The 287,410-nt window shown below is 38.5% G+C and overlaps 19 protein-coding genes and 3 long non-coding RNA genes across 35 annotated transcripts; 11 read left to right on the top strand and 11 right to left on the bottom strand.

Moving 5' to 3' along the window:
- Window positions 1-30,674: 30,674 nt before the first annotated feature.
- Window positions 30,675-33,968, bottom strand: colec11 (collectin sub-family member 11). The gene is made up of 7 exons (XM_077731412.1): window positions 33,855-33,968; window positions 33,196-33,353; window positions 33,059-33,130; window positions 32,602-32,673; window positions 32,407-32,460; window positions 32,200-32,295; window positions 30,675-32,023 (listed from the first exon to the last, which is right to left on the bottom strand). The coding sequence occupies exons 2-7, from the start codon at window positions 33,329-33,331 to the stop codon at window positions 31,632-31,634; spliced, it is 822 nt and encodes a 273-aa protein (XP_077587538.1). The 5' UTR covers window positions 33,332-33,353; window positions 33,855-33,968; the 3' UTR covers window positions 30,675-31,631.
- Window positions 33,969-35,458: 1,490 nt separating this feature from the next.
- Window positions 35,459-65,832, top strand: LOC144206008 (unconventional myosin-VI-like). Of its 2 annotated transcripts, XM_077730666.1 has the most exons (33): window positions 35,459-35,696; window positions 38,000-38,140; window positions 39,469-39,538; window positions 39,603-39,676; window positions 39,986-40,115; window positions 40,831-40,936; window positions 41,140-41,195; window positions 41,287-41,384; window positions 41,465-41,629; window positions 42,321-42,401; window positions 44,255-44,435; window positions 45,089-45,233; window positions 46,202-46,359; window positions 46,914-47,005; window positions 47,312-47,384; window positions 48,637-48,764; window positions 49,268-49,363; window positions 49,607-49,777; window positions 50,457-50,495; window positions 50,592-50,685; window positions 50,957-51,087; window positions 51,159-51,236; window positions 51,317-51,446; window positions 51,965-52,055; window positions 52,763-52,913; window positions 53,955-54,163; window positions 54,253-54,331; window positions 57,074-57,234; window positions 57,394-57,435; window positions 59,439-59,542; window positions 63,086-63,220; window positions 64,001-64,219; window positions 64,895-65,832. In XM_077730666.1, exons 2-33 carry the CDS (start codon window positions 38,024-38,026, stop codon window positions 65,092-65,094), a joined length of 3,804 nt encoding a protein of 1,267 aa, XP_077586792.1. In that variant the 5' UTR covers window positions 35,459-35,696; window positions 38,000-38,023; the 3' UTR covers window positions 65,095-65,832. The 2 variants fall into 2 exon arrangements, with proteins under 2 accessions (XP_077586792.1, XP_077586793.1); XM_077730667.1 differs by lacking the exon at window positions 57,394-57,435.
- Window positions 65,833-66,181: 349 nt separating this feature from the next.
- Window positions 66,182-94,562, bottom strand: impg1b (interphotoreceptor matrix proteoglycan 1b). Of its 3 annotated transcripts, none has more exons than XM_077730669.1 (18): window positions 94,477-94,562; window positions 89,816-89,995; window positions 80,474-80,692; window positions 78,705-78,871; window positions 78,220-78,248; window positions 78,029-78,063; window positions 77,888-77,934; window positions 77,668-77,817; window positions 77,448-77,506; window positions 77,067-77,251; window positions 76,633-76,995; window positions 75,223-76,568; window positions 70,400-70,619; window positions 69,159-69,369; window positions 68,830-69,015; window positions 68,570-68,753; window positions 67,631-67,714; window positions 66,182-66,763 (listed from the first exon to the last, which is right to left on the bottom strand). In XM_077730669.1, exons 2-18 carry the CDS (start codon window positions 89,874-89,876, stop codon window positions 66,680-66,682), a joined length of 3,630 nt encoding a protein of 1,209 aa, XP_077586795.1. In that variant the 5' UTR covers window positions 89,877-89,995; window positions 94,477-94,562; the 3' UTR covers window positions 66,182-66,679. The 3 variants fall into 3 exon arrangements, with proteins under 3 accessions (XP_077586795.1, XP_077586796.1, XP_077586794.1); XM_077730670.1 differs by lacking the exon at window positions 94,477-94,562 and adding an exon at window positions 94,211-94,274; XM_077730668.1 differs by lacking the exons at window positions 89,816-89,995; window positions 94,477-94,562 and adding an exon at window positions 86,096-86,625.
- A 3,921-nt stretch (window positions 94,563-98,483) lies between these two features.
- htr1b (5-hydroxytryptamine (serotonin) receptor 1B) lies at window positions 98,484-101,054 on the bottom strand. Its single transcript, XM_077731895.1, has one exon. The coding sequence runs from the start codon at window positions 100,774-100,776 to the stop codon at window positions 99,622-99,624; it is 1,155 nt and encodes a 384-aa protein (XP_077588021.1). The 5' UTR covers window positions 100,777-101,054; the 3' UTR covers window positions 98,484-99,621.
- A 12,114-nt stretch (window positions 101,055-113,168) lies between these two features.
- On the top strand, window positions 113,169-120,052 carry nt5e (5'-nucleotidase, ecto (CD73)). Its single transcript, XM_077731920.1, has 9 exons — window positions 113,169-113,589; window positions 113,702-113,924; window positions 114,986-115,174; window positions 115,475-115,672; window positions 115,799-115,953; window positions 116,092-116,200; window positions 116,550-116,699; window positions 117,356-117,556; window positions 119,066-120,052. Exons 1-9 carry the CDS (start codon window positions 113,251-113,253, stop codon window positions 119,230-119,232), a joined length of 1,731 nt encoding a protein of 576 aa, XP_077588046.1. The 5' UTR covers window positions 113,169-113,250; the 3' UTR covers window positions 119,233-120,052.
- Window positions 120,053-120,299: 247 nt separating this feature from the next.
- snx14 (sorting nexin 14) lies at window positions 120,300-136,230 on the bottom strand. Of its 5 annotated transcripts, XM_077731139.1 has the most exons (31): window positions 136,005-136,229; window positions 135,738-135,884; window positions 135,539-135,659; window positions 134,556-134,629; window positions 134,034-134,112; window positions 133,872-133,915; window positions 133,625-133,712; window positions 133,464-133,548; window positions 133,121-133,277; window positions 132,953-133,028; window positions 132,798-132,842; window positions 132,613-132,693; window positions 132,391-132,505; window positions 132,052-132,207; window positions 131,740-131,864; window positions 130,690-130,748; window positions 130,478-130,504; window positions 129,505-129,654; window positions 128,236-128,368; window positions 127,111-127,297; window positions 126,077-126,160; window positions 125,830-125,930; window positions 124,783-124,894; window positions 124,514-124,554; window positions 124,009-124,128; window positions 123,534-123,657; window positions 123,270-123,434; window positions 122,528-122,623; window positions 122,351-122,442; window positions 120,862-120,918; window positions 120,300-120,484 (listed from the first exon to the last, which is right to left on the bottom strand). In XM_077731139.1, the coding sequence occupies exons 2-31, from the start codon at window positions 135,872-135,874 to the stop codon at window positions 120,446-120,448; spliced, it is 2,970 nt and encodes a 989-aa protein (XP_077587265.1). In that variant the 5' UTR covers window positions 135,875-135,884; window positions 136,005-136,229; the 3' UTR covers window positions 120,300-120,445. The 5 variants fall into 5 exon arrangements, with proteins under 5 accessions (XP_077587265.1, XP_077587267.1, XP_077587268.1 ...); XM_077731141.1 differs by lacking the exon at window positions 120,862-120,918 and having other exon boundaries at window positions 136,005-136,230; XM_077731142.1 differs by lacking the exon at window positions 129,505-129,654.
- Window positions 136,231-136,874: 644 nt separating this feature from the next.
- LOC144206015 (heterogeneous nuclear ribonucleoprotein Q-like) lies at window positions 136,875-143,953 on the bottom strand. Of its 3 annotated transcripts, none has more exons than XM_077730680.1 (13): window positions 143,797-143,953; window positions 142,344-142,466; window positions 142,081-142,240; window positions 141,175-141,293; window positions 140,812-140,919; window positions 140,613-140,726; window positions 140,077-140,253; window positions 139,796-139,931; window positions 139,373-139,578; window positions 139,137-139,286; window positions 138,926-139,047; window positions 138,523-138,848; window positions 136,875-138,328 (listed from the first exon to the last, which is right to left on the bottom strand). In XM_077730680.1, exons 2-13 carry the CDS (start codon window positions 142,449-142,451, stop codon window positions 138,300-138,302), a joined length of 1,755 nt encoding a protein of 584 aa, XP_077586806.1. In that variant the 5' UTR covers window positions 142,452-142,466; window positions 143,797-143,953; the 3' UTR covers window positions 136,875-138,299. The 3 variants fall into 3 exon arrangements, with proteins under 3 accessions (XP_077586806.1, XP_077586807.1, XP_077586808.1); XM_077730681.1 differs by having other exon boundaries at window positions 136,875-138,325; XM_077730682.1 differs by lacking the exons at window positions 142,081-142,240; window positions 142,344-142,466 and having other exon boundaries at window positions 143,797-143,952.
- Window positions 143,954-145,756: 1,803 nt separating this feature from the next.
- Window positions 145,757-146,876, top strand: cga (glycoprotein hormones, alpha polypeptide). The gene is given in 5 exon segments (XM_077730683.1): window positions 145,757-145,819; window positions 145,821-145,919; window positions 146,062-146,173; window positions 146,264-146,445; window positions 146,568-146,876. Coding segments are annotated over 5 exon segments (531 nt in total). The 3' UTR covers window positions 146,643-146,876.
- Window positions 146,877-147,701: 825 nt separating this feature from the next.
- On the top strand, window positions 147,702-159,530 carry znf292a (zinc finger protein 292a). Its single transcript, XM_077731523.1, has 8 exons — window positions 147,702-147,954; window positions 150,468-150,622; window positions 151,366-151,444; window positions 151,650-151,785; window positions 151,961-152,163; window positions 152,357-152,493; window positions 152,774-152,915; window positions 153,003-159,530. Exons 1-8 carry the CDS (start codon window positions 147,805-147,807, stop codon window positions 159,105-159,107), a joined length of 7,107 nt encoding a protein of 2,368 aa, XP_077587649.1. The 5' UTR covers window positions 147,702-147,804; the 3' UTR covers window positions 159,108-159,530.
- Window positions 159,531-160,531: 1,001 nt separating this feature from the next.
- On the top strand, window positions 160,532-166,863 carry orc3 (origin recognition complex, subunit 3). Its single transcript, XM_077731564.1, has 20 exons — window positions 160,532-160,782; window positions 160,858-160,912; window positions 160,997-161,094; window positions 161,218-161,356; window positions 161,746-161,850; window positions 161,924-162,114; window positions 162,206-162,333; window positions 162,839-162,998; window positions 163,101-163,214; window positions 163,348-163,481; window positions 163,917-163,980; window positions 164,059-164,175; window positions 164,258-164,337; window positions 164,926-165,059; window positions 165,143-165,234; window positions 165,318-165,415; window positions 165,486-165,627; window positions 166,280-166,396; window positions 166,550-166,629; window positions 166,712-166,863. Exons 1-20 carry the CDS (start codon window positions 160,759-160,761, stop codon window positions 166,815-166,817), a joined length of 2,178 nt encoding a protein of 725 aa, XP_077587690.1. The 5' UTR covers window positions 160,532-160,758; the 3' UTR covers window positions 166,818-166,863.
- A 392-nt stretch (window positions 166,864-167,255) lies between these two features.
- On the bottom strand, window positions 167,256-169,858 carry LOC144206543 (akirin-2-like). The gene is made up of 6 exons (XM_077731565.1): window positions 169,661-169,858; window positions 169,183-169,363; window positions 168,942-169,073; window positions 168,281-168,430; window positions 167,884-167,955; window positions 167,256-167,780 (listed from the first exon to the last, which is right to left on the bottom strand). Exons 2-6 carry the CDS (start codon window positions 169,352-169,354, stop codon window positions 167,770-167,772), a joined length of 537 nt encoding a protein of 178 aa, XP_077587691.1. The 5' UTR covers window positions 169,355-169,363; window positions 169,661-169,858; the 3' UTR covers window positions 167,256-167,769.
- Window positions 169,859-170,768: 910 nt separating this feature from the next.
- LOC144206407 (cannabinoid receptor type 1B-like) lies at window positions 170,769-172,870 on the bottom strand. Its single transcript, XM_077731384.1, has one exon. It carries the CDS (start codon window positions 172,797-172,799, stop codon window positions 171,465-171,467), a length of 1,335 nt encoding a protein of 444 aa, XP_077587510.1. The 5' UTR covers window positions 172,800-172,870; the 3' UTR covers window positions 170,769-171,464.
- A 7,307-nt stretch (window positions 172,871-180,177) lies between these two features.
- LOC144206408 (uncharacterized) lies at window positions 180,178-200,088 on the top strand. Its single transcript, XR_013328351.1, has 3 exons — window positions 180,178-180,537; window positions 186,569-186,702; window positions 199,706-200,088. It is a non-coding gene; the product is annotated as an uncharacterized LOC144206408 (long non-coding RNA).
- LOC144206406 (gamma-aminobutyric acid receptor subunit rho-1-like) lies at window positions 188,320-203,762 on the bottom strand. The gene is made up of 10 exons (XM_077731383.1): window positions 203,430-203,762; window positions 198,051-198,101; window positions 197,503-197,609; window positions 196,371-196,438; window positions 195,999-196,222; window positions 195,254-195,336; window positions 194,265-194,405; window positions 193,660-193,812; window positions 191,063-191,259; window positions 188,320-189,924 (listed from the first exon to the last, which is right to left on the bottom strand). Exons 1-10 carry the CDS (start codon window positions 203,537-203,539, stop codon window positions 189,622-189,624), a joined length of 1,437 nt encoding a protein of 478 aa, XP_077587509.1. The 5' UTR covers window positions 203,540-203,762; the 3' UTR covers window positions 188,320-189,621.
- A 1,725-nt stretch (window positions 203,763-205,487) lies between these two features.
- tonsl (tonsoku-like, DNA repair protein) lies at window positions 205,488-216,560 on the top strand. The gene is made up of 29 exons (XM_077731947.1): window positions 205,488-205,581; window positions 205,684-206,060; window positions 206,139-206,234; window positions 206,864-207,006; window positions 207,584-207,764; window positions 207,843-207,972; window positions 208,368-208,539; window positions 208,610-208,724; window positions 209,365-209,516; window positions 209,620-209,772; window positions 209,851-209,976; window positions 210,832-211,030; window positions 211,112-211,167; window positions 211,243-211,332; window positions 211,496-211,568; window positions 211,650-211,813; window positions 212,046-212,169; window positions 212,260-212,501; window positions 212,630-213,104; window positions 213,178-213,383; window positions 213,887-213,993; window positions 214,066-214,222; window positions 214,286-214,364; window positions 214,541-214,848; window positions 214,968-215,139; window positions 215,280-215,455; window positions 215,604-215,680; window positions 216,018-216,151; window positions 216,239-216,560. The coding sequence occupies exons 2-29, from the start codon at window positions 206,036-206,038 to the stop codon at window positions 216,436-216,438; spliced, it is 4,332 nt and encodes a 1,443-aa protein (XP_077588073.1). The 5' UTR covers window positions 205,488-205,581; window positions 205,684-206,035; the 3' UTR covers window positions 216,439-216,560.
- Window positions 216,561-218,825: 2,265 nt separating this feature from the next.
- LOC144205929 (actin, alpha cardiac muscle) lies at window positions 218,826-222,615 on the top strand. The gene is made up of 9 exons (XM_077730527.1): window positions 218,826-218,903; window positions 219,735-219,885; window positions 219,963-220,091; window positions 220,270-220,380; window positions 220,979-221,063; window positions 221,573-221,734; window positions 221,833-222,024; window positions 222,116-222,297; window positions 222,386-222,615. The coding sequence occupies exons 2-9, from the start codon at window positions 219,757-219,759 to the stop codon at window positions 222,527-222,529; spliced, it is 1,134 nt and encodes a 377-aa protein (XP_077586653.1). The 5' UTR covers window positions 218,826-218,903; window positions 219,735-219,756; the 3' UTR covers window positions 222,530-222,615.
- Window positions 222,616-223,818: 1,203 nt separating this feature from the next.
- LOC144206477 (uncharacterized) lies at window positions 223,819-226,162 on the top strand. The gene is made up of 3 exons (XR_013328372.1): window positions 223,819-223,952; window positions 224,993-225,070; window positions 225,160-226,162. It is a non-coding gene; the product is annotated as an uncharacterized LOC144206477 (long non-coding RNA).
- Window positions 226,163-226,201: 39 nt separating this feature from the next.
- Window positions 226,202-228,899, bottom strand: LOC144206799 (uncharacterized). The gene is made up of 6 exons (XR_013328434.1): window positions 228,742-228,899; window positions 228,470-228,562; window positions 227,123-227,166; window positions 226,667-226,761; window positions 226,446-226,603; window positions 226,202-226,369 (listed from the first exon to the last, which is right to left on the bottom strand). It is a non-coding gene; the product is annotated as an uncharacterized LOC144206799 (long non-coding RNA).
- A 2,037-nt stretch (window positions 228,900-230,936) lies between these two features.
- rps6kl1 (ribosomal protein S6 kinase-like 1) lies at window positions 230,937-237,415 on the top strand. Of its 2 annotated transcripts, none has more exons than XM_077731154.1 (12): window positions 230,937-231,026; window positions 231,654-231,767; window positions 231,842-232,015; window positions 232,746-232,870; window positions 233,061-233,153; window positions 233,280-233,327; window positions 233,733-233,865; window positions 234,084-235,397; window positions 235,464-235,553; window positions 235,629-235,711; window positions 236,200-236,295; window positions 236,798-237,415. In XM_077731154.1, exons 3-12 carry the CDS (start codon window positions 231,880-231,882, stop codon window positions 236,906-236,908), a joined length of 2,229 nt encoding a protein of 742 aa, XP_077587280.1. In that variant the 5' UTR covers window positions 230,937-231,026; window positions 231,654-231,767; window positions 231,842-231,879; the 3' UTR covers window positions 236,909-237,415. The 2 variants fall into 2 exon arrangements, with proteins under 2 accessions (XP_077587280.1, XP_077587281.1); XM_077731155.1 differs by having other exon boundaries at window positions 230,956-231,021.
- A 368-nt stretch (window positions 237,416-237,783) lies between these two features.
- Window positions 237,784-245,601, bottom strand: dlst (dihydrolipoamide S-succinyltransferase). The gene is made up of 15 exons (XM_077731156.1): window positions 245,438-245,601; window positions 244,541-244,571; window positions 244,419-244,458; window positions 244,064-244,125; window positions 243,832-243,906; window positions 243,682-243,737; window positions 243,083-243,191; window positions 242,674-242,847; window positions 242,504-242,577; window positions 242,313-242,410; window positions 241,048-241,178; window positions 240,686-240,759; window positions 240,521-240,604; window positions 239,919-240,086; window positions 237,784-238,405 (listed from the first exon to the last, which is right to left on the bottom strand). The coding sequence occupies exons 1-15, from the start codon at window positions 245,498-245,500 to the stop codon at window positions 238,271-238,273; spliced, it is 1,374 nt and encodes a 457-aa protein (XP_077587282.1). The 5' UTR covers window positions 245,501-245,601; the 3' UTR covers window positions 237,784-238,270.
- Window positions 245,602-246,736: 1,135 nt separating this feature from the next.
- On the top strand, window positions 246,737-256,398 carry prox2 (prospero homeobox 2). Its single transcript, XM_077731421.1, has 5 exons — window positions 246,737-246,754; window positions 247,903-249,456; window positions 251,520-251,639; window positions 252,732-252,926; window positions 255,406-256,398. Exons 2-5 carry the CDS (start codon window positions 247,942-247,944, stop codon window positions 255,571-255,573), a joined length of 1,998 nt encoding a protein of 665 aa, XP_077587547.1. The 5' UTR covers window positions 246,737-246,754; window positions 247,903-247,941; the 3' UTR covers window positions 255,574-256,398.
- An 8,072-nt stretch (window positions 256,399-264,470) lies between these two features.
- Window positions 264,471-282,817, bottom strand: LOC144206579 (uncharacterized). 4 transcript variants are annotated; one of them, XR_013328384.1, is made up of 5 exons: window positions 282,554-282,817; window positions 281,930-282,069; window positions 271,387-271,555; window positions 264,759-264,919; window positions 264,471-264,585 (listed from the first exon to the last, which is right to left on the bottom strand). XR_013328384.1 is itself a non-coding variant. In XM_077731628.1 (4 exons), the coding sequence occupies exons 1-4, from the start codon at window positions 277,247-277,249 to the stop codon at window positions 266,141-266,143; spliced, it is 315 nt and encodes a 104-aa protein (XP_077587754.1). In that variant the 5' UTR covers window positions 277,250-277,331; the 3' UTR covers window positions 265,781-266,140. The 4 variants fall into 4 exon arrangements, 1 of the variants encoding a protein (XP_077587754.1); XR_013328385.1 differs by lacking the exons at window positions 264,471-264,585; window positions 264,759-264,919 and adding an exon at window positions 265,781-266,158; XM_077731628.1 differs by lacking the exons at window positions 264,471-264,585; window positions 264,759-264,919; window positions 281,930-282,069; window positions 282,554-282,817 and adding exons at window positions 265,781-266,158; window positions 267,437-267,523; window positions 277,209-277,331.
- Window positions 282,818-287,410: the final 4,593 nt, after the last annotated feature.

Genomic DNA, 287,410 nt, shown 5'->3' with positions numbered 1-287,410 from the left:
TGAATGATGTGTTGAGAGTGTTCAACCAGCCTACCCTGCAATTTTTGGGGATGGGAGAGAACATGCAAACACCACGCAGTGAGGACCGACCTGAGATCAAACCTTCGAGCCTAGAACCGTGAGGCCGATGCACTAACTACTGGTTTTAATACAGTAGATTTGTAATTATACAAACTCATTCAATTATGTACTTGTTTGTTGTCAACTCAAACTACAAAAAAACAACTTTGGATTGCTGGGCCAAACTTCTCAATCAATCGCGTCCTCTAAAAGTGAGCCAAGGGCGAGTTTCACGCAGTGTTAGTATAATTCACAGTCCACCCACGTCTTCCAAACACTTCTTCCATGTCTCCAAATGCCTGACAAAGAGCTAATCTTCACACCTCATACTGGTGACCTTTGGCATCACACACTGTATACTCTATGTGCAACGCCTGTTGCCTGTATGACAGCTTTTTATGAATATTCATATATATATATATTTATACATATATGGCCTACGCGACACAAAGCTCGAATCCTTGCTGTAGAAACAGGAAAGGCTGCTCATTACTGGATATTCTTCATTAGGACTGTTCGATGGTTGTGTGTACTTTAGGGAATTACGACATGTATGTTTGTTATCTCGGGCATTATGGGGAAGACTTTGATTTTTTATTTTTCAGCCGCGGGGGTGGAGCTTGTTTATGAATGTGTGATGATGACAAATCAGAAGTGGAAAGTGCGCAACTTGTAGGGGTGGTATATTTGTGCAAGTGGTTGCGTCTTTTTAGCGGTGTGTGGGTGTGCGTTTGTGTGTGTGTGTGTGTGTGTGTTGTGGCATGTGCACACAGGCTTTTCTTGTGAGGTGAGAAGAGAGAAAAAGTGGAGTCCCTCAGCACGCCTCCACCTCCTCTTGTTCCATCTGCCCATTTCACTTCATTCTCCATAAATTAAAAACGGCGTACATCTGCTTTGGGGTGCATTGTTAGTTGTGTGCGTTCTGTGGTTCCTCTGCTTATGAAAAATTAAACACTTTCCTGCATTGGATCAGTCCTCAATTCCCGATTGCATCTACTGCAGCAAACCCAAAAGGGGGTGTGTGGGACGCATCATTCCCGACTTCAACAGGAATGGGTAAAATTTCAAATAAGTTGGGGGAGTGAAGGAAATAATTAACATCTGTTTAAAATAATAGTGAGCATGTGTATGCTTGCATTTTTTTCTCTACTCTAATAAAGACCTGCTTCTTATTCCAGTTAGGGAACACAAGAAAAACACTAATTTTTTCAACATTAAGAATATGATATCCAAAATGTGCAACCTCTGATAAAATGAAAATAAATAAATTGCATTTAATAATATTTCAGCTGAAATGTAAGAGTAGAAAGTTCAGTCATGCAGAATGCATTATAAATCAGTCGATAACATCAATGTCATCACTCTAAGTCAAGTAAAAACTACTACTCTGGTTTCCGGGCGGCCCGGTGTCGCGAGTGGTTAGCGCGTCAGCCTTACAGCGCTGGGGTCCTGGGTTCAATATGTATGTATGTATATATATATATACACATGTATATACATGTGTATATATATCTACATATACATACATGTGTATATATATCCACATATACATACATGTGTATATGTATATCCATATATACATACATGTGTATATATATCCTGTGTATTTGTGTGTGTGTGTGTATGCATTAATTTACGAGCTGACATGACGAGTTGTTTCACACTTCTCCTTCTGGCAACTGTTTTATACAACTCCCATGTGCTTCCAAATGTGCGCTTACTCCCTTGACTAAATGGATTCCCTGACAAGAGGACTAGCCTGATGAAAGATATTCTCCAGTGAAATGAGGCATCTGTATGCAAAAGATGTGTGGCAGGAGATGAATAGACATTTTATGGGCCACTGTGGATAATTGGGACAAAAGGGACCCCAAGATGCTCCCTTAGACCAGCCTGGCTTGAGTGAAATAATGAGTGTAATCAGAGGTTGTGGTCACAGTGTTGCTCTGCACAGAGCACCCAGGACACTGGGGAGGACCCATGTTTGCCTTTGACATTAACATGTGGGGGCCTTAAGGGCAGTCATATTTGGCTATGGTTTGGTAAGTGGGAGTCCTCGCAAGAAGAACAGGTGTTGCAGGCCGACGAGGCCATCAATCTTTCCCTGGCCCGTCTCTGTTGGATTCAGGGTTAATTATCATCAAATAAGCCATTAAGGAGAAGGCTGGAAGCGTGGAGGATGAGGGGATACTAACCTTGGCAAAAGAGGTAAATGGAGGATGGTGACAGCCGGGTGTCGTTATCTAGGCTTTGGTGGTTGCTAAGGTACACATACTGACTCTAAAACATGTCTGAATAAAAACTATAGTGAAGTGTTTTTGGTGGTGCTACACAATCACATAAAAGACAGTTGCTATGTACTATATTAACCAGAAATTGGAAAATTTTCCCTCAAAAACTAAAACATTGAATTCAAACAACCATCAATAAAATTGCTACATACTAAATAAATCAGTGAAGCTTATTTAAGGAACTATTTATTCTCTTATTTTTATAGCACTAAGGTAAAATGTATTGCATGGTAGGAAAGTGTTTGGATACTTAATATGATAGGCGCAATACAATAAATTAGATGTGTTATACTTTATAAATATGCAAAACCCAACAATTTGGTGTTGAGTAGTCCTGTGTGTCTCTCATCCATAATCAACTGTCATAGTCTCCACCTCACTCATAACAGTAATAAAGATAAACACTGGGGAAATACATATACATTATTAAAACCAAGTTAACACTTATGTAAGTGCCCATATTATACTCAATACAACACACAATGTACTGTAAATATATATATACGAAATATTTTTCACACTATGAGTTACTTGGAAGTCAAGAACAGAAAAAAAAGAAAAGAAAAATGTCTTGGGTTATCACTTCCTCTGGTAGAATTAATGAGTGAAAGCTTCAAAGGTGAAATTGGATGTTAGAATTACATACATTCATACCTTTTAAAAAACACCCTCATAAAATGCTCCTTTTATTGCAGTGCACCTTTAGTCTTAACGGTATCCATCTCATTCCGGATTAGTCTATAATGTATAAACCGAAAATGCCATTCGGCTTTCTTCCCATGGTCTTAACATATTAATTGGCATTACAGTAAATGTCGGTACGTACAGTAAATTGTATCCAGGGAAGTCAGTGACACTTGCCCTATTGAAATTTTTACAGTGTGCTTATACCTTCATTTATCCACTCAACGTGACCATGAATATTTAAGGCTGACAATTAAACCCTCCTGACCTGAAAAGATGGAGTTGGACTAATGCTGTCTGAATAATGCTGCTAACAAAGACAGAAAATGTAGCTTTACAGTTCCTGCACACTCCCTAATGTGCCTGTCTGACATGTGCACACAAAATTGTTCATAGGCATAAATAACAGTACAAGCATTGTCACAATGACAGACTGCCAACTGTGACATGACTGCATATCACAAATATGTCATGTTTTGTATGTGAAATCTTGAAGGGAATTTATTAGTACAAATCATTGCTTTCGAAGATTCTGCTTCAACTTTATACAAATATGACTGACTATATACAACAGCAAACATGTTTTGCCTTTTTTCCCCAAAGATGTTTTCCCTTTACATGGACAACAGCAAAAGAGAAACAGTGTCAACGCAGTGTTTGTCCGCCTTTTAGAGAACATTTCAGAGCCTTAAAGTCCCACAAACACAAGGGATATGTTAATACATTTTATAGATTCACTGAGCCACAACCTATAGTCCTTTTGTTTGTAAAATAAACCAAATAAATGCCACTCATAGTTTTATTTCGTATTTAAATATGGCACCTAAGTGCATGTCGAAAAAGAACTGCTTTTTTTTCAAGCAACTCAACCATTTTTAACGTAAAAAAAATGTTCATGCATGCTGTGTAGGAAAATGTGTCAGCATGAATACGGACAAAATAAACTTTGATACATTTCTGTGTCATCAAACAGTGAATGCCGAGTGAGTTGAGTTTAGGATCCACTTATTGGAAATGACAGCAACTTCCCAAAAAGAAACAAAATATATCTTGCTAGAATGTCAAAACATCACTTTTTAGTCGGTTATTTCTTCTTTTGCCCTTATCACCATCCTAAAATAATTGCCTCCAATCATTTGAAAAATATCAAGCATTCATAAAATGGGTAACTTTTTGTTCCCTAAATAATCTGAAAAGAAGTAAACTACATTCCTGTCTTTTTAATGGTCAACCCCTATAACACTTGTGAGGATAGGCATTTCAGAAAAAAGAATGAACGAAAGATATGGCACTAATGTCATATTCCCTGATAGATATCCATCGACACAGTGCAATGGGCATCACGTTATGCTAGATTGACCTGGCTGATTGAAGAGAGAGAGTCACCTTATTTTCATCCCCAAACTCAGATTATTCCATGTGTCATCTCAATGAGTTATACAGCAATCTTGGTTTTTAATGATGTAAATAATGCAGTACTGCCATTGAAATTAAGCAGTCTTAAACAGATGAAAGCTCCTTTACTTTCCCATCTTAAGTGAGCCATGGCGTCTATAGGTCAGATTACTTTTTCATATGTCATAAAATATAAATGAATGAAGCCTTTCCCTCCTCTACCTCCTCTAATCACTTTCCTATATTTTTATCACAGTGGCCATGAGGATAGGTGGAATGACTTCCCATTCTAATCATAGCCGGAGGTAGGCTGTCCCATTTTGCATACCAGAGAGAATACGTTAAAACCCAGACTTGACACAGCATACAACATAGAAAATTGAATGCCTCAAAGTTTGGCCAATTTGGAGTTTGACCAAATTTTTAAGGAAGAAATAATGCAATAAATGAACAAATAATACCAAAACATTTTTAAATTATCCAAAGCCGTCTTGAGTTTGCATGTTCTCCCTGTTTATCCCAGTTTCCTCCCACATACTTGATAGGCTGGTTGAACCCTCTAAATTGCCTCTAGGTATGAGTGTCTGTGTGTGTGTGGTTAATGGTTGTCTGTTGCCTGGTACCCATTATTGTCTAGGATAGTCTGCAGCACCCCTTCGATCCTTGTGAGGATAAGTGCTATGGAAAAAGTGAATAACTGAATAATTCTAAAATAATTTAACGCTCAAAAGTTGTTGACCTAGTCAAAGTCAATATTTCAGAACATTGGTAAGGTACAAAAGTAATATATTCATGCTAGAGATGTGCATTTTCACCACAAAAAGTACAAATACAAGCTTTAGATATTAATCAATCTATTCAAGATGACTATCCAACTTTCTAAAATGAACTTTATTCCCGGAAAAGTATACATAATAATTTACAACAACCACATAAAAAACGTTTCCTCCAAATTGTCAGAAAGGTCAGCCAACCCTTGATTCTTGTCAATGCTATGAAGCTTCCCTCCTCTCAGGAGGCTATTATTATGGCAATCGCTCCCTAGCTGTTGTATCATCTTCCCTCGCATATACATTATATTTGAAGGCCTGTAAAAAACGTTTCGAGGCCCAGCGTCACTGCACACATATACACCGACAATTATTTTGCACCAACAGGGATCTCCATGGGCATTCTGCATCTAACTGTGGCACAAGTTCGCCATGGGAATAAAAATCAGACACCTGTCTGCATTTGGAGGCTTTATTCATTTCTACCCAACCCCCTCACACACACATACACGCACACACACGCACCCGCTTATGCACCCCCACACTTACTTCAACAGCTACCGAGCAGCCATGTGTATCAAAGCGGGAAAGTCTCCTTGAGGAGTAAGAGAAAGGTACTTCAATTTTAAAATAATACCAGTATCAATCAACTATGTGTTATGGTTATTGGGAAAGAATGGTACAACTTCCAACATGTAAAGCAAGCTCTTATTAAAAACACCAAATCTAAAAAGTGAGACCAAAAAAAAGCATTTTCTTCGGATGAAAGTTGATAGGGTTAGCGCGACGTCCTCATATCTGGGGACCTGGGTTCGATCCCAGGTCGGTGCTTCTATTTTAGGTCTGCATGTTCTCCCCGGTCTTGGGGGAGTTTTCTCCAGGTACTCCGGTTTCCTCCCACATTCCAAAAACATCCATGGTAGTCTGGTTGAACACTCTGAATTGCCCACACAATATACTGGGTCCCCTTCCAACAACCCCCATGTGACCTTTGTGAGGATAAGAGGTTAAAAAAATGAATGAATGAATAAAATTTGATGGGAATTCAATTAAAAAGCCGTACAATAAATTTGCCACGAGATATGTTTAATTTTTAATTCTAAAGAAATTTGTCATGCTTGCAGTAACAGCAATAAGGATGCAACCGTTATCCAAATTTGTCCCAGGAGAATATCATCAAATGCATACTTGCAAGTCCTGAGGGAAATAACAGGACTAGTGAATGTGATGTTGACAGTGTTTTTGCTTCAGTGTTCCTCCCACAATCAGATCAAGAGCCGTGGTGAAGTTTGAAAAAAAAAATGATAATGTCATGGGCTCAAATATGCATTTCAAAACATCATTCATATTGAATGGTTAGAAACCAGATTTCCGATTTAAATAGAAGAAAGAATATAAAACTGAAATTAAACACTGAGTACAAACTTCCACCAAACAAAGTTCTTCCCCTATTTATGAGTACTTTTATAACTCTGGACACTGGTATCAGTTTGGTGTAGTTCAAGGTTCCATGCAGAGGTTATGATTTCATTTTAATGTATTTTTTAAGTTTTATAACAGAAAAAGGGTAACCTGGACTAAAATATCCCAATTATCCCTCACTATGGCTTTCAGCTTCCCATGTATAATGTCATTAATTCTCTGCAATTGCCTTATGCAAATCTAACCCCTTGCCAAGACTTCATTAAACTGAACTTCCATCTACTCTTGATCAGGCTGTACTCGTTACCTTCCCTTACCTGGGAATTTAACCTTATGCCAGATTGGTCAAGAGGAACCACACATCCAGATATTAATCATCTAGAGGAAGGCAATATACTGTACAGCCATGTGTTAAATTGGCCATGGTGAGCAGGTGCAGATATGTATTTTTTTGTTTTATTTATTTCATTATATGGGGGGGCTCCATGTGGCCAATGCAGCATATAAATGGATGGTCTGCCCAAGAAATCATTTGAGTAATTTCACTCTGTATGTTTAAAGCTTTTTAAGGGTTTCTATTGGTACCACCCCCCTGTCCTTGTTCTCACTTTATAAAAAGCATTATTAATATTCACAAGAAATTGCAAAGAGAAGCAGAGGGTCGCTACATCCAAATGGATGCCCCTTAAATCTGTCTTCAATTAGTCTTCACTAACTTACATCTTCCAGTTGAATTCTGATTAGCTGATCTGGCAATTTACTAAGATGGCATGGAGAGCACTCAGTTTCCCCTTGAGTGCAACCTTCCTGCTTTTGAGTATTGAGAAGCTTTGATCAAGGCACACTTATTACCTTTTAAACCTGATACTATATTATTAGATTCCCCTGTTCCTCTGTATAAAGCTTTCTATCATCTCTTTCTATCAAAGAAAGGTGAGATGACAATAGCTTTTAGTTAATATACATAGTATATTTCCAGCCCTAGAAAAAAAAAACTTGTGGTCTGCCTTCTTCTGTCTCCTCAGTTTGCTACTCCCCTCTTGTGGTCAACTGGCTCATACAGATAAGTCTTCATGTTCACTTAATGAACTGTCTTTACAATTAGCAAGGTGAAAGACTAAAATACTGCACCGATGTTCTTTACAAGGAAGCTAAGCAAATAGACAAATACAATATTTATTTGAATCCCCTTAAGCCATTCATCCATTTCAAATTGTCATGGCAGCAAGTTTCTTTGGGAGCACCTTGTGAAACTGTGTCTGCGCTTGGATTCTGATCGTTTTTATCTGATTGCGCTGGTAAACAATTCTGTGATGGATAAGATCTCATTATGAGGGGAAAGCGAGTTTAATTTTCTGTACATGTTCTGTCTTTATTAATGTCAGTCGTAGAAGGTCATAAATTGCATTAGAGGTCTCGCAGCTCCTGCTCTACACAAATGAGGCCACAAAGCCAGTTTACATGGGATTACACTTGGCACAATTCTCCATCCAATTTCAATTTGGCCTTGTGTTAAGGAAGCTTTATTTAAAGCATTCCAAAGAGTAAACTTAGGGTGTGAAAAATATAGAATGTAAAGATTACACTTTTCAGTTTTAATTTGTATCACACAACGGTCGTTCTTTCGATGTGTTAAAATGGTCGCTGAGGTGGTAAAACACCAGCTGGTAGAGAAGCGGTAGAAGTTGTTGTCTGTCAAAATGCCAACTAAAGAGGAGAAAAATGACTGCCTCCTCCCCATGTTAACCATCCAGCGATAGCAAAACTTCAATAATAAACCTGTCAACACACAAATCTCTTCCATCTCTTGGCAATTGGTTTCAACATGGACCCTCCTGAGATTCAGCATCTCATCTATCAGTCAGAAAACAATACACATGGCACATCCTGTAATTTCCATTTGTTTAAATATTTCTACAATAGTCTAAAATATATTAGGTGTTCCTGAAAGGAAATGGCTAAGAATTTGATACAATGTTGCCATTAAAAAAGAAGAAGAACCATCTTTCCACAGCATTGCTGGGGGAGTCCAGCATCAGTTCACGAGGAAGGGCTGTTCTCCTGGGAATCATGTTTACATTTAATGTGATAACTGTTGCCTGTGGTGGCCTGGTTGAAAAGTGTTAACACTAAAGAGTTGTTAGCAAATCCGCCTCACAGTTCTAGAAGTAAGGGTTCAATCCCAAGTGACTTCAGACCTTCCTGTGTGGAGTTGACATGTTCTCATGGACTCGTGGACTGTCAAATGTCTGCACAGCCTATGTTTTAATAGAACACAGGCAACAAATGCTTGTTAAGAACCCATCATAAATATTTATCTTACGAATCTGAGCTGCTGGTTCCAACCTCATCATCCTTGGACCGTAAACTGGCATGCCTGTGTGCCAAGTTACAGGCAGGATGACCAACGATAAACCATTAGGTTTGACCTCATTGGAATTATTGGCTGTCTTTCAGGACCAAAACAGAAACATTAAGAAGAAGCTTTGAAAAGTTTTATTTTGACTAGACTTGTGACATTTGGTTAAATGGTTCACTGTTCCCCAACAAACTAATATTTGAGACTTTGAGAGTGGAAACACAAACATTTGAATGTATGGTTTCATGCTTCTTTTATCGTCCATTATGAATATCATTGTGTGTGGATTTGAAAAAATATATCTCATAAATAAATTGAACATTATGGAAACATCTTGAGGTAAATGAACTGTATCTATTTCTCAGAGGCAGCAACGAAATATTTTCTATGTGCTATATTGGTGCATGGGAGGCATATTTGACTTGATTAACTCTTGGCATTTTCTCTCTTCAAGAGTGAAGACAGATGTTGATAAGGCAATCATAGCACTGACACAGTGTAAATATATGAATATGCTCATTCATCCTGCTTGCAGATAAAGATATAAGGGCGCATAGACGCATGAATTGACTTGTCTCCCCATACCTGCCTCTTTGGCCGCCTGCCTGTCTGCCGTGGCTTGACAGTACAGCAGCATGCCCTTCATTATCACTGGGTAATGCTCATCACAATGTCTTTTCTCCGTAACCATCACCCCACACTCCCGAACTCAATGAGAAATAGGGATAGATAAGATGTGGGAGACCATTTCTCTTGACATTCATGATGGCAAACTCATCAGTCATGCTGTCAAAGGCGCAGGTATTGGCTATTTTAGAATTTATGAGGAATAATGATGGGTAAAAAAAAACAGTTAAGCAGTCTGCCTTTGGTTTTCTTTGTAAATGTTGTGTACTGGAGGCACACTCTGCATAAAACCCAATTTCATTTGCCAATGACCCCTGCACTGTCTTTGCATTTAATCTCTGCTTGTTTGGAAAGGCCTGTTTGACTTGTCTCTGTTTTTATCTGCTTCCCGTGATAAAGGACAATCAAAGTTGTAGCTTGATATTTGAAGGAGGGATGCATTTTCTTAGATCATATTTAATTAAGAAACTTGGGTCATAGGCTACCCTACTTACTTTATGGATAAGGTGGAGAGAACATTAAAAAACAACAACAGAAATTAACAAAGTGCAATGAAATGTCTTAATTGAACACCATACATCCAGTGAGGCCGTTTTGACTGGAAAAAAATCACCCCTTAGACCTGGGTTCTTCAAACTTTTCCATAAATATTATTTTTTTGACTTATTATACCTTAGAAAAGAACCACAGGTGAAAGAGAGAGCTTTATGAAGAGGCATTTTATCAAGGATTCCACTTTATATACGTTTATATGATCCTCTACCTGCTTAAAGTGTTAGGAATTAACAAAGTGCAACATTGCTCATACCTAGTGTAAAATGGCTCAACAAGAGAATTTGGAGCAATTTCGATTCAAGTACACATATGAGATCTCTTGAAGGTGGATGGTACTTGACGCTGTATGGAAATTAAACCAGCAAATTGCAACCAAGGGGATGGAGGACTGACAGCAACATTAGCCCCTCTGCACCTTGGTTGCATCACATGATGGCGCCTTGAAAAACGATAGACATGGATGGCAAATTAACTCCTCTTAATAGTAGCATGGGATTTACAGTGTGGCTGGATTGAACTGTTGGAGCGCAGAAGATCAAGAAATGAAGTGTCATGAAGTATCAAGAGGCTGTGAAGTGTTTTGGCTAATTGGCATACAGCAGCCAACTTCACACACGCTTATACACATGAGTGCACATGCACATTTATGTTCACGTATATTAATTTGAAATGAACTCATGTGGAAAGCTCATCAACTCGTACTTCAAACTAGTTCAAAAGGTCAGACCCAATTCATTTTGATATAAATTGGCTTCATGACAAACAAGGATTGACACAAAGGTTGCATTTACACAGTGTGGTCTACAATTCAGTATTTCTTTACTTCCAAGTGGTTCAGTTCAAATGGACATCTATTATAAGTGTGAGAACAATGATGTGCTCTCAACAAAACCTGCATACCCTGACTCGAATCATGATCATAGAATATTAAACCAGCCCTATCACCAGCCTCTAATAATTTCAGAATTTGGCAAATATTTTCAGTCATTTTGTCAGTTCAATTACTTGGTGTGCATTCATTCAAAGCATGAAATATAGTACAGTAATTTCAGTCATTTCTGCAATAAACAGTTTGTACTTTTGCTTACATTGTTGAACAGATATGAGACTTTCAAATGGCATTATTCATATTATTGTTGCCTCACAGTAGTCTTACAGAACCCTGTTGATTGTTTTCTTAGAACTTCTTTCTTCGATTCAGTTGAACAAGTATGCTTAGACCACAAAAAGCTAAGCACAATGCAGACAAAGCCCGATCGCCAAATCTTTGGATGATGTGCACACGGAACAGTATAGGAGCTCCACAAGCGAGAGAGAGAGAGCATGGTGTTTTTCAATGCATTTAGATGAGACCTTTAACAAAAGGTCTCTAATGCAGATATCAATGAAGCGGGGGACTGGGCTATCGCAGCGAAATAGGCTGACGGAGGGATGTCACCTTCTGTGCATGAAAAATGATGGATTCCATTTGTAAACTTCTCCTTTATCCCACTGCCAGCTGCACTCAGTCTCATGGGCACATGCAACCCTTTCCCCTCTGCCGCTGGCTATTAAACAAGGAAGCAAACCTATGACTTTGCCTGCAAATAACAAGTCGCCTGATGAAATTGGCATGTTGGCCGTTCCAAGTGACTGTCAGGGAAATCTAAAAGAGCAATAAGGATTTTCAAACATGAGAGGAGAGACTAGCATTTGGGGCATTTTTTTTCTTAATTCGATCATTTTCCATCCTATTTTTAAAAGTCTAAAACAAATGTAAGAACAAACTCTTGAAAGCAAACATAACTTTTAAGGATTGTGTAGATGAAGTACAGAGCAATTTTTGAAAGGCTTGTATTAAAAGACCAACAGGGTCGGGAGAAGTAACGAAAGCACGCAAAATTGACCAAGATTTTGTGCATAATTCAAACCCAAAGATATTGTAATATGTAAGTACTGTAGGATGTTTACTTTTTTTAATTTATGAGCAATTAGACGCTCACCAACACAATAAATCTGCCTCATTAAAAACAATGCTGTTTTCTAATTGTCCCAAATTTGTTGTTAAATGAAAACCTTCTAACAAATTATGAAGGACAGTGTAAGTGCTGAATTTGCACTTTAGCTGATGGAGTGACTTTGGAAGGGTTTTTTTTTATACAGGCTGCTGCTGTGTCAAAATGTCGCCTGAGGGGTGAGAGGTAAATTTGTCGAGTTAATCACATAATGAGGCCAATTAAACATCAGCAGTAGCTGGGCGAAATGGGAGATGCCACAGAGCTTTCTACAAATGAGGCTGGGCTGACTCCCTCTGGACACAGGTTGGACAGCAACCCAGTGGTCTTTTGGTGGCCTTTTCTCAAATATATCTCTAAAATAGTACATTTGATGTATGTATAATAAATAGAATTGCCCTCTGGCGGAAGAAAAGTAAAGAGAAATTGTTTTGTTACTTCAACCCAGTCCCCCAATCAAGGACAACAGTAACATTCATTAGGACAACCACAGCACCACTGCGAGGATGGTAAAATGTTATAGCCATGCACATGTAAAGTCAAGAGTAATGGGAACACATTTTATGAGAGTTATACTAACCTACAGGCCTATAAAGTTAACACTGTACTGTACTGTACTGTTTCATAAAACTCTTTAAGTCTTGAACACATAATATCACTTGGCACAAAGGATTTATTCTTCCCCATTCTGATCCAAGTCATCAAGGTTTGATTATTAGATATTTTAATTGTGTATTTTGTTGTTGGATGGATTTTTTCTGCATCTATTTGAATGATTATTATATCATTTTTAGCCACATAGTTTACAGTTATATTCTGATCTTACATCTCTTCAACATCAACAACATTTTGTGCCACCAGTGGCCTTCTTGGTGGTTACTGCAGGAATGTGTTGTTGAAGAGCTTGTAAGTATAAGTGCCACTGGAGTACCTTGGAGAGGATAAATCACTCCAGCTGCAATTAGAGTGCTTCTAACAAACATGTAAACATAAGTTTGGCAGGCACACTTGGGGTTGGGGTTAAAGTTCACGTGAGTTATAGCTGAACAAAATAGATGGATGACTGAAATGATATTACTGGTTTCGGCATGTATATGTTCAAAGGTTGGAAAAATAAATCATAAGCCAGTATCCCACAATAAACTGTAATCTATAGCCATTCTTTCAACGATATTTGGTAATTTCCTCATATTGTACCTCTAGTTTAGTTCCCATCATTAACTGATAACCGCATATTGCATCAACATCATACTCAGAAATGAAAAACAAGAAAATCTACGGCCCACCCCGATGCACTAATGAGGATGTTGAAGCTTTATCCTGACTCAGATGGACAAGGGAAGGAAGGCAGGCCCATTTTGTCCCATTTTATCATACGCTGATGATGTGTTAATAAAATGCAAAGCGACAAGAGCCTGCCTGTGATTTCGACTAAATCCATCATTATCTTGCCTTTGAAGTGACCTCGCTCTTCATGTTCAGATGATGACCTCAAAGCGTACTCACAGCTTCTTCATTAGCTGCCATGAAATAAAGCTGCAGAAAAAAACTTTGATGCCCCCCCTAACCCACCATAACATGCACACCCACTCGCATGCCAGATAACCTTATGTGTGATTAGACTGAAACATGCATAAACAATATGGCTTTCAATTAAATATGACTCACTTTTTGGGCCACACATTTGAATTTCAAAAAATGTTTTGGGGTTGTTTGTTTGTTTTTTTGCTGTAATCAAAGTTCAAATATATTGGTATGTTTGGAGGTGAGACAAAGACAGATACCCACTGAAAGAACAGTGACCCCTGCCTAGCAAATGTTTTTTTTCCACACAGAGACTGCGGGAATTTCAGGCTAAAAGAGAGATGTATCATAAATGTGGAATAAAACACGCCGAGAGAAGTACCGTATTAAACTAAATGCTTAAGGAATTCAACCATGTACTGTATAATAGGGAAAAGGAACGCCATGAGTGCCTTTGAGGTACACTTGTACCGTGTACATATAAGAGTCGGTTTCCCCCCGACAATTTCTCATCAGAGCCAACAAATATACCCTGTGTTAAAGTGCAGGATGGGTGCACCCAAGAACAGCAGGACCATCTGTCCTGGGAATGCAAACATCAATCTTACTAATGACAGCAAGTCTGAGAATAGGTAAGGACCACAAATTGGTGAGGAGAACGTACCACGTTGGTGCAAATAGGTGAGAAGTTGGTGATATGCAATCAAGAAAGGGGTCTGTAAATGCAATGATGGAGACATGAAGCTGGTAAAGAATGTACATTGACTTCTGTACAGTTTTCTAGGACTGCACAAACCTCTGTAGATACTGAACCCTGAAGAAAGCCAAAAAACTAGGATTTTTGAAAACAATGATTTGAATTTAAAAAGGCATATAAAAAATAGCTACTTCCCCCAAAAAAAACCATTTGGATAAAATGCAGGGTTTTTTAAGGGAAAGTGATGTGGCTGTTTCAAGATGCACATTAGGAGGTGCTTCAGTCAAAATGGGATACAATTTAAAGTCGCCAGAAAAAAGACTTTACTACAGCTGAACTACAAAACAACCCACTTACAATATCTCAAACACCACCTAGACAGTTACACCAATATACTGAAAATGAAAGTAGGGGATCTCTTTATATCTGTGGTGATAACAGAGCTTCTGTTCTTATTACAAATCAGTGTCTAATACATTCAAACATTTATAATTCATTATGCTCTATAGTATGGTGGGCTGGCTATTTTGTTAGTTAAATGATCAATGCCCATTGCCCTTAGTGGAATCATCACAATGTTCAGCACCACCAATCTCTCCGCCTTGTGATCTCGAGAGGATAGTCGGGAAGGTCAGTTGAAAGGTCAACAGATTGTGTCATCTGCCACCATAAAACCATCTGTACACCACGCCGAACCTCACATTCAGCAAACTGCATGCGAAGCATTGTCCATTTGTTTTTATTTTTAGACTCTTTTCTCATCACTGTATAATCAGTATAGATGGTCCCACTGACGCAGCACTCCGGATTACCTTATCACACTGAGAGCTTTTAGCTGTGCATCCACCCATTAACTTGAGATGGTGGGCAGCGAGCAGAGAGAGAAAAGTGGCCTTTGGATGATGTCATTGGTGAATGACTTTTCATTACACTGCCTAGCCATCATGGCCTACCAGTTCAGATCTCAAAGCCTGCTGCTCCTCTTTGGAAAATTAAACCGTAAGCATTTTCAAATTTCAAGCGCTTTTCTCCAGTTCTGCCTGTAGCTGCAGAATGCCATAAAACATCCATTACAGCAGCATTGTGGCTTTGAGCAAGACAATTCCGCACAGACTGGTCGCTTGCAAATCTAAGCAGCAGAATGGCTTTGAGCACATGATGGTGATGTTAGGCTATCTTATCCAGATGTGTGTTTTATTCAGTTTGGGGCATACACATGCTCAATTAGCTCACACATTCATCTGTTATTGCTTAGCACAAGGGTGTTGATGTTTTAGACGTACAATCGCCTGGCTTCATTACGGGTGGAATGGGATATATTCCCACTCGGGGGCAGTGTGATTGTGAATGGTTGTCTATCGCCGTCTGTGCCATACAACTGACTGACGACCAGTTTAGGTCTTGTTTGCCTTTCGCCCAAAGTCAGCTGATTGAAAAGATCATTCTTTTCAGGTCCAGATATTAACCAAACTCTAGCAATAAAATTAATGTGTATATTGAGTGATTTGGGTGATTTATGATCCAAAAAATACATACCAAACAAAGCATCTTATATTATGTCCCCTTTTATTCTGGTGTGTAAATCAACTAAGTATCTTAAGAAAGAACTATGCTTGGGTGTGAAAGAGAATGGCTCTATTACTTTGATGACGGCTCACTGGAGGAGACATGAAGCACTTTTGCATCCATCCTCCGGTCAGCTCACACATCCTGATTGAACATCACATAGAGAACAATTGTTCAGCTGTTCACTGAAGCGTTTCGGGTGGTCCAAGAAGAAGTACCCGTGGTGTGCGGTGACCGGTGCATTATTGACAGATGGCCGGGCCCCTTGCCCTCCCTACAACAGACGTCTAAACCAAACAACTGGATACACTTGAGGTGATCCTCACATCAATAGTGATCAATTATTCAGAGATTTTGTGCTGGCTTGCGAAAAGCAGCTCGTCTCCAATGTGATGAGTGCGAGACCAGTATGCATTTTGTAGGAGTGAGTCCAGCTCCCACTATTGTGGTGCAATGACTTTCAGCATGTCACGCTTTGACAGAGCAGTGATTAAGTGGGTCAATGATTCGTATTGTCTGCATTATGGCTATTAGCTTTTATGGAGAAATACATAATGCACGATCACTCTAGTTTTCAAGTACAGCATAGAGAAGATTGTTTTATTCATTCTGAATTGAGGTTCAACTTTGAACTCTACACGCTTGAGGGAAGAACATTATGGACATCATGCCTAATACTGTATAGTACAGAGGCATTCATATGAGTCTCTTCAACTATTAAAAAAACTATTTACACACCGCTTCTGTATATAGTTGAAAAGATTAAGATGGAGATATATATTTTTCTTCGTTTCATTGTCAATGAGCCGTTAGTTAATTTCGGATTTAGCCAGCATTGTATTCCGCTCTTTGAAAAGCTATGTCTAAGACCAAGCACTAAGACCGCCCATTAGACACAAGTCATCCAAAAATAATTCATCAAAAAAATGACAAAACAACACTTGCAAAGAAATCATTTATGAGAACTCCTCACACAAAACACTGCTTGGGACCATCACTTCTTAATAATTAAAGTCTGCAATTAGGCATTTTAGCATGGGCTCTGTGTGAGGCTCCATGCAATATTCATAACCAGGCGTAATTATGCAATATATTCACTGAAATAAGAGGCCATATATCCACAGCGGGCCTGTCAAGCGCCAAGACATTTTTATTCGCTTTATAACACTGTTTCACCTTATACATGAGCAGCTGGCTGGTGGAGATGGGAGAGAATGAGGATGTCTGGCCCTTGGCACTGTGTTGCTCGCTCATTGACAGAAAAAAAAGTGGGCTGGGTGGTGAATCTTCTGCTAGAACACCATGCTAATAATGAAGTCTATTTACCGGACAACAAAGATCCCATAACTGACCACATTCAGGATATATACATATAAATATAAATAATAGTAGTGGGAGAAAAAAAAGCCTGAGGCAAATAAGCAGCACCCGTGGTCTCCAGTGGACAAACTGTGGACAAGGTTGGCTTTAATCTTTAGATGTGCTTCAAAGCAACGGGCAAGGCGCTCAACAAACTGCCAATCAAAGCCTCAGCAGTAACCAGGCTACGTTACACTTCACAAGGCCAGTCGTCTGGGCCATAGCACAGATCATACGCCGATGTACCACTCACATCACAATGGCTGATTTTCATGCCTTATCACTTTACACCATATGAGATTACTGCTTGCGGGAGGCGGCGCATTTTTGAAAATGATGACAGAGAAGCAGACGTTCTTATCCAATTTGAATGTAGTATTCTTCTTCACTGAGGCGTTGCTCAAGGTTGATTCTTTATATGCGATCGAATGACTGATAGGCAGATACTAAGAGTGTAGTATATTCTGCCTCAAATATGTGAAGAAAAAAAATATGGAAGCCATCTGAAAGGTACTTTGTTATGCTAATCTTAAACAGTAGTCTACTTTCCTCAAAGATACAGCTAGACCGACTCACAATAAGAGCTGATAACTTTGCTTTTCACTCAAAAGCCAAAGAAATCTGTCGGCTTATTGTTGGAAAATGACAATAAGCTTGCTACTCAACATGGTGAGTGAGGAAACGTGATGTCAAGCACTGTCATTAATCACCATTTTACAGTCTAAAAACCTATTTGAAATATTTGCTGTCAAAAGTAATCACTTTTTAGCAGACAGTTGAAAATGAATCGGAATACTTTTGATGATAATTCTGCAATAATTTTTTTTAGGAAAATGTTAGGACAAAATTTGAAGATAATCTGGTCAACAATGATTTTATTGCAAAACTGAAATATATTGTGCTCTTCAGGTACCCCATTATATATACCACCAGTGAAGGCATCATCCTTTGAAAAATCTTCTATGTCCATAAAACAAAACTTGTCCATTTCAGTCTCGGTGTACTCCAATGCCAAACACTCACCTCAGTAAATATGGCACCAATTTACTGTCAGTATAATACAGATGTGATTAACATAAATAAGAGTTGAAGTCAAATAGGCGTAAAGGTCATTACTCAGAAATAGTTCCCTGCCTGTGAAATGATTTACAACATCTTAATTTGACTGCATGGAGTAATTTATCTGCCACTGAGAGAGCCATGCAAGACTCGACGGGGGGGACAATATGCCATCACTGTACACGTTTCGCATCCTACCAATCAGTCAAGATGCTTTACACTTTCTGTCAAGGACCATAACACTTCTCATAAATTGTGAGTCCATTGTGTGGTGCCAATAACTTTTGAAGGAGAATCTACTCTAAATGCAACAAAATATAGTCACATGTATTTGTTTTGATACCGTACAACATCGTCACTACTGTTAATTTTGTGTCAGAGGGAGAAAGCAAAAATATTGATGAACTATAATTTGACTAGAACTAGAATTTGTCTTATTTTTCATAGCAGTTTACATGTAATTATTATATAAAATTAACACTATGATACGAAGTCCCTCCGAGACCATTAAGAAATTTTGTGACATATGACACAATAATGTAATCTGACACTGCAATCGTCAGGCACGACTCTGAAATTCGTGCAGTGTGGGAGAGGTACAAGACACCAAAACACAATGCCGTTTAATATGACAATGCCATAGGGCTAAACCAAAAAATGTTGTAATCCACTGTCGTATATTAGTTCTGTATCTCGAAAAATAATTCATTCCTTTTCTTTACAGCCAATGTTCAATCTATTCCAATCACGGAAAAAGTGGGACGTACGTTACAATATCACATGATCAAACACACTGCAATGCCTTTTACTGATGTCATCTGCAAATTCACCAACAAGAAGACTATAAGGTATGAATGATGCAGAGCCATTTATAAACAACATGATATGAACAGAGAAATGAATATCTGCCCCTGATGTCTGCAAGCAGTAATTTAATGTGCTGTGATTCATTAAAAATGCCCCCCACAGGGAGACTAGATATTCTGTAGCAGAATACAGACTATAAATACAATACACCAGACCTCTGCTATCATTAATATTACAATAATACACAGGGAAAGTGGGAAAATAATGTCAGTGAATAAGCTATGTTTGACAGGTGTGCATATTCTTGAATGCATATGCATGCATATTTCAACGATAACACCCAAGTGGGGTTGGGAGCCTGCTGTTATGGCAAAGGATGCAGTGATTTGCCTTCATTTTTGAATAAGAGTGCATGCCTTTGAATGAATTGATGACCATCCTAAGACATTCACATCCCATTACATGGAGCCCCATTTGGAATTTTCACAAGGGAAATGGGAGGGAAAAACTAACTCAGATTGCCACTAAAATGTATCCTTTGCAGCCAGTTAAGGATAAAATTGGAGATGGAACAATTTCTATATTTGTAAAAAGCATCATATCCAAAGATAATCTCAAAGCATAAATTGGAATTAATAAATAAATGGTGGTCATCTTGAAATGGGGATTTTATTTAGGCAAACTTGACCACAGCGGACAGCTAAACTCTGCACACACTCCAATTAGGGTAGGCCAATGTTATCTATATAGATAAATACCCTTAACCTAACTTGATTGGAATTATAAACAAAAATAATATTAGAAACATGCACTTCTACTGTACTTCATAGCTTTTAATGTGACCAATGATGCACTCTAGATTGCATTACCTAGCTTGAAACCATAACATATACGGTGCATATACTCAACTCTTTCAAATTATAAAATGGGTGAGACATATAGAGTGGCACACCTTGACATGCAAATGCCTTTAATACTGATGTAAGGCATCCAAGATTAAGGGGGGGAAACCCATTCAAGCAGATGGCGTCCATAAAGCAAAGGTGCTAAAGTTCTCCCAGATGTTGAAAGGTGCGTTTGTGGTGACATGCATCGCCAGGGAGGAATCACTAATGCAGAGTATATTAGAGGCCTCTTTATGACCACCCGAGATATTGCGCAAGGCGGAAACGCGTGGGCTGCCACTCTTGAGCTACAACCTGTCTTAACGCTTTGATGCACCTACCCTTGAAAAAGCCTAGGACCGCCATGTGAAGACACCTCATGTTCACCGACTTCCTTGGAATACATAAATCAAGTTTTCCATATCATCATTTAGTCATATCCAATGCATATGCAGCCTTTATCAGTAAATCCGTCAGCTTCCTCCTTTTTTTAGTGATCTATCGGACTCCTAACACTATTGCACATATGCAGTAAATAACTGAGAACGCCTACTTTTCGTCAAATTCTCAAGAAGTGGAGGATCACTTGAAAACCTGAAGAGTGGACCGCATCTTTCACCGAGAAGTCAAAATGAATTTCCTCATTCCCCGCTGTAGACTTACAGAACATCCTGGCCTGATTAATGGCTGTATGCTGTTTAATAAGCAGTAATTGAATGGTATAATGTAGTCGGCCCTCAAAAACCCAAAGGAGCAGTCTTCTGCTGTCTGTGGATATGCAAGGGACATTGTCTCTACTTGATTATAGTTGACCTTGCTTATGGAGACAATGGCCTCTGCATTAGCCAACGTGAGCTTCAGGGAATAGAAGCATGGAAAGGGGGTCTGAGACAAATGGATTTGACTCTCTTTGGAGAGGGAACAGAAAAGATCAATAAGACGGTCGATAGGGATTCGATTTTTTATCATGGAATTCTTAAGGAAAGGAAGACAATTGATCAAGGCGACCCTGGTGCAATTGGCATTTCTAACAATATTAATTAAGAAAAAATGCTTAGCTGACTGCTTGATAAATCAGCCAATATTGTGAAATCAAAACAAATGATCAAGTCTGACCTGATATATTTTCTCAAAGGCTCTGACAAGGGAGAAACTTTAAAGACATAAATACAATAGCAGTTGCTAACATCCAGCTTTTTAACGCACAAAAGCCTGCAAAATCTCTAACAACGGTGCTCCGAGTGATTATAAGAAAACCATTTGCGGAATGTGGCCAGTTGGATTGTCTGCGTTACCTCCCAGTGGACATTTCCACTTGGCAGAGTCCTGAATGCTGAATTGCATTATTCTTTATTTGGCCATTGGTCAATATTACTATATGCACAAACATGCACACCACCACATGAACACCTACACACACAGAGAGACCCACAGCCCCCACACAATGCCTACACATACAGTTGAGAATAAAGTGATGAATCTTTTAGAGCCGAAAATCTAATCGTGTAATTGGATTTGATCATCAATATGTAGTGTAAGGTATATAGAGAACGTGAGGATATTTCACAAGCATGAAGGAATATGTTTTCGATCTTTGGTCAACGAGTCATCCCGGCACAATCATCCTGCATTTATATTCACAGGGCTCTTTTAATGATGAAGCCGCCGACAGACAGGTGGCTTCACTGTGTTCGGTCTCAAAGGGAAAAAGAGGCAAACCTGCATAAATAAGAGTTGGATTTGTAGTGTGCATAGATTCACCAGCAATAAGTATATTTCAGCTTTCTATTTTGTTGGGATTATTCATCAGGAAAACAGCATCACCTAAAATGTGTCCATTTTAAATGTGCTTAATTTATCTGAATTTTAATATAGATTGTCTGTAAAATCTAATTTATCCATGTGAGAATTTTAATTAATCTCTTATTCAAGGGCAAAATGTTACCTTCATATCATGTTTGAAAATGTTTACTACGAAGACACATTATGAACATGTGGTAGATTTGATGCTCTCATCAAAACAGCCAGATATGACTCGTGAGCCGTAACTTCTTGACCTCTGGTTTTAATCTGCATCACAGCTTTGAGGGTTGTGGTTAAAATCAGGGCTCCTACTACACTAATGAGCATGAGTGAGACGGAAAATGCACACAAGTGTAAAAACAAGTTAACCACTGCATGAAAACTGGGTGTGTCATTATTTTGTCACTATTTTCAACAATATACTGTGGAGAAAGATCATTCAATCATATTAATATGCAACCATTATATATCAGGCATATCACTGGTAACCTCGTTAGGTGGCATCTCACAATAAAATACAAAACAAAAGATGAAAAACATCATTGATATTTGAAAGAGGGTAGCAATGTACAATGTTATTTCACAGCCAATCCAAATCAGCAGCATTCATGCAGAACTTATAGAAATAAGTAATGAACAAAGATATTGATGAGGTCCTTAGCCAGGATCATAACTGTCCCCCAGAAGTCAATAATTATCCCGATAAGAATATCTTTATTAAAAAAGTGCATAGAGCAGCAAAAATCTTTGCCACACCAAAACATTCCCCTGCGGTGTAATTGCCACTGCTTGGAATTATGGTTTTCATTAAAATGGAATGTTCAAGGTTATTGATTGCTTAAATAAGACTCAATATCTTCTCATTTCAAAGGCGAATGAAATTGCCTAGAATGGTAATATCGGCCAACTGTTGTGTGCATTCATTTCCGCGTTAGGCTGCTGCATATTGCTGTCCCTCGAGGATTATCAGAGAGAAATAAGTGTATTTAAATGACTGTAATTTCCATGAGGCGCACGTCCGCGCTAAGGTGTCTGGTCGAAAAGGAAAGCTTGGCTGCACTTTATCACTACAAATGTACAAAATTTCAAAAAAATAAAAATCACACTTCAATTACAGGCTTCACACAGTGAGAATGGGCTGCTATGATCATCAACACACATTTACAAGTGTTTTTAAAGTTTGACACTATAGTCTCACAGGACACAAGAGTGCTACAACATTCAGTTTACTACACAATGCTGTCTTTAACGACTCTTTGAGCCCCAGAGAAAGACTTCACAATAAAGCATAGTTACCATTAATGTGTTATGTGCACAAAAGAAAATAATAAAATGGGATTTGTGTTGACTATAATAGCAAGCCTAGCTGTTTTCATGAATTGCTTTTCTTTCTGCGTGACTTTACAAGTGAGCCAAAGAGGAATAGTGCGACGATTACTGTTGAATCTTGAAATTTAACTCAATGAGACATAGGCTAGAGAATGGCTTCTCGGTAAATATCCGTCATTTTTTTTTTTAAAGCAGCCATTGTCTCCAGCACTTATGCTGTGCAGGGTCACGGTAGAAGAATGTCTGTGAGATTTCGAGCCATTCAATGTTTTTCGATAGTACTTGTCCTCATTAGTGTCGAGGGTGAGCTGAAGCCTAAACTCGCTGACTTCAGGCCGACGGTGGACTATAAACTGGGCTAGTTGCCAGTCAGTCACATACCAACTACGTATATAAATCCTGACAGCCAATGACAATCAAGTTCAATCTGTCTCTGAGTGCAAATTGAACCCACACCACCCAAAAGACAGGCGAATAAACATTAACACAATGAGTGACCTAATTTTGTAAAATATAATACATTAAACACATTCAATTTGTACAAGATGATGAAATAATATGGAGCTTAAGATAATTGCTAATAATTCATGTCAAGGCTTTCTTTAAAAACGTCACTTTTTCCTGGTTCTCAGGGAAACATTTTTTTACTATATGAATTATTGATATCTACAAACAGTTTTGAAAACTAGGGTAGGGAATGACATTTTAAAGGAGCACTGATATGCAAATGAACATAAATAAATCCTGTGTAAATGGTGTTGATTTTTACGTGTGTTTTACAGTTTTTAATCTTTCAACATGTATTTGGAACATCTAGAATAATTCTGTTGATTTAATAAGGATTTTAGAAGTCTTACGTTTAATAGTAAAGGCAATGGTGCTTTAAAAATGTCTCACCTCGACATCGTTAACCCAAACAATGGGTTCACTTCTAACTGCAACACCAGCGTTCCTTCCGTCTTTTTTCTGTCGTTGTGGAGCACTCGACATGCTGCCTTCTAAGAAAAGTGATTAATCACAATTACCTCATTGGCTGGCAGCATCCACCTCATTCCTCTGCAAGCTTGCTCCCCCTCCATCCTACACTTGCCTCCTGTCTTCTCCTTCTCCATTTTCCCTCTCAACTTTAACAGAGATCAATGCTGCTGTCGAGTCACTTCATTTAGACTGGCCCAGAGGACAAAAAAAGGGGCGTCGGAAAGCCATGGTTCACCCTGGCTAGTACAAACTTTCTCTTTCGAGTTGAATTTTTATAGTGACAGGTCGTTTTTATGTTATTTTAGCATCAAACTGCTTTTTTAATCAAACTCCTCTTCGTCATTAATTGATCAATGGGAACTACAATTGGACATAAATATCATTGTGTAACTTTAAGTTGTTTCCTTCCATTGGCATGAATCTGTCGCTGCTGGATTGATGCTGAATCAGATTGACGTACAAAAAAATGAACGGAAGAAATCAGATTCATTTTAATATCAGATTGGCAGACAGGCCAATCAAATAAAGGAGACTCCAGTGCTTAATTTATAAATCATAAAATGCCAGAATGCAAAGTAAAAAGCCCAGGGATAATGGATCGGATACCTCTCCTACATAAAAAAATGGGTTGAATTTAAACATGAAAATGAAAAACTTATAAGCCTCAATGTCAGGTAATATTCATGTTAAATGTATGATCAAGGTCCACAATTTAAATCTCCAGCAAATAAATGTGAAAATTAGACAACAACTTTGAAACAAGCGTTATTCTGTTTTTCTATGATTCATTATTGACACACTGATCATGGTAAAAAGACAAAATGCAACATGTTTCAATACTCTTTTTAACATTCTCCGCTGACCTCCATTTTTCTTACGCTTTGTAGCCCCGCCATGACTCTTTCTCTATTGAATTCATCTGCTTCCAATACATCCTATGTGCACAACCTATCAATCACCAGGGAGTGTGGCAAACTAATCATTTATTGATGAAACAGGGAGGGGGGGGCAGCTATGAATTTCTAACTGAGTTTGTCTTATTTATCAAGGCACATCAAACAATGAAAATCCAAACAAGCTTTAAGAAAGCAGATGGCGCTGGGGTATTGATGAAAAGGAAGGAAGAAAACAGGTTTGGTTTGGGAGTCAGTTTGCTGAGGGGGGGGGGGGGGGGGGGGATTCAGAGTGATGTTCAGACAGCAGAGCACACATCTGAATTAATGCTTCCCTGAAAAGGCAATTTTCTCCTCATCCTTTCTCTTGTAGGTAGAAAGGTGTGCTGCCTTTCACAGAATGAGAGGCACACAGAGACTTAATGTGTCTTTGCAGTTGCATCTCGCTACGCTTTATTGCCTGCTGCCCCTGTGCGGGCTTGGAAGGCCTGGGGGGCAACGAGTAGAGTTGTGTGGTGATCTCGAGCTTCCACGAGACTGCACTTGTGGCTGCTGATCGTTTGCAAGCTCACTAACACAGCGTCTGGGGGAAAGGCAGCATTGTCACTACTCACTTGTTCGGTTTCTTTAATGTACTGTACACGCTGTTGATATTCTTTTGAATTCAATGCACCCGCTGGTGGGCTGATAGGAGGGGAGTGAGGGGGGGGATGAAAAAAAAATGGGAATGAAGTTTGCTTGTTCTGTTCAACGAAAAGGATGGGTTGAAATAGAGTTCACGTTCACTTGCTCGTCTGTGTCCACAAGCAGATGAGATGAAAGACGGGAGGAGCAAGTGGCACTGTCACTGCACAGAGTGCTAATTCAATTTCATAACCTCAATTCAAGAGTGAAATCAAACTACACCTTGGGAAGTCAAACAAAAGTTGGCAATCTATGTTCTGTGTATACATTCCAATAGGACTGAGAGTATTTAAATCACAAACTTTAAAAGGAAATGCACTCACTTCGTAGGGAGAGATGATAATGGTGTTGCAATAGCATATAGTCAGAGGTGTAAGGCTCTGGCAAGCTGTAGTATTTGTAACTGAGCCACTAGTAGACTCCCAATGAGCTTTTTTGACCAGATTACACTAAATGGTCAATCAATTTACTATGAGATAGGATATCAGACAAGTGGTTTGCACGCCAGCCACATAGTTGTGAGGTTTGGCGTCCAAATTTCAACCAATCCAGCGGCAAAGCTGGAGTGTATCTCAGTTGACTTTAGGTCGAAAAGCCTTGGACTTGCTGGACTGACAATTTATAGTCCAAAATGGACCTACTGATAATTGCATGTTGTTTTATGGATGCAGTGAGTGTCTGAAAAAAATGTAACCGCTGGGCAGAGTATCTAAATTCAACCTTGGGACCTTTAGTTTGTAAAGAAACCACTCTTTCATGCAAATATCAATCTCAGAGTGTGAAAACTACTCTTTCCACTGTGACTATTACTAATACTATTAGTTCTTTTAAAGGGAATAAATGTGATCACATTACAAGCAGCCGTTATCAGAAAGCACAAGCGGCAGCGAAACTGAGGTCATCTACATCTATGGAATGATATCTCGTGGGAGTATGTAAGTATGTTCCCCAAGTGTAAGAGAGAAAGAGTGCAACAGCGGATATTGCGGAGGGGTTAGCTGAGAAGAAGTAATCGGGGGTCCTCTCAAAAGTCACAGAGAGGAGTCAACAAGAGGACACTGTGATATGATAGCCCAGAGGCCTGGAGGTGGGCGTCCAGACCAACAGGATCCAGCAGCCTGCAGCCTGGATGAAAGCTGCTCCCTGGGGAACAGACATGCTGGCAGCATCAGGAGGTATAGTTTTCCACAGGGTACTACCGGTATTCCTCTCACCCTTCTGCATCACAATGATATTTTGGAATAATGGTAAAATGGACAGCCTAGGGGAGGATTTACTCATCCTTTCTTGCTTCGTTTTGTATACATGTTGTGTGAAGTATTTGACTTTCTGTTATAAGTTTCTGCCAAACACTCACCTCTACTGTGAATCCAATTTAAACAGAGGACAGGATCAGCAAGTACTCAACACCAACATGTGTCCGTGCAGCTTGTATTTCTAAAATTTGAAAAAATAAGACTCAGAATATGCCACTTATATCTGGACTTTATTGTCCTTAGTGAACCACGTTAGTGTGGTCTGGCATCGACTAAATTTAGCATTAAAAATCTTACCTAGAAATAAATTGTTATATGTTTCAGCCATAAAATAATGTATTAAATGTATGTCAATTAAATGATAATGTTAATTTCAAAGCAGTTTAATTGAAGCATTTTAACATCCAAGGGCTTTTGAGTGATTCAATTATCATTCTGCATGTAGTTTTATAGTTTCAGTCAATTTAAACCCACTTCTAGTGCAGCAATATTGTCTATAATTTCCTTTTTTTTTAATTCCTTCATGAAGGCATGCTGTGTGTTTTAGGGCATGCTTCTACACCCATGCCATGTCTATGAAAATACATTTTCCCCCCAGGATGCAATGAAAGCTGTCACAATAAAATTGGCTTGAATTAATATTGAGTTCTTTAGGCAAGTTAATTTAAGTGCTGACATAATTCTTACATATATATACTTATAAAATAAATATGTTAAACCCATTCTATAGCCCCTTTAAGGTTTTATTGGACTAGGTGTCTATTGTTTGATTAAAGCCTTGTAATTGACTGATCACTCCATGGTGCACAATAGTCTGAGCCGGGATAGGCTCGAGTCTAGTTTATCAGTGACCCTAATGAAGATGAGGGCAAAACAAAATTGATAGAGAGATGATTGATTTATTTAAGACGTAATTAAAAGTTTACATTTTAATATTGGCCAGGAGAGACCATGGTGCTGACACTCCCCCTAGCAGCCACACCCTCTTTAATTTGCTATATACTAATAATGGACCAACACTAATACTAATCTTCATTAAAGATTTTTAATGTATAACCCTCAGACTTTTTTTTGCTTGTTTATGACTTGCAGAGGAATTCTCGTTTGCTCATAGTTTGTATTCCCCTCACATACGGCAGTAAAATACAATCTACGATTATGAATACCCATTTGGTTAGCCACTCTTAATTCATCAAACTTATGATGCACAATCATTCAACCCCTGCAGTAACACATTTTAATCAGCAAAGAGGAACAGTTTAGCTAATGCTGTCCACGGCTTACCAATATTTAGCTGAAACACATCATGAATTGATCTGCTATTATAATTAACCACCTATAACGCTCGGACTGAGAGGATGGTAGGCCTATTCTCCACTGGACTGCAAAGAATGACTTGTTTCTAACTCACTATGGCATTTTGTTTGTTTTGCCTTTGCAGGGAGGTCTGCACCTGATGTGAACGGCACTGTTTAGATCAGCATTGCAGGAATTAATTTAGCAACTGAAGCCAAAAAGTTAAACCCAAAACATCTTTAATTTAGGCATTCAGGGAAACTGCTAAGTCAGCATTGTAAGCTCAACAGGAACATCATGTTCTGGATGATGTCACCGCTGCACTGAGCAGTCAGGGCTCCACCACAGATGTCCAATTCAGCAATTCGCAGTCTGTGCAGTTCCCACACACCGGAGGCAAGGTTAGATTTTACACATCCTCTGTAGACACGTTTAAAGCATCTTTTTTATTGGCATTTGGAAGCAGGCTTCTGTCCTTTGTGAGGTCAAACTGAAATTAATGATGAAGATGACCCCGTTAAATGGACGTCTTAAAAGGTGACCGAACAAGTCAGGGAGGGTGGATTTTTTTAATACATCTCAAAAGAGTTTTTAAGTGTTCACATTATGTTTACATATATTCATAGCGGATCAGTTAGAGGATTCCAGTGTGGCAACCATGTGTGCTAGAAGAGATAGATGACTAATGCTCAGACTTGGGATGGTGAGGAAAAGCACAGCCATATGGTTGTCTTTGTCTCCATCAAGCGGTTAAAAAGAAGGGCAAGGATTTGATTTGATTTAATATGGAGAAAACTACAAAACAAGCCTGCTTGAGTAGAAATACATGGAAGATTTGATGGGGATTTTTCTCTCTGTCGTCTACTTGGTTCTAAATACCCATTTAGATCAGAAATTAAACAAACAAGGTGTGCTAGAACTGTCGATGACAGCCAGAAACCTGAAACCCATGGCCAACATAACACTTTTTCCTTGGCTGTGCTCCGTCAAGCCTCTTCTAAAACTGTATTTTGTCTAAGTTTTTAAACATTTGCTTGAATTTGAACAGCTAAAGATTAAAAAAAAATATACATATACATTGATTAATTAAGAAACCCTTCTTTATTATTTGCTCTTTATGATGTTTTTAGATTAGGGGTGCAGTGTGTGCTTGTGTGTGTGTGTGTAAATAAGGCACCAATTGACGCATGACTCATTTTTCTCCATTTACAAAATGGCATGTGCGACAACATCGTCATCTTTCATGGTTAGAACAATCACATGTCAGGTGGCACCTCAATTTGCTGACTCTGCATGTTTCCATCTCACCATGCCATGCAATTCCCATATGATTGCATAGCATTCAATTGCGTATTTACTTACTTACTTACTATATACCTATATATCTATCTATCTATATCTATATCTATATCTATATCTATATATATATATATATATATATATATATTAATATATATATATATATATATATATATATATATATATATATATATATATATATATATATATATATATATATATATATATATATATATATATATATATATATATATATATATATATATTATTTTTTTTATTTTTTTATTTTTTTTTTATAATTTGGTGCAAATAATCTGTACATGAATCCCACTGCATTTGATCAAGTGAGCCAACCTGCCCCTGTTGGGATTTTCAATCAAAGTTTAACATACTGGTAACTCAGTGCTACATAAAGACAGTGATGGATGATACAAGTGGTTCATAACCAATTGCACTCCCACAATACATAGCAGGCGTAGGGAAATGTTAATTGAAATACTGCGGCTATGAAATAGACACACTTGTACTTCTCACATTATGTTAATGTTGAATGGTATGTCTCAAGGCTAGTGTTAGATATATTAGAGCAACGTTGTCTCTTTTGAGTAATATATTACACATTTTGTATAACTCTGAGGAATTACAATATTTTATTACTTATTGCTATTACCTCATTACTTCAAAAAGAAACCAAAAGAAATATTCACACAACGTTTTATTGTGATAGTTTATGAATACAGAGAAGTAGCAATCAGCCCCAATCCCAAATTTCATTGTAATCAGTCCACGTATAAATGTAGTTCATTTCCCTCCCAAGAAGTAAAAAGATCGACAATTAGAACAAAGCAAGTAAATATTTGGAACATTTCTCCAGAGGGCATAACAAGAAGAACAAAGTATAAGTGAGTTTCTATGAAATTATCTTGATTTTATTTGATATTTTATATTAAATATTTCATTCTGATTTTGCAAAATAAACCACCAGATTTAACAGCATAAATGTTAAAATCAACATGTTACTTGAGTCAAACAAGTGTCTTCAAACAACCTTCAGTTGTAATCTTATCTGGGAATATAACAAAATTCACTTGGAATCTTTTACACTATCTTTTACACTATAGCATACATTTTTACAAAGTGCTTATATCTTACTAAAAAGGTAACACGATATTTGATGAACAATGACTTCTAATTAGTTTGAGTCAGACAGTTCTTGGTCAATTAAATGCATAATTCATCTAAGGATAAATTATTCATTTCTTAAGGGAGCAGTGCTGTGCTTTATTAGGACAGCATCATGCATATTCAAATTGTTTTTTTTTTCTTCTTTGAGGGGTCAATAGGATACCTCAGCTGGGACATCGAAAATAAAAACAACAGCACCAACAACAGACAATTTTAAACTATGAAATGCCACATAACCCTAAGTGTGTGACCTCATGTTTTTGTCACTCCCTATTTAATAGGCAGTCAAACTGTTAGTGTGTTATTCATTTTCAAATTATTATTGTTTAAGGCTCATATGCATGTTTAAAACCAGTGTGCTACTACGGGCTGAAGGCTTCTCTCCTACTGTCTAACCCCTCAACTGCAAGCCGATATTGTACATATATGTATATCTTCACAAGGGTTGCGGGGGTACTGGATCCTACCCCAGTCAATTGTGGGTAGTAGGCAGAGGACAATCTGAATTTGTTGGCTGCCAGCCAATCACAGGGCACATTGAGACTAAAAAAAAACATTCAAGCTCATTATTTAAGAAAAAAAATTGTCAATAGACTAGTTAAAACTTTATTCATCATTTTCATGCCTGGCAGTACAGTTAACAAAGGCTTTAGGCAGGTGATATTTGTCCTTGCGGTTAATTTCTATTTCCTTAATTTTATTCTATTGGTGATTCTACTAATAAATGACTAAGTAATAAGTTAATGATCCTCGTTGATACCCATGAAAGGTATATCTTTGCTATAGTGTGGTAGCTAATTTTTCATATTGTCGTCACTGCAAGTCATGTATGTAGTCCATTTATCTCATTACAAATCAAACTGCATCCTTGCCAAATTCACATACAAAACCCATTGTCGGGTGACACGCAACATCAGTCCACTCTCCAGAAGCCACCATCTCCACACAGTCTTCATTATCAAGAGCATTATTGGGCTCCCCTTTTGCCCATTTGCTGAAGGTGGACATGGGAGTATGGTCCACATAGGTGAAGAATCCTTCCACATCCTGGTCATGAACACCAATGTAGACTCTGCTTAAACCTCCGTCTGTGATGTAACCTGCCAAGGCCGTGTTAGCGCCTTCATCCTTTGGCATGGCCAGGTGCCCTCCCCTAGCCTGGCAGTAATGGTCAGCATCAGAGTAGCGTTTCTCCTCCTTTACCAGCAGATACACCTTTGTGTCTGTTTCTTTTATACCAGCAACAGCTGTGGAGGAGGGCAAGGCTGTAAAGTGATCACTTGTATTTCTATAAATTTCATATTTTACATGGTCTATTTGAGGACCATGTGCACCTTAGAATTAAGCTTTGAGGGCACACCAACACATGCAAACTGTTTAAGACATGTTTTTTTTATACATATATGTATATATATATTCCTACCGTTCTTTATAAATTTCAGTTCAGAAGCTATCTGGTCTACCATGATGTCCATTTCACCAATCAACTTTCTGATTGGTGAACATTCACATGGGGCACCTATTGACACAGTAACATTCATTCAACAATCTTCCGTAATGCTTATACTTATGTTGTAAAATTGATGTACATATTAGAGTTTAAAAACTGGACTGTAAAAAAAGATGATACCTGGCTCTCCCTCTAGGCCTTTTAGTCCTTGATCTCCCATGTCTCCCTTCATCCCTGTGAAGACATGCTTTTGTTCAAGAACAAATCTTATATTATATTAAATTATCACTGTACTTTACAAGTAAGCACACCAGCTGCTGTGTCTGTTTTTCAATTCAGATTTTATAGACAGTTCACAAAAGGTTTAATAATTACCTTTCATTCCATATGGCCCCATTTTTCCATGGTGTCCCATAATGCCTTTCTGTCCTTTAAGCCCAGGTTGACCTGTAATATATTATTGATGGGGGGGTCTGTATCAAAGTATTACAACATATATCCTATGCAGGATATCACTTCTAACTTACTTTAAATATCATGCAAACCCAAATCCTTCATATAAGTAAGTCAGGAAGGCATTTCATCAAATAGGTGAAACAATCTTGAACACAGTCTCTCCAGTTCTCATTAAAATCTTCAGTAAACATGTCTACTGATTCATTTTGTCATTGAGTCATTTCTTATCCAAATGTAAACACTTGACTAGCTCTGATTAGCTTGGGAATCAGCACATGACAAGCCAAATAATGTCCTCTTCAGCTCATTGTTTTTAACGTTTCATTAAAATGCATAGATGTTTGTTGCCTAGATTAAATATATAGTATAATATTACCCATTTCCCCTGGTGGGCCCACTCTTCCTGGTCTCCCTTGGGCTCCCTTTGTTCCTTTCTCCCCTGGTTCACCTTTAAAGAAAAATGAAATAGTATGATGCAAACTAAAATGTGTCCAGTCTTTCGAAACACTTTACCTTTGAGACCAGGGACAAGGATCTGAACAGTGCAAGCCTCATCTGTTAAGCGTTGTCCTTTTGTTGTATGTAATGTCATAAAAGTCACTACATACATTACAAGGAACCATTGTATGTTCTCCGGCTTTTTCGTCATAATAAATGCACTGCGTGATAAACTGTACAAGTGGGAAGAGCGGTGTTAAAATTGTATAATATTAAAATTGTAATATGAGAAATAAGCTCTGGTAGTGTACTGTAAGTCTCAGATATTATGTAACATAAAATATATTGGAATCTACCTATAAAACAAACTAAGAAGAAATACTCTGCTAATTTAACAAACTAAATAGAAAAGAAAAAACTGGAACACAAGTAAAAGTACAGTACATCACAAATTGCATCAGGTTGTTTGAAAATGCCAAATTGCAGTCCAAGTCACTGTTTATTATTACTTTTTAAAAAATTCTTTATGCGATAAAAATGGTACTTATGGTCTTATAGCAAAGTTTATTCAAGCAACAATATGAAATGTTTATGCAATTCAAAAACTGAAAATGTTAAATAAATACACCATACATATCAAAGAATAATACTAGTAATATATTTACTGCCTAGTATTGGCAAATTTTATCACCATGAACCGCGAGTGTCGAGAATTTTAAGAACAAAAGGCTTACCTGAGGATGTATTTTTATTTCCCAGTCAGAAGTAGAGCATGCAAGCAGCTTGCCTGAGAATTCTTCAGTTTTAAAAGATGTGAAGTTTCTAACATAAGGCTTGAGGAATGTTGGTATTTTGACATTCATAAACAAAGATAATGCAGAGCTCTGCAGATAATTGGCTGGGAAAGACACAGAGTTAATGAAAAGTGTGTCGGAAGAGAGGTGAATAATAGTTCAACCAAAAGTGCATTTCTTAGGACACACAAAATTCAACAGTATTTTCAACTAGTTACAGTTCCGTGCCATATTACTGTACTGTGATTTGTAAACTCTTTGACATATTTGTAAATTAATATATTACCGAGGAGATTGCTTTTGTCTTTTATGTTTTAATATTATGTGTGATATTGCAACAGAAGAGTAGCACAAATAATTATAAACCAGGAAAAAAGTGTTGTAGCCTCTTAACATTAAATTTAACTTATATTTATATCTGTTTGGTGTGTGATGTGATCATGAATATGAATACTCTATGCATAAATGAAAATACTACTAGTTTTATTATGTTTTACAACATTTAAAGTGGAATTTAAAGTAAAGAAAAATAGTCAAGATGCTGCCTCCATATAGTAGTTCGGTGACAGTAATAAGATAGCGTCTAAACTTGACATATCACGTATCCGAACTAGATCCACAAAACCCAGTGGCAGCTTTCAACGGTGGCTTGGGTGTCTCCTTCAAAATCCTCCTAAAGGTTTCAGGTGGCATACCAATGAAGAATTCATGACATCAAGGCAACACTCAAGACTGTTGTTTTTTCTTCTTCTCCCAAATGTTCAAATTTTCCTTTAATTCATTTTTTAAAGAGTAGAACATTTGAGTATTTAGCTTTATTTTTTTAAAGACAATAAAAATATATGATTGGGTGGCCGGGTGAATAAGTGGTTGGTTCAAGGGTGGAAAAATTTATTGCACAAAGGGCCACAGTGGGTGCAGGTTTTCATTCCAATAATAAAGAGGCCACCTTTTCACCAATCTGGTGTCCTGCAAGTGCAATCAATGGATTGCAGTCAGGTACTTCTTGTTTCCTGCAGAAATCTTATTGGTTAATAAGCCTTTGCTATATTGGTTGCAGCAAAAACCTGCACCCACAGCGGTCCTCGAGGACTGGTTTGCCCACCCCTGGGTTAATGCATAGGCCAGTGTGTTGACCTCACATTTCTGGGGTCGAGGGTTCGAGCTCAGGTCAGCCCTTACTGTGTGGTGTTGGCATATTCTCCCCAGGCATGTGTGGGTTTTCTCTATAGTTGGCTGGGATGGGTTCCAGCAGCATTGATAAGAGATAAGCAATACAGAAATTGAATGAATGCATATACTTACTACTGCATTCTTATTTGGGACTTGCAAATGCAGCTTTAAAATGTACTTTTTAAACTTCCATAATGATCTTTTTATTTTTTATTTTTTTGGGTGAAACAATCCAAACTGGATAAATCAAAAGACACATGACTAAACAAAAAATAAACCTGATTCAAGAATGCTTCATTTTTTTCCAACCATTAATATACACCCCCTGAGATTATATATTCCGAGGTGTCCTTAAACGCACCGTGGTCGCACACTCGCTCTCCTCCACCTCCTCCTTTTCTTTGCTCTACTGTCTGGCTGACAATGACTACCCTTGGAAAGCCAACTCGTTCAGTTCTGGAGGCACCTTGCGTCGTCAAATGTTTGGCTGTTGTTATGCATCCGAATGAGGGTAACTCAAGTCTTTACCATTACTAAACTGCACTGATTAAAGCACACACGCTTCTGGGACGCGATCTTGAAGAAATCGGGGGACAGACGCAGCAACAGGTAGGCTGCGCTTTGTTTTAAATTTACTCGCCAATTGTCGCCAATTAACATCTAATGTCTGGATCGGCGTTGTTCTTTCGACAATTACTACAAATTACACGGATTCATTTGTTGGTGCTGTTTAACTAAGGTTAAGGAAAGACGATGACTTGATCTAAACTAAAGTGTACTATAGTAGTAGTACTTTTGATCAGGATGACGTCAGAACGAGGCAGGGGGATGCAAGAGATTTGGAGGGTTTATGGAAAGATGGGTGGCCTCAACCTGACCACATTAAATAAAAATACATTGTTTTGGCACCCTCTGTTATGCTACCTTCTGAGTAGGAGCAATTGCATAATGTTATTTTTCTTTTAATTTACTTTTGCATCACTGCTATTTGTGCCATCTTGTGTGGAATATATATTATAAAGTACTTAAAAAATATGCACCTAAAAAAATTCTGTCTTGATGTGTTTTCCATGTGCCTTTTTCCCAGATGCGAACAGGAAGCAGGAGGCAGGAAATATGAATGTTAGTTCCTGTCAGACTATCCATTCTCGTGTTTATATGCATTTACTATTGTCCATCACAGCACTGGACATGTGTTTCTTGTCTGTCTTGCAACTGTAACCAAGAAATTTTCCTGAATACTGGAGGAAACAAAGTTCAAATCTAATCTAATCTAATGTCACACTGATTTGCATTTCCTCAAATAATCATTTGACTTTTTATTTATGTTTACGACTCCCCTCGAACCCTCTCTCGCCTCTATTGTCTGGATTAGGGTCAGATACTAATAGGATTTAAGGCGTACACGAGGACCAATGCATTTGGCTCAAGACGCCACTTTTAGGATGAGGCCCTCCTTTTAAGTCCTTTACTGTAACTGTACAACACTCATTGGCAGGTTTCCTTTTAATGTGATTTGTCACATGTTCCTACTACCTCTACCACAAGGCTGTTGAAGTATTATGTAATCCTACCATGTCATTGAAAAGTTGACTGTACTCTGAATGTAATACTTTAATGAACTAATAACTCAAATAGGTTCATCATTTTCCCCTCAAGAAAGAAATATAGGTTGTGCTACTTGGTATAGTGGCAGCCACATTTCCAGTCATCCAAGAGGTAGAGTCCAAAGGTTGCGGGGGGTGCTGGAGCCTATCATAATATGCATTATTTTTATTTTTACCATTGCAATGCCATCCTTAAGGTACAGAATGTAATATTTGTGATTAGTTATCATCATCTCGTAATCTGGGTTTCAGCAGAAATGTTTTGAACTTTACTGACCTCTGCTATAATTTAGTTGACTCTGCCAACACATGACCTCTTAAAATAGTAGATGTCAATTCACACCCTCACTCCCCCCTTTCTCTCTCATGCACACATAAAATAATTTTGGATGTTATGAAAAAAATAAGGAAAAATAAATGTTGGCACTGATGGGTCTGAATGTGAACATACTGTATCATAACTAAAACTGATAAAAAGTTTGTTGAGATAGAACAAACTGCAAATATGATAGTCAAGTAGTGTACTATTGTAGTAGAAGTGCAGTTGTACTGAATTAGTACCATTAGTTTCATTGACGCAGACTATGATTTTTTAAATTTGGGTATTTTGTATTTGGCTTTTGGTGTGGTATCTACTTAAATTGGGTGTATAGTAGACAGTATTTGTGTTTTAAAAAAGAAAAAGAAAAGGAAGGTTCATTGGTAGTACCCTATGTTCCCAACAGAGGACAAAGAAAGATAGTCTTAAATTTACAGCTCACATTAAAAGCTGCTGAGTAAGTTAGACTACTGAATGAATTTCTCTTTGAATGCTGTGTCAGCACTTTATAAAAACCAATCCCCTTTGACATTTGGCCACAATCTCTCCCCTAATTGGATCCTGCATGTCAGCTCTTAGTGGTGATGTGGTTGTTTTAGGCTCAACTCTCTAGAGCTGTTAATGGCATTGATGTAAAGCTTTCACACTAACAGTGAGGATGGTTAGACTTTTGAAATGTGATTCAGTAAGAACTTAATCAATTGATTGCTCTCTTGTCTGGGGTCAGCTTTTGTAATAATTAACACAACAAGAGAAAAGTATAATTAGCAATGTGTAGTCCGATTTTGTTGACAAAGTGTTGCTGGTCTAAATGATATTTACCTCAAACTGAAATAACATATGATTTGTGCATATCATAAATATTGACAAGCATACACTCATGACAAATATTAATAAGCATTGCTCTTGCACCACTTTTGTTTCAATTGACAATATTATACTGAATTTAATAAGTCTAAGTGTGTCCCCTTGTATCATTGCATTAGGTGAAGGGCCGTGCTGACTACGCCATGGAGGATGGAAAGCCAGTGTGGGCCCCCCACCCCACAGATGGGTTCCAACTGGGCACCATTGTCGATATCGGATCCGACACCCTCACTATAGAACCACTGAGCCAGAAAGGCAAGGTGGGTCAAAGCACATTAAAAAGCAACTATAATTTTATTTATTTTTTTGTTGATTGGGGACTGCAATGTGATCCTTCAGCACTGAATCCTCATAATGACATTTTACAAGAATAACCACATTAACAATGTAAGAATATGTACCAACAAAACCATGTATAATAAGTGAAACACAAGAGAACATTTTACTGAGCACATTTTACTGCCCATGAATAAATAAAGGGAAAGGCAGCAGGTGTCTGATAGTGTTGACTAGAAGAGCGCTGGTCACTAGACGATTGAGGCCACCTGCTACACCTGAGCAGTGTTTCGTGTTTATAGCAGCTTTTGTTTTTCCAACCGCTCCCATCTCTGTGACTCTTGAAAAATATACTCTCTGATCAACTTTGATGGTCAACTTATTAGTACCTGAGGATCCGTTAGATAGATACATGAGGACTTTAATTATTTTTTTCAAATGCACAACTGGACAATATAATGGTGTTGGTCTCAAGTTGGTCCGTATAATGTGGCCACAATGTGTTAGTTCTCACTTAAAGGCTGCTGTGGATTTTGTCATAATATGCAAGATGCTCAATTTATCCTAACATCTTCAATTTATAACTGCTCTAATAAAGAGTTAGGTTTTTGTTGGTATGTAGTCAACTTGTAAACCTCTAATTCCTCCAAAATAAATGGCATAAAATCAACTTTTTATGCCTATCTTTAATGAAAACCTTCACCATTATATTATGTTCAAGTAAAAAAAAAAAATTGTAGTAGTAATTCTAATAGGCTACTCAAATTCCGTACCCAATTAGACTGCATAATTCTTGCATGATTACCCATGAATGGCTCTGTCATGCGTGAATTTAGTTGTTTCTTTAATGACCATAGCACACAGATAGACTGCATTCTCAGTTTATTCTTCAGTACAAAACAAACTACCCTACATCCCATTCAGTGAGGAAATGAAAGACTCATTGAAAGTCTCTTTCTCTGTCACACTTTCTGTTGCAGTGCTGAGCTCATTAGTGGCCAAGCTCAGTCTTTCTGCTTTTTTATTTCTTGGACATACTGTATGTCATGTTGTTTTTATAGTGGCCAATAGTCCTGTTTGGCAAAATATCCAATTTATTACTGCATTGTTTAGATGATGAGAAAGATTTAAAAACCCGGGCTTAACCTTTGTTTGTTTTGTTTTAACCTATTAAGTACATACAATGTTTAACAAATTAATCCAATTCAATTTTGTATATTAGTTATTTCAATTGCACCATTGAGAGACCTCAGCTGCACAGAATGGCTGCCTAAGAGCAACTGATTAATCAATGATACCTTTCCCATTACAGACATTCCTTTCACCAATAAATCAAGTGTTCCCAGCGGAAGACGATGTTAACAAACATGTTGAAGATAACTGTAAGTGTTCATATTTGAATTTAATTCTATTTGCAAAATAATTATTGAATTTCTTTCATTTCAGGTTCCCTCATGTATTTGAATGAAGCTACTCTCCTGAACAATGTCAAAGTGCGATACAATAAGGAACATATCTATGTAAGTCATCTTTCAGCTCTTAAATTGATTGACATTAGTGGTTAGAGGGTGGTACCTATCATATTCATTTCAACCATTCTGGAGAAAGGGCCAGTTAGGAAAAAGCCATGTGATAGCTGAGGTTGACAGTGTTAATGCCAAGATGTATCCTGATCCCAGTCACTCACTTGGAAAAGAATGACAGCTGGTAAATGTGAAAGGAAAGGCAAGAAAATTAGGCAAAGTGGCTTCTTCAGAACATTGTCTCAAAATTATTCACAAGTGTATGTGTGGCTAACTGTAATCTACATTTTATCGTATCTTTTACAGACCTACGTGGCCAATATATTGATAGCTGTCAATCCTTACTATGACATCCCCAACCTGTACGGCACTGAAGCCATCAAGTCATATCAGGGGAAATCTTTGGGGACTCAACCGCCTCATGTCTATGCAATAGGTGAGAGCTCACTACGGTTTTAAAAATATTTTTTTGTTCATCATACTATATTTTGAGGTGGCCTACTCCCCATAGTTGGTTGGGATATGCTCAGCACCCCCACGGCCCTGGTGAGGATAAGTAGTATGTAATGAATGAATAAGATAAGGATCTAGACTGTCATTATAATATTAGCAGTGCACTTACTGGGAAGGGAAGAATTTATTTGTTTATACTAACATAATTCAATACAAGGTCATTCAAATCACATCACATTCAAATTGGCAATACACAATTAAGAAATGGAAACAAAAACACCAATAAAAGCATAATAAAAGTCATACTAAAGTCACAAGGCACAGTTAATAAGAACCAGTAATTAAAGGTAAACTCCAAACATCAATTTTACGAAACTGTTGGCAATATAAATGGATTTATAGTGCACTACGCAAAACACATTGCTTCTAGAAGTACCTGCAATAATTTTAACAGTACTCGTACACGGTTTTATGTTGGTGACAGTTTAAACCTTGAGGTAATTAAAGTAATTCACTAAAACTTATTTCTATGGGAAGAAGGTTTGAAATTAGAACATTGGGTTCATCATTGGAGATTGCACTGTAATTCTTTTTGATTATGTATAAATGCACAGGATTGTGAATGTTAAAACTTGTTGTTCTCACACTTTTAATGGCACAGAAAGTAATATGTCTGGTATTTTCCTAATTTACTTTAGCTGACAAAGCCTACAGGGACATGAAGGTTCTGAAAATGAGTCAGTCCATCATCGTTTCTGGTGAATCGGGGGCTGGCAAAACGGAAAACACTAAGTTTGTTTTAAGGTAAGATTTTTAAAACTAGTAAAAGTTATTTTTCACTGCTATGGCCTTCATTCATTCTTCATTATAACTGTCTTAAATGTATTGTGCAAGTTAGTTATGTTGAAATTATCTCCATTGAACTTTTGTTTCATATGTTGCCATTGGGTTTTTTTCTTTGTTTGTTTTGTTTTTTTATCCATTGTTTTTGTATCTTCATCCCGTAGATATTTGACCACAACCTATGGAAGTGGTCAAGATATTGATGAGAGAATTGTGGAAGGTAAAATATGTCAGATAATTGATTTACTACACAATGCTTTTAGTTTTATCACTGTAAAGTATGTTTTTTATTTTATTTTTTTACACTTCAGCAAATCCTCTTCTGGAGGCATTCGGCAACGCCAAGACCGTCCGGAATAATAACAGTAGTCGTTTCGGCAAGTTCGTTGAAATCCACTTCAATGAGAAGGTAATGCGATTGTTGCCATTCCATGTGTAGACAGATAAAATAAAATTATAATTTGCAATGTTTTTCGTGCATGTCGCCAGAATGCAGTTGTTGGTGGATTTGTCTCCCATTATTTGCTGGAGAAATCAAGGATTTGTATGCAAAGTAATGACGAGAGGAACTACCACATCTTCTACAGGCTTTGTGCCGGAGCATCTGAGGACATTAAGAAGAAGTTGCACCTCGATTCTCCAGACAGCTTCAGGGTTAGTGTATTGTGTATTCACTGATACTATTTCCATTAAAGATTTCAATATATACTTACAATAACATATAGCATTGCACGTAAATCATTCTGACAAACCAAAACTAATATAAAAACAATGTTATGAGATAAAATCATATAATTTTATTAAACCTCTTTTGGTTTTTCTAATTTACTTATTTCTTATATGATTAGTTGTTGTCCTAACTGAACATTTACAAAAATTGTAAACTTTGGGGAGGGTCAAACTGACTACTACAATATTGCCATTTTGTTTTTCCTCAATCCAAGCTCACCATATTTGGATTGAAGATCTTCTGTAAATTGAATAGTATGCAATGCAACCATAAACTCTGGAGGCATGACCTCAAAAGACTGGTGATACACATGTTCAACCCAGCTATAACATGTTTTGCATACTAAGATAACAAAATAAGCAGGTCATTCTGTAGAGTTGGCTATTTCTCATTAACTCGGGTCCCTGAGTGGCAGAAAGAGAAACAGAGGCAATTACCTTACACTATTGCCATCGATATTTGCGTGAGTCTTTCTCATTGTGACCATCCCAAGAAATATCTCCCGCAGTTGCTATCCGAGGTTGAAACGCTTTCCCGCTTGGTTGAAGTTTAATTTAGAGAGATAATTGTATTAGAATGTTTTCAATTATTTGTTTTCATTCATTTACTTTACAGTATTTGAACCGAGGGTGCACCCGATACTTTGCCAGCACAAACTCCGATAAGCAAATCATGCAGAACCGCAAGAGTCTGGAGGTAAATTCAATTTCACTGTTTGTATGTGTTTACTTGCAAATCAAAACGGTCTAACATTGTTTCTAGAAAAGTTATTTTCTCACAACAGTGAGAATGCATGGCATGCTGAGACCACAATATCAGCAACAAAAGTAAACATGAATATGTTTGCTGAATGTGTATTTGATGACATACAGGACAGATAGGAGAGACTGTGCTATTGTTTTTTTTTTCTGAGTGAAAGGGACATGGAGAAAAATACAATGAAACAGTAGAAAAAAGAAATATGATGCAAATAAATCCAGTTTTAAGTCATATCATTTCACTACAGTAGTTTTTAATTCTAGTGAAATTGTGGTAAAGAAAGAAAAAATCTATTTCCGAAATATATCTAGTCAAAATGTCAACAAAAGAGCAGGGAGGGCTGACTTATCAATTAATTGCTCATGTTGAGTTCTTTGTGTAATTATTGGATTCATGGTGCCTCCAAGAAATTAAGGCCACATAGGGGGGCACTACTAATGAGCAATAAGTAGGTGCACTGCATGTGTAAAGAATGGCATGGAACCACAAAATCACAAAATTCAGAAATATGTATTTGGAAATTATGTTACTAAGAAATTCAAATGTTATTGAATGATTGACAAACAGTCGTGGTTGAAGAAGGACAAAATGTGCCCCTTTGACAGCACAGAAATTCCTTAAAAACAACTCATGGAAGTATGCCCCTCATACATTGCAAGTTTTGACCTCCTTGACTACTAGTACTGCATTTAAAGTAGTGATTGGTCATAATCTTCCTCATCAAGGATGACCGTGGTGCAGTTGGTTGAGCAGGTCATCCAGTCACTGAAGGGTCAGCAGACTGCTCGCTGTATGCTAAATTGCTCCCAGCAGAACTATTTCAATGAGGTGAATGTGGGTTGATATATATAAAACCACTGCATAATTTAAATCATCACCTTTGACAGTTGGCTGGAAATGGAACAGTGAATGAGCATGGCCTCGGTCAAATGTAGGTGCTTGGGCTTACTTGCAAAATTACTAACACTTGGTCTAACCTGGTCTAATCAGTTTTTAGATTGGACTTGATGTGGTTTCATTGCTATTATGTCATTACAGTCTTCCCTCAATTATCGCGACTTCACTTATCGCAAATTCACTGCTATGCAATTTTTTTCTGCTATTAATTATATAGATTTTTAATTAATTAAGTTTATAAAAATGTGAAAATCCATGGTGAAACCCGTAAGCAGAAGCCACTCATGCAACTAGGTCTCTGCAATAGGTAGTTATTATAGGGGGGACACTACGGTTTTTCGATTATCGCGGCCATGTCTGGTCTACATTAACCGTGATATTTGAGGGATTACTGATCTCAATGTTGTGACCTATTTGAATTGTTAATTACGTTTGCTGATTATTTATCTACCCCACATTTGTGATATAAAGGACAATAAGGTGATGCCTATTTTTTATTTCCCTTTTATTTTTGTGAGAGTGAATTGTTTCCTGTCCTGCTCTTTGCAGATGTGAAGAAAATGCATGTTGGGTGATATTGATAGAGCTTTTTATAGTTTTCCTAATGTTATTTCAATGTAGAATATTGTTATTATACAACATTTGTCGCTCAGGAGTTACAAGGTATTGAACAGTCAAGACTTTGTTAATTCCAATTTTTTGATTGACACCACACTTCAAACTGCATGTTTCCGCTTCCATTATTAATGCATAAACTATTTACTCAGATACAATGTACTTTTGGAAGGAGTGTTTCTTCTGTGTGCTGTTTAGCTTTGAGATTTGGTAAGGAAAGAAAACATTGATTGACAGGATTGTTAGATGATTTTCCTCTTTTTTTTTTTTTTTTGCAGCATGTGAAAATGGGAGCTCTGAAGGACCCTTTCCTCGATGACCAGGGGGACTTTAATAGGATGTGCGTGGCCATGAAAAAGATTGGTCTTGACGATGTGGAGAAGTTGGACCTCTTTAGGGTGGTTGCTGGCGTTCTGCACCTTGGCAACATTGACTTTGAGGAAACAGGAAGTAGCTCAGGTTGGACAATATTATTTTGTTATTGAATGCAAATGTACCAGCGATTCATCAAAAAGTGATTTTCTCGCATTAAACTTCAAAATTGACATTTGATGTCCCAAAAGCCCCTTAATTTGAATTATTCAATTGTCTGCAAACCGTATGCGGTAAAATTTATAACATTACTTCACAAAATAGATCATAAGGATATTTTAGTTTGTATAAAGAATTGCTGCCATCATAAAAAAATGGCAACCACTACAAAATGGTCTCATACTAATTTCGTCTACTATTTCCCAGACATAACTGTACAATTTATCTTAGAATATTGTAATTAAATCTTCTATTTACATTAGACTTATTTGACATTTTTTAATTTAGATTTTATTTAGTCATAAATTAAGTTTGTAAGCTTTTACATACTTTACAATATATCATTCATTTTATTGAGTTCAATTTTAAAATAAACATTATATTTGTGTTCATTTATCATTTTAGCTGTTTCCATTTATAGTTCAAACACCTACCTCCCCCCCCCCCCCCCCCCCATTTTATTTTACAATGATATTACTTGTTCATGTTCATTCAACTATTATAACAAATCTAAACTAAGCAGGAACATAACAAAATAATTTGATATAATAGTTAGTGTGCTTGTTGTTTGTGTTTTCTAGGGGGCTGCGTTCTGAAGAATCAATCTCGTCAGACTCTGGAATATTGTGCTGTACTCCTGGGTCTGGATCAGGATGATTTGAAGGGCAGTCTCACAACGAGGATTATGCTTACGACAGCAGGTGGCGCCAAGGGAACAGTTATCAAGTAAGAATTGACGCATATCATATATTATTTGTATAAGGTAGTCACATTCATTACCGACAGAGCCAAAAAAAGGTTAGAGCAAGTTGCAAATATGTACAATAAAGCAAGGAAGAACTTATTTTTCCTAACTGCTTTGAAAAATACATTAAAAATGGATTGCATCTTCTAAATGGTGGATCTGTATCTTTATAAATTGACATAAACCACACATTCAAGAGGAATGCCTGTTAGACCATGTTTGAAGTAGTGATATATTCTTATATCAGTTATGCAGTGCAGAATACGATACAGTCCCTTCTGGAATTGCTCCCATGTACTTCCAGTGACGGTATGGTGTTTGAGTGATCGGACCAGGCTTGGTCAATTAATTTTTGAAGAGGGCCAGATGCTGGCCTGCACTGGAAGTGTTTCCCTATTATGAATAATGCAGAAGGTATCTGAGGAGGCAGGCAATATGGCGTCAACACCATACAATAAAAAGGCCTTCACTGTGTGTAGGAGGAAGGCGTGGTCTGCCTTTGTTATAAAGACCTAGACTGATTCACGCAGCCTTGGGGAATTTGAATGAAGCATAAAGCTGTGGATGGACGCTGTTGGTGTATCACTTGTGGTTGCGTCACTCTCCAGAGGCCATATGAAACATTGCTATGGATTAAAATGCTTGTCAGATCTTTCTAACATCGGATGTGTTTTTATGACTTGTAGCGCTGGAATTGAATTTTATTTGAAAAAGAAGATAGAGAACAATTGGCAGGTGGCCTATTTGTGTGCGTGTATACGTGTATATACAGGGTGTCTCAAAAAATGTACTCACTTTTAGAATGAAAGGTCAGAACACGATTTTCACAATCATTCACAGTTTTGTTAAAAAATGATATTGATTTCATTTTAGAGAAAAGTCATTTATTGGAGAGGAGTCTTGTCCCACTATTAAGGTGATTGATATGTCATGCCATGTGTCCTTCAAGGGTGCCCCTCAAGGTGGAACAAGCTAACAATGCTCGTGATGCCCTCGCCAAGGCAGTGTACAGCCGCCTCTTTGATCATGTGGTCAAACGAGTGAACGAATGTTTCCCTTTCAAGTCCTCCTCAAGCTTCATCGGTGTGCTGGATATTGCTGGTTTTGGTAAATATACTATGTCACTTAATAAGTGAGTAAATATTTGATCCAAATGACTGTAGCGGCTTTTAAAATTCAAATCAACTCCAAACTTGTACACAATCTGATGCATGACTGACTATCATGAGCTCTACTTCCAATATAAATTTCCCATAGGAAATAATAAAAGGGAATTAGACTTTCACCATCCTAGGATCCTTCATTAACTACGCATTAACTGAAAATGCAGGAAGAGTAACAATTTAACATTCCTAAGAGTCATGCAAGTAAAAAAAAATACTTTAACGTATGTATAATTCAACTAAAATAAAGTAACATTATGGTGAGGAATCATGAAAGTGTTATGGACCAAGTTCTATTTTATCAAAGTTTTCTAGTTTTGTGTTAGCAATTGTAATTTACAAGTTTTAGTATCTAATGGGTGGAAAAAGCAATTAAAAATGAATTGTTATTGCTCCTTTTGTACTGCAAGGCATTTACTTACGGCTATTTCCACAGATTTTAATGTTTTTTTAACCACAATTTAAGTTTATTTATGCTTTGGTATTTCTTTTTCTTAGAATACTTTGAACACAACAGCTTTGAGCAGTTCTGCATCAATTACTGCAACGAGAAATTGCAGCAGTTCTTTAATGAACGCATCCTAAAAGAGGTAAATAATCCTTTGAAACTTTCTCTGTCATGTCACAAATTGACACCTTGTTTTGTCTTCAACTGCGGTAGAACACTTTGGATGAGATTTTTTTGCCCCATACTGTTTTTGTCTCCCAGTGTTCCTGATGAAATTAGAATGCTAATTTCCCAGAGGGTGTGATGACACGTAGTTACCTCCTGTGATCTCTTAATGTTATTTTCTTTTAAGGACTCCAATTAAAGGAGTTTGAGTTTTCAAATTACTTTAGACACTTTCAACCATTTAAAACAGACATGCCAGGTTACTTTTTGACTTTTTGTGCAGGAACAAGAACTTTATCAAAAGGAAGGACTGGGAGTAAATGAAGTGCATTATGTTGACAACCAGGACTGCATTGGTATGTTCTGTTTCATTCCCTAATTACAACTGAGACACTTGACAAAAGTATTCGGTTTGAATAGTTTTGGAACCTTTTAAATGCTTTTATCTTCTTTTTTTTTTGCTTACCTCGTCTTCTTAGAAAGAATTTAAAATTGATTGTTTATGACAGAGCTTATGCAGCTGAACTATAATAATTATTTCTCATTGGCTGATTTTTGAATAAATAAGATTAAGTACAATAAGCAAATACGTTTTTATAATTAAAAAAATAAATAGGTAACACGTGATTTTATTGGAATAAACATCTGTGCACAGAAAATACAGGGCAACCCAATTCCGATGTATGGTAAATATACATTTAAGTAGCAATATTGTCATTGTCAAGTTCATTCTTGACTGATATATTGGCTGTTTTGTCTTTCTCCTGGTGATTTACAGGAAGAGACTTCATACCTTTTTTTTTATTTTTAAATCACCACCATGTGTATAGGATTGAGGGCATTACTCTCTTTATATACTTTTAGCTATAGTGGACTTCTGACGTTTACACAAGCCACTCGGGCAACATTATTGAGTTGTAGGGTTGTGTGTGTGTAATTGTTTATTGTATAGCAGTAGTGTTCATTTAGATAAGTTTCTCATATTTGAATGATGGACAGAGAGACAAAAATGTGCCTGTTATTGTTGCAAAAAGGACATCTTTCTCATTATTCTAAATGTGTGTGTGAATGAAGAGTGACCAGGTAATGATTATTTGTGGCTTTTGTGGATTTGTTTGCATGCACATGAAGGTGGGGAAAATGATACAATCTTGTTTCCTGTTGTCCCACATGTCAAATAAATTCCAGAATTAATAAGATGAAGTACTCTGCATAGCAAGGTGAAACATTCTGATTTGTATTTCAAAGGCTGTGATTATTCAAGTGTGAGGTTAAATGGCATCCATGAATAACATTTATGACTTGCAAATGACCGTTTGGGCTGGGCATTAATTCACTCATCAGTCTTTGGGATTCATGCACAGGTGCTTTGTTCATGTAAATTTTTCCGGGTGGTCCTAGGCTATTAGATTATATTCCAAAAAAACAGCATGGCATATGAATAATTCAGCAATGATAGTAAATGAACATCCTGATGAAAATGTTCTGTGCTTTGAATACTTATGCAGAGTGGACATTTCTGATAATTGTTATGGGATCGAGCATGATAGATTATTTCAGGTTTTTTAGCCATTTTCTAGTTTTGATTAGATCCTCTTTCGATTGCAGATCTCGTCGAAGCAAAACTTGTGGGCGTTCTGGACATCTTGGACGAAGAGAACCGTCTTCCTCAGCCAAGCGATCAACACTTTGCACAGGCTGTTCACAACAAGCACAAAGAGCATTTCAGACTTACGGTTTGACATCTTAACTACCTCCACCACTACACACAGCGCACATACTCACACACAAAATGCCTCACAGTCTCCCATCACTCTGCTTTTGTGTGGGCAGAGAGATGGACTCCACATTAGTTTCATCTTTACGGTCGTTTTTACTAGACCTGTGTGCTGTCGCAGTTACGTGACTGATGCTTACACACTTGTGGCCTTCCTTTTTCTCTTTTTATTGCACTCGTTTGACTCGGCTGTCTCATAGCATGCATGAAATCCTTTTAGATTGAATTTTACATATTGAAGGAAATCCCTGAAATACATTTTTAAATAAGGTACTAATACATAAATAAAATAAGCCAAACCCGCCTTCTAAAGTACATACAATAGCAGTATAGAGTGCCTAAACAATTTGCTTCTGCACATACAGTGATGGATAATTTCACTGAGAAATAATTACATTTGTAGTTCAAAGCCGTCAATAAATTAGATTTAATGTCTTTCTCTTGATTTGCCTTTCTTTCTAGGTTCCCCGGAAGTCCAAACTGACTATTCATCGGAATCTCCGAGATGATGAAGGCTTTATCATTAGGCACTTTGCTGGAGCTGTTTGCTATGAAACGGTAATTTGTCCCATAGTTGCTAATGTACAGAGCAGTGTCACCATCATACATATGCAAGAACTGTCTCATACAGGAATCACTATGTCAGTTAAAACTGCAATGGAGAATTAAAAATCTCATGTAATTTTGTAAGAATTGACTATTGTAAGTGAATATGAACCTATTTTATGTCTGCTGTTTTTTTTCTCACACACAGCAAAAGATGTTGCTATATATTGCTCAATTTGTAACATTTATCAACAGACTCGGTTTGTGGAGAAGAACAATGATGCCCTCCACATGTCCTTGGAGAGCTTAGTATGCGAATCTAAGAACGACTTTGTTCGAGAGCTGTTTGAGACATCAGCAACTAACAAGGACTCCAAACAAAAAGCAGGAAAACTCAGTTTCATCAGCGTTGGAAACAAATTCAAGGTAAGAGACACCCTGGAGTTTGTCTCAGAAGGTAGTGAACAATCCACTTGCGTTAAAATGTCAGCTTTGGGTGCAAACTGAAAAAGCTCCGGCCAGGAGTGAGTTCCTGATTGGTCTACCTTTGGTCTTCCTTCATCGTGGAGTTGTTTCTTGAGTTTATCTGTTTATTTTCCCGTTGTAATTACACTCCCATCTTTCTTGAGATGAATATACTTTTGATTTCTAGACATCTCAACCTCTTTTACTTATGGGAGAATAAAACTCAGTGAAGTCTGCTTCAGTTATTATAGGACAAATAGGAAAACTGGAAAAAAAGGCTAGAAACAAACACTCACAAAAGAGTTTTTATCGAACCACACAGCATTGACATCTTATGTTTATTTCAAGAAGAGGAAGTGGACCCACTTGCCCCCCCATGCCCAAATCCCCACCACTGTCGGGTACAAACTACGCACTGTGTTTTTCAACAGACTTTATCACTGCTGAGACTCCTGCAGGGCTTTCATCACTAATGCACCAGACACGGGCTCTCACACAAAGATAATGACGTTCAATAAGGTGCTCGTGGCCAGAGAGTGTTGCAAAGAATGTGTGGCGCCCAAAGCTCATGTGGCCGACTCAATTCCTCTTACACTCCTCAAACAAAATCTTATGAGTCCTTGTCTGCTTCTGTTCTTAGACGCAGCTCAACTTATTGCTGGAAAAGCTTCGTAGCACCGTGAGTTACCATCAACATGTAGACTGTAGACCTAGATCAAAACTTTACTGACATGGAACTGTATGTCCTTTAATGGTTGCCTTTCTATTGGTGCAGGGCTCCAGTTTTATCCGCTGTGTCAAACCTAACCTGAAAATGATCAGCCATCACTTTGAAGGCGCTCTTATTCTGTCCCAGCTGCAATGCTCAGGTAATATTTTTAAACTCAAATGTTGTGTTGGAATGTAATCAGATAGATGTTGATAAGCCAAAATAATAATAGTGGACTTTTGGCTTATCTCCTCTGAGGTCACCACGGTGAAACGTAGATGAAAACACAATATATTTCAGGGAAAAAATTGCATAGAATCCTATTACTCTTGGGAACGTTCATTAGGTGTTCATTGTTCATTGGGTGTTCATTGGGTCCTCCTGTAACCTGTTGTTTGTGTGTGGATGTGTTTTCTGTTTCTTTTACCCAGGAATGGTGTCTGTGTTAGACCTGATGCAGGGTGGGTTCCCTTCTAGGGCACCTTTCCATGAGCTTTACAACATGTATAAACAGTACATGCCTGATAAGCTTACCCGACTGAACCCACGTCTCTTCTGCAAGGTGCAATGCTAAACGATTGAGATTGACATTAGTATATTGCAATTTTGACTTTATTTATTTTTTCTATGTAGGCTTTGTTTAAAGCTCTGGGATTAAATGACAACGACTTCAAATTTGGCTTGACCAAAGTGTTCTTTCGCCCCGGAAAGGTATCCAGCATATTTTTTATAGCCTGACAAATAGAGAGTTGGCCTAAAATAGAAATTAATATTTGATTTTCACTTGGAAGTTTGCAGAATTTGACCAGATCATGAAGTCAGATCCCGACCACCTGGCAGAGCTCTTGAAGAAAGTCAACAAGTGGCTAATGTGCAGCCGTTGGAAGAAGGTCCAGTGGTGTAGCTTGTCTGTGATCAAACGTAGGTCCATTCGGTTGCTTATACTAATGTTTTCAAAACAATTGTCACAAAACTGCAAAACAGTATGCTACCCCACCAAATATAGTCTAGTGTCCCGGTGGTAATACTAAAGCCACACTTTACACCCTTGAATATATTTCTCAGGCAAAAAGCAGCTTCAAAAAATCTGAAATTGTTCTCTTAAAGCAGTCAGCACTGCAACACTTGACAATGTGCTTACTTGTGGAATTACACCATTGAACAGCATCCATTGTGCTCTTTGTTTTGAAAGCATTCAATTAAATTATGGAAGAAAATTGGCTGTTTGATGAGGTACTTCCTGCATGGCAGACCATACAAGTAATGTATTGTATTACAGTAGCCATTTGTTTTAGGTTTAGAAAGACAGCAGTATTACAAATATGGGTAAGACATGCTTTTAGGGCTCTAAACGATACATCACATTCTTATCATCGGGTTAAATTTTTGCTTAGGTTAAGAATCTATTCTAAGTCTTTCTCTTTTTCCACTGATGCCAGTCAGGAACAAGATGAGCTACAGGGCTTTGGCGTGCATTAAGATTCAGAAGACGGTGCGCATGTGGTTATGTAAACGGAAGCACAAGCCACGGTGAGTCTGTCCCTAGATCTACAGTAATTGAAAAAAAGCTTTTATTCATACTTTCAATTGAGAGACAATTGTTCAAAGAAACTCAAACACTTGAAATTAACTGCTGTCCAGTTGAGTATTCCTTTTATTCTTATTCAATCGTCACATCTTGTTCAAACTGGTAAAAAGCCAAAGAAAAGCAAAACACAGTTAAGGTAAAACCTTATATAACGAGTAATGAGGACAGCAGTTCCATCACTGCTTTGCAAGGAAATTGGGAATTAGCTAGAACAAGCTGCTACATGATCAGATAATAATCTGTATTAATCTAATTTATCTTTAGACTTGGTGAAGCAGCATGTGACGAATTACACAAGGTTATTTCATGTCTGGTGCCAAGTACTTACCTGTGAAAAAAAATATTATAGTATATGTTATCACCAAGTGGATTGTCCTTAGTTAACGTAAGATAGTGTCTATATTGTGAATTTGAAGCCCTTGTATAGTGCATTCCATGTGGTTTTCTCGTATAATCACAGTTAGCTTTTGTTAGAATTTAAACAAATTGCACAAATAATGTTTTCCATGCTTCATTGAAAGTCAATGTATTTCCTTTCCAAAGAAAAACATAGCTCTTCATTCTTTTGATTCGGGTCTATTTAAAAAGAAATGAGCTCACACACATTTAGAAAAGTTTTTATTTGTTTAATAATTTATTCTCATTACAGCATCGATGGTATGGTGAAGGTGAAAAATCTGAAGAAGCACATAGAGCGCTTAAATGAGGTTGTTAATGGATTGAAAGAAGGCAAACTGGAGATGACAAAGCTGGTCCAGCAACTGGCAACCAGCATAGACTCCCTGATAGCCAAGATAAAAGTGAGTCATCACTAACTTTATGCTCCACCCTCTCACAGCGCCCAAGGATTATTTTCCAGTTGTAAAGACATCTCTATTCAAAGTGTCTGTTAAGATGCTTATGTCATTCATGTTGAGTTGCGCATCGACTAGTATGACGATTTGAATTTCTTCAAGAATGGCTTTTGCACTTTATATATTTACCCTTGAGCACACATGAGTCTTTCTTGCTAAGTGCTCACTGCTCATGTTGACTCGTTCTCAATCGATATTTTCAATCAGTGCACGTGGGGGGAAAAATCCTCTCCTCAATAATGTCATTTAGTGTGGCTGTTACTTAAATCATCAAACTTGATTAGCGAAATCCCAGTCCCACTTGTGCAATAAACACCTTTTATTGGCTCTGCCAAGTTCTGCAAATCACCAACCAATCTGCATCCCATCGGGTAGACATTCCAAGTGCTGCTTTTCTTAAAGCTGTTGCTTCTCATGCACCATTAGCAATTATGATACTGAGACTGGCAATGATGCCTGAGGTCCTCTGGCTATTTGCAGTGATTCCCGACACTTCCACTCCACCTGCTTCATACCAGTCAGCTTCTCAGCACCCTTATTCTTCTGTTAGCCTATTAGCAGCCCAACGTCAACACTCAGTGCTCTGAACACTGCTTTTCCGTGTGAATAATTCATGGGAGGCCAATGCCTGTCATTCAGTCATCCATACGTTGGGGACGAGACCGTGTCACGTCCCCTCTTGGTGTTCCAGTTAGTGACTCACTCTAATGAATCGGGAATATATCAACCTCTCTTCCCCTCATTAAATATCTGACAGGTCCGGCAACCCGTCACTCACCATCTTTTTTTCATTCATTTTGTCGATGCATGGCACTTTGTTGGCACCAAACAAAGGTCATAAAAAAGTTGTTCAAAGTTAATGCAAACTTTATTTTTTTAAAAACTATGATTGATTATTTCAGTTGTACATTTGTTTACACAGCAATCCAGTAGATATTGGCTATCTCTCTCATGTTTATCTTGTGACCCTAATATCTCCTCGAACAGAATTCAGTGATGAACCGGAAAGAGATCGATACTGAGTACCAGGTGTTGGTGAAACGCTCAGAGGAGCTGCTGTCCTCAATGCAGAAGAAGAAACAGGAAGAGGAGGAATCTGAGAGGTTGAAGCACATTGAGGAGGAGATGGAGAGAGAGAAGAAACATCAAGAGAAAGAAGAACAACAACGTGAACTAGAAGAAGAGGAAAGAAGACTGTATGTGCCAACCAGAGGAAAGATTAGTGTGAAATATTTTGTGAAGGTGTGTTCAGGGTTTAACCCAAATCTTTAAAAACTCTTTCTAGGAAATCAGAGATGGAGGTGAAGAGGAAGCAAGAAGAGGAAGACAGGAAGAAGCGAGAGGAAGAAGAGAAGGTTTTACAGGTTTGGGCTGCTGTAGTTAGTTATATAGGTCCGCTTGTTATGCAACATATTGATGTCTCTATAACAACTGCTCAACAAAAGCAAATCCCATTGATTGTGTTCAGATAAAATAACTGACTCTGCCTGGACTGCTTGTATATATAACCGCAAGTTTATTTTTACCCATTCCCTCTTTAAAAAAAGATGGAAATTGAGTGTCAGTCACGGTTTTACCAGTCTACACCATGGTTTGGTCTGGGGTTTTCCTAAAAGATTTTACCTCAGTGCCCTAAAATACAAATAAACCCAGAAAGATTGCAAATGATCTTCCTTTTAAATGAGGTGATTGTCGGGATAGCAGTAGCTCATCTGAAATGATTTAGGGTTAAAATCTAGTTATTAGATATGAATTGCATTTTCTGAATCGTAAAAGGAGAAAGCGCCAACCCAAGCTCAAGGGCATAGTCATCCCTAACGACATCAATCTCTCCTTTCTTCATATCTTCGAATTATTTCTCCATGTGATTTGTAATCGTATATACTGTAGTTGCTAATTACATTTTATTTTGGGAGATTTTAACGAGGATATAACAAAGTTCTAAATGACATCAAATTAAGGGGGTAGTAGGGAATTCTCTGTCTTTATAAAAAAAAAAAATCTTCATAGAACATAATTACTGATTGGGTTCACTCCCTCTGCTCTCAGTTCCACAATGTAACTGCATTTTTAGTATATCTAGGTTGCAATGGTGACTGTGCTAATTATATTGTTGCATAGTTGTATGGTGCTGAGCATTGAGCACAGGCCACATTGGTGTATGCCTGTTTCTACTTGTTTAGTAGAAATTCTGCACACAAGTAGATTGCACGAATGAATTCTTAGGGCTCTCGAATTGTTGCTCTCAATAAAGAAAATGAGGAACACGTGGAAAGCCTCTTGTTGGCTTATCATTATGCCTCTAGTGCCCTTTGTGTTTTGGCCTGTCTCCTTGTTTCCCCTTCGTGCTCTTGATAGAGTGCTACATTAGGACTCATTTTGCTATGAATTACAATCTGCAATATCCAAACAATATCTGAAGGCTCAATATTACCCTGGAAAAAAAGATTCCTTTAGAGAATTTGTCTCTTAAATTGTCATGGCTTCTTCCCCCATCTGTTTAGTACCCCTTTGCACAACATATTAGTCGCAATTGATTCATGTTTATTGCTTCGGAGTAACTTGATATCCCATCATATGAGAATGCCTTTGAGTTAAACTGTAATGATTGTCTCTATTTTGTAAACCGTGTATTTCTCTAAGATTTTCTGACACAATCACTTTCTGTCCAAGTGAAGGCACCATTATTCTTACTTTTTGGACCAACTCCCAGAAGGCTGTGTATGTGTTCTTGATTGATTAGCCTATTCCCTGACATTTTCTCTCAGACTAAATTACGTGCACCTTTTTATATTCTCGCTTTTGTTTGACAATTATCTGCTTTACTCTCCTACGGTATTTATGTCCATCCGTCCTTGTCAGTTCGACACATTTAAATTCAAGACTCTTTTGTGTGTTAAGTTAAGCAGTTGTTTGTCTTTTTTTCACATTGGAATAAACCACTCGCCAGTTCTTCAAAACTCATTGAAAGTTTTTACCAAACCAGCAGACTTCGTGTAGGAAAAAGTTACTTCTCTCTCATTTATTTCTGCTGCATCAAGGACTCGCATGATAGCTTGGCCCCTTCAGTCCTTAAATCTTTGTGTTCTAGTGGCATTAGGGAAGTTCCAAAAGAGAGCCTTTGTGATTTAGGTTTGCTTTAGAATTATAAAACCTGTGGAAAAGCTCCTTTGAGGGCCATACTAGGCTTCACTGGAAACCATAAAACCTTTTTTTGTGCTCTGTGACTGTGAAGCAGCTCAACATTTAGATCACCCCATGTTTCACTCTGGTACGCTGGTCATCTGTCGTGGCTGCTGATCTGACCATCCACAAGAATGAATAATACCATATTGGCCGGGAGGTTATTCATATTTAAAGCCCCTTTAAAGAAAATGGAAGACGGACTTCCTCAATGCGTGTAGAAGTGTTTTTCAGTGTTCAATCTACAGTAAATCATTGTGAACCCTATAGTTAAACTTATGTCATTTGTGGGCTACAAGGCACACCTGACTTTTACCACTGATGTTTTCAAGAAAACTTTATTTGTTCATATACGTATAAGCTGCAATGGACCATAAATCACAGGTGTTCGAATTGTCTAATAGGATGTTTGCACCAAAATACATGGAGCTCATTGGTCTTTAAAAACGCCATATAGACCATAACCCACAGGGTTCAAATTGGGTATGTTGTAGCTTATAGTCTGGAAATAAGTATAATTGTGGTCAAAATATCAGGTCACTAGTCATTAAAGCTACTAGGGCTGGCCTTTTTAGGTAGTGGCCAGACTGAAAACAACATCAGGTATTGTAGAATGTCATACTGGCATAGTGATGCATGGAATAATTTAGTGAAAACCCCTACCAGCATGGCTAGTCATTATTTTAGGACAGTTCCCAGATTATCCGTCTGGAGAAAACTATTGTTATGAAAGAACTCTCAAACTGCTGTTGCTGTGTTTGTCTAGACACATGACCGATAAGGCTTTTTTAATAGTGGATTAATCACTCTAATCTGGCTCAAGTATACAGCCATGTTTTGCTTATATTCTGTAGATTCCTGCATAGAAGACCATCCACATTAAAGTAACATTCGTTCTGTTTGTGTGTGTGTAATTTTTACAGGCCGAGCTTGAAATCGAGTTTGCCCTAGAACGTGAGGAGCAGGTCCAGCGGACCGCGATGGTGGAGCAGGAGAGACGTGACAGGGAGCTTGCCATGAGGATTGCTCAGAGTGAGGCTGAGCTCATCACTGATGATGGTCAGATAGACCCCAGTCTTCGCAGGTATTGCATGTTAATAAAACCAACATGTATGCATGGAGGTGGGGAGGCACATGTTGAACTATTTTCTCAATGAAATTAATGAACCCGCAGCAGCATCTCTTTTTTCTGATTTCCATGCAAGCGTAACCACTTTTCTCTTATTATTCTGTCCTTTCATAGTTTTTCGGACCTTCCTATTTCTGCATCCTCAGCCAAAGCCATGTAAGAACTCAAAACAACTTATTAGTAGCGTTAAAAAAAAAAAATCCCTATGCTGCCTCTAATCATAGTTTAATCCTGTTTCGGAAATTCTTCGAGTAGATCAGCAAACCAAATTTCTTGTTTTTATACCCTCTGGTCCACAATAACATATGCACATAAAATCATAACAATAGATTTTTGATAAGTAAAAAAAAAAAAGCTCTTTGTGCTTTTCTGAGGATATTCGTATTTGTTCAAAAGCACAGATCATACTGTTTACTTACTCTCTGTTAACTCAGTTTGCAATTTTGCTCACGCATTTATGGTTATACATCACGTACTCTGGAAATGGATTATTACTCATCAATACAAGCACCAGTTGCACTCTTGTATAATAATTTGCATCTAAAAATCAACCAGTTTGTGTGCATTACATTTAGAAAATAGACAGTTTTTTTTAATATGTCATTAATGTTGCTGCAACCCAGCAACAGAACAAGTACATTCTTTTTTTCTAGTTACTATTGGGGCTATTCAATTGGAAAACCCAGCTATCATTTAAAGAGCTGTGTGAATGAGGTAAATTGCAAGTAATCACCCATCCACTAACAAGGATTTCATTATTGTTCTGTTGTAAAACTTGAGATACAGGTGTTTGATTCATAACCTTTAAAAATACTGAATAAGCCAAGCACTTTTTATAGTTTGGCATCGAAAAACCAAAATAGGAAGTTCAAACTGGAAGGCACCTTCACACAAACCTGCCCCCACACCTGCTTGCAAATGCAGTACCTTAGTTAAACTGGTGTTCTCCTATATTACAGTTGAAAATGTAATAAGCATTTTGGACTCCCTGTCTCTCTCTGTTCCTGGGTTGCTCCGACCAACCATTTTCTATTAGCAACAGCCCATCACTTCACTCTCATTGCCTGTCCCTTGCCTGCACAATCCTCCTCGTGCTTTTCCTTATGTCCCAGCTAGACTGATGATGATGATGCTTCTCACTCGTTCTAATGTTTTCATCATCATCAATAATACTACCAGTGCTAATCTGGAGGATTAGATAAGACATCTTCCACTCTTAGACATTAGCAGCTGTAAATAGAGGACTTAATTCCTCAGTATTATTGTATTAGCAGCCTCGGCTCTGCAGGAAAGCTTGGGTATGTGATTTCAGACCTGCTGTTAACTGTCTGAAGGTCTGAATAGATTGTTTGATTCATAAATCAAGCTACCCTGTGAATGTCAGCAGTTGTACAGTATGTTTTTTGTGGTGCTGGGTTTAAATACACTAAGCTACAAAGGAGGGAGGGGTACTGCTTTTAATGTCTATTGAATGAAACAAAATAGTTTTACTGTTGTTTATTTTTATTTTGTTTTCTTTTTGGACCCATTATGAAAACTGTATTGTTGAAGAATACAGCAACCAAGGAGAGAATTTAATGATGCACGCTTGTAATGTGTATTCCTAAAATATAGGGCTTTAGTTGGCACTTTGCGGGACGTCTTTATATCTTCAAAAGCCTGCAAAGCAGACTGCCCTCCTGCAGATTTTTGTAAAGTGGCTAATGAATAAAAAGGCTGTAAGTGAGTGATCCCCACAGTCAGCTGCTAGAAAATCTTGAGACCAAGTCTTGTTTGAAAACCCTGCAAATGATGTCTGTTTGGAGACACCTTTGCTTCAAAAAACAGAATAAACATGTTATTGTATCTTCACATGAAGTGTGTTCACAATACTTATGCTTGGCTTTCCCTCTCAAAAATTACTTACTAACAACCTAGGTTGGCTGAATACTCTTTTAGTTGTGCTTTTTATGTGCATCGAACCAAATTTTTGCTGTGCTGGTGTTTATGCTGCTTTTTAAGAGTATAGTTCCAGCTTGTGAAAAGTGACATACGGCATGTGCCAAAATTACAGCTTCACATCATAATCTCTTTGCATTGACAGACAGTAAACCTTTTGTGCACTGTCATTCCTTTATGTGTCCCACGCATATTCATCATCACATGGCCTTTACCCACAGGGGTCCTCAGGTGCAGGCAACTAAAGCTGCGGCTGGCGTGAAAAAGTATGACCTCAGCAAGTGGAAATATGCTGAACTGCGAGATGTCATCAACACTTCCTGTGGTAAGGAAACCCAGCTTGGCTGTTTGTATGTACATATATATATATATACTATTTACACTTTGGTGGATTCCTCTTAGTATTTTTTTAGTATCTAGCATAAGTGCCAAAAACGCTCAGCCTGCAGCTGTGCTGAGCATGTGGACAGACAAGATCTTGTGCCCATTAAATGAAAGGACGGATCAGTTGGTGCTCCCACAGCTGCTGCATGCTCACTAGAAAGGCTTTTTTTAAAGTGGCATAGAAAAGAAGTTAGCATCATTTTGGAGGATGACGGACCTCTGCACTTCCGACTCATTCCGCGCCAACTTCTACTCAGTCAAGTATAAAGATCAAAAGTCTTTCCGCTGGCTGCCCGATATATGGCGAGCACTGTAAAGTCAAGCAACCCAGATACTTCCTTTGGGAGACCAAGAAATATTTTCCCTTAGTGGGTTCTATATATTTGTAGTCAAGATGTTCCAATAATGACAAAGTAAACTTGTGGTGTAGAGGTTAACTCACCTAACTCCCGTGTGGGAGGCTGAGGTTTGAATCCCAGGTGGGAAACAGTTTCCCTTAGTTGTTTCTATGTATTTGTAGTCAACACCTTCCAATGATGACAAAGAAGAGTGTAGCCAAGTTGTGGCGCAGTGGTTAACTCAATTGTTTCTTGTCTGGGTGGCCTGGGTTCAAATCCCGGTTGGGACACATTTTAACTTAGTTGTTTCTGTGTACTTCTTGTCAAACACTCAAATGATTACAAAGAAAAGTGTAGTCACTAGGTTGGCGCAGAGGTTAGATCACAGGATTCCCGTCTGGGAGACCTGGGTTCGATTCCCGGTCGAGACACTTTTTCACTTAGTTGTTTCTTTGGACTTCTTCTCAAGAAACTCAAATGATTACAAGGAAAAGTGTAGTGACTTGGTTGGCGCAGAGGTTAGATCACAGGACTCCCGTTTGGGAGACCTGGGTTCGATTCCCGGTCAAGACACTTTTTCACTTAGTTGTTTCTGTGGACTTCTTGGAAAGACACTGAAATGATTACAAAGAAAAGTGTAGTCACTTGGTTGGCGCAGAGGTTAGATCACAGGACTCCCGTGTGGGAGACCTGGGTTCGATTCCCGCTGCCGTCGTTTGGCTGAAAATACTTGGAAAGAATAAATGGTCAATGGAATAAGAAGAAGGGAAAAAAAAAAAGAAAAAACTTTTTAATTTATATTAAACACTTAGTCATACTTTTCAGCAAAAGGTTATATTCCGAACTGCCTTCGGCAGTTCGGAAGACACTTGATGGACCTGTATGTGCGAAAGGCGTTCTCGGGTCGGCCTTCGGCCGACCCTCGACCGCTTGCTTGGTCAGTGAACCGCCGACACCGGGAAGCGAACTCACGTTCTCTCGGTGCAAAGGCGAGTGTGCAACCCACTACACCAACTCGTGCCCCACTTATACAAGGGTGTTGAAACGTTTTATCCAAGGAAATAGGGTGAAACACTTAGTCATTTTTTTGACAAAATCTTTCATCCACCACTGAATACTTATACACTTAAACACTTAGGCATTAGAACTTATTCTTTCAACTGAATAATATTGTGAAAATCTTTGCCCGCACCGGGATTTGAACCCAGGACCTCATAGGTGACAGACTGATGACTTAGCCACTGGGCCACCACCCTATGAGAGAAAGCAGTAATACTTATACTTTTGTCTCATTCATCTACCTGCATAATATTGTGAAAATCTTTGTCTGCACTGGGATTTGAACCCAGGACCTCATAGACGACAGACTGATGACTTAGCCACTGGGCCATCACCCTGTGAGAGAAAGTAGTAATACTTATACTTTTGTCTCATTCATCTACCTGCATAATATTGTGAAAATCTTTGCCTGCACTGGGATTTGAACCCAGGACCTCATAGGCGGCAGACTGATGATTTAGCCACTGGGCCATCACCCTGTGAGAGAAAGTAGTAATACTTATACTTTTGTCTCATTCATCTACCTGCATAATATTGTGAAAATCTTTGCCTGCACTGGGATTTGAACCCAGGACCTCATAGGCGACAGACTGATGACTTAGCCACTGGACCACCACCCTGTGAGAGAAAGTAGTAATACTTATACTTTTATCTCATTCATCTACCTGCATAATATTGTGAAAATCTTTGCCTGCACTGGGATTTGAACGCAGGACCTCATAGGCGACAGACTGATGACTTAGCCACTGGACCACCACCCTGTGAGAGAAAGTAGTAATACTTATACTTTTATCTCATTCATTTACCTGAATAATATTGTGAAAATCTTTGCCTACACTGGGATTTGAACCCAGGACATCGTAGGCAACAGACTGATGACTTAGCCACTGGGCCACCACCCTGTGAGAGAAAGTAGTAATACTTATACTTTTGTCTCATTCATTTACCTGAATAATATTGGGAAAATCTTTGCCTGCCCTGGGATTTGAACCCAAGACCAAAGAAACTGAAGACTGATGACTTATCCACTGGGCCACCACCCTTTTTTGGGACATGTAGTAGTACTTGTACTTTTATCTCTTTCATTTACCTGATGACTTAGCTGAAAAATCTTTGCAAGAACTAGGATTTGAACCCAGGACCAAAGAGACTGGAGACTGATGACTTACCCACTAGGCCACCACTCTCCAAGATGAATGTGTTGCATTTGTTATTTTGTCTCTTCCAACCCTGCACTACACCATGAAACAACCCACCAATACATGGTCATTTGGTGCTTTTATTTAAGGAAAGACTGAATGACTTAGTCTTTTTTTAATGGCAAAAATGTTTGAGTGACACCATGAAACAACCCACCAATACATGGTCATTTGGTGCTTTTATTTAAGGAAAGACTGAATGACTTAGTCTTTTTTTAATGGCAAAAATGTTTGAGTGAATCATTCAACTCATCAAGTGTTCATGTAACCAATCGGGTGCAGTTATATGGTAATCAACCTGGATACTTCAGGGATTTAAAAATTCTGCTTGAATTGTATTGACTCCTTAAACAACTTTTATGGCCCATTATTTTAGATGCTCTATTACCTTTGCTTCTTTAGCAATTCTTTAATGACCACATAGAACTTAAAATGTCACTCAGTGGAGTGTACTATTTAATTGCTATAAATGTTATGCTTGTCCATCTGTTCGTTATTTGGCAAACTTTTGCCTAGTTAATGTAAGACTATCTGAATTGTGAAATGTAAACTTTTCCATCAATGCCAATATAGTAAACGATAGTAAATTAATACATTCCTGAACATACCTTTATACAGAGGCCTAGAGAGATATAGTAATGTTTTCTTTATTAGCACACTGGCTTTACCACCATATGATTTGTGCAATACTTCTCTATGGTTAACAAAGATTGCAAAAGGTTTATCCCAACAACAAAAGTGGCGGTAGCCTAAGCATTACTCTATCTCCTTCGCACATATAGCGAGTATATAAATTTCAAGTACACAGCCCCTTTTTCACCGACTGCAGTCACAATAATTAATACCTTAATTGTATGGTGGGAATAATTGCCCTTTTTGTTTGGACAGACATTGATTTGTTGGCGGCCTGCAGAGAGGAATTTCACCGGCGTCTGAAGGTCTACCACGCATGGAAGTCCAAGAATAAGAAACGCAATGATGACGGCTCTGATCAGAGAGCCCCTAAATCTGTCACCGACTATGGTTGGTTCACAATCTACATCTCTCTATCCTGATTCCAATGTTTGTGAATACCGATGGTTTTGATTATTTTCTTTTCCTCAGTGCAGTACCTCACATTTATTGGCAGGGATTAATGACCTGCCTGTAAGAAAAATCCAGTGCTCGGCAAAGTTCAATTAATCAACCAAATACAGTGGCCAGAAAATGTGGCTGCCAACTGTTTGCAGAAAAATATCTTAAATTAACAAGTAACTGCCAGTCATGCTTTGTCAGGTCCATGAGACGCTAATGTGACAGCTTAATGCTTTGCTCTTCGACACACATACTCAAACACACTTTTACATCACTGCTTGCAAATGATTTCGATTTTGGCAGCATGCCGCTGATAAGTTAACTTTTTCTCAAAACTAATATTGACATAAAATAAGCTCTTGAAAACAATTGCTACTTTTTTTTCCATATCTCATGTTTAAATTAACGATGATCGGCACATTACTCGAAATTATTTCCACTGGCTTTGGGTGGATGTAAACTTTTGCCATTCAACTTAAAAAAAACAACCATAAAAATCCAACTAATTAAACGGCATACATAGGTAAAATGGTTTACCAGAGGCACATGCTAAGCAAAAGCAAACAGCACCTGAGCCTCCTATTCATCTTGCTCCATGGTAACTTTTAGGTGATTGTCTTCTGCTTTCAATCTCGTTCTTTCAGAACAAAAATAGAATGCAAAAAAATAGACAATTCAGAGTAGGTAATTTTCAACTAAATGCTCCACGGGGCACTGCTTCTTTAACAGCGCAACAGAACCATGCCCCTACAATGATGTCCCAGCACCAGGAAGTGTCAATGAATCGGCAACAGCGCTACTTCCGCATTCCTTTTATACGGCCAGCCGACCAATATAAGGACCCACAAAATAAAAAGAAAGGCTGGTGGTATGCTCACTTTGATGGGCCCTGGATTGCCCGACAGATGGAGCTTCACCCTGACAAAAGACCCATAGTGTTGGTGGCAGGTCAGTCAAGAATGTCTTAACAGAGTATTATCTGATATGTATTCAAGAAAATGTTTCAAAAGAATCATGTACTGAGCAAACCATTGTCATCGGCGAAAACATTTGAGCCATGGTAGGGCCATTAGTTGGAAATGCTTCTTTATGGGGGAAAACACGACGCCCATGGGCCTGGTTTGATTTGAAACTTAATGTCCATGTTTAGAATATGGTAGTCATCCATTTTCAATGCTTCACCATTGGAAACATTAAATTCTTGTATATGGGCATTTTGTGGGAGATGATAGGTGTGGAAAATAATGCCGTGCTATATTTTTTTTTTTTATCCCAATCTGTTCTGTTCAGGCAATTGGACAAGCAGAATAGTGAATGTTAGTGTGTTTAAACATTTTATGCATATGTGGTTATGCATAAATGTATGAATCATTGTTACTCACCAAATTTAGGATTCACACATTTATATGTTATTGGGCAAAAGAAAACGAAGTACCTAAAAGGAGATGGTGAGAGAGTCAGAGGAGTCAATCAACAAAGTATACACTGTATTAGGATGATAAAATTTGTATAGTCAAGCTGTACGTAACTAAATTCTTTTCTCATTCTCATTTTCGCTTTCCATTATCTCCACACTTGATTTATGATTCGGAATTGTCTCCTTTTGATTATTTGTCATTTCAGGAAAAGATGATATGGAGATGTGCGAACTGAGTCTAGAAGAGACCGGTCTGACTAGGAAGAGGGGTGCCGAGATACTGCCTAGACAATTTGAAGAAATTTGGGAGCGCTGCGACGGAATCCATTACCTAAAGAAAGCCATTGAGAACAAGCAGGCACGGCCCACATATGCCACCGCCATGCTGCAGAATCTCCTGAAATAAACACTTGCATTGCAACACGTTAGAAGGCAAGGTATGGATATATAATGCAATGTGACCTATCTCCTTTCATGTTGTGTTGTTTGTAGTTGTTGTCTTCACCACCCTTAAAAGAGGCCTTAAATTTGCAACTCACCTCAAAGTCCAGCCTAAAACCTTAATGAGCAAGACATTTATTTGTTTTCATCCTGTGTGTATTCTGTTTCTTGAAACTTTAAACACAAGGCTACCTTCATTTGTTCTCATTTTACCATCTTTTTTTTTGTATTGAGGCTAATTTGATATGCAGGAGGATTTTTTTTTTGGCTTTTCACATTGCAGTGTGTGTTTGGTTGTACTTGCTCAAAAACATTTGTCTTTGTATTTCCACCGCAACATTAGAGAATAAATTATATTATCGATACAGCGATTTTTTAATTGTATGTATTATGCTCGGTCCAGTTGCACCTTAGCCCATTAAAATCAAAGTGTGAAGAATCGTGACTAGAGCGGCAGTTAGGGGCAAGCAACTACTAACTGATCTTGACGTCCTAATGAGCATTGCAGCAAATAAGATTAACGTACAGATCATTTAAAACGAATGGCAAAGGTACGCCTGATGTTCATCCGAGGCTCGCACGCATACAAGGTGATCAGTGGAGTTAAAGCAGATTAAAGGTTCACTGCAGGCACTTGTTTTTTAACTTGCACATTAAGTGTGTTTGAGATAACTCACTTAGGGTAAACAACAAATTATCCCATCAAAAAAAAAATGCCCCAATTTAAGGCATGTCCAAAAGATTTTTTTTGCTTATTTATCAAAAGGGAATTGTTATTTTCCTACAATTACAGTATAACAAGGAAAGCGTCTGCTTTTGGGGGAGAAAATATCCTAATTGGAGTAAAATGTTTTATTTAAGGTGATGCATTTTATTTTTATTGAGTGATAAGTGCTGCAGTTTAGGCAGTTTCTTCAAGTGTAACATTTTTGCTTGAAAGAAAAGAGGGAAGCATTTGTTAAAGTGCATAATGTACCAAACGCATACCAAAGCAGGAAATCTAATATATTAACACCCTGTAATAGCAACATAAAAAATAAAGGCAAAAGGGCTAAATGGAAAAACATTTTATTATATTGATAGTAAAATGTGTACAAAAAATAATCTCCAAAGATGAATGATCTGACTGAGAGAAGCTGAAAGACTTTCGTGCCTGTTTTACGTTATTGTCCGCTAGTACATTCATTCCTTAATTTTTGGAAGGTGACAAAGGCGAATAAAAACGTCTAAAAGTGACATAACACCAAGTATGTCACTTTGTAAGCGATATTTACCTCATTGTGAGGAGAAAACAGCTGTACAGGAACTGTTCCTACAATTCATTATGCGTAATAAATATATGATTCCACATGAAAACAACATCAATCTGCACATGTTGGAATGTCCATAGCGCTCTCTCTAGCTAAAAAGGTTCATCACTAAAAAAAGTTCAGGACCTAATACTCTATGAGGGGTGTTTTGGGGGCGTGGCATCAAAGATACAATTAAGCATAGATCCTTCACTCGCTTTGTTGCCGTGGCAACTCTAGCTGCAGGACTCCACTGCGCCATTAGACCACAGTGGCCTCCGCACCCTCACTGTCTGATGTCCACAGAAGAAAACACGCTCTGTATTCATTTGGTAGTCGCCACGTCTGAGAGAACCAAGAAGAGATGCAATAGATATAAAAAATAAAAAAAAAAGTCCTCACTCCTTTTAAAATGTCATGGTTGCACTGTGATTTTAGAGATATTTTAACATTTAAAGGTCATAATACAAAAATATGTTGGAAGATGAATGCAGACAGAAAACAATTTAGTGGTGAAATGCTGTTGCTGCTATTTTACCCAGTTTTGAAATTAATACACATTAATTTTGCATTATTTTAGTCATTTTTTGAACAAGAATCATTGTTATGGCCCTATAAAATAATCTATTGTCAACTTCCAATTTTACAGGACATTTATTGTACTGCTGCATTTTTCAAACCCTATAATTTTCTCCAGCCATATGGTCCACCAAAACTTTTCAAAGTATCAGAATGAGCTCATTCTATCTGTCCGTAGAATGGTTCAATGTGTAGTTTTTAAGGTATTAGATCATCCATGGAGAACATTGATGTTACTGACAATTGACGTGCCCCTCAAAATGTATTTAAAAAAAGAAAATTGTTGGGACTACAATGATTAATGTCAGGTATTGTCTCTTTTGTGAAGCTTTTTGTTGAGGTTTTGCACAAAACAACCAACAGAGTTGTTCTGAGCAAAATATTAGTACAGAAAACAACTTAACACAAAACTATTTGTGATATGGTTTATATCATGGCCCCATTTTCCTTTCCAGGTGCCGTAGTGCCATACTATTTCATGCAAATGTGCTGAAATATTTACACTCACACGTGAAGATAAAGTACATATTTAACCTGAAGGCAGAATAACATTTTTTAATCATGATTCCCTTTAATTCCCATTTGTACTCCACAATTCCCGAGCTTGTGGTTTACAGTGTGTGCTTTTCTTACCTCATTGTGTGGGATGCATTGATGGAAGTCCACCAGTTCCGACACTAACTTTTCGGATCTTGTGGTGTAGAGTTTTCTGGGGATCTGTAGTGAAGACACACACACACACACAAACACTCATAAAGTGGACACCCGCTGGCTTTACAACACGCTTCATTAATTTCTCATGCCAGTAGAGGTGCCTGGAGAGCACGCAAGCAGATGGAGAGTAAATAAAAAGTGACGAGCGCTACAGTACAACAAGTATTTTGACCTAGAGCTATAACTACACAGCAGATGTCATCTTTGGTGGGTTTTGCGCTGCAGATTTGAATGTTTTGTGACATTGTAGGGAGAATAGACAGTATTTTGTCTCCTAATATTAGGGCCATACTCACTCACAGATGAACAGTAAAGCGAAAGATGGAATGAAAATGTGAAGCCGTCTGAAATATTGGAGGGATGAACTACAGCATGAGAAAGGGTCAGAAAGTCAACAGGATTGCTGATGACAACAAATGGGGATGACAATTTGCTGTTTAAAGTTCTGTTTGAAAATCAACACACTTGACAGACTATTGATTATTTCCTCTATTAGAACTTCATTTTGTGATTTTCTAAAATGGACAGGTGACCCTAGTGAGGCTAAGCAGAACAGAAACTGAATAAATTAATGAATTAATTTAAAAAAATGAATTCTCAGGCCATTTAACTTTCAAGGCATTAAAGTTTTCAGTTATAACTAAAAAAAAAAGCTGGGTTGCTTGCATGTAACATTTTTCCTTGATAAATCATCACATCACATAGCAACTCAGCTTTTCTTCTTTCAAAACTGAAAACAATTGGTAGTATTAAGTGTGATATAACAAGCATGTGTTTGTTAGAGGAGTGGGCCGGCTTCTTGAGCAGTTAGTAGCATGTAGGTTAGTTCAAGTTCTCGTGCTGCTCAGCACTCTGTACCTCAATACTGAGATGTAAATTTTCAACTGAGGCATACAGCTCCTGTTCAGACTGGTGAGATTGAGAAGATGCGGAGCTCGAGGGGCACGGCAATGTGGACACTTGGCTTAAGACGCCATCGTCATTCTCATATACAGGGTTCACCCTCAAAGTATTTTCAAAGGCATAGGGAGCAATGCTGTGCCTAGTTGGAGTTTAGATAACATGTTTAAAAAGCCTAAAAGTTACATCTTACATTAGAAAACAAGTGAGCAACTTACACTAAAGTGTTTGCCTTCCTCGTCGCTGTGCACTTCTTGTTAATGAAGACCAAAATGCCCATGATAGCGCAAATAAAGCAGAGGCTTCCCACGAGGCAGGTTATAATTAACGATGGGTCGAGTGGTATCGAAACCAGCTCGCTGCAGCGCTCTCCATGGTAGTGCCAGAATTTGCCTACAGGACATCTGGAACATGGAAATTGTCTCAATTTTGGGAAAACATGCATCACTTGATGAATATTTTATGTTTGGGAAAATCACTCTACTAATATTGTCATCAAGGGGAATCAAGGTGGCATTCAAGGAATACATTGACTCAAAAATTGTACCTGCATGTGGTTCCATGACCTGGGATGATTTCACACAGGCCTCCATTTAAGCAGTAGTCTGGCTGTAGCTCGCATGTGCTTTGACATTGAAGACCATCCACTGCACTGTAGCCAGGGTCACAATGACACTCTGCCTCGTTGTTCCAACTATTCTCCACACAGCGTGAAAACTCATTACAGGCCAGGAACTTGCATGGGTCCGCTTCGTCAGCTACGGAATAACACAGGAGAGCGACATTAACATGAGAACTGCGTGCACGGCCAGCCAACCGCTATCTCCAGGTTCAGAGGAGAAATGAAAGGGCGCTTTGATCGATGAGCAGCAAGGTGTTGACTTTTAATAAGATACAGTCACTAGCTTGTACGCACAAAAACAGGATTCATCACGCTTAAGTTGCTGTATGTAGAAGAGGGACAACTGGGGACTATGACCTTGTCACATAACAAGGCAAAGGACGAGTCCAGAAATCAAAAGGCTTCATTGGAGAAGAACAAGTCAAACTCCAAAAATGTGAAATTATTATTCACACCGCACCACCAAATGTAAGGTCAATAGAAACACATACATGTAATAAGAGCGAGAGGTATAGTCAATTGTGAATCCAAGTGTCTTGTTTTTCCACACATCTACTCCTAACCTCGTCTGTGAATTGTTTTTTTGTTTCCAGCTTTTTGTTGTTGTTGTAATTATCTTTCCAGAAGAGGTAATTATCAGTATACTTTTTCACTGTACTTTAGACTGCCTGTGAATGCCAAGGCCATTGATTAATGTACTAAAAGTTTGCCAGGATTGACACAAATAATTTAAAATCGGTGGACTTTGTTCTTATCGTGCAGTGTGCATTATTTGTTTTTTTTTTTCCTCTTCATCATCAAGATTCTTAAGCACAATAGGACCCTTTCTAGCAAGTATATAGTGTAGACTGCAAAATGTGTTGTCAATGGATATAAATGTGTTAAGAAAGCATCAAAGCACAATTTTCCTTATAAATTTCCTTAACTTAAATTCAGGGCTTGAGCTTCCATGCAATTTGCATCAGTTGTGACCATGTCTTGATGCATCTACTCTAACCTATTCACTTCTCCCAACATTCCAGCTTTAAGAATAGTTGGTGTGTGAACCTTTTGTTTTTTTTAGAGTTGTTCCATTTTTTTTCTCGTTTGCTTGAGAAGAGAGAGAATGCAATAAAAATGTATTTTCCAGCAGTGTGGCTGAGATTTTATCAGCAAGGACACCTCACCTTGTTCTATCTCTAGAGAGCGGCTATCAATCTCGATGTCAAGCCGCCTGGACGCGGCACCACAGAAGTCTTCTAGTACACAGTGCACGGCTTCGGTCACATTGTACGGCACCTCCTTTTCCAGCTTCAGCCTGCTGTTCACTACCACGCTACCGTTACGGAAGTTGAGGATTTCCAGTTGCTTGAATCCCGTCAGGTTTGACTCGAGGTAGGGTAGAAGCTGCAGACAGAGAGTTAGTATAATTAGTTTTAGTTGAGTTTCTCCTGGCTAAAGTAGAAGGTTGATTATATATTAATGCTGATAAAAGTTGGTTCAGTTCAGTAGTTGTTTAAGAAAGAGTGAATGTGGAAAAGGAGGCTGTAATATCAGGATTTGAAGCTTGTAAGACAAGAGCAGGTAGGAATTGTGTCTTGATCATAGGAAGACGAGTTGCATTCAGCATCCACGTCCCCCCTGAGAAGAAGACCACAGCGAGAGGATCTAGTACTTTGAATCGTGTTGAGGTTGTCATTGCATCGTCCAATCCAGAAATTATTCAGGTCGCATTTTACAGTGGCTTCCCTATGAATAGTTTGTTATTATATTTTAATTCGAGCATGAAATCCCACCATGACGGTGCTTGGTATAATAAGATAGAAAGGCAAAATGAGTGTTCACGTGGCATAAAATGTGCAAATTGTAGTCACGGAATACCGAGGAGAGGGATCAGCTGCTTAGCAAAAGACGAGCATATCCATCAAGGCCTTGCATGCAAAATGCAAGAAGCGAACACACGTGCAACGCAAACAGCAAGCTTCACTTTTAGCCTTTGGTGTGAAAGGGGGAAAAACAACCATTAAACCCTAAACTAACGCCCTAGAGTCTGATGACAATGGCAATATTTAGCAAAGAAGGAATTCAACCAGCCCACCAGTAATGGTCCCGCATCAATGAGCATTGATCGCGCTTGAACCCCCCCAGCTGAGTCATGTCGGATCGCGAAAGAAGGTAAACACCAAGTAGAGGAGATTAGGCTTTAACTGGATGGGCTGTGGAGCGAGAGATAAGACGGCCTTAAGGAGCTCGCTTCTGATGGGGTTACTTCACAACGGCCAACACGTCAGTGACAACCACTTTCCTGCGGCTAATAGTCTGCGGCAAAAGTGGTTGAGTTTCTTGTACACCATTCTGAACTATTAGTCTCCAGGCAAATTAAGTGCGAACAATGAATTAGAGAACAATTAGTGCCTCAGCAGCCTCCCACACATAGATTCAAAGTGGTCGTTTTATTACAAGACCTCACTACAGCCGTCCAATCTAGGCAAGCGCAACTACAAGTGCTTGTATCTACTGGTTCCTAGTGAAACATCTCTTCTCTGGTGTCACAAGGCCAAATGTCATGCGGAATTACACCCTGTTTTTCTGAAATCACATTATTGTCCATTAGTCATACAACCTCCATGTCCAGTTTTTAGTGGTTGCTTCACAAACCAGTAGGTACAGTAATGGAGGGGTTCAGGAAAAAAAAAAAGGGAAGCTTCATGTATACGGATTTATACATGTCAAACATCATCACTAATAGGGGTTGGCAAAAACATTTAAATGGGCTGTTTTTGTTTATCAAATAATATTTATCTTCTTTTTCCAAGTAGCCCATTTAAAAGGATTATTCTAATGGGCTGTTAATGATTAAAGACGGTAAATACTTACCATCTCATTGTGCAGGCCATATTATTGTTTGTGCGTCCAGAAAGCTATGGACTGATGCAAAGAACTGCACAAATCTTTGTTTGGGCAACCAGTAAAAATTGGAGATGGAGTGATTTTTTGTTTTTTAACATTTACTTATTATAATTATCATACTTTTCTGACAGTTTGATAATGTGATGTCAGACAAACTGGATATGGTTTAGTTCTCTATGAGAAAATAAAACTGCATCGTCAACAGGTTCTGTTCATTTTCAGCAAAGAGCTAATGGTGACAGTGTATCGAGAGTAGGGTTGCCAACACCCCGAAAAAAAAATAGGGGACAGCTAACCATCACTCCTTAGTAAATATGTCCTAGAATAAAAAATGTGTTCTGCATAATTGAAAACATTTAGCATGGCCTAAGTGTCTTGCCTTATATAATTCTAAAACTGTTTTTTATTATGGCACATTAACATATTATATTACTGTTGAGATTATGAAAATAGTTTGATAATCAATTCAAGGTTTTCCCTGCCTACCATTGTTAACTGGGATAAGCTCCAGCGCCCCCACGACCCCAGTAAGGATAAGCGGCTCAGATTAATGTTAATGTGGATACTGACTTTTTGTCTGTATACTTCTGTGTATGAAAGTTAAAAAGGCGAAATTCAACAAGTGACTCACTTTTCTATCATAATTATGAACATGACAGAAATAGTATCATAGGTTATTAAACCTGACAAAATACACCACATAGTTTGCCAATGATGAATCTGCAGAGATGTTTTCGGAGGATGGTTTGTATGATATCCATAATAAAACGGATTTCAGCAATCCAAACGAATTGTGTTGCCCCACAGATGTTCACGCTTTAGATCTGGTTACTACCATCGATACAAAGTATGCTCTCTCACAAGACAGATTCAACAAATGCTTCACCAGCCACCAAACTTCCAGCAATATAAATTGCTCACCTTTATTCAAATTGGAACTTATACAATGTTTGTCTTTATACCTACACAAGCACACACAGGATAGTGTGTGAACATGCCTGCAGATGTCTGCGCAAGGTGCAAAGCAGCTTGAAACCTTTAAGTGTGTGTGTGTACACGTATGTCTGTAGGGCAGGAACTGACCTGAATAACAGAAAGCTTCTTAGCATCCACAAATGACAAACCTCCACAATGACTAAGGCAGACCAAGGTCTTGTGATTCAGACTACAGCGCGTGGGCCGGTTTGCAAACACAAACAGCAACAAACAATGCACCTGTAGCAATCCAAAACATGTAATATGGGCATCTATAGTGTATTCTTCTAATAATGTGTTTGCACAAGAATTTTATAGTACCAAAAAGCACCTTGTCTTTCCATAACAAAATATTCCATATGTATACAGGATTTCTCAAACTGAAAATCAGAAAATATAATTTTTTGAGAAGGAATATACATATAGAGTTGGGAAAAAAAAGAGAATAATGGAGTGGTAAGTTTGGTTAATTAGAGGTACAACAAAGAAATGTGCAACGGACTCCAAATGGTGTCCAATCAATGCTATATTTAACAATCGTTCAAAAATGTTATAGTTTTACAAATTGTTATTTGCACTGAGCTTATGAGAAAAAGTTTATTTATTTTAATTAATGGTACCTCTTTATAACAAGTTATTATCATTGATATAAAATTCCACTTGAGTATTATTGATAAGGCCCCCTACAATTCCATGTTATGATACACTGAAAAAAAATCTGAAGATGGTTGTCTCACAAAAACAAAACGTAAAACATTTCATTGCTTTCGAATTCATTGGGAAGCAAAAACAAAAATTTGCTTAACTTCTGGCAAATTATTTTGCTTTAATGATATGTTAAACTAATCCATATTCATTCTATTTGAGTTCTTACGCAAATAAAAAATGGTTTGGCTATAATTAGAGAAATGGATATCATTTAAACTTCTATTTATAATTCAGTTTTCATACTGTTAAAAAAGTGCACATTCTTTAGGATGTGCAAGCCTGAAATATCCTTTAAAAATATATTTTGGAACAAAGAAGAAATAAAGCTCAATACAAAACATGCAGCGACAGTGACAATATCTATGATGAAAAGTGTTTTAGTTAGCCTTCAAATTTTCTACAATGAGTTAAGACAGATGCATTAGGAAATGTTTAGTTTGAAAGGTTAGCGCTTCTAGTTCCAATATGGAAGAAAAGTACCGGTATGGAGGCTAAAGTTGTCTGTCTCTTAGGCCCAGATTTATTGGATGCTCCAGGATTTGGCGGCTTTCTGGGCCCAGAGTGTTGAGTCTGAGTGGAACACAATTATTTGAAGATTTTTTTTCTTTCAAACCTCCTTCTCGAAACTTTGACTTCAACTTTAAATATTGGCCTTAAAATAACAGGTTTAATGTCATCGAGGTGAAAGCTGTATTCTAATTAAGACAAAAGTAACCCTGAATCACCCGAGTTGTGTTCCAAATTTATTTGGACCAACTAGAACTAAGTTCTAATATCATGTTAAGGAATGTCCAATACTTGTATAATCTTAGATAGGCATCCTAATTGTATGATCACACATTTTTTTTTTTTTTTTTTAAAGATTTGTTAGTGTGTAAAGCACGTATATTCATTGGCTTGGCTTCTTTAACTTCTCACTCTTAGGACCAGATTCAATTTGCATTCAATTTCAAAACAGTAGAAGAGAATGAGGCTTTCTTAACAATAATGGTAATCACTATTTAAATATATATATTTTTAAAAAGACAGCACAATTTAGTTTTGCGTAATCTACGTACCCTTAACTTCCTCTGGAGGTCCAGTGTTCATAGGAAAAGTACTATTTTCTGGCAACAGCACACCTAATTAGAAATTTGGCCTTTGCTTTGCTTCTTGACACCATGTAAAACTTTACAACTTTTATAAAAATCATAATGTGAGGAAATGAATATGAACCATGGCAATATGTTTGCTTCAATTGGCAGTTGGGATGACAAGGCTTACTACAAAATGCATCCTCACAAAGTCCATAATGTGTTAAAATTACTTCATCCAAATGCAAATGAACATTTTCATTGCACTGTTATGCTTAATAAACCAAGTACTCAAAGGTAGCATGTATCAACATTATGTCCAGTACAAAAGCTTGGATACATACCAGCTCAAGAAATGTATTCTCCAGTGATCTATATTCTGGCGAGGTCTTGTTGAACAGATCGTCAGAAAACATCATGTTCGTCACCCTCAGGCTAAAGAAAACAACTAGGTCTCTGCTCTGCTGCACTGCGGCCATTACGGGTGTACTGGCTTTTCTTGAGGCTGGGACAGCTGTGGAGTGATCGTCAGCCTCTGAAGGGTATACAACACTACCGCTGTCCTCCCCTAGAGCCTCAGTCCTTTCAGTTCTCGCTTGTTTTGGCTCCACATCATCCTGCATATTGGAGTTGTCTGAAAGGGGTTTTGACAATGTTGGGGTTATTCCTTTTGAAACATCTGTAACGTTCTCACTGGAGACTGTATTGGGGTAGTAGTCACTGTGGGTCTCACTAGGGCTTTGGCTGACTTTATCCATGGCTTCATTAGAAACAATGCTGGGTGCTATCGTGCTGAATAAGTCGGAGACTTCATGGGCTTCAACTGGACCGTCACTCGTCCCTTTACTGATAGCTTGAGTGGTGACAATGCTCGGGGTTTCACTAGGCACTACGCTGCTAGCTTCACTGTGGGACTCACTGGAAAATTCACTTAAGATTTCAACTGGATTGTGAGTCATGCTGGGGGTTTGAGTGGAGAAATTGTGCAAGACTTCCATGGAGATCTCTGTTTGGGCCTCACCATTGACCACTGAAGGGACTGTGTTGAATGCATCGCCAGGTGCTTCACTGTAGACTTCAATTGAGACAAAACTGGGAGCAATGCTAGGAGATCTATTGGGGACATTAGAGGTGACAACACCAGGAGCTTCACTTGAAACCTTGTTGGGATCAACGGTGGGAACTGCTTTAGAGACTTCCGTGGGGGATTCACTAGGTAAATCACTGGAGATGTGGACTAAACTGGAGACCTTAATGGGGACATCACCAATAGTAGTAAGTATTTTACTGGAGATCTTTGTTGGGATCTCACTGGGAATTTCACTTGAGACTTCATTTGAAATTATGCTAGAGGCCTCACTAGGCGTTTCATTATGGACTTTAGTGGATACCTGAATAGGAACTTCATTAAGAGACTCATCGTTAGTTACACTGGAGGCTTCGATTGGGGCTTTGCTGGTGACAAATAATACTTCATTGGTGACTTCAATGGAAGCATCACCCTCGTTTAGAAGTGATGGTTTTGGCTCCGTGTTGGGCTCGGTTTCCATGTTTATAACGGCATCCTCATGGGATAATTCAGATTCCGTGGCAGGAAGGTGAGCTTCATCAATGATCACTACCACTTGATGGGACTTTGTTGGTGACGCATCTAAGAAGTCATTCTCTCCTGCGTTTGCTTCTTCGTGTTCTTGCAAGAGAAAAACATATTCAGAACATGTTTACACTGAGAAATTATAAATTTAAAACCTCACCTCCACTGTTAACTGCAGTTGCACTTGGGTCCTTGATCTCCACTTGTCCCGATTCCTGAATGGCTCCTGGTGTTATACTTAACATGATAATGTCAGTCATCTCCCCTGAAATATCACCTGTAGATGCCTCCTCCACTGCAGCTCCCATTAGCCTCTCATCAGCAGTAGGTGCAGAAATTGATTCTGGTAGTGTGGTCACAAAGGACAGCACAGAAGTATCTGTTTGAGATTGTATTTTGATACTTTCAAATGTGCTTTCTGTTGCGGCTATGGTGGGTTGAAACGTTGAAATGCTGTCCTCAACTATGATTTTGACACCTGGGGTGTACAAGCTGAGCTCTGAATCGGGGTAGGCTGTGGTAACTGAAAACAACAAGAAAATTGATCGTTTTCTCTTCATCAGTTTTGCTTGAATAGTGTGAATGTTTGCTCACCAGCTTCAAAGGTTAATTTCTGGATGTCCAGTGGAAGTGATGGCTCTTTTTGTAAAGCTTTCAACATCACATGCCTTAATTTTGGAGTATCCACATTTGCCTGCCAGTCTAAAGACTCTGGATCATCACTCAGCTCAATGTCTCCATCAAACACTGCAGCATATTGAAGAGTCACATCCTCCGAGCTGATAAAGACAAAAAGTCAAATCACAAAGCTGAAGAGGTAGCAGATTGCTTGTGGGTTGTGCAGCCAGCCAATAAACATACAGAAATGCAAGTGTGCATCAAATCTGTTCATATATTGGTTTTGTATCAATAGTTAGATATTTAAAATGTAATAATCTTTCTATTTAACTCTAATTTAAATCATAGTCGACTAACCTGAATCCCAACAAACGGATTTCTTTGAATCCTGGAATTTTTTTAAGTGCATGAACCATCTATCAAAAGAAAAAAGCATAAATGATATAAAAGTAAATATATAACAATGTGGAGCTCTTTGCTTGTTTTGGACAATTATGTATTTGGTTCTTGCAAGAACCCAAACATCGAAAGAGGACTAAAGACCTCAAAAATCCCTACATCCCTCGGGAAATTGTACCTTGTCGGTTATTTCTCCAGTGATGTCTTCAGCGTCAGCTGCCTGAGGATCATGCAGTAGCTCAATATAGGATGGCTCCACAATGGTAGCGTTAAACTCAACAATGTGCTCCCCATAGTTCTCTTGTATCATTTTTGGCTGTTCCTTTGTCTGGTAAAGACAAAGTTGTTATTCAGAGCAGCCATTCTCATGTAAAATATTACGCAGAGACTTTAAATACCATATCATCTTCTGTTGGAATCAAAATCACTGGGGGGGTCCAAGTGCCTAAAACCAAAAAGGAAATATGTTAACAGACTGCTGTTTCTCAACCAAAATTAAATACATAGTATAGTAAGCATGTTACTTGTTTTTAACTCACATTCCACTCCCGGTTCCGGTGTTTCCAATACAACACTGATTGAAGGACAAAAAAAAAAAAAACTGGTTAAATTTTTGGCGATTAAAATTAAGGAAGAAACACATCTGAATCTAAATTGGCTATTTCACATACTGGGCAACAACAACAACCATCAAGAAAATAATGTTTTGGAAAGATGACGGTAGACATACCCATCAAGCTGAGCCTGCTCAGCTACTCTCTGAAAGTCAAAAAATATCATCATGTTTCATCAGTGTCAACCATAGTGTATTAGTATTCATACTAGTAATGATACACCGACTCCCTAAAGTTATATTAAAGTAAATCAACTCAAATCGGTTTGAATTTAAGCAGAATGATGGCTGACTCATTACAACAATCATGGAGCAAAGGTCATGAATTGATATCTATTGTATACTAGTTTGCATGTTCTCCCAAGGTGTATAGATTCTTGTTTACTCACATAATCAAAAATAAGCATTCTAGTTTAATTGAAGACTTGAAATTGTCCCAAAATGGCAATATAAGTTCATTAAATATGTTTGGTTGCTTTTGTAGGGGGGGGGGGCTATATCTGCTCTGCCACTCACTGGCATCCAGTAAGGGTGAACATTAAGATTCCAGTCTGCTCACTGGGGAATATTGAACCACAAAAGACAACTATTGCATCACTTACTTGGGCTACCATTTCCAAATGCTCTTGAGAACTACTGAAGTTTTGAGCCAGGTCGTCCATACAAAGATTTTCATGTTGGCAGGAATAAACCCACGATCGGTACTCCTCCGTGTTAGGTACCCTGTCCAGGAAAATACGAAAGGCCTCCCAAATGGCTTCCTGACAAACTGAAAAAAAAGATGTGACTTTTTGTTAACAACAAATTCACTAATTGGAAAGCCCGTACTTGGGATCAAACCCTCGATCTCAGAACTGTGACACGCTAACCATTCGTGTTTATTTTAACTTAATGACAGTTTTGTTTTTGACTCTGATTGAAAACCAATTTAATTAAATGTGTAATTATGAAAAGCTCAATGGATGAATGGAGCACGGCAAAATGAGACGAATGAAATTATATGAGGAAATGGGGAATAAATTACTATAAACTAATTATTGCATTTTCATAATTAATCTTACAATCAGCATTATGATTATACATTACAAATCCATATCACACACCCGTGTGCCGCTTAAAATATTTGAGTACAACACCAAAAATAATACAATGATATAATTAATAATGCAGAAAGGATTTTAAAAAGGAAATTAAAATAGGTCACATGCTTCTTCGGTGTTTGTGCTCTTGTCCAACATTATCTTTATTCCCTAGTAAATTAATTTCTACAAGGAGCGATTATATTTGCACCACCAATATCATCTGGCTTTACTTTTTAAATTACATAGTGGAGCCATATCTGTTCTCAACTTAGTATATATTTTAAAACTCAAGGTGGTCATTCTAAAGCTCTGCTTGACTATTTGGTGGACAAAAAACATTTGCATATAAATGCACGATATCAAGACATCCTTTCTGTCTTTATTCAAAAAGATATGCCTTCTGCTTTTACTGTTATTGATGTGTCAGTTTTTTGTTTGGTTTTGTTTTAGGGGGGGATTTCGCTTTATTTTCCAATCCCTTTTAGAACAGAAAAGCATATTTTAGAGGAATTTGTAAAGACACAATGCTCAAGGGAATAAACAACCTTGCTTTGTGATCGGACAGACATGAGATTGATATTTTTCCCTCTCAATGTGTTCAGTAATAGTTGAGCATATATTGACAAAAGCACGCAACTAAAAGACAATGCCGACTTGTAGCAGAAATCTCCTTAAAAAAAAACATAAAAGATCAGACAGGCAAGAAACACATCTTGTTTGTGCAATCTGCAAAAATGATTGATTGCCCCAAGGTTTTAAAGGAGTATCAAGTAAATGACCAAAAAGAGGAAAACACACAGAATCGTCAACAGATATGAATCACAATATGAATGTTTGTTTTTAATAAGAAAAAGATTTTATCTTCTCCACTGAACTAAACAAAAATCACAACAAGGTATACAAATTAATCTCAAATCTCATCTGAATACACTAAGGCAACATAAAATGACCTCTCAATGCAGCATCACAAAAAATCTTGGATGCACAAAAAGAAAAAGAAAATGTTCTCAATGTCTAGGAATAAGAATTCCCAATAGTATTGAGTAAATGAAAAGAAACAAATAGCTTTTTATGAGGCTTATTGGTTTTGTTATTATGATGAAAATATTATTAAGGCATGTTAAGACCAAATACCATATTTAAATGTGTAAAAAATATATATAAAAACATTTACTTACCTTTCCCACATGATCATATTTAACTTTTTTAAGCATATATGTTAGATACCCTTACCTCTATAAATAAATGTATTTAAGATCAATAAATGCATAAAAATCCACAGTAAATACCTCGAAGCTTGTAGTAGGCTCGATGGCTGCCAATGACAGCTTTCATGGACTCATGGGGGCATACTTTGACACCGGTTGTGAGAATGGTTGACCTCCTCCTCCGATGTCCCTCCTCACCAGCTTTCGCTTCTTTGCTGTTGTATTTCGTCATTCTAGAAGCTTGTAAAAAGTGCCTATATCTCACATCCCGGAGTCCCGAAATACCATGATCCTGGCTTTCTGCAAATAAGATAAACAGAAAGTATTTTAATCATTATGCATTATGTATTTTATTAACACTATATAGGATTGAGATAACTTTGCACTTAGAAGAGTCACAGTTAAAATACATCGATACACATGAAATACTGATTTAAAAAACAGTTAATGCAATATTTAACCAATCATTTATTCATTTTCTATACCACGTATCCCAACTTGGGTCACGGTGGGTGTTGGAGCCTATCCCAGTTAACTTTAGGCACCATGTGGGAGACATTAGGCACAAGGAGACAGACAATCATAATGCACACACTCATACCTAGGGGCAATTTAGAGTGTTCGATCTGTTATAGAGATCAACACGTTAGCCAATAAGGGCATGTGGACACAGACAAGGTGTGATACAATTCTCACGTGCAGGAGACCTCCACTCGGACAGCAATTGCAAATAGAAGCTTGTTCAGGGCTGTTATAGAAGCTGGTAAGAGAGCTGTTAGTATTGCATCAGAGGTGTTTGAGAAGAAAAGTCAATGCTGTCATGCCAGGTGGCCACTATCAGGGCTCCTTAAGACAATAAGCCAGGATTTAAGAGCCCCCAAACACAGACGGGAAATCGTCAAACCTCTGAATTATCAAATAACGGCTTCCGAAAACGAAAGATTTTCTTCGTCTTCCTTGTTAGTTTTAGGGAGAAAAACAAAATGGGAGATCAATTCTGCAACGTGATCCTCTTTAGATTCTGGCAGGCAAGATGGACTTGGACATATAATTGTCAGACAGAGCGCAAACAGCTTTCGGGTTGTTTTGTTTGTGTAAATGTTTGCCATGGATGCAAGCTTTGTTGTTTTTATGGCCTTCACAAAACTCCTTTTGGCAATACACTGTAGGTTTACATAACACTAGTAAATAGATTGTTACATAGTTTAACGAATATCCAAATACAAGATCTAACTAATAGTTGAAGATAAAGGCCTATTTCTGCACTTAAATTTTTTTTTGAATCCTTAATTAATGTTCAAAATCAAATGCTCAGGGGCCAACTATCCATTGAAACAGATTTTATACCCGAGTGAAAAGAATGTTAAGTGAGAAATGGAAAGTTGCAGAAGCCTTGAAACTTATGAGAACCCGAATATGATAGCCTTTTTTGTGTGTAGTGTTATTATTTTAGCAGTGATGTGGCCTCTACATCAGTTCATCGTGAAGAGTTGGTCCAAAACGCTATTTACTGGTCCATCTACATTCCTACCATTAACTATGGTCACGAGCTATAGGGATGCGACCAAAATAACAATATTGTGGATATAAGTGGGCCCTATAAGTTTCTTCCAAGGTATCCAAGGTCTCCCTTACAGATTGGGAAAGACGTCCAATCATCCGAGAGGAGCTCAGAGTAGATTGTTGCTCCTCCGCATCAAGAAGTGCCAAATGAGGTAGCTTGAGATCAAACCAACATGCCTCTAGGAAGTCTCCCTAGTGAGTTGATCTGTGCTTGTCACACTTGGAGGAGAAGCAGGGCCAAACTAAGGACACACTGTGAAGACTATGTTTCCCGGCTGGCCAAGGAACACCTTGGAATCTTCCCAAAGCAGGATTGCGATATACATTTTTGGGTTGTAAGAATGACAGAAGGCCTAAGACTAGCCTGAAAAAAAATGTGATTCGCTCAATTGGTGAGAGTTGAGAACTCTTTGATAGCATCATCAGTGGCTCTCATCGCATTCAACACAACTTTTTCCTAATTTCCCAATCAAAACTTTGTCAGTTGCCGCAGTTGGCTCAGACAAATTAGCAGCAACAGCATAATTTTTTGTATCAGCGGCCAGGACACTTTAGACCACAGGCTGTCGGGAAATGTCGGGAACTTCCCAATGACTGGTCTGGACCGGTCCTCATCTAATTGCCAGCTAACAGCAGGTGCCATTCTGACAACTGGGTAAGTTTTTTCTCTTCGGTCGTTTTTGTTCAATAGAAGCGTGTTTAAATATTTGCACTGATAGTAAATAATGTTTCGTATTTACCTTTAGCATAAATCTTTCACCTACAACCACAATCTTCATTCATTCATTTTCTGAAACCTTGATGTCTAAGGGTCAATTTCTTCAATTTATTTTGCCTTCCTCCATCTATTCATTTTCTATAGCAGTAATCCTCATGAGGATGAATTGGTATACAAAGCCTAACAGAGACAAGGCTGTTCCCATGGTGTTTATTTTTTTTTATTAACTTAGCCAGGCAGATACTTATGAATATAAAATGGTATAACATTGACAAAGTTTATACTATAATATGGTGACAACATTGCTAAAGTGACAGAACTGTAATACTGGATGAGACACAGTACTGAAATGTCGTGGACAAAAGGTGACAATGTGTCCTTCATGCACCTTATTACTAATTGAAAAGTGAAAGAAGAGGGTGATAAAAACGTTCAATGCGCAGAAATGTGACTCAGAGAAAAGGATTCAGCATGGGTGTGTTTCCCTTCACGGCAGCCTTGGAGATCGACAATCCAAACCACATCCTTCAGTTTTCCTCATGAATGAGCAGCAGGGCATCGTTGAAAGACTTTGTGAATAGGGCACCGCTGACATGATCATTCACTAATCATTTAAACTTTTGTGAAAAGCTTTGTGTCTCTGTTTTTCTATTGCTTTGCCTCACAAGAGCATAGATCAATGTATTGAATTGTGAACTCTCCTTGACATGTGAAAGGCAATTGTGAAATGCTATTACGTTACCCTGCATAAACACATGCACAAATCTAAACTCTAAATGGCCCCAAACATGAATCAACAAATAACATTTTCTGAGGAGGCCATAAGTCACACTGTATTCATAAGAGGAAAAATTGTGCGAGAGAATCATTCGTGCTGCAATGTTAGAAATGAGAAGCTGTGGGATTTGTTGCCCTAAACAATAATGTAAAATCAATGAAGCACCTTAAAACCCATCCATAAATTATCAGTCACTTATCTTTACAACAGTTGCAGGGGTGCAGGATTCGATTTCAACCAACAATGGGCAGCAGGCAAATTACACTCTGGATTGAGTGCCAGCCAATTGCAGAGCACTCATGGACACAATCATTTGAACATAGTAGGCAAGTAACTGCTGATACATCATCACTCCATGATTTTCTATTTGTACCATCCATGCCATGCAGGTGACCCAAGAAAACCAGTTTACTCTTCCATCTTGCCTACGATAAACAGTGAGCCACAAGCACGCATCTCTCCGTGTGAGAGGAATGTTGGTGAGAAAGAGATTTGCAGTTTTAACTCCTCCAGCAGTGCAAAATGCTAATCCTTCCGGCACCATAAAATTGCTCAAACCTGGTCGGACATGCCTACCCAACGAGCCCAAGGCATAAGTGCAGACTTGCGCCTACAGCGAAAATATTGCCTTTTGATGTCTATTTTTCTTTTTCAAAATTCTCCCATTTGTGAGAGTGACAATTTGAAGTGGGGTTTGCATTTGGTTGGCAAGTAGTAGTCCAAATCATACTGCCTCTCTCACCCATAACTGTTATGAGAACAAAAGCTAGGGAAAATATTGGCGAATAACTAATGAATGCAATCTAAAACCGTTTTTGGCTCTCATGCAAACTATACTAACTAAACTACCATGCATTAAAATGATTTTTTTTTTGACAGACAAGAATCAAATGAGTTTTTTTATTTTAATTTTGTTTCTGCACATGCACAGCCACGTGGAGGAAGGCCGAGGGGCCATAATTGTCGACGCATGTGCATGAGGCAGCCCAGTGGAGTTATGAGCCAGAAAAGATTAGTGTCCTGTGACGCTGGGAACAGAATGGCTTTTGTTTCCTACAGCGTAATGAGCTCAAGGGGGCACATCACACCAATCAACACACCAGACATTATCACATTATACTATCCACGCACACACAACCACCTGTTTTGTTCATGCTGTATACCTGTTATTTTCAACTGATAAAGTTTCTCATTTAAAATGGCAATGTTGCCCCTTGATTGTCCTAGAAAATATCACTGCCCCACAAAATTAGGTATACCTGCCTCCAGCCATTCAAATGAAAAATGGAACCAATTATTCTGCCTTAAAATCCACTTCAATTCATAAATTTTAGTTGGTTATTAATTTGAATATCATTTATAGTGGTATCCAACCACATTACAACATAAAGATTTTTGATATTTTCCTTCTCCCATGTAGTAAAGCTAAACCTTAAAAATACTATTTTAATGGATATTGAAATGCTCTTTTTAACTTAGAATTTGCTTGTTTTACCTGTGATACTACCTACCAAAATTCTATTTATTCTAAAACATTATTTATATTCAATATATAAATGCATATGTATATTATAGTTATTGTTTAAGCCCAAATACTTATCAAATTATTATGAATCTTATATAAACTGCAAATTCATGACAGCACCCAAATATCTGAGCTTACGAAAATGGTGAACATTGTTGACATTTAATCATCACATGATAGACTTTCACTCAGCAAAATGACTCGATAAGGAAGCCAACTGCACTAGTTTTTTACATCCATATAATTACAATCGTTAAAGAAAATAAGTGGTATTAATTGTCCACCTTTTTAGCCTTTATTATACCATTAATAATGTCAATACATCCAATAAAATGATGCTGAAAAATTATAAAGACCAATTTTACTTGTTGAATTTGGCATCACATCATAATAGTATAGTATATTTTTTGGTGGACTGCGTAATTCTAATGATAACGTGAAAGGCACCTTATAGAGATCCCAACCCAAAAATAAAAAACAACTCTTCACTGTAGTAGCAAGTACCCTAAAACAACTTCAAATACATTACATCAGACAAATAATATTTCAGTGATGTACTGTATGTTTCCTAATTACTTTGTGTGTACCACACAAATTATTTACTATAAAATATTAAAACCAAATAAATTACAAAGGCATACTAAATATTAACGGAGCATGTTTTTCTATTTGACTGTTACGACATTAATTGTTTAATATTAAAGAACACAGTAGAGTTCTCCACTACTCCACACTAAATTTTCCATGTATTCTATTTTGTTTCTTATTTCTTCTTTCATTAAGATACAACACAATGTTTCTTATACAATATAATTTCTTTCCAACATATTTTGTTTCTCATTTCTCATCTCATTAAAATGAAACGAAATTTCCCTTAGGCGTTATCACTGATTTAGGAGCAGCGGAGTCACACTTTGCCTCATAATTAAATCAAAGTTACCTATGAAAATAACTGCAAACATTTAAGGTTGTCCTCAGCAAAATAGCGATTATCAGTTACCAATTATCCTCTGAATTAAATTCTAACACCAGAATCGAATGATTTGATTGTATGTAACCAATTAATGATGTCATCATTCTTCTAAAACAGGAATCAAGTCTTTTAAAATGCTTTCTTACCTTTAACTTGCCTGGCTTGGATGCCAAGCAGACACCAAAAAAATAAAAATAGTCCAAATTTAAAAAGCATTGTGGGTTAATTTCCAAAATGGAACATATCCAGGATGTCTTTTCTTAGAGCCAGTCTACATGTGTCCTCATCAGTGCCGTTTAATTTGTCGTCTAAGTTCCTTGGTGCCGCGGTCGGATCCTAGTGGCTAGAGCAGGCGGCTTCATGGATGGACGAACTGTGAGCGAAGGAGGTAAAGAGGAAAGACGGGCTGGGACACGTTGGGGATCTCGGCTGGAGCTCAGGCCTCTTCCCGTCCAAGCGGCAACAGTGATGAGGTTAAGACAGCAAATTCCTTTTAGGGTCTAATCTCTTTACCTTCTTCTCACAGCTCGTAATCTCCCACGTGGCTGCCCGGCCTCATCCGGTTAGCCACCTTCTGGACACCGGGGAACCCTATCGGCTGAACAAACGTTTGAGTCGCTTCCAAACAACCTGCTCCGTTTTCCTGCCCACTCCGCTTTGGCCTGCACGTTCCCCTAATTCTGCAGAGACAACTGTGCAGTAATGTGGCACAGAGGGCCTCTATTTATCTGTGCCAACAATGAGCTTTTTTCCACTCATTATGCAACCCAACATGTTGCTTGGAAGCCCGTGTAGGTCCAAGCTATTCAATAGCAGGAACTTTGGATAATGTCAGTTTGAAGGGTTTAACTAGAATCAACTTCTTTTTTAACTGCTTGATTTTTATTTTACTCATCTCCAAGCATATTTCACTGTATTAGCTGATGATACTGCCAATGTTGCTCTTTTGCAAATACGTAATAAAAGAGCACTTAAGCATAGAACCGTTCTTTCATTATTTGTGAACATAACGCACACTCTGATAGTGACGTCTAAAATCCACTGCATGAAAAAGACTGGCTCCCTCCATTCAATTTCTATAACAAGTGCCTGAAGCATCAAAAAGTGTCCGGCAATGGAGAGGAACGTTGTTTTTTTTTTAAGATTATTATTGTATTGATGTTTCAATTTTTTGTGTTTTCCGTAATACGCTTTGGTAGTACAGCAGTAGTCTTTTAGAAAGCACTGAGTTACATTGATTTTTGCTATCCCCATCCGTATATAGAGATCAAGCAGTTATTTCTTCCAGGGTCTCCTTTCTCTCAATCGGTCCTCAATTGCTGGTTTTGGTTCTATTGTCTTTTTTTTGATTGCTTTTTATCTCTGTCTGACTCATACTCATAAGTATGCGCTAGCCGGTGATATTTCTACTGTCATGATTTGTTGTTTGTTTACACATTTCACAGTGTTCTTTTATACAAAAGCATATTTTCAGGTGAAGCCATTCATTCATTTTCCGCATTGTTTTCACTGACAAGATACACAAGGGGTGCTGAAGCTATCCTAGTAGGTGGAGGGAAAGGAAAGACGGGCTTGGACTGAATTGTATGCCACCCAATCAATCGCAGGGCATACTGAGATGAACAATCATTTACGCTCACACTCGTACAGAATGACAATTTGGAGTGATCAACCCATCCTACTTTGCATTTATGGGGCATGTCGGAGAAAACTTAAATACCCAGGGAAAACCCACAGAGGGGAGAACATGCAAACTCCATTGTGGCCCAAGAAAATGTCAATTCATCAGTTACAAAGACTTGGAAAGCATCTATTCAGTTTCAACAGCATATTCAAATGCTTTGCATGTCACAAGCAAAATGACAAACTAAGTCAACCATCAATTAACTCTAGATACGACTTTGGCAGGGTGGCACAAACGTGTTGGCATGTGTCCTCAATTGTTGTTGGGGCGTATCAGGGCGGGAAGTCTCCGTATGGCAAGTCTCCACCCTCAACTCCTTCTGTGAACAGGATAAGCCGCTCATGTAAGTTGCTAACAAATTGCTGCTGTAAATAAGCCTCTTCAAGACCAACCTAATCCCTCCTGCCTTTTTTCTGACACACAAATCTCAATTTGGAACCAGTCAGGGCTGAGGCGTGACACACTGTGAAGCAATATTTAATAGCTGTTGTGTTGTTTGGTTGCTGTTGCGCACGTGCATGATGGCGTGTGCATGCATGTTTTATTATATTTGTAATAGATTTGGTTGTGTATCCATCCATTTTCTCCAGAGCTTGTTGTCATTAGGGTCGCAGGTGAGCTGGAACATATTTAAGGTGACTTTGGCTGAGAGGCGGAATGTACATTATACTGTTTCCCAGCCAATCTCAGCGGCATATAAGACAAAAATAATCATGTTCTTTGAAATTCACTCCTAGAATATATTAGAATATAGTTAGTGAAATTGCATTCTTTTAGCAATTGATTTGAATGTTGCAATTCAAACCCTGAAATGTCTTGTGTAAAGCAAAAATTTGATAGCACCTAAAATAGCCCCAAAAATGTCAACAAATATAATAACTAAAAAGGTAAATGTATACTTATGTGGCACATTTATCTATTTGTTTTCACTGTGTGCAAAATGCTTCACATTCACCCATTCACATCCACATTCGCAAACCAATAGTGCTGCTGCCAACCCACGTCATTGAGTTCTCTCTCTACCCATGGCCCGGCTGCATCAAAATAGAATGCATCCTCTGCACAAATGTACAAGGGGTTACGAGCCAAAAAATGGTTGAGGAAACTTGGGAAGATAAGCGGTGACATAAACCACCTACTACGTTTAGAGATGCTCTTTTTACCCTCATGTAGACAGCCTTTTTGACCCCTCTTTTGAACCATCTGTCATCTCCCAAGAGAGTAAGCACATTTTTGTCCTCAAAAGAATGTTTCTACAGATAGCAAAGCCTTTACTTGAGGATGTAGCCTCTGCTGTGCCATGCACTGTGAGTTTATAAAAGATTTATAATTAATGATTAAAACTAATATTTTGGACCAATTTTTATTCTCATGGTAGAGCTTAATAACTTTATATAAACAAATTTTTATATTTGAGCATTGTTTATTCTAATTTTAAAACTAGATAAATTAGGATTTTTTGGGGTTATTTCTTATTTCCCAGTTTTGCTGCCATTTCCGCAATAAACAAAAGTAATGAAGCTGGCTTAAATGTTTATCAAAAATGAAAGGGAATCAAATGAAAATTCTAGGTGAAAAGATCCAACACTATCCAATTAGATAGGAATGTGTATATACCCATCCGTCCATACCTACTATCATGATCTATAGCCTTGATATATATACCCTACTATATTTTCAAGGCTACAATGTTTCTAAAGTTTTGGAATACTGTTCAAACATTTCTCCCTGGAAGTCAGATGTTGCTGCATTTCTTGCTCAGCCTTACTTCAGTCTGCTCTTTAAGGACATGAAAGTGAGCGTCATCCCACAGGATTAGGGTCAGTGTCAAGACGAAGTCAAAGATGAGGATTACCAATGTTGACTCACAGGTTTAACATGCAAACGTGATGCTCCTAATGTATTGTTGTTTGTCTTTCAATCAACTGTGCATGAGCACAACCTAATTGTGCTGCTATTAGACCCTGGACTGGACTTGTGTGTGTGGGTATGCATATTACACGTATCTCCATGTTACAGTGGCCGAGACCAGATGGGTATAGCGATGGCAGGTGTCGTCATTCCTTCACCTGTCTATTAAAGCCACCCCGATCTCCCCCATATGGCTGAATCATCTCTCACAGTTTACTGCCACTCCCCTCTCACAAGCTTAACTATTCAATTTGTTCAGGTGATGACCAACCTGTAACTTGTCCGCAGGGTCTCGCCTCCGCATCTTGTCTTGTGCCTTCACCCAAGTTCATCACGCTGCAGATGCCATGGCCTCTGAAACCTGGCTATTGTCATGAGGCCCAACCTCATAAACAATTTCCACCATCACAAGCTGTCTCGATAGCCTGTTTTTGGGGCCATCCGCCCACACCTGTAACAAGAGCATTCATTCAGACAAGAGTGACTCTCAACCACAAATTTTATGCCGACAAGCATGACCTTCACATACAGGATGATGGCTTAAATCATCGTGCCATTAACAAGGTCACTTTAAATTATGCAGCAGGGGAAAGGAGCACTTGCCATCTGTCAGGAGGACTTACTTCACCATTGCAAATGCTTCTATTTGCTATTGTTCACTCAGTGCTTACACCCTTCATCCTTAGTTTTACATTTGGATTTTATTCGATTTGTTCTACTTTATTTACCCCGCAGGAGAAATTGTCTATCTACTTCAAAGCAGAGTACTGATTGCGCTCATTTCCTCTCACTGTGACCAACTGGGACCTGTTGTAGGCAGGCAAGATTGATATTGGTATGCCTTCTAGCAGTTTGGTGGTAGTTTGCGTGATGGATTTCCTTTTATTTGTTTCTGAAGTAACAATATAGAAATGCTTGGTGGTACACATTTAATAGAATTGCATTTAATTTATTGAAGTTGCACAGTGGAATACTGCCTGCCTCTCCATTGTTTGGTAAAAAGAAAAGATAAGAACTAGTATATTAATGGCCTTTCAGTGAATTATGATCTACTAAATAATCCAAGTATGCAAGTAACAAATTTCATTGAACTATGATATGGAGGACATCGTGTTATAAAACAAAAAAATGAAAAATACAGGCACACCTTTGTGTTAGAAACCTCATTTGAGTCTCCTGCCATCCACCATTTTACGACAATGAGTGTCTTCAAATATGTAGCATAAAAATGCCTAGAATGAAATGTACTTTATGGTACTTTGTACATGAAGTTTGCCCTAATTCTTTCTAATCAGTGATGAAGAACTGCTCAGAGTTGTTTGATTAATTGCTGCCCAAGTGGTAGGGCTTGGCCCATCCTGGCCTGTAGACTGGTAAGTTAATGATAAGCATCAAATGTGGCAGCATGTATCAATGGATAACCATCAGGAAGTGGGAGGCAATTAGATAAATGTCTTATAAATGCTTCTCCTCGCCTGCTTCTCTCCTGGAAAGCCAAAAGCAAGTGAAGTGATTGGAGTGACTTGCTTTAGCTTCTCTTTCGGAATGTTTTCAATCTATATTTATTTTGAAATGAAACTATTTTGGTAATGTTGAACTCTGGAAATCTGGACCCAAGGAGAATGGCAAACCATGTCTGGTGGCTCATGATGAGTTTTTTGGGGGGGGGGAAATTTATACTGAAGGTAGACATTCTTTTCCCCAAAATTTATTATTTGTTAACTCTTGGTCGTAAAAAAAACTAGGAAACATACACATGCTCTGCTTTAGTAAACTGCCTAAATCTAGATTTATGTGCCAAAGAGAGTCGTAAACATGAGCAACTAAATATTTTGTTTAGTAATTTCATTATATCAGTTTTTATTGTTTTAATTACAACACATTTTAGACATTTTTAGCATGGGAACTTTGAAAAACACAAACATTTAAATAAAAAAAGACACAGCAAAGAAGAGTAAAAGATAATTCTTGAATAATAATAATGATTAATCTAGTTACAGTTAAGATTTCTACGGATCTATTTGCGAAAACGGATCCCACTAGTCAAAACTGCAAAATATAGCGTGAATACTGATTGTAGTATCATGACAATTTGCTCTAAAACAACAATCCGAGCCTGCTGAACTGAAAACAATGCTAATGACCATGCATGACCTGTTCTCTTAAATGAATGACAACAGGTGGATGCACGAGTCCAGTTTTTGCTAACTTTGATTGGAAGAGAGACAAAGATATTCAAATGAGGCCCAATTATCGCTTTGTGTGCCCCTCCTCAAAGAGACTACCATCAAGGGATGGATGGGTTTGGACTAACACATGCAGTTGGAATGGATGGCAAACATTTGGAAGCATGTACTGGGAGATTTGTTTGCCTGGCAACCATAATTAAGACAGATGGACAATTATGTCAACACAGCGTACTTAGTGTGTGTTGCATTGGGAAAAAAGTGAAAGTCGCTCAAGCAAAATTAAATCAAAACAGCATCAACTCAAGAAATCCAGTCTAAAGTACGTAAATCGAAAAAAAAGCAACATCCAAACACATGTTGAGACAATCAGATAAGAAACGATTGTATTGAGCCCAAAAAAATGAGATGAAATACTAAAGTTGTCATCTATAGGACATGAACACTCCTGAAGAAGCTCTGATTAAGACGCTTCAGTAACAAGATGCTTTATGAGAAAATAAATGGCTCGAGGGTGTTTCTCAGCAACCTGAATGTATCTTACGTGAGGATTCATATCCATCACTGCTTATAATAAAAGACCACAGGTGGGATGAAATGTTCATGTCTTTAGCCCTGGAGGGATTTCTACAAAATTCTAAGAAGGAAGTAGAGGAGGGGGCAGTGGTGTGCAGGTAGAGTGAAGATGGAGCCATGAATCGTGCAATCCGATGTGTAATATCCCCATGGGCAGGGTTCATTTCATCATGCAGCACAAGGGAATAAAGCAAAACTGATTTGTGAAGCGATGATAAGAAGCAAGTGAAGGACAGTGGCCTAACGGAGGAGGGAAACGTGGACAAGACGGCTGTTGTGAAAAGAAGGCAGACACATAAAAGTGGATGGGAAAAAGTAATGAAATGGAGCGGGAACGTATGCCACAGGAAGCTGAGCAAGAAGTCAAAGTAAGTGGCAGCATGAGGATTTCCATCTCCATCACTGCGACATATTCACTCCACTATGATTATTAATTGGAATACTGTCAATTAGGAGTGTCAAACTCATATTTGTCCTATTTTGTAGTTATGGTTGTATTCAGAGAGCTGATACGTCTGCCAACAATGCGACCAAAATTAATCGACTAATGAATTGACAGACTTTCTGATAGCCAATAAATCATCTTTAGACATTAAATTGTGTCCAATATATTTGAATCTTTTCTTTTTGTTATTTAAAAGCAAAGGACTAAATATAATATTTTTTCTATTCATCTATTTGTTTACATTGAACAAGAAAAAATAACTTTCAGTTGTACTTAATTTTTCAATATTTAGATCCTTAACAAATCTTTGGATTAAAAAAAACAACTAAAAATTAAGATTTTAACATGGAAAAAGCTCTCTTTAATAGTGAATTTTCTATACGACAAATTTTTGGTGGTATATTTGGATGTTACAGTACGTGAAAGAAGAATACTTTCACATGTTGTTTGTCCTTGAAAACTGTGCTGTTTGGAGAACGGATTCTATCCCAAAACCTTTGTCCACACTATGTCTTACTAGTCATTTCCAATCCTCAACCGACTTTCAGCTATCACTCAGTCACATGAACAAAAGTCCTTATTTTCCATGCTTTTAGCAACCCTTTCACGGCTCACACATCCAGCATGTATCCATCAATCTAAATGATTTTCTCTAAACTCTCCAAGTCTCAAATGCTTTGTCATACTGTGAGCGTGAGTTGTTTTATTGTAACCATGACAACTAGCTCCTAAAAGCTAAGCACACACAAAGAGAACCTTGAATAAGAAGTGCAAGAGAATAATGTTCCATATGATCCACCAGGATAAAAAAAAAACAGTGCACATTTTAATCAAACGTGACAAGATTGAAGATTCAGTGAAAGATCAGCCAGGGCTGAATATAGTGCATTGTAGGTAAAAACACCCCTCAAAGCTTTTCCAAATATCAAACCTGTGCTAAAGTATTTGACATAAGCGAAACGTCTTCAGGCACCACAGCAAATGCATGTTGACAAGAAGCTACAGGCTTAGAGGCCAATGAATAGCTCACCAAATTAGGCCCATGTCAGGCAAATTTCATGCTAATATTCTCTGTGACATTTTATATTGTTATTGCATGTGAAATTGAGAAATTACAAACATGCCCATCGAGTTCCCGTCTCAATGGACCTTCTTGTGCTTAATATTGAAAGGTTAATAGACAATATGTAAATGGAGCCCCAAGGTAGAGGGAAAACCCTCATTTATATTCCTGCAGGTTCTTCACCAAGCGCAAGACCACACGTGTGATGTTTTGTTTTGATCTTTTTCCACAGTTACCATCCAATATACAAATAGTACATGCCACAAATGGGTACATGGTTAAAAGGTATAATGATGTTGCAGCAAATATGTTTTTCTCAACATTATACCCTCATTTAAAGTTTCAGTATCTTTATCTAAATCTATTCTTTATTGCATGAGAAAGGGCAAAGCAGACCTTTGTTCTTGACGTGCTGTCGTCCGTGTTGAGTCTACACTGTGCATTTTTAAGCAGTTCAGGATGAAACTGAGCTTGACCCCTATGTGAAGCTGCAGTCAGTAGTAGAAAAGGACAATAAGGATATTTCATTGTTTGTCTAGTCTAAAATATTTTTCCCCCTTAAAGTGCCAGCAAAGTAATAGGAGATTGCAACATCTGCAACCCACACTTTTCTTCATGCTTTTTGTAAGAAAAGTAAATATTGAAAGAACATATTTACATACCTTCATTCATCTTCTATGCAGTTTATCTTCATAGATGCCGCAGGGGTACTGGATCCTATCCCAAAATTATTTGATGAGTGTATGACAATTCAATTTTTGATCATAGGAATAACAGCCAATCAAAAATTCTAGCTAGACAGCTTAATTTGCTTTTGTTTAGAGTCATTTTAGGTACCTAATTGTGTATAGATTGCATGCACATAACTGAATTGAATGATGTTATGTTCAATTGAAATATTTTGCACAACACTGATTAAGTTCAAGTTAATTGATTAAAGTTTATAGCTAAATTCATCCAAGCAAAACTTCCTCCTTCCTCTCAAGGTGGCCATTGAGACTACTACTGCAAATTGATCTAAGAAGTTAATCTTGTGGCATAAGGTTTTTTTTTTTAGGTGTGTGAGTGGATCGTTAAGAGGAATACAATGCAGCTGTGAGCTTTTTGCAATTCAGTGTGAGTGCCAATGAAAACACAAGCAGTGGGTCAATGGAGGTGTGTCATGTTTATGTGTTCCCTTATTATTGGACTCCTTTACTGCAAGCCGCATACAGCGTGTCCAATCACATGATTCTTGCAAGCAGATTACATATATTGGCTTCATGGATGACAAGTAGCACTAACATGATGCACCATGGGTCTTTGAAAAGCACCTTTGGAGCACGGCTGTGCATTGAAGCGTGCCCTGCATGCACATGAGTTATAATAAGATGTAGTGATCTTTGAGGGTGTTATCCATCATACATGTTATTTTGTGCTGTAGCAATACTAAATAGCAAAGAATTGATTATTGCTTCTGACAATTCAGATTGAATTCCTATTGATTATGATTCATTTTTTGCAGCAAGACAGTTTAAGTATAGAAATGAGTTCATCAATCATGTGATTATGGACGAGTTCAGACAGATTGAATCCAGTGCCATTAAATATAATGATATTGATTATGAAAGTTATAGTTTGACAGCCTCAAATCATTCAGACTTCTTCCATGGTTTGCTTATTTGATCACCAAATAACTCATTCCCCACACCTCAAGGTCAATTGTTCTTACCTTTGTGGTATAATTTATATATATATATATAGTAGTTGGGCCTGTGTGTTTCCAATTTCTAGTGATGAATGCCAATAGGTTCTCCTGCTGCCTCCATCAAGTAGAACTATAAAGCTGTTAACCAAAACTGCATTGAGGAGAGAGATAGTTTATGGCTCCATTATCCATGTGTTGTGCGTCGCTGACCGTTAACATCGGCGGCGTCCTTCACTCCATGCAAAGCAGCAAGGCAGCACATTGTGCTATTAGGAAGGACGCACTGCAATTAATGTATTTGTTCTAGCCGTGCAATCCTCCCATGTCAACAGAAGGCTTGTTTGCAGGGGGTGCAGATGACAATCCTAGTCAAAGGAGAAATTATTTGGAAAAAATCATCTCAAGTTTGTTAAACGGGAGCAATTGCCTGCATATTGATGTGCTACGTGACTTTTATTTCTGCATAGAAGACTGCATGCATTACATTGCACGAGACAAGGGCTTATGAGGGCTAAAATGTTGAATCAAGTGCAGTTAAATCATGATTAAAAAATGTTATAGTAGTATTGTATTATATAGTATAATATTCAGGATTTATTGTCAATTTGACTTGTAAATTTTAAGCGTCAATTCAAGAGTTTTTAGAGCTTCTCCCCACATTACAAACAGAAATAAAGATTAAAAGGTATAAGTTAAAGGGTAGTCCTCTAAATTATTCAGTGAAACCTCATCTCATCTAATTTTTGGAACCACTTTATCCTCATTTGGGTTGCAGGGGGTGCTAGAGCCTAATCAGCCTACCATACATGTTTTTGAAATGTGGGAGGAAATCAGAATACCCACAGGAAACCCACATAGGCCCAAGGAGAACCTGCAATCTCCACAGAGATGGACATGACCTAGATTTGAACCCAGGACTCCAGAGATGTGAATCTTCTAATATTATTCCATATTATACCAACTTCAAGGCAAGCTGGATATAGTCCATAGATTTTCTTGCAAAATGGATGACCTCTTTTCATTTTGATAGAATATCTGCACATAATTATAATTTTTACTTCACTTGAAGCATTTATTTTCACCAAATCCCTTAAAACAAATTATAAAATAGATGTATTCTACTGCATGAAAAAATAAATGGGATAAGAAGGCAATACAATCTATTTTTTTTTAAAAACATATTTTTCGCAAAACAACCGTAACGTATTCTTGCCCTACATTTGGCAAACTGCAATTCAGCAGTAGGGGTTTGCCTCCATAAGTAGAAATACAATCTATACTTTCTTTGTGTGGCTCAGGTGCGCCTCAGTGCTTGCACTTTCTTTTTACAGGCTCAAAAGCTGTTCTCACATTGGCACACCTTACTGGAGAAGTAAAAATAAGAAATCAATAGTATTCACAATAGCTACTCTGAAGTCAAACAAGCAAACAAAATAGTGCCTCCTTTAGAGAACAATTCCTTTGTCCCTTTGTATTTTAAGTGATATTCCCCAATTGAAAAGAAAATGCTGAGCTGTTTCAAGTATAATTGTGTACTTCATAAATGTATATAATAGTGATATACTGTATATGAACATAATATAAAGCATCTAAAGGTCTGGGCATCATGATTAATGATTCTTGGCCACCATGAGCAGGAGAATTACGATTGGATTTAGATGCAAACAAAGAACAACAGCTTTCTTCTACTTGGAAGACTCAGTAAATTACGGGCATACTACAAATTTTTCATAGAGGATAAATAAGACATGCTTGTCAACGTTTATTTATTATGTCTCCTAATGCGTTATTGTTCCGCCATTTGTGCTTACACATCTCTTGTTTAAACGGCAATTAACTAACGTTATCAGATAGCTTGCTAATGTGATTTTCTATTACATGAGAGCTTCGAGGTAGTCAAACGAGCCCAATTTAGAGGAAGGAAATGGGCATTCAACAATAGCAAGACATTTTATCATTGTCGTTACTCTTATAGTTGATAAACGTGTGTATTCCAAATTATATGCTTTTTCTCATTATCTCAACAATACACATTATAAAATCCACCTGTGCTTGAAACGATTAATATGAATGTGGGTAATACTGACATCACAAAACGGTTGTTCCTTTTTTGTTGTTGTTTAATCATTATTTTGTTCATTTTCAAAGGTATTATATTGAAAAAATCCAAATGCACGTTTAAATAACTTTGAGCAATTGTCTTTTATAAGAATGTAATTTTTACTCTGCGTTGTGTTTGACATTGTGTTGTTTAGTTTGATGGTGATTTTCAAACCAATGAAACCTGTTTTTTAAAAATACTTATCATTTGTCAAATTGTTTCTTACCATGAAGACAGTCTATTAGAGTTTACGGTTGCCTTACATCTTTCCTATTGCAGTTGTAAGTAACAGAATAAAAACGATACTTATGTATCTTGTAAAAACCTACAAATTGGATCATTCGTATCTCAGGGCATCTCCCAAATAAAACTCTATTGTGAACATTATTATTTACACTTGAAGACACAGCTCACAATGTTGGCACTCTCCATAGAAGTTATTGTTATAATTTCATATTACAAAACCTATATTTATGTATCTGTGTAGTTCGTATTAAATTGTATATTTCGGTGTGAGTATTAAGGAAATCCCTAAAGATGGTGTTGTTACAAATAGAAGCATCTGTCAGCTCATACTAAGGGATTTGTTAATTCACAACGAGCCTTGTTGAAAACAATCGTTAACAGTCAAATGAAATTCACTTATGCATGTCATGGTCATCTTATTTTCTAAAAGGATGATGTGACTTACAATGGCATCCTGTTGTCCTCCAGTGACTGAATAGATCTGCAAAATATAAAATGATACAATGTCATATGGAACTTGGTCCGTTAATCATTATGCACAAAAATGTAAATATAAATAAAAGAAAATGCATTGTGTTTGCTGGTGATCCAGAGATGAGATGCACGACAACACCTTATGGAACAAATCAAAGAAATACTTGAAATACTTGTCTTTATTGCACAGCATCTCTGAGAGGAAAAATTTGTGTGTGTGTGTGGAGATCAAACATCACGTTGCAGACACACACTGTAGCAGCCCACATATCTTTACTGTGGGACATTAGAAACCATAAAGAAGCAGAATATCAAATCTGATCTGAAAATATGCAGACAATCACATTTCAGTCACAATTGTGCAAAGCGTGAGACAAGTTTACGCGATGAGAACGCACCATATGATCCAATGCAGGCGTGGAAATCTTCCTGACAGAGGGCAGCCATTTCGCACCGTCACTCTAACACTCCAGTTAATGTCTATCAATATACTAGTAACTGTATATTTTTATATCATGTTTCCAGGCTTTTTTGCAACTGTTCCTCTGAAGTTTTGCTTTTGTTTGTTTGTCTGTTTTAGCAATGTTATAGGAGAGCAATTGTATTCTTTTGCTGGCCACTTTATGTTCCACGCATCATAGTTTTTCCAAAACAGATTTAATGAAATTTATTATGAATTCAAATAGAATATATGCCTATTGGTGAATAACTTAAAAAAAAGCTAACCTCCGCCTTATTGTTTATTTTTGTGGTAGTGGATTTTACTGATATTTGGACTTTGGTATGCCAAAGTGTAAAAAAAATTCCACTGCGTATGGAATGCAGCCCAGCACACTACATACATCCCTAATCAATACATATTATTATTAAACATATAGTGGGCTGAAAATAGGTATAAATAAATAAATACATTTGATAATAATACATTATGGAAAAATATATAAATTAAATGATAAAATGACCTTGTAACTAATTAAATTATTAATAACAAAAAGTTAGTATTCTTTCTTAAGGCAGTTTTTTAATATATTAATACACATCTCTCCCTTTTAATTGTGCTTGTTTTTGGCCTATTTAGTGTATTTGTAGGCATGACAACAGCAGTCAGCCTACAATATCTTCCATATACTCTTATTTGTATGAATTATTATTAAATATGATTCCACCATACACATTAAAATACATTTAATCTGTAGATTTCCTCTGATAGCAATCTCCCCTACATACCATGGCTTGGAACTGTTATTTATGGCATCTGCATATTCACATTCATGATCATCCAAAACACAAAAAAAAGGATCACCCTCTGCAGCACCTGAAGCGCACTAGTTTGTGGAAAGCTTTCTTAAAATCCTCATTGGACATTGTGTATATGATCGGGTTGATGAGTGAATTGAGGTAACCTAACCAGGTGAAGAAGTCAAATAGCTCAGGGATATGACAGGCGTCACAGGCAGCCACAACCAACGTGTAGATGAAAAAAGGCAGCCAGCACACGATGTACGCGCCCAGAATGATGCCCAGAGTCTTGGTGGCTTTTCTCTCCCTCGCCGCAGAGATGCGCTTCTTCTCCAGAGCCGCATCCGACAGAGTCACCTTCACCTGACTGTCGCTAGTGGACGAGTTGGTGTCGCTGGACGGTACCTCGTGCCTGCCGCCCTGTAGGGGGCTGGTGGAAGCGTTGGATCCCGGCGAACCCGTGGCCAAATACGCCGAAGTCAACCTCTTGCCCGCCGATGCCCCCTTCTTCTTCCTCTTGGGGGACTGCTTGAGGATCCGTTTGCGCGCTTCTACATAGATCCGCCCGTAGAGGACGATAAGCAGCAGGGTGGGGATATAGAAGGCGCCGAAGGTGGAGTAGATAGTGTAGAAGATGTGGTCCGTGTTGACGCTGCAGCTGGTTAACTCATCCGCCTTAACCTGTCTCCAGAAGAGCGGTGGAAGGGAGATGGAGATGGCGATCACCCAGGCAGTGGCCACCATGCCAGCCGCGCGTCCTGGAGTGCGCTTTTTTGAGTACTCCACTGCGTCTGTGATGGCCCAGTAGCGGTCCAGTGCGATGACGCACAAGTGGAGGATAGACGCCGTGCAGCAGGTGATGTCCGACGACAGCCACACGTCGCAAACCACTTGCCCCAACGTCCACTCGTGGATGACCGTGTAGAGGACGCACACGGGCATGACCAGGATGGACACCAGCAAGTCGGTGACGGCTAAAGAGGCGATGAGGAAGTTGGCCGGCGTCTGAAGCTTCTTGGACTGCGAGATGGTAGCGATAACGAAGGCGTTGGACAAGCTGGTGGCTAAGGTGATGGCAGAAAGGAGCGATGACAGGGTGATCTGGTAGGCGAGGCTTTGCGCGTCCCAGCCCACCTCAGACGCATCCTCGAGCAGGCTCATGTTGGACGCGTTCACCGGTGGAGGGCTGGTCTCCATTTCACCGGCGACCTCCATCCCTTTTCGAGTCACTCTTAAGTCATATTTGGCCCATAACTACTCTCACGCATTGGGCTTCCAAATTGGATGACTGTCGCCCCCTTAATGCCATGTCACCGGTTCTTTTCACTTGTAATCCATCCCCTGCGGGGTAAAAAGTTTCCTACTCTTCATCGTGGCTATGCACAATGACGATTTGCGGCAGTTCCAGTGAGGAGGGACATAATCCGGGTGGAAGATTTTAAAAAAATAATGAAAAAAAAAGTTGTCCGGACACTCACCTACGTAGATCTAGTGAGGAGGCGAGCCTCAAAGTGCTTCTTTTTATACAGTCTGTGACATCAACTGATGTCTCCATAAAGGACCAGACTGTCTGCTGGGTCATAGTGCCCATGCACACTATCATTTAAGGGTGCCAATCATAAGCCACACGAGCAATGCACATATATAGCCATTTAGTCTAGCAATTACAAACTATTTAAAACAATAAAATGATGTTTACTTTTAATTATGCTCTGCAGGGCTCTTTTTCATTTGTTTGTTTATGTATTAGCCAATCATCAATGTGCTTCACATGGTCAACTCTGTCATATGTCAATCCAAAAAATTCTTATGCAATTTGTGCCATTGCTGCAATATTGTGACTTATCTTATCCACATTCTCTCCAAGGCAGAGGTAGTATATATTTAATATGAATGTATGTAGGTGTATCTAAGTATGAATGTATGTGTATGCATGTATGTGTATTTATGGCTGGATGAATGGATGGATGATGGGTGGATGAATGGAGGGATGAATGGAGGGGTGGATGGATGGATGGAGGGATGATGGATGGATTATTATTTTTAGCGGATGTGAAGTGGAGTAGCATTCCTACGGGTGGCGCAACAGGTCAATTAAATAAATAGATAAATAATCTCCTAAAACCCAGTCTCTTGCGAAGCATACATTTGTATTTTCTTTTTGATATTAAGGATAATTGGGACCTTATGAGTGTAAAAACAAATAATTATCTTTTTAGATGTTGCAATTTCTGAGAAAAATGATATCCACATCATAGGTGGACGCCAGGCCCTTGTAGTCCAAAATTTAACATTGTTGTCTTGTGACAACCAAAAAAATGTGATTTCCACACATGCGGACGTCAGGTCCTACAAGGTTAAATAAAGGATTTGTCCATCGGGCTTCTGGGAGCCAATAATCTGAGTTATTGTGTCATGAAAGTAGCTCACCAAATACTACATGCTTTGAAAGACACTTTTGTAGTTCATGTTGTGTGAAGGGCCAGCAGTAAGACTTATTAGGCTCAGGCTTGACTCACTATCTTGTTATCATAAAAATGCGCCCCAAAATAATAAAGCTATGAGTTCGATACAACCATAAAGCAGGTTTGCTGTCGCTTGGTAACCTTGAATCACCCTGCTCACTTTTTTTTTTTTGCACAGAGAATTTAGAAGCTGGCTCGCACACTTATGTGTTCGGCAGCTTTTGGCACCTAAACGGCTGAAGCTGGTGTTAGTAATGGCTCACTGACACGAGCCTGTGAGGATACCGCTGCCATGCTACTGTTTGTTGTAAAGCATCTATGCGGCAAATGATAGACTGAGATGGATCATACATACAAATGACGCAGTAGAGCTGTACTAAAGTGGTTACTTTCACATAAATAATGCTGAAGTGTTGATTGACATCTTATTGTTTATTATTGGAAATGACAGTGAGATGTTTATCTTCGCTGTTGTTTTTTTTTAATTGTAATTTCTAGTGTACAACATGACAGAACCCAAATTTCATAAGTATTATGGGAGATTTACACCTAAGGACATGATTACCCTGTTAAAATCCACAAATAAGCCTCACTGGACTACTATCGCAGCCTTAGCCTTCGAATGACAGTATTTGCTCCCTTGTATAATAATTAATTGTCTATTATAAGTAAATTAATTATTAAACTAGGACATGTATAAGAAAAAATCATTCTTTTTGTTATTTTAAAAATATTCTCGTCAATCCCCGGAATGTCAGTTCAGCCATCAAGTGGGAGTCAATATTAAGTAAATAAATAGCTTGGGACAAAGTAAAGATTGTTGTTAATAAGCCTGTCAAATTAGAATTATGTTTTTTAAAAGCCATCTATTATTCATTAAGGTTTCAAAATGGGAAAACAAGGCAATTAGTTAAGTTGTAACAATAAGGCAGGTAGGACGCCTTCAGATTGGTGACACCCAAATCTGACCACATCACTTAAATATTAAAGCGGGAAATCAAGACACTTCAGACCAGGCAATATTGCTCCAATCTTCCATTGTGAGATTCTTGTGAGCCTGTGTGAATTGTATGTTGACAGCTGACCTGAGTGATGCCTGGGGTAATTTTTTAATGTATTCTCCCTCCCTCAAGGTTCTACGTGTTGGGCATTCAGAGATGCTCCTTAGTATACCTGTGATTATTTGAGTACTGTTGCCTATCTATCACCACAATTCAGTCTAGCTATTTTCTCTCGACCTGTGCCATCAGTAAGACATTTTCCCCCACAGAATTGCCACTTACTGGATGCCTTTTTCAAACCCTTCTAGAAATTATTACATGAATCATAATCAACCAACAGTTTGTGAAATACTGAGAATAACCTGTGTAGCAACAATCACCTTACCTTTCTAATACTTGGCTTGAACAGCAGGACATCATATTGACCATATTTAGATGCCTAAATGCATTGATTTGGTGCTATGTGATTGGCTGGTTCAAAATTTGCCTTGTCACTTGGACAGTGCCTTATAAAATCCCAGGTGAGTATTATTGAGTTTTTCTATCCTGTACAGGGGACTACAAGTTACCATATATGGTTCCTTGTCTCACAAAGCCCCATGATAAAGAGATGGTGAAAAGTCAGATGTGCCAGCGGCAGACAGATGGCCAAATGACTGGGAATGAAATATATGGTAATGGAAGTGGGTTGGAAATAGGTACTCGTGTTGAATGATGACAAGAGAAGAGGGCAATGTTTGCATATCAATGAGAAGATAAGAGTCTCAGACAGAAACAGTGAAAGCTGAAGATTTGTTTGGAAAGAATAATTTGCATGGAGTACTCATAAATGAACTCCAGTATGCATTATTATGGTCCAACACAGTCAGTACACCCTCCTGTGCATTCACGAGTGGCCAAACTCAGAGGCAAAAAAAATGTATTTTGTTTATACTGTTGTTATGTCTTTAACAGACATTCAAACAGCAGTTTTTTTACACCATTATTCCAACACCCGAAAACAGATAATGTTTTACTGTCTCTTGTCCGCTTGCCACAGTCATTATCCAGCTCCTTTTTACCCCCATGTATAGCATATGAATATTAAGTTTACTCTACCGCTCTCTACGTGATGCTTCATTTGCATTCACATGTCTTTTAAGACTTTTTCATCTATTTTTTTTGCATTACAATTCATTGTGTGTGTGACCCAGTTCAGCAGCAGCCCTTTTTTTCTCAGACACGGCACACCCCTGTGTGCAATCTCACCTCATCTCCGAGCGTATTTGGGCAAAGGACAGTGACAGACTAGATTTTCAATCTATCTTATCTCCCACTGACTCTTAAAAGGCCTTTTCTTAGTTCCATGTACTGCCAGAAGATTGTGAAATTTTATTTAGCTACATTTATTACCTGGCTCCTTCCAAGTTTTGATATGTATCCTACAATATTTCATGGACGAAATCTGCACACACTGTGTATATTACCCATAGGAAGGGATAACAGAAGTATAACTAAAGGTTGTCTACCAGTTGCAGCAATGCATCAAAAAAAAGAGGCTAAACATTGTTTAGTATATGCTGAAATCCGAAAACAATGTCTTACGAAGATGTTTCCACAAAGTTGGAAGTAAACAATTTGTACAAATTCTATCGGGAAGATAAAGAAAAATGTGTCTGCTCCACAGTCTGAATAATAAATTGATGAATGTATCCTATTGTGATGAACAGCTCCATTATTTTGTCACTATTGTGTATATCTTGATTAGTCTTGTGTCATTGTCTGAGATCAGAGAACTTCAAAGTCAACACAAAGACTATACAAAATTACATTCACCCGGGAGTGCGGAAATTAATGTGGAGGGGCTGATTAGGCCAAGAGTTAAAAATACTTTTAAAAAATTATGGTTTTGTGCTTTGAATTGTGTTAATTTGTGTGGATTTGTGCATGTACTTGTTGAATATCAATGAACATAACAATACTTGTTTTCTTCAGGTATACTCCAATTTCCTCTGATGTTACATAAACATGTTGGAGTTATTGATGCCTCGAAATAACAGGTGTGGTTAATACACCATTTTGAGTGACTCAAATGAAGGTAAAGGAAATTCATCAACTTCAATTTTCTCATTCATATTACAGAATAGAAGTTTCCTGTCACTTTGAGTAACATTGACATATTGCAGATATTTTCTTACCTTTTAAGATTAAAAGAAGAAAAAAAGAATAATTGCTCTTTTTATTACACATTTAAATAGATTCCCATTCAAATTGGCCCTACAAGGGAAAGCCATAACTATCACATTGCAGTAAATGACCTCTGAATATGAATAGGTGTTTGTGTATGTGTGCCTTGCAATTGCCTGGCAGCTAGTCCACCATTGGTGACTCGGAACCAAATAGGACAGACTCAAAATGAGGGCAGATCCCTTGGTCGTCCATCTAAAAACCCCCAGATATCATCACCACGGGAAACGACGTCTTTATCTCATCCAAGCGCTAATGAGACGACACACGGGGGAGGTGACCATGCTGAGCTGTGAGGTCAGCCACGTTTGGCTTTGGACGATCTGGGAATTTAAAAAGTGTTTGTATTGCTGTCAGTGGGGCTTCTGTAAGTTTGAAGCAGTTTGTCCCTACTGAAAATGGACTAAACTAAATTAAAAATATAAAAAATGATGAATCGGACTCTAATTTACAACAGATATTGACCCAAACATGGCCTGTTTAATGAACATTGTAAAACACACTGGACCGCATTATTTGCAGATAAGCTAAAGCAAGATATCTATTGGTGTATGTAAAATGTTCACGAAATAAAAAATTATGAAAGATTTAATCATTTATTTTATTTTTAGTGTTCTCATTTTTAATTTATTTATACAGAGATGTCAGAAGAAATAATTGCTGGTTAAAGAAGAGAGTGGGTTAAAGAAATATTCAACACATTGGTAACCCAGTCCAGATTCTCAAGGAGTCCCTGACGGTTAAAACTAAGAACCAACTTTGAACTTCTACTGTAGTGTATTAGTGGCCTATGGTTGTTATATTATAATATGTTTGAGTGAGCACTCTTGTGCTTAACACAAGTGTGGCACAAATATAGGCCACGTGTTGAGTTCCAGAGATGCCCCAGTGCAGTGCTGTGCAGCCCAGGCCCGGTCCAGTAGCATATGGTGTCTAGCACTCTGCCAATCTGCCTTCTAAAAGTGTGTCACCTAACAACTTTATGCTTTGTGCTGTAACTGTTCCTCAAAATACTGAAGGAACTTCAATGTATAGATTACAAAAGGTGAAGAGGAAGGATTACAGGGGTTGCCGGAGCCTATCGCAGCAGACTTCGTGCAAAAGACAAATTTCCCCCTATAGTGGTTGCCAATCAGCTGTCAAATGTCTTAATATAATGACATATTGGGGAACTTTAAAATGTGATTAGCGAAAGAATAACTTTCATTGCTGTTATTTATAAGTTCTATCAGCCACGGCCAACATGAACCTATTGGTGGAAAATAGAGAATTTTAATACAAATCCAACCAGAGGAAGGTCAAGAGCACATTTCACAAATTGAGCGTGATGCACAACGTCATCCCCTTTTAGGGACTACGAGAGGGGAAATGAGCCGTATTACTGAGGTCGAGCCCTTTATGTCTCGTGGCGAAAAGATTGAGTCCATTTAGTCACAGAAAGGTCCTACCCAACTTCTGCTTGTTTCAATGACCTAAAAGCCTGCTACAGAAAAGCAAAAGAATCTAATTTATTTGTAAAAGCTGTGATGATGCACTGATACAATTTTGCCAATGCAACCAAGATTGGTTGCATTGTACATTATGTGCTTTCAAAATTCCCAGAAATCGGCTAGAAAACCCACAGATGGTTTCCTTTCTGCAATTAATATCAGATTACCCAACGGCACAGCCTGCAAACATCGTAAATGACACGTCCCAATGAGGTACGAGCAGAATTAGACACAATTATAAGAGAGACGTGAGATGAGGCATAATTTGCAGACTCCCGCAGGAATAGGCTGTCATTTTTTGCACATTTCCAACCGATGACATGCATGTACGATTGATGTGTGTTGGCACACGCAAAAGCTCTGACGCAGGATGTGCAGGCGTGTGCTAATCACACATGGGGCTAGAAAGTTAGGAATAAGGTTGGTGTTTTAAACTTTAAAGTGAAATCATTGGTCAGCCTTTCTCTAAACCTTTAAACATCATGCCCCTTTTAAATAAAGATGTTATACCCCTGCACACGCCTTAAATGTCAAAAGCTGGTTTATTGCCAATAAAAGTTTCCTTTTTTTATGAACAAGGAAAACGGGGCGTCATGGTAAATGATTGATTAGCATGTCCGTCTCATCTTTCTTAGAAATATGCAGAGTTTAAACCTCAGCTCTGCAAGAAGTTTGCATGATGTCTGACTGTGCAAATAACAAATTCATAACCACCAAACAAGGATGGGATCGATCTGGTGGAAACTCTGATTTACGAGCCAAATTTGCAGAGGAAATGTTATATGTGGAAATAACTCTACAAGAAAATTCCTACTAGGTGTTCAGCTATTGAGCTGAAAAATTGGAAATGGATATCCTGGAAAATGATCTATATCAATGAGAGGTGGAATAATGACACCCAACTCCATTTGGGAAAAACCTTTCCACAGTTTGCAGCCAGATGATAGGATATTTTTCTTATGAAGAGATTTCAGTTTTTTTTTTTACTGCTTTTTCTGATCTTAAATGCATTCATGGATATTTTACTGTAGTTGGGAGTTTATTAAAGTCTCACATCAGATCAACAAAAATTATACAAGGAAAAGCAGACTGATGTCAGGATGTTTTCACTTTTTGCAAATAGTTTGGAAATGTAGGTATTGAGATTGGATGCACAATACAGGAAATAAGGCCGAAATGTGCCACTGTCAGAACTGATGTAATCAAAGTCTAGACAGGGGAATAACTACGTGTCTAAATGCACAAACTATATGGATACCCCAGGGTGTCTAAACTTATCTCAAGTCCCCTCTATGCAAACCAAAATCTTTAACTTTGCCAACATAAATACTAAATATAACAAGGATTAATGAACTCACATTACCAGGTGAAGCTGGGACAATCAAACTTTACTTTGCACTAAACCATGTGCTTTCTAAGGAAAGAAATTACACCACGGCCTCAGCAGTTACAATCACAGTCAGCCAAGGGAGTCAAAGTCAGGAATCAAGAGACATAAGAAATGAAAAAGGGTTTAAATAAGGACAGGAAGTGAATCTTGATTGGAGGAGGAATGATGGAGAAGTAGTGGCCTAAGCGGGGCTTTGTCACAGGGGTGGAGGCAAAGCTCCATGTACCTGTGTAGAGGTAAATAAACCACACCCTCTTCTGTGGATCAGTACTACCTTATCCACTAAATACATCCATAAATCTGGTTCTATTTTTTTCAATATTTTATCATTTTGTAATAATATTTTTTAAGGTACATAAAATATATAATTATTGACTATAAAAAAAATAGCGGTGCACCTGAGAGATAAAATGTTGCACAGTGGGGGGAAAAAAGCAAACAAGATACATTGTTTGTGATTAATGTCATGAAGGCTGTGTTTGAAAAATGGACTAATTGTCTACAGGTCTTATTGCAGCAGCTGCTGCTTGGGCTGTGTTCCCGGCGGTGACACCATCATCATTTCAGTAGGAGGTTGGCAAACAAGGTGGGCTGGGATTGCCCGACATGTCCAGGAGTGATTGGCATTTGTATCAATTAATACAGAGGGAGAGACAGAGCCAGAGAGGGGAGAAGGGGGGATCTAAGTAATTAGATGTTTACAGAAATGGAATATCATTACTGAGCTGCAAATGTGTCAAAAGGAAACACTGGACCACCGGCAAGGGAACTTCATTTGAGTCTGTCGTGCTCCAAAGCTGTCTGCCGATATAGTTCATCTGAAAAAGAGCTTTGTAAAATGTGAAAGGCCCATCAAAAAGAAATGAGTTGTGAGGGAATTTGCTGGTATCCATGGCGGCATGAGCAGTAAACTGTAATGAGGTTCCAGGATTCAGTGGATCCTTCAAAAAAAAGGAAAGAAAAAAAGAATCTGCCATGTTTTTGAAAAGGAGACTTCTTTAGCCATGGGCATGGAATTTGGGGGAAAAGTGGACTTATGTACCCAAGACCTATGAAAAGAGGGGGTCCTAGTGGAAATCCTGTTGTTATTTTTATCCAAATTGATGCAACCCCCTGGGTACAGCTACAAAAAACATTTCACCCACTGTAGCACCTTCTTTAGGTTTCTAAAACTTTAGTTCCAGGCTTTATTTCAATTGGTTTTGGTATGCATTTTGCTGTATAGTCGCTTCTTAAAAATATTACAGACATAATCAAATTGGAAGGGCAAGAATCCTGATGTGTTTTTATTAAATAACTTTGCGACTTTGCCCTGAAGCACCACATTGCTTTGAACTATTTAGCAAGTAAATTGTCAGCCTCTTTAGTGCCAAACATAGGGAAACAGGTCAAGTTTTAATCATTTCATTTATATACAAGATGAACTTTTTGAGTTAAATTTAATTTATATAGAAAAATGCATTTTTTGAGTTAAATGATTGGAATAATACATTTTCTACATGGTATTCATTTATTAAACTGCACTTGAAAAATGTGGTTGTGATGATAATTGCAGCATTTAGTAGCTATACGACATCAATGATGCTAAATATGTCTCTCACATACATAAATATTGATCTCCACTAAGTGTTGTCAAAGACTTTTAGAAATGAATTATCGCAAGGAGGAAGTGGACAACAACTTTGTATGTTATCATTTTTTGTTTTTTGTTTTTGTTTTGTTTATTTCCACTCGATATTTCACAAAGCCATGGCTCCCACTCAATAGGCTTCGGCTCTTTACCCACGAATTACTAAAGCCTGCAGGTCTCCATGGTGACAAAGCTGCCATGTGTGTCTCCAGCTTGCTTTACTGGGTAAAAAGAAACTCTAGGTTGTGTATCATCTACTGACTACAAAAAAATCATCTTCCATGTGTTACCTGTTTTTCCTTTGGTGTGGTCATTTCTTCAAGATTGATATACATATGTGACATCCTTAAAATGTATCTTTGGAAACAAGTAATTTATTGTTCTGGTTGCCATGGTGAAGAATATCAGGGCATGTTTTTGAGAGGTTTTTCATACTGTGTTCCTGTTATGGCAATGTAAAAGGTACTATCTGCAATTATACGAATAAATGTATAAAACTCAAACTTATTACATGGAAAGGTTGGATTTTGCATTATGTAGTGCCGTTGATCTTTAATTTGAAAAAAAGATAAGTGAAGGAAAAGATTACTGAAGGTTTGTAAATACAATAAAATATAATTCACCCTGTTTTTTCATTACCTAATCTGACCCTAGACTCTATAAAGTTTTCTCAAAAATCCCTATTTGAAAACTGATTGAATAACGACAAAACAAAGATCTAAATAGAATCTTTTTCTTCTGTTCTAGTGAAAAAAATAATTGTTTACCGGCGTCGTCACATTGTGTGTTTAATATATATATATATACTATGTGAATGAATGAACCTGACAGCCTGCTGCCTCACAACTACTTTTAGAATGTCACTAGACTTAGGATTCCATTGATATTAAACCTGGCAGTTTCACCTCAAGGTTGTGTGACGTCAATCTAAAAAGCATGAGACTGCAACAGATTATCGTAAGGTCACAGTGCCGAAAGAGACAAGAGCAAGGTATGATGAAAACCCACCTTAACAGCACACATGAGTCAAAACGGTCATAAAAAAAAATGGCTTTATTTTTACATAAGCAGCATCTATCATTGGTAATTGACCAGATTCTAATCACAAATATTTCATTTTAGAAATACAATAATGGATCATCTCCAAAAGATGCCCCAAAATGAGGCTGAACACAATCTTTTTGACGCAATATAATATCATTGTGGATAAGACCTTTTTCTTTGAGTGGTCTCTGGTCATGTTTGGATTTGTTATAGCATGAGTGTCCTAATTAATCTTGCTGCATGAATACCCACCGCATGTTTTTCTTTAATCATTTATTCTATGGTGACTCATCTTGCCTCTGAATTTAGCATATATTTGATTTAGTTTGCTTTGTTCTCTAAAATACTACGTGCCAACTGACTCTGAAAGAATTTTCACTTGGTGAAAACAAATATTGAGGCTAGATTACACTGCCTTCAGCCAGGACAAGATTGGCTGTGTTCAGGATGTCATGAGCATTCTCAAGCATACTAATCAATCTGACAAATTTCATCCCCTGCAGAAACGTCTACAATATGGCGGATGTAATCATGGGCTTGACGCAGAAGTCTATTTTTCTAAGACGACGTGGCCTGACCACAGGAAGTGGACACATACCACCGCGCTGAAAATGGAATAACTTTTGGTTTTCTTTCGAAATGAAGCACTCTTATCAATGTAGATTGCCTAGTTTGTATATCACCGTTTCTATAGAAGTTTCAGACATTATCGCACAATTTAACCTTAATTTAAGTGTTTTCATGGGAGAATTTGATTGCCACAGACATTCTTGGCCCAAAAGGAACTGGTCAAAATTGAGCAGAGACGTTCTGTAGGCATGACGTGTCAGCACCACAGCTGTAGGCGTTGTAATTTCTAGGTTAAACGGAAAAACCTTGCCTAATTCTACTCATCCTTCAGGCAATTCTCAAGGAGGCATTCATAAGCCTTGAAAGTGAATGTGCAACCAATACTGAAGTTAAAGACTGAAGGACAAGTACATTTTCCAATAAAGATGCATGAACATCTTTCAGTTTATCATTCCTCTCTTTTGCAACCGATGAGATTTGTTAGAGAATTGAAGCACAGGCTTTATTACAAAGATGCATGCCAACTTGATTGCACACAAGTGTTTTCACATGTCACTTATCGTTGTTCCGCACCTCCAGCGTGCAGTATTATAGTGTCAACTTTTATTGCTTTTCATTTTGCTCCATGACAGCTGAGCTTTGCCTCTTGTCATTTGTGATTTTCCCATCACTAACATTCTTTGCTGCGTTATTATCACACAATTCATTTGTGATTGCAGTGATTTTTCACACTGCAGAGTCTCAAGGCAGATGGATCTGGACTGTCAGATTGAAATTTTATCTTTGAATACCATAATTTCAAGTTACTTAAGATCTAAGTTAGTCAACCAGTATATTGATTGTTCATGTTCTGTCCACAGTTGGCTGGGATAGGCTCAAGCACCCCTGTGACCCATATGAAAATAAGTTGTTAAGAAAAATGAATGAATGAATGAATGAATGAATGAATGAATGAATGAATGAATGAATGAATGAATGAATGAATGAATGAATGAACAAAGTTATATAAAGTTATAGTTATATTAAGTTATATATAATGAACAAAAAGTTGAAAGATCATCTTATTGAACCACACAACGTATATACTCATTCCATATTTACAAATATTTTTTAATGAAGGGTTAAAACAATATTCCTTTCCTTATTCCGTCCACTATGGGTCGCCATTTAAGCACAGGGAGTTTTGAATCCTACATGTAACATTCATCATGTGTACAGCCTATCACACAAGGGCCGAGGGGGTGCTGGAGCCGAACCCAGCCAACCATGGGCAGCAGAAAGGGGGACAGCCAATCGCAGGGAACATAATGAAACAGAGCACCACATACACTCACAATCACACCGACAGCAAGTGGGAATCGACCCCAGATTGCCTGAACTGAAGTCAAGTCAATCCTTGTACCATAATCATGAAATGATAATTCTTCATGAAAAAGAATGAAAGAAAGCAGCAACAACCTCACCACGATGTAACATATAAAAAAGAATATTTCCTGTTTTCCACTCTTTTAATGTTTAAGTATAAAAATAAAATATATTTCTCCAGTAAAATTCTTTTTGAAATGAAAAACAAACAAACAATGTATATACACATACATACACATACATATACATACATATAAATAATTTTTTTTTCATTTATTTTTCGAGACTAGCACTAGTTAGTACCCTAAAAGTAGCTGCGTTTCAACATTTTTTTTTTCAAAACAAAGGACCTCTGTATATGGTGAGTGTGTGGGGGGTGTACGTGAGAAAGCACACTCCAAATTAACAGACTACTATAAACACCCGACCCTTAGTGGAAAGAGAGGAGGCCCAAGCCCCTTTGCCCTTGTCAGCGTTTCCTTTTACGCACTGTCCACACATCCACAAAATGAGTCTCTCGCGTAAGTCTGTAACAGTTTGCCTGCGCTTGTTGCTGATATTTTCTAGTCTGCACTGGATTTCCACCTTCGAACTGACGCTTTTGCATACCAACGACAACCACGCGCGCATCGAGGAGACCAGCGGAGATTCTGGGAAGTGTCGCCCCGGGGGTCGCTGCTTCGCCGGGGTGGCGCGTCGCTTTAGCAAAGTGTCGCAAATCCGCAAGGAGGAGAAGAATGTTTTGTTTCTGGATGCCGGCGATCAGTTCCAAGGCAGTGTGTGGTTTAACTACTACAAAGGTGCAGAAGCGGCCCATTTTATGAACAAGCTGGGCTATAATGCAATGGTAAAATGTCTTTGTTTCCACGTTCGCTCTTGCCAGTGGAAACTTAAGTGCGTGTGTTTTTGTGCGCGTCTGTTTGTGTGCGCGTTTGTGCGTTTACGTGCGTGCGTCGCAGGCTTTCGGGAACCACGAGTTCGACAATGGAGTGGATGGCCTTATCGCGCCTTTCCTGCAGAATGTTAATTGCTCTGTGGTGAGTTCCAACATCAAACCGGACCAGACATTGGCAGCAAATTTTAGTCGCTATTATCGGCCTCACACGATACTCAGCGTGGGATCTGAGAAGGTCGCAGTGGTCGGCTATACCACCACCGAGACTCCTGTTTTATCTATGCCAGGTATAAAACCTTCATTTTGATTTGTTATTTTAAAGTGTAAACAGTGAGTGAATGCAGTTGTCCTTTTAAGGACACGTCTCTCATTGCTGTGGTCTCAACAAGCAGAATAGTCCTGTCCTATTTTGGTTCTAGAAATAAAAAGGAATAAATAAATACAATTAAAGACTGGTTAGAAGAGTACTGATTCGACTCCTGAAATAAAAGTAAAATAAAATAGATTTTTCCCCTTATATTGTTAGAGTTAAACAATAAGTGCATATAGAAAATATTAACATGTATTTCCTCTATTTTTGCCCAACTGTGACTCAGGCAGTATTATTTTTAGCTCTTAGTGACTAATCATAGTCTTACCCACGATGTCGTGAATGGCACTCAAAGTTTAGATGGCAGTTGATGACTTTTGACATCAATGTAAATAGCAGAATTAAATATAAATCCCTACTATTTTTCTTTCAACACAAACAAGCGGCCCGGCAGCCGAGAGGTTAGCGCATAGGCATCACAGTTTAGGAGCTGAGGGTTCAATACCAGGTCGGTCCACACTGTGTGGAGTTTGCATTTTCTCCCTGAGCTTACGTGGCTTTTGTCTGGGTACTCTGTTTTCTGCCCACATCCCAAAGACAAAGCAAAGTTGATCATAATGTTTAGCAACCTGACAGTTTTAGGATTAATTATACATTATTATAATATTAGAAAATTCGAGGAATATAGTAAAATATTTGACTTTTGTGATAATATGACAAATGATGCAAAATGTGATCTTCATTACATTGAATAATAATATACATTAGCATGTCTTAATTATCAAATTAAAACATGAAATACATTACATATAAAATCATTATTTCTAGTGAAACTAATAAGGCACTGTTTTATTATGTCGCACTATTATTTCATAACTGATAAACTGTCTCTCAATGAAAAGTACTTCAATTTGGTGACTCCAGGCTATAGTTAATTATGTACGCGTTTTTAAATTTAAGCCAAGGGCTGTTTGCAGAATTCAGAACTGCAATAACCTGTTTCTGAACATTCCCTTCCATCATGTGTTTGCATAATAGGTCCACACCTAAAATTTGAGGATGAAGTGGCATCACTGCAGATTGAAGTTGACAAGCTACATACACTGGGATACAACAAGATCATTGCCCTCGGACACTCCGGCTTTGACGTGGATAAAAAAATTGCTAAACGAGTGAGGGGAATTGACGTGGTTATTGGAGGACACACCAACACATTCCTATACACGGGTATGCCACAGTCTTTGGCAGAGTGAATAACTAGTTAACATGTCACCTCAGTTCTAAACTCAATTCCAGGTTCCGGCTTTCCTCCATCATTATGCATCCCTAAAGATGCATGATAGAATAATAGTGCACTCTAATTTGTCTCTAAGTGGGAATGTGCATGTGGATAGTTTTCTCTCTGTGTGCTCTGTAATTCATCTCTCCCGTAGCTTGATAATCTAAAAAAAGAGTTCATATTTTTTTCTAAATATAATAATGCCAATTCATGTTTAGTGATAAAGATTGTATTATTCCACCATGTAGGACCTGCTCCATCTACTGAAGTACCAGCAGGTCCATACCCATTCATGGTGAGGTCAGATGATGGCAGAAATGTGCCAGTGGTCCAGGCATATGCTTTTGGAAAATACTTGGGCTACCTGAAGGTTACTTTTGACCAGGATGGAAATGTTGTCAAAGCACTTGGAAACCCCATCCTATTGGACAGCAGCATACCTCAAGGTACACTGAAGTAACTGACTCAGTCTTGTCTGGGTGTGGAAGTATAGAGCATGAGTGTCAATGACAACATGACTGGCCCAAATTTAAGCTTGCTTCTTATTTTTATTTCCTTTATTAATTATCCAGATCCCAATGTCCTTGCTGAGGTTGAGAAGTGGAAGGAGCAACTTTCTCAGTACTCAAAGCAATATGTTGGACAAACATTAGTTTACCTCAATGGATCTTTTGAGGAGTGTCGTTTTCGAGAATGCAACCTGGGAAACTTGATTTGTGACGCGATGGTAAGGAATCAGAACTACTGCAAACTGCAAATTATCACATTTCATGGGAAACACAAGGCTATGTTTGACACACTACATTTGTCACTAACCACTGTTCCTACCTGTACATATTCTCATTGTTTTTTGTTGTGATGATAGGTTAACCACAATTTAAAAGACTCTGATGAACTGCAGTGGAATCATGTGGCTTCATGCATTTTAAACAGTGGAGCCATTCGAACTGCAATTGATGAGCAATACAAAAATGGTAAACTATGAAGAGGATGTTTGTATTTTTTAAAAAAAATACTTTTCTACTGCACAGTGATGGTTTGCTTAAGATGAGGGTAACATTTCAATGAGTGTCAACACAAAGCAAATTGTGTTGACACTACCAATTGATGAATGTGTTAGTGAAAGTTGTTTGCACTTCTCCATATTAGAAAATACACCTGAAATTCACAGATTTTGCAAATGGAAATACTTTAATAATGAGCAAAATTGGGATTCCTAGAGTATTTTAGGGTCCCGTGCAGTGGAAAAGCAAATTTGTTGCCGGCTCAAATGCAATTTGTATTCTACAATTGTTGTGTTTTCATATGACTTTTTACTTTTAGGCACCATAACAATGGAGGAGATACTCACCGTCTTACCATTTCAGCAAACTATGGACTTGATCCAGATAAAGGGATCAACTTTGAAAAAGGCTTTTGAACATTCCGTCCACAGATATGGAGGCATGCATGGAGAATTTCTGCAAGTCTCAGGTCTTGTTTTGATCTATTGAAAATGATAGAACAGTGTCATTATTAAGATCATTGCTTTGGAAAATTGACTTTGGTTGGTATCTGCACCAAGTGACAAAAACAGAAAGACAATAGGCCTCAGTATATATTGACTGGAGTTTGTTGCTTTAACCAAGGCATGCATTTTTATTTTTTCTTTGATAATAAGGCTAAATGGGACATGATGAGTAAAAACTAAGATTTACCTTTTTACATGATGTAGTTTTTGAGAAAAATGATGTCCACATCATAAGTGGACTCCAGCCAGGCCCTTGTAGTCCAAAACCTAACATTGTAGTCCTTATGTCCACACGTGAACACCAGGTCCTAGGAGGTTAGTGTATTAGTCAAGTACTTCGCATAGAAAAAAATATACAAAAACAATAAATATATTCTTCATTTTGAGATTGATTGTTGCCAAAAATATATATTTTTCACCCACGATTTTGCACATTTTCGACCCACAACATTTTCACCTTGGGATGCCCGTGCTTCATCTGCCATTGAGTTGAGGCTGGAGGAAATCTTGTATTGTAAAATTCATCTGGAAATAAATTAACATCAATCACGTTGGCCGTACAGTGTCAAGGGAGTTGTTCCGGAACAAATATCTTTTTTTTTTTCTTCTACACTTGCAGGCATTCATGTAGAGTACGACCTCTCAAAGCCCATGAACCACCGAGTCGCTTCCTTATCTCTACTCTGCACTGAATGTAGAGTGCCAAAGTACGAGCTACTGAACCTGGAGAAGATGTATACCGTTGTCATGCCTTCCTACCTAGTAGGTGGAGGTGATGGCTACACTATGTTAAAGGAAGAGAAGCTGAAGCATAATACAGGTAGGCATATGGACAGCATTTGAGCTGAGTCCTTCTTGTGTCTGTTATGTCTCAAAGTCATATCAGCTGCAATGTGTATTACAATAACAATCTGGTAAAAAAAATGGAAACACCATTCACTTAGAAAAAAACACATTCTTGAAACATGATTCAATTGTTCTACTTAAATTGCTTATGGGGATTTTCCAATTTACCTTGTTTTCCTCATTTTGACTTTTTATTTTTATAGCAATGTGAACCATTCCCCATCGCAATAACAATACAATTTCCACCAAAATTACACCCTAATTGAATGGAGTTCCACCCCTCAATTTTTCCTTTTTTTTCCATTGTTAACTGTGAACATGGAAACAATTCAGGACGAGGAAGATTCATGATATTGTGGCTCTATATTGACATTGAAGAGCCATTTTGCAATCACATTTTTCAGCTGATTTGACTCAACGGTCAACCATATTAAATCATTTTAAAAGCTATAGTTAGTGGAGAGAGAGGAAGATCCATCAAAACCAGACAACGACTTTGGATAATATGAAAATCACTGCAAAGTAATGATGCATATAAAACTGCTAGACTGGTGATTAGTCCAGATTGTATCTTTGCTCAAAGTCAGTCATCTTGAATAAGATGAGACGTAATACAAGTATAAAAATCCATATAAAAAGTCTACATATCACCTGTTCAAATGCTTTATAGTAGTGATGTTCAAGACCAATATAAATCATTTAATATGTTCTGCTCTTAGTTTGGATCTTGAATAGAAACCATTCAGAGAATGAAAGTAGTATTGTGAAAAGTAAACACCCATTAACAGCCACAACTATAGTTTTAAGGTGTGTCCACATTTGCAAATGTGGACACACCTTAAAAAACTATGATTGTGGCTGTTAATGATTAAACAATCTTATTCAAACATTTGCAATTAGTCAGCCACTGGATTATTGGACTATTATGAATGGTTTACGCTAGAGTTTTACAATTGATCAATTATTAAATTCATGTGTAATTGTTTTGATCAATTCATCATTTGGAGACAAAAAGACTAGAAAAAAATGGAATTTGAAGATCAATACATAGCTGCCAGGTTTCAAGACGAACAAGTACGACTTGAAAAGATATTGTCCTCAAGAAAAATAACAAGTACTTGAGTGGTGACTTGGCATGCCTTCAACCTGTAAAAACAAGTGCCCTAGAGAAGAGAGGAAATGAATAACCTTAGGAATGTTTAGGAGAACAGTAACTCATCTGCTAATTTCCAGTAGTCATGTTTGTGGTAAGTCTTCTTGCTCAGGTATGTGTTCTCACTACAACATTACCACAGAACATCGCTGAACCGTTGCACAATTTCATATTAAAATAATTATTACTAACTGTTCTTGGCATTATGTTGAGAGAATTAGCTCCAATTCTATTTGTTTAAAAAAAAACACTTGCTAGGACTTTGGAGTAAAAAAAAATGCATTTCTTTACTGACACATCCCAAATAATTCAAATATTTACCTCTTCCAGGTGATATGGACGTTTCAGTTGTGTCCAAATACATCTCTGTCATGAAGCGTGTGTACCCAGCGGTGGAAGGTCGGATTAAGTTCAAGAACAATGCTGCAGCATTTTCAGCCCAAAGTCTCTCCCTGCTGTTGTTGAGTTTATTCTTATCTTTGACACTCTCACGATGAAACTAGATGCAGCAATGACTGAACAGGTTTATTCTCAGGGGAGATTCAATATCAACCTGTAAGAAATGTCCCATGAATTGAAAAATATTTTTGATGCAATACAAGGTAATCCATTTTAGTGCAGTGGTTGTAAAAAGTGGACATGGCTGAAAATTGTAACTGACGTTCATTTTTTCTAGATTGTGTGATCAAAATACTTTTTTGACAACCCTGCTACATTTGTGACTCAGCATTGTGCAACTTGAAAATGATATTGGTACAAAAAAAATGTCCTAGTACAAGGAGTTTCATGATTTGAACTTCCATACCTCTTATCATCACAAAGGTTGAGATTACAAGAACACATAGTTATTCTTAGATCTACCAGGAGAAGTTTCTCCGCCAATGATTGTTACTTGAATGTAAGGAATTGGTAGTTAGAGAAAAAAATTGTGTGTGGATGTTTTCATAAAATTACCTGATTTAATTACAGAGAAATTGTATCACAATAGCTACTTTTTAATACTCCCTTAGGAGAAATATTGTGGCTAATATAGGCTCCAAATGCATTAAAATTTAAACCTTACCTACTCTCACATTGTTAGTACTTTAATTACATAATTGCATCGCATATTTTACTAATTGATATTTGTTGTACTGTGTGAAGTTATTACTTCTTAATCACCTCAAAATTTTCCCAAAAACTAATTATTGCTACTGCAAATGACAGTTTAGAATGTTTAGTCTTCAGTATAGCTGTACAGTATAAATGTTCTCAAACATCTTGATAATCAAACGAGTGTCTCTTTTTGCATAAATAAACAACCAGTTTGATGCTCCATATTGTCTTCATGCTTTATTTGTTACCTCCATTATTTTAAAAAAGGAATTTTAATCGAGAATTTTAAGTATTTTAAGTGAACTAAATGTATAACATCGCTTGCTACGCTGATAAAAATTAATCATTAAAATCCAACTTCCTCTTTCAAAAAAAGAAAAATGTAATTTTATTTTAGAATTGACAGTAATTGTAATTTCTGATTGGTGAAGGAGTTTAATGATTCAGTAAGAAAATAATCCCTCAATAGTTCTGAATGTCAGTGCAACACTGTTATTTATTTCACTTTAAATATTAATGTTTTACAATAGGAGAAACAAGAAAAACAGGTCTCTGCAAATATAAAAGTGCAATTAACGTGCATTGAAATGGTTAATTTTTGTCAGTTATACTAATTCACATCCAAGAAGCATTGATTGAAGAGTCTTTATGCACCTGAGGGGAAGATATAGCATAAGCATGAGAGAATATTTTGCATATACGTACCACATATACAGACAGAGGGTGGTAGTAATGCGTGGGATTTACTTGGTTACATTTGAGTATCCTTTTGAGGAAATGTACTTCTAAGAGTAGATTTACTACACCATACTTTCTACTCGAACATGAATAGATTTGTTAAGAAGAAACCGTTACTTTTACTAAATTAGGGCTACACTAGAGTCATTACATTTTTCCTCATTATTCTAAATACTGTACAATACAAGCTTCAGCAACGGGACAAAAATAATCGCAAGACTCCTGTATTGCAGTGGTTAGTGTTGTAGTCAATATGTTGAATACTATAGATTTTCCATAAACACAGCTAATACCTTGTTTAGTTCTGGGAAAAGTTCTTGAATAGCAATATCCAGAAGAACATAGGTCAGCTGAGAATTACAAATAACAAAAAAAAAGTGAGAGAAACATTTAGCCGGCTGAAATTAAACGTTTTCTAAATGAAATGCACAAAAGTACAATTAGAAAAAATATATAATTGAATATTCCCAAAATCCAAAAGTGGAGAGAAAAATACCTGAAGCCTTTTGTTCATTAAAAACGTTAAGATAAATTTTAAACATTCTTAACTGTCATACATGTACAAGCATAAATTCTATGCTGATAATAAAATTAAAATAAAGTTAAACAACTATCCCTGAGCTGTCAGACAAGTATTAGAGTAATAAAAAGGTATTTACAGAATGATATGGTCATCTCATGGTGTTATGCTGTTGCTATTTAACAGGTGTTGCATAATGCACTCTGAAATATGATATCCTCTTTTTATAATTTAGATTTGCTGTTCTATATTCATCCTCACAAATGGGAAAACCTTGGAAGTGAAGGCACAAACATTTCATTTTTAATTCAGTTAGATGTATAAATTAATTGTTTAAATACATATGTAAAAAATAATTTACTAGAATAAAAAGGTAACAAATCATTATCAATCAATCACATCTTTTTTTTAAATCATAGGTTGGCTATACCAAGTATAAAAGTTATCTAAATGCAAACACTAAATATTGACATTGTAGTCATTTCGATTTGTTTCTAAATACAAGAAATATGTTTGTAAATATGGGCGGAAACTGGCACAAGCTATGAGCATTGGAGTGGCCAATCCCTGAGTTTTAAAAAGAAACTGTTAGTCATTTCCTTAGCCACCCGAATGTTTCAGACAAGCCTAAACAGGGTCCAGGTGACATCACCTATTACTCAGCTTTTTGCTTCGCCCCTCCTGCTATGTAAAGGTTAGCACCGTCAGCGGCTATTCTGCAACTCCCTAATATAGTTCGCCATCAAGCTATGCCGTCAAGTTACAGCCCCACCCCAAGTCTCCAAATGCATCATCAGTCGGATGTTTTTTTTTTTTTTAAAGGCTTTGTCTAAGTGAGAAAAACAGCTAGCCGCAGGCATAGTGGCTGGCAACCATGTGTGGTGCAGCAACCTGCTGACAGCGGAAGCATTACAGTCAGCTATAATTCTGTCCCTCTTCACTGAATTGTTGGTTGTTTTTCCAAGTGAACTTGCCTTTAACCAATCAACTTTATGAAAAAAAAAACAGTTGTGTTAATTTCCTGAAAATCTTACTGGGACACTTTATAAGCTTCCACTACATATTTATCATTATGGGTACTCCATTACATGCACATGATGTTTTCTGAAAACATATCTGCATCACACTATACCAGAGTGTTTACTTTCCACTGCTAAGTGAAGTCAATATTTCACCTTGACAGGACAGGCTATTGAGCAATGGAGTAGGCGGTAGAAGAGGACATGAGCCATGCATGTGATGGTGTGGGCGAGTGTTGTTACCTGCTTGTTGACAACTGGCTGCTGAAGCCCATCAAAGAGTAGACATACGCCTTCATATTTTGCCTCCTCACCAATACATTTCCCCAGAAGGTCTACAGATAAACGTTTTTTGAATTGGCAGCCATCCTTTTAAACATCTCTCTGTCTTGTGAGGGGAAAATGCTGACAGGAAATTACCGGGAATGTATCTCATCATCTCTCCGAATGTCCTTTTTGCTCTTCTCTGCTTATCTTGAGCTGAGCGAGGGGGGCTGGTCTCACAGAAAACAGCATCTACGGGAGCAAGCAGATATTTTCCAGGATTTTTCACCTTTTTTTTTTGTAGAAATACACACTATATTGAGGTCACTAACCTTTTAGAAACATACTTTATAAAGAAGCTTATCTATGAAAACATGATATGAAACTTCATGTTTGTGTTGTAATTTCCCATTCCTAATCCATAATTCCTAAATGTATATAACTTGCTTTACCAAGGGCCAAATTCTGTTTTGGGGCACAATTTGTCAACGGACACTAATTAATGTATTTTCCATTCTATGATCTGGTGCCTCCAAATAAAATATTGTATTAAACAACCTTTACTTTAATGGCTCAATTGAAATGAAACATATTTTTAGAAATTGATGAATGTAAGGATATCCTATAGAAACATTTAATGATTAACATTTTTTTCCTATGAAATAATGTGTTATTATTCTATTTCCTAAAACAGTGAAATTTACGGAAGAGGATTCTGGCTACAGGTTTTTATCCTCTTGCATGAGAATTGGGGTTTGGTGACTGTAAACTACAAGTAAATTTAAAAAAAAAAATCCAATAATTTCACTACTTTGTAGTAAACCTCTGTACATATGATATATCTTATATGATAACAAGATACTTCATTCGCCAGCATTTAAGATTCAATGAAGATCACCTCTCAGCAGAGTGATGAGGGAGATCAGACGGTGCTCTTCTACCATCTGATTCAATTTTTGTTGAAGGTAGCAATCAGTATAGGCCTCAAGCGTGTTCTTAAACAGGATCCTTCCACCCATCAAGAGATGGTGCAACCAGTCAGGAATGTGGAAGACAACTCGACCTGTCAAATCAAATTAGGACCTCACAATGTGTCATAATGGTTATTACAATTAACCATGACAATTACACATGGATGCTGATGATCATTGTACATACTTACCAACATACATTAAATAGTCATACACGCCCTCCACAGTAAGGATTTCCATGAAGTAATTTTGGTTGTGCCTCTTTTCTGCCATTTCAGACCGGTTGGCATTGTTTTTGAAGAGATCATTGAAGAGCTTTAAAAAAAAACAATTAGGTTTTAGTTTTTTTTTTTTTTTATATATAATGAATATATGTTATATTTTTACTATTTTTGAAGTTTATAAGACACACCAGTCAAAGAATACACAATGAAAAGGAGTAAAAATATACTAAAAGTTGGACTGGAGTGTAATTTGCTTCTTTGGGAGGGTAATTTTCTCTATTTTATCAGAAACCAAGGACAAATACATGTTAAAGTACTAGTAGTAAAATGGAAAAAAAATAGGGCTAATTGGCATCTGAAAAACATAAGTGTATCCAGATATTCATAGCATAAAAACATACCTGCTAAATAAAAACACCTGCAAATAATGAACGTTACAAACCTTTTTGTCATTTTCTGAAGTGGGGCTGCGGATGGTGAGTTCGGGCCGGCTAGGTTTGGGTTTGGGTGACTCACAAGAATTAAAGTAGGACTGGATGAATGGCTCTAGATGTTGTCCTTTCTGATGAAGAAAAAGCACAGCTAACAGTACCAGTATGATAATATAAATCATGTTAGTGCACCATAATAAACATAGTCATATTTCATATATTTAAACTAAAGGGAAAAAATGGGGAGTTATTAATAAATGTGTTAGTGGTCAAATACTTGTGCCATTCTGTCTTCATGGTACTTTTAACACAACAGTTTTTGTGCAGAAAAATGCACTGAAATACTACAATGATTTGGTAAATAATTTAGATGCCCCACTCTCAACTGTCTAAAAATTACAAAGGAAGCATGTCTTTGCCTATAATATTCTCAGCTAACTACTACCTATTATACTTCTGAAATCTCATGGTAAAGACTTGCACGCACACTTCCAGCATTAGGAAAGTCTCACTCACCTCTTTTATCAGTTTGCTGGGCACTGATTTAATGATTTTTCCTGTAAAACAGGCATAATTATTCTTAGTGATGAATGGTCATGCCATGGTGTGACGTTTGGATCTTGTCCGAGTCACAAATATCCCTTCAGAGCAACCCAAGGTCAGATCGATCAAACACTTGGCATTCCCAACAAAGTCCCCTGCTAAAAAAAAATAATCCCTTCGACGAGATTTTAGTCACATTCTTTTTTTTTCCCCCAACCCACACAGTTTGTCTCATACTGTACCAAGGTTAACATCAGGCAACATCTTGTCCAAGAACTGCGACTCCATGCTGTGAGGAGACAGGAAGTCTGCAAGAAGTTGGCTATTGCTCAGCTCGGGGTGCTGTAGGAGTTTCTGCACAATAAAATTATAAAAATCTTTAGAGAAAACATGAGCAATGTTATAAAAATAATATCGCCTGCAAAAGCAAATGGCAAAGTTTACATGAAGTGTTATGATCCTTGATTAGCCAAGTCATAAAATTGAATGACATGGTTGTACTGCCTTATTGTAAAGTGTATTTTTTTTACTTTAGTCACCAAATTTGGTTTATGGTTTTATAAATGGTCAAAATTCTTGTCTGCATCTTTTTTAATGCATTGCGTGTTTTCTGTACGACTTTGAATAACAAAGGAAGACCTTTGATATTTACTCTGGTCCAGAAAATAAGTTTCCTTTCCAATGCATCTGGCACAGTGACGCAATTCCAGTGAAGCCATGAACTTGAAGATATAAAATTTGACACTCTTGTGACCATAAGGAGAACATTCAGATGAATTAAAAATAAAAATCCTCATATTGCTCCTTTCCTCAAGTCATCTGTTTTAAAGTGATTGCGAGATCCAATGAATAAAAACTTAAGAAATTAGTACAAGCCCCCGGCTGTTGCTTGTAGTTAGTTAGTTGGGATAGGCTTCAATACCCTCCGCGACCCCTGTGATGATAAACGTCTCAGAAAATGAATATATTATCAGCAAATGGCAATTTTCCAGAAGCATAAATCCTCTCAGCATTGGGCAGCCAAAGGGTTAAAATAAAACAACACACAATGATTTACACCAACCACATTTAGCTTTGTGTGGGAAGAAAGAAAGTGGAATTTAAAAAAATGACTGAGGTTTAAGTTTTACAATTTTGTTCCCCTGCCACACCAAAATCAATATGCCGCAAAGGGAGAAGAGGACCGTGAAAATGAACTTGATTATACAGTGGGAAAGACTTAAGCAATATATATATACTTGAGAATAGAGTTCTCATAGAATTAAGCAGCTAATGGCTTAGGCACCCACCTGAAGATACTCTTGAAACTCCTCTCTTTTGGATGACAGGAACTCATAATTTTTGGGGCCAATGATTCTCTTAGAAGGCAACTGTGCATCAGGAAATGAACCTGCAAGATCATAAATTGAGTGAAATTCTTAACTCTAGCAGGAAAATAAGAGTTCCTTAACAATGTCATGCACTATTATTTGATTTGTTTTGGCTGTCTAGACCAAGGACATAAATATAGTGGCATCTCTGAAAATAAAAACCTACCGTGAAATTCGGTTAGCTTTGACTCAAGGACGTAAAACTCCAGATATCTTCTGTATACAGACCAGTGCTCAGTCTCGTGACCCACTGTAGTGAAACAAAAGAGAAGCTGGTTTTCCAAGTTTTATAAAAGGAGAGCAGTCAGAGTTGCAAGCTGGTTTAATATGCCAGCCAAAAAAAACACCACCTAAATCGTCATGCGATTCTTTGTCACATTCAAAGACTAGAATCGAATAGTGTACACAATTTGGTTTATCAAGCCTAAGATTAATCATGTTGTCAGATGTGGTATCTTGAAAATATAACATTATGTACTTAATTAAACATGATAATAAAGGCAAAATTGTGTCAACAATTTTGAAATGCCTTTTACAGCAATTATAACAGCAAATTGTGTAATCTGAATGATCCAAAAGGGCTACATTGAAGCCAGCCACTTATAATCTTTTTATGCTCTGTGTTTTCTTCATTTCAGTGCAATGAGAGAATGAGCCATGTGGAAAGTGAATCACTGCACTATGGGTGGAAAGTTAAGAGTACAAGTTTCCACTGGCTCTATGACTTAAACTACTAGGACGCAAGATGACAAAAAAAATACATCATTCATTCACTTTTTAAATATGGAGTTACATTAAGTGTGTGATATGCATATACAATATATTGACGGTTAACTCCCCCAGATATTTAGACTCGATGTATAATCCTGCCAAATGTAACATGCTAACCACTTAACCACTCTCCCACCGGGGCTGTCGTTTTTTTCTACTAGATTTTTTTGTTTTACAATTGTTCTTTGTTTTTTATTCAACTCATTCTCATATTGGTATATACTTAAGAAATAAAAATTTATACTTCTGATATGTAGTCAGAGGACAGTGTCCAAGCAAGACTTTGTGAATACTTCATCAACTACATATTGTTGCAAATTCTTTGAAAACTGAGCACAACTTGGTTCATTGAATGTGAAATTGATTTTTCTAATATGAATGTCTTGAAAAAATGGTCATAGAGTAAACTATTGGTATAAAGGGATTTACCTGCTTTGCGGTCATTCCGTTCCACATCAATGCAAAACACTGGAATTCTTTCCCTCTTCACGTCATCATCATAGGAATCAATGTAAGGAATGGTTATGTTCCAGGCAGACAGATTCCGTGGGGTGCTGGGAGTGGAGGCCACTTCTATCGGGGAATCATCCTCCAGCACCATCATGGCTTCTTCCACCTAAAAAAAGTAGTAGGAAAGTGAAGAATTTAATCATCATCCCACCATATCAAATTCATTCTTTTATGGTTAAGGGAAGTGAAGGAGAATTTAATCATCTTCCCCACCATATCCAATTCATTCTTTTATGGTTAAGGAAAATAATGAGAAAGTAATCCGTGCATACATCTGTTTTATTGAACTTAATTTGGACGGTTTTCTTCATGCAAATTTCTATTTACATTAAATCAAACGAAATGAATTTTCTGCATTCAACATTTTTTTTTCTAATCTGTAGTCACTGAACAAACAGGGAAGGATTGTTGGCAATACTTGACTGAAGTCAAGGGAAATCTCATGAAAAACAGGATATCCCCAGATGGCAGTGAAGATTATACATGCAGGAACACTGCTCTAAGTCATTGAGCCAAAGCCATTGTACTGCAGCAAATGAGTGTGCCCTAAGAGTTTATTAGGTTTATCTCAGTAGTAAATTTAGTCTCTACAATACACCAATAACGTATTAATTATTCTGCACCTTAGAGAGCAATGTAAAGTCAATGGCAAGTCGATAAATGTCCTTACACTCTATGTGTACCCTAATCTCAGACAAAACCATTATTATTTTAACAAACTATTTATCTTGCACACTGAAATGTTTTGCTAATTCCTTGGCTTGAGAAAGAAGAGGAATTGAGATAATGAATTTGCAAACTTGTTTTTTTGACTCACTGACGCCCTCGCGTGATACATTTCATGACACTGCAGAACAGTGTTGTAGAAATGTCCATATACTTAAGTTTCTAAGGAAAACCAAGTCTGATCTTAGGTTTAATAAAAGAGTCACATCTACAAACCACTTTTAACAATAAGACATAATGAGGACACATCAGAATACATTTACTTTAATCTACTTTAAATTATGCAAAAATGAGTATGTATGTGTAGCTTTGCTTTACCAAATCGTCCTCCCCCTCTACCAGTCCATAGGCTGGTAGCATGGCTCCCTCCAGGGTTGTGCTCTTGAAAACCCCCTTGATTTTGCTGCCAATGCGGCTGATCCCAAAGGACTCGCCTCTCTTTGACGTGTTCCTGTGGGCCAAAGGGGAAGGGGGCTTATTAGACTGTGTTTAATTGAAGAGATGTGCTTGGCTTCAGAAAAATGCCAAGGCAGCTTAACAAAATGACAGGGACGGAATTGCAGTGCATAGCAAGGGAGGGAAGCATCGACAAACTGCTATGTATATAAATATATATCGCTTACCGGAACAATGAAAGCGAAAATAAAAAGCGAACAGCGATTTCATGAGCAAATGTCTTGATTTAACAACAAAATAGTGGCTGACAGAAGGTTGCCAAACACATCAAAAGGATTAAGCTTGGCAACATCAGGCATCTTGAAAGGATTATTATTCAAAACCATGAGACACCTTTCTCTGACTGTTAGAGAAATGCCAAATGGGGGAAAAAATATTAATTGAAAGCATGCAGCAACAAGTAAAAATTAATCAGAACCATGGTACAACACAGAATACTTATTGGGATCTTCTAAAAACAATAAACCCTTGAAGTTCAGTTGACCTAATGATCAAGAACCCATGTTAAGAACTACAATTTAAAGCTGCATCCAGCAAAGTAGTGTGATAAAAACATGCCCTAAAAGATGTGAGATTATTTTAAATAGCCTCTTGCTAAAAGTAAGGTGTAAGAGACTATACTATTGATGTACCTTGGCTCTTTTTTAACTTGCTTTGTTTAGGTTAACCTGCCTTGATTTAAAAAAAAATTATTTATGTATGGACCAACTTTATTTTGGTGCAATTTAAAATCCTTTAAAAAATCCATCATGTTCAAGCAAAACACAATAAACTCTGATCATTTGAAAAACCTCAGTTACAATTTGTGACTTCCTGGGAGTGTGTTAAAAAAGGAACAAAATATCGAGAAAAAAAAGTGATACTATCCATGTTCCCCTTTCATTCAAAACACAAGTTGCACTGCATACATACAACATGTACATGTGTATACAGACAGAATATTAGGGATGTCTTTTAGGAATAAAACCTAGGAAATAACATTGAAGGTCAGGACACAAAAACAAATGAGATAGGCTGCATGCTGCTGTTTGGTTGGTTGAGAATGGTGTGGGTTGCCAGACTGGCACGTCAAGGGGATTGCATGACATCAGACTGAACTACAGCTGGAGTTATGGATGGACCCTGACTTACTTGGGTGATAAGGAGTGGCGGTGGGATAGAGAGCCATATGGAAAAGTTGTTAACGAGGGCTGCGCATGGAGGGAGTTAAAAGATGCAGGTGAAGAACTGCCAGAGGCGGTGAACTGTGAGGAGGGGGACTCGGGGCTCCAGTCCCAGGAACTATAAGCAGAACAGGATTATGCCCCAAAGGACACAAAGGAGGGAGAATGGATCATACCAAGGCAAGCAGTATGGCAGTGACAGAATCGGGGGGTGGACCCATAGCATGGCGTGGCTATAGGAGCCAATACATACAGTCGATGGACTAATGTTAGGAAAGAGAGCTTGAACGGATGAGGATGTTAGTTCAGTCTCCTCAATGCTGCCATGTTAAAATGCAGTATGAGTGTCTCTTCTGCTTTGAAAACTGCCTTTGTAACAAAGTAACAACATGAACGCAACATCAGTTATCCTCAGATTCCAATTTATATTTTTAAAGATCTCTTTTCTGTAATGGGCCAACAAGAGAGCAACCAAAATGTCAACCATTAAAAATTTCCGAAATCCACAATGTACATGCATATTCAAATGAGATGCATAGAACTGCAATTTACACTTATACAAGTATATTAATATTTGCACTTTTTAAAAGGGATATTAAATTAATTTAAAGGTGAATAATATAAATATGTAATGGTTGTCCAAAAGCTCTTTATAATTGCAGTTGTTCACAAAGAACAAGAGACTGGTAATAGTAAAAATTGTTAGTTTATCAGACCTTCAATTAACCTTAAGCCTAAGTACTAAAAGAAACACATTTAGGAAAGTGTTTTAATGAACGCATCATTTTGATAGAACATCACTTCTATTTGGCATGCCGTTTTAAGGTCAACTAATGATGGAATTGTTAAAAAGGCAGTATACTCTTGTGTAGAAGAGTCAAGCAAGAATGGCATGTCAACCAGCCACTGTTTGGATCAGGACATTTATTCCTTGTACTCACCGGATGTCATCCATACTGATGCTATTTCTGGAACAATACGCATAAGTAGTTAGTAGAGGGACCTGGGGCCATAAATGCACCCAACCTCCTGAGAGGTAGAAACGAAGACTTAAATCACGTCGCTGACTTAAATATCGGGCGACCTGAACTGTGTTGCATTCCCACTTTGTTTCCTCAGTATGTGTACAAACATGAAAGAAAATGACACCTACCTACTCATTTTAGAATTCCTGGCAGGGGACTCGGCTCCCCTCAGAAGTTGGCGAAAGTACTAAAAGAGATAAAACAAAAACAAAAAAAAGAGTTATTGAAAGGATTACCATCATGATAAATCAACAAATCAAATGGTTTAACACCACATTTTGCATCAATATAGCCACTAGGATTAAATACAGTATGACTGACATAAATACGATTGGTTTTATGAACTCTATGCATGGAAAAGCAGTATCATATATCATTTTGTTTTTTAGTACTTAGATTCAAGCAGAAGAGTGGTGTGCTCTTTACAATGGTTGCCTGCTGCTTCACTTAACTGAGCCTATTGAAATTAACTCCAAGGGGTGAAATTGGTCTTGGCAGCTTGGCTTAATGCCAGAGTCGCCTCGTTGGTCACAGTTGGGTGTCTCGTAGAGATGACAGTGAGGATTGGTATGGAACAATTGACTCAAATAAACTCTAATCCCAGTCCTTTTTGAGATCAACCAAATTAGATTTTAAAAGTCAGAAACACTGTTGTGAAGGATTAGAGGGGTAAAGGTAGCATGCAATGCCAGCAATGTGAGGTGATTCCCTGTGAGTGTTGATAAATTGACATCCTATTCTTTCCTACCTGATTGCTAATCCTGTCAACAACAATGTAATTTAAGTGTACCTAGATGAGCTTATACATGTGTGAACCACATCAACATGTTTTAGTGATGCAGAAAAACGCAAGTGCTGTGGGGCAGCCCAACGCTGCATCTCCCAAATGAGGGGGAAGGGAAGGCGACACACCACTCCCCCAAACCCGCAGCTATAGTGGACGAGACGTTAGCTCCCTGGGAGCCCAGACCATCCAAGTCGCCACCAGCCAGCCATTGGAGAGAGGACGATGAGACCCCTCAACCCCAAACACACCCTCTAGCACCGATCTGTCCAGACCCCACCCGACCAGGCCAACAGAGGGACCCCTGCGGTCACACTTTGCCCAAAAATCTGAAGGAAAAATGATGAATTTGGGGGTAAATTAATTTGTTGTCTTTCTATGTTGCTGTGCTTACTTCATCACTGTGGCAGAACATGGGTGTGAAAACATTCTCAAGGAGAGAGAGGACATGCTCGTATGCTTCAAACAAGCATCTCATGGTCTGAAGTTTCACAACCTCCTCATAAGGGCCCTCAGCAACTGAAAAAGCACAGATCATAAAATAATTAGTATGAAACGATGTAATGTACTTAGTTGGCGTTAGCCAGAAATCTTCATGTGAAACAGAAAAAAATGTGTAGTTATTAAAACACTTGACACGCGTTTAATTTAAGCACATCCCGGTAGAAAATAAATAAATAAAATAGTAAAAAAGTATGTTACACACCGTTTCGTATTTCTTCCACAATGAAGGGGTCGAAGCGAATCTTGTCGATGCTCTCGTCTAGACAGTAGGTCTCATAGATCTTCTTTACCTCCTCATGAAGCATAATTTTCTCAGAGTCAGGTAGCTCTGGGCAAAGTATTCTGTCGTTGAACTCCTCTGTGACAAAATTGAAAACAGTCACTGATTAGTTTATGTTGAGTAGATCAATTAAGTGCTTGCATGGACAACTGAGACAAGTTCTCACAAATATTACTTCACGACGATGTTTTGCAAATAACATTAGGAAAATAATACATTATATATTCAAGTAGGCAACATTTTAAAAAGGAGAACACTTGCCCACTGCAAGACAGAACTGAAGAACATGGACGGCTCCCTCTTGCTTCAAAAAATTCATGAAGCGGAAGAGGAGGTCTTGCTGCTCTCTTATTTCTTTTAACTCCAGTTTTAGAACCTGGGAAAAATAGCAATGTAAAGTAAATCCAATCTTAATTGAATTTATCATATGAAATTAAAAGAGGGCATATTTTCATCTTGATGCATTGTTGGATAAGGGCTTACTGAAGGCTTTGTGCTACGGGGATCAGAGTATTTTTGAAGAAAAGGAACCAGCGTTGAGGTTGGCTCTGTTGCTTCTTCAGGCTTGTGGAGAGAAAACAGTTTTTTTTTATTATAATGTATTTAAAAAAGTAAGCACTGAATTTGATGTTAAAGTTAATTTATCAATAGTTTCAACAATAACTTACCGGGGAATTGTCAATGAAGATCAAAAGGAAATGATTCACCGTATCCTGAAACGGAAAGCAGGAAATATCAAATGTCATATGCTCTGTGCATAATGCGACTTTGACAATTTTGGGCTGTTTTTCTAGTTTTGAGTTCATTAAGTTGGTAGACTCACAGGATCAGCCAAAAAGTCCATAGAAGGGAGAAAGACAGAACCAGCCATGACTTCTTTTATCAGCAAAGTGAGTGATCTAAGAGGAATGAAAATGCTCATTGTAAAAGACAATGTGTTTTGACATATAATCAAATATCATAAAAATACATTGTGTGGCATGCAGATTACCTGCAATCAGTAGCTTTAGGTGGCAAGATATAGGGAAAGAGCATCTCAGTCAATTTTCTGAGATAGAGAAGCTCATCTCTGCGACTGCGTAGCGCTACATGAAGGTCAGGACCATACTCCTCCAGGACAGCTTGTTGAAGAAACTCAGCACTTTTCACTAGAGAAAAGAGAGTAAAAATAGCTTTTTTTTCAGGGAAAAAATACACTTGCTATTTTGCCCATACTGAGCAAGGATAAGAACAAAAGAGTAGATATTTGGCATAACTCCATCTGTTTTTTTTAATAATTAAATAAGTTGTATTGATATTTATGTGAGGAAAATAGACACAATAACTATCATCACCTCGCTGTCGAGCTTTGGCAATTATTTCAATGTGCTTCATGGAGGCTTTCAGAAGCTTCCGTGTGATAAGGGACGCCACGTCAACCTGGGACACATTTTTTTTTGTAAAAGAATGTATTCTTTATGTATTTTGGATTCCATTTTTCATCTCGACTTGTCACCTTCTGGATACGGCGGACCAACACAGCAGCAAAGAAGCGTAAAGTCACCCTCAGCTCATCAACAAATGCCTCATCGTCTGTGACATCTCTGAAAAATAACACCATTATACAGCAGTCACATAACAATGTTATCTTTTATGGATGCACTGCACAATAATGAAAGTTCTAACTCTTAAACACAAGTACCTATAAAGTGTATAGAGAGTGTAAATCAGGGAGACAACTTGACAAATAAAAGAAGTCCTACCTATACCAGGGATAGACAAAGTTTTCAAGAACTAGCTCCAGAATCTATTTGAAAAGGGAGACATACATTCACCAAATTTGTAATGACTAAACAATTTGGAAGATGAATGAAAGAATGTTTTGTCATGTTTAGTCAAAATAAAGGAGAAATTAAATTTTTTACCTCTGAAAGAGAAGCATCCACCTTAGAGGAAACTTTCAGCTCAAGCCATGGTTGGTAGTTTTCCAATAGTAAAGTAGGTCTAAAAGTAAAATGATGAAAATTACACCAATAAAGGAAAGATTGGGTCTCAGTTTCATACGAGTGTTGACAGATATACTAATATTTGAAGATTTTCAACAGTGGAAAATGTATTCTGGTCTTCATTTGACTGCTTATTTATTTATGGAATATCATAAAATCAGTTACAACAGGAGAAAGGTTAGAGACATTCCCTTTAGTTTCAGTGTAATATGTTCGCGTGTGGTTAATTTTGAGACCACTTCTACTTCATCTACCACCATCATGCTTATTTATTTATTAATTAATATATTTATTACCTATTTATTTATGTCTAAAATGTCTTTTCCCATGTCTGTATTCTAACCCTCTTGCTACTGTGACAATGAAATTTCCCAAATATAGGATGAATAAAATTATCTCATCTAATCTAATCAATTTAATAGTAATTTGAGCCAGTACTACCTGTGTCTTTTGCACCTGATCTTCCCACAAACAGCACAGCTGTGTCCAAGCGGAAACAACTCCTGCTGGTAGGACTGCGAAAAAACAAACACACACAATCTAATTATGCACAAACGCCACTGTATGCAAAAAAAAAAAAAATCATATGAAACATTTCCTACTGGATTTCTAATTTTTCCGCAAAGACACTACAGACCTAATTGTTACATTCTTTTTGTGAGGAATTGGAGTCATGACATTACCAGTGTATATATGCCCTACTCGTCCGGTTTGAGAGGACGCAGCATCTACTTCTTGTTGATTTATGCACTAATTGTAGCTGTTCCCAATAAAATATGCACTGTGTTATATCACACAGTTATACAGATGGATAGAAAGCACAATAACAATCGGTGAAGGATAAACTGGACTCGTTGACCGCACAATAGTTGACGAGAGTTTACGAGACTGTATGAAAAAGCTTGGTATGCAGCCCTAAAAGCAGAGAATTATTAGGGTCATAAATATGCTGGTTTAATACTAGATTAAAAACTACAACTGTCATGCGGATGTGCGAAATGGATTAGCGCATCGGCCTCTCAGCTCCAGTGTCCTGGGTTAAAATCCAGGTCGGTTAACCTGTGCTGAGTTTGCATGTTGCCCCGGGCCTGTGTGGGATTTCTCCAGGTACTCCAGTGTCCTCCCACATTCCAGAAACATGCATGGTAAACTAATTGGACACTCTAAATTGCTCCTGGGTATGAGTGTAAGAGTGAATGGTTGTCGGTCTCCATGTGCCCTACAATCGTCTGGCTGACCAATTCCGGCCCGAAGTCAGCTGGGATAAGCTCCAGCACCCCCGACACTAGTGAGGATAAGGCAGTTCAGAAAATGATTAAAATAATTTAAAAAATTGAAAAACTGTACACACCCACGCGCATAAACATTCACACTCCAAATAAATTGGGAACACTGACAATGTATTTGGACAACCAGTATAGTACCTTGATCTTTGGCTTTATGTTGACCAAGATGTTTGGCAACAGAGACTCTGGTCCCAAAGAGCAGTAGAAAGTAACCACACCAGCCAGAAAGGACCAGACCACCATCATGATGTGAATATACCTGAGCAAAAAAATGAGAGCGAAAGTTGGGAGCTGCCACATAAAAACGGCCAGCGCAACGTACGCACACAACTGTTACCTGTTTAACAGCACGGTGGATAGTAGCAGGACTAGTAGAAGGAAGCAGAAAAGGGGGTATTGTCGACCCATGTCTCTGAGCAGATCCAGTTTCATTTTGCGCCGTATACGTTGAAAACAAACCCGGAATCTTCCCATTGTTTTTTCCCTTCAGCATAAAAACGTACCACAAAATAAACGACACGCCATGGCGCTACGATGGTCAGTAAATAACTGTCGAAGACGGACACCATGATGAACATTATTCCATGATCAAAATGTAGCTTACCTATCATGTCATTTGTGAGGCGGAGTGGTCACGTTTCGGTATAAGTCGCTTGCTAACGTTACATGGTGTATTGGGAAATAGGGATCGGGGTAAATATTAGCCCCTGCATTTGATGTTTACCGGCCGATCTTGTAAAGTTGAGCTAAAGGCTACTAGTATCATTCTGTGCTGTCATTTGAGACGCACAAGGGGCGTCAAACAGTGGAGGGCTGCGTGCGCTTCATGGTGACGTCACATCGGCCCCACCCCACTTTACACGCGTTTATGACAGAATTTGGATAAATAACTACCCGATATAAAAGGAAAGAAACGTATGTGGTTGTGAGATCTCTCACGTCTATCAGCATATGAATGTTTAAATATCGGATTTAGGGGACGGTTTTATGCGCTCGTAACCCGCTGTAAATGTTTGCTTTGTTCCTAAAGGTAACAAAGGAATCTTCCTCGGTGTTACTGTGAATTACATGCACATGCATTAACAAATTTGATAGAAAAAGTATATATTGCAATAAAATTTGCTATGATATTACTCTAAAGTTTTGGCAAAAAAATCATTCATCCTCTGGCATGAATGCATGATGTCCCATAGGGAAATAAACATCAATGATTGTAACTAGTGTTAATGTATATTTGCTGCCACTGATGATGAAAGTCGTCCAATCCATTTGAAGATGGAAGGCCGTTTCATTACAAGCTCTTCTAATAGTCCAAATGTCTTTGAATGTCTCGTAAATTAATTATTTGAGAGGTATAAAAATGTAAATGAATCACACTTAGCAAGGCCCCCATTGAATTTTTTATAACCCATTGTTATAAATCCTCCTCATCCTCACACTGGTCATTTGATATTCAAATGATTTAAGACACACATAGAAATCAAAAACTTTATTACAAAAATAAGTTACACTCACCTCCATTTTACAGTATAAAACAATTTATTTGCAGGAATGCAAAAACGTTGTTGGCCACCAACAACAGTTTAAAACTGCTAACATTTTTTTTTTCTCAAAAGGTGGTTATGATTTTATTGAGGGAGTTAACTGTATAGAAAACTTGGAACAGATCCGCCGTTTCCTCGTGGCTATACCTGGAAATAGAATGTATTCACTGCAGCATCCCTTCTCTACCAAGATGTGATGTTGACAATCCCACACTAAAACCATCTAACGTTGGACCCATGCTCAGTCTGGGCAATATTTGCCACAAATATCTTGAACATGTGCTAATAGGTCAGCGGTTTAGGAGATGGACTAGGGACCAATAGATGTTTAAAAATATATTGGAAGATGTTTCCATATAAAAGCAAACCCACCAGATTGACAGTGGAAAAAAGGGACACTGCAGGGCTTTATTTTTGTTATCGGTTAAAATCAAAGGCAGTCTGATGCCCATGACATTGAAGCCTTTACAAAAGTAACATTTTATCCAAAAAGGAAAAAAAAAACCTATACAAACAGTAACTACATACTCTGAAGAAGCAAGGCCGCTAATTCAGTTCAAAATAAGATAAAAGCAGGGCTTGTTCTGACTCATCTCATGAGATTGTTTTGCATGCCCAGTTTGACTGTTTGCAGTGTCAGAGCTGCAGCGAAAATGACTATATTACATTAAGTACATTGTTTGTGTGCTGCAACTCTTGTGCATATTTTTTTAAGAGAACAAGCCCTGTTTTCATCAATATAGTTTCCCTATTTACAGTACAGGCCGGGTAGTTTAGTCCTCTGTACTGAGGTAGTCAACCAACCCTTTAAAGACAAGTTCTGAAAAGAACCACTTTCCTGGAATGCCTGACTTATCCATGCCAGGTGGGTACACCCGAAATAAAAACCTGCAAATGTTCTTTCAAACATCCACATCAAAATGATTAACATGGATATTCCAACATTAAAATTGCGATTAGCACAAAAATATACAATAGCATCAAGCTCCTTCGAGCCACTTCAAACCTAAGAAACTTAAAAGTGCAAATTCTTCAATAATTATTTAAAGATGGCATGTTCGGGGACAGGGAACAGGGGGAGATTGTTAGGGCAATAAATTGAACCCTGCAACAGGGCAAGCTACAGGGGCTCGGGGTTAAGAGAGGCTTAGGAGAATAGAATAATCATGGGTTCATCTTTTTCGGGGTGGCATCTTTTAAATTAAAAAAAAAAAGTTTGGGGAAGGGGAGATGCTTCTTCTGTAAGGCTGGAATATCATTGGACCTTTTTGTCACGCTCTTTTTATGTTTCAACATCCTTTGCAGCTCATGGTGTAACCCCACACATCAAGTCAGTTTCCACTGTGAGTGACAGGTCAGGACCGGCCTCGGCCCCGCTTGCCTGCTGGACCAATCAGAGGTGTAGACAATTTCTGTTTATTAAACCATGGAGCGCATTGGTTTTTTAGAAATTTGACAGTTTTGTCCGTTTTCAATTCAAGTGGTTTTGTAGACTCAATAAGTGTAGCCACTTAATCAATTCAAATATCTTATACATAACTATGACCAATTTGAAAATTACTCAATAAAACAATTTACCTCTGCTTGCTCCAGGGCCACCCCGCTGTGAGAAGCCCACTCTCCCCCTGGGTGTGATGCCGCCACGGGCCCTGGTCTGACCAATACCACCGCGGACACCACCCCTTGCTCCTCGGCCTCTGCCAGAGCCCTGGAAATCATCGTAGCTGTAGAAGGGGTCATCATAGCCACCCCGGTAGTTATGGTAGTCGTATCCATAGTAATCATAATAGTCATCGTAGCTGTAGTACTCTGGTGGGTAAGAGTAGCCTCCCCGACCACCTCGACCACGGCCTCTCGTGGGCGGCGGCATATAAGGCGGTGCGTAGTAATAGTACTCATCATACCTTGGAGAGAAAACAAAACATCAAAATAAAGCAGTCAGATTTTTGACACCAAAAAAATCTGCTATTACTTATCATACATTTGTGTCCTGGCCGCTTGTCTCTGCACTTTGCGCTCTTTCCGCTTCTGATCAGGAGGTTTGGCAAAGACTATCTCAATGTGTTCTCCTTCGAGATCTTTTCCATTGAGATCAGCAAGAGCCTGTGAAATTGTTCGAGACAGTTACAATTCATCCTTGTTGCATTAACAATGGACACGCCTTTCAAGTTTAAGCATTGATATTGCAGTACCTTGACAGCACCATCTCTTTCCTCAAAGTGAACGAATGCGTAGTCTTTCAATTTCTTCACACGCTCCAATTTGCCAAACTGACTAAAGGCCTTTTCCAGAATCTCCTCAGTTACAGAGCTAGCTAGATTCCTCACAAACAACACTTTTACCTGTGAACAGAAGCAGATGTTATCAAAATGCAGATCTGTGTTAGCATCGACTACAAAAGGATGAGCAAATACACCCCATTCTTTACCTTGGCCATGACCTCTGGGTCTGGGTCCTCTATAGGATCTGCCCACTCCACTGTGACAACGTTGCCCCACACCTTCACCTTGGCACTCATCAGACGCCGACGGGCCTGAGCCGCTGTCTTGTGATCTTCATATTCCAGAAAGCAAAACCCACGGTTCTTCTTCTTGTCATCGGGTTGATGGTACAAAATGACATCATTTAAACCCTCTGTGGACCAGAAAAAAACAGGACAAGAGATGAAGTTAGGATAACATATGGTAATGAATGACTACAGTCGGAGTCTTTCATTTAAAGAGGAAAAAATAGACCTTGTATTATTAAAAGATATAAAGTGAAAAATGTGTGGTGTCCCTACAGCAATAGTGAATTTGGTGAGTTGTCAGAAAGTAAAATAAATATACATTTTAAAAAGGTGCGACCTCACCTGTGACTTTTGCAAACTCTTCAACAATCTGCTCTTTTGTTTTACTCTTGGGGATGCAGCCAACAAACAGTCGATTATTGGCCACTGAGATGCACACGCCAATTAGTTTGCCAGGTCTGATTTCATTGTTGTTGCACTATAACCAAAGAACAGTCGTATCAGTGCAAAGGGTACTTGATGGACAGTTCTTTCAGACACCCTTTTTTCCTACACTCTTCTGGAGTCACTTTCACATTTAGAAAATATTATTTCAGTATGCAACATAAACTTGTCCAACTTACCAATTTGACAGCTTGCTGTGCCGCCTCTTTAGTGCAGAAAGTGACAAAGGCATAACCTCTGTTTTGGCCACTGAGGGGATCCATCATCAGGCGCAGGTCCCAGATTGGACCTGCTTTCTCAAACAAAGGAACCAGCTCATCCTCAAAGAGGTCTCTGGGGATTTTGCCAACAAATATCTGATGGAAGAGGGAGAAATCATACAAGTGTCTTTTTTTAACAAAAGAGATAAAGCCATGATGTTCTGTATAAATCATAGTGTATCCAATCAACTCTTCACGCTAAACTATAACCATGGTTACTGCAGATAGATGAAAACTGTCATTACGGGAGTGTTCAAGTCTGCAAAGCATGTGCTATTATTACAAGAATGTCTATGTATTTATCAGGGAATTGTCCTGCCATGGTTTTTAAAAGTTTCACTGTAACAACCTAAATGTATAATGTTTATGTAGAAATGTACATTGTAATGCATGTATGCATGTTATATTCTGTAAAACAAGTTGTATTGACAACTTGCACATAAGTGACTCCATACCTCAGTCCCCACAGTAGGCTGTGCCCCCGAGTGAGCTGACTCGGGTGGCGGACCACCATACTTCCTCTGGCCTGTAGTGACATCAAGTGTGTAACCAGTCCTCTCCAGCAATGCCTGATGATAGTGATGAAGAGGTTTGTTGTAATTTTTTTTCTTTGAAGCATTCATATTTGAATGTATTTTGTAAATTGATTCTCACCTTGATTTTGCTTTCATCTGGTCCTTTGTTGGTGTCTGACACTTTGGTCCCTTGTTTCTCTCTTTGCCTGTAAGTCTTCATCACGCCACAAAGAAAGGCACTTTTGTTCTGAAAGAGAGCCAAAAAAATGGAGAAAAAAATTATATCTAGTAGTTGAAGGTAAAGGTTACTGAGAAAATAACAGATGATGTGAAGCAGGCGTAACCAATGATTGTCTATTAAGCCAGACACTTCAAATGTGTTAATGCAGGTGTCATCTTTAACGTGTGAAACTAGTATTACTGGTGGTACTTTGGCCCACTCTAGTTGTAAAAATTACTTCTCAAGTTTTAACAGTATTATAATATATAATTGCTTACATACCTGAACATGTGAGAGGTCGCTCTCCTTGAATTGTAAAAGGACTTGGAGAGCACCTTCGTCGTTGAATTCTTTTAGAGCCTCAATTGCTCGATCATCCAAGTCACTGTGTGACACCAATCCTGCAGTAGTGGGTAATAAACAGAGGGAGAAAAAAACTGAGCACCAAACTCTCCAAATAAAACTGGAAATGAATCTGGAAAAACAGCACACAAACTAAAACATTTTACTTATCAAATAGGGAATTACATAAATTCTGGTGAGGGGTTATTATGTACTAAAATAAAAGGAATGCCTGTTTCAGTCACTGCAACCTCATTTCCCAACTAGACTGATATTACAGCTAATTACACCAGATGTGACAGTGCAACTATACACAAACCCAGTGTTTCTCATGAGCTGCTGTATCTTTGTTCTATGGAAGAGACATCACCTGTCATCGGATGGCAAACACAGAGACAGTTGTGGCCATTATTTTTATGCTACAATCACCTGACTTGTGGAACTTTTGGGATATGGCTGACCAAACCTGGATCTAAAAGAAGCTACAAAGACTCAGTTGCCAGGTAAAGCATACACTTGAATAGAACTAAAACACAACGGTTCTGAAGCGATTTAAATTGTGGTAGGGTCAATGGGAAATTGGGTAGGATAGAAGATCACTCCAATGAGGGGGCAACTTTGTTGACCTCACACCAGTAGTGAAGCATCCATTATACACTTTCACTGCTGTGATTTATAATTTAACATATATAGCACTGCAGTACCCATTTTGGTAGGAACCACAAAAAGTTGCTTCAGGATCCCAATTTCCCCCATTCAAAACTGTAACAAAGTGACAGTACATGCAATAGATTTATCGACAAGAGTTGCACATTAGCATATGCAAATGTGTTAACTGTGCCTTACCTGCTATGTAAATTTCATCTAGTTTTTCAGCAACTTTCTGTGGTAAACCAGCTTCTAATAAAGTCTGGAAGTGCTCAGAATGGGTAACTGCAGCAGAGGTGTCCATTGGTTCTTCTGGACCATTTCCATTAATATGTTCTGTGGCCATGTCCCCAGAAATCTGTGTAAATGCAATGAGCCAAATTAATCCTGGTGCAATGGCATGATTTGGGATGCGTTTAGGATAGTGGAAAAGCTTAGACTAGACAGGCAGGTCAGTTTACATTTGTCGTTGCACTGTGAAACACATCCATCGTGGAGGGCAAGGGTGCTAAATTTACTATAGCTGTGTGGTCTCCAATGTCTATACACTTTTCACTCTTCGGATTCATACTGCATCAACTAACCTGCATGAGCAATTGGCATAGGCTGAGTATTGGGCACAAAACAACTTGCATACCAAACTCTACACAGCAATCAATAACATGACATCTCGTAAAACACTGCAGCATGCCAGAGTGACAATGTTTGGTAAAGTTATCTTGTTATGATCATGATCATGCTTATTGTGCATGCACAAAGCTCGTCTGCTTTTTGACTCTCAAAATTACATGTTAGCTTCCCTTCTGAGTGCTGACTTCAGCAGACTAAATCGCTATACACGTGTTACAGCACAGACAACTCTACTTTTCCATGGTTCATGCTTGTATAAAAAGAAAGCACCTTTGGGTATTGGGCTTTATGCCATCCTATGATCCTATGATATTGGGGCTGTAACTACGCGATATTTATTGCTTTGGCCCATTTTGGGGCATCAATTCTAAGGTAGGCCAAACACTATTCACATTGCAGTATTTTCCAACGTGCTCGCTACTAAGAGGTAGAATTTAAATTCCTATCGTAACCTCATATTAAACTTGTATTCGTTATGGAATCTGCAAATGCTAAACTAAATATCAAATTATAGCCTTTGCATGAATAACACCCACTGTCATGTCGGCAACGAAGCACGTGCTTACGATGAAAATGCCTTCATCTCAACAGTCAATTTTGCAGTTTTATATTCCAAACGGGAAAAGAAATCGGACACCTCGGAGCAAAAAAAATCGGATCATTTCGACGGACATCGGGGTCGTTAAATTTTCAGTATGCATAGCGCACGTTGGTCAAGCTAGTGGGCTAGTTCGCCTTGGGCTAATGCTAATTATACTAGCCGTGCTTTTATTGGACAATAACACACCGCGTTTGTGTAAAACCTTCAAGAATCAGTCTGTATTCACCACTAAAATCGGAATTCACCCCTAAGGTCACGGGACTATGAATATCGACTGGAATAGCGGTACCCTCAGTTAGCAAGTGATGACAATGAGCGTGTCAATTCCATGATCTGTCAAAAATAGGCTAGCTCACGATAGCATGCTAATTCGAAGGGAATTTCAGTGAGGCCATTGTTAGAACGGCAACGGTCGGCACTGATTTTACTAGCCACTTATTTATCAAATTAGAGTTGAATGGTATTGTTGGAAGCGTGGTGAGTTAAGGATTCAGCTTGCTGGGTAAGTGCTCTGCCAACGTGCGGCCACATAGGAAGAGTCCATTTTCAAAAAGCCGGTCCGGACAACTCGTTCCCAGCCGCCACCAGTTTCCACATTGTTTGAAACAGCACCGCAAGAATCGGGCTTTCCCCCACGCAAACCGAGCACCGATCACGCGATCAAAGAGTAGCAATCCACCTACCTGCCGCTGGATCACCACCGTGAACGGTGTAGAGTAATTTGGAAGATAGAGGTTATGATTAAAAGACGGAAAAAGTGGAAAACTCCCGGCACGGGTCCGGCCTCAGTCATTCACTCTTGATGATGTAAAATGGCTGCCACGTTCACGCCTCGAGTTTTGTCTCGTCGATGGGGTTTCTCGTAGAGTTGTGCACGGGCTATGCCTTGTAAGCGTTTGTACAGTTAGAGTATGTAGACTGAATCAGAGAGCCTCTCAGTTTAGACATAGAGGCCGTCCACTAGGGCTGAATACATCAAGGATATTCGCTTACTACTCTTGTGCTTATTCCTCCATTTTACAGCCACCACTTACTGAACAAACCTATGCAAATTTATTGAAGTACAAATGATTGGAAGAAAAAATCATGATAACAGTATTGGATTAGAAAAATACTGAATTTGAATCAACGATTTAGTTGTAATAGGCTTTGTCAATAGAAAAATGTAGTGAAATACAAATTCAAAAACATTTTGCAGATAATATACTTTATAATACCGATACGTGAACAAATCGCAAGGCGGCCCGGTGGGGTGAGTGGATGACATGTCGGCCTCACAGCTCTGGGGTCATGGGTTCAAATCCAGGTCGGTCCACGTGCGTGGAGTTTGCGTGTCCTCTCGGGCCTGCGTGGGTTTCCTCTGGGCACTCCGGTTTCCTCCCACATTCCGAAAACATGCACGTTAGCCTGGTTGACCACTCTAAATTGCCCCTAAGTATGAGTGTGAGCATGAATGGCTGTCAGTCTCCTTGTGCCCGGTAATTGGCTGATCATCGATTCAGGGTTTCCCCCGCCTCGTGCCCGTAGTTAGCTGGGATAGGCTCCAGCACCCTCTACGGCCGTTGTGAGAATGAGCAGTTTACAAAATGAATGAATGAATACTGCTGTATTCATGGTGCCCAGTGCTTTTCAATATAAAGTACTGATTCATCAATTCAATACAGTCCATACATTTACATCCATTATAGCTGCAAAAAAGTCCAACTATGAATTAGAAACACCTTTGTCATTAATAAAAGGCCAAAGAATTAATCATTTTTTTGCATTGTTTTCAGTGTTTCAGATAAAATGGAGTCTTTTTCCTACTTGTTAATTGAATTAAAAGCCATAGGATTTATCAGTCAGACAACTAAGCGCGTGGGATGAAAGTACTTAAGTAACTAGAAACAAAGTAAATTCATATTAATCCTTGACATTTCAGATACTGAGGGTCAGGCAGACGTAGACCTCTCAAAGGCTATCAGGTATCTTTCTGTTTATTCACAAGTTCCTTCATTGTACTGTTTACCACATTTAAAAAAACAAGGTAGTGAAATATGTGAGACTAAAATAACCACACTGTACTCTATTCATTTTTTAAAAATTATTCATTCTGCTATGTTACTTTAAATCCACATCTTGTTACTAGGTTTAATTTCATTTTTTAAACAAAGACAAGAGTTATTTTTCCCTCACTACAACATTGGATTTGAACTAAATCAAAATAGGATTAGAAGTTCAGTACTTTGGTTGTTTAAAAACGTTACATTTTCAACTGTCCAACTCAAAATAAGATTTAATAAATAGATTAAAAAAAAACGTTATAAAGGAAAGCCTTTTCATTCTTGTGGTATGCTTTATTCCACATTATGTGTCTATAGTATAGGCTATGGTATAGGGCCTATACTATATGCAGTTTTATAGCTATAGTATAGGCTATGGTATAGGGCCTATACTATATGCAGTTTTATAATATACAATGATTGAAACACTGTAGCAAATCTCATTCTGGTTGGGACTTTTTTTTTACCAACCATTAGTAGTAACTTGGTAACAAAAGTACAAACTTCAATGACGATCATGGAAGAATATGAGATTGACATCCAATGATTGTTCTTATCTCTCTCTGCTTTCAAGGGATTATTTAGGAGGTCATCGTGCGCGATGAGAGAGATGATAGATAAGGTTGTCAAGTTTCACTTAATCCAGGAAATGGTGGAAAACATTGGCACACAGGTATAAAACAGAGAGGCAGAAGGGCAGGTCACCATCAGAAAGTCCACCTGAGCTGAGATACTCCAAAGAAAAGACTTCAACGCTGAGAATGGTAGTATTTAACTAATATGCATATTTTTGGTGTACGTATAATTATTGGTTTACTTTGTCTGTGATCCTGTACAGAATAGGCAATGTAAATAGATGGGTATTTGAATTTAAAAAACAGCAAGTATTTTTCTTTGTGTGATTAGGCAGCCACAGCATCTTTGATGGGATCGGTAAAATCTTTTGGACCAATTCTTCTCCTGTTTTCATCTCTTCTGTACATGGCCGAATCTTACACTGACATGGACTTTTTACACAGTGAGTTGTAAACTAGCATTTTGCAGGAAATATTGACTAAACTGTTTACAACTTTTTGGCAGAACTACTAAGTGTGTTGCTTTTCTACAGGTGGATGTGAGGAGTGCTCACTGAAAAGGCGTTTGGTTTTTCCAGAGGGAGAGATTTATCAGTGTAAGGGCTGCTGTTTCTCAAAGGCTTATCCAACACCTCTCAATATAAAGAAAGAAATGTTGAACCCAAAGAACATCACCTCAGAAGCAGGATGCTGCATTGCGAGCAAGGACCATGTGGTAATTAACTATCAATTTTCACCTAAAATACTAGTATAGCAGTTTTAATACAGACAATCACCATCGTGAATGATGAAGCATCTATAATATTGCTTTTTATTTTTTGTTCATTTATAATACAGGTTGTCGTGAGTGACATTATATTGAGAAACCACACCGAGTGCGTGTGCGGCACCTGCATGTATCACACCATCTGACCTACGGAAGTTGGAGATGAGCCAGTGTTGGTCCGTCATTGTGTCTTGTTTTTTCAGTAAGCATGAGCTTTATTACATTAATTAAAAGTACTACTCCTGCTGCCAGTCACATTTTGCTCAATGTTATTTTGCAAGAAGTTGTGTACTATGTGAACTAATGTTTTCATCGCTGTGTATGCAACTTTCATAATTGATAGTTATGCTGCAATAAAATTAAAATACCCAAAATACAAATATTAGGAAACAGCCTGAAAGCTGAAACCAAAACCAACTATAATACTTTTAAGATTTTTTTGGGGTTAAAAAACAACAACAACATATTTTTTGGTGCATCGCTAAAGTTTAGTGATTGAGTTTGCCAATAAATATGTGTGCATTTGTGTATGTGTGAGGGTGGGGATAGATTAAATAAAGGAAAATGGATAAAAAAAATAAGTTGTGAGTTGATTATTTTTTTTTATGTTCAAATGGATTTGGCTTGGAACACTACCTAAATGATCATATGCCCAAGGACAATTTAGTGCCTTCATAGAACCTACCATTGTGATTGGCTGGCTACCGATTCAGGGTGTACCCTGCCTCTGGCCCCGGGTCAGCTTGGATAGGCTCCAGCACCCCCCGCGACTTTATTGAGGATATAGCAGTTCTGAAAAGGAGAAGATATGAGATGTCTAACACAAATTAAAATTTTCTCAATGAATATAAATGAATTGTATTGATTGATTTAGTTTTCTGTGACTACTACTAGTTTTTCTTTTCAGAGAATCACCAACAGTTTTAGTATTCTTCAGCACATGACAAAATATTTTTTTCTCTCTTCTAATTATTTTTTAACTTGGCTGTTTCATAGAATTTGGGACAATACTGTGATACTGTAATAGTGAATGAAAACGCTTCACCACCTCTGCTCTTAAAGGTCATAGACGCTTTGTTTACATTCGATAGCGTGTGTGCGCGTGTGTGAATGCGAGACGCACAAATCTGGAATAAGCCCCCCACCTCCACCCCAACCCCCTCACACACACACACCCAGCCCACCTTCTGAAAGCGAGTGAGACCCACCCACCATCGACTCCCCCTTCCCCACCCTGCGTGCACGTGCGTGTGCCATTCTGGCAGCGTAACATCTGTGCGTGCGTACGCGGTCGTGATTGTTGTGAAGATGGCGGAGGGGGAGACGGAGAGGGAATATGACACACGGAACACGAACGACGGTCTCCGCGGCCGCTTTCACGGCTTGTCCACGGACTTGAGGGAAAGCTCGCAGTCCTCGCTGGAAGCCTCGTTGAATTTCTGCCAGGAGTTTTGCCAGGTTAGCCCGCACTTCCCGCTCGCTCATCCCCGGCTAGCCCTCTGCGCTCTGCGCCCCTTCCTGGCCGAGGATGCCCGTTCAACATTGGCTACAACAATGTAGCTAAACGAGCTAGCCGCTGTGTTAGCGCACTACTACTACCGAGAATGGGAACAGGAGGGGGCCCCTTGCATGCTTTAACATCGTCCTGCGGGGATATTTCACTCTTATGGGTCATTCTCCATAAAAGACCGGCCATTTTGGTGGCGGCAAGTCGGGCTCATGTGCGCCGACTGTGTTGTGTAGCTTGCATTTCCAGGCCAGATTGCTAGCAGGAGATCAATGCTGCTAGCTGGTATGCAGGGTCCCACTGTCCTGTGCAGTGGTCATGCCGTGGAAAAAATGCATTGCTACGTTAGCGAAAGCTTCCTTACTAAATCGGAGGGGGGGAAATGCACTGAATTGTGTTATTACGTGTGTAGCAGATGTGTCATCGAGTCGTCATAAACGCAGCAGCTCGGCTCTTGTTGAAATTTTGGATCGTGGGGGGAAATTGGCTACTTTTGTGAAGCAGGAAAAATCAATTTTGGGTTGCCAAGGTGCTAGCTTAGGCCCTATGCACTCATTTTTTATCCTGCTAATCACATCAAATGAGGTGCTCATTTAAAGTAGCCACATTAGCACAAGATGTGAATGTAGCTGGGGGATTTTTTTGTACGGTCGCGACTGTGCGGTGGTGGTCACTCGACTCCATTTCTCTCCCATCTTTTCTCTTATTTGCCACGACCACATACACTTATCGTATATTTATGTGCTCGATACCCCAGTCATCATGTTTTGCACTAATCATTGCATGGTAACTAACAAAGATGTGGCTGCCATTGAGGCTTTCCTGCAACTTAAAACAAAGTTCTTTGTGTGAAAGGGCGAGTGCGGCTCGGCCTGTGTGTACCTTATGGGAAGGAGTTGTGCTTTCGTAAAATAGAGGAATAAAACGAGTCCAATTAATGGAAAGGTATCTTTTAGGCCTTGCACTTCTTTAGGAGTGAACATCGGATTTCTTAAATGGGTTGTAAATAACACAACGTTGCAGTTTTTTCTACACGAGCCTTTCTGCAGGATTGGCGCAAAATGGGTTAAAAGTATAATCGACGAGTTCTATATGCAAAAGTCTATTTGTAATCTTATTGTTTCGTTAAATCATATCCGACATAAGAAATAAGTATAAATGCTATATCTAACATAGGTAAGCGCAACAATGTGCTAAGTGCAACCAACATTTTAAATAACTCAATATTTATTACAGAGCTGACAGTGTCTATTAAAAATGTGCTTTATCGATCTTCATAAAGGCAGAATTAATTTTTATGACTTGTATTTTGGGAATGCAGACTTTTAGGATTGGCTCTGATTTCAGTGCCATTGACGGTGAGTGGAGTCTAATCAAGTGGTTCCTTTTAAACCCCCTGCTGTGAATTTCAATTACCGCTAGTTTGTCACTTGTAGGCATCCAATCCATTGGAGGAAGCCTGGAAGCTGACAGTGAATGAACATTTGTTTATTTGCTTGGCAGCATTTTAATATGTTATTTCACTGCCAACCCTTCCAATTCAAATGAATTGGACATCTATCGCTGTCACTGGCAGTCAATTATTTAAAAATCAAAGTATGCCATTGGTTAGAGCAGATGTTTATTTTTTTTATTGATTTCAAATCTTTGTGAAGACATATATTTTTAAATTGCAAATGACTGTTAACCAGGCTGTGCGTTGGATTACTGGGTAGTCCCTCACCATTTACAGTTCTGAGATTAAGGGTTTCCATTTGGGCTCGAGCTTTTGGTGTTTGCATGTTCTCTCCGTTCCTTGACATTTTTACCCGGGTATTTCAGTTTTTTCCCCTCTTTCCAAAAAAAAAAAACTGCACGGTAAGTTGATAAAAGCACTCTAAAATTGTCGGTAGGTGTGAATGTGGTTGTTAATGGTTGTCTATCTGTATCCTGCATTTGACTGGCAACAAATTCCAGCAAGCCTGGCAAGGACAAGTGGTACAGACAATGGGTAAATGGATGGTTTATTGTAAACAAATTGTTATAAAATAGTTTATAACATAACCTTTGTGAGACTATTTTATAAACAAAAGGGAATTTTAGATAGAAAAGTTTTGTAACGATAGTCTTACAATTGTTGTATTACCTGGAATTATTTTAGTCTTTGTTACAAAGGTGTATCTCAAAAAAAAAAAAATTCTGAGGGTTGCCAGCATGGTCCTCAATGTGTGAAGTGTGCACAATCTAGCTAGGATAGGTTCCAAAGTTAACTACTATGCTTACTTAACATTCATTGTCTTTAAGAGCACAATGTTAATAAGTTTACAATGTTATCATGCATTAATAAAAATACACAAAATAAATAATAAGTAATGTATTTGTAATATCCTTTGTTTGGGTGTTTAAGGACACTAACTATCATGAAGTAATGAAACTACTATCCTGTATCTGCTTTACTTAGACTGTCTTGCATTTTTTCATCCAGGCCCTTGTAGAGTATGCTGGCCGTTGGAAAACCGACGAGGATCCACTTCCTTTGCTCGAGGTCTACACTGTGGCTGTCCTCAGCTTCGCCAATGCCTCCTCCTGTCTTTCCTCCGAATGTGATAACGTGGCACTCCTACTTGAAAAGCTAACATTGTGAGTACATGTCCTAGAAATTGTCTTAATTGAAAGTGATCATCTGTTTAAAAAAATAAATATAAAACCTTGTTTTAATTTATAGTTCATCTTTTTACACTCAATTTATACATATACAGTCTTACAAAACAATATCCTCATGCGTGACAACATGCAATAACTATCAACAGCCCTTGGTTGCAAAAGTTAATAAAACCCAGATTCAAGAAATTTTTATTCAAATTTTATTAGTTATGATAAAACTCATACTGAAATGTTCCATAGAGCACATTTTTAAAAATCTGGTTGTTTTTATATAGACATGAATTACAATTTTTAATGTTACCTTCTTCTGCTTTACACATTCCGTACAATATTGATAACATTTCACACTGATCTAACCAGATAAATGAAAACATTTTCAATTGAAACCATTATGATTGTGATGATCAAAACTGTACCTATAACCTTTGTAATTGTGGACTTTTTTGCCCAGTATCTGTATTGGTGCTTACGAAGTGTCTGGAAATGCATGATAGATATACACATACAGTAACAGCATGCAACCATTTAATCATTTATAAGTGTAACTACTACATAGAGAACATTGTGTATTGTCAAGACCTGCTCTGACTAATGTTGCTGATTCATATTTACCAATTAGCATCGCCAAAGAAATGAGAAGGATGTCTTTGGAATAGACGTTTTTTCTTTGACATACAGTAAATGTGAACCTAACAAATTTTGAATGTTTTAATTCACAGGAGCTGTGCAGAGCTGGTGCTTTTACTGCCCCAGCACATCCCTGGTGCCTTATGGGAGGAGTTTCAATCCTCCATGAAGGTCAGTATCCTCTCAGTCACCAGTGTGGCCTTTTTTCTACTTTTATGCATGTGGCGATAGACTAATGTAAAATAATCCCCAAAACATTCCGTTGAGTTGGACCTAGTAGTGAATATACACAGGTGCATGTGTTATTATTCATAATATATGTGGTCAAGAAAAAGTAAATTAGTCAGTTACCTCATATTCATTTGTCTTGTTACAGTTGGCACACGGCCTTTTGCAAGAAACTGGGAGTGCACAGCTTCGCCCGCTTTTCGCTCTGGCTCAACAAGATGGCATCTGGTCCAACCCCACACTCAGCAGCATCTTGTCCAACTGCATCCCTCAATCTGAACAAGGTGCTTTGAATTTCTGTGTATTAAACGTTGGCAGTTTTATCGACATATGTCGTTGTCCGTGCCTGCGGTCTCATGTGCCCGTCAAACGTCATCAAAATAGTTCTCCTCTTATGTTTGTGTCAGACTAAATAGGGTTGAATCCCCTAATGTTTTTCCTCTCCCTTGTATTCTTTAGTTCACGAGTATCTTGAGTTGGAAGGGCCGACTCTACTCACCATGCGCATAAAGCACCTTATCAAAGTAGACAATGTTGATAAAGCTGCCTCCCTTGCAAAGATTTGCTTGGAGTACCCAGGATATGAAGGAAAAGGGAATTTCAAACAAATTTACTTGCTCTGCATTTGCATGACCAAAACCCAGGAACAGCTCATGGAAGAGGTAAGAAACTTCTCATTTACTTTTCATTTTAGTTTTAAAAAAATCTAAATTTATGATGCATTGTAGTTTTAGTGATTTTTTTCATCTTTCTATAATAGCAAAAGAAACTATCAATTATGCCGAGGCTTTCAGTGGCTGATTATTGATTTGGTTGTTTGGTTATTTATTTAATTTTTAAATTTTACATCTATAGATATCATCAATAGACTGCAAAGATGCTCTGGAAATGATCTGTAACTTGGAGTCTGAAGGTGATGAGAAAGGAGCACAATGTTTATGTTCTGCTTTTCTCAAGCGACAACTTCTTCAAGGAGATGTTTATTGTGCCTGGTAAGTGCTGATATTTTGGGGGAACACAAATACGCTGAGAATACTGAATATTCACAACCTTTTTTTTACCCAGAGAAGATAAAATAATATCTAGAAACGTGCACAGTTAGCAGCTATTAGTGGTTCCTAATCTTTGAAATACATATACTCGTCTACATTTTTACATATTACCAGGTTTATGTCCATTTTATTTTCCTACAACAATTTGTGAAATTTTCATCTCAAATGGACTGTCTTGATTGACAAATCAATTTGTGTTTCACACATTCTCGTTTCGTAGGGAGTTGACGCTGTTCTGGAGTAAGCTACTCATGCGTTTGGAGTCTTCGGCCGACTCCTTCCTCAGCCACAGCAAGGAGATGGCCCTTCTCTGCAGAAGTGTTTGTCACATTCTATTCCTTATCAAAGTAATCCAGAACGAGGTAACAAAAGAAGTCTATCAGAGCAAGTGAACTTGATTATCCAGATTATTTAGCTTCTAAAGTTGTTTTGTTTGTGCTTATCCTTAGGTTGGAGAAGTTGGGCTTCCAGTTTGTGTGGAAATGTGTATTCAAGCTCTGAAAATGACATCAAGTGACCATACGGATAGCAAGTCAACAATCTGCAAGACAATTTCGTGTATCTTGCCGACTGATCTGGAGGTGAAGCGTGCATGCCAGTTGACTGAATTCCTCCTGCAACCAACTGTTGACTCCTACTATGCCGTTGAGTCACTATACAACGAACCGGATCAAAAGCCTGAGGAAGACGGAAGTCTGCCGGTGCCCAATTCGTTACGCTGTGAGTTACTGCTGGCCTTGAAGACACAGTGGCCTTTTGATCCAGAGTTCTGGGACTGGAAAACATTGAAATGCAATTGCTTATCACTGATGGGTGAAGAAGCAGCAATTGTTTCATCTATTGACACACTAAATGACACAGACGAACAGGAGACGGAAAGTACACCTGGAAAACTCCCAGAGTACCGAGACCTAGAAGACTTTTTGTTAACCACTACAAATGAACTCAACGAAATAGCAGACGAAAAAGAAAAAAACAGGGAAGCAAAGAAACTCCGGGAACAAGGTTTTGTATCAGCCCGCTTCCGAAATTGGCGTGCCTATATGCAGTATTGTGTCCTGTGTGACAAGGAGTTCTTGGGCCACAGAATAGTTCGACATGCGCAGAAGCATTTTAAAGATGGAGTTTATATGTGTCCTATTTGTGCAGACAGCTTTCAAAGTAGAGAGGTTTTAGAGCCACATGTAGCCTCACATGTTAAGCAGTCTTGTAAAGAGCGGCTTGCTGCTATGAAAACAACAAGGAAGGGGATAAAATTTCCACAGTCCCCTAAAAGTCCATCAAAAAATACCAAATGTGTTCCCACAGTGATGAACAGTCCTGTCGATAATGACTCACAAACCAGTGTCCAGCCAGTTAAGGTAGAACAAGCGGCGACAGCTGTCGTTCAAATAAGTCAAGATTGTTTCTGTCCCGTCAAAAATTGCTCGAAAGCCTTCAAGTTTTTCCGCAATCTCATGGCTCATGTTAGATCACACAAAGATGACGACGAAGCCATGAGGTTTTTGGAAATACAGAAACAAAAAGTAGTGTGCCAGTATTGCAGGCGGCAGTTTGTTAATGTCCAACATCTCAATGATCATTTGCAAATGCATTGTGGCACCAAACCATACATTTGTATACAACTAGGTTGCAAAGCCAACTTTAATTCAAATTCAGAACTTCTCATGCATAAAAAAATTCACTCAGAATTTAAGGCACAGTGTATGTTTCCAAACTGTGGCCAGGTTTTCAGTGAGGCCTACCTCCTGTACGATCACGAGGCTCAACATTACCTTACATACACCTGTTCGACAGATGATTGCGGTAAAATATTCTACTCACAGGCTCAATTCTTGTCTCACCAACAGATACATATTACCAACAGTACAGTCAACAATGTGGTAGTCGTGAATGATAGCTCTCCTGTCATTCCGCAAATTGAAATACCACAGGAGACTATGCAATGCCAAGTAGATGCCCAAGAAACACATTGTACCATTGTTTGCCTTGAAACAGGTAATTCAGATGCATTTATGAAAGACACGTCAAAGGCAAACCCGTCACCATGTAGTTCCCCGGAGGTTTCTAAAGAGCTCATTCCTGTTAAAGTGAAACATTCTATTGAAAACATGTTGAATTCTGTTGGACATATAGAACTGAATGATCTCGACAAATCCTACACTCCACTAACAAACCCTAGCTCAACACCAGCTGACTTGAAGGCAGAACCAGAGGGTCAGCATGCACACCAAGTAATGAGAGAGCAAGCAAACATTCCCCTGTACCCTGTAACCAGTGCAACCACTCTTGTGGCAAGTCAACTGGAAGAAGGGCAAAATAGCATACAAGTTGAAGACGTTCCAAAAGCAATACCGCAAATAATTTCTCCCAGTCAAATCAAGACAGAAATCCCGTCTTCAATCCAAGGTTATCCGCCAAGAATGCCGTCTGTATCCAGTAATGAGGAAAATCTGCATTGCTGCCCACAAAATGAGTGTACAAGGGCTTACAGTACGAACAAAAGTTTGTCCAGACATGTAAAAAAACAACACCCTGAAATCTTTGAGGACTGGAAGTTGGCCAAGAAGTACAACAAAGTTGCCAAGATTACAGCAAAAAGAGCACCACCTGCAATAGGTGCACGAAAGCCGTTTACCAACGGTAACAATAATCCGACTAATCAGCCACCAACTCAGCCAGGACCTCTATGCAACAAACCTGGGATGGAGCAAATCGATTACACAGCAGGATGTTCCAACTCACCAGCCCAGTGTTATACTAGCTCAATGGAGCCTGTACCCATCACTCCGATGGCGAACCCCACACTTTATCCATCCTGGAGCAGTGCCAATAATACTGAGGAACTCAGTCAGCCTGATGTTTCCCAGTCGTGGTCTTCATCGCCAATGAACAGCTGCTACCCAGATGCCTTCAACGCGAATGAGTTCCCCTCCCGCAGCTATCCTCAGTGGCAGTCTGATCCTTACCCAACCACAGCTTCACTCCCAGCTGAAAGAGAGCACTCAATGGCAGCTTTGCAAGGATCTGCTGGGTCTCATATTCCTTCAGATTCAAGTTTGATGTCCCAGTACTTATCCAGTTCATTGATGCTTGACAACGGAGGGCAAATACACAATGGCGTCAATCAGTATGGACTTAGCCCTCCGGATGGGAGAGGGGTTTCAATGGATGGAAAGAAAACTAGTGTAAACATAGCAGGGCAGTCGGATAACAGCGACAGCATGTCCACAATTCACAGTCTACCCGAAGGAAGTTACCAAACTTCGTATGCTCAGAGTGACAAATCTGGCACTCAGAGCTCACCAGTTAATCCTCCTACGAAATGTCTTAGCCCACCGGATAAAGAGACACCAAAGGCTGCAACAACAAGACCAATCAAATCAGAAAATGTGGCAACTTCTGTATTTGAACATATGGATAATGCTGTGGATGGCATGCCTAACTCTCACAGCACCACCCAGTCTGACTTTCATTTTGAAGGAGACTGTACTAATACAGAATGCGTAGTTACTGAAGATAAAGATGATGGTGGTGATGTCCAAAAGGGAAAACGTGGTAAACTAAGCAAGCGGACCAAATGGCCAGCAATTATTAAGGACGGCAAGGTCATTTGTAGGAGATGCTTCAGAGAGTTCACAAGCACAAAGTCTCTTGGAGGTCATCTGTCCAAACGCTCACAGTGCAGGCCATTAGATGAAATTGACCTTACTGCTGATCTGCCGACATCGTTCCTTGATTTTCTTAATGACCCGCATGTTCCAGAAACAAATGGAGCCCTTTTTAACTTGTCGAATGGGGACTTCCCACAAGAATCAAGTAGCTTGACCCCACTAAATTCTTCCATGCCGCTGAAACAAGAACCTCAAAACACAAATGTAACTGACTTTTTAAACATCTCTGCTACTGCTCTTCAAAGTCAACATGCCCCACCTCATCAAGAAGATCACCTGATGGAAATATCCAATGCCTTTCAAAGGTTGGATTTGATTGAAGCTGCCCAAGAGAAGATGCGGGGAAATTTGTCCCTCGAGAAAAATCATACCTATGGTGATACAAGCTCTAACCTTCAGAAATGCAAACCCACACCAAGCAAGAGAGATGACAAGGTTTTGGGAAAAATGCCGAAACCTTTTAAATGTGTCAAGGAAGATTGCGAGTACTCATTCATGACCAAGGAGGCATTATTCAGACACCTAAATAAAATGCATGATTATTCTAATGCAATGATTGAAGAACTGAAACGAAGCCCAGCCAAACTGTCCCCATACCTTTGTCAGATTTGCTCCAAAAACTTTACAAGAACAACAGGTTTGAGAATTCATTATGAGAAAGTCCATCGCTTGTCAAAGGCTGAAGCACAGAAGTACAAGATGAATGCTCGAAATATTCGGCAGTTAGTCCGAGTTAACAATATTTCATCTACGAGCGAGGCTGAAACTAAAACTACAAATGCTATCTCACACTCCACAACTAGTTATCCTTTTATTAAGCAAGAGCCACTTGACATCGAAATTGCACCTCAACCTACCAGCGCAAACAATCAAGATGCGCCTCACACTGCTGCACCAATAAATTCCTTGAATGATGGCTTACCCCACGCAACATCAACTGTCACCTGTTTGCCGTCGTCTGAAAGCTATCTAGATGACAGGCCGTTGGTTGATGTCATGCAGGCAAATCCTGAAATGCCTCAAGAGCAACTGTCCATGGCAGTGCCATGTCCAGATGGTCAGCGTAAATTTGGTTTAACGGAGAAATGTCTCGTTAAACCAAAAGAACATCTCACAGTCAGCAAAATAAGAGAACCAAAGACCAGCCCTCCTCTAGGCTGTGCTTCGTTATCCCCAGAAAAACCAAGCAGCTCAAAAAACACACTCATCCAGGAAGAAGTCCACAAGAGGGTACAAAAAAGAATTGGGCTCAAAATGTGTGATCCCGACAACGCGTTTAATCCCTATAGACCGTATCGCTGTGTTCATGAAGGATGCACTGCTGCATTTACTATCCAGCACAATTTAATCCTCCATTACCGGGCCATGCATCAGGCATCCCTCCCCCCTTGTAAAGATGATGGCAATCCTGAGAAGATGAGTTTACCAAATGGCCAAAACAGTTATGAAATTACAGGCAAAGATGGCGAAGTTAGGTGTCAAGTGAAAAACTGCTCTAGGGTGTTCATGGGTGTCACAAGATTAGTACAGCATTACCTTTTGCTTCACAAATTCACTCGCGACAAAGCCACCTCAATGATGGCCTGCTTGACCATAGGGACCTTCGATTGTGATCGGCCCGAGTGTGGAATTCCCTTCAATTCTGTGGACAAGTACATCGAGCACATAAAAAATTTCCACAAAGAAATTGCCATATCGGAAAGCGGCTCAGTTGATACAACATTTAGGTGTGAGTATGAGGGTTGTGAACGTTTTTACTCTACAAAGTCAAATCTTCTTCGTCACCTGATAAAAAAGCATGAATATGTTTATGAGCCGAGATCAAGTGATGGTAGAAGGAATAGATCACTGGTTCTCTTCCCAGTGATGAATAATGGAAAGGAAAACGTGGATAACAAATTAAAAATGAAGAAGAAAAATGTCAAAAAGAAAGATGGAAAGCCCATTGAACATTGGTCAAACTTTGGGAAGCCCACACTTAAAACCCATGATGAAGCATCAGCTATGTGTACTAAGAAATGGCCATTGCAGTATCCATGCATGCTCATCGGCTGCGATATCATTGAGGAAGCTGAAAAAAGTATTTTTAGGCATTATGTGACCCATGGCCTTACAGAGAGATACATTGAAGATCAGCGGAGCCAGTTTATTTTCTGCAAAAAGTACCCGCGATCGAGATACAGAGATGCAGACAAATCAGAGGGTGCATCATGCACATCCTCTGAAGAGAATGAGCCAGAAGACGACGAGGATAAATCTGATGAGCAAAATACAGATGAGGCAGTAGAAAGTACAGGTCTAGAAGACGGCAAACTTTCAAATGATGAAAGTGTAGAGTCTCAAGTTTCAGGTGGGGTGGATGGTGGAGTTAAAAGAGGGCGTCCAAGAAAACCTGTCAATCCAACACCAGCTTGTCCCGAGAGGATTCAAACACTTCGTAATCGTATGACTGTTAGTAGCTCAAGAGAGAGCTCAAATCCTGGTACCCCTGTACCCCAAGAACAACAAGAGGAGAGTAACGCTATGCCCGTGTCTTTTAAACCTTTGGGACTCGAGGACTCTTTCCTTAAATTCTTGGAAACCTCTGAATCGACCAACCCCTGTAAACGCAAATTGAACGATAAAACTACAGCAGAGCTTCCGTCAAAAAGACGACTAACTCACAAACAGAGGACTGCTTTGAGAACTAATCCCAGTGATCAGTTTCGGGGATATGAGAAACTCATAGACTTTAGAAACCCACATAATCTCAAATCAGTAAGCAATGTGAAGATAGTCATGGATAAAACTTTTTCAAATGGTGCTGATCTTTTGCTTAAGCAGCTGCAAGACATGAAGCCGATGGTCATGATAAAAAAGTGGCTTTACAGCGGATCATAGCCCTATGTTATATTTAAAACTCCGTCTCACTCAGGATTTGAGAAGTATGCTGCAGAATGGTTTGAGAATGCATCAAATTTCCAACTGTTAACAGTAATGGTCACAGTTAACGATGATAATATGGCCTATTTTGTACACCATGAAATTAAATGTCTTGGATGATTTTAATTATGTATGTTAGTTCTAATAACCAGGTAATCCATAGGGGATAGATTTTAGATTCATGTTTGTATTTATGCTTAGTACTGAAATGTTTTTTTTTTTTGCTAAATGGATACTTTTAAAGAAAATGTTTTTATATATCCCTATGGGATTTAATGTTTTGTTTGTATTTATTTCATCCTTTTTTCAACACTAGTAGACCTATCTGTAATATTTACATGTCTTCCACAAAGTGTTCAATAAAATGTTACAGTTCTTTTCTTAAAATATTGTCTATGAATTCAAGGCATGTATTAGCATATTTTCAATTATGTTAATTATTTGCACAGATATTCCCAGTATTTTTTTCTGTGGAATGCATATATATATATATATATATATATATATATATATATATATATATATATATATATATATATATATATATATATATATATATATATATATAGAGAGAGAGAGAGAGAGAGAGAGTTATACATACATATATACATACTTATATATGGAGTTGTACATATATATATATATATATATATATATAGAGTTATACATACATATATACATACTTATATATGGAGTTGTACATACATATATATATATATTGTATATATGTTGTATATATATATATATATATATATATATATATATATATATATATATATATATATATATATATATATATATATATGTATATATATATATATATATATATATATATATATATATATATATATATATATATATATATATATATATATATATATATATATATATATATATATACATATATATATATATAGAGTTATACATACATATATACATACTTATATATGGAGTTGTACATACATATATATATATATATATATATGTATACATATATATATATATATATACATATATATATATATATATATATATATATATATATATATATATATATATATATATATATATATATATATATATATATATATATATATATATATATATATATATATATATATATATATATATATATATATATATATATATATATATATATATATATATATATATATATATATATATATATATATATATATATATATATATATATATATATATATATATACACACAACATATATACAATATATATGTATGTACAACTCCCCTAGTGGTAACTAGTAGTAACTGTATGAAAATGTCTTCAAAATCACATGTTGCATTATTGAATATCGCCAAATGAACGCAGGTGGTCAATAGAATGTACACACACTGGATGTGCCCTACATTTGGTTCACAATTCTATTACACATAAAAAAAGTCTAAAAATAAAGTTTTTTTGAATGATTGTCTGGGAGGGTGTAGAAGACGGATGAGAAAGTGAACACAACTTCTTCCGGCAACGTCATACTGGCGGGAAGTAGCAGAAACTGGGAGATAACTGGGAGATGCTGAGAGTTTAGGTGGCACTTCACGGCGTTGAAAGCTTTGTCATACACTAATATTGAAATGTCAACTTCCTCAGTATCGACGGTAATGATTCATGTTCACTCCAACTTTCATATTTGTTTTCTGGATGCTTTCTGACACGAATCTTCACAATTCCAGGGTTGTTTTGTTTTCAAGCCAAACGCCAAGAAGAAGAAAAAGTCCCACAGTTTAGGTAATGTAAGATTTTGTCTTTTCTGATAAATCCGATTGCTTGTAGTTAACACTAGAATGTCTCTAACTTGCGTTTTTCCGACAGACTATTATTTTACTCATGGTTGTGAAGGTCCCGAGACCAGTGATAAACGGTTCCGAATATTTCATGATCTATGGGACAACATCAAAACGGAAACGGAGGTATATAACACAATGATACTTTTGAATAGAGTTGTAAAGAGAATCTCTATAGATAACATTTGTTTTTAAAATCCATTCGATTAATCCATTATGTTATTACTATTATTATATTCGTGCTGTCAGATTTTACAGGATGATCTCAATCGGCGAACCTTGGACAGTTTGCTGGATTTTACCAGAAAGTGTTCTGTCACCCGCAAACACAATGATTGGGCTTCTCAGATGAGGGCCAGTGAGATTCCCACTGCGGCACTAATGCTTGGTATGATGAGTAGTAAAGTTGATCACTGTATACATATGGGGGACCAAATAGGATTTGGGTTCGAGAATTGTGATTTGCTGTTCTAGTCCTGCTAAGAATTCAAAGAACAAATAATAGATGCCATAGATTTTGGTCTTCTTCTGCACTAATTTTGAGGTGCCATACAGCTAACCAAACCCAGCCAAAGAATTACACTAAGTTTACACCACAACTTTTTTTACACCGGCATGTCTTTTTGCAAGTCTGCATGTGTGTTTCTCTGTATATTGTGAAACAAAAAAATAACACTTTATCAAAAATTAAAAACTACTTAGAATGGTTTATAGTTAATTGTACTTTTTTTTAAATGTACATATTTTATTATTTTGTTATTCTCATGTTCTCACTAGGAGTAAACATGCCAGATCATGACATGACCTTCCAGAGTCTAACTGAGCTGCTCCAACACTCTGTCACTCCTCATGTGGCTTCTGTCCAGGCTAAAGAGTGTGCAGGTAAATCCATTTACTACTTGTTTTTTTTTTAATTATTGCAAGGTTTGAATTTATTCTATGTGCTCTTTTTAAGCTTTGAAACACTTAATGAAGAGGGTCTTGCAAAGGTTGATGGACACTGAGGTGGCAGGTGATGGTGATGATGATGATGATGAAGAAGAAGAGGAGGATGAGGTAGCATTGCAGCAGAGTAACACTTCGACCCACAGAAATGTGCACTGCTCCCTAAGTGTGCTCTGTGAATGGTACAAAATGCAAACACAGGTACTATCTTTACCCACAACTACAAACCTTTTGTTCCATTTTTCTATTTTGTCCTCATTTTATTTCCTTTTATTCTGATGCCACCTTTCAGAAATCCAGCACTCCTGGAAAAAAACGCAGTTCTTCGAGCAAAGGACAACATCCCCCACTAGTAATTATTTTTAAAGATTTGGAGGCCTTCAACCATAAAGTTCTTCAAGGCTTCATTCTCATCTGCAGGTAACAAGGAATCCTTTTCAGTGTTTGTATATATGTTGCACTGTCAGTGCTAGAATTCTAGTTCAATTCTAGTGCAACTTTTCATCTCGCTGTTACTACAAGGTTGCTCCAATCTGAGAAAAGACTTTCAAAATGATCCCTTCATTTATCATCCGTGCGCACATGAAAGCAGCAGAAGACCAAAATAGAAGACAAATAGTAAAAATACATTATAAGGGAGTGTTTATCAGTTTAGAATTAACATTTTAAACATGTTTTTACTCTCCTCTGTGGCGGGTCAAGTTAAATATTTACTATATGTAAAAATAATAATAAAAAAAAATCAATAATAAATAATACAAAATAAAATTCATGCATTTCATTTGATTATCTGCTCAATCAATAATTAGGATGGATAAGTTTATCAAGATGGAAATCACTGTATAATAAGACAACTACATTAATGTCTTGTCAAATGAATCCTTATTAGTCGAATGGCAACGCTCTTTTTTTGTTTTTTACATAGTCGCTACATTGCGCATCTTCCCCTCATGTTCATCTTTGGTATTGCCACATCGCCGAGCACCATCCAGCACATGCTGCCCCATTCGGTCTCGTCACTGCTGTGCATCGAGCTCTTCCAGTCACTGTCCTGCACTCAGCATCTGGCCACTGTCATTGACAAGGTGCACATTTGTTCATATTGTGCATCAATGACTTCCAAAGTCATATTTTATTTAAGTTTTTACAAAAATCCTCATTTATTTTCCTCTATTTCATGTTTCCAGTTAATCCTCACTCCTAAATTCCCTTTTAAACTGAGTGGAAAAGTCATGCAGGTACTGATCAGCCTCTTCCTTTACCACGACTTCTCTGTGCGCAACTTCATCAAGGGTGTACAAGTATGTATCCTCTGAGAGCCATGCCATTCTAGATTATAATGTGTCTATCCATTGTTCTGCATTGCTGTTCTACAGTATAATTACAGTACAGTATAATTATAGGGGCTAATACTATGGATTTTTTTTTCTTCAGTTGGCATTACTGGAACATTTCCACTCACAACCACTCAGCGTGCTTTGCTGCAAGAAAAAGGAAGCACTGAAAAACGTTGCACATCTTAGCCATGAGGACCTTGAGATGATAAGGCAGCTCCCTTCGTTCACCAGGTATGGGGGGGGGTACTACTGATCAAAGTCTATATGGACAAAAGTTAGAAGCATGGCTGTTCAATCCTATTGCAAGGGATTCTTTGGGACATTCTTAAACTACAATTTATTTAGGTCTTTCTCCCCCCAGTACGAGCCAATTGACCTATCTTTTTTTTAAAATGGAACCAAACGTGGCCTTGGTACCCATAGTAGGCTGGGATAGGCTCCAGCACCCTCTGCGACACCCATGGTGGATGAAGAGGTTCATAAAATGAGATGAGAAAAAAAGAAACGATTTGCTTATGGTTATTGTATTGTGAGTTATTGTTTTTTCTTTCAAAGTTCCATATTATACCACTTCTAAACATTTGTGTTCATATATTGTAAGTGTAACATCAATTGACATGGCAATCTATGCTTTGAATTGCTCAGTATCTTAATGTTTCCTTAAAGGCATCTTGACAAGCAGGAATCCCAAGAGGAGGTTGAGCTGTTAAAGGATGACGGTCATTTAAAGGTACATTGTTCTATTCATTTGAACACCACATTTAACTTCACTGACATAAAAACTCATCCGAGACTTTCAACGGTTTAGGAGTTTTGCCATAACCAGATAAAGGTCCTTTATAAATACCACAAGAACTATTATTCCATGCTGAGGTGTCTTCACGCTTTGACTTCGTCGCTGCCTCGCTACCCCCTCGGAAAACAGGCAAGAAGTTGCTTCATCTCAACAAAGCATTGGTTTTTCTAAACTGTCATTGTTGCTTCGTTTTAACATTGGATTACCGTAGATCCGGGAGCTCCATTTAATTTGCCTGGAGAAGAATGTTTGGGAGACGGAGGATTACCAGTCAGCCATGAAGCTGCTTAAGTAAGCTTGGATAATTAATCTTGCATGTCTTGGTGGTTTATTTAACTGGCTAAAATGTGAGCGTTGACTGTGTTGCAAATAAGAATATATGTTCATCGACCACATTACAAACAGGCGCATGAGCTTCCATAGTAGAAACATCCCATCTCTGTCTACAATATTCTACACTATTACCAGGGATACGATATAGATAACAACATTGTTTTGGGGTAAACAAATCCTTAAACGTGTCATTTTGGGGGAAACCAATCCCAAAACGTGAATTAAACTAGAGTTGTAATATGTATTTCGGATAAGCATTAATTTTGTCACAATTACAGAGAAATAGTTAAAGACAAAACAGTGTGACTAAGCAACTCCAAGTATTTGTAATACTTTCTTTGTTTAATTGAAGACTCTAAATTGTCTCCAGGTTTTTTCTTCCCGAAATCAGAGATAAAGTCTCCTGTGAGGTTAAGTGCATAGAAAATGTATAGGATTGTTGTGATGATAGCCATTGTAACCAATAACCACTCGATAGCGCTAAAATTAGGGCCATAAATCTTTTTTACCATGACTGTTTAATGAAGTATGCTGAATCCCCTTAAGGGTGTTGGCCAAGGATGAGCTGATCATTTTGCTTCAGAGATGTGTAGACATCCTCCAGCCTTGCAGCTCAAAGAAAATGAAGATTGCCTTCGAACAGCTGGAAGAGATGCTCAGCGGATTTAAACTGTTGGACAGTGAGTTGTGAGAAGCATCTGCTCAATGCTGATTTTTCTACACTACACTGGAACATTAATGAATTTCTTTCTTCTCCGTGCAGAGTACAATGAATTGGTTCAGTCTGACAAAGTGAGTCTCACCGCTCCTGTGAAGAATCTTCAGAAGATGACTCAACTGTACCAATTGCAAAAGGTACAATACATTTCCAATGTAGAATGCTATTTTGAAAAATAAAATGATGTAATGTCTGATGCCATATCTCATTCTTTCAAAAGACTCTTCTAGAGATGAACACTTCTCGGAGGTCAAAGAAACAGAGTCCTTTTGAAAACTTACGAAGTGAAACACTTGAGTTTATTGACAGCCTTGTGAAGTGAGACATTCATTTTCGAAGTGTGACACCTTCTACCTTTCAACATGTTCTCTGTTGATTCTCTTGGTAGGAGTCACCTGTCGCCTCCAGAATCTCAGGTGCTTAATGAAGTGTACTACTACAGCTCTTCGTCGACTGTCAGACGGCACCTCAATGCTACACCGCGCACGTCCATTCAAACTGCACTTAACAGCCCATACTATTATCTTCTGGTAAGGCAATGTCACATTATATCACTATCAAGTTGATTTTGAGCATGTTCACATATGATAAAATATTGCATAATGTCTAAAAGCAAGATATTGAGTTCTTAAAAAACACCCAAGAAAAACCTTTGGTCACTTTTTAGATAATGGAAAAACATGCAGTGATAATAACACTGTTATGTTATTGGAACTATTACGCTTTGTTCTTCATATAAAGGCATGTGTGCAATGATTTTTTTTAAAAAGCAGAATAATAATTAAATTTTAAAAAATATTAGTTTTTTTAACTGAAAAAAAACCAAAAGCCATGTAGAGCTATGCTTTTCATTGAACAACAATGACATGGTTTACGACATTATTTTTAAAATTATTCATGTTGTTCTGAGTGGCTTGACCCTCTGCCATGTTGCTTCATTTTTTTATGGCCATCCAAACAGCAACCACTAGCATTTACTACTGTAAAAGAAAAAATCAGCTGTGGTGTCATGAGACTTGCTGACATTTTTATCCAATACGATGGTTTAACCACAAGTTTTGTCTTATTGGCATTTTTCATTGGGATTTTGGTCAGGTTTTGATTTATTCTCTCTTTCAAAAACAATGGACATTAGCAGAGTAAAGGTATTTTGAAAGTCTTCATTTAAAATATTTTTCTCAGGATGACAGGTTAAAAACTGAGGAAGGGAGCTTCTCTAATGCGGCACCTGACATCTGCATTGCATACAAGCTACACCTGGAGTGTGGCCGCCTGATCAACCTCTATGACTGGATGCAAGTAAGTCCAATTGTATATCTGCCCTGTATCAATAACATCACCTTTGAACTTTGCTCTGATAACATAAAAAAAGTTTTTTTCCTGCCTGTTTGTTCTGTGGATCAATGGTATTGATCCAGTGATATAACATTTGTTTGGGGTTTTCTTCCACAGGCCTACTCTACCGTGGTGTCTGGAGCAGAAGGGAATAATCCAGATTCAGAGGACTTTGGAAAAGTAGATGATATAAAACAGTATCCTTTCTCAACATGTCATTTAAAAGCACTTTTCAAGTTACAGTATCATGGGAAATATTCCTTTACAGTAATTTTCCAGTGCTCGGTTTATCAGAGCAGTTTCAGAGCTGGAATTTTTAGGCTTTATTAAGTCAACCAAACAGAAAACGGATCATGTTGCCCGACTCACGTGGGGAGGGTGTTGACAAATTGTCACAAAAACAACAGAAATAAAATATTTTTGTAGTTTTCTCCCATTAAAATTATTCAGTGGCTCAAATTTTACATTGTGGTTTAATTTTCTAAAATATTTAAGGAATGACTTGTTTATAGATGCAGTACAAGAAAACATTTGGCCTTATCACAAAGGCATAATGTAATAAATCATAATTAGGTGACAGTTACATTCCCAAACTCCTCTGCAGGATTCATTTATATTCATGGTTCATTGGTTGACTTTACGCTGACTAATTTGGCCTTCCCGAATATGACGTGTTGATAGAAAACAAGTCCATAGTGTATTCCAACTATCACCTCAACTAATTTGCTCTAACTTCTCCCCCAAATTTATGTATTTTCCTCGAATTTTGTGTATCGTAATTGTGCACATTTGTAACTTTTTCAGTGACTCATGATTCAATAACTCAATGCTTTAAATGAAGTCCTTTATTGTTTTTCTGATGGATCCAAAGTTATACTGGTAAAACAAATGAAAATAAATAAAACACTTGGTCAGGGAAGAGAATTTTTTTTGACCTACTTAATGTTTAATTACAAAAAGGAACAAACAGAAGAACGACTGCAAGCTTTCTGTTTGACAGCAAAGTCAGTGCTGCTCCAACATATTTACATGTAACAAACAGAAGAATTAACAAGCCAGAAATGCTGGAAATTGTCTCAAAGTGTGAGAATTGTCAGCAAGAACACAGGTGAAAAGAAAAAGAATCAGGGTGAGTGAGGGGGGGGCTGCTTACATCGGGAAGCACCGGGTTGTTTACAACCATTTGCCCAACCACAGAAATATGGCACGGTTAAGAAAGTTTCATTTAAACTAAAACTGAATCTCGTAACAACGATGCACGTTTTTAGGTGTCTGTATTTAATCCTTTCTTGAGGTGTCACACGATCCGCAAGCAGTGAGGCGGCAGTCCTGTGCGCTCAGGAAACATCTGGAGAAGAAAAGCAGATGAACTCAAGTCAGAAAACAGATGCACAACCAAACTCTCCCTTGTGGGTTTGAGGATATGGGAACATTGGATGGATAGCACTCACAGCTTGCAGGTTGTTCTCCAAATCGTCGCATTAGTTGATCGTGCGTGAACTTCACAAAGGTGTCGTATTGTTCTACAATGACAAGAGTAAAATTGGATTGGGTGAGTATTTTTAGAATTACTATTAAAATATATCTACAAGTGTAACAAACAAATTGCTTGTCAATTCTGAGAAATTAAGGAAATGCAGTTGTTAATACTTAAAGATTCACTGATTTAGCAAAGTATGATTTTTACTATGGTATTGGACAATGGAATGCCTTTATAACTAGTTAAAATAAATTGAGTATTCAGATCATGAGTTTTGGAAATTTCTATCATATCATATAGTTTCCCATAGAATGTTTATTTTTATTAAAGTATTTTTTCAGTGTCGAGTGTTACGATGTGAAACCAACCTGCTAGTTTGGATGTCATTGTCTCCTCATACTCCTCCCGCACCTTCTCTTCTCGTTCTTTCAGCAGACGTTCACAGATCATCCCAACTTGTTTGAGGGTAAATAGCGGCTGCTCCTTCCTTGACGGGGAAATACCCCCAGAGGGTGTCGCTGCAAAAGTCAGATAAGCATATTTAAAGTGAGTAAAATTTTATTTTAAAAAATAGGTCAAAATAATTAGTGTGCCTTGGAAAGAAAAGCTTGAGATTAACGCAACACGAAAAACTGTGAAAAGAAAGAATTGAAATCATAATCGGGCCATTGAGGGAATTTGGTTAGAATTCGAAACTGGTCCTGTGTTTACTTGTTAAGAGCTTCAAAGGTCAGGAGGTCTTACTGTATTGATTTTTAATAACTGGGAAAGAAATTAGTACGGGGAATAATATGGTTTTAATGTGTGTTTTTGTCTGTTTTGGCAGGTTGGCTTTTTGACTCTCACAGTTGAAAATGTTTGATCTTTGAACCTAACATGTTGCCAAACGCCTTCAAAGGATCTAAGGATTTTGAGGGAATGGAGCCATGCTGAAAACTTGCCTTCTGACTGAAATAAGGTTCACAAATCTAAAAAGATCGTTCAAAATGAACAAACAACGTATTACATGTTGGAAATGCCTCGACCAACCTGACATGGTGGACAGGGATGGAGGGGATTCTGGAGCACAACAGCACTCTTGTGGTTGGTAACCTCCTGCCTCTAGATGTTTCCTTTTTTGTATGCGTTTGTACTCTTGCTTGATGCTGTGGAGGATTTGTTCTAGACGACAAAAAGAGAAGTAGGCAACACATATTTAGTTCTCGGGGCTGAACAACAGGTTGCTTAGGCCTGTGGGCTTAAACTTTGCTAGCTCGTAGGAAGATTATACCTGCGCTCAGTCGGGATGTCGATTCCCCAAATGGCGAGGGCTCCATGCTCAGATACTTCCTGGGAGACGAAGACGATGGAGACACGGGGACGCATCTTCGTCTTTTGGGGGAAGCGGGACTCAAGAGCGGATCGAAATCCATGGTCCTTTTTAGGGTAGCTCCACACGCCATTGCTTTAAACTGATCAAAAAGGAGGAAGACGTGTACAATCAGACTCAAACTCAAGAGAATACATATTGTCAGACATTTACAGTGAGATCAGGGATTTGCCGTCGTAGACAACTTGTCATCGTGAAATGCTTAGCTAAACCCACACAGCGCCGCTTTATCGGGCACATGATAATCATGTTGCGCAGCTGAGCCTTTAAATAGGTGCTAACACGCTAACGTTAGCCCCAGCGGCTAGCTACTAATAACAGAAAACAAAGCGAATATTAGCTCTAGCTGATCGGTTCTACTTTTATTTCCAGGTCTTACCTTGTAGAGGAGAGAGTCTTGTCCAGCCGTTGATTTGTCTTTAAAGTGTTGCTTCCTGAAAAAAAAGTTGCGGAAGCTCGCAGCCCAGCAACGGGCTGACTGCCTGAGATAGCGGTGCTAACGTTAGCAGCCAGCAGACGCGACTCTGCTCGGTTGCTTGTTGTCGATACGATCGGCGTCCCTGAACTGGTGACGTTTCACATGACCTCACTGCAATGCATTCTGGGGCTTGTAGTAAAGAGCGCACTCAAAGATAGATGAAACACGGTGTCTGTTGTTTTAACTTCTTTAAATTCTCTGACGTGGCTACCTCGTGTTTTTCCCGGTGTTTTCCCCTGACATCGTGAGCAAAGTGACTTTAATGTCAATAGTCTGGTAGTTAAACGTAAGTAAAGACGAAATATGTGCGTGTGTGTGTTACCACAAGAGGTCGGTATTCGACTTAATTTCAGTGAATGTCCAATGTTTTTTAACTGGGAGGGCTGGAATGGTTTCTGCCAGTACCCTCACTTAAAATAGATTAGATGAAAAAGCAGCTAGCTAGCTAAAATTAGATAATTTCCCCAACTTTTATAGGAGTGAATTTGAGTGTGGATAGTTGTATGTGCTTCGCGATTGACAAGACTTTCCTGTGTGTAACCTACTCAAGCAATGTAGAAAATATAGATATTCAAATTACCCTTCCTTAATTAGTTTATGAAATTGCCATTCATTTATTGATTATCTTTAGGCTTTTGTCATTTCTTAATATTTGTGCTATATGAATAATGTCTGGCCTTGGTGTGGTCATTATATTGGTATGTTTGCAAGGCCCTTGTGGTATTTGAATTTTCTCTGTGTACTTGTTGAAGTGTTATTATCACAAAAATAATCTACCGTGAGTCACACAGCTCAACAATTATTGAAAAAAAAGGAACGTTGTGGATCAGCATTCCTAAAAATGATAGAACTGGGGGAAAGAATCTGGCACAGGGTGTATAATTCAATAGGAAAACAATTAGTATAGACAAGTACACTCGTAGAAGTAGATACACATGGTTGGTGGAATTTCATATTTTTATTATATAAAAATCACCTGTTGTTTTCACAAAATTAAGTGTAAGAAAAGTGCATATTTATCAAGCACATAGAAAAAGACATATTTACCAAGGATGTAATGGCACAAAGAATGATTGACATCAAAATCACTCTTACAATAATTTTACAAGCATACTGAACATACCAGTAAATACTGAAAATTTCTAATATAAAAAAAAATCTACGCATAGTTAGCAGTTTTTCTCTTTGCAAAACATAGATTAAAATTCCAGTTAACAAGTTGTAAAATGCCAAACAGATCTTAGCTACTTACCTATAACTCCATTCAAATTATATATGCTAGTTTCTATCAAGTCATTTAGAATTGCAGTTTTCCAATTAACATTTTGGACAATAGCCACACTATTGCCATGTGACAGAGAATGAAGTTAATTGGTCATATACTGTATGTACTCCACATTGGTCCTGCATATTACGCAATTGTGAGAACAAAATCTCAAGAGTCACAATATTTCACCCACAACAATAAATGAAATAGATAAATAAATAAATTAATAAATAAATAAATAAACTAAGCATATTGCATTAATTAGAAACACGTCCAGTGCCTAATTGGATCCTATAAAATGTATATTTTTTTTGCAAAAAGGGCGGAATCAATGATCAAAGTCAATCTCCAGGATTCTTCAGCCCAAAAACAATTGCTGAAAGAGTAGTCAGTACTACACATTAGTCATAAAACCCTTTAGCCACAGTCAAAAGGAAGTCACACTGAATCTGCACTATTAGTTTGATCTGTCACTCCAGAAATATAGACTTGGGCCACTTTAACTCTGGTGGTTGTACCGCTGCTACTGCTGTCTTTTCCCCTGGCGCTCCTGCTGTTCCAGTCACTTTCCCTGCTGTTGTTTAAAGTGTGGGCACTTGTCCCACACAAACGACAGATATTTCCAAAGGCCCTGCGCAGGTCCTTGCTCCTCATGGCGTAAATGACAGGGTTGATGGTGGAGTTGAGCAAGCATAGCATGCTACAGAAGGCGAACACAGTCTTGATGAAGTTATTCACTTTGCCCAGGAGGTCGTACACCATAATGGTTAGAAGGGGGCCCCAGCAAAGCATGAGAGCCGCCAAGATGAGGATGAGGGTCTTGGCCAGACGGAGGTCCATGCGAGCCTGCTCAGGCCTCACTGTCTGAACTTTTGTTCCCTCTGCTGTGTAGACAATGATGCTCCTCTGGGAGGTGCGGTTCAGCATGCGGACAGCATGGTGGTGCGATTTCCACAGGATGAACATGTAGGCGTAGATGATGAATATCAGGAGGATGCTCGTCATCCCGATCCAGAGCATCAGATACCTTTGATCAATGAGGGGGAAAATATCTGAGCATACTGAGTTGAGGCGTTTGCAATTCCAGCCCAGCAGAGGCAGCAGCGCAAACATAATAGACAAGCTCCACATTACGCTGAAAGCAACAATTGCTTTAGTTTTGGTCACGATGCGTTTATACGCCATTGGCCTGTGGATGGAGATGTAACGGTCGATGGCGGTGAGGAAAAGGCTGCCGACGGAAGCAGTGAATGATGCAATGACGCCAGCTAACTTGAAGAGGAAAACCTCAGGACTGTCTTTTCTGTGAAGAATGTGGAAGTCCAGGAAGCTGTAGACAAAAATGATGCTCCCAATGAGATCCGCCACAGCCAAGCTTCCTATAAAGTGGTAGGATGGTCTGGATCGGAGGGTCTGTGATTGCAGGATGACACACAGCACTACCAAGTTCTCTAGCACTGTGAATGTACCCAAAGTGAGGGCCAAGATGGCAATGGCCAACTGCTGGGCAGGAGTCAAGATCATAAAACACTCCATGTTGTCCACAAACTTTTCCTCGCACTGTGCTGATATCTCATCAGTTCCATTTGTCAGCAGAAAGGTAGACATATTGGTAGGCACAACGGGTATGAAAGTGCTGTAAAGGACCTTGTTTGTGTTACTAATGGAGGCAGAGTGTATTTTTTCAGAGCGGAATCCATGTTTAGATGAACTGTCTTCATAGACAGCATCATTGGAGCCCAGGTATGAAACGATTGTTGTCAGAGTGCTCATGGTGGTACTCGACAGCCTTTGCTGCTTCTTGATTGGGAGATGGTGTCAAGGAAGGTCAGTGGACTGCTTTGTAAAAAAATCTAAAAATAATAGAAAATGATTTTTTTTTTTTATGCAGAAATCCATTATATGATCATGTCATTCTTCAAACTCCCATACACAGGAGATACTTTAATTTGGAGCAATGTATACTAATAGTACAGTATATCATTGTTTATGTAAACACACTAGAAACAATTGGCACAGACTCCAGCTCCCAGTAGCACTTGAAAAAAAATGAATGTGAATGAGAAATTTGAACCAGGTGATGGAATGGATTCAAAGAAGACACAGTTGAGAACTTTCCAATTATTTACTTTAAAAGTACCCCATAATGCATGTCAGTTTTCCCTACTGTAAAATATACCTACGCCAAAGAACATTACCCTGGTTTTAGAATTCTCAAGATCATTAAATTTCTTTTTAAATGCAGATATTTAGTCACATCTTTTGCATGTGTATTTACTAATGATGAGGTTGTTATCGTGTCCTCCAAAATACAAATGAGACAGACAAAGCAATATGTTAAAGTGTTAAAAGATGCATGCTAATGTCATTGTATTTCCTGGGGGTGAATCAGTGCAGCAGCCAGCTGACAGTTGAGCAGACAATAGTGAGAAAGTGAACAGTTGATGACAAGGATGCGTAGCCTCAGGGGAAATCATTGCATTAACTATGTAGGACAGCCAAGGCTTGCTTATCAATTAAAAGGAGGTCATTCAACATGAGGGGTTTTTAATTCAACAATCATCACTTTAATGAAGTGTCAAAATGTCTACAGAGCCATTTCAATTTTGGATGAATTCAATTAGTAGAAAATATGGTTTTGCCTAAAACATTGTATGGATGCTTTATTTACTTCTGCATTGGTTAAACCTCTTAATTTTAATTTTCCCTTTTACACCTCCATTTTTTTAAAAAAAACACTAAAAATTATCACTTTCCCTTTCATTTCTTCACCATTCCAACTAACATTACAAAGTAAAATAACAATTGCAAATTACTGTCAACTTTGAGGTTTTTTAATTCGTCCTTTCATTCATTTCATTTTTAATTGGTTCCTGAGATGTATTCTTAATTGCTGTAAAAAATAATCATAATGTCATCAATACAGGAGCAATCTAAAACAATTGTAAATACTTTTTAAAAACCTTAGCACAAAAGAGTACCTAAAATCTCAAAATTGACGTCAACACTTGAAAATGCAAACAAGTTCTCAAATAATAACATAAATCCACATACCTGACTTTGCACATGTCCATAGTTTACCACTGATATAAAGAGTGATTTATTAAAGTGATAAACTTAATCCACCACAAAATAAATGAACAAAAAGGTACTTCCGAATTTTTTTGGGGATCACTTGTCTGTTGTTTAGGTTGACTCAGATGAGGATGTCAGTAGAAATAGAAGCGGGCAGGCATCTCATGGGGATTTGTGTGTGTGTGTGTGTGTGTGTGTGTGTGTGTGTGTGTGTGTGTGTGTGTGTGTGTGTGTGTGTGCGTGTGCGTGTGCGCGTTTGTGGTCACGTGGTATCACTTGCACGTAAAGCAAATCAGCGCACACTCTTTCCCAGTTTGGCACCCAAACTACCTTGTTATTAAAAAAAATATAGGAGGCAACCACATGCACACATACATAATGCATAATGGAATTAAAAAATGTAGACCCAAAATGTGGATAAAAACAAAAAGAAAGAATAATGTAATCGACACTTGTTTTTGTAATTGAGGACATGAGATGAATTTAATGGAGCTTTTGACGTAAAGAATATGAAGTACAGTTATGCATATCACAATCCAATAATAGGTAAGCTTTTTGACATTGGTAAAGTAGTTTTACTTGTATTCTTTTATGGAAGCATGTATATTTCCAAATTTCTTCTGTAAACAAAACAAATTTAAGACACTTGTGCCTTGAGTTTCTTCTACCCAAGCTTTCCATAATATACTACAAAAAATGTAACAGAGTAAAATGTGTTTTTATTGGCGAGAATATCTTCGCAGGATGTGTGTAACTAAGTGAAATGGGTTTATGGAGGGATTCATTCAACCAGTAAATTAAAATAACAGGATTGTGTGTGTTGGCAACAAATGTACACTTGTCAAGATTTGTACTACCTACGGTAATTAGGATTGTAATTGAAGTTACAAAATCAAGTAAAAGTGACTTGCTTCAATGTTTCAATTTATGAACATTTATTGTTCTTTGTTGCTCTCTAACTAAAAAAAAATTGTTTAGCTCTGCTACACATTGAAAGCGCCTTTCCATTTCTGTCATGTGCAGCTGCACAGTTATTTCCACTATTTTCTTCCAGCACCCTCATTGCCCAAATTACATTGCCCAAATTACATGCCTCTTGTCATGGATTGTACATGCCATGTGGCAAACCAGTTGCATGTTATCCTGCAGAACTGTTAATCACTCGTGACACTGTCATATATGTATATATATATACATACATATATATCAAGCCAATTTATTATCTTAGTAAATTATTGTGTGAATTCCAGGTTTATGCAAAAAGAAGGCTGTAAATCATGTTGTTCTTGAGTTGAATAAGATTATGCTTTGACATTGAAAACAACTAATTATCATATCAAACACTATGTGAAGTTATCCATAATAATAAACAGCATCATCATTTCTCTCAGGAAGAAATAGTATTCTCAGCACAATGCTGCCTAGCAAATGATCAAAGTTTTGCGATGTTCTAATATTGATCGCTCTGAGAAGTGGATGCCATTACTTTGTTTGTCTCTGTCAGTGAATGCAACAGGCAGCTTAGCACAATTGATTTTGTCAGCTTGCCTTTGAACCGGTCAATATTCATCAGTTTTTTTTTCTTAGTGCTATCACATTTTTTTAACGTTTACTAAGGAAGAAGAAAAAAAAAAAGAATAGTGGATTTCAGCATCTTTGCAAACCAAACTGTTGTACGACCACAGATCCGCTTTTCTAGTAGTTACTATGTGCAATCATGGCTGGATACAATCCTCCACTCATCATGGTACTAGAAGAAACACTAAAGTGGATGCACTGTCTCTGAAGTATTTTTAAGGGGTTGGCAAGGGAGATGCTATGGCTGTGATCTCTTAACTAGTTCTTCAGACACGGAAAAATGCATTCAAAATAAATAAAGAAATTTTGTCAATGCCGGGAAAGCAAAAGCTAGCAGGTATAATGTAATCTGATATGTACAAAAAAAACTTTTTAGAAAAGTAACAAGTGCAGATTGTTTGTTCTATCGAAATATATTCCTGATAACCTTGAGCATTTATAAACAGGACCGCGGTTAACAAATCTAACCATCTATCTGAAAGCAGAATAGTTGATTTTCTCACACTTTGGCCAATAGCAAGCATGCATCTCTTTCATGCACCATTTAGTCACATCAAGATCTAGTTTATCTGAGCTGAACACAAGAGTAATCACAAAGACTTAGCATGCGGTTCAGTGAATGCTTTCTCGTGGAAACACTATGCAAATGAGTGCTCCGGGCACACAGGCACACACACACACACACACACACACACACACACACACACACACACACACACACACACACACACACACACACACACACACACACACACACACACACAGCTCCAATTTAAGATCATTCCTCATATATTTGGTCCAGTGTTGGCACCAGTAAGCAGGAGCACTTCCAGAGTTCCACATAATGATCCTTTTGCCTGCTAGGGAATGAAATCATGATATGATCATGAAATGTTGCACGAATAAGAATTGGAAAGTTTCAGGCCCCAAGCCATTTAAGAGTTATTCCTCCATGAGCCAGACCAGAGCAACAGTGTATAATCTCTTTGGCCTGGACGCAGGTGCAGAGCTTCCCAGACTGACAAGAAACCCAAATGGGCTTGACTGCGGTGACGCAAATGTGGCTTTGCCAGAAACCACTAGGCCATTTTCTGTCAGCTACGTGACAACTTACATGTGAAATGGTTTTGTGTTTTTTTCCCCTTTTGTTTTTAGATATATATTATACTATATATTTTTTACCTTTACAAACATATGTATGACATTTCAAAACTGTAATATAAGTGTTAAAATGAACAATATCTTTGTTTGGGAACAGATTCACATAAATGCAATACAAACAAGTGCTATGCCAAAAAGACAGCTGCAATTACTAACCAATACAACAACAACAACATCTCTAGTGCATTTCAGGGGTGTCAAACTCAGTTTGGTTCACCGGTCACATTCATGCCAACTATATCTCATGTGGGCTGGACTGATTTTTGTATTTTTTTTAGGTAAAAAGAAAGTTAACTTAAAGCTGTCTGATGGTGTAGTGTTTTACTCGCCTGACTTGGGTGTGGGCAGACACGGGCTTGATTTCCACTGATGGTGGTGTGATTGTGAGTGCGAATGGTTGTCGGCTTTGCAGCTGGCCACCGATTTAGTTTTCAGTCTTCCGTTTTCATCATGAAAACACAGCCAATATATTCTTGTCTGGTTATTTTGCATTCCAGTTCCAGCATTGTGTTAACATGACATAATAATGACTTTCCAATTGCTTTGGAATTTTGGTTCCTGATGTTTGGTAATTGTGAGAGGTGGAAAAGTAGCGCTGACAGAGCCTACTAATTATATTCTAGATTTCTTTTCAATTTATTTGACTTCATTTTTTGAACAGCGGTGATGACTTTAGAATTAAAGCCATAAAAAAGATGTTTTTTTTCTCACAGCAGATGCAGCAGTAGGTGGCGCTTATGTTTGTGGCAAATACTAACAAAGAACGTTTGGCAGGCATTCATCTTTAATTATATTTATTATTCATCCATTCATTCATTTTCTGAACCCCTTATCCTCGCAGGGGGTCCTGAAGGCCGGAGGCGAGGACAACCTGAATCGGTAACCAGCAAAAAAAGTTAATCAAAAGCTAAGTAGGCCTTTTGTGCCACCCGAGGACATATTTTTACATTAATGTACAATAGGTAGAGTTCATATTTCTTGTGATATTTTCCATTAAAATTTTATATCAATAATCTCGATGTACTTCACTGAATAGAAACTTTTCCAAACACACAATGTTAAAAATGACTTGTTTGGCCATGAGACACAGATGAATTTCATTGTAATCATTGTCAGGTAGGACTCAAGCATGGACCTATAAAAAGCAATCATTGTGATCATAGCGGGAAAATCCATTGAAGGCTGTGGTGTATAAACATCTCTGCTGGCTGCCGGCTACCAGCCATGGAGGGAAAATTGGCAATACATGTGGATTCCTTTACTTTTTACCTTGCAAACCCTCCTCCATTAAACATCCACATACATGTTTTCACTCCTCAGCTTGGGACGTAATTGACTTCAGTATGTCGCGTACGTGTCCTCAACTTCAAACTGTAGATATTATCCGCTATGGCTTCAGCCCTGTTTACAGCTCATCACAACCCAAATAGAGGAAACTGCTTCTTATCTTTTACTCCTCACCACCCAGCTTGTTGCTGTTACCATTTTTTCTTATTTATATACATTTCCATGCCCATACAGTATAAATCTGCCAGTGTCTATCTTAGTTTAACTCTAGAAACTCTGCAGATGGATAAGTGTACTATAAGGAGTCTTTTTTTTCTTTCCCCTTTTCAATAAATGCCTTTGAAACAAGCCACAATCGATGAAATTCACCAGAGTATTGAAATTAATTAACAATATATTACTTTAATAATCCCTGCAAACATTTTTGTTAAGAAATAATTAAGCTTCATCATTGTTTTTGTCAAACTTGGGCAAATATATTTGTTTTAATTAGGAAATGTTAAATATTTAATACAAAAATGGGTTGAGGTAAAGGTTTGAAGAAAATATGTAAATAAAGTACGAGCTATCCACTTTACCTGAATATTTTAAACGTGGAGTGCTTCTTTTTCTGCAATAGGCATAGAAATGAGTGGAAAATTCTACAATCTCAGAATAATAGTTTCCTCTGAGGTTATTTGTTTAACTTAAGTAAATTGAGATATTGTTGTTGTTTTTTTCTTGATGTGTATCCAAGTAATTTTTGGTATTTAATTTTATCATTGTTGTTCTATTATTTTGATCCAACTCTTTTTGTGCCAATCAGGTGTCATCATTGTGCATGGTGCAGCGGTTACAGGTTTGACATCAGCTCATTAGTGTTCTCCAGCTTTGTCTTTCCACAGGTTCAACCCCCCGCTGTCAGGATTTCGTTAGGTCAGAGGGCCATGACCGCTAGAGACAAAGGTGTATTGTTGAATTCTGATTAATTAATGAAATGTCACATAGCAGCACCTGTTCCCACAAAGAAAACACAGCAAAGTATGTATTTGTTATCAATTTTTTTTCTGTGCTTTCTGTTTCCCTGAAGCATTGTGATGGAAATCTCATTTACGTTAGTACAAAAAAAAGGAAGATCGAGGCTGTTTGAGTTGATGAATGAGCTTTGGGAGTCTGGGATTAGATTTTTTTGCTATTAGTAAAAATGCATTGGCACCCGTCAAGTTGAATACAATGTGTTCTGTGATGCTGATTTAGCTTTGCTTTTATTCAATTCCAAAGTTCTGGAAAGAAAAGTTCATGTGTGGTGGGTGCTACTAAACCATGAAACTTAAAGCTAAAATGTAATAGTTTGCACCTTATCTTGTATTTGGCAGACTGTTTTGATTTACATGATAGATGTTGAAATCTCTGGCGGCTCTCTGAGAGTGACTCACTCTGTAATGGATAATAGTAAAATATATCATTTATATTTTTAAACATGTAGGTTATTACTTTTAGATTTCAGATTGTCCAGGAGTAGCATTTTTTCTACTTTATTTGTGACCTTTGATACCAGTACCACTCCAGGTTGTAGGTTGTAATGGCACATACATATACTCATTAACATGAATATGAATATTTTCATATGTGCTGTCCCTTATTAAATACATCAAATATTCAAATTCTCAAATAAAGAATATAGCTTAGTTCAACTCTGTCAAACGAGCATTGATTATTTAGAATTGTTGTTGCACAGGAGGTAAGGGAGACTCAAAAAAGGATTTTTGAATGTATTTATTATTCAAAAATAGCTGTGAATCTGTTGCAGTCACATTAGCAGATAAACATTGAGGGCTAAAAGTGAGACCAACAAGTTCCCCCTGGAGCGCTCCCAATTAACACTTCATCTTTTTCAGAGTGGAAGGACGTGCACTTCAACACCAACAGCTTCGTGACATGTTTATCGAGGGATTACAGTCAAAAAGGAAAGTAATTTACATTGATGCTTTAATGCAGTGCTTCTCAAATAGTAGTGGGGTGCATCCCACCAAGGATTGGTTTGGTTAGGGGGGTGCAAAGCAATGCCTGAAACCATCTGATTTAGAAAAAAAAACATACTTTGTAATTGCACATTGCCTCAGTGGATGACAGTGACGTGCTCACTAAAGCAAACAGTACAACTGGGGTGGGAAAACTATTCCACAAAGGGTCGTAGTGGGTAAGGGTTTTCATTCTAAAGTTCTAAACCATCAAGAGGAAACCTTTTGACCAATCTGGCATTTTACAAGTGCAATCAGTGTATTGCAGTCAGCTGCTTCTTGTTTTTTGCAGGAATCTCATTGGTCAAAGTGTCTCTGCTGGATTGGTTGGAACAAAAAGTTGCACCACAATGGCTTTGAGTACAAGATTATTAGAAGACATCAGGAACAAAAAGATGATGCATAATAAGGTACAATACTCTTCTTCTTTTCTTGAGTTTTAACAAGGATGCAATCTTATACAGAGGTGTACTGAATTTAAAACTATAACATACTATTTACAGCTCTGAAAAGTATTTGGGCCAAATCGGTTAAGGATATAGTAGTTTAAAATTAATGTGTTGTGATTATTAAGTCAGGTGAGTGGATGTTTACACTGTGAGGCGCCTCCAGTTTAAGTCAGCACCAATTAAAAAAAATAATTGGACATTGTGAGAAATTATAAGAAATGTTTGGTAGGATTTGCACATCTCACAAAAGTAAATGTCAGCTCTGGTTAACACACTGCTCAGTTCACCTTGTTGTCTTCATGCTCATGATGTTGATGTTATTTGAGCAGACACCATCTTTGCCACTATTGTCAACAACAACAAAAAAAGCGCTTATCTTCTGCTTGTCTGCTCTGAAACTCTAGGTTTGATGTCTTCTTTTTGAGACAATTGCCTCTTTTTAACATTGCCACGTTATTCACACTGTGATTTATCTCTTAAACAAACAAACACATCCACTTGATGACACTCATTACAACTACATTGGACTTTGATCTGTAAATTACCGGCAGTCAGCCAAGATACGTATAAATAAAAGAATATAAGCCGAGGGTTAAAAGCTTTTAGGAATTAGTTGCAGCTGCATCATATCATTTAATTCCATCATGCTGAAATTCTGAATAAGAAAAAAATATAGACCACTTCCCCGATGAGCCCTCACTCACAATTCCATCCCCTGCAGATGTTAAATGAGGTGTTAATATATTCTAGCTCGAGAAAGAAAAGTGCACTGATGTGATGCCAGTGACAGAATGTACATCAACACAAATATAGTGTGTCAAAGACCTTGGGGCACAATTGGAGACATATTTTTGTGGGTGCCAACTCACATAATGTCAGGTTCTTTTAGTGGAGCAGAACCTTCACGTCTAAAATCAATAACTCACCAACACTTTGTCAGCACTCTTATTTGTGTGTATATTTATTTATACAGGATAATTACTTTTTTATACTTTGATTTAATCAATATTTAGTTGAAGATTTTTTCTGGTTGATCTAATTTGTCAACACTGTGCATAATAAGATCAGCGTCTCCAAATTTTCTGAAGGCCACAGAGAAATATTAGACTAATTGGCATTTCAATACATTTCATTTAGAAAATTGTATTTCTTTTTATTTAATTTTATTATCAGATTTTATTTTTTTCAATCAGGACATGTGGTTGTCCAACTGAATTATCTATAATCATACATATAGACCCACTGGGCAAATCCTTAGCTAAAACAATGGGGTGACACATGGATCCCTTCTCCTTCCCCCCCATTCCTTACCCTTCCGTGTCATTTAATTGATGAACAATAGAGAGTGACGGACATGGTCGCCGTTGCGTAAAAACCTCTCTGACGGATGGGTCACGTCAGGAGTCTGACTTACTGAGTGATCTTCAACATGTCAACCCTCCTTTTGAGTGACAGCCGCCCCTAATTAACCCCCAACCAATACACACACACCTGCTTAGTCCCACATATAGTATTCTTTATTTATTTCATTGTCCTCGTTCCGCAAGAGCAGTTCTTTTGCACATTCACTTTTGAATGAACACATACGATGCATACAGTATTTATATGCGTGTACGGTATCCATTTTTTTGCCGGAATTTCACATGGAATACCCCAGTCTATTTAGCGTACTTCCAGAGTGACGTCTAGTGGGCTGAATTGCATCCTGCCTGGCTTGCATGTTGTTTCATTCCCTCAAGGGCCTCATCACGTGCATGGCCGCTCTTTGACCTTAATCAAACAATGGCTTTACCTCATGCGTGACATCATATGCAACGGATTGTCCTGTTAAAAGGACATTTGTCTTTTAAAACTATAAATGCAATTTTTTTTTGGTAGGGATTGTTTACCAAATATGCTCAGTTAAAATTACAATTGGGTATCAAATAGTCTAAAAGTGTGCAGGTATGGAATTCATTTTAACAAAAAAAAATATTCTGAAGAAGACCAGCAGATGGGGCCAGACCCTTCAAAAACAGCCAACATTTTATTAATATTAATAAAATATATTTTTATTTATGCCAAATTTAGAATTCAGTTTATGTTCAGTTTATTTTTATTGTAATCATATAATGATATCAAAACTCATAATTATTACAAAAATGTGATTTTTATTTATTTCTTTCCTGAATATTTTGCACATAATTGTCAGATTTATTGTCATACTAGATTAGTAGTACAAGAATTTCAATTGTTATTCACTTAGTCAGCAATTTTGTCATCATAAAATGAGCAAAACAACAAAAATAGTGAAGGGTATATTTTAAGATTTATTAAACACTCAACCCTAAGTGAAGGTAGAAATTTAGCTGGTCCTCGACTGTGGGTTGTTACCAAAAGAACAAAAGCCTAAATGCACACAATCGACCAAAATGAGTTTCCGCCGCAGGTTGACCAGGCTCCTCCTTGGAGATAGGATGAGAAGCTCAGTCATTCTGGGAGAGGCTTAGAGTGGATATGCAGCTCGTCTGCATCTAGAGGAGTGAGATAAGGTGGCTCAGACATCTAATTAGGATGCCTCCCGGAACATCCCAGTTTAAGTGTTCAGGGCACGTGGATAAAGTGGCTGAGGAGATATAAGTGTAGTTGTCACTGCTAAAGCTGCTCCCTTATGACCCGATGAATAAAATTAAGCAATGATATAAATGCAGGGTGTATTAATAGGTTTGACAGAAACTATTAACAAAAGTAAAAACAATTATCTGGGATTCTACGTTTTTGCCACTTTTAAGGGCTGAAGGAGTTCAGTTGTGATTTATCACAATTATATCCCATTGACAAATCATATGAAACAATTAGTTTTATACTGGCCGAAGGCTGTGATGAAAAAAAAAGTCATGCTCTCTACTCTAGGACAGAAAGATAAACATCCCTAGAGTACTAATGAAGATGGTGTCCACAAATATGTGAAGAAAAAGTAAAAAAAAAATAAGAGACGAATCCTCATTGGGATGTTTGAATGGAAAAAAATATGGATGCACTTGTCGTATAGCAGCTATGTTAACTGACCTGGTCCAATAGCAGTCACTTCTTCCTATCATGAATAAATATATCTAGAATGAAGTATGCTATGTTTTCAATGGGAAAGCTGACTACTGAACAAAAATGTATTCTGGGATTTCTCATCTTTGGTAAATGCATGTATTCAGTGAAATAACAAGCAAGTTATATTACCTTGTAGTTCCTTGAAAGGATTTGTAACATATCAAATATTGCTCATACTCCAATCAAGATGGAGATAGTACAATAGAAGAAGAACTTGCCTCAGTCATTCATAGAGATCTAAATCGGCTCTTAATTTTTTCTAAGACATAAAAGGGGAATACAGTTTTCTTATTAAAGCAGTCAATAACAACGTCAGTCCCTTTTGTCAAACAGACCACGTAATGATGGGCTAAGCATGGTAGACAAAAATAGAAACAACATATCAGTTTGTTTGGAGGCCTGTCTTTGAATGCATGAAACAAAACATTCTGTTTTCATCAAAAACTCATCTTTTTTAATATTTATTTTTCAAATAACTCCATTGATCTTAGTGCCAGCTGTGCGTCATTTGGTCCCTGTGCCACATATTTAAAAAATATATTTTCATATTGTATTCATATACTATTTGCTGTTTAATATTAAAATATATTCATACTTTACCTTGAAGTTGGTAGGGCAAACTGTTGAGGGTTTACCCCGCCTGCCTATAGCTAGCTGTGTTTGTGCTGATAAGCGCTTCAGAAGATGAATAAAATAAAAACTCATTAAATACTTTTTCCCAAGTCACTTACAGACACAGCACTATGATTGAGAGATGCCTGTGGTCGACCAATGGGCTAGACTTCAGCTTATTTGTGAGCCAAATGAATACAAGAAAATTTAACATCATCTCATTTTCTGAACAGCTTTATTATCCTCAGTAAGATGGGAGGGGTGCTGGAGCCTATCCCAGCTGATTTTGGATCAGAAGCGGGGGACCTGAATTGGTCACCAGCCAATCTCAGAAATTGAACGTCTAAACATTCCAAGTCTCCTTTCTTTGTCTAAACTCACATGCACACGTCCTCACACCCACAGACACCTACACAAACACAACGTGGTTTAGAGCAATTTCACTTGACTAGGGCTGTTGTCATAGCTACATTAAAGTACTTTTCTTCAAGTTAGGTTCACAAAATGAAAAGGCAGTGAGTGGACTGCTGTCAACATATTAATATGTTCAAAGAGAGGCCTTCAGACACCATCCAAGAACGCTTCTCAAGTGTAGCCATGGAGACCTCTGATGTCATCTCGTTATTTTTTTTTTTTTGTCTCAGAAGAGCAAATTCCCTAACACACCTGCTAACTTTCATATTCTCTACACGTGCACTTCTAACGTTTAGAAAGAAATGTTCAACTGAAGCAGCAGTAGCAAACCCCTTAGGATACAACAAATATAAACATCCGGTAAAATTGATGTAGTAGTAGTTGCAATTTCTGTTCCTTATTTTTTTTGCAGTAGCATCCCACAAATCTCTTCTCGAATTACTCATTTCATTTCAAGCAATAGATCCATAGATTCCAAACCCAGAACTGTGAGGCTGACGTGCAAAACACTCATCCGCCATTGACTCAAAGTAGATAGGAATATATTCCTAGTGATTTATTATTATGTGTTTGAGTTGTACATTAACCTTCATTTCAACAAAAGAGCCAATTTGATTGAAAACTATTTTCAAGGGGTACTGGATAAGAGGCAGCTAAAAATGAAAATACAATACTCTACACATTGTCTCTCATTCTTTAGTTTCTACCTAGCCCTTGAAGAGTTTTATCTCTTTCAAGCATTGGCACTTCTGTCCTTGGAAGTGCATAAATGATGCTGGTGCTGTCATGTTGCGTTAGAATAATCTCATAATATTGCAAAAGCAGCCGAATCTTTAATATTGTTGCAATATGACAATCATTTATCATACATTGGCTTTTGCAACATAGAACACTTGCTATGCATTTAATAGAAATGCTTTAATTTATCAATTAATTTATTAAGAATGTTCTTTAATATTTACACGTGGTTGGAAAGTACTAGTTCATCACAATGTTCCTAAGCGACGATAAACTAAAATGTCCATGTGCTTTGTTCGTGTGTAATACACTCCCCGAATATTCCACTCACATATACACACATAGAAGACCAATCTCTGTCGCCTAAACTGCTTGTGTTCACCCCTCCCTTGAGTTAGTATTTGGATGCCATGTAAAATAGAGCCTTTTGATGATCATGATGATGAATGATTCAGAACTCCTCATCAGACAAGAGTCTCTTCTTTCTTATTTGGGTATGTTTATATGGGTGTCTGAAAGAGAAACCTGACAATTATGCTTGATCAAACTCTCCACTAGCAACCCTTTGCTATTACGATGATGAAGATGTGGTGTTTCATATCTCTTTGTGGTTATTGACTGGTTGCCAAGTAAGCATATGGCTTTTCACTTCTCTTTACCACATAATATGACAGGTTTGTGTTAAGATGCAGTTGGTGTTGTCCTATCAACATATAATTAAAATAACAAGATCATGATCACTCAATGCCAGCCTCCTAATTCATTATTCTCGTGACCGGAATTTGTGATCTATTTTTTTTTCATGTACTATCAAAAAAAAAAAAAGCCCACATAAAGTGGTCCATGCACCAATGTTGAAAATCCCTGCTCTATCTAATCAACATTGCCTCTGCTACTTGATGCCAAATGTACTTCAGTTTGTTATAAGATATGATAATCAACAATCACTACCTCACGGGAGGCATTAATGAGTCATGCATTCATTTGTTAAATCTTCCTCAGGCATTGGCAACATGTTACACTTGGTTTCAGGCATTCATCATCTATTTTCAATGGCACAATCATGTTTAATTACACGGAGGAATACACGAAAGCAGCAAGTAACATCTTCTCCTTTTCCTTCCTATTCCTTCCTCTTCCTCAGCAATGTTTTCGCCAGGCGCTGAAGAGGCCCAGATGTACCCCCTGAGGGTAGCCTTGGCTCTGGCCCTGACAGCTGTAAATGTGGTGTGGAGACCACATCTGCTGAGAAAAGTGAAGGACTGTGGCAAAACTGAGGTAAGAGAACTTGGTATGCATTGAAATGACTACAAAACATTAAAAGTAATAACCTGTAAAGGAAGAAAACGTAATGTTTGTATGAATTTGTCTGTCATTGCTACTATACAGTAGAAATAGAAAGAAGCAAAAAGGAGTGTTAAAAGAAATACTAGCAATTTGCCATTCAGGAATGCAATCCATGACATGCAGAGATCTCCAATTTTTAGGGCCTACAAAGATATTGGATATTTGAAACAAAACAATCAAGTACCCTCACATCAGTACTAAATCAAAGACTCCATCATCACTGCAGGGGCTTCACTTCTTGTTTTTGGTCAATGCTTCTCACATTTTGTTTTTCTCTTCAGTAATACTTCTATTGTCAAGAAGGATATGTCACTAATCCCTTGCAGGCATACTCAATTCCCTATTCATCATGGAGTTTTGAAATAATTCTTCAAGCATGGATTTAGGTTTACACACTTTAGTTGAATGCAGTAACATTAATATGTCATTCAGTGGCTAAATTGTTAGAGTATGCTACTTAAACATGAATATAAAATGGACTATAAGAATTTTCTTTCACGTATTAAAAGTTTTACAGTGGAATTGACCATTTTAGTTCAAAGCAAGCTATAAAATATTCAAATGAGAGCATATGATTGTCATAATTTAAACCACCCTGCTACCCTCATCCCATGAAAACATGAAATCATTCTACCATGCTCTTCTGTAGTTGGCTTTTCTTAAGGTATTTTTTTCCTCTAAGCTATACAGATTATAGAAAACATTCATGATAAACTTGATTTATTGTGGCCTCATTCACAATACCCTTGCATTTAAACAGGGGGGTATAGACCTTTTTATATCTGTTGTATGACCATCAATGTCACATGATCCAAATACTTTTGATCCCTTCAAAATAGGGGTACTCAAACATGAAATCATTCTACCAACCCTTCCACCGTTTTTTTGAGTTTATTCCAATTGAAGCTTAAAATATGCACATAGATCATATTTGTTTCATTGCAATGCACTCACAAATTCATTTGTGGTAGTTATTAAATGCATATTCATCTCTATTGTTTGAATCATCCTAACTCTGTTCCAACAGACAGTCTATTTTTTTTGGCTTAGTTCTTGTCTCGATCATGACTTGCATGACAATGAAGTTAAAGTCCAAGAAGATTTGTATCTTCAAATTAATGACTGTGCTATATACTGACATAGTGTATGTTTAGCATTTCGGTCTCACAGTTCGGCGGTCTGGTGTTTCAAGACGCATATATAATTAATGATTCCCTTTTTTTTTTACTATCTACTTTTCCAAACACATGCTTGCCGGATTAATTGAAGACTCTATATTCTCCCTAGGTTAGAACATGAAATAGTTCTTTATATTTGCCCAGTGATTTACTGGTTATCAATGATAAACTGAGCCTCTTGTCAAAAGTGAGATTGAGTTACCTCCATCTGAAATGAGTATTTTTATGACACATTGTACAAAAAAAAGCAACATTTCCCATAAGTATAAATGTAATATCTTTGTTTTTTTCCCCAATGTGGCCTAATTTACCCACAAACCGGCAAGAATATTTTAAGGATAAGCATCTAATTAGGGTGATGTTTCTCAAATCCCCAAAACACCCAAAAGAGAGAGAGCACGAGTTGTGTTTATGTTAATAAACAGAAATTATTCACTTTAATGAGTAAGTACACGAGTCAGTACTTGTTTAAATTTGTCATTGATTTTCAACAAACATTATCCAATCACAAAGATGCAACGCTGTAGCTTCACAGTACTGATACAAAAGTCACACAAGGAAACATACAATGAGTCATAGTTTACGTGCTGATTGTCTTTAGGAGGTTTAGTGTTGTGTGACTAATTGGCAAATATGCAGAAAGAGGTGATGTGGTGATCTCAATGGTCCTGGGCAGGGGTAGGAACCTACCGATATGATCTGCAAGACCATTTCATTTGGTTAGCCATGCACTGAAAATAAGATAAAGCTACAAGCAATGATGAACAGGGCCTCGGCATTTTCTTCCTTCCAAAAATTCATTCAACCTTGACTTTGTTGCTTCGTTGCTTCACAGCTCATTTCCAAATGTGTGGCATTTGTTTCCTTTCCTATGCTTCCTCTTACATCCCAAAACACTCCTGCTAAATTGTCCCAGAATAGTTGCTCAAAACGAGATGAAGTTCTGTTCAGATTCTGAAAAGTGTTCTGAATTAATTGGCTTGGCTGAAAATGTTTGAAAATTTGTGCTATCCATGTGTAATTTGGGTCAAATTAGTTGCTCCTGAAAACAAAGTGGCCTCTTTTTCAAGTTAATAGTCAATTTCAGTCATTCTATTAATTCAAGACTAACATTAGAGTATCAGGAACCATATTTTTACTCTTTCCCGTGGGACTGAGTGCGCTTTATTGATCCCCAAATCACAATTTCACCAGTTTACATGCACTGGGGAGGCCTTTTGAGACCCTCCATAAAGGCGAATTATTTGTGTAAAGAACATCAAAGAGTACGTAATCCAAAATTGGCCATGACGCTCCTCCTTCTTCGCTATAATTCAAAATCACTAACAGATTTGTCTGGAAGTTGCACCTGTTCATCCCGAGATGACTTGAAAAATGTAAAAGTGCTGTTTTCACCTCACATAGCAGACAGTACATTAGGCGGCACCAAATGTCTTTGAGTGGACGCCACAACAGCCATAGCATGACAAACACACGCACATCAACACACACATACACACGTTTGAAACAAAACCTGTGCAGGTCACCAATAGTAAGAGGCTGTTGTTGAGAAGGCGGTGGTCCTCATTCTCAGTGCATTCCCACCAAGTCTTTCAAGTTTTGGTGCTTCTCAGCTCAGTGCGCTGCATTGCAGAGTTCTCCACAAAATGGACAACAGTCCCATGCGTGTATTTTACGAGTATATGGACCAGTAGATGATGTTGAAGAGAATATAAGCGCCGGGAAAGACCACTCGCGAGTATTTGTCTATGGCGTGCGTATCGATCCATATGTTCACATAGCCCCTGGAGGGCTTGACTTGGCCGGTTAGCTGAGGATCGTTTAGGGCCACCTGAGCCAGAATCCGATCCTGACGTCCACCGTTTTCCGGCATGCAGTAGTTCCCTGTGGTGTTGACGTCCATTGTGCCATAGCCGGTGATCTGTGGGTCGATCATCATGTCATCCGGGTTTCCGATGCCACACGTGCAGGGCAACTGAGCATATACATAAAAAATAAAAGGGAAAATAGTTTGTTAATTTTGGAACTTTGTGATTGTTTGGCCACAAATTCAATTTGTCCCATTGCTTGTTGCCCATGGTTGCTTGGGATGCGGTCTAGCACCCTTGGCAAACCCTTGTGGTCCAGAAAATAAATGAAGATTGTCGCTAGATCTATAAATAACTGGTAATATTATTGAAGTGATTTAGTTTCAAAAATCTTTCTCGGGGGTGTGTGGGTGATTTTGGCTCCATATGCTTTGGCATTTGCCAAATGAAATATATTAATATGGGTAAGCTTCAACCCCACACCGATTTTCCATAGCCCTGAGAGAGGCTTACACTGATGCAATTTAGAGAATAGTCACTGCAAATTAACATCACATATTATTCCTTCTGGTGTGTGCCGGTTTACAATTCCCTTCACGTTGTGCAATGACTGATTGTTCAACTGGCACTTTTCACTTTAATTTGTTTTAAAGCCATAGGAAATAGTTAGATTTGACTCATTTGTAGCATAGTCAAAACATAGAATCTTAATTCACCATACAAGATCTCCTCTGTTTACAAACTTGATTTATATACTCAAAACTAGTTTGTGAAACATAAAGGGATTATTTTGAATATGAGCATTATAATCTGTTTTGCCTGCGCCAGTTTTTCAGCAATTTTGCATCTATTACTAGTGTTGGAATTAATTTGGACCAGTCAATGAAACCCTAATATTATATATATAAGTATTGAGAACGCTATTCAACCATCCATTTCATATTTATAATTTCCTTCTTTGGTCTCAGTAGAAAAGAGAATTTTCCTTCAGGCAACTGGCATGTTTTTTTTAAAGGTGTTCCCAGAGGATTAAGGAAGCTCGCTCCACTGATTTGAAAGGATAACAAGTTGCACGTTCTCATTGCCTTTAATAAATCACCTTTTGGGAACGCTTCTGTTAGTTCAAGGCCTTCAAACATGATCACAATGCAAATATTTTAATCTTCCCCCCCATAATTTGTCTGCTCAAGTGCAGTGCAGCAGATAATCACTGTAGGAGACAATTTGAAAGTACATTTTTCAACATCTCCCTGGTTAACCGCTCCAACAACAATCCAAATGTTGAAAAAGAAGATCAGCACTTACTCTCTCTCTTAGCTTCCTCTCTTTTCGCTCTTGCACTGTAGAAAGGTAGTTGACAGCAGCATACTCAATCACCGACAAGAAGACAAAGACAAAGCTGACCCAAAGGTAAATGTCCACCGCCTTGATGTAGGACACCCGTGGCATAGAAGCGTTGACTCCAGTGATAATAGTCGACATGGTCAGCACAGTAGTGATGCCTGTCATGGGAAACGCACATGCATTCATTAATTTTCTGACCCACTTATCCCAACACGGGTTGCAGAGGGTGCTGGAGCCAATGGGGAACCAGGCAGGGGACAACTTGAACTGGTAGCCAGCCAATCGCAGGGCACAAGTAGATGGAAAACCACTCATGCTCACACTCATACCTATGGCCAATTTATCATGTTCAAGCAGCCTAAAAAGCATGTTTTTGGCATGTGGGAGGAAATCAGCGTATCATACCGAGAAAACACATGCAAGCCTCGGGAGAACATGCAAACTCCACACAGTGAAGACATTGAAACATGGACCCTAGAACAAAGCTCGATGCGGGAAGCACTCAGCCACCAGAACGCCGAAACGTACATATATTTAAAAAAAAACAAAAAACATATTTATGTTCAATAAAACATCCAAACAGAAAACAACAGTGAGTGGCCTGATATGCGATTATTTGGGTAGTTGTGCTACAGAGGAAGGTCAGACAGTAAGCATGCATGTAGGACATGAGTTTGCCTCCAGCTGTTCTCTTTACTGTGCCTCCAGCCTCAGATTTTTCCATTAGGATATAAACAGCTTTTTATTTTTAGTGCTGAAATGGGAAAACGTTCATTTAACATCAACCTTTAGTTTTTACAAGCAGCCAAATACTCAACATTTTCCATAGTTTACTACACCAGTCTTTACCAAACTACTAAATATGCATTTTTGTATCAAAACTATGAAAAAAAACAAGTTTCTTTTCAGCAGTTTACATAGAAAAATGACTTGTGCACTGCAAGATGAGGATGACCTCCTGGCTCGATGCACAATACGGCTGTGTTAGAGTGAATGTTTTCTTCGAGTATAAATATTAAAGGAATGCTGGGGCTTTTTGGCCCCAGGAAGTTTTAGAAAATCTTTACCCCCTGACCGAAAACGTCTTTCTCGACACAAATGCGAACCCCACTGAAGCAAGAATGTGAAGTGAATAAATATTTGATTTTTCTCTAAAAAAGAAATAGCGAAGCTTGATGTAAGCGAAAAGCGATTGTTTTTCGTGTCTACACGATGTATCAAAGTGACCACAGGCATCGCCAATGCCCACAGGCTTACCACCTAAACACCCAAAGCAAAGAGTACGTATATTTAAATGAGCTCCAGTCAGCTGCATATTAAGAAGAAACCACAGATCAACAGAAGAGCCCCAAAGGAGCAATTAAGTAACTAGAAAAATGACCTTCTGGATAGTTTCTACGCATTGATTGTTAAAACCTGGTAAAATTTAGCATCCGAGGTTATGAAAAAAATCCATAATATAAACAAATAGAACTTGAGTCTCTTTAAGGATGTACTTAACCGTGGTGATTATGGAATTTAAAGAATATAATTGTTGAATAATCGTATTAATGCAATTAAGACTATATGGAGTATAATCCTTGGAGGACGATGTTTTTTTTTGAGTCTAATAAGTGGCTGTGTTAACAAAACCAACTTGATAAGCCATAGGACCTTTCTCTGCTACTCCCCTGGGCAACATTATTCTGCTTAAGAAGTTGCTGCCATGGAAACTGAAATTTAGGTGCCTTAGATTCTACCATCTCATTAAAAATAATAACATATCATTTTGAGTCTATTTAAACAAAGGTCAAATCTGAACTATATATTTTCTTTAAAAAATATATCATTTTAAATGCATTCTCTCTACCCCGAGAAGCCTTTTTTGTTCAAGACACAATGAATTACCACAAGTAAAACATACCCAATGTTAGTTACTATTAGGTATGGTCACATCAATGAAAACACAAGAAGAAACTAAATGTCTATCCCTCACAATTTATCCAAGCATCTAAATAATTTGAAAACCTTGTATAAGCAATACAAGAACTGTCACTGCATCCCAGGATTATCTTTTTTTTTTTAAATACATAAGTACATATATTTGGTTTAAAACGTGGCAGACTTCGGAAATGGAAAACACAGTTTGTGATATCATTGCATTTTTTTTCCCGACCCTGTGCAAATGGAGAAATCTTATGATACTTACTTGGATAATCAGATTGTAAGGGCATATTTGATTTGGTATTTGAGGATATAAAATGATATATTCACCAGCCTAAAAGCTTCAGGTTCATTTTCCCAAGGTTGGAGTATCAATTGGCCATTTGTAATAGTATTGCTGTCTGTACTTGTCATTTTAGTTGCTATAAAACGGCTAATTTGTTAATATAATCTGAACGAGCAGCATCATTTCTTAAGGATAAAGTACTTTTATGTGTGGATCAAGGTTGCAAAGAGGCCTTGTAGGCGGTGTTTTCTTTGAAAAATGTCCTCTGTGAATTTCTAAAGATGTATTATGCAAAAAAAAAAAAACCTGAAAGGGTAACTCGTAGAGAAGTCTAAAATTGGGAACTTACCTAGCGGGACTCTGGCAGGTACTGCCCTGCGGTCGATCCAAAAGGAAACCCAAGACAACATGACCATTAGTGTAGCAGGGAAGTAAGTCTGCAGCAGGAAGAAGAAGATGTGCCGCCGCAGGGTAAAGTGGATGTACAAGCGGTTATACCAGCCTAGGAAGGACAAACATACACACATACGCACACAGTCATGTGTACAAGCAGATGATAGGACATGAAACTACTTAAAGAAAAGGTTCATGCTATTTCTGGCAAGGAAAGATAGCGAGCAAAATCCTTTCAACACTTCAGAGGCTTCCGCGAGCTGGGAAGTGATGGGTGGTTGGAAAACTGCCGTAGGGCCTTCAAAGCGCCGCACAAGTTGTTCGAAGTCTTTGGAATCATTCGGTGTCAGTGTGAAATTTAAATAGTAGCACACGTTACACAGTGGGCTGTGCAGAAAAATGCAGTTTTCATTTAGTTGACATTTGCTCCAGGAGCCTCTCCCACTCTGGGGATCAGTGTGGGAGAGAATCCGAAAGCGCCGAAGAGCTGAACTGGAATTCTCATGTGATTTCAAGACGCTCGTATTTGGCAGGGACACACTGCTGGACGGAGAAGATTACCTGTACTGCTGTAGAAAGCCAGTTTGGTGGTGGTGTGAAATTTCTGGATGAGGAACTGAGAAAGGGATATTCTGTCATCCGTGTTGAGAGATTCATTGCCTTTCTTCCAATAAAGCATCAGGTCGTCGTCAGTGTAGGCATCTATGGGAAGGGGGAACAAGCCAAATCATGACAATAGGCTACCCACACCCTGAAGGACATACACAACCTTACTCAAAAGTTTTAAGACTCTTTCTCATTCAGCCGAAGGCTAAAAAGTCCCAAAACCTTTGACGCTGATCATACATCCAAGATAGAAAAATATTATGTGCATTACATGAAAAACACATGGTTCAAAGATGACTTTTTAAAACCTGCCTGCAGCTACCATGGTTACTGCTTTGTCAACAGTAATGTGGACCAGGCATTTATTTGCAGTGTTTACACTCGGAGTATTATATTAATAAATGTGACATGAGATACTGTTATGTTATGCATAATACATAACCTGAGTTTGTATGAATAAATTGAAAATGTGCCTCAATTGCAATAGATCTAGTAGGTCTTAAGTTTATAAAATATAAAATGTGCCACCGCTAACTGAACATGACTTATCGCTCAACATAAAATGTATTCTCACGCTGCTCTGGAAATTACGCACTGTAGGGAACATCCGACTGTCACATTGGAAGACTGTTGTACATTTCTAGGGCATGACAATAATAATATACTTGCAGAGTTATACACTAGAAATTGTTGAAAGCATAAATTATTTGCATTTACAAATGGAGCAGCCGTTTGAAACGCATAGTCAATATTTCAACAAGTATCCAGTATGCCTATTTGATAGAATACACTATATTTCAGATATTGTATTAAGTGGTATTATATGCTGCAGTGAACAAAAAAAAAGAAGAGTGGTATTGTTCTTTTTTCATGTGAACATAGCTCTTGAGAGACTGATGTTAAGATGTGAAACATGTGAAATGCAAGATGATGAATCCACTCACAGCTTTCGATCTCTAGAGAGCACGTCTGGGTGTCTAGTGGGAAGCGGCTGAGGTCCATGTTGCACATGGCGGTGACTGTGACTCTAATTTCCCCACAAAAACAAAACAAAAAAAATAATTGTGAGCATCAGTAACATTGTGTTCTTTTAGTATATTTAGCTGCCTTAATGACCACTATTATCCTTTACTGAGTGTATTATGAATCACTCCTACACTGTCCTACAATAAAGTGGAAAATATCCCATTTAATATATTGTACTGAGTACAGTAATTTCAGATCGCAGTTGCCCTTGCCTAACCTTTTCCTCTAAAGTTTGCATTTATCTGGCTGTTTGCATTAATTATTCATCCTATTCAAACACAAGTGATCCAAGAAAGAGCACTTTTTTCCCTTGACATTTTTTTTTCGCTTTCACACAAACAACATATAAATAATTCAGACTCTTTGTCTAGGAAATTGCAGATATGACAGATGGAGAGCATTGTTTCTTTTTCAGCATAAACTTAGAAGTACGCCCTTTTGCCTTCTCGCTAGAAAACTTATTTAAAAAAAACTCAATCACCCTGCACTGCATCATCCTATTACGTTATGTTTCAAATGTATCGGCACTCTCATGGTGCTAATAAGGTCAGCAGTAGCCTTAGTGTGATGCCGGATGAAATACAGCCAAAATAATAAATTGCGGTATATTGTGGACATAGGTCACAAACCTACAATGAAATGTCTGGTATTTTCTGTAATTACCTAAGGCTGTACAGGACGTTGCCATCGGGATAAACCCTCAGCATTACATTGTCAGTGGTGGTGTCATGGATGAAAGAGCGCTTAGAGTGGACGAAGAACATGTCCGGAACCCAAATCTTCTTCACCAGGCGACTGTCAAAGGTCATGCTTTGATTATTGGTGCTGGGGAATGACAATCGCTCATCCTTCCAGTAGTGACGAAGATAGAGTGTCATGGTGAAGTCCTATTGGGAAAGGAAATTAAATACTGCACATCTAATGAGGCTAAATATGAGAATCGATTCAAAATGATAAGAAAGAGAATATCCTCTTTTTTTTACTTCCAATTGTAAAGATGTAAAAGCTACAGATCATTGTTTATTTTTGGCTCACCATATCCACTTCTGAGATGGTGTCCAAACTTTCCACCTGAACATCCACTCCGACTGGAATAGGAGGACCTAAAAAAAATATGGTAGGAGCACTAAATGTAAGCACATTTGTTTTCACACTCACAAACCTGCAAATGGTTATGAGTTAGTCATAAGAACATCAGTCAGTGTAAATGTTTGACATTGCCAATAGGTCTAGCTGGGATTCTAGAGTCCATGTGACCTATTTCTGCTTGGTGACTCCAAAGCATCATCCTGCGGAAGTGCGCAAACACAATTGGGTCGCAATAATGGATGAAAGTAGAGCTTGTGACAGAATAACATACAGCATTCGCAAGCACTTTGATAGGATGTCGGGTGAATGTTCAATACATACTTTTCCAAGTTGTGTTCTGCAAGTGTGCTTATTATTAGGGTGTAGATCAACAACACTGATATTTTGTGTACTTTTTTTTGTGATTGTGATATGTAGAATAACTTACTTAGTGAAAAATACTATAGTTGTTTGTCTTACTTCAGATCAATCTATAGTACATCTGTGAATCAAAATTGTTGCAGTTGGGCACAATGCGACATGAAATCTTTGTAGTACAAAGAAATATTATTTTAAATGTTTTCATTATTTAACAGTGGTGGAACACAACTGCAACATGGAAGTAAAATGGCATCTTGCATTCAGAACCAGAAAACTTTATGTACACGGATGGGGGGGATAATAACAATAATAACAAAAATATAAATTTTAATGCAGACAACACAATGGTTGAAAACAAAATCAAAAATGGGATGCATATTATACATGGTTGCAGTAAAAACATTATTTTGAAGAGTATAATTTTGCAGAAGGGAAAAAAATGAAGAATTACTTATTTCTTCTGATAAATCTCACTGTTTACTAACAACGAGAAAACCACAAGCTTGTGTGATATCCGCTTTTAGTACTTTGCGAGGAATTTCTTGAAAAGCTACAAAGAACTCAGCATTGGCTGCCAAAGCACAACTCGTTTTGACAAGAAAAGGCCAGGAGAAATTCAATTTACAGAACAATTTTAGCCAGTGGAAGTGACAATACAACATGATCATTTTTACACAACCCAAATACATGAGTTCTGAATGCACATGACTTTTCTGACCTCCAAATGCCGGCCTCATCGTGAAATCGTGGTCATCTATTCTGAGAAGCTGCTCGGATTTAGTCATCAGGGATTTTGTCATGTCAGGGCTTCTCTTGTAGATTGGGCTGAGGAAACAAACACAATTTAACTTGACATGGGCCATTTCGCCACTTTTCCCTGATCCACTGGGAAAGAAATCAATTAATAGACTCATTGTTATGCGCATGCAATTACTTGGAATGTGATGGGACAATTTCTAAATGCTGTTGAATCTATTTCCAGTGTAATGGCAAAATCATTTATTCTATAGTGGGCATTTGCATGGGTGTAGTAGCTGAGCTTCAAATTGCTGCTATCTTGTTGTTTTGACAAATAAGCACTTGTTATGGATGCAGTTAGGTGTGTATGTGTGTTCTTGTTGTTTTAAACCAAGGACCATTTTCACACAATCAAATGAATCATCAACAATCATCTGATTGCTATGGAATTTACTATTACATTTTCTGAGTGTGAAAATAATAAATAAATCAATCAAACTACAACCAAGAACATCGTATTTAACCGACCTTCCTGTTTTATGACCCGACCCTCCATCCATCCTTGTTTCTCTTCGGGACCTGATCATTGACATAAAAAAAGAAGAAAAAATCATTATATAGACGTTATTGATAAGAATGACAGCTAGGGCTAGGTCTATCTGAATATCTCCATAGTTTTCATATTGGCTACTGTAGGGTATTCCTGCAATACTGCCGCAGATCGACAATTCATTTTTTTCAACAATTATAGTTCTATCTGTGAGAATACAAACTGAAAAACGATTTTCATTCCAAATGTCCAAATATTTTTCTCGTCTGTATGAAACACGTGGAAATGGCACCTTGAACACAAACCCCAGCTCTATAATTAGGTTGCTGAAAGACATTGTACTATATCCCCCCCCTAGAAAACTTGCTTCGCTCTAGTTGTTCTTTATGAATTTATAGTGGTACATATCTTATTGATGTGTCATGCACAATGAGGAGGGGGTCGGCATAAAAATCACCTTGGGCGAGCACGACGCATTCTGTCCCATTCATATTGAAAAATGTGGATTTAGAATCTCCTATTGTCCGGAGACTCACAAAATCCCATTCGAAGTCTGTGTTTAATTGCACTGAAACTAAACTGCTGAATGAATAATGAAAGTCTTTGCAACAACTAATTGTTACTTATACAGATGGTCTTATTATAACCATATTAAATGTGCAGTAATTCTTAAAAGACACAAGGGATACTGTGCATAAAAAAATCATGACAATATCAACACATGCAAATAAAATCATGACAATATCAACTCATCTAAATAAAAGCATGACAATATCAACACATGCAAATAAAATCATGACAAATCAACACATGCAAATAGTTTTCTTAGTGTGTGAGATTTGGTTTCTCTACTGTCTCTATTAGAGTTGCCCAATTTAGGCTTTATCAACTGTTGGTAGTCATATCTGCAGTTTTCCCCCCACAGTTTCTTGTGTAGTGTTTTTCCCAATACTTGCAAGGTATTTCTTCTGATGCCCCCTATTCCTCCCTCCCATGTGTTCACAAACACACACACCCATACAGCAATAATGCTGCAACCTAGCAAGGCGTTGCAATCCCATTGGGAGTAAATTAGGGCTCAGAATCTTGCTTATAAATTGTCTCCTACTACTTGACATTCATACTCTCTCTCAGTATGTCACCCAACAATTTCGTATAGAATGCAAACAGCTCAATCGATTATTAAAAAATATTTGTTTCCAAAGAAATAATGGAAAAACTCACTGTGTGATGATGTGTCTTTCAGACATAACCCCATTTTGACCTCACATTATAGTATTAGGGTCCCCCCCTTTTTTGTTATTAGTTTATTTTAGCTGACAGTAAATGTTTTGTTCAAACACTGGCCTCTATTTTTTAACTCTTTTATAATTCACTCCACATTGCCTCAGGCCTTAAGTCCAACTGCAGGAAAACAGCCCCATAGCATGATGCAATGTGCTTTTGTATTTGCATGACATTCTGTTGTTGATGTCCAATGTTACATTTTGACTGAACATGGTGTACTTTCTGCAATGATGGCCAGCAATTTCAAACTTGGATTTTAGTAAAATGATCATTAAATGAATTATATTGAGTTCCTTATGTTCTATGGCACTTTATTGTTGAACATTAATTTGAACTCATTTCTTAGGTTTAGCAGCTTGGCGACTTGAGTGGTTATCGCGTCGGCCTCACAGCTATGGGGTCCTGGGTTCAAGTCCAGGTTGGCGAAGGGGTTTCTCCAGGTACTCCCACATTCCAACATGCAAGGTACGCTCTAAATTGTTCATAGGTATGAGTTTCAGCATGAATGGTTGTCTGTCTCCTTGTGAAATGCGATCAGCTGGCCACCAATTCAAGATGTACACGCCTCTGTTCCGAAGTCAGCTGGGATAGGTTCCAGCACCCTCCGCACCCCTACCAAGCATAAAGCTGTTCAGAAAATGAATGAATGAATATCTCTGGCTTAGTTATAAGAGAGCGTACATACATTTATGGCAATATTTATTGCTTTATATCTACTTTCCTCTTGATTTTTCCCCCATCAACTGATTACTAAAGATTATTAGTTAAAGTAATGGTGAAAATAATGGCATTTGAAGAGAAGTCTGGAGAATTATTGTATCTGCTATACAAGATGGGGTTACAGAAATAGACATTTTCTGCCTTCTCTCTTCTCTAAGGGCTTGGATTTTATTCTCAGCCACTTTTCAATCCAAGTTTCAATCACACATAAACATTGGACAACGTGTCCTGGTGTATTTCAAGTTGAATGAAAGCACCCCTTAGCAAAGTCACTCTTCCAGAAGCGTGCCTGTGGTACATGCATGGCTTATCCGGCTTTCGTCAGACCACATGCGGCACGAGAGCAAGAGAGAAAAGATGAATTCCAAACCCCCTAAAATGGATTAATGGAGTAGAGCATGTTGTGGCAGACAGAGACAAATCCCTCTGACAAGCACAGACTCACATAAAGACAACAGTGCAGAAGCAGAAGGAAAGAAAGAAAACGAGAAGGGCGGGAGGGGAAGAAAAAAATAGGGAATAAGCGCAAATCATGGGTGCTAACTGCACCGACCGATGGCCAATGGGTGCCAGTCGTCTGTTTCCATCCAGCAGCTGGTTCCTAATCCTCTTGGCAGAAATGACGTTCCAATCCCCTCTCGGACTGTCATCAGATAACTGCCGACTGCCTGTCTGCACTCCATTTTACCTCGCGGCACTTTCCCCTATGAGCTTCAGCCACAGGGAGCACTAATTGTAGGCCTTTTCCATCTCTCCATAACAACTGCCGTGTCGTCAGATTTAAAAGGCAGAAGTAAACGGGAACAATTGACTTAAAAGTTGTCACTAAAACTTTGTGAGGGTTTTTTTTAGGAATCAATAGTGTTTCCTCCTCCAAACATTCTACCGTGTTATTCAGGCTCCTCGAGGCCAAGAACAGAGTGAAATTTACATAACATTAAACACCCACATTACACAGCATTGGCATGTTTTAGTAATTTCTCACTTCGGAGAGAAGGAGGCGCTTGGCGACGAGAAATGAAAGATGATTTCTAGCATGGGGAGGATTGGAAGATGAATCTCAATCGTAGAAATGCTCCTGGACACATTTTCCAAATCCTGAAGACGCTTGCAGGACAATTAAGAAGGAAAGAAAATATGGTACGATTTCAGCTCTGTGAAAGATGTGTGTTTTTTTATGATTTGCTTCCAGAATGTGACAGAAGTGTGGTGATGAAAACCATGATTTATTTGGATTGGCATGTGATTACAGACTGTCCTCAATTTAGTTTTTGAAGATTCCTGAGGAAATTCTCATTTAGTGTATCCTAAACTTGCATGATTAATTCATAGCGTGACTAAGATAACAAGCCCCTTTACTCAGAAAATACATGCAAATAAAATGAAATGAATTTCCATTAATCACTGTAACAGCTGCACATTGACTTTCAGACTTAGCTTATTTGTGGACGTGAGTGGCATCATCCACACTATGATCGTGACAACTTTCATCCACTCATGAAAGGAGGCTTCCAATGTGATCTTTTTAACTGTGACAGCGTAATACATCAAAGTCCATGTAGAAATTGTGGCTGTTGCACTATAAAAATAAACCTGAGTTGAGGGCTTTGGCGCAAAAAAACAAAAAGACACCTTATTCCTTTAGACATTTTCAGTAAAAAAAAAGGGTACAATTGTAATTAAAACAAAACATTTTTAAAAATCAGACTAAAATGGTATCATAAAATATAATCTCTGCAGTATAGGTATATATGTGTTGAATTTATTGTATTATTCTTCTGGAATAAACAGTTTAATTGTGATATAAGATTTGAGAAGTGGATGTAGGCATCTGCTTTCAATTGCGTTTTCATCCATGACTGCGCTTCTCGTTCTACTCGGCAGCCACCTATCAGATGTGAGATGATTAGCGACAAAATGGTGCACACTGGGAGCCTGAATGACCCGAGGCTCCTTCATTCTGACTGATGATGCTTAGCCGTTTAATGTCTCCACTGATCTCTGAAACAACATCTGGACAAATGATAGTGTATCTAAAGGCAGAAGGATTATATGATATGATAAGCTTTGCTGTCGATAGACTTGTGACTTTTACAAGGGTCTTATCATCCTCAACAGAAACCAATCACAAGTTCATTGCGGCTACAATCTACGAGTGAAATGTGTATTCAATAAGGAAATGAAATATGAAAAGATAGGAACATATACTGTAAATACTCATCTGGTAACACTTCAAACACTCTAGTGCTATATTCACAAAAATGTTTGTCTCATCTCTCTCGCTCAATTTTCTGAAACGCTTTTTCCTCATTAGGGTCGCGGGGGGTGCTCTAACCACTTGTTCCACTGGAATTCCTCACTTGTTCGTTTTTAAACAAATTTTAAATGAATGATGAAAATGAATGTGAAATATGCATCCTCAGCTTCGAAAAGGCATATATTCATCAACTTGATGGATGAATACTTAAAAATGCCATCAATCCAATTATAATGTGTGAAGTGGAAGTATTTTCCTGCGGCACAAGGGTCGTGAGGGTGCTATGGAGCTTCAATCTCAGTAAACTGTGGCAAGTATTTGGGGGACACCCTAAACTGGTTGCCATTCAATTGCAATTACAATAAAACCGTTCACAATCACACTTATACCTAGTGACAATTTAAAGTGTTCAACCAGCTTACAATTAATGTTTTTGGAATGTAGGAGGAACCTGAGTACCCCGCTGACAACTGGTCACCAGTCAGCCATGGGGCAGAAGACCATTCGCACTCACAGTCGTACTGCCACCATCGGGAATTGATGCCGCAAATATATGTATATTCATTCATTCATTTCTTCTTCAATACTGTCCCTCCTCGAAAGTGTTGCGGAGGATGCTGGAGCCTAACCCAGCTGTCTTCGGGCGGAAGGCAGACTACACCCTAGACTGGTCGCCAGTCATTCGTAGGACACACACATATATGAATGCTTATTATCATCTTATCATATATATCTATATAGATATATTTGATAAGATGATAATAAGCATTCAATTATCCAATGTTATAATGGAGGCCAAGATGCTCCCATGTCAAGTTCTTCTGTGTCTCTCCTTTTCTCAGAGGGGCAAAACAACGTCAGCAGTTCATAAATAGATGTCGGGATTTAGGTCTCCCTCGCTCTCCAATCTGCTGTACAAAGGGAGCTAAAAGAAATAAATAAATGAATATAACGGGAGGGGCCAAGAAGCACACAGGTGACACAGGAAAGCTTGTCAATCTAACCTGATGAACTCTTTTCAAGCACACACAACAAAATGCGTTTGTGATTGAAGCAACAAGCAAGCATGTTTATTGGTTTGCCAAATATGTACCTGCTTTGTTTGAAGGTCTCCAGCATGTGACCCCGCGACCGAACCATATTTCCGCCGGCGCCCACCAGACTAACGCAGATGAAGAACACAAGCACAGTATCCACCCGCATGGCTCACATTCCCTGGAGGAAGTATCTCTCTCTCTCTCTTTCTCTCTCTCTCCCTCTCTTGCTCTCGCTCTCTCCTGTCAGTCAGAACGTGCTCCTCTTTTGGGCTCCAACTACTTCCCCAGGCATCCCCTCAGCCAGCGTATGAGCTCCAACGTTGAAAGAGGGTAAAAATCAGCAAGCAAAGCAAAGCAAAGCTACAATGGTTTATTCTACAGCCCGGAAAACATCCTACGTCCTCCGGTGCTTAATCTCCACAGTGGGAAAAGCAATTTTGACTAAACCCATAAATCCTTCAGCGTCAGATGGTGCAGATTTGATCCCTGCAGCGAGCGGCGGATGTGCCTGCCTCTCTGCTGCACTCACTGATGTGTCTGCTCTACTCTAGTTTGCACCGCCCAGAAACACCAATTGCCACAATGATGCAGCGGGCTCATTTGTAAGGTCAATGCTTTGGAGATGCAGACTCACTCACTGAGGTTGGCATGGTGCAGAAAGATCAAGCGATGGTTGGAGGAGTGACTAAAGTTTGATGTGAAAGGCAATTTTTCCTCATTGTGAGACGCTCATGACAACAGTCCACCCAATCATTTTCTTTCAATTTATCCTCACTACTATGATTTTGTGAGGAAAATAATGACATCACTAATGTTGTCCTAATCTGATGCTCATTATTGGTACCTGAAATGGCTATTTTTGATGGTATTCTAAAGTATTGTATATGGTATATGGGTATATGATGTATGGGCATGTATGAGGGTTGGAACCTACCAAGGCTGTCCAAGGTTCAATCCCAGGTCTGTTGTCACTATGTGGAGTTTGCATGTTTTCTCTGGACTTTCCTCCAACATCGCCAAAACATGTCGTGTAGGTTGGTTGAACACTCTAAATCAGTGATTTTCAAACTTTTTTGGCCACCGCCCCCTTCACCGCCGGGTCAAAATGCCAACGCCCCCCTCTTTACCCCTTTCCAACGAACGAAGCTTAAATAAATAGAAGACAGGCGCCTCAGATATTATTCGCTAATTTCGTTTCTTTTGATAGACCAATGCGCAGTTCATCTCGAATCATAAAAATTGATAGCTGATGCATTAAGCCGGTCGCTGTGCGCATACGTCTGTGGTTAAGCGTTGCCGGCGCGCTATTGTGTGCTCCTCTGCGGCTGACTGGATGGTGGTGGTTTCCCCAGTCGCCTGCATCGACGATAAACTCGCGACAATTAGTGATATACGGTATATGCGCGCTGCTCGTGAGCGCTCGAGCAGACAACGTTTCTTGTTTCAATAAAGCTTGTTTTTTGTCGACTTTTTATTACAGACAATCAATTTTTCCGGTCTTTCTACAAACACCAACGTCACATTTTACTGTAATTGCTCCATCGCCCCCTTCACTATTTCAACGCCCCCCATTCGCCTGTTTATTCGTCAGCGCCCCCCTGAAAGTTCACACCGCCCCCCGGGGGGCGGTACCGCCCACTTTGAAAACCACTGCTCTAAATTGCCACCTTTCCAACTTTAATTGGAAGAATATTGTTGTTTGACAGTTTACTTTTTTTAAACAATAGTCCTGCTTTCAATATTAATGTATTTCATTTTTGTTTCTTCTTTCTTAATTCATACAAATGAAATAAATATTAAAATTCTCTTAAATTGCGGTGCCTATAACGCAACAGATTACATGATAGATTTAAAGTTTTAGTTTCAATTGATATCAATCAAATGCTCCCTAGCAAGCCAATCAACAACTATATTCATTCATTTTCTGAATCACTTTATCCTCACTAGGGATGCGGTGGGTGCCGGAGCCTATCCCAGCTGACTTCGGCCATGAGGTGGGGGACACACCCTGAATCGGTGGCCAGCCAACCATTGATGCTCACACTCATACCTAGGAGCAATTTAGATTGTCCAAACAGCCTACCATGCATGTTTTTGGAATGTAGGAGGAAACTGGAGTACCGGAAGAAAACCCACGCACGCCCAGGGAGAACATTCAAACTCCACACAGGTGCACCGACCTGGATTCGAATCCAGGACCCCAGAGCTGTGAGACCAATTCTATTAATAATGCAATCTATTTTTTCTGCATTGAAAATATTTTAATCTTTGAGTTTATTCCCTAATGTATGTACTGTATTTGTTTTCCAGAATGCTGCAGTTTCACAGAACAAATTAAGTTTTGCCTGACAGTCCTGATTTAGGGTTTAATTTCGCCTTCTCTTGAGTGGGTGGGTGACAACTCGCTGGCGGGGTTTCGCAAACTTCCATAACACAAAACAACACGGACGCATGAGTTTCAAACACCCGTGATATATATCATATATCGCGATCGGCAGTGTAAATGACTGGTAGTGATGTGTCTTGATGCTAAGTACGCGTAAAAGTGTGTGTTACACAGTTTGCCTTTGTTTTTCAACGGTAAAGATTCAGTTGAGCGGGCTCCACTGTTAGTCATTTCATTGCAGCCTAGCTTGTAGCAAGCATTGCAACGAGTTTTACTATGAGTACTTCACGGGAGTTTAAACGTGAGTATTTCTTCCATCACTCTTTTTTGGTTAAAGCATCGGCTCAATTGTTCACAATGTTGATTGCTGTTTTTGTAGTGCTGATGAAAGCGAAAAATAAAGCCCAGAACAGCAACAATTTAAGAGAGGAGGCCAACATTTGCAATCAGCTTGGAGAGCTGCTATCAAGAAACGGTAAGTGCCCTATTTCTTTTTCTATTTCAAAGTTAAAAGCAGAGGTAAACACATCTGTGTTGAATCGGTGTTTTAAACTACGTGCATCAACTTCAGTTTTTACTCCAATGTAGTTGGAATCAGTGAGATCTCAAAACAATGAAGACACACCTTTAGAAAACATTCATAAAAGTGCATAATGCAATCAATTGACTGGTTATATTTACTTCCAAGTTATTTTTGTTTATTTTTACATTACATAGCAATCGCTCCAAAATCAATGAAAGCATGATTCTATAGGCATTCATTTTCCATACTGCCCATCAACCCATGGTACGCGGGGGTGCTGGAGGATACCAGACTACCTGGAGAAAACCCACGCATGCACAGGAAAAATATGCAGACTCCCCTCTTTCCACGGTTCCACCATATGATTTCTATATAGTATTTTAATTTGTAAACAAAAAAAGGAAAATATATCCAATTCATGCATTTTCCTCTACCCAACATATTCTATTAATACTGTGTGCTATTTTACAATATATATTTTCATTTTGAATCTTGTGTTAGCCTATCACAATATAACGTTTTCTACAATTTTGTCATATTTGCTAAACTTAAGTAACTTCATCTTTAAATATTCTGTCCAGGTGACTATGAAGCTGCCATTGAAGAGCACCAGCAAGAGTTATCCTTCTCTGAGATCTTAAATGATGTAATTGGGAAGGCTGTGGCTAATCGTAAAATAGGAGAGTGCTATGCAGAACTTGGGAACATTGAGACTGCATTAAAAGTGAGTTGATCAATATGCATGTATTAGGGTTATCCTTATCAAATACTTTGAGTCCAAATCACCTGATTTTAAAGATCCGCCAATACCTCGGCAATGTATTAAGGATAAACACTTCTTGTTTTTATTTTTATAGTGTGTACCAAAATTTCTGGAATGTTCATAAATTATCTAAATTAAATCCAAGGTGATTTTGTCGGTTTAGCATATTAGCAGTAAAGTTACTTTTCTTCTAAAAACAAACCGTCAATAAAATAAAAAAATGTAACGCTAATTCCAACTCCGGCAATTTTACTTGGGCTTCAGCTTGTAAGTATGTATATATTTGTATCCCCCCCCCCCCCTCCCCACATCTTTGTATCTTATTGTTGCTGTGTTGTACCGCTTAAAATGTTAAGTGAAAATCAATACATTTTGAAAATTACATAATTTTATTTTATGTTTTTAACCTGATTCTATCCTCTAAAAATTGACATGATTGGCCCAATTTCTGTTAGTGTGACCGGATAAGGCACATCTCTTGTATGCATATATTCACTATGTAATATGTTCATAACAGACTTGTATTTGTCTTGTCAAGCATCAGCGCCGTCACCTGGACTTGGCTCGTTCTGTCCGAGATCACGCTGAGGAGCAGCGGGCACTTGCCACGATAGGCCGGACTTACCTATTTCTCTTTGAGTCAGACCAATCGCGGGAAAGTCTCGAACAGGCAGAAGATGCTTTCAGAAAGAGCCTTACTATTGTAGATCATCTTCAAGGTTTGAACTCCTGCTGCTTTGTATCCGTTTTAGGTTCATTTCCATGATTTAAATGTTTTTTTGTGTGTGTTTTTTTAGGGATGGTGCAAGAGCGAGAGATCAATGAAATGAAGGCTCGCCTTTTTCTCAATCTTGGTTTGGTTTGTGACCACCTGGGAGAGCCCAAGCGCTGCAGCGAGTTTATTCGTCGCAGTGTCTTCATTGCAGAGTAAGTGACTCAGAAGGCCTCATGTTTAAGCTCTTCATTTTCTTATTATTTGTGGGAAATATTTTCCTGTCAAAATGAGGTGTTTCAAACATGGGAAATTTCAGCAATGTTTAAAATGAATTCAGCTTTGCTTTTTGTAATGCATGGTGATGAGGTTTACATAAGTTTAGGTGTGAAACTACCACAGATTTGACCACAGATTTAGTTGTGTTCATACTGCCATACTTGTTAACCCAAACCAGAAATTCTCTGGTATAAAAAACACTAAATATGCGACTCTGAGGCATTGATGTCAAACTTCATTGACGTGCTTGTAATTAGAAATGCTGACATTTCTTTCTTTCCCTTTCTTTTGCTTGGTATTAATTTTTTCCCTTCTTTGATAATAAAAAAAGGAAAAGTGGGCTGCTTGAAGATCTCTATCGGGCCAATTTCAATTTGGGCAACATCTTCTTTCGCAACGGCCAGCATTCAAACTCTGTGCGCTGCCTCGAGCAGGCCAAAGAATGCGCCCGCAAGATTAAGGACAAATTTGGTGAAAGCGAGTGCTTCCACTGCATCGGCAAGGTGATAAAGAAATGGAGATAAAATTAAGCAAATTTTTGTGCCTTTTCTAATTTCTTCTTTTGGCCCTTAGGTCCAACTTTCTTTGGGGGATTTTGTGGCTGCGAGACGATCTCTTAAAAAAGCATTATTGCTTGGTTCCCAGCAGCCAGAGGACAGGCAGGCTGTGAAGAGAGTGTTTAAATATGGTAAAATATCTCGCTTTTTACATTGAGTACATTTAAAGAAAACTGCCTACTACTGTCCATGAGGAGAATTACTTCTGAGGTGTTAAGACGATAAAAATAAATGATTTGAGCACGAAATGGGAATATTGCAAAAAAAAAAAGATTGATCAAAAACCCCTTCATGTAATGGGAGTGTAGTACAAAAGAGTTGAAACTATGCATTTTCTTATGAAATATTTTAATTCCAGTTAGCTCTTAAATAATAATTTTAAAAATAAATATTTTTAAGACTAAAAAGATCACAAGAGTTGAAGCTATGCATTTTCTTATGAAATATTTTAATTCCAGTTAGCTCTTAAATAATAATTTTAAAAATATATATTTTTAAGACTAACAAGATCTCAATGATATGCCTATCTTTACTCAGTTGGTGGGCTATGGTACTTTTTTTCCAATGCTTCCAAGCCCTTCCAGTTAAAATAGATTAGACATCCGTTGCTGTCAATGGCAGCCAAAGAGTGGTTAATGAAACAAAATTGAAAACAAAACTACACCAACTGTCTTAAATTATTGCCTTTACAGTAATACATTTACAGTAAAATCTTAATCTTATGTGAAAATCTGTTTATCTAATGAAACTTTCAAAATATCAATTCCAAAGCTGACCTGGGCTGTAAACTGGAAGAGAAGTTAGGAGAGGATCAGGCCAAGAAACTCAGCTCCTACGAGGCCGTTGAGATAGCAGAACAACTCGGGGATCTCTCTTGCAAGGTTGGCTGCTTCAATAAAGCTGTGGACTCGTATCAAACTCAGGTGATTTTATTGTTTGTGTACAATTTAGGTAATTTAATTTTGATTGTCATCTTTAAATGAGGTTTTTTTTTTTAAATTAATGCTGTCAATCCCTGCGGATTAGCTTCGAGGGGCTGAAGCATTGGGGAAGCCCGCACGTGAGCTGGCGGTCATCCACGTGTCTCTGGCCGCCACCTTCACTGACCTACGGCGACACGAGGAGGCCGTACAGCACTACAAGCAGGAGTTGGCATTACGACAGGGCAGTTCGGCCGAGGTAATCCGATTTATGATCGATGGACTAGATGTGTCATCAGCGCGAGAATCTACAGTTCTGTGCGTGTGTTTGTGTCAGGACTGCAACACTTGGCTAAACATTGCAGCAGCACAGCAGGAGAGTGGTACTGCTTGCAAGGATCTAGACAGCAGCTACGGTGCGGCACTTGAGTGTGCTCAGAAGTGTGGACAGCCCAGACTAAAGGTAAGGAGTGCTATTGACCTTGATCGACTTTTGGCAAAACTACTGAGAGGCAACATCGTTCACTGTGACCAGGCAAAATTCGCCCCTCTCGTGGTCACATGTGGCAAATAGTACATTGTGCAAATCCTGTCCAATACTCAAATAAAAGCTCTATTGATCGCCAATTCCCATGTTAAGTATGAGATCGGGACAACACTTATACAACCAATTGAATGAGAAAATTCATATATAATTCGTGTAATCCTCTTATTAAATTTTTGGCAATCAGTTATCATATACATCCATTTATCTTGTTGAACAGAACCAAGAGCAGTCATAGAAAAAGACTTCACCATCCCCCCCAGGCTAACTCCATGTTTGATTTGTGTTGCCATGGTAGCATACTGCTCTTACACTAGATTCATGCACCTTTTTGGATCATTTTTGTAACATGTACTCTTTTATTTATTGTATGGTGATTCTAAAATGTGGTTGATATTTAGCTTCAGCTTCAGTTGTTAACATGTTCTGCTCACAGTCAATATATTGTCAATTTAACTTTTGTCTGGGGAGTTTGCTTGTTCTCCCTGTGCTTGTGTGGAGTTTCTCTAATTATTCTGGCTTTCTCCCACATGAAAATGTTAAATTATTTGCAAGTGTGAATTTGGCTGTTACTGTATTAGTGTGAGTTTCCTGGTGATGGTCCACACAATAGACTAATAATCCCATAGAAAATGAAGGGTGAGAAGATCTCCCCACATAATTCACTTTTACCACAATAATATGATTTCTGTGAAATATTACTTATGACACATTACATACTTAATGTTGTAAGTGTCGTATTAAATAGTCAGCTCAGGTTTTCATCTCATGCAGAAGCGAGTTTTGAGGCTGTGGTTAGCGGCGCAGAAGCGAAAGGGCTTGTCAGACGTCAATGATGTTGAAACGAAACTACTGGAGCTATGTGCCGCTGAAGGCTGGAGTCCAGATGGAAATGATGCGGAAGAAGAGTTAGAAGAGGAAATGGACAACAGTGAACCCCTGGATGACAGTGATGTTGTCCTCTCAGATTCAGGTTTGGCTGTCTTTTTTTCTCTCTGTAGATGGAAGCATCAATGCTCCCAAGTTGGTCTTACTTTTTTTACATTGTTTCTAGATGAAGACTTGGAAGGATATGAGAAGATGGTACCTGGAAGGAGGAAAGCAGGGCGGGTGAGTATGAGGGAGGATAATGATTTTTCTCCTAAAATTTGACCTCCTGAATTACTGCTGCACTTTTCTCTGCAGTGGAACAGAAGAAATGAGAAGGGAGAGACATCCCTCCACAGGGCGTGCATAGACGGCAACTTGAAGCAAGTCCAGTACCTGGTAGAACAGGTGGGCCAAAAGTACACATTTTAAATGAAAAATTTAAAGCATTATTTTAGTTAGCATTGGAATCAAAACCTTGGCATGTGATTTCCTTCTGTATGGATCACATTTCCTGGCATTGGTCATATGGTCATTATTTTAGAACAATTTATATGTTTATTGCTGTTAGGGCCACCCAGTGAATCCCAGAGACTTCTGTGGTTGGACTCCATTGCATGAGGCCTGCAACCATGGTTACCATGGCAAGTGATTTAAAATCCATAGACAGATACATTTAATATTAGCGCTTTGTCTCATCAATCTTTCTCATTCTTTTCATCCAGAAATTGTGGCTTTCCTGCTGGACCGAGGGGCCAACGTTAACGACCAGGGTGGCAATTTGTGTGACGGTGTCAGTCCACTGCACGACGCCCTGGCTTGTGGCAATTTTACAGTAGCCAGACTCTTGGTCGAACGAGGGGCTTCCATCAACCTTCGCAATGCTAAAGTACGTGTGTGTGTAATTATCATTTTCTGTGGGTGCATGTTCGTCTTGCAATGTGTATAGTAGTAAAGTGTAGTATAGTATTAAAGTAAAGTGTTTAACCTCAGTGAAAGGTTTAAAAACATATGTAACTGTTACAAACAATACATACTATTAGCATTTTTTAAAATTTATTGTATTTTTTATTGTTATTGTTGAATTGTTTCAGTCTTATCAAGTATTTTCTGTCTGTCAGGGTGAGACTGCAATGGACACACTCCGTCATTGGCGTAAGACATACAAAAATGAGCTGGACGATGAGGCCAGGCAAGAGTGTGCAGCTACGGAGCAACTGTTGAAGAATGGGCTTTCGGGGAGAGGTGATTGATTTTTCTATATATTATTTTCATTTGTGTCATTTAGAAACCACATAATGATTTAATCTAATCTTTTTTCTCTTCCCTCTGAAGTGGCTATCACTTCTACTGCTCCCCAACCTTTTGAGGCTCTGCTGGACAGTCAGCTTTTTGATGCCGAAAATTCTGAGCCGCTTTTGTCCTCTGGAGGTGGTTGTGCCACAAGCCAAGACCGGTCCGGTAGCAACCACCGGTTACAGGAGAAGAACACTCCTTCTGCCCTCAAAAAGCGACAGCTCAGCAGTTCATCGCACCGGTTTCGAACTAGAGGAACAGAGACTGCACTTCTTTATGGGGTACTAACAGTTAGTGTAATGATTTTCTACTGTGTAAATGATGTCATTATTTGTCCAAAGCTAAATGGGTTCAAATACTAACATGTTTTTGTTAGAAGAAATAAACAATGTTTTTGATTTGTTTTTAGAATAGGAACAGCTCTTCAGATGACAGCGACTCTGACAGCTCTATAATTCCCCTTTGTACCGGCCGCCAGAGTGCATCAATACCAGCAGCTACTAGTCGAAAAGATACATCTCCCGTTAAAGAAGCAGAGTTAGTCAATAACACCGGCCGAGAAAGTGGGAGAAATGACCCTGTGTCTGGCATCTTCGCACAGGAAGAGTACCACAGTGCTATTCGAGCATTAGGCAGTGCTAAAACCCTCCTACAAGGCCGCTTAACAGAGCCACGCTTCCCCAGCATATTTGAACCTTCATCCAGCAGCAAATCAGCACTGGTTCCCGAGGAGGAATATCTGATTGATGACTGGCTGGAGGATGATTTGGTGGAAAATCAACCCAGAAAGAAGAGGAGACTACGAGTTGAGGAGAACGGAGGAAATGGGAATGAAGCTCTACCTTCAACGGCGGATGTGTCATATGCGGAGGAGTCCTGCAGGAGTGAGAATTCAGAAAAGATCCGATTGACTTGTTGCATCACTCGTTAGTTACTTCAATGTTTTATTGCTTTCAGGTTATGTACTTCAGCCGTCCAGCACCAGAGGGCCCTCTTTGAAAAGGAACAGCTCAAGAAAGAGTCAGCAGGTGAAAATGACCCAAATACCTGGCATGGTCCGTTTGGGCAGAAGAGAAGTCACTAGGTCACATAGCCCCACACTGACAGATGATGATGATGACAGACCAGAGACTCCTCCGCTACCTCATTCTATGCGGACACAGGTCAGAGAACTTCCATACATATTTTAGGCCACACACTTGGAAAAATTCTCTTAATGTCCTAAGACCCAAACTTGCAAGGCTTACATTTTAATTTCTCATTGATATTAAGGCTAATTGGGCCCCGATGAGTGTAAAAAAACAAAGAATTATCTTTTTACATGATGTAGTTTCTGGGAAAAATTATGTCCACTTCAAGTGGATGCCAGCCCTTTGCAATCCAAAATTTAACATTGTAGTCTTTGTCAATCAAAAATGTTATGTCCAAAATCTTATTGAGATGTTCAGAGAGGGATTCTTTAATTTAATACTTCCACCTTATTTACCGTTATTTAGTACAAAATGGACTTCTGGCTAAATGTAATTCCAACACTAATCTAGTTCTTTTATTTACCATAGTGTGTAAAAAAAATCAAAATATTAAGAGCAATCATTTGAAACTAATGAATGTAAATATTCTTAATATACTACTCACATTCAACATAAGTTTAATTTTGTTCCTTCAGCCATCGACTCAGGTGTCACCTGCTTCAATGCCGTCATCTCTCCCCCCACCAATAAGGATGCGGGTCAGAGTTCAGGACGACATCTTCCTCATTCCAGTACCACAAAGGTTTGAAGACTCAGCGAAAATACGTATTTTTTTTCTAGATTATACTTATTGTTAATCTGTCATCCGTTGTAGTGAAGCAGAATCTTGCACCGTGTCATGGCTCTGCGAGCAGGCGGCCCAGCGTTACTACCAAAAGTGCGGCTTGCTCCCTCGTCTGTCGCTCCAAAAAGAAGGTGCTCTGCTGTCCCCACACGATCTATTACTGGCCGTCTTGCACACCAACGAGGAGGTTTGTGCTGCATCAATGTTGTTGTCTTAGTATCTCGACAACTACTCAAAGGTGATGTTGCAGGTGCTGGCTGAGGTGTCGTCCTGGGACCTCCCACCTCTACAGGAACGTTACAAGAAGGCGTGCATAAGCCTCTCAGTGGGTAAGCAACAAATGCAGATTTACAGATATCGTTTTGTGCTGCAACAAAGTATGTATTATGAAAAAATACTCCATTAGAATGTGAACCAATTGCCCTCTGCTCAATTTAAAAATTATGTTGTTGAAGAACCCCTTTCTTTTAAAATTTTGGAATGAAATGCAATAATGTCTTTACAGAGGAAAACCGACGTGTGACACGGCTGTGTGAGGTGCAAGATGGGAGTGCCTCTTTGTTGGTGCGTGGCCTGGGCTTGGGCGCATCCTCTCTTGCCGCCCTCCTCCGTGCTCTCAAACTGCAGGCCAGCCTCACCGAACTGCGGTTACCAGGAAACCGCCTCGACGATGAACTCATCTCCGAGTTGGTTGCCACCACTGCCACCATGCCTCGACTTTGTGTGCTCGATATTTCAGCTAATCAAGTTACTGGGGAGGGCCTTGAAAAGGCAGCAAATGCCTTAAAGGGACTCGCTCATCCTGCATTTCCAGTAAGTAGCATTTCCATAATGGCATTCAATGAGAAACTAACATTTTGAATTGAATGCCTTTTATTGTTATTATACAAGTACAAAGAGATTTAAAGCTTGAAGTTTTCTTTTCCTCTTAGAGTCTAAAGGAGTTGGATCTCAGCCTGAACCCGCTGGGTGACAGTATATCTGAGTCTCTTTCGTCAATTCTGTCCTCCTGCCCACTCCTGGCTGACTTGTCACTTCGTGGCTGTGGTCTGACATCTCGTTTCTTGCAACAACATCGTCTGCTGCTCGCCAGTGCCATGACAGGTGGCAACATTTCTACTTATCTGCTAATGTTTCTCAATTTTCACAAGGCACATGCTCCATTGACACTTTGAAAATGTCACAAAAGCTACATGCACTGAAAAATAATAACATTGAGTCAAACATTTTGTTTTTATTTCCAGACACAGGGCACTTAAAGGCTGTGAGTCTTTCTCATAATGCACTGGGATCCACTGGATTTGAACTTGTGCTAAAAACGCTGCCTCTACACACGCTCACGCATTTGGACTTGTCAGCTGTGCGTAGGGGCACTACTGATTTCCCGTCCCTGGAGCATCTCACCAAGCTGCTGTCGCATGTACGTGTCCTCACCAGTTAGAACAGCATCTTTACACATCCTGGTTAAATTACAATTGTTGTTTTAGCAGTTATTTCCATGGTATTCAAGACACAAGGCACATTTTAATAATGTCCTACTAAAACCCTTTTTTTTTCTTTTTCCCCAGGACAACAACTGTTCACTAACCCACCTCAATTTGGCAGCTAATGGGTTAACTGACTGCAGTGTTGCAACATTGGCCAGGTTTGGAGATAGTGTGCATATTTTAAGACAATTTATAATATTTGCTAATGGAGGGCCAGTCAGAGTGTAACAAACCTGAACAACTCCAATGCAGAAAAAGTGTGGTAGAAATTGGATCATTAATGTGTACATTGCAATATTTGGACTAAATGTGTATTTTGGATGTAGAGGTAATTGAGTAACGAGCTTGGTGAATGTAAAAGTTAAATACATAAGACAAGTGGATGTAAGGAATAAAAAAAAATTCTCTTAATACTGTATGTCCACTTTGAAGCATAAAGTTTGGGTTCCTTAACTATTTTGCTAAATGCATGTTGTTGTGTTTGATTTTCTTTAGATGTCTCCCAACATGTCCCAACCTGGTAAATTTAGACTTGTCAGCAAACCCTTCCATCACCTCAACGGGATTCCATTGCATCCTCAGCGCACTCCGAGAAGCACGTCGATCCCTGACTTTTCTAAATCTTCAAGGTATCTACTTTTCTTATCATAAATTAGAGAAAAGGTATTTTGGTAACTCCAGTATCTGCATTTAAATTCCTTATGTTGTACTTTTAGGTTGCCAGTTGTCAGGACCTTTAGACAGTGTGGATCTACACACTTTGTCTGATCTGGTCAAAGACCTGCGTCTTTGCTCTCAGGGCCTCAACAAGCTGGACAGGCAGGCTTTAAAAGAAAACTGGACTAATACTCATTCTCATGGCTATTTTGTGGACAAAAAAGCAGCATGCTTCCTTTCAACTGTGTCTTCCTCGTGATGGAAACTTGAGTGAAATATGCCTGCATTGTAAAGAAAAGGGGTAAATATTAGTGGATTACATGAAATCTACGAACATTTTGAAAAAACACAACAACAAAAACTTAAGATTTCATTTGAAATACTAGTGTTATCTGTAAAATTCACCGTGAACTTATTTATAAAATTGATCTTAAAGATCTTGTTAGCTTTGCATTTTTAGAATGAAAAAAGGAAGAAAATTAAAAACCACTTCACATTATAAAAGAAATAATGTGATCATTTTCAAAGTGTGACTTTCCTGTCATTTTGTCAACAGAGCAGTACTTGCCATGGTTGTCAATTATGGGTGTGATGTCATAACCAGAATTATTGAAAATAGATGGCAGTTGCCACAGAACCAAGTCATTCAAACGTAACAACCACTTGTTTTCTAAATTTACCCTGATACATCACATTTAGTATATGCCAGTGGTGGACTGCCAGGGCCTGCAAGGTCTTCTCTGCTGGCCTAAGAAAATATTTGAATCACTGACTGGTGTTGATTATATTTTGTCCATGATTACTTAAATAATTCCAAATTGTCTGTCAGCTAGCTTCCTTTCATTGCCAGTCTCCTCTCCTGTAACTTCAAGTGTGAGTGTTCTGGGCACACAGGCAGAGCTGCATCTTGATGTGAAACTGGGGAAACTTGCAACAAAAAAGGTAAGTTTATACATATATATATATATATTTATATATAGAGACTGTATTGCCAGGCCATCTTTGCTGGCCTAAAAATATCTGAATCAGACTGATGTTAATGATATTTTGTCCATGAATACCTACTAAATAATTCTAAATTGTCTGTTAGCTTTCTTTCATTGTTTTCCCCTCGGTTGCATTGCTTCCAGGTGTATGTTTTCATATTTAAGCATTTAACTAATCACATTTCAGCCTTTATTTGTTGCCAGAGTCAGAAATCTACTTGGAGGCGTTCACAATCAGTTCTGCAGACCATGTAGCATAAATTCTCATTTCATGAACTGCCCAGCTGACTTCAGGCCAGATGTGGGGGACACCCTGAATTGGTGGCCGGCCAATCACAGGGCACAAGGAGACAAACAACCATTCACCCTCATACTCATACCTAAGGGTAATTTAGTGTCCAATCAGCCTACCATGCATGTCTTTGGAATCTGGGAGGAAACCCGGAGCACCCGGAGAAAACCCACACAGGCCTTGAGAGAACATGCAAACTCCACACATTTGGACCGAGCTGGATTTGAACCCAGGTCCCCCACTGTGAGGCCGATGCACTAACCACTCATTCGTCCTGCCCATGGTATATGAGAACCTTTTGCTGTACATGTTTGGAAAGGAACAGTGGTATCACTACCAAACAATGTCACTGCATGCCTTATACTATTATATAACATTTAAACATTTATGTTTACATTTCTCAAATGAGTGAACCTTCCAAAATCTTGAAAGGTGCTATAATTTTTGATGATTTATACCTAACATGCCACACTTCTGCACAGGGGAATATTTGTAACACTCCCTGAGGCAAGAAGTTTACCTCATAAGGTTGCCTATACATCAAAGAAAATAATCAGTTATTTGGGCGGCACAAATATGGAGCTCATCTTGGCAACCAATGCCTCGGTATACTCACTGGCTGCTCATCAATGACTGTGGCTGAGCATAACCTTAGAAGGAGAAGGCTGGGCCAATCAGAGCAGAGCACTGAAACTCTGATGGCCACTCACACACCGTCTGAGTAAACTGGGCTTTACCATCAGCTGTTGCACACATGGCTGAGGCTCAAGCACACATACCAGCCGCATGGTTCGCACACATATGCAATGTTTTCATCTCCTTAACAAGGCACCGCTGGCGCTGTCTTGACTGGATCATTAGAGTGAGCCTTGGAGTTGGCCATGAGTGGTTTAAAAACCTCTATGAGAGATGTGTGCCACTTGCAACAATCTGAAGATCAAATTAAAATGATCTTCTATATTCATTTTAATTGAGATCATTTTCATATACAAAAAAATATATAGCATTACACCAATCCATTTAATTTTGAGATTCCAAATATAGTTGACAGCTTTGCAGTTGATTATTGTATAGAATATACACATTGGAGATATATGTATACTACTGTAGTTGTAACTATTGTGTACATACTGCACATATAATACATAGAGAGACCAACCAATATTATTTCAGTTGTATTATATATGGTATGAGTAGTATTTTTGCTCATGGGCTGTCAGCTTTCATGAATGTACATCATTTTGCCATGAAGTAGTCCTACCCTTTTTGCCAAAGACTTGCTTCAGTCAGGCTTGTAGAATTTAATTCTAGGGGCACTTATTTGGTCTTGTATGAAATTATAGACACGCCCCCCTGGCCTCAGTTTGAGCCAGGGTCTTATTTAAGGAGCTCATCTCAGCCTCAACTCTTGTCCCAGTGGAAGCATCCGTCTACAAGCACATCTTGGTGAGTATGCTTCATTAAGTTTTTGGATAGAAAAATATTCTTTCATTTGTTGAACATTGTTTGATGGTGATTTAATCTGTCCGGCTCTTTCTATCACAAAATAATAACTTGGCTTCAGTTATCTGACACATTTGGCTGCTGAGGTGAATTTAACTTTGGGCATTATCTAGTAGTAATACACTCTTACCATCACTGAACTTCATGTCTCCATTTCAAGTATAGCTAAATTTCTAATCACCTTGTTAAATGGCGGTGGGCTTGTGGCATTACTCCCCATAAACAAGGTTAACTGGTAGCTAGGGGTGAATGGAGTGATGTAAAATAAAAATCAAAAAGTGTTAAAGTGTAAGAACAACTGGATCCCAGCAGTGCTGAAATGGCAAGACATCCATTCAACTGTCACTAGTGTTAGGCTGCTAAGTACTGTGGGGGGTTGGCCTAAAATAGTCCATAGGTTTATCTTTCTGTTATAACCCTTTTTGGTGCTACCTCAGCAGCTCTAGGAACAATCACAGATATCATATCAGTCAGTTGGCCCGTGGGCCAGACATTCCCCACACACGGTCCAGATAAAATTACTGGAGGGTACAAGGACATGGCTAATTAACACCCTAAATATAAACTCCAGCCCAGGTCTTTTAATTCAAATTAATCGCACTAAGATGTCACTGGAAGGCCATGATATAATCATTTTATCCCAAGCATGCATAAGGCTGGGCTACGACTGTCTAGCGACCCATCTAGGGTCTTCAGCAACTCAAGAGACCCTGACGAAGAAAAGCAGTGTAGGAAATGAATGCATTAATCTTGTTTCTTCTCCAAACATGTCAGACCACTCCAAGAAAGCCTAATCATGTGTGACGACGACGAAACCACCGCCCTTGTGTGCGACAACGGCTCTGGCTTGGTCAAGGCTGGATTTGCTGGAGATGACGCTCCCCGTGCTGTCTTCCCTTCCATTGTTGGAAGGCCCCGCCACCAGGTAAGCGCTACTCTCCATGTGTTGCTCATTCTAATGCATTAAAAAGAAAGTTAACCACATATTAATTCATTCCACAGGGTGTGATGGTGGGTATGGGTCAGAAAGACAGCTACGTAGGTGATGAAGCCCAGAGCAAGAGAGGTATCCTGACCCTCAAGTACCCCATCGAGCACGGCATCATCACCAACTGGGATGATATGGAGAAGGTGAGTGTTGACATTGAGGCCCATTAGCAGCATTCATTGCAACTGACCTTTCCGGTCCTGGAAAATTCACAGGGTGACTTCAATTGGCATCACTATTTTTAACCCCAAGTGTCTTAGTTAGAAGTCCAGGATGCTGTTGTTGTTTTAGTCCTAAGAGCAGCTGTCTTTTGTCTATCAGATCTGGCACCACACCTTCTACAATGAGCTGCGTGTGGCCCCCGAGGAGCACCCCACCCTGCTTACAGAGGCCCCTCTGAACCCTAAGGCCAACAGGGAAAAGATGACCCAGGTGTTTTATTGCCTCTTACACTCCAAAAAATAGTATTATATCATTGACAAGCATTTTAGAGTTTAAAATCCAAATACATCTCAAACTGTCACTCCAAACCTCTCTGACATTGACCTTAATAACAACCCAGGATAAACCTAGCCTCTCCACAAAAATAAGTATACAACCATCTTAGTGTGCCAGTTAAGATGAATCACTTCAATGCACTTTCTTTGTACCAATTCGCTATTTAGAAATAGCACAAATAAGTACATTTTTTTCAACAACTATTTTGCCCATGCACCATAAAGAAGAAAACAATATATATCAGCAATATTTAAGCAAATTGGAGAATATGTGACTAGTGAAAAAGTTAAAAAGAATAGTACGTAGTTAGAAAAAATTCACATCCTATCAAAATGTCATTAAAACACCCCCAGATTGTTCTGGTAGTTTATCTAGGCACATATTAAATTAAACTTAATTGTTTTTGTTAGTTTTTGTGGAGATTCTATATTTTATCATTGTGTAGCACTTTGTAAGTATAGTAATAAGTAGTATGAAGATCAACATTGCTAAAAAATGTACTAAAACACTCTATACTGGCTTTATTTTGCAGATCATGTTTGAGACCTTCAACGTCCCCGCCATGTATGTGGCCATCCAGGCTGTTTTGTCCCTGTACGCTTCTGGCCGTACCACCGGTCAGTACAGTTCAATATTTACATTGATCTACATTATGGTTCTAGATTTACAGGGTATAGTCAAACAGACAAGTTCCAAATATTTCAATTGTGCCACAAAATGAGAAACACTTTTTTCTGGTTACAAGGCACAATTAAAATGGGTAATTTCCGATCCAAATTGTGTTATAATCCATTATGCTAATATATGATTTCTTATTCTGCTCAATTTTGATGCAGCAAAACTATATCATAATGCTCCAGTAAATTGCACATTTTAACCATTCAACAAACCCCAAAATAACAGTAAAAAATATGATAATGAATACATGAATAAGTAAAACAATCATTACAATCTTAAAATATAAAGAACAAATTAAAAATGCAGGGCATTCATGCACCAGTGCACCTTATAATTAGTTGTGCCTTATGCTTGAAAAATACTAATGTATTCATTGAAAGCGTGACTTACAATCGGATACAGACTTTTGGCATTTAATTAAATTCTGGCACTTTTCTGCTTTTCACAGGTATCGTGCTGGACTCTGGTGATGGTGTGACCCACAATGTCCCCATCTATGAGGGATATGCTCTGCCACACGCTATTATGCGTCTGGATCTGGCCGGTCGTGACCTCACTGACTACCTGATGAAGATCCTGACGGAGCGTGGCTACTCTTTTGTTACAACTGGTAAGTCCACACATCAAAATAAATGGTTTAAAATGTGCTTAATTTATATATATGTTCCAACAAATATGGATGCTAACTATGAACACTTTGTGATATAGCTGAGCGTGAGATTGTGCGTGACATCAAGGAAAAATTGTGCTACGTGGCCCTGGACTTTGAGAATGAGATGGCCACTGCTGCTTCATCCTCCTCTCTGGAGAAGAGCTACGAATTGCCCGACGGACAAGTCATTACTATTGGTAACGAGCGTTTCCGTTGCCCCGAGACCCTCTTCCAGCCCTCATTCATTGGTGAGTTCCTCTCTTTTTAAAAAATGTTCAATTTTGCATGCTTGATCATTCATTCTATAGTCACTCATGTATTGTTCTCGTTACCTATCAGGTATGGAGTCGGCTGGCATCCATGAGACAGCCTACAACAGCATCATGAAATGTGACATTGACATCCGTAAGGATCTTTACGCCAACAATGTGCTATCCGGAGGTACCACCATGTACCCTGGTATTGCTGACCGTATGCAGAAGGAGATTACAGCTCTTGCCCCAAGCACCATGAAGATCAAGGTAAAATAAAATAAAAATAATGAAATAACTGGACACTTAACTCTCCGAAGTCCCGAAACACCATATGCTCCTATTCTCCGTATTGTAGATCATTGCCCCACCTGAGAGGAAGTACTCTGTCTGGATTGGTGGCTCTATCCTGGCTTCTTTGTCCACCTTCCAACAGATGTGGATCAGCAAGCAGGAATATGATGAGGCAGGCCCTTCTATTGTCCACAGGAAATGTTTCTAAATACACAAACAACCTCATTGTTCTTGGTGTCTGTCCTTGTCTCCTGTATATAAATGTTCTGTTGTAATAAAAGGAAGCCCTCGTGAGAGTAGCTTCGCTTGTCTTGATTTCACGACCTTGCAAGGTTGTAAAGTCAACAAGTTTTCTCTGGAAAAACGACATAGTTTAGTAAGTCTTTTTCTCTGAAAAAAAACGACATAGTATAGTAAGGCTTTTTCTCTGAAAAAAACGACATAGTATAGTAAGGCTTAAAAATGACTTAGTATAGTAAGGCTTAAAAACGACATAGTATAGTAAGGCTTTTTCTCTGAAAAAACGACATAGTATAGTAAGGCTTTTTCTCTGAAAAAAACGACATAGTATAGTAAGGCTTTTTCTCTGAAAAAACGACATAGTATAGTAAGGCTTTTTCTCTGAAAAAACAACATAGTATAGTAAGGCTTGGTTGGTTGGCTGGGAGACCTTGGTTCGATTCCCGCTGTCGTTCTTTGGCTGATCACTGGACCAAGTAGTCTGACAAATGGAACAAGAAGGGAAACAAAAGAACTTTTTAATTTATATTAAACACTTAGGCATACTTTTCAGTAAAAGGTTATATTCCGAACTGCCTTCGGCAGTTGGGAAGACAGTTGGAAGGGACCACTTTATGTCACGTTATCGGGTCGGCCTTCGGCCGACCCTCGACCGCTTGCTTAGTCGTCGACCGCCGACACCGGGGAGTGAACTCACGTTCTCTCCATGCCAAGGCGAGTGTGCAACCCACTACACCAACTCGAGATTTCCCATGGTGCTGCAGTTAGGAGGTAAAAGGGGGGGGGGGAAGACAAAATAGAAAAATAAAAATAGAATCATATTGTACAGATATGTGACCAGCACTCCTAAGGAAGTTATTATTATTATTAAAGCAATGAGGAGACATTGAACAACGCTGTACTATAAACATTTTCTATAATGAACCTGAAACTGATGAAAGAGTCTACGATAATAAAAAACCTTGATCATTATGTAAAAAAAAAAAAAAAGAACACAGAGTTATTGTTGGGTTTCTTTTTTAATAAATTATATCTAAACCACCACCAGATAACTTGTTTTTCTTTCCTGCATAGGAAAAATGGATTTTATCATCATGATAAAGCTTTGGTTATCAGGGAGTTTTAGATGTAAGTATTTTTGATTGGTATTTTTATTGATGTATAGGGGAATTCCATAGATGAGCAGCAAGATCCTCACTTTACTGTATGAACGTTGTAATTGAAAATTTTACGCCACGCCACAGGAGGGCAGTAGTTGTTGGCTGCAACAACAAAAAAACAGCTATTGTGCGTAGGCCAACCAGCTGTTTAAATTTGGCACATGCGCGGTACCTCATTCTTTCAGGAAGCCATTTCTCTTCCGGCGGTCTAGACACATGCATCCGAACGAGGTAAGTTCTCTTGCGTTTTACGGTCATAAGTGCGTTTTATCACGCCATCGTGAGACCTATTAGTATTCGATTGAGCCCAAAACGCCGGTTAATCTGTTACTTTAATGCCAGCTTCAACACACCGTCGACAATTGAAGTTTGAGATCCTTTTCCTATCCAGATGTGTGCCGCATCTGACTAGCTATTTTAGCATTAGTGACACGACGACACTTTTCATTTGGCTTTAACCGTATTGTCCGTTTTCTCTCCATTATTCCGTCGTGTTGAAATACTTTTAATCTAATCAAACAAAGTCGAGATGTCAATGTAAGTATAGTTAGTTTGATGGTTAGATGACGTCCAGTGGCACGACTTATGTTGTATGTAAGCAGATTTCACACTTAACATTATTGATGCAAAATAGTTATGTCAACTTTCTTATAACTGTTATCGGTACTGTGTATATTTAATCTCCTTATCTGTACTAAACGCCTCAATTTTTAATTGTTCTGATTTCACTCTAAACATTATTGATGCAAAAATAGTTACGTCTACTTCTAACTGTTATTGCTACTGTTTATATTTAATCACTTTGTCTGATAAAGGGAAAAGAAAAGCACAACACGGCGCACTAACTTATTTTCATTTATTAGCTTGATCGTATTTTACTAAGTTTTTTTGTCAGATTTATCAACATGAGTATAGTTAGTTTGATGGGTAGATGCTCTCCTAAATTACATCCAGTGGTACAACTAATGTTGGATGTAAAGATAGATTCCACCACGAGTGCCATTTCCAATTTCCAATTGTTCTGATTTCACACTATAAAAAATATTGATACAAAAATGGTTACGTCAACTTTCTTCTAACTGTTATTGCTATTGTGTATATTTAATCGTCTTGTCTGAAAAGGGAAAAGAATAGCACTTAGCAGTCACTAACTTATTTTCATTCATTATCTTGATTGTATATCATTAAGTTTGTTGTAAGAGTTCTCCATTTTGCAATAATAGTCTTGCAACTCCCAACTAGTTTGGTTAAATCAAGTTCTCTCTTTTTAGCATCCGGATGCAGCTCTTCCAGAGTGCTCAGAACACACGCCCTCGAGGTTAAAGGAGAGGAGATTGGGCCAGATCAAGGTAAAATTAATTCAAAAGAAAACATTAAACCTTTTTGGTGAATCTTGATTCTCTATATTAAGTTTTGTTTTCTTCTTTGTACACCTCAGGTCCATGTCACTTGTGACTTATCTGCACTTCAGAGATGACTGGCAGGCTTCTCAAAGGTTAATGTATTTGTTTATTGCAAAGTATCCAAGTCTTCATCCAAACTAAATAAAAGCTTTAAATATTATAATCTTGTGGAACTCCATGATGTGATATCTGATCTTTATGGTGAGGTTTCACTGAATATAAGTTGGTGTTGTGACCTCTTATATAGGTAAAGTCCACAAGGATATTATTAAAGATTAGAAACTTCATTTGTTAAAGTAGATTTTTCTCAAGTACAAGACTAGTGTTTATTCTTTCTTCCAAGTGTTTACTCCTCTTGGTTTAAAAAAAAAAAAATCCTAAATATATATAGTTTCTCCACCTTTATAAAAAAAAAAAATATTCTAAGTGTTAACTGCTCCAACTTTCTTTTAAAATATGGTTTATTCCTTCAGCTATTAAAAAAATGTTAAATTCCCCTTGGTTTTAAAAAAAATTAAATCCTAAATATATTATTTCTCCAGTTTAAAAAAAAAATCTAAATGTTTATTGCTCCAACTTTTTAAAATATGTATTATTTATACCCCCAACTTTTAAAGAAAATATATATACCCCTGTTTTTGGATATTCAATTTATTCTCCCGGCTTTTTTCCCTACATAAATTCCACCATCTTTTTTTGCCTAAGTGTTTATTCCCCCAGCTTTTAAAAAAAAATATTCTAAGTGTTTATTACCCTTTTTTTTGTTCATTTTTTTTCTAAGTGTTTATTGATCTTTTTTTTGTTCATTTTTTTTCTAAGTGTTTATTGATCTTTTTTTGTTCATTTTTTGCCTAAGTGTTTACTGCTCTTTTTTTATTCATTTTTTTTCTAAGTGTTTATTGCCCTTTTTTTGTTCATTTTTTTCTAAGTTTTTTTATTTAATGTTTCTAAGTGTTTACTTTTTTTTTAATTTAATTTTTCTATGTGTTTTTTCCAAATTTAAAATGTTTACTTGTAAATAAAATATTTTAACTTTGATTGTGACTTGCATCTTTTGTTAAAGACAAAACACATGCATACATTTAAAAGCTTTTATTTTGAAAAACTTGAGCAAAATGAAGTAATTCTTCCAGTCACCAGCAGGAAATACAGGAAATAAAAGCTCCAGCTTTTATTTTGAAAAAGTTTGTAGATTGGTTCCCGTTGGTGGTCCAGCATCGTAAAAAATCGAATCTTCTCCACCCTCTGGTGGAGAAGATTCGAAAATTGAAAAAGGGGGGTTAGTACACAGTTAGTTCAAAAAGCAATGAGTAGGGCTCACCTTTTATTTTGAAAAACTTGAAGTAGTTCCTCCTGTCACCAGCAGGAAATCCAGAAAATAAAAGCCCCAGCTTTTATTTTGAAAAAGTTTGTAGATTGGTTCCCGTTGTTGGTCCAGCATCGTAAAAAATCGAATCTTCTCCACCCCCTGGTGGAATTCTGGAAAACAAAAAAAAGGGTTAAGGCACAAAGTTAGTTAAAAAACCAATGAGAAGGGCTTACCTTTTATTTTGAAAAATGTCAGACTGGTTCACATTGACCATCCAGCAGAGAAAAAGAATTAAGGCGCCTGAGGCTATCTGTTCAATGGTGGAATTCTGTAAAACAAGAGAGGGTCAATATATCAAGTTTAGGACAACTTTTATTTTGAAAAATGCATAGATCAGTGCTGGCTATAATACAAAGACCAATCTATGCATTTTTCAAAATAAAAGGAAAGACCTTGCATGTGAGGTTTTACCTGACTTGGGTGGAATTCTCCCAATTCAGGTTAAACCTCACTTGTAAATGGTTGAGTAAAAAATATATTCACAAGGTCTTACCTTTTATCTTGAAAAAAAAATACATAGATCAGTGCTGGATGTTACACCAGAATTAATCTACATTTTTTTTTCCCAAAATAAAAGGCAAGACCTTGCAAATGTTTTTTAACTTAACCATTTGCAAGTGAGATTTTACCAGAATCAGGGAGTGGTGTAGTCCATCTCAACTTGGGTGGAATTCTGGAAACAAAAAAAAAAGGGTCAATATACAAAGTTAAGTGAAAAAATGCATAAATCAGTGCTGGATGTTACACCAGAATCAATTTATGCATTTTTAAAAATACATTCACAAGGAAGGTTTTACCGGAATTGGGGAAATCTTTTATTTTGAAAAAAAAAATAAAACATTTGGGGCTAAATACTTTTACCTCGAGTTTTTCAGTCAATAATTTAAAATCTATTCATTCTTAAAATGCTTGTTTTTCTCTTACACCAAGAAAAAAAGTTATTTTACCATACGAGAGTCAAAAATGACCCCTGCACTATGGTTGAATAAATGCCTCACTTAAATTTTGTCAAAACCACATTTAAAACTAAAAGTTAAAAGATCCAAGCCCTGAGGTCTTTAAGAAAGTCAATGGGGTAAAAATACATGATTGTTTTAATCCATCAAGTATTTGCGGTTCCACTACATGGCAGATTTATTTAAATTCGCAAAAGCTACTTCTCTATTTGCCACTATAGTATTTATTTTAAAAAATAAATTCAATATGCATAAACCTACTTTAAATTTTTCCTTTATCGCAACATGTCTGGTCTACATTAACCATGATAATTAAGGGATTACCATTTAGCCTAGAGGTCTTTGAGAAAGTTAAGGGGCTAAAATTATAGAATTTATTCAAGTGCTCAGTGCCACTGCATGGCAGACTACTTTTTTAAACTCAGAAAAAAGTGAAAAGCCACATTGAAACTCAAGCAGAAGCTACTCTTCACTTGCCACTATAGTATGTTTTTTTTAAATTAAATTCAATAGGGATGACCCTAATTTAAATTTTTCCTTTATAGCAGCCATGTTTTTTTCTACATTAACCACGATAATCGAGGGATTACTGTTTAACCCTGAGGTCTTAAAGAAAGTTAAGGGGCTAAAATTATATTATTTATTTAAGTGCCTAGTGCCACTACATGGCATATTACTTTTTTTAAAATCAGAAAAATGTGAAAAGCCACACTGAAACTCAAGCGGAAGCTACCCCACTTGCCACTATATTATTTTTTTAATTAAATTCAATTGGGTTGACCCTACTTTGCAGTTTTTCCATTTATCACGGTCCACATTAACCGCGATAATCGAGGGATTGCTGTTAATTCCTTTCGCATCCACAGATTTTTGCAATTAAAAAACGCAAAATCATTTGGTGATCTCATTCAAAATTTGAATGCATCATGATGAAAAACGAGCCAATTGCGCAAATCCTTGAATACTGAAAGCTGAAGTTTAAATATTAAACGGAGAAAATCGGAACTATTCAAAAAATACCCCCTTTGTTATGGCGTCGACCAGTTGATCCTTTCTGGTCGTTTCGGCCACATTCTCGATGTTTCCCAGTAGTCGGTGGTGCTCGTTGAGGGACTGAAACACACAAAGGAATGATTAGTTTTAAAACAAAGAGCGATCGGTAACGCAATGCAGCCAATTTGTTTGCAAACATTTTGCTGTCATGGCTGCATCACGCTAACGGAGCATGCTACCGTCAACGATCACTCATAAGATGAGAACCGGGGCTTCGAAATCCCCAAACGACGACATACTACATGTGCAGCAACGTCTTGTGAGAAGTTTGTCAGCCATTCTCCGTCATATCGTCAGCTCTGAGCAGCTCTGCAGTGCACGCCCGTGCAGTCTCAATCGCCATTTTGCTGTACGACATCGACTATTTGAACTCTTACCTCGGCCACGCCTATTAAACATAGACAAACACAAAATAGAAATTGTTTTCATAATAACGTGCATTAGTCAGTGTGTGTGTGTATGTAAAAGGTTATATTCCGAACTGCCTTCGGCATAGGTGTTGAAACGTTTTATCCAAGGAAATTGGGTGAAACACTTTTTTGGACAAAATGCTTCATCCACCACTGAATACTTATACACTTAAACACTTAGGCATTTTAACTTATTCTTTTTAACTGAATATTTGGAAAATCTTTGCCGGCACTGAGAATTGAACCCAGGACAATATTAAAGTGTAGTATTTGTTGCTTTGTCTCTTTTCATACCCAGATCACACTTAGTCATTTATTGTAGAACTTATTCTTTTACCTGAATAATATTGGGAAAATTATTGCATGCACTTGGATTCAAAACCAGGACCACAGATGTGAGAGACTGATGACTTATCCACTGGGCCACCACCCCGTGAGAGAACGCAGTAGTACTTGTAAATTTATCTCATTCATTTACCTGAATAATATTGGGAAAATTATTGCATGCACTTAGATTCGAACCCAGGACCACAGAGGTGAGAGTCTGGTGGCTTACCCACTGAGCCACCACCCTGTGAGGGAAAGTAGTAGTACCTGTGAATTTATCTCATTCAGTTACCTGAATAATATTGGGAAAATCTTTGCCTGCACTTGGATTTGAACCCAGGACCACAAAGGTGGGAGACTGGTGACTTATCCACTGGGCCACCACCCTATGGGAGAAAGCAGTAGTACTTGTAAATTTGTCTCATTTATTTACCTGATGACTTAGTTGAAAAATCTCTGCAAGAACTAGGATTTGAACCCAGGACCAAAGAGACTGGAGACTGATGACTTACCCACTGGGCCACCTCTCCAAGATTAATGTGTTGTATTTGTTATTTTGTCTCTTCCAACCCTCCACTACACCATGAGACAACTCACCAATACATGGTCATTTGGTGCTTTTATTTAAGGAAAGACTGAATGACTTAGTCTTTTTTTAATGGCAAAATGGTTTGAGTGAATCATTCAACTCATCAAGAGTTCATTTAACCAATCAGGTTCAGTTTTGTGGTAATCAACCTGGATACTTCAGGGATTTAAAAATTCTGCTTGGATTGCACACTGGCTTTACCATTATATGATTTGTGCAAATCTGCTCTATAGTCAAAAAAGATTGTGAATGGTTTATCCCAACAACAACAAAAGTTGTGGTTGCCTAAACATTACTGTATCACCTTCACACATGTAGCAAGTATGTAAATTTCAAGTACATAGTCCTTTTCCACAGATTGCAGTCACAATAATTGACAACAACCCATACCTTATTTGTATGTTGGGAATAATGGCATGTCTTGTTTGGACATACATTGATTTGTTGGCAGCCTTCAGATTAATTGAAGTAAAAACAGTAAAACCAAGAACAACAGGTTAAATGGGCATCTGGTAACACAAGTTTCTCTTCCATATCACTATAGCCTAAATATCAAGACCCATCAGGGTCAAAGAGAGAAAGACAAAACAAAACTGCTAGCAACAATATCCATGCAAGTTATTTAATACTACACTTTTATCTCCTTACACTAAACATTTTCTATTTTTCTTTTGGAATATAGCCTGCTGCACTCACCTTTCTTACCCCCTTTCCCTCATACAAAGTTACCACTACTCCTCTGTAATCCTGCCCTTCCCTGGGGGGTGGGGTGGGGGGAGAATGGGGTAGCAGCTCAGTTCCATCTGGTACCAAGCACCCATCATTATGGAGTCTGAATATGAACCCTTCTTTGTCCCAATAATGAATGTTTCACATAAAGGTGATATATCATTTGAGTAGCTATACTCTGGATTATATTACTGTTGAACTACAACACAATTCTTTTATAGAGGTAAAAAGCAGAAGTGACAAGGCTCTAGTGCACGAAAACAACACTGTCTCTTTAAATCAGACAGCATCTGGCCGGATGAGAGTGGGGGAAGGAAGTGCTGGGTGAAATGGTACCCAAATGTGACATCACGCTCTATCAGCCTATCAGAGGCCAGGCCTGTGATTTCTCCTCCTCTGCTGCTCCTCAGAAGAGTGTGTTATGCACTTGCGGATGCTGATGCTGATAAGGCCACCCTTACCACGTAAGGTAAACTGTATGTATGTAACTGTGGGTTTTTATTGTAGTAATGTGTTTATATTTTGATTTTTTCAGAGCAATGTTAAACCCTGGATTTATGCATGCAGAGGAAATGATGGCTGAGGAGCCTGTAAATCTTAATGTAACCCAATGCTACAAAGATACAATGCTTAAGCTTGTCAGATTTAGTAGCAAATACTATATGCCCATACTAGTTAAGGGCCATGATACAACAGATTGGAAATTGTTTGATGATATAGAAACCCTTTTGATTTTTTTATATAGGGCAAATCACATTGTAAGGCGTAGTAATAGTAGTAGTAGTGGTATTAGTAGTAGTATTTAGAAGTAGTAGTAGTAGTATTAGTATTTTCCAGTGGTGGTATTAGTAGTAGTAGTAGTAGTAGTAGTAGTAGTAGTAGTAGTATTTAGCAGTAGTGGTTTTAGTAGTAGTATTTAGCAATAGTGGTATTAGTAGTAGTAGTAGTATTTAGCAATAGTGGTATTAGTAGTAGTAGTAGTATTTAGCAGTAGTGGTACTCATCAGTCAGCAACAATTGGAGGGCTGGGCTTTTCCATTTCCTTTCCTGTGCATACAAAAGAAAGTTAACATTTTCTACATTTCCACATTTCCAGACCATCATGCTCGGTCCCAGAGGCTTCATTGTGGAGGTCATTAGAAAAACAACGCTGGGCTCAGTGATACCAAACAAATATGTGTCCAGCTTTTCATGAGAGCAGGAAGCCAAAGTAAAAAAAAAAAAAAAAAGACTCACTTTTTCATGTTTGCAAAACTCAATAACGACTTGTCACACTGTTCTCAGGCCCAACTGGATCTTGACTGTCCACAAAAAAGTCAAGGATGGCAAAGCGTGATTACTTGGTGGAGGCAGCAAAGCAGATTCACATGGCTCTGGACAGTGAGGTCAATGAAGATTATGAGGCATCTTTCAGTTATTATAAGAATGGTGTGGACTTACTGTTGAATGGCGTTCAATGTAAGTGGTTTCTTGTGATTGGTCATTTTTAACAATGAATATTCAAGAGTATTATTCCTTGTCAAACCAATCACTTAAGTTATCAAATAGGTTCCACTTTAAACATAACACTGACATCAAGTACACCATTAAAGCACAGTTCCAAACCTACAACTTAACTCTAACCAGGACACAGGCGGTAGGATGCACCAATGTAACTTTAAAACTAAGACTTATTCCCAAAAACCAACAAAACCTTAAATACAAACACTAGAGAAAGTGACAGACTAACAACTAAGACAAATGAACCACACCTTAAGCAAAAAAACAGGCAACAGAAACAGGCATGAACACCAGATGATCCAAAAATGAACTGACAAAGACACAGGATTCAAACATGCACACATGGGTTGACGAGACAATTAGAATCACATGAGATGAGTGACATATCAGGAAGTCAGCAGGGATTTGAACTCAAAGGACAATCACAAGGACAGGCCACATAGGGGAAAAATCCCAAACACCAAAACCTAATATAGTTATAATATAGTTGAACCAATTTCTTAGTTGACTATTAATATATACTTCTATTCCAGACCAGAATAAAAAAAAAAGGAAGTTACATATCTAAAGTTCCACTTGCAAAGTTCCACATTGCCATTTCAGTCAGTCCTGGTTGTCTTGTTTCAAATGTAACTACAAACAGCAAGTGGTCTTGACACATTTAAGTCTAAGAAAATTTGTCTTCAAGTGGACCCAAACAAGGAGCGTCGAGAAGCAGTGAAGAGGAAAACAACCCAGTATTTGAAGAGAGCTGAGGAAATCTTTATAACACACCTACAGGACAACCTCGGGAAAGGAAATTCTCATTTAGGGGTATGAACTTTCCATAATGATGATTGATATGATAACACTGTTTATCACTGATTTTTTTCTGTGATAATTTCCTCATGAATAATAACTAAATATGGTAGCTTTGCCTATGAGTCTTCTATTCTTAACATGCGACTACTAATGGCAATGTTGTTGCTTCATTGTTATTAATATTTCTGCTTTATATCACCAGGGCTACAGTAGTCTGAGATTCCGCCCGGTAAGACACTTAAGTTCTCCAGTGGAAGATTTGGAGATGTGTAAGGTAGTGGGCGTCAATGATAAGGTAAATGTTGAAAAATACATAAAAATAGGGTTGATTTCATGATCTAAATTAATTTCCCACTATGAAATCCCTGTAGTGTTGAATATAAACTGTTAATACTTGAATTTTTCTCTCTCTTTTGTTTAGGTCTTAATTGTCCAAAGCATGGTCAATAAAGAGACATTTGTTGTAAAGGTGCGTAATAATTAATGTATGGTGAACTCATTACTAATTTAAAGCTGTGATTAAATATTATTTTGATCATCTATTAAGCATACAAAAAAATCCTGAATGGTTTTTAGTCCAATTAAAGTTTTTATATACATGGGTAAAATATACTAGAATTTTTTTGGTGGGAAAAACTGGATTTTTATTTTTTTACAGATTTAATTAAAACTTGATTAAGGTGATTTATTATTGACACAGGCCTTGCATGAGCAAAATTAGCCCTACATTTTTTTAAAATGTTACAATAAATAACTTAATGATAACATCTGACTGGTTATTTTGTTACCTCTCACTGCAACTTTTTTAATGACGACCACAGCAATTCATGTTATTCCTTCCAGGGATGCTTATGTCTTGCATTTTCTTTTGAAGAGTCTGATGAAATCCAGCTGGGAAAGTCGAGAGCAACCGACCATCATCCCTCAAGGAGTGCCGTACATGGTGAAGCTGCTGAGGTATTACGTCAGCGAGGACACAGTGTACCTCCATCTTGAACATGTCAAAGGTAAGAAAAAGACATTAATTGCATTTGAAAAACTGATTGATTTGATGTTTCTCATACTCTCGGGAGGAAAAAAAAACAAGCCCGCCCTTAAATAGCCAAAACCAGCATATAAATGACACCACAAAAAGCGTAACCATTTATAAACGAAGCACTACATTTATCTAAAACAAATAACACAATAGAGCCTGCTTCAAGTCATGTGTGTCTTTTTTCTTAAGGTGGAAGGCTTTTCTCAAAACTCCACAAACTGCGTAAAGAGCGAGCCAAGGAGCACCCAGAATGCATCACATCTGGGCACCACAACATCAAGATGAAGAGTAGCTACACCTCGCCTACAATTTGGACAGACTACCAGCAGAGCGTTAGCAAAGAAAGCAGTTCTCAGAAACTGAGCGACGAAAGCCCAGATGTGGACGATCCGAGATCTTGGGATGAGACTCGGCTCCGTCTGGACAGTTGCACGACCTACTCCTATATCGAGGAGACGGGTTGCCTTCAGAATTCTCGTTTGGACGCGTCATTCCACAGCGACCACGAGCGTCTCACCCTATTTTCTAGACCTGCAAACACACAAGTCAAGACTCGTATCCATCCGCCAGTTCCTACTTTGTGTCTGCACTCATCTCAAACTCAGGACAAGCCCACTCTTCCGCTGTCTTGCACTCGCGTCAGTCGAGCGCTAGACGTCATGTCAGAACTCAATGAAAACCAAGATGGAACTGGACTAGTAGAGTGCAGTTCTGACTTTGAAGTTGCTTGGAAGGCAGCGGATCCGTCACATAAAGGTCACAAAATAAACCCTTATGCAGTCTCTGATACTGACATGAAGTTAACAAGTCATTCACAGAGCACATTTGTAACAATGAAACCTCCAAAAACATCAAATCATTCATCTCCAGCCATTTTGCATCTTCCACTTCAATGTCAAACACAAATTCACGGAAGAGCATCATGGGATGCCCCAAGCGTTCCCCAGCGATCTATTTTAAATGCAGCTAGTGAGACTACAATTCCGGAGGTGAAACAAACCAGCAGCTTCCCCTCAGAGGAACATAACGGAGTGGTGGTCCTCAGGAGTACGGACCAAGCTGTCTTCTCGGGTCACTTGGAAGCACGGGCCACCTCGGGGAGGAACTGGCCTGCAATGGAAACAAGTTCGGTTAATGTAAGAGAGGGTGTTGAAGAAGCTTGTGAGCTTTTAAGTCCAGGAAAAGTGTCCCCAACCATGGAGGGATCCTTTTCTAGCTGGTACTCCCCCCGCCTCCTTGGTGTCCAAAAGAGGACTGAGGACTCACCAGAGAGGACTGGAGTCCAAGGAGATGACCAGATCATCGAGGTCGATGGATGGTGCCACATACCTCGTATACCGCTCAAATCCTCAGAAAGGTCTAAACACCAGACTTGCTGGGGGCTCCCCGAATCTGAAGTACGTGTATGGGGTGCTCAGATCTTACTGGCCCTGGAGAGTCTTCATCAGCAGGGCATCATATGTCGAGACCTCAATCCTAGAAATGTTCTCCTAACCAGCAATGGTGAGTAAGGACTGTGTGTGGGAAGTACTATTTTGTTCAAAATCATATTTTGCTTTGTCTCTGTAGGAAAGGTGAGCTTGACGTTTTTTGGGCAATGGAGTGAGGTTCAGTCAGAAATCGACTATGATGCTATGGAAGAGATGTACTGTGCACCAGGTAGTTGTTTCAAAATGTTATTCTTGACATTTAGGTGTGTTTGTCATGAGTTGTAAGCATTGCTTTTGTCAACAGAAATCGGTGGAGTGTTCAGAGCTACAGAGGCATGTGATTGGTGGAGTTTGGGAGCCTTATTGTTTGAACTTCTCACAGGAATGGTAAGAGATGGACACAAGCATTGAGTACGTTATACGGAAAAATATATATAATTACTTTCATAGCTATATTAACAGTGTGTTGAGGTGTAATTTTAAATGGGATTGTCACCTCAAAAAGCAAAAATGAGCCCAAAGTTGGAAGGGAGAAATCTTTCACTGAATGAAATAGTAGTGAATGAATATAGTAGTGTGTTAAAATACAAAATATTGCAATGTAATGTCTTTGGTTATTTTTATGTTTGAACAAAGAATTCCAACTAGTTATTCAAAAGGTCCATTATCATGAAATATTTTGGAAAGTGATTTAAAAAAAAAAAGAAAATCAAATCAATTTTATCAAATAAGATCTAAAAAATATATCATAAAAAGTGCCAATTTGTTTATATTTAGAAAATTAGGTCTTACAGGAAAGTTTTCAGCAATATTTTAATTATTTGAAAATGATTGGATTATTTTTCTCATGCATTTTCTTACTCCTTTCCCTTCAGCAACTATGGCAGCTCCACCCAACAGGAATCAACTCCCACACCCAGCTGCTCATCCCCGACCACCTAAGCACTGCCGCTGCATCCCTTCTCACCGAAGTATGAAATGCACACACTTTCCGCTACTATTACCGTATTTTCCACACTATACGGCAAAACTAAAATACTTCTATTTTCTCAAAAGCCGGCAGTGCGCTTTATAATCTGATACGCCTTATCCACTGATCAATATTGGTTAATCATTGAATAACATTCCTTTCAGCACAACTCCTTAGAGTTGATGTATAACACAATTTCTAACCACTGCTACCATTACTACTACTATAGCTCCATCTACTGGATGTATTACACAATCCTCTTATGCTACCACCACCACTACCACTTGTAACACTGCGTCTTATGTATAAAACAAATTTTAAAATATTGAAAAAGTGCACCTTATGGTGTGGAAAATACAATACAAAAAGCTGCCAGTTATCCTAAAAGGGGTCTTTTTTTTTTGTTCCCAACGATGAAGATGATTTACCGACTACTCAAGTGGAATTGACACAACTATGCAAATTGAAAAATTTGATTAGGCTATGCCTCTTTCTGCTTCTAGCTACTCCAGTTTGACGCGGGCTATCGTCTTGGTTGCGGTGGTGGAGGTGTGAGCGACATCAAGTGTCATCCCTTTTTCAGCGGGGTCTCCTGGAAGGCTCTGAGTTGTTAGCCGGGCCCATAATCTACTTTACTTTTGAAAGTCATGCAGATAGGATTCTAAATGTTTCCAAACTAATTTTTAATTTCCACATGACCATGAAGTCTAGTTAACAGCATACATTATTTTGTTAATCACTATACATCTTCAGATTATGAGACTTTTGTCATTGATTACCATTACTATTCTAAATATAGATGACATACAGCCATTATCATCATGCATGAAAACGGTTAACATTTTCACCATCTTTATGGTCACCTATATCTTTATACTGCATGTTTGGTAAAAATAGCAAACGAGACAATGTATTTTACACTCCAAATATTTTTGCCAATGTCACGCCAAGCCACAACCCAAGAACATTCTCAATGCAGGCAAATATTTGCAACATTTTACTAAAAGCAATAGACTGTCAATCAGACATCTCACAGCATACACTTTGCGAGGTCATAGTTTTGTGCTGATGCCAAAACAGGCATAAGACAATATTAAAAGTGACACTGGATGAAATTGCAACTTTTTACACTGTTTCTTGCATTATTGATCAAAAGTTTGTTAAATGGTTTAAGCTTGTCATCCATTTGATTTGTGATTTAGCTTAAAAAAACTGGAGCAGCTCTGCCAAGGAGAGGATTTGAAACTGGTGTGATGACACACTACACACTATTATGCAACTATCTGATAATGTCCAAAAAGTGCAGATTTAAATGTAAACATTAAATATTGAAATTTGATCACTTACCTTTAATATAAATGAGAATAAATGCATATTTAGAGCAATTCTAACAGCTTCTACCCAACAAATAAGACGCTTTTACTTTGCCACAAATAAAACTTGCAATTTTCATTGCATATTGTCTCTGCAACGTATCAGACTTACTCAATTCCAGTAAGGTAGATTTTTATTAAAACATTTCTTAAATATTCTACGAGAACATAAAGAGAATGTTTCACATTGCTGTGAGATCTCATCAATTCTCTAATTAGTTTTCAGCTTTGGACATGTTTTCCTTGGTTTCAATGCATCCTTACTGTTGCATCACAATTCACCTTGAATCTTCATTTGCCATCCCACAGTAAGTAACACGTTGTATTTAGAAAATTATATATGGGAAACATACATGATTGAATATACTATTTGATCAAAAGATCAGAACCTGGGTAATCCTCAGAAGATACCAAACCCGTGTATCACTGCCAACCTAATATTGCACAACCCAAGTGTTTACCCCAAAGAAAACAAAGAATGAATGAATCCATGTTTTAGAGTTTTAACCAGCTGTGTTTTAGAGAATAATTATGTCCAATGTGCGGGTATGGTCACTGGTCGTGTGGGGCAGTTCAGTTGGTTGGTCGGGGCTGGCGGGGGTCTTACATGTCAAGCAATAGCACCCTTGGGTCCTCCACTACAGACTTAATCTTTCGGAGGAAAGTGACTGCCTCTCTTCCGTCGACGAGGCGATGATCGTACGTCAAGGCGACGTACATCATGGGACGGATCTCCACCTGTGCCATCACGACAAAACACGTTTGAGCAATCAACAATAATTCCCAGGTTCTTGTTGTTCTCGAGTCTGACGTGTTTTTAAAAAAACATTTTTGCATAGACATTTAAAGAACCCTTTCAATTCAGTTGTTGTACATGCAGGTTCTTTCCCCCTGCTTGGTATTGCTGTCTGTCGCTACTCTAGTGCCTATGGGTCAGCTGCAGGGGCATCAGCCAGGAACCATCGTTCCTTGATGTTTCATTCCTTTAATCCTGGAGCATCTCCTGGTGGCAGAGCAGTGACAGAGATGTCTCACTGTCAACCCCTGCAGCTGATTGCTCTTGTCTCCTCCAGCTATTGTTGGGGTTAGCTGTTGTTCCTGTCCTTCCTCCTAAGCCAGAACCAAAAGCTGCCTTTTCCAGCCTCCTCTGCCAGCTCTTTTGTGGCCTTCCTCGGGCTGCCTCCAGGCAGGTGTTGTTGACAGCCTAACGTAGCCTCGGCAGCCAAACTCAACTGGCTAGATAGTGCACTTCCAGCCAGTTTCCTGGCACTCAGCTGCAAGCTCCAAGTATTTGGCCTTCTTGCGCTCAAAGGCGGACTCAATCCCCTCCTCGGATGGTACTGTTAGTTCTATGAGATACACTACTCTTGCTTTGAGGAGGCTGTGGCATCATCCATGTAACTCCTCAATGGGGGTAATCTCTGGCCAGATGGTAATTTGATTCCTACAAACATTTGTCTTGCCCCTATAAGGATTACCTCAAAGGCTGCCACAAAGAGGATTGGAGATATGGCACACCCCATTGCAATTCCCACTTCTAGCTGCTGCCACCCGGGGTAAATTCATGGAGGGCAAAGTTCATCTCCAAGTCGCTGAAGTACAGTGCTACCAGCTTTGTTATACAGGGAGGCATGTGGAAGAACTCCAAGGCGTAACTGATCATGAGGTGTGGGAAAGATACATACGCATTGGCCACCTAATTTCATAAAGGTGGACTAAAGCCCCATCCTGTGGTGTTATACGGAACTGCTAAAAATGCAGCTTCAAGTTCGTCCAGTCATCTATCCGCCTGACTAAAAGCCTGGTATAGCGCTTCACTCAATAAATAGTTACTTGCACCAATTGGTAGAACAAAAGATCGGAAATTTTATAAAAAAATAAATATATATATTTTTAAAATAAAGTTTTAATTACACTACAAACGCATGCTGTTGCAAAACTATGAGGGTTAATGTGTATTAATAAATAAGAATATAAAAAGGCTCATTTTTTTCACCAAGACTTGTATATTTTTTGACAACTTATTAAACAACATTGCTAGTTATTTTGATTGTCAATTTGAGGTTTTTATGTTATCTATAATATTGTATCTAAATAGTCTATCAGTAACATTTTTCTGTATATACAAAATCTATTTGCATTGTTTTGGACAACTGGAATATAAAAAAAAAGTAACCGTAGTAATTGTTTGTACTGTAATTATTCTATGACAAGCATTTCGATACCTAATTTACATACGGAAAACACATACCTTTCCAGCCACTGCCACGGGCCTGTCAAATATTCCGTGCATCCCCAAAATAGCAGACTGAGGCGGGTTGATAATAGGTGTGCCGAACATGGAGCCAAACACGCCGCCGTTGCTGATGGTGAAGGTTCCCCCGTCCATGTCTTCTACGGCCAGCTCATTGTTGCGGGCCTAGAAGCAAATGTAAATTTACAATTTGAATGAGCATTGCATCTTTATCACAAATTGAATCGTTAAGAATAGATTTGTAATTACTACTTTAGCAAGTAAATTACAATATTGAATATCGAGAAAAAAGCAATGTAATGAATATTTCACTATTTCTATTAAGCACATGAGTATTATCATTAAATTGATATAATTATCAAGGGTGGGATGTCAGTGTTAATAATTAATTACAGAAGATTTTATGAGTTCGAAAATGATAACTCATTTAATCGCATGTCACTTTTTGAGATAAATATTTTTACATGATAAATCAGAAATTCTAATTTTAAGGGAATGCCAGCCCTTGCTATTATGTGAAACCTAAAACTGAACTGCAAAAGACAATCCAATAGTTCACTGTGCTGTACGACATTTATTAAATAAAAGAAAGTACAAACCTTTTCACCCAACATATTGATGGTCTTCTCAATGTCGGCAAAATTCATTTCCTCAACATTCCTTATAACTGGAACAACCAGACCCTGAGGGAGAAATAACAAGGACGATTTTTTAAAGACGGACAAGTCTTCGGAGTGTGTCACAAAAAAAATGATTTAACTTACCTTTGGCGTGGCCACAGCCACACTGATGTCTACATAGTCTCTGTACACAATCTCCTTAGTTGTATCATCAATGACTGGGAAATTGAAAAAGCAGCACATAAGAAAACAAAGATGGCCAGTGCAAAGAATGCAACTTGAAATGTTTCTATAGAGTTAAATACTATTAGCTTGTCAAAATAATCCCTTGCCCCCTTTGAGCTTTCAATGTTCACTAGTAGGTCCTGCATGGGGGGAAAAGTAGAGTAAAAACATTTGATGGAAATAAATCAGTGGTTTTGAGGGTTGACAACATATTGTAGCAGGCACTAGTCAAATAAAAGCAGAGTTTGATGCCAAGCAGTTTTGTGTTGTAAAGTCTATACCAGCATTGACAGTGGGTTGATCAGTCAGGGCATAGGCGGACGCCTTCACAAACGCTGACATGAAACCCAATTTGATGTTGTGTTTCTTCAGGAAGGCGTCTTTGTAGGTCTTCCGCATTTCTGAAATGTTGCTATGGAGGGAAAAAAAATGATTTCCATTAAAAAAGTGGGACTCGACTAAAATAACATGACATATTTTCATATTTTTTTAAATATGGTAGATTTTCAGAACTCGATCCCCCTTCTGATTGATAACAGATGATTGCACTTCACGCATACATAGACCTGAGGATGTTCATCATTTTGCCTTTCCTCATTTTTCACTTTTATCTCTTCTTTTTAATTGTTTGTTTTCCTGGTGGTAAAGTTCTAGGGTTTCTCACCTAATGTAATTAACCCCTCCCAAGACAGATTCGCTGAGAAAGAAGAGAAGAAGCGATAAAAATCTTCACTTTCTAGAGTGTGTAAATCTTATTGGGCTGTCATAAAAGCCCATATCGGTGGAGGCTGCCTTTCCACTCTGGGGGGGGGGGGGGGGGGGGGGGGGGGGGCAATCCCTGCGGGCCCCCATAGATGCTACCGCCGTGCGCTCTGCCCGCCTCCTTCGGCTTCAGATGAGCTCGAGCCTGGGAAGTCTTACTCCAGACTGTCAATGCCAATTCAATTAGGATACTTGCAAAAGCTTCAAAAGCCGAAAGCTGACACCGCGCATTTACGGAGGAAAGAAATCCTCAAAGTGTCCTCTTGAGTACAGGGAGGGGGCAAAGGCAGACAATAACATTTCCTTTTAAATTAATAAACCGTGTTTTAGCTTTTCTTATCTTTCTTTTAGAAGGAATTATGACCAAATATTTACATTCTGGTGTTTCAGAGACGGATCGGGTTTCAAAAAGCTTTTTCTATTGGGCAGATTCCAATCTATAACCATTTGTGTTAGTATCATTTGCACTTACAAACACAGTAGTACCCGCAATAAGAACATGAATAAGCAAACAGTTGCATACCGGCTAGTAGAATATGGGCAGGCAAAATATTTTGTTCAGTGGCAAAATTTACATATCATATATTTATTGGCCAAGTCTGTTAAAATCCCATAAATGATTTGTTTCCAAAGGTTTGAACCGTTCTAGAATTGGATCAAGCCAATAACATAAATACACACTGCAATCATCAATTAGCTCTGCAAGGATACAATTGGCGGTCTACTACTGTAAAAGGAAAATAGCAGTGATGAATCGACATCATTGAATAACATGGTAACTTACCTCATATCAATTTCATTAAAGGTGGTCAACATTGCACAAGTGTCTTGGGCTTCCTTCAGTCTTTGGGCAATTCTCAGTCTCATGCGATTCATCTTAACCTGAATCCAAAGACAAAATTACAACTATTAACAGGCCTTGTTCTGCTTTAAACAATCATTTGCTCCTTATTCCGCCCCTATTTAGCTATTTACCCTGCTCTCTGTGCGGGCTGACTTCACTCCTCCATCCACAGGGGCTACTGGTGAGGTGGGTTTGATAGCTGCAACTGCAAAAAAAAAATGGTTCGGATCAGAGAATATTCAGAGAATGATTCAAATGCATTCTAAAGCGTTCTCAAAAAAAAAAAAACACAAGCCGCTACCTGGCTTGGCGTCCATAGCGTGTGCTGGCACAGGTGGTACAGGGGGCATTGTGGTGGGAATGGGGCCAACAGCTGACGGGGTAGGAGGTGCAGGTGTGGGAGCAGCCGGAGGTGCAAGGTCTGCTGCTGGAGGGGCCTCAGCTTTTGGGGCTTCTGCAGCTTGTGGAGCTCCAGCTAAAAAGGACAAAAGCATGACAAGAACATCATTACATTTAATATAAGTTAGTGGGACTAATTTACTTTGTATTATTATTTGTAATGAGCAACAGTTGCAAGGTTAAAAGTGAATGTTTTTCAATTACATCTCAAACCAATTAGTCCAAGCAAGGGAGCAAAGAAAGGCTTCAAAATCTTTTTTTTTTTTTTTAAACGTTCCAATTTCACATAAAGTGGGAGTCATTCTACGTACGGCCTTTACGAAGTTTGAATAGAGGTGTTCCTCCCTCAACTTTTCCTCCATCAGGAATCAAAAGCTCCAAGATCACCCCGGAAGAGGGAGAAGGAACTTGCACAGATGTCTAAAGAAAAGCAGAAAAACGAGATTTTTGTTATGTATCTTGAGTTAATTTGTGTACATGGTCATATTGTCACATTGAAAAACTTGATATGTGCAGTTTAGGGTCAGATTATTGTCTCCACTATTTTAAAAATATATATGAAAAATATAAAGACCCTAATTTTTGAAGCAGATTTATTTCTAATTCCTTGCATTGTTTTTATAAAATTATTTTCCTATACTCTTTCTATACTTGTTTTATTTCACTTATTTTCATTACTAGAACTTTTTATGATTGTATGATCCTGCTCTTTTGACGATTTAGCATTAGAAGTATTATTTCCCCAAATGAGACCAATTCGATGCTAAGATTTACTTAATTTGTGTACAAAAGATTTATACTACTCGGCATTACCATGATGATTGTGAAGATGATGTATGAAGGTAAGGCAAACTGTCATCAAGATAACCCCATTTTACTTGATTAAATTATTATTGTGACATCTACTTACTTTATCAGTCTCTATTTCACACACCACCTCATCTTCTGAAACCGTGTCTCCCACAGCTGTGGGAAGAGAAATTTGTTTGAAATTTATCAACATGACTTCACCGGTCCAACATTAGCAAGTAGCTGATGAGCAAAAGATAAAAAGAGTTACCTTTTTCCCACCTGACATCCCCTTCTGTAACAGACTCTGCAAAGGCAGGGGTCTTAATGGTGAGGACTTCATCTCCTAGGCAACAAAGACAAGAATAAAAACACAGCTCTAAATCTAGTTCTCATTGTATGCCTCCCTGTATGCATAGAGTATCTCAATAAATATAAGTGTTAAGTCCTTAGTTCAAAAAAAGATAATAAAAAATAAAAAAAAGATAAATAAAAAAACATACTGTAGGCAACAGAGGTCCTGAAGTATTGGATTTGGAAGACGCTGGAACGTGGATCAGATTTGCTTTAGAAAAGAAAATATTAAAACAGGTATTAAATAAGTAAGATGTTCTACTGTTAATGAAACCAGAAACTTGCATAAGGACAATGCCTCAAAATTAATTTGTAAAATCTGTTAAAAGGACCAAAATTTGCTAAGACAAGGCTAAAAACTATAGGATATCCAACTTTAACAATAGTTAATAACACAAACAAAAATCATGTAACAGAAGATAGAAATATTTGCACAAATGGTATTGCTACACTGCTTTTTGCTTTATTTTAGCTTTTCTGTGATGTTTTTGTGTGAGCTCTTACACAGTGTTCTTGACAGGAAAAGGATAGATGGTTGATAGAACTGTGGACAAAAGGTAAAAAAAGCTGTTAATAACTTGAAAGTAACAATACCCATAAAGCACACCATTGGAGGTTATACATACCTGCAGCACCTCTGCGAGTCAACACATTTCCCTGTGAAAAGATAAGTCATGGTAAAATAAGAGCATAAGGTGAACTCTTTTTCATCTTTTTTATATTGGCACCAATTTGCTGACATCCCCAACTATTCAATCTGCATATGCTCGAAGTTTGCTCTCCCACAGAATTTATAATAACTAAAGTGCAAGTGTATGCAATGCAATATGCACCAGATTTGATGAGTGCTGTCAGTTGGGAAACAACCTATAAGGCAATAGGAGTAAACTGCAGGAATAGAACCCAGGGTCAAAGGTGAAATTCTAGACTTGGGGCCCTACTGACAGTCTCAAAGACAACCCCAGTGTACGCCATGTTTTATTAGTTGGATTTTATTTATTTTTACAATGCCTTGATATCTAAATGACTTTAATCAATAAGCATTTCTCCAAGTTGTTTTAACATCGATCTGTTTGTTTTAGAATACGTGTACCTTAACATTCCGACAATCAATATCCATATTAGTAAAAGCATAATCTAGATAGGTTTGTCAAGTTAAAAGGCAAGTTCAACCTCAATAACAACACACGCATATGATGAGATAGCAATAGCATTGTCACTGCTAACACACAAGTAATACAAAGTTTAACTTCAATGTTTCCGCGAAATCTTGAGAGTGAACACTATTTTATGGTGACACAGATAGCATACATTGATGGTATTATTGTAGATTTCATCAGATCATGTACAATGTATTAAAAGCCAAGATGTCACACTGTCCTTGGATCACAATGTTACGGCCTATTTCGTGGCCTGCAAAGCGAATGCTAGTGCTAGCGATGGGTGAGGCTACAGCAATGCCCATCCGGGTAAAATCAATCGAAAGTATCATGCTCCTGATATTATTATGACTTTTATCTTACCTGACGGAATACGGACAGAGATCGACCGATATTCCTGGAGAGACACCGGGAGCGGGACAACATGTTGGCTGTGTGACAGCTGCCTGTCAGCGGAAGGGGGAGCGGGTCAAACACTCGGAATGGAATGGAGGAAGTACCGCGGGACAAACTAAGTAGGCAAAACTGAGGGGTGTTTAGAGAGAGGAATGGACTCTTCTAACACCGCAACAGTTTTGCTGTGTTGCGTCTGTTACTATTGGAGACGCCGAATTAAATGTGGCGTACATTCCAATCTCTAAATGTATTAATTAGACATTTATTAATATGAAAAATAAAGGCACCCATGCTTTATTTGATTGACATTTAATTGTATTATTTACAAAAAAACAACGACATAAAGACGATATGACTCAAATAACGAGTACAAATATGAATACTTACTAAATAAACTAATAAAACGCTCCACAACATGAATGAAAATACGCCTTTTAATTACAATTATGATGATCAAGTGATGCGCACGCCCACGTCAGAGTTCCGAGGTTAGCAGTTTGAATCGAGACTTTGCGTTTTCCTTTTCCTTTTTCTCAAATAAATAAATGCATAAATAATCATAATAATAATAAAATATCAGGCTTGTTAGGATAATTAAAGTGCGAATGGTTGCAGAAGGGGGAGTATGGTGGTGTGGTATGGAAAATGAAGACAGAATAGTGCACTTGTTGTTTATTATCTAATTTAAGTCGACGGTTTAGCACGAAATACATAAATGTGACGTTAAAACAATTTCACCTCCACAATACACTCCCCTCTTTGTGAATCCTTTCATCAAGCTGTAAATTCATATTAGTGCGTCTCGAGTTAGACGTCAAAACCATTCTATAGCCTATATAATTGTAATTTACATACAAAACACAAACAGAATGAGCATAACTATTTAGTTAACAGTTTATTAATATTCTACAACTTTTAGAACTATTTCAACATATATTTTTTAATATATGAACAATCGGGTTAAAACGACGTTTTTCAAAATCCAATTTTCCCACTCTTGAACTCTCCTCTGGCATATGACTTAGCGTGTAGTTCTTTTACATCCTTTGACACATATAATTACAGAATAAAACATTTTGGATGTGCACACGTTTCCTCAAACTTGTGAGGCATTATAAACAAAGTCGGTCCGAGAGGCAGAGAATGAGCTGTCACTCAACTTTGCTCGGTGCGTTGATGCGCTGATGCGCTGATGCGTTCACGGTCACGCCTCCTGGGGCACTACATGCGCCTGTTTCTGCACTGCTCACATGAAGTGAGCGTGAGGCCACCAGCCGGCAACAGGTAAGAGGGGTCCCACCTCTATTTCCCTTCTTCTTTTGACAACTAAGTATTGTCCAAAGCGATAGTTTCAATGTTTTGTTGTATTATATTAGAATCCGTGATCAAGCGATTTGCTCAGTTAAAAGTTCAGACAGTGCACGTTTTTAATCAATAAAAAACATTAAAATCACTTCCTTTTTTTTTTTCAATATGCTATTTTTAAGATGCACCTTGTGAAGTTTTGCTACTCTCTTTTCATATGTTGTGGAAAGTTAATATGTTTTAATACATTCATTTAAAAATAAAGTTATACAGCATCAAACTTAAGTCATTTAAACTTAAACATTTTGTACATATTTTCCTCAATTTAGGTAATGTAATTTAGCTTTTAATAGTTTTATTTATTTAAAGTTCCAAAAATAAAATATTAAATGAAATTGTTATTTAAAAAAAAAAATCCATTCAATTGTAAATGTTACTAAAACAATATGAAATGTCCACTAACAAATTGACCCTGGACTTGCATAGTATGTGTGTGTGTGTGTGTGTGTGTGTGTGTGTGTGTGTGTGTGTGTGTGTGTGTGCGCGCGTGTGTTCGTGTGTGTGTGTGCTGTGTTTTTTTTTTTTAGTATAGCAGTTATGCCAATTTTGGAAATATACTGAGTGCATTTGACATAGGATTAAAATCAGTAAGGCACACTAAATGAAAATGGAATTCATATTTTGATTGTTGTTGATAATACAAAAACAGAGTGGTCATAATAATTTCTCTGTTAAAACATTTACACTCTGTTGAATCAAATTGTTTCTTTTATCATGTGTTATTTCCACAAGATCAAAAGGAAGAATTTCCTAATGCCCTCAATCAAGGTGAAATGTCTATGTACTTACCATATTGCAATTATTACACCATTTGCAAATTTTCCTGGAATTATTGTTTATTTTCAATTTCAGGATTCAAACTCTTAAATGGCCCTATTTTAATTTGTGAAAACATCACACTAAAAATGAATAAACATGTTCAGATTCAAGATATTCTATAGTCAAAAACATATTTGATACCCCAAACAGCTAAGACAATGTGATTTATTGGTTTTTAGAACGTCTTCTATTAATCTTTTAAAACAGTTAATTTTCCTACTCATGTCTATTTTTCCACATCTTTTCAGATTGTGATTTTGCAAAGTGTCAAGAACATCTCAACAAACATGAACCTTAGCCCTTCCGACCAGAGTGTGCACAACTCTAATGAAGGCAACCTGGAAGATGACAAACACAGTGTCATGGTGCCTTGCTTACGCAGAAATATCTATGATGAATCACTTTCCTCATACACCAACAGCTCAATTATTTCTCAACTTCTCCGAAAGAGCATGCACAACAAAAGAGCACCAGACGAAAACAATTTCTATCACTCACACTCTGTTGCCACGGACTCTGGACAAGAAGACCGAAGCAGTGTGTCCTCAAAAGAAAGCACAACAGAAGCATCTAACTCAAATTGCCACATTTCTACTAGGTGCAACTCTGAAGTAGAACCTCCTACGACGGATCATCTTCAAGCAAAGCGGGCCCGAGTAGAAAATATTATTAGGGTGATGGCTGGTTCTCCCAACAACAGGACAATAGGAGACAACGATCTGGCTGACGTTGATTCCCGAGACCCCCGAGAGTCTAGAGAGGCGTACCGTGAGAATAAACGTAAACAACGGCTACCTCAACATCAGGAGCACAGCATTGGAGGACCAGTGATTCGGAAACCTCAAAGTCATCACGATGACAACAACAGCAAGGATGAAGAGTGCCACAAACTGAAAGAGCAGCTCCACACTATGCAAAAACTACTACGCCAGCTCCAAGAAAAAATCATTCAGGTTTATAAGCAGGAAAGTGCAGATCAAGATGACAATGTAGCCGAAGGCATAGATTGTCAGACCGCAGGGGAAAACAACTACACAGGCTCTGAAGACCGTTTCGAGAAGAAGAGAAGGCTGATTTCTGAGTCTGACGAAAGAATAAAGTCAACGGGTCCTCCACTTCACCAAAGAGAGAGTCAGAACCTTCGTGAAATATTGAAGCAGGAGCTTTCCAGGGCATTGAATGACTGCGTGGACCGGGTGTTGACCAAGGCTTCCTCATCAGGGCTCAATCAGTCAACCCAACATCAATTGTGTCCATCTCCTGAGACCCAGATCAGTTTGACCACAGGCAAAAAGAACCGACAAGAGGTTTCATTGCACGAGCACCTGCAGCCTGAAGAGATCAACGCCAAGCCCCACTCTTTGGAGTATTATGATAACGCGGAAGTGCATCAGGACCAGACAGAAGCACTCTCGCTGGTGGTTCGCAAGCCCGTGACAACGCCTCTGAGCGCCGTCACGTCGACAGTTAAGCGTCCCTATCCTGTGCATCAGGCACCATTCCAGTTCAACTACAGTGCCCCATTGCATGATAGTCAGATCCTGGAGCACCTCCTTAAGTATGGACCACATTCTAACTTTGGGAGTCTCCATTGCATGCCCCATTCAATGGACCGGACCTCTCCAGAGCCAGTTGACCTGCCTTGGGATGCCATTGCATTGAGGTCCAAAGTGACACCCAGTCACCTCAGCCACCACCCTCGTCCAACTGCCCTGGGGCCTGTGACGGTCGACACTCTGTGCCTCCCTCATGTGAAACTAGAGTGTGGTGAGCTTCAAAGTATGGCTGAACGAAACCCCTACATGACTCTCAGCATATCCTTTTTTTCTTTATGCTTTGACCTTTTTACATGATGCAGCATGTGATGGCAAATGGCAGGAAAAGTGGTTAAAATCAGAATGTAGTCCAGAGAGTGGATACAAATTGATTCAGAATCTCACTCAATTTTTAGAAATATTTTGATTCAATTGAGCAACATAACGGTGTCTGAATAACATAATTTTTTGTAAGTATCGACATACTTTACATTAAATATTCATAATTTGTTCCATGACCCATAAACCATTTAAAAATAATATAAATATACCAATTCTGTATGAAATATGAATGCAAATTGATGTACGCACCAAAAAAAAAGAAAACAGATATTAATTAAGCCATTGAAATGAATAACACACGCAAATATTTTCCAATGGAGTGGAATTGCGAGTGGGAGCTGACTAAACCATTACTGCACACACATGTAGACGTACTACTTAGTTATTTACACTCAGAAAACCAAATAAGAACTCTGTGAGGGCCAAAAGCAGACTAATCAAGTATTAACCGCCATCAGTATGTGTTCCGCCAGAAAGAGGCTGCAATGTCTGCCTACAGTATGCTTACCTCGGTTCTAATTCGTCCAATCAATGGGAGGCCAGCAAGGTGTTTGGAGATATGCCTGAATATTTCGTATAATGAAGCATTCTTAAGTAGAGGTACCACTGTATTTTATGGCAATCACTTTAAAAAGTCCTGTTAAAGAAGAGGTATAATAGAATAAAGTCAATACAGTTCTAGAGGATAGTATATTGAAACAATATTTGGTGGTGCATGATTTTTTTTTTCTACTGCCCTGACTATAATTGAGCTTTGACTCACTGGTCAGTTTTAGAATGGGCAGCACCACTAACTTCAAGGAGAATTTATTTCTTTGATCTTGCTCCCTCCATTGAAAATTACAGCATCTTCTTTAATCTGAGCACAGTAATGACTTCAAGTCCGCAAAAAGACAAATAAAAAGGAATACAAGGCTTTGATAAGAATTGCCAGGAACAAAAGCCGATTTTTCAAAGGCAGAGAAAGCATCGTGTTCTGTTTCAGGAAGCGTCATTTTTTTCATACTTGAAAAGGTGCAGGATCTATTTCTCCGTCATCATAGTGATGAGGGTGCATCGAAAAGGTCATATCTGAGTGCTGGTGGAGACTACAAGTGCCCCCCTACCATAACACTTGAGCTCTTGTCTTGAGTATGTGTTATTGCGTGCCTCTCTCAGAATGCATACAATTGTCAAAGAATACAAGATGACAGCAGCAGCTTTGACTTATTCGAATACTGAAAGAAAATCAGCAGAAGAAAAAAAAAGATGCTCCATTCATATCATTGTTAAGACCATATATTGCCTAATGCCTATCATTACTTTGATAACATTTAATATACCCCGTAAGGAAATGATTTAGCCAAAATATGTTATTTATTTTCCTCGAGTAAAATACTGAACACAGGTTTATTTTAGCTTTTGGGTGCAAATGGCCTTTTTTCTCTCTCTGAACAATAGCACATTAATCTTTCATTCCCACATCCATCAAAGGTAGTGTTTTCTAATAAATGTATCATGCCGAGGCCTAATGAAGAAATTTTGTGACCTGAGGCATAATAGTGGACTACAGAGGAAATGCGTCATAGTACTATCTTTATTGCCAAAGGGGAAAACCTTGTGTAAAGACTTCACTCACCAAGTTATTCTGGAAATATATTTTTAAACCTAAAAGTTTAAGAACGAAAAATCCCTGCCGTGATTAAAATGAAACGACCTTGAACTTCTATTTTCTAAGAAAAAATAGCCTGACATATGCTGTCTTTAAATTTTCTCCTCCTTGGCCTTAACAGCCTGCCATGAAGTGCTTTGCTTGCTAATTAAAAATCCCCAATCTAATTTATAATTCTGTTTTGCCAATAAGCAACATGTTAGGGTCATTATTGACTGGAGATAGTCTTCATCCAAATTGAATTTGGCAGAAGATTGATGAAACAGAATACTCAACACCACTATCCTTTTCCAATTCCTTGCATTGCATGTTGCTATTTCTCTGTGTGTGCCTTAACATGATCCTGAACATCCAGGAAGGTCTTACCCCGAGTCACTTGAAGAAGGCCAAACTGATGTTCTTCTACACTCGCTACCCAAGCTCCAATGTCCTGAAGACATTCTTCCCTGATGTCAAGGTAATAAACTGTATGTAAACTTGAACCACATCTAAAACCTTTTTTTCTCTTACGTCTGACTCCTGTTATCAACTTGTCAGTGTGTGTTTGGGACAGAAAAGAGCTGCAGTGTGTCGGAGGAGAGAAACAAAAACGCAGAGGGTTTAAATAACAAAGCCACTGAGCTGCTAGTGTGTCCTGGGGGCAAAAGGGAGATACAGAGCCATTCTCTGTTTTAAAAAAGCCACTCCAGTCAGCAAATGGAGTGACAAAGGACTCAGTAGGCAAGGCATTGCTATTGAGTGTCAACAGAGTTGGTATTAGAGACTTGCTGGGTCTAAACACAACATCCCGTTGGCCTCAGTCTTGTGTCTCTAGCAGTTCTTAGCTTTCGACATCCGTTGATTTTTTTTGTTGTTGTCTTGGAATCATTTCCTTTTACACCATTTATGCAGTATTAGAATTTTCTCCAAAAAGCTTCTTCTGTCCTCGCCTGCCTGCTGTCTCCCAGTCTATGTTGACCCCGAGTTGAGGGGGGGGGGGGGGGAAGCTATGGAGGCAAGCCTGCGAACGTCTCCTCCTTGCTTACAATCCAGCGGTGGGAAGTGGCACCGAACAAAAGAACGCTTAATCCCAGTGTCTGGTTCCATTCTATCAGCCCGAGTCAACGAGAGGGAAGCTTCCTTCTGTCCTTACCATGCCATGTTCACACCCATCACACCAATGGGAAGAAGCTTCTTTGATGGCTGCCCAGCCCTTAGGCCTTTTTTTTCTTTTTCACCCATTTTTCTGGATGACAAGATAGAACAACAAGACTAATGTCAAGACTGTGTTTAGAAATACACTGGTCTGGTAGGTGTTTTTTTAAACTGTGGAGACTGATGGGAAAAGAATCAAATGGGCTGACAGAGGCGGGAATTTTGCCTCGCAGGTACTATAGATGCAGTCTATAATTGCAGGAGTCTTTAATAACACACATTTAATGAATTCGATCATAAAGCATCAAGTTTTGTAATAGAAATTGAATACAAGTCTCAGAATAGAATGAGCAATTTAGCTTAAAGTCAATCACTGTCCTTTGCTTTCTAATGTTATTTTTTTTTCTGTCCCTAGTTCAATCGTTGCATTACTTCACAGCTGATCAAGTGGTTCAGTAACTTCAGGGAGTTCTACTACATTCAAATGGAAAAGTTTGCTCGGCAAGCTATCGTAGACGGCATCAATGAAGTCAAAGACATCACAGTCAGCAGAGACTCCGAACTATTTCGTGCACTCAACATGCACTACAACAAGGCCAATGACTTTCATGTAAGTGCTGCTTATTGGTCAATCATTCAGCTTCTTTTATACTGCATATGATAATATTTCCTCAACTTAATAGGTCACAGTTTTAATTGACATGTAGTTGTGCTATCATCAGATATAGTTTGAAATTATTAAAATAGGAGATGATTTTTTTCTCCTTTATTTACGTAATGCTTTTCTTCAGACTTGTTAGTTTTGTGCTCAATTAAACAGGACCATATATTGCAATTGTGATTAAATTGAGATGAGATTAGAATTATTTAACAATCCCAAAAACATGTTCCAGGGTGGTGTCAGATTTTACTAATGGAAAAAGGAGTAGAACACAATATCATACACGACCGTCATCGTTACTTTATTTTCTAAGCCCAGGTTTCAAACCAGAATGGGAAGTATTAAGCATGTGACATCCTGGTAAAAGTTATCAAATCTGATTGCACCCCCACTCCAACCCTTTCTTTTTCTAATTACCCAAACTGGGTAATTTTTGATTTCTTTTTGCTCTTTTGAGAATCGGACCCATTGTGTCAAAATAAATTCTCTTTATAAAAGTATATAACAAAGGAATATAAGTAGCTGCATGATCTCAGAAAGGATAGTAACCTCAGCTCCATCTAGAGGTATACTATCTCAGCTCACATGTGACTCACTCCTCACCTACATCCTCCTACTGACCTATGTGTCACACTGCACCTGCGGCTTGCCAGCCTTCGCCGCCATTATCTAAACTCCAGAGCGGTGCTTTATCACACTGTGGGAAGAGGAAGCCGCAAAATCCTGCTAAAACAACTCCGGATTAGGGAACCCATACGCCTGAACGAGGCTGAGATTGCTACTGATGCGGAATGCTGAGAAAGACGCAGTGGCTTGTGAGGCAGAAGGCCACTCAGTGGGAAAGTGATGGGACCGTTTTCTTTACCTTGGGACTAAGACATTCTTTTCCCATGGTTGGTTTATGTCAGGAGATGAAGGGAAAGAAAAATAACTCATGCCAATAACTACTGCTGACCGGCTGGCTAGTTGGTGGAGAGTAAGGCCAGTCGGTTCCTTGGACCAACTCTTGTCAACGCACATTATGAGCATGACTGGGATTATTAGGGAATCTCACAATGCTTAGATTTGTTACACACACACATTTCACCAGTGTTAGTACCTAATGACATATTGCATGTTGTCTGATGTGTGAATATGTGTGCATCTGACTGCACTTGTTTTTGAACGTTATTTTATATATATCTTTTCCATTTTTAGTCCTAAATAATTCTTTGACTGTCAATGAAAACTATAGAAGTCCAATTGTTTTCAATGAGGCGGAATGGCTTTGAATGCTCTTATTCCAGTTATATTGCCCAATCTATTTACCATTCTAAATGAACCGAATCTGTAGAGTCAATGAGTTGAGTAAATTTAAAAGGAATCTACCAAAAACTTAATTGGGATGACTTTTACTGTGAATTTTGAGCTTTCCCTCACAATTTTTTTAGATGCCTATAAATAAGAATGGTAAAGTTTTCTAAAGATAACATTCATTCATTCATTTTCTGACCCACTTATTCCCACAAGGGTCGCAAGGGTGTTGTCCCAACAAACTTGGGCAACAGGCAGGGGACATCCTGAATTGATGGCCAGCCAATTGCAGGGCAGAAATAGACAGACAAACATTCTTACCGACACTCAAACCAAGAGGCAATTTAGAGTGTTCAAACAGCCTATCGTGCATGTTTTTTTTGCAATTTAGAAGGGTTCCAGAGTACCGTGAGAAAACCCATGTAAGCCATGCAATCTCTACACAGTGATTACCCACCTGGGATCAAACCCACAACCCCAGAACTGTAAGGCCGTTGCGCTAACCACTCGTCTCCCCCCTAAAGATAACATGTACAGGATAATCATGAATAATAAATTAAAATGACAATTTAGCTTATTTAGCATTCTCTTGTAAGGTCTAGTCAGGTTAATTGAGGCAGCTTCTGCTGTTAAGTGAATAACTCCTGCATTGCACTAGTGATCATGCTGAATGTGTGAGATGAAAAAAAAAGGCAGGCTGCTTCAAATTAGCTAGACGAACAATTCCAAACCAAGGTACCATAAGAGCTCATCACCAGTGCCGAAGGAAATAATTCAATTTCCTTTATAGTACACAGAGAATAATTATGTGCTTTTCCATTAGATGAGAGAAGGTACAATTCGCATTAATGTTCACTTGTTTCTTACCATACAAAAAAAGAAACCTTACTACTTTCTGCACATATACAACATGTATGTCAAATTAATTACATATTTGTTTCTGAATAAATACATTCATTTTTGTTGTTTGGTTTAACTAAATTAATGAATATTCAGATCAACAGTTCAAAAGATGTGTTGTATAGTTTTTTAAGTTGGTTGGTCAGTACTAATTGAACATTTTACTCCTTAGTTTTATATTTTTGTTTTAGATCTAGTGTCTTATTAAGTCTCATTATGTTTAATTCTTCTGTAGGTTCCTGACAAATTCCTGGAGGTTGCTGAGATTACTTTACATGAGTTCTACAAGGCCATTTCTGTAGCCAAAGACTCAGATCCTTCATGGAAAAAGGCAATCTACAAGGTGATCTGTAAACTGGACAGTGATGTCCCAGATGAGTTCAAGACGTCCTCCTATTTGTAGACCATTGTAGACAGATGTGATAATAAGTATAGGAATTGATGGGGGTTTAGTCATTATGGTCATTTCATGTAGTGCTTTTTGCGATAGTGAAGTGAAGTGTAGCTGTTGAAAAATGTTGGATGACTAGCTAGGTTGTTAATATTCTTGTTACATTGGATAAAATGAATTCTGAATGCTTTTTGTGTCGTATATTATTATATATATTACATTTAGACAATTTTTGGGTTTGTAATTGTGCCAAATGTTTACAAAAATGTAATTTCTTTTTTTTTAACGCCATTAAGTTGCGTGACTGCATTTGCTTTATCGATCAGGGAAGAAATTAATTGTTATTTTCCTCCCTGTATGCTTTGACTCATATTTTACTACTTTGTAGTGTTATTGTTGTTTTAATTGGACTGAATAACACACTGAAGTTATGTTATAAGGTCAAATGAAGCTTACATTTAGGATTTAGGATTTTGTATTTTTTATACTACAAACTAATTAAGAAAAATCTGTATCTCTGCTGGCCTCAGCCAATTCCCGACAAAATTACAACAATCACTCCTATTTAAATTTTTATCTAAATAAAATGTAAAGAAATGTATTAAGTCCAACCCCATACTAACACCCCATAGTTTGGGTTAATCTTGAGATATACAGTAGATAGTTGTATTGAGAAATTTATAATTTAATTTTCCCCATTGTTGTGTGCTGTGGAAAACAACCATGCACTTAAGCTGTCTATGTCATACCGTCGGTGATTTTGCTGTAAAGTAGTTGCTTAAATTAGTGTGCATGCGGAGGGGAAGAGCAAACAAAAAAAATGCCTTTGGCTATGTCAAGTACAATCATTTTCAGCTATTTCAGTCATAGAATTTGTAATGGATGATACTGGAATTAAATATGCTCTAAATTATCACATAAAATCTTTCTTGTTCTTTTTTTTTAAACAGCTACTACACACATTGAACTATAAATAAACTGTGTCTAAGCCCCGAGTGCTGAAGGTGCCTCTAATCCACGTTGACCCCAACTATTCTGTTCACATTGATCCCCAGAGCCAATTCAAGTCAACTTTCTAAGGCCTGCATTCATTGTGCGGCCGGTGCGGATGCCGACAACTGCCATTTTCTTAAAAAACGGCCACAATGCATTCCCTCCTCATGACTAATGCCCGAGGTGACCTCATAACACAGTTGTGCCACCGAAGCAGAATTCCCCAAACCCACTGGCTCTTTCTTCCAGGCAGCTGTCCGCTCAAAGCACACTGATTGCAAAAATATGCACGCAAGTTGGATGACACTGCAAAAAAATGCAGGGATTTCTCTCACATTATATAAAAATCAACAGTAGACAATACAATGTCAAACTGGGTTTTTCCATGGATGAACTAAGTAACATATTTAGAAACTCCCTCACTGTGTTTAATACATTAAAATACTTTTTGGGCTTTAAAAAAACATAATACAAGTATCTCCTTCATCTGATGTTATGAGAGGTAATGCAAACCTTTTTTTCCCCAGTAATTTTACTCATTATAAAGTATCCTGATAATGTCTTATCATAAAAAAAATTGAACATTATATGAATAATACTGTATTTAACCATACATTTCAACATGTTCATCAAATGATTGAGTTGCTCACCTTAAAGCAGGGGAGTTTAAAGTCAATTTGACTGATAGCTGATAATCAGAAGCAAGTAAGTAATAAGAACAATTTCAAGTACTAAGTACTAATTTATTCATCAACGTTGTTCAGTTCATTTAAAAAGGTTGGTACGGTAACAAAACAATGCTACCCATATCACAATGTTTTTAAAAAGTATGCAATTTTAGCTCAGCAGGCTGTGTCTGAACTCAGGCCAGAGATTACATTTATTTTGGCCACTGGTACCCGTAATCTTCTATCATTCAAGATTTCAAGACCCATATTTTATGACCTTGAGTGAGAGCAAGGTAAAAAAGGTAGTGCTGATGGACAGCTGAATGTACTACAGGCCCAAAAATTAAATGCAGCACTTTTACCAATCTGAGTATTTTTTTTTGCGTTATTATATCTCCTTATTCATTAACAAAACACCAGAAAACTAATTCCTGCAATTGCAGCAGCATAATCTCGAACTAGAAAGGGATTGTCAAGTCTTTTCCAACTAAGAACTATGATGATAGATTTGGATGTTCTGGTTTTAGACTTTTTTTGCAAAGCCCTTTCATTAGTTAAGGTGATAAAATAAGCAGACTTACATATATTAAATTCCATGCATTGAAGCTCCGACTTCAAACCGATTGCGATCATGCCAAAATGTCTCCTTTTTTTCTGGAAGAAAAGAGATACATTCATGTAATGTGTACTGAGAAAAGACAAAAGGAAATAGCAATACTTTTTTTCATGTTAACAAAAACAAACATTTAATTGGAAAAGCTGTTGGATAGCCAAGCACCAATTACATCAGAAATGATAACATTAAGGAAATTAAAACATTAGTTGGATTTGTTGATGAGAAAGACGGGAAACAATAAACCTCAGTAATCTTTTAATAGACATGTCTTTTCAATTAGAGCTGCCGTCTTCAACAAATTGATTTACATCCTCAACACAATTAAAATGCCTCCGGTCGAAGCAAAGTGCTTTGCTCCAATTAATTTGCCAGGTGACATTTTCAGAACAAGACTTGCTCTGATATAATGAAAGAAAACAAAGAAAAATACCTTCAGTTGTTCACCTGCCTCTGGCCGACAAGGTTTTCCACTTAAATAGCTTGATACAAAATTATGTATTAGATGAAGCAACGTCAGTAATGAAGATTAAAAAGTCGGCAGGGTTTGATGAAATTGAAATAGAAAGCCAGACAGTTATTTACTACTCTATGTGGATTTCTGAGAAATATCTGAGCCTGACGAATCACACTAATGCAACTTGTGCTGAACTTGATAACAGGAAAGAGAAACACCACCATCTAGTGACTATATTTGGTATTGCATACAATTCTTTTAAAAATAGGCACTACTACACACTAGTAGTAATGACCATCTGTATCACAAAGAAAAAAATGTAAAGAACAACAGGTGGCATTTTCTATAAAGCTGATATGATTGGGACTAACAGGGTGGATGAATAAAGATCAGAAGGTTTCAGCGCCCCAGAAGTCCGTGAAGTGGGAGGTCTGGGACGTTCTGCCTATTTAATCTCCATGTTCATACTTATATACAAGTTTTTTGGCAGCAAAAGCAAGGGGAGTACAATTTAACAATGGGGTAGGCTGACTTTAGGCTGCCCTTCAGGCAACCACTTCTTGGTGTAGTTTGGTGCGATCACCAGTAAATCTTTATTAATTTTAATTGGAGCCTCCATTTAAAGGAGCAATTAAAGCGGATTAATCGAGCCCATCCCGTATAATGTCTTCTGTTAATTAGTTTGTCAGCACTGTTTTAATATCGCTTAATGACTTCATATTTCAGCGATGACATTAAAAGGATGCTGAAGGAAAAGAAATGGCCTTATCACAGAGCGCCGCTTTAATAGAAGATGTCCCCAGTCAGTGGGCAAGGTCAGGCCCATGGGCCACTGGGGAGGAAGATGCTGCAGGGTGGCATCAATGCTCCTGGGATACAGTAGCACGCTCTCACACACAAAACACACACACGTACACATGCACACACGGACACACACAACCCACAAACCCACATCCCCACACACACTCGCACACACAAGGTCACAGAGGTCACAGAGGTCAGAATTAGGGAGTTGCTTTGAAGGTGGCTGTTTTGGTGGAAGTTTGTTATTTCTCAGCACTCCAATAGGTAATTTCATCAATTTTGCCATTAAATTCAGTGCACTAGGCCATTTACACTGCGAATGATTCAGATTCTTGTATTGGGGTGGAATTGATTTTTACTTGTACTGTAAGATCCAGAAGTTATTTAACAGTGACAGTGTATATAAAACCTTTGCATGTCTTTCACTAACATAAGGATTTAAAGTCAAGTATAATGTCATCCGGGTTGCAAAGCCTTCAAATACAGCGTCTTCAGTTGCATCTTATTTGTTAGTCTTGTTGAGTTCACTTTAAGATATACTAATGCAAAGGGAGATGAAGAGATTTATTTGCTCAATGAAACAGATTTGTTGTATTTTGAATTCAAAATGTCTTAAATGGCTTTCGCGCTATGTGTAGGGTCATTGTGCATTTCCACTGTTGAAGTACTGGTTTTGTAGATTGAATGTGGAAAAGAGTATTAATCTGGACACCTCAAAGTCCGTACCAATTCCGTTTGCAATTTTTTTAAAAAAGGAATGCTTTGGGATATCTCTCACTGCAACGTGGTATTTGTATCATTAATCCGCCACGTCCAAAGGTGACCAGGTTACTATAAGTTGCGTAGAAACAACGAGAGCTCATCTTATTACAGCCTGGCCTGGCATGCATCCCTCCTAATTTGAGTGTGCCCTCGCACCTCCACTCTCCTCAGCAGATTCATAAATCTCATTCCTATTATCCCGCTAATTAGCCAGGATTACAGGAGCATGTAATGCCCCTACTTCCCAATAGATTGATTGGAGGATGGTCTCTTTGTTTTGAAATCACTTCCTGATTGATGTACAGAGCCCTAGTTTGCAATTGTAATGGCCCAGATGTTAACAATCAAATGCGTTTCCGCTCCAGGAAGTAACAGTCTGTCATGGAAGAGGAGCCAGCCGAGCGTGTAACGACACATCACAGAGTGTGAGGAAGGAGGGATGGCAGAGGAGGGGAGGGATGGAGAGATGAGGAGGATGAGGGGCACTTCCTGGAGTCCTGGCACCGAGAAGGCACAGTAACCATGTTTACGATAAAAAGTCAAGAATATTGTTGTGAAAAATACATGACAATGGATTTGTTTTTCTTGAATTATAACATAAAAGTGTATTTCCCTTTAGTTTTGTCATTCAATTGGGGAAGAAAGATAGGACCAAAAAAATGATCCTTAGTTACATAAGACAGACAATTCTCCAAACTTGATCAGAGCAAGGGGCTGAATATAATAAATATGATCAGTTGTGAACAATTTATTGTCAGTAGAGGGCACTATTGTCTTACCAAAGTGCCCCTTTCACTTTCTTGCTCATACCTTTCCCCCTTACCCTTCACCAATAAATCACTTTCCCAGATAGTTAATGGATATAGAAGCAGATCATGAGTGAGCTATCTGCTCGGCGATAATTTAAGTGAAGATCCCCACACTGATTGCTGTGAAAGGTTATTTATTTCAACAATAATGCGGGACACAAAGGGGGAATCTGGCTGAGATTACCTGCAGCTGCACGGTAGAGTGCTCATCTCCAATGGAGCAGCGTGTAAATTGGGTTCACTTTCCCCAATGAAAATACAGACTGCAGTTTATTTCAACTTTATGCACATGGAAGGCTGTGTTCCCCTCTCAAGGGTGGCTGGGGACTCAGAGATGGCTTGCTATACGAGGGGAGGGTGGGTTTAGACCTTGAAAAATGTCTCTTTTGTCCCCGAGTTTCCTGAAGGCTGAACTATTGAGGTTTAGTTGTCCACGCGACAGTTTTCACTCTCCTCTAATTAAATAGACAATAAGGAAATTGTCTCCTGCCTGCCAGATTAAATTAAAAAAAAGAACCAAAAATGTGCCCTTGATAAACTCTAGGCCTATGTTGCACGTGTGCATTTTCACATGGATGATGGGCACTATTGATTGGCTGTGTTGGTGAAGCACCTTGGGGCAACAAAGCCAGCTTGGTACAGACTCTCCACATCTCCTCTCATGCAGAAAAATGCTTGATTAAGGCCTAACTGACATGTCTACAAAGTCCTGGGGAGAGAGAGAGAAGAGGAAATGGCTCCATATGCTTCCCCATGTGGTTGCAACAACCCAAATAAGAAGTGTGGCAGCAGTGGCTGTCTGGTGTGGCCTGGCGTCCAATAACCTCCAATCACAGTGGTCTGTCAGCAACTGTAAACACAGCACTGCCGAGTGAGCGCAACCTAAAAGCCTCAGTGTAGGCTTCTCTGCACACTTGGGTATACAATGTATACTTTTACATGTCTATCATGCTGCAGGCTTTCAAGTACGCTGTCAGTCAAGATATGCATCAGACATGGACCCAATGCAGTTTGAGATATAAGCATTGGGTAAAATGATAGGAGCCCTTGAGCTGCATGATAAGCACTGTCACATAGACATAACATATGTACCTATGCTATGCTTTGCGTAACGATCCAATAGGGTTTTGCTTGACTCAACCTGGGGCTGTGCGTGAATAGTGCGACGTTACAATAGTGGTCAATAGTAGTCTCCAGGTAGCTTTTTTGGTTTGGGCTCTCTAGGGGACCGGATGTCCTTTCTGACTTCTATAGAAGTGGCAAAGGTAGTACTTATACTCTTACAGATATTTAAATTTTGGGTATTAATGTAAGAGAGAAAATGCACTGGAAAAGTGGAAGTCAAACTCCTACTTTGTTTTATGATGATGAGATGATCTGATTCCCTGATGGTGTAATGGTTCATTGGGCTGATTAAGGTGGAAGCAACGTGGAATCAATTCCCTCTCAGTGGTGGTATGATTATGAATAGGGTTTGTTGTCCAGCACTCCAGCACCAAGGATACGGCTGTGAAAAATTAATAAAGACGATGGAATGGGGGGTGCAAGTTCATTTAGACCTCATGTAATATACAGTATATTCATTCATTCATTCATTCATTTATTTTCTGAACTGCTTTTCCTCACAAGGGTCGTTGGGGGTACCCTGAATCGGTGGACAGCTGATCACAGGACAAAAGGAAACAGAAAACCATTCACACTAACCAAGGACAATTTAGAATGTCCAACAAGCCAACTTTGCATCCTTTTGGGATGTGGGAGGAAACCGGAGTACCCAGAGAATACTAGGGTAGAACATGCAAACTCCACATAGGAAGATCCACCCTTCCATATAGGAAGATCCACCCAGGAATTGAGCTCTCGATCACAGGACAGTCAGTCCCATTTGCTAAAAGTTTATCCATTGGGCCAAAAAAAAAAACACAAGTACAGTAACAATTGTACTTGTTTGTTGTTTCTTCTACCAAAGTGCTTGGAGTGATAGAAGTGATAGGCAAGCTTCTATACACAGCTCTCTGTCCAGATGGGTGGATCCCAAGAGATGGCATAGGGACAGTTGGGTGGCATTTCCTTGGGGAGCACAAGGGACAAGAGGGGACCTGTCTGAGACTGGCAGCTGTACTACTCCTTCTGGCACAGGGCACCCGAGGGTGGACCTGCTGCTCAACTTGTGTCACAGTGGTGTATGACAAATGGCGGCATGCTTCTGCTGCCCTGCTTTGTTTGATGAAATGAATAGATTGAAGGACAACTGCAAACATCGTCTTGAGAATTAGCTTCGGGGCGGAGGGTGTTTTGGAAGATCAGACAGTCAGACAAATGAAAATAAAGCAATATCATTTGAGCTCATAAACATGCAATGTTCCACTATAATGGGACAGTGGGGATGAGGCATGATTTTATTTACATATGGATGAGTCAATTCTTATTTCCATGCACGCCATTTTCTTCACTTTAACGTGCACTTGAAGTCATTCATAGTAGGATCATATTTCATCTTGGAATAAGGGGAGTTCCAAAGCATTTTGAAGAAATAAAACAAGAAAGAGCCCAGCTTCACTCTGAAGTCTAAGCAGGCTTTATTAAAAGTGCATGATGATTGATAACCTGTCATTCATTGGAACAATCGTGGCCAATCCCGTTTGTCGGAGCAAGCTCTGCTTTCCCTTTCCTCATTCTTTATGCCTCTATCAACCCCAACACATCCACTTTCCATTGAAAACTTGTAATTGAATGCATTTTTCCCCATGATTGTGATTAATCATATTAATTTGAACTCATTAAAAGATGTTTGAAGTTATGACCATTAGATTAATGAAATTAGTGCTTTTACACTTGGCATGGTAAAAAAGGGACAAGCAGACCACGACTGTTCTGAAACATCTGGAATTTGCTTCTAATTGAATGTCGGATTTTATTAATAATGTAATTTATAAAAGTCCTTGAGGGGAAATTTAACATAGATTCAGTTCCTAAGAGTGGAAAATTAATTAAAATTCCTACTGATGTTTCTGGTAAAAGAAGCACAAGCCCTGTTAACCCAAGTCCAACTTTGTGTACACATAGAGAATCTCTCGGAGGTAACCTAAAGGAGGAGTGTGGGCTTGCTTTTTAAAAGAAATTCTTAATGACCCCTGAGACAGTTTCTTATCTAGCCGATTATTTTATGTTTGTCCAGCTTCTTAATGGTAACTTATACAGTTAGTACAGCCTCTGTGTCCATCCATATTGGCTTTGTTAAACAATAAGCATGTTGTATACATGTTTTTGAATGGACCAATAAATGTACAGATTGCTTGTGGAAAGGTTCACATAGTGGGCTTTTGTGAAAATAAACTAATTCATAGTTAATGTTGCATTCAAGAGCCTCCACTTCTGTTCTGAGTCAGTATCGGAAACAGTCCGGTATAGAAAATAATACTCATTAATTCATTTTATGTTCTGCTTTTCTTTACAATGGTCGCAGTGGTGATGGAACCTATCTGTGCGAATTATCGGGAGTAGGTGGGGGTTTACCCTGAATTGGTGGCTGTTGTGGTAGAAGGCCTTGCGGGCATTGTGATTGCTTGTGTGAGGTTTAAAGCATAATTTCCGAGTTTAGTTCACAGTGATAATGATTAAATAGTATTTATAAAAAAAACAGAAGACAAACTTCACCCTATTTTTCACATGGTTAATATCATATTAGCTTTTTTTGTATTAACATTAAAACAGGTACTTGAACAAAATTTAGTTAAGAGTCAAACGGCAGATTTTGGGTTGAATCCAAGCGATCCTTGTAATGTTGCCTGGCCTTTCGCAGTGATTGACATCCAGGTCAAGCTTTGACACTTTAGGTGCAGTAGGGGTCTGACACTTGTGTTGCATTGGCTCTGCGTGCCATTTTAGCTCTGCATATTCACAAGCCTGTCTCCCACTCTGCAAGCCAATTCATAATTACCAGCTGTTGGCTTGTCAAGATTGGTCCTGGCCATAGTGCGCGCACGCACACATATGCTTATATATTTATATTCATTGTGAAGAGCCCCTTGCCATGGATGGATTTCAGAGGCCATGAACCCATCCTCCTCCCCTGAATGATGGACACTCACCTGAAAGCTGAAATGCATCCTCAGTGGAGCTGCTCTCAGCATCCCATGGCAGTTTTCCTCTTTCTCTCTTGGTGTCTCACTCATTTATTTCCTCCCCCACCTGCTTTGTGCCTTCTGCCCACACGTCAGGAACTTTTGCATCAAGTCCAGTTCAGTCTGGCCTGGAAGAGAGGAAAGTGTATGTAAATGAAGTGCGGTCGTTTCTGGCCCTTTGCTATGTGTGTTTGTCATGCCTGTTTAGCTGAAGTTGAAATGTAAATATAGACTGTGGTAGATCTGGCCTGCGATAGGCTGCTTGAAATTCCAATAAACAAGTAGCTGTCCACCTGTAATAAATGATACCCATAAAAAGGGGTGATTCCCTCCGCAGATAAAGATGAAAAGTAATTGTTTGTGCTCACACAAAATTAATCAGATCAAAACAGGGGCAATCATTTTAAAGAGACACCAGACCCATAAAAAGGGAAGAGCTGTGATAAAGTATTGGCTATCAGGCATGCAGTCTGGAGGTTAGTATTACAATATTATTGAGGGCCAGTATTCATGTGGCTGAAGATAGCATTATTGCATATATTCATATATTTATGTTGCATACAAGCAGATTCACAAAGGCAGTCAAGGTACAAGGTCATAAGCAGAGGAGAATTTTGCCTCTATTTGGGCTCTATTTTAAACACTAACACTCAAGTAAGTGGACAATGGTTTGGCTTATTAAATGTTTTTTGTCTAGCCCTAACCTTTGTGTGAAATATAGTAACCATTAGAGAATGAACTTACAATTATCAGACAAACTGATGGGGAAAATGTTATCGTTTAGGACATTTTAAAGAAATATTGTCACTAGTACATGTTTGATTCAAATGTGTATAAGCTTGAACACAAATAAACAACATGATGAATAGGCACGCCATATTTAATTGATTGATTGGTATTAAGTTTGATTTGTTTGCAAGCTTTCTTTTTTCTTTAAAATAGTTCAGAACAAAAAAAGTGCCATTAACACAGCTTTCTCACAGGCACAAATTCTCTAGTAAAACTTTGGCACAATTTGAGAAGAGTTTCCACAAACAGGTATCTAATTTGAAAACTCCAAATTTAATATATACCAAGTTTGATAAACTAGGGAGCAGTTACAGGTTGGTTACAGCACAATGGCTATAGATTTCTGTTCTAAATAGATGAAGAGCAAGGGCATTAGTGTCATGAGTGACGGCATTTGCCTATCGCTATATGACCACTTTTGGGTCTTGTTTATTTTGCCATGGCTGCCATTACTGCATACAAATGAAAGTAAACGAATAGCAGTGCCAAGCAGGGGTGTTCCCTTTGCCCAAATGCCACAGGGACCAACACACAGAGTGTGTGCCCTGTACTCTGAGGTCCTAGATATGACAGATCACCTGGAAAGGGAAGAGGAAACACAAACATGGTTATTTTCACAGCTTTGCTGTAATAAACATACAAAAGCCTCTCCAGCATTCAAAAAGGGAGTCCGTTTTGAGCTCCAAAGCTATTCACATGCTGAGGTCATAGAGCAACGCTATTGGGGTCTTTTGCACTGGCTATGGTCCTGTGCAATGTGTTTACCAGAGCACTGGAGGGAGCGAGAACCCGATGCGCACAAACACTGGTGGAGCACTGAATTTGGAGACCATCCATCCTTTATTTGTTGTGAGAAAACAAGCTTTTTTTGTTCTAACACATCACTTTTCCATTGATTTATGAGAATATAATTGTACTTCACCTGCAGGGATTGCATTCCAAACATTTCCGATTAAGATGGCAATACTTACTATAATAATCCAACTTTACGATAAAGTGACAATGACCTGTTATTAAATTTGAGTGCCTTTCTGCCAAACTTGAGAACAGAGATGGTGTTAACCAGATGAGATCAACAAGTCTTACATTTAACAGTTTTCCTAATTGAGAGGGTGATGAGGCTGAGTCCTCTCGAGGGTATTGTGTGCTTTGCAAAGTGTCTCATCTCGTTACTTTTGAAAATGTGCAGCAAGTTGCCGACGGCGTCTCTTGTAAACGTTCTCTCAGCGGCTTCCTAATTCACTGCCCCTTTTTTTTCTTCATTTCTTTCCCCTTCCCTGGCAGCTTGTAATAGAGTTAATTGTACAATAAACGCTATTCTCTAAATCATTTCCTCTTTGTCCATACAAGATTGATCATGGAAACAATTCTTTCAACTGCTGTAATTTTCATATTTAATGAGCGTGACTCCAAAACTATTATACTAATTACTCAAATCTCACATATCGGTAATGATGCTCGGAGTAATTAATATTGTATTTAATTGAAAATGACCCATTTCGATGGTATGCATGGATATGGGTAGCAGTGGGAAGGTGTTTGTGAGGGAGAAAAGGCTTAAGGACAGTATGTCAAGATGGATAGAGAGTACTACATGACATGGGGTATGTATGTGGGTGAGGACAGGTTTAGGTGTTCCCTCTTGACGTGCTTTTGCAGGTTCTTGCAGCATACGAGTATATCTGTGTGGTTAGGGTGTGCTTGAAACCCCCCTTTCCTGCAATGCCAGGAGCCTGGCTGTGTGATTTATGTGTGGCTCCCTGTTCCACTGTGCATACACTGGAAAATCTCCAGTTTACACAAGAATTGCCTGAAAAATGAGATCTGTGACTACATTCTTTTCATTAGTGGCTTACGCTGGCGTGGAGTCTGGCAGCCTCTGAGCTCCTAATGATGCGCAGTGCAGGCCCGCAGCTTCCCAGCTGCTTGCACATTCTCATTACCTGCAATATTTGAGTCACAAACATCCCTATTTAATTCACACAACAATTAAAATAAGAAAACAGTTGTTAAACCCACGCTGCTTGAGGCAAATCGATGCTCTGGTCCCATGCAAATTAATTTTCAAGATAACATAAACAAGATAGGGACTGAAGCAAAGAATGAATTGTGAAAGGAATGTGAGGAACTTCAGTGTACGACATGTGATAAACAAATTTTTTGACAAATTATTTTTGACAATGAAATAAAAAAAATGTGATTGTCAAGTATGATTATAATAAATTATCCCCTTTTCCTCCTAACTGGTGATTTCTCTGATACACACTGTAGCAATTGTTTTCACTGTGTACTTATATACCTTTCCCATTTACAAGAAATATTGTGTAGCCAGTCACATATTTTATTTCTCTTATGATTTCGTCAACACACAAAAAAACATCCTTGCTTTCTCATTTGATTAAAAAAAAACCCAACAACAAACGCAACAACCTCTCTTCACAAAGCACACCAATATATGTGCACCCACCTTGTCCCCAACTCTCCAGCCATCAGTAAAAAACAATGATGCTCTCATCCCAGGCAGCAGTTCAGTTCTCTTATCTAAATAAGATTTGGCCTTCATTTAAAGGGGGGTGGGAGGGCTCCATCAGTTGGGAGGGATGGCAGAAGAATAGTCAGCAGGATAGGAGACCTAGGGCACCTCATTTTATCTTTATTTATGTCTCTCTGCCTCGCTCTTTTACCAGCAGCAGGACTGCTTGTGCACATGCTGCTGCCGCGACGCACTCAACAATGTAATTGGGGTGATGAAAAATTATCGTGATTGGGGGCATTGCTTTTCTCTCCCTCACCGCCCCCGTGGTCCCTGAGCCCGGTCCCGCTCCTCCCAACACTTTCTCCCCCGTGCCTCCTCTAACCAGTAATAACATCTCCGGGCCCATCTGTCACCATCTAATGTGACAAAGTTTTTATCGCATGTATTAAGGCGGCCAGATTAAAAAGTAAATACAGCAATCTCACCAGGCCGCTGCGCTGGCAGGTTATGGCACATTTCACGGTGGCCTGAGCACCTCATCAGTGTTCCGCCGCCTGTGCCCCTGGCAGGGAAACAAACAGGCCCCCAGGGAGCAGAGCCGGAGGGGGTGAAAGCTGAGGGGACCAAGGTGGGCTTGTGAGTGGGCTGTGAGGGGGGGTGGTGGAGGGTTCGAGGTGCTCAGCAACCAAAGGGGGATGGGGAGTGGGGGTCTTTTGGGGTCCTCCGGGTTAAGGAGATGTTAACGGATACCATTAATGTTATATGTCTTCTTCCCAGTGAGGTAGACGCCAGCCTAGATTGGTCCATTGTTCCCTCCACATTTTCTCTCCTAGATCTCCATGGGCTAAAAAAAGCAAAAGCAAGGGGATCTCCCATGAGTGCCGAAGCTGAAACTCTTTCATGCTTTCTGGTTGTGTGCTTAAAGCCGCCCTCTGCTTGCCTGCATCGCTTTACATCCATGGTCAATGGCTCGATGCAAAAGTGGGTGTCCATCTGGCCCGTCCGTCCCCGCTCGGCACTCAGAAGGAATGCACAGTGACTCTTGGCACCCAAGCTGGCAGATGGGGGACTGAATGCTGTGTGCCTGTCAGATTAGCTGCTGTAATGGCTCATTTGGGCTCCTATGAGGAGATATTAGCACATGTGTTCCATACGTCTGTGTTGAGCTCCATTAAACCAACGGAAGAATCTTTCATGGACGCAAAACACATCTCAGGAATCCCATAAACGGAAGACACTAGTGTGTAAACTGACCCCTTGGAATTTGTAATCTCAATAGTTTAGCCATTGAATAGTTTGCTTTGTTCAAAATTTAATTGATTTTAACTTATTGCAACAACAGTAAATAACCAAAATGAATGAATTAATCTGTAGATATTTATATCTATTTACTTTATACTACTTCCATAAATTCCATACACTGAAATGAGATTCTACAGTAACCTCTACATTGAGTATACACAACACCTACTACTATAGTACTATGGACAGCAATTAGAAGCCCCAAAAATGCTGTTTACTCTTGTCCAGCATGTTTTTGTAGTAGTAGTAGTTGTTTTTTTCAATAGTGACCAAGGTTGATTTGGATAAATCCCAGCTTTAATGAATTACAGGGGCACCCGGCCGGTTTGGCGGAGCAGTAAACGTAAGCGACCACGGAGATTGTCAGCCGAGCACCTGGGATAGTAGGGCTGCGTGCTGGGCCGTGCAGGAAGACAGGCTGGCTGCTGACAGCTTTGTGACAGGTCAGTGTCTGTGCACGAGCGCTATCTGTAGCCTTCCTCCGGTGGGAGAGCCGGTGAACATGTGTAGCTGTCTCTCCGCCTGTCATTAGGGGCTGCTTAGCGAGAGGGCCCCAGAGCGCCACTCCAGTTCACAATTAACTTTGCAGGGAGCTGCAAGTGACAGACTGGAGAGTATTAGGATAGTGTCGGACCAACCGTGAGGACAGGACGGCTGCTGTGCTGTTGTCCCATTCATAACAGATGCAGGTTCACATTGCTGCGCCCCATCGCACATCTTGTGGACCTGAGATGGAACTTTGGACCAAGACCAGCAAATTCTACACCTGCCAGCGTGCACCATTGCATGGTCTGATGGTATTTATCCCTCCAGGTTAGGTTTAAAGAGCCTTTACATGATACTAAACTATCTTCTGGTTGATTTTTCAGAGCATAGAGATTATGTGCAGGTTTGTATAATGTTAAAGATGTTAAATGGGATGGGAAAATTTGAGCAATGTTTTGTCTTATTTATATACCCTTTTTTTTTATTTCCTAGTCACGGTGATAACACTATACTGTGTCTTTATGGAACGATAACGCTGCTTTGAATCACTGACTGCATAGTTTCTCCATAACATACAGGGTGTGATCCTGGTTTCAAAGTGATGGGCAAGGGTAAAATTGTTGTGCATTATGAAATTTCTAACAAAATAAACAAATTATTGCACATGCAGCAACATTGTGATGGTGATCATTGGACTGCACGCTATGGATGCAGGACACCTGCAGTGCTGAAAAGGCCAGGGTCAAACACTTGAGAAGCCCATTGAGCAGTTAGAAGGCTGCCATAAAAGGTCAAGTGGACACATTACTACATTCAGCAAGGAAGATGTGGAAGAAATCAATTCATAATCCCTTTTGTGTGTGTGCAAAGGGAGTGGGTCATCTTTGCTACAGCATGTCTCTTTTTCTTGACGCGTGCTGTTATTGAATGACCTATTGTGTATGAAGTGTTAACACACAAACAGTATTCAGTCACAACATAGACCTTATCTTGCAATTGCCAAGGCGCACAGAGAATCTAAATAGCTCCGCTGTTGCGTGACTTCACTTTCTGTTTAGATGTTCTAAAATACATTTCACATCGTGTAAAACAAAATACATTACAAAAGGGGGAATATTTAACCAAGCCTTTACAGATTGGCTCCTGTTCTTCTCAGAACTTTAGTGTAAAGTGGCCATCTATCATTGATCTCTGCAGCTATTGCGATCTAATATGTGAATGACCTCTCATTAAGTCAAATACAGCAGATTAATCAGCACCATTGGGTTCTACTCAGTAGCAGGATGGGAGTTGGGAGGGAGATGTAATGACTGGGATACGAGATGAGACCGTGCGGGGGAGGAAAGGTTATGTGAAGACATAGAGTAAGTAATGGATCATAGCTCAACAGAGGGGAAAGGCACCTATGTGCATTTTCATCGAGAAGATTGAACCAGAATTTCTTTGCACTTCTGTCTGTACTATATGTGTTTCTGGAAATCATACCTATCACCGTAATCTCTACATTGTACTTGCAAAATAAAGTGCAGTTCGGCATCTTACCGTCGCTGATTTGAAATCTGCTGCGTTGCAGTTTGACTTCGAAAATTGGAGGAGCCGTAACCGTGATGCACCTAGTGGAGGCCGTTGCTGCTTGACGCACCGCTTGCCTGCATGGTTTCCCAGCGGTGTTGTGTCGCGGCTCAATGCCGAACAGCTGTTTCGTTGTGACCTGCGGGCAAAGCTTGACGGTCAAATATTTCACGTAGAATTTGCAATTGTACAGAAAAGCTACTGACCACATTTATATTTTTTATATGGTTAGAAACCTTACACTTATACCTGGGGCCAATTTAGAGTGTTTATTGCAACTGCTTCATAAAAGAGAACACAGGTGGTGTCACGCAGAGTACACAAAGATTTTAGTTTAATGATGATGATTTAAAAAATATCCTTGACATTGATTTTTTTTTTTAAACTAAACTAAAGTGTCTTTGTTTCTCCAATGACCATTCTAGGATTAATGAACACTTCCACTGGATGGAATTGCATAAACACTTTGGTAATAACTATAGAAAAACCTGCCCTAAATGGTGCACTAAAAATTGAAGCAGTTGTGATCATTAAAACAATGAGAGCAATTGTGTGACACAAATGATGATTAGGTGTCATTAGTTAAAGTAAACACTCTCAACTGGAGACAAAAAAAAAAAAACGCTTGAGTATCCCTGATAAATGTCCCGCTCTGAAAATGTTGTGAGTCAATATAGCAGTATTTAAGGCTTTTAAAAACCATCACATGTATCTGCTTCGGAGGCAGACGGAAAACAAAATATGTATAAACAAAGAACCATTCCTTATGCAATGCATTTTATCATACTAGCAGGTTCCCCCTTATCATCCCAAGTTTTATTCATGGAATATTCCTGTGGTAATCTGTAGCGGCCTATAGCGTCCCCCACCGCGACAGCAAGATGGGACACTCACACCTGAACTTTTGATACTCTTTAGAATAATTGCATATCAGCATACAGTATCACTGTGGTGCACACCAAACAAGCTCTCATGCATGGGCAAAAAACCCCACTGTTTGCATAAACCCATTTATTATGAGTGATAGCGCTGCCTTCACTGACATTTTGTAAACTGGAAGTGCCTAATCTTGTTTGGGCTTGATACTTATTAAAATACGAGAATAGTCAGGCAGCCAATGTCCAAAGTAGCAATGGCCACGTCCTGATAGGAGGCATGGTTTTGGTTACAAATATAAATACATTTGTCTTGCGGCCGACTGGCTGGCTGGCTGTGTCCGACATGCTGTCCGAGGTGAGAGGAGCCCCTTTGGCTGCTTGCCTCACTCAAGTGATTAATGATCTGAAAGCAGGATTGCAGGACAACATTGCTGAATGAGAAAGAAGAAAAGTCCACATTCACACCAAACATCACTAGAACTGTCGATATCACCATGAAGACCCCTAGATGTAAAGGTGGATGGCTTCCCGTCTCCGACTGGGATGGTTACAATTGAAGACAAGAGGGGGTAGTGATGGTGAAATAATTGAATTTTACAAAGGCTGGCAGATATCTGAATGTGACTTTGTGCAGCTTCAATCCTTTATCCCTTCTCAGTCCAGAGTATTGACAGCTAAAAACAACAGCCATTATCTGTTAATTACATTAACATTTTATCAGCCATGGGTTGCTAGGGCGAGTGTCCCACAGCTGGAACATAGCTGTCAGTCAGCCACACAAATGTGGAGGATGGGTTGAGTGAAGAGGGGGACAGAGGAGAGGGTCTACTGGCCAGGTGGCGCCAACAGGGGTCCACCATCACCTCACCTATCCACGGAAGACAGGCCAAGATAACCACTGACACCTGCCAAGCTGGATGACCCTCAAGGGGAGCTTAGACTAACCAGTACAACACATCTATGTGGGACAATGGACTTGAGACACATGATGTGCGATCAATGACATGCTGCTGTGGTCGACAACAAAAGGGGGAGCTGTTGGTTCTGTTTGTCTTTTTTTCCACAAGCAGAGATGCTGAAACATCGCAAGCGAGCCGGGCAATTGTTGAGGGCTGTTGTTTTCAAGCTCAAAAAGTGAAAAATAATATTTATCATATCAACATTTTGGAAGCTCATAGAAAATATAAATAGTTTTGGGGAAACTTGTACTTTTGGAAAATTAGAATTCTGGAACTTTACATATTTAAAATAGTCTTATTAGTTTGGAATGTATTCATTCGCTCACCGTTTATCCTCACAGGCGATGCCATGGATTGGTGGCCAGCCAATCACAAGGCACAAGGAAACAGACAACCATTTACGTCCTACCCTGCAAGTTTTTTTTGGATGTGGGAGGAAACCGGAGTACCCGGAGAAAACCCACGCAAGCCCGGGGAGAACATGCAAACTCCACATAATAAGGACCTGGTATATACTCCATCCAAATGTTCCTACATGTCTTTTTCTCATTACAACTCTCATATGTTTTATTTATGCCGTCTGTAGTGTCCAGTTGGGCTGGGCAATAGGCATGGGTGGCACTGCCAAGTGGAGGATAATAGCAGAGGATGCCAACAAGCATTGGAGGACTTGGCAGAGGTTATTGGGTGAGCGCCTCAGTATTGAAGGCTTGGCCTCACGTATGCCGGCAGGTCTTTGGGGTGATCTGCAGACCTCAATTGCATTACCCCCTGGCTCGTCGGGCCTCTACCTTGGGAACCGGGTCCCATCCCTCGTTGCTTCTGGGTCTGTTCATTGATTGGAAGTGGACTTATAACTTAATATTTCACCTGCTTATTTTCCCCACTGATGTTGTTGCCTGTCAGAGGGGTGATGAGGGATCAATGGGAACCTTGTCTGGGCAAGGGAGGTCTCAGCAAGGGTCGTCCGCTGACTGACAGGAGCCCACCGTTCAATTGGCAGCAGGACAGCTCACGGTCAACGAGAAAAGCCGTGTCACTGAGGCCGTGTTGGGTCTGCTTTGCAATTAACATACTTGCTGTGTTTGTACATGTGGAGTAGGAGGGGTGTCTACAGATTTCAGGAGCTGAGGGGTTACCGACTGCTCACTGGGCTGAACACACATAAACACCTCACACCAATACAGAAATGCCAAGAACCACGGCTGACAAAGAGAGAGTAAAAAAAGAAAGAGATATCAAGTGTAGTAATCAAAATGAAAAATGGGTCTCCGGCTACTTTAAGCACGGGCTAATTTATCACCAGAAAGTACGGATAAGTAGCCGAGATGTTGCCGTTCAGTAAGTACCCGTTCTGCACCAAATTATTCCACCCCTGCCTGCGTGCAACCATAAATCATACACTTCCACACATCTTTTCCTATTAGCAGCCTTGCTAGGCATGGACGCGTGCTCAGCTACCAAACACAGACTAATAGGCTTCAACTTTTAATTTTAAGAATGCTCCACACCTCTAAAAGCTCCCCTCCACCAACCTCACACATTCATATCTAGATCCCCACACTACAATCTTCCCATCATGAATACAACTGTGATGTCCAGGTATTCAAGGCCCGGACAGGAGACACTGTCATTTCTTGTGTTACTTGTTTTCTAGGAGGTTTAAACCTTTCTGATCCTGATAGGAGCATGAACCTTTCTCTGTTAGATAGGGTTAATCTTTTACCCTTTGACACTGCTGCACCCCTGCAAATACAAGAATGACTATTGACAAATATTTTTGTGAAGTTTAGACCAAGAAGGAATATTCCCCACTCAAATGAAGCAATAAGCTTGGGTTTTTTTGCATTTTTTTTCCAAATCTATAACATTGGAATGCATATCCAAATAAAATACCATCCAAATACACCTTTGGTGGTGGTGGACATAACAGAACAGTATATATTTACTTTCCATTTTAGGGAACCACAATCAGTATCAACACATTTTCCTAGTCTGGTTATTTTGAGGCAGCATCTTCCACTTCCAACATCAGTGATAATTTTGATCTTAAGTTTGGTTTGGCAATCTCACAAACATTTTCTACCACATTTACTCCCCAACATGAGGGTTCATCTGATTATTTTTCTAGGGTGCACTCTGCACTAGTTTCTAGTCAAACAAAGACTTTTGACATTCCCAATGAACATATCTCCACAAGTGCACCATCAGTATGTGCTAAAAGAAACACACATTTTCCACATTTCCATTCAACATACCAATTCTTTAGAGAAATAACAAAAACAGCTGTATAACAATAGCCATAAATTTATCACATGACGTCCCTGATGACTTGCACTGGGACGCCTAGGCGAAGACAAAAGTCAGATGCTAAGGGGGCGCTCGGTGGTGATGGATGCAGTCTTTGACTAGCTAGTGGAAGTGGCACGATGGCCTGGCATCTCTCTGAAGTGCTCAACTCTGCATTGTGACCAAATCCTGTTATGTCGCCGTTTCAGTGGGGTGACAGCATGAAGAATGCTTGGTTTTGTTCTCCCCACTGTTGCTATCCATCATCCATGGACAAATAGAAGGGGAGAACATTGGCAATCCTTGCCGTGCACCTAGAGGAAGTACCACTCACCCCCGAACCCTTGAGACATCCTGTCTTTGCCACAATACGCCCCGTCCGCTCGCCTGTTGTTACATTATCCCTCCTGCTTTTCACAGACTCAACACTCCATTCCACCCACGGGCAGTATCTTTATGAGGCACCAGAAAGGACAGGAACGGAGGTATATGTGCAGCAGCTCTATTCAGAAACACTTAGCTCGTAAAGGCACCCTCGCCTTCCCCAATCAATTTGCTACTTAAAGGCGGATGTAATTGGAGCTCAGTCAATGTGCCTGCTGTTGAAAGCATCCTGCCTGCTTTTCCTAACCTGACAAAAACACACGCACACACAGGCAAAAACACGCAGACACACTAATGTCCAAGCATCTAATTAAAGTCTCACTTGATCACATTGTGAAGCGGTCAATTGGTGGGGAGCTGTGACAGTGTAATTACTCCCACTGCCTAACACAAAAAGTACTCAGAGCTAATATTTCATTTGAAAATAAACAGAAAAGGCAGGTCTTTGTTGCAATTACCACCAATGAACCGCAGAAAGATCCTATATGGTAATAAGGGGAGAGAATTTAAAGCTTATATTGGCATGCAAAAGGATCATAATTAGTCAAACGTAATTAGCAGAGCTTTACAGAATGATTGGACTTCACAGCCATCCCTGCCTTTCATGGTTGTGTGAAGAGGCGACTATTCCTGCCTATTATTCAGCTGATATCGGCAATGATATTTACCCTTTAATTATATTCACAATTTTAAGAGCACACCACTGCAGGCAACTGTGAAAATAAAGTACATGAATTAAGTTTCTTTCTTCCAACTCGACCGTGAGTTTTAAAACTTCAAAGAAAAATCTTGTGTCATACTAAAACGTGTTTCTAATTTCACAAGTTTTCCTAGCCCAGTTTTCATAAGAGACCTGACACCTGTGACTGGTCCCTGGATAATCACATCGCAGATATAGATGATCAATTATTAATGGTTTTGTTTATTATTGCGCTTGCTGCTAATAAGACATTTGGAAAGAGCCTCTACATTGGATCTCCTGTGCACCACCAGTACAGTGCCATTGTGTATGAAACCAGCTAGTGTTGAGATGTTATCTCGTAAAGAGGCTTATAAATGTACAAGTATGTGGTGTCACATAAAAGCCCCTCTGATTTATTCCTATTGATCAACCACTGAAGACTGAGTCAGCCTCGCAACAGAAATCAAAACACAGTGGCGGCGGCGGCTGACCGGCTACACTGCAGTAGTCTGCAGGACTGGACAGATTAAAATGGAAATTATGCATGATCTATCACGCTTCACTTGAACGTAACTATGCGAGAGAGAGCGCAGTGTGTACCATGTGGAGCGGGGCAGACAGGTGGACGTCCAGAAACGCATGAATATTGCAGGAGGAAGCCAAACAGGCACTCCATCGCCAACTTTGGAGCGCTCTAAACAAACAAGCAGGCGCGATGTGACACCCAAGTTTGCTTAGTGTTTATGTGACATCACAGCTGACCATTGCTAGGCAATGACCCTCAACCTGTCGCTATATGGTGCCCCAGAGGTGTCATAAAAAGCTGGGCAGGGATTTTGCATGGGGATGACAAAGTGCCAACACTCTCCCACCAGGACCTCATTTTCCCTTGCGAAAATGGATAGCACGTCCATTGCGTAGCTTAGTTTAAAATGCAAAATGTGGACATTATCTGGCGTGGAGATTCAGCGGCATCCATCACACTATGCTAATGCAGCCCAGTGGTTAAGATATTCTAATGTAAGCCACCCTGGAGATGTAGAGGAATTAACACAAACAGAGCGGGGCGGCCAGAACACAGAGGGGTCAGGAGATATAGGACAGGAGGGGGGCTACTCCTGAGACAGGCTTGAGCACGCACACGCCCGTGCACACATTTTCATACATGTAACAAATTAAACAATTCACAGCAGGGGTCTTCAATCAGTTGAAATGTGTGATATATTTGCAATGTTAAAAGAGCATTTGGTAATCCTTTAGCTTCTCATTTCTGTCTTTCTCAAAAAAGTCCACCTACGCAATTGTTTATGTCTTTTTTGTGTGCAAGGACAACAATGCTGACTCGCTGACTGAAAGTCAATTGATGCATAATCTTTAGCTGATTGTCTGGAAGCAATATTTGTTTTTTTAATATAACAATGTTTTTAAAAGGGAGACTTGCTGCGACTAAATAAAAAGGGGAAATCTGTCACAAAATTTAAGAAGGTTGTGTTTGGATGAGGAAATATTTATCAATACGTGGGCAACCTGCTTTAAAAGCTTATTTAAACTCACACCTCCTCTTTTCAAATTGATTATAGGTACGTACTAAGTGGATGACAGCAGTGAACTAATTGTGACCACTTGGCTGAAGTGTGCCGGAAGAGTAGTAGTGAATCAGTCCCCTTTGCCGTGGAGGCTGCATCAGGGCATCAATGCACCCTCTCTCCAGTTTAACAGTGTGCCACCGCCTTGCTCTTCCTGCCTGAGCTGTATGTGGGGGCATTATTATCATTATATTAATGTGACATTAATTGCTTTTACTTTTTCACTCCATTAAGTGTGCTCTATCTCTTTGGGAGCCGGGCCAGATGGTTTATCACTTCCCGCGCTGTTGGTGGCGCCATTAATGGGCTAAGACACCGAGCTATAAAATAATTGCGCCGCAGTGTTGGAAATGTTCGGCGTGCTAATTGAAAAGTAATTGCGGAGGTATAGTGCAACTGTCACACCATAAAAGCCTTTCATAGAGGGGGAGAAGGAGGGCTCTCTTGTAAAAGGCTATTGTTTGCTTTCATACTATAAAGTGGTCAAAGATATGCAGCAACAATCTTTATGTTAAGGGAGGGAAATGAGCCATTGAAAAGTCCACTCTTAGTCTCATTTGCCACACGTGTCAATATATCATATTTTATATTGAAGTCTTTATATATCTATGTTTAGTAAAATTATCATTGTAAGCAGGAGTCAATTAGGTCAATGACAACGAGGAGCTGAAATATGACGTAATTGCCTTTATTCAGATAGAAAAAAGAAACAGCTAGTATTTAAACAACTACAATGAAGCAAGTCAAGCGTATTTTCTCATTTATGCCTCGAAAAATTGCCTACTGCGTCCACACACAATACAAGACCCACAATCAATAACTTTGGAGTCACAAAGAATAAAACAATCAATGACTGTTACATGCACTGTTCTATGTCCTAAGTTAACTCCAAATATATAATAGTCAGTTAATTCCAGAAAGCTCTTTCCTCACATTTTCTCTAAATTTAAATGTCCATTTTCAGAATCCCGTCCTTTTTAAATGCTGTGAGCTGACAGTCCAGAGTTTGTGTTCATCCCATTATTGACGAACGCTCGCCATTTAAGGTGATGTCGGGTCAACGAGAGGGCCGCCGCGCTCTGATTTAAGCCGTCATTATGAAAACAAATCAGCCTCTTGCTGCTTATCAGCCTCTCATCGACTCCCTTTTGAGATGCTGTCGACTGACCAATCCAGCATATTGACACCCATTGACTGGGACTTGAGGAAGAGGAAGATGGTGAACTTGTTTAACACAGATCAGGGTCATGGCAACACAGGGGAGGAGGGAGGCTTGGGGGGGTTGTTTATACGTCTGTACGAGATCCAATAGTGCTGCGTGTGCTCCAAATGAGTGGAAAGAAAATCAGGCCTGGACCTGGAGTAATGAATTTAACCAATTGTGTTTCCATGCGCTCTTATATTTGTCCAACATGAACATACAGATTTCATTAGAAAAACAACTATGAACCCAGTAGGTGGAAGATGATATAAAAACTACAGTCTCCTTTCTATGTTGCCTCATGACTCCAAGGTCAACATCTTCAAAAATGGGTTCAAGAAGGAGGAGCCGGACTCCAAACGTGGTCACACCCTCACCGATGCCCGCTCAAGGGCTTCAGGGGGCAGTGACAGCATGTCAAACTAAAGTGAAAAGTGTACCCATTGCCTCTTTATATCTCCATTTGGCACCCTCATTAAGGCCGTTCATGAGCACTTTAGAAGGCCCCAGAACATTCAGCATCACACCAGCCCCCACCCCTTCCTGGCTGCCCCCTTTCTCAATCAAATAACTCTCATTAAAAGCTCATTGGAAGAAGAAAGGGTCACTGCGGTGATTGTAGCCATACAGTGGGATCATACTAATGTAATATTGACTGACCCTCAGTCACCACGGCACCAGTACAATAGCCCAGTCAGGCTGGCTTTTGGTCAGTTTTCCTGGAGCAACTCGAGCCCCCACCCCTCGCAATGCTTATGCATGTGATCCATGGAGCAGATGAAAAAGCACAGCTCCCTTTGCTTGGCTTTCTGACACGGGATGCTCCAGACAGCAGCAGACAAAGTCGGAGGACAAAATCTAAATGCATTCATAAACATTGTCCTCAAAGAGACAGCTCCACAATGCCGTAAATCTTCACCTCATCCTCTTCGCCTCTCAATTCCCTCCCCGCAGGCCGCCTCTGGCCTGTCAAGCTTCAGAGGAAGTATAAACAAGAAGTGTGTGAAAATACAGCTGAGGTGAAGCATGCACAAATGTGCAGCTCAGAGAAAGTGGTCCCCTGTGACTGCATGTGTGGCACCGAACAGTTAACGATGGAAGAAGGGGTTGCACTGAGCCAAAGGATTTGTTTGTTCTCACACTGAAAACACTTGACCGCTTATATACAATGAGAAAATATGTGTCTCAAGCCTACTTTTCTTTTGGAGTTGACGTCAGATTGAAATCCAAATCTGTGAGAGCGACATGGGTTGCTTTGTCGGGACAGCTGTCCACTTCCATCCAGTAGACCACACAGAAGGAAGATGTGCTCTTTCCAGAAAAGGGAGAGAATGTCTCAGTTGCTTGATCATCCACATCTATTTTTGATTCAAGTGAGTGATTTGCATAGAAAAGTTCATAAGCACGGGACATAAGGATATGGCCATAAAAAGTAGCAGTAAAATGTTTTAACTATGACAGAATATTAAAAGTGGCAGTAAATTGTGGCAAAGCCAGAGACTTTGTCGGTTGGGACCGCTAATCTTAGGCTCACTGTACACAGAGAATAAAACATCACCTGAATAGCCCTGACAGATATTCTCGGCTTTCATACTCGCATCCCTGCTGCATTGTTAAGATTTAAGATAATGACACAATGACTTTCACATTGATGCCGACATTGAATCTTTTTTAAGAGGCCTCCCGCCGCACAGCTACGTCGGCCTGTCAGACGCTGGCAGTGAAAGAGTTGAATGTCGTTTCCGCCACGTCGGGAAGAAATTGTTCGTAACATCAGGCCCTCACACTTGTCTCAACTCATTTATTTCAGCCAAGGTCTACGGATATAAATAAAAGGAAATGTTACTGGCGCATTTCAACTCAGCGTCAGCCTTGAGAGCAGTAATGTAACCACATATCATCAAAAGTGCTGAATCTTCTTTTGTCAGCACACATGACGTGCAATTCCTCCAAACATATTCATGCCGCTTGCCATTGCGACAAATAAATAATCACACATGACTCTGGACGGACTCTCAGCCACGGGGGGAATGATCAGTGTCCATCACATTGCCAGAATGGCAAAATGAATAAATTCCAGTCCCATGCACAAAAGTCATACAATTTAGAGTTCACCTAAAGGCCCAATATGTTGCTTGTGAGTTGTGGTTAGACTTTAAAAAACAAGTTTTAATAAATGCTAAAAATAAATGAACACAGTAACTTCAAATATATATATATATCATTTGTTTTTCTCATTTATTAAAACTTGTTTTTTCAAGTCTTACTACAACTCACAAGTAACTTATTTAGTTTATATAAGTATACATAAATGTATATATATAAATAAATATAATGGAGGTGTTTTAGTCAGTTGCAGTTTAACAGGTAGTCCATAGGTGGAGCTCTTTTCATTAGAATACACTAAACTGTACAATGTACATTACATTAAAAGGCCTCATTCCTATGGAGCAACTGCCTTGAGCATTCTGTCTTTTGCCCTCTGGCTTCCTATAGAGAGAAAGGAAGTCTAGTTGAAGAAGGAACTGTTTTACCTTTAATTTGTCACTTTGTTGAACTTGTGAAGTCTTGATGTCCATTTGTATTTCTCTGCCTTTACTTAATCGAGTAAGCACCTAGTAAAGGATCCATAATCTGGCAGGACCCTGGCGCAGAATGACTTAATTGAGGTATTCTGGGGAAAAATAATACAACAATGCACTGAGGATTGTGGGCTATTCCTGCGACAAACACTTCCACATTCTTAACAGAATGGGCATTGGGTGATAAGTATGGCGGTGCAAAGAGGCCCAATGTGCAACAACCGTAAACATTTCATGAGAGATCTTTTACTCACAATTCACAGGCCAGTAAAAAAAGAAACAGCAACATAGTCAGTGAGCTGCCATGCGAGGGTAAAACAATGAGTGTGTTATCTGATGTGGAAAGAAATAGTAAAGCAGTGTCCGGAAAAGGATATGGTAAGATGGAAACTTATTAAATCCTCTTCTTTCCAGCACTATCATTATATCCAGAAACAAACAAAAGACAATATAACAACATGCAACTATACCAAATGCATCTGAAACACTTGAGATTCTGTATTTACTAGTTAACATGGACCAAAAATCAATGCATTATTGAAACTTTGACAGGATTACAATAAATACATTACTCACCATGCAAGCTGCTGAGGAAAGGTATTCCTAATTGCAAATCACTTCAGGCTTGTGAAATTTGACTGTACCAAGTTTCAGTCTGACAACAGGGTGGGTAAATGCTGGCTTTTTTTATTTTTATTTTAAACCTGAATGGTTACAAATAGTCCCATAGGTCATATTTGCTAAATATCCTTATACAGGAAGCCCCAAGCTGATTAGACTGATCTGTAACCTGATTTGACTAAAAAAAAAAAATAATAATAATAATCTGGAAACAGAGCAAAGAAGAGAAACACCCCTAGAAAAAGAGAAGGGACTCTTTGGAATGAATGCATATTTGTCAAATAAAAATTGCTATATTGGAATTTGGAAGATTATTGCTACGGCTTGGAATAAAGTAGCTTTTAAAAAATATTTATTTATTTATTTTTTGATCTCCTTGTTTTTTACCTTTTGTTTATAGCTCAACCAAAAGAAGAACAATATCACCATGAAAACACATTCAATTTGCCATTGCACCGTACAGCTGGGAAATGATCATAATCACATCAGTGTGAGGCATTATTGAGCAAATTACCTCAATTGACCTTTTTTTTAGAACATACAAATCTCTTTTATGTTAAGAATGCAAATATATATATATATTGTCAAGGCTGAATACATTTCCCTGAGTGAATTTTCTATACACTTTGATCAAAAAGTACTGTGTATGATTTCTTATGCAGTCAATAAGAGTGCATTTGTGTGTTTGTGATTGAGACCAAGGTTAAAGGGACACCATACAAGCTTGCCAATGGGGGGAGCGTTGAACAACGAGAGAGGGGTGAGTGGAGGGGGCTTTTTTTGCGAGGGGCTGCGCCCGTGCCCAAGGCCAAAGCCACACAGACGGACACCATATTGAAATTAGCAAATGGACTGCATAGTGTTGCTCGCTGCCCCATTTGCACTTGCCTCTGGATGATATACACATGCGCCCAGCCAAGGGATGGCGCACTTTCAAAAAGGGCAGCGGTGTGCAAAGGAGGTGTGCATGTGTGTGTCTGTAAGGTTGGGAGTGGGGGGTCGTGTCTAACCTCCCTCTGTCCTAAAATGAAATGGGTAGACTCTTATTTATTTACAGCATGTTTTGCACTCATCTCATAACACTGTAAATTACCTACATGGTCAAGGCTCTACCCTCGTTCAGAAGAGTGAAGGGACACTAAAGCATTTGATCTATATGAAATTTCATTCAGGAATCACATGCGATCTGTCCATTTCCATATATCACATTTTACGAGCCGTATTTTAAATACAAAATCAGGTGTATATGAATATAAATGTGTAAATTATGAGCAAGAGTATGTGAGTGTTATATGATGCACAATATGTCTATGGGGCCTCCGACAGACAGAGCATCTTGCAAATATTTATGAGAGTTACGCAATATATCTGGAAAAAGGATAAAGGATGTGTGATGTCCCTCTTCCAGTCTTTGGTGTCCGATCAGATACAGAATTGATAGTCGAGTATAAGTAATAGTGTAGTAAGAATTTTAATGGCATTCTAACAACCTACATTTATTCATGATTTTTGAAAAAGTTTTAAAAACAACAACCAACTAACCTAATTTTACATCATCCAAACTGTGGTTGTGTACTGTAAATATGGGGAAAACGCAGAGAGAATTCCATGAGAGAGAATTCTCCCATGGGGCTGAGTGGCTGGTTTTAACTGCGAGAGGCATGGGGCCTTCTCCATTATAGCGAGCAAGTGCATTTGTTTTAAGGCCAGTGGAGATTTCTAACCTTTGCTTGACACACTGCAAAAGGTCAAGCCCATCTGTGGTTTCCCTATGGAGTTGAGTTGGACCATTTCCTCCGAGCACCTTTGGGCCTTGATAAAATCCTCCCGTGAAGGTATCCCAGTTGTGAGTCTAGGAGACATTCAGGCAACTCACATACAAATACAGAATAATACTTTAAAAAGAGTGTTCAATACATGAAGTTTAGCTTTAGGAATGATTATAAAATAGAAGTACAAATACCCATTTGTATAGAAAAAGATTAAAAAACTACTGCCCCTCACCAAGATAAATAAACACAATGGTAACCTTACTTTTACATATTAATTCACAATATATCAGATAACGCAAATCAATGTAAAGCAATATATTTAAATTAAATTGAACCCTTGATCTTAGAACTGTGTGGTGGACATGCTTACCACTTAAACACCACCTGTGTGAAAGCACTGTGGTTCGTACCAAAGCTGAAATCCCCTATTTATGCATAACAGTCTTCCATAGCCACAGGCATTAAGGCAAATGTAAGTCAAGGTTTGAGATGGAGTTATAAGAAGACCGAATGTCTTCTTTGGATGAAATAATTTTGGTCTGAACCAAAGAAAGCGAACTATCGACACTACTGGTATGGATACGCCTTTAACCAATGATCTATACAAATTTCCTTGCAAAATTCACTCAAAAGATGCTAGTCTAAGGCATCATTATCTTATCTGATGAGGTATTTGTGAAAGTGACATGAATAAAAAAAAACTCCAAACATAACTGTCACCCAAAACCCGATAGCTGCCCACTCAGATGAAGCAATACCCTAATAATGGAGCTCGAAGCATTTTCTGGCTCCTTGGTAATAATGCTGCAATGAGCCTGTGTGGCTTTTTTCTACCATTTGATGGACGTAACCACTCTTATCAGTGTTCCTTATCTCCCTTCATTATTTCCAAAGCAGTGTTTAAATTGGAAAAGCCCATAAGAACGTGTAAATACATGGCAGAGGCAATAAAACATTGAGAAAAGACCCCTCCTCAAAACACACACAACTATGCACACCTCCCACTACAGTGTTCTGTATAGTTAAAGGTAGATACATTGTGTTGATAGTTAGAAATATTTCTGCTACCTCACAGCTTCATCCCACAGATAAAGATACAGAGCGGCAAATAAATCTCAAAGCAACGAATAAAACCCTTCACATGCAGTTAACGTTAAGGGAATGTGTGTTTCTGTGTGTGCGCATGCATTGTTTATTACCAACCAACCTCGGTAAAAGTGAGCCCCAACACAGTTTTGGCTTAAAAGCAGTCATTTCTCAACAAGGTTGGAAAGTCTTTGCAGCCTCTGCTAGTGCATTTGTCTCAGTGAGGCCTTAATTGTTTTCATGCTTTTAAGTCAAAACAGGAAGGATTTAAAGCCACTGGCATGTTTTGGTCAAATAGTAGTTTATTTTTATTTTTTATAGCATCTAGTTCAGATTGTTCTGTGATGTGACACCTACTCACCTTACGTGGGAATTTAAATGGGACTCAGTGAACCTCATTGTCTCACCTTTCATTGTAACTGTAGTTGCATAAGAGTCTGGTGAAAGTCCCGGAGTCGAGCAGGACAAAAGTCTGCCATTAGGTTTTTCAGGACAGCTGCTCAGCTGTGCATTAGTGCGGAGGAGAGTCGCCGTGTAACCTGATAAATGCACTTAAAACAGTGAAGATGGACAATGAGAGGGCGAAATCTCAGACGGCTTGCAGTCGCTGCGCCTGCGAGGCACTTTGACAGCCTATCGATCGGCCAAAGGGAGCTGTGGACTGGGTCAGAGGTACGGGATGTATGGCTCATGTGTACAGCCAGTGGAACAGGAACTGCAGGAACGTAATGGAATTTATTTTAAATGGATCCATTGTTAATCACTCATTGTTTACTAAAGGTTTTAATCACATTGCATTTTTAGGTGCATCAATGCATTGTTAAGCGACTGCTTTAATTTTTTTAGTAGTTCAGATTATGAAAAATGATAAATAAACAACACTTGAATTTTACTACAGTTTAGTAAATTGGGGTTTAATATAGGCCATGCTTCCAATGACTCCTGACATAATCCTGCGTGCTGTTGCAATTTATCCAATTAATTTATCATAATTTTCCAAAAATCCCTTGTAAAATTTATTGATAATTATATTGTTTGCTCATCTACTAATTTAAATAATCCCAGTAAAATGTGGTAATAGCCTAATCGATTTAATGCCTTTCTATTAACTCCACTCTTGGAAAATAATAATTGCTGTTCTAGTTCTAAACATTTACCACATAATTTTACTATCTACACATTTTGTGCCATTTTTGTGTGATGCTGATAACTTTTCAGGAACAATTTCATTTTCCCAAAATGTACATTTTATATAATCCTTAAAAAAATATATGATTTACCAGTTTTATGCAATAGTATCAGGCAACACTATTAGTGAAGTAATTTATAGGAAATTTAACAAATCTATTTTAACTAATAAATGTGAAAAATAAGACAGATGTCCTAGGGAGTGCTCATATGATATTCCGACAACCGAAACTTGTGATGTCTGTGTGCGGTAGGGAGAAAAAGACAAGTGCAAGAGAGCAAATGTGTGTGTGAGAATGATTGTGAGAGAGACCGAAGGTGTCCCAGTCCTGGTTAATGTGGCAGCAGTTCTCTCCTGGGCCTCGGCGTGCTCCGTTTTCAAGCAAAGTGTAATTTGAGCATGGACTTGATGCAAAGTGTGTGCAGCAGCTCTGTTCAAAGCCAATCACTCACCCTGACGTGTAATCCTTTCTCTCTGCATCATCAGTGTTGCTTCAGGAATAATGAAACACACTTAGATGCCGCCCGCGTGAGCGGCGTCGCATTTCGATGAGACGCTCCTAGGCCAACTGTAGGTGTTTGGACTTGTCAATTCGAGCTGAACGATTACCACGCTGCACTGTATGCGAGACTGAAGTATCAATTCAAGCCAATGCTAGAGGATCCTATTTTTACTGAAAGAAGCACATGTTGCCAAAAAGGATGTTATACACTTACAGGGAGAGTTAAGGAATACAACAGCTTTTTATCGCACTTAAAGAAAGGT

The sequence above is a fragment of the Stigmatopora nigra genome, chromosome 13 (genome assembly GCF_051989575.1).
Source record: "Stigmatopora nigra isolate UIUO_SnigA chromosome 13, RoL_Snig_1.1, whole genome shotgun sequence".
Taxonomy (NCBI): Eukaryota; Metazoa; Chordata; class Actinopteri; order Syngnathiformes; family Syngnathidae; genus Stigmatopora; species Stigmatopora nigra.
The sequence above is the reverse complement of the archived record's forward strand: the minus strand, read 5'-3'. Positions and strand labels throughout refer to the sequence as shown.

Bases quoted from the DNA above. Each gene is read 5' to 3' on its own strand.
- colec11 (XM_077731412.1), bottom strand. From the start codon at position 33,331: ATGACGAAAAAGCCGGAGAACATACAATGGTTCCTTGTAATGTATGTA. The intron at 32,674-33,058 runs GTAATATTATAC...AATATATTACAG, and splicing joins GGGCCCACCAGGGGAAATGG to GTCAACCTGGGCTTAAAGGA. The intron at 32,296-32,406 runs GTATCATCTTTT...CTGTGTCAATAG, and splicing joins AGGCCTAGAGGGAGAGCCAG to GTGCCCCATGTGAATGTTCA.
- LOC144206008 (XM_077730666.1), top strand. From the start codon at position 38,024: ATGGAGGATGGAAAGCCAGTGTGGGCCCCCCACCCCACAGATGGGTTC. The intron at 42,402-44,254 runs GTAAATTCAATT...TTTTTTTTGCAG, and splicing joins AGAACCGCAAGAGTCTGGAG to CATGTGAAAATGGGAGCTCT. The intron at 54,332-57,073 runs GTTTGGGCTGCT...TAATTTTTACAG, and splicing joins AAGAAGAGAAGGTTTTACAG to GCCGAGCTTGAAATCGAGTT.
- impg1b (XM_077730668.1), bottom strand. From the start codon at position 86,165: ATGCTTTTTAAATTTGGACTATTTTTATTTTTTTGGTGTCTGCTTGGC. The intron at 77,507-77,667 runs GTACAATTTCCC...TTCTTTTGATAG, and splicing joins CTGGAGAAATAACCGACAAG to ATGGTTCATGCACTTAAAAA. The intron at 69,016-69,158 runs GTACAATTTTTG...TCCATGTTCCAG, and splicing joins GGTCATGGAACCACATGCAG to ATGTCCTGTAGGCAAATTCT.
- htr1b (XM_077731895.1), bottom strand. From the start codon at position 100,776: ATGGAGGTCGCCGGTGAAATGGAGACCAGCCCTCCACCGGTGAACGCG.
- nt5e (XM_077731920.1), top strand. From the start codon at position 113,251: ATGAGTCTCTCGCGTAAGTCTGTAACAGTTTGCCTGCGCTTGTTGCTG. The intron at 113,925-114,985 runs GTATAAAACCTT...TTTGCATAATAG, and splicing joins TCCTGTTTTATCTATGCCAG to GTCCACACCTAAAATTTGAG. The intron at 115,954-116,091 runs GTAAGGAATCAG...TTGTGATGATAG, and splicing joins ACTTGATTTGTGACGCGATG to GTTAACCACAATTTAAAAGA.
- snx14 (XM_077731139.1), bottom strand. From the start codon at position 135,874: ATGGGAAGATTCCGGGTTTGTTTTCAACGTATACGGCGCAAAATGAAA. The intron at 135,660-135,737 runs GTAACAGTTGTG...TTTTTTGCTCAG, and splicing joins TCCACCGTGCTGTTAAACAG to GTATATTCACATCATGATGG. The intron at 131,865-132,051 runs GTGTGTAACATA...GTGCTTTTTCAG, and splicing joins TGTGGAAGAAATACGAAACG to TTGCTGAGGGCCCTTATGAG.
- LOC144206015 (XM_077730680.1), bottom strand. From the start codon at position 142,451: ATGAATCCGAAGAGTGAAAAGTGTATAGACATTGGAGACCACACAGCT. The intron at 141,294-142,080 runs GTAAGGCACAGT...CCACTACTGCAG, and splicing joins AGATGAAATTTACATAGCAG to GATTGGTGTCACACAGTGAC. The intron at 139,932-140,076 runs GTAAGTTGGACA...CTTTGGTTATAG, and splicing joins CACAGCAAGCTGTCAAATTG to TGCAACAACAATGAAATCAG.
- znf292a (XM_077731523.1), top strand. From the start codon at position 147,805: ATGGCGGAGGGGGAGACGGAGAGGGAATATGACACACGGAACACGAAC. The intron at 152,494-152,773 runs GTAAGTGCTGAT...CTCGTTTCGTAG, and splicing joins GGAGATGTTTATTGTGCCTG to GGAGTTGACGCTGTTCTGGA. The intron at 152,916-153,002 runs GTAACAAAAGAA...GCTTATCCTTAG, and splicing joins TCAAAGTAATCCAGAACGAG to GTTGGAGAAGTTGGGCTTCC.
- orc3 (XM_077731564.1), top strand. From the start codon at position 160,759: ATGTCAACTTCCTCAGTATCGACG. The intron at 160,783-160,857 runs GTAATGATTCAT...TCACAATTCCAG, and splicing joins CAACTTCCTCAGTATCGACG to GGTTGTTTTGTTTTCAAGCC. The intron at 164,338-164,925 runs GTAAGCTTGGAT...AATCCCCTTAAG, and splicing joins TCAGCCATGAAGCTGCTTAA to GGTGTTGGCCAAGGATGAGC.
- LOC144206543 (XM_077731565.1), bottom strand. From the start codon at position 169,354: ATGGCGTGTGGAGCTACCCTAAAAAGGACCATGGATTTCGATCCGCTC. The intron at 168,431-168,941 runs GTTGGTCGAGGC...TGACTTTTGCAG, and splicing joins ATCCCTGTCCACCATGTCAG to CGACACCCTCTGGGGGTATT. The intron at 167,956-168,280 runs GTTGGTTTCACA...TTGTCATTGTAG, and splicing joins AATGACATCCAAACTAGCAG to AACAATACGACACCTTTGTG.
- LOC144206407 (XM_077731384.1), bottom strand. From the start codon at position 172,799: ATGAGCACTCTGACAACAATCGTTTCATACCTGGGCTCCAATGATGCT.
- LOC144206406 (XM_077731383.1), bottom strand. From the start codon at position 203,539: ATGCGGGTGGATACTGTGCTTGTGTTCTTCATCTGCGTTAGTCTGGTG. The intron at 196,223-196,370 runs GTGAGCCAAAAA...CTTTCCCAATAG, and splicing joins CCATCTCAGAAGTGGATATG to GACTTCACCATGACACTCTA. The intron at 191,260-193,659 runs GTAAGTTCCCAA...TTCCCATGACAG, and splicing joins ACCTGCCAGAGTCCCGCTAG to GCATCACTACTGTGCTGACC.
- tonsl (XM_077731947.1), top strand. From the start codon at position 206,036: ATGAGTACTTCACGGGAGTTTAAAC. The intron at 212,170-212,259 runs GTGATTGATTTT...TTCCCTCTGAAG, and splicing joins GAATGGGCTTTCGGGGAGAG to TGGCTATCACTTCTACTGCT. The intron at 216,152-216,238 runs GTATCTACTTTT...TTGTACTTTTAG, and splicing joins GACTTTTCTAAATCTTCAAG to GTTGCCAGTTGTCAGGACCT.
- LOC144205929 (XM_077730527.1), top strand. From the start codon at position 219,757: ATGTGTGACGACGACGAAACCACCGCCCTTGTGTGCGACAACGGCTCT. The intron at 219,886-219,962 runs GTAAGCGCTACT...TTCATTCCACAG, and splicing joins TTGGAAGGCCCCGCCACCAG to GGTGTGATGGTGGGTATGGG. The intron at 221,064-221,572 runs GTCAGTACAGTT...TGCTTTTCACAG, and splicing joins CGCTTCTGGCCGTACCACCG to GTATCGTGCTGGACTCTGGT.
- rps6kl1 (XM_077731154.1), top strand. From the start codon at position 231,880: ATGGCAAAGCGTGATTACTTGGTGGAGGCAGCAAAGCAGATTCACATG. The intron at 232,016-232,745 runs GTAAGTGGTTTC...TTTGTCTTCAAG, and splicing joins ACTGTTGAATGGCGTTCAAT to TGGACCCAAACAAGGAGCGT. The intron at 235,398-235,463 runs GTGAGTAAGGAC...TTGTCTCTGTAG, and splicing joins TGTTCTCCTAACCAGCAATG to GAAAGGTGAGCTTGACGTTT.
- dlst (XM_077731156.1), bottom strand. From the start codon at position 245,500: ATGTTGTCCCGCTCCCGGTGTCTCTCCAGGAATATCGGTCGATCTCTG. The intron at 243,907-244,063 runs GTATGTTTTTTT...TTTGTTGCCTAG, and splicing joins CAGGACCTCTGTTGCCTACA to GAGATGAAGTCCTCACCATT. The intron at 243,192-243,681 runs GTAAGTAGATGT...GCTTTTCTTTAG, and splicing joins GTGAAATAGAGACTGATAAA to ACATCTGTGCAAGTTCCTTC.
- prox2 (XM_077731421.1), top strand. From the start codon at position 247,942: ATGAACCTTAGCCCTTCCGACCAGAGTGTGCACAACTCTAATGAAGGC. The intron at 249,457-251,519 runs ATGACTCTCAGC...GTGTGCCTTAAC, and splicing joins TGGCTGAACGAAACCCCTAC to ATGATCCTGAACATCCAGGA. The intron at 251,640-252,731 runs GTAATAAACTGT...TTCTGTCCCTAG, and splicing joins CATTCTTCCCTGATGTCAAG to TTCAATCGTTGCATTACTTC.
- LOC144206579 (XM_077731628.1), bottom strand. From the start codon at position 277,249: ATGCGTTTCTGGACGTCCACCTGTCTGCCCCGCTCCACATG. The intron at 271,556-277,208 runs GTACACACTGCG...CTTTGCCCGCAG, and splicing joins TGTCTGCCCCGCTCCACATG to GTCACAACGAAACAGCTGTT. The intron at 267,524-271,386 runs GTAAGATGCCGA...CAAATATTGCAG, and splicing joins CAGATTTCAAATCAGCGACG to GTAATGAGAATGTGCAAGCA.